Genomic DNA, 288,358 nt, shown 5'->3' with positions numbered 1-288,358 from the left:
AGTTTTCCTAACAAAGTGGATAACCTCACATTTTCTCACATTATACTCTATCTGCCAAATCTTTGCCCACTCACTTAGCCTATCTATAACTTTTTGAAAATTCTTTGTGTCCTCCTCACAACTTGCTTTCCCACCTATCTTTATATCATTAGCAAATTTGGCTACATTACATCAGTCCCTTCATCCAAGTCATTAAAATAGATTGTAAATAGTTGGGGCCCCAGCACAGATCCCTGTGGCACACCACTAGTTACAGTTTATCAACCTGAAAATGTCCCATTTAGCCCAACTCTCTGTTTTTTTGTTAATTAACCAATCTTCTATCCATGATAATATATTACCCCTAACCCCATAAGCTCTTATCTTGTGCTGTAACCATTTATGTAGCACCTTATCGAATGCCTTCTGGAAATCCAAATACTGATTCCCCTTTATCCACACTGCTAGCTGTTTATAGGAAGGCGCCAAACTATTTAATTCAAATACAAACATTATATGGAATTTGTTCAGTATGTGTTTTGCTTTAAGTTGAATAGACAGTTATTCAAATTTATTTGGTCAATTTCTGGAAAATATTTCTTGGCCTGGTTGGTTCACACTGAGGAATTTGTATGAAGCCTTTGAAAAGTGATAGTGAAGCCAGATAACTTACATGGATGATAAGAAAAGGAAAATAATTACCACATAAGAATATATAAGTATTCCCTATCTCTGTAACCACCTCCATCTCTACCACCCTCCAAGATCTCTGCATTCGTCCAATTCTGCTCTCTTGCACATCCCTGATTTTCATCGTTCCATGTTTTTCAGCTGTGTCTTCAGCTGTCTAGGCACTAAGATCTGGAATTCCAACCCTAAAGCTCTCTACCTCTCTCTCCTCCTTTAAGACTCTCCTTAAAACCTACCTCTTTGACCAAGCTTACAATCCAAGCAAGTAATGCATAGGTTGTGCTCGGGACTGGAAAGAACTATGTCATGTACTCTTCCATTGTGGGGTGCAATCCACCCAGCCTCCTCAACAAACTTAATCAGTATTTCTGTTGAAAATATTCTGGGATCAGTGGATGAAGATGGAACTAACAGTACCCCTGAAAACCACATACTAGGCAAAATTCATCCATACCCATTGCCCAAATTAGCTCTTTGTTCATCATTGCTTGGCATCAGACTTTGGCAAGGCAATAGAAAACAAAAAAAGAAAAAACACTTGCATCTATATAGTGCATTAGCTGACTTTTGGACATCCTAATAGACTTCTCAGCCAATTTTGACATGTAGTCACTGCAGTAATGTCAGGAAATGCAGCAGCCAATTCTCACACGGCAAGGCCCTACAAACAGCAAAATGACCAGATGATCTGTTTTTTTTAGTGATTTTGGGTTGAGGGAATAAATGCTGGCTAGTACACCAGGAGAAATCCCCTTCTCACCAAATAGTGCCTAGGATCATTTATGTCTACCTAAGAGGACAGACAGGGCCTTAATTTTGAAAAGTGATAATACCTCTGACAGAACAGTGCTATACTGAAGTAGCAGCAGAGATTACATACTCAAGTCTCTGGAGTGGAGATTGAACCCACAAACCTTTTGACTCCAAAGCAAGAGAGCTACCACTGAACCAAGGCGTGTTAATGTGTAGCCTGCCTAATAGTATATATCTCTGTAAGATGCTCTTGACATGGTTTTGCATGTACTCTGCCAGAATCCAATGAAGCATTTGCATTTTGCTGTTTATTAAAGAAGAGATTATTCTTTTTTATATCAGAAAATCAGTGCAGTATTGTTAAATGTTAGAAATGAATAAGAATGCAACACCGTTGAAATTGTTCTTGAATCTTTATTGATAATCAATGCATCCATAAGATATTGTATATGCTCAATATAAAGACAAAAATGTTGTGAAAGATTTCTATATGACCTTTCACCAATTCAACAAATAGCAACGTTGTGAAAACTGTAACCTGCACTGTGATGCAGCAAATTAGATAATTGAACAATTAGAACGTTGATGATGATCGACATAGTCTACTTCTTAGTGGTCTATTTGTCCACAGTAAAGTTGGAAATGGTTTCCATCCATTCCCATCTTTGCCGCTTAATGTGACCCAGTAAGTGGTTGCTGAATGTTATTTGCAATAATCTCCAGGCCTGATAAGCCTGTCATGGAGGAAAACGTTTCTCTGTCCAGGGTTTCAGCCGTGTTACATACCCTGCACAGCATTTCTCTGTCTTAGACTAAGATTGATAAAAAGTGGCACACCATTTAAAACATACCTTCCAGCTAAGGAAATATTTATTTCTGTTTGCAATGTTCTGTCTGATAGCTGTAAACACACTTGAGATGTTGTTCTTTATTTTCTTACTTTGACCTCCTTGCCACCTCCTGCAGCTGATAGATGGTCCATTTGTGCTCAGCAGATACTGTATGTAAATCACTGTAAGCAGCCAGACAATTTTGTTGAGACTTGACAAGTGAATATTAAGAATGGCATCTTTATTTCTGCAACCATGGAAGCACAACAGATCTGACATGTGTTTTTGAGAATGTCAGTTTTCAATGACACTAGGCATTTATGATAAATAACATTCAAACCACCTGATCTACTTTTCAGTGTTTAAAAATACACCTGTAACAGAATTATTGTAAATCTAATTTCCAATGAATAAACTTATTGCATCTTGTCTTTTTGATATTTCAAGTACATTTTAATATTTTAATACTTCTGATAACTTATCTCAACAAATTTGAAGGAGAGTTTTTTATATGGATTGCAGAACAACAGCCCAGAAATGCATTGTTCATAATTGAGGAATTTATAGGATATCATAAACAATGAAAGCAAAGTGTCAGTGTGTTATGTTATTGAGAGATGTGGAGATTGTGTCCTGTGTTCACTGGCACATTGTGATAGACCAGCTATAATACAGTGCACTAACATTTATTTGCATTTTTCATGGAGCTTTTTATTGAGCAAATAAAGTACTAGTTTTAAAAGTCAAATTGAACTCTTGTTTTTGTCTTTCATTGACATGATGTTATAAGAAGCAACCAAATTTACATTGTACTTTTTTAAGCCCAACCAAGATACTTTGTTTTGAAAGTGTTGCTATTCTGTACCAAAACAATACGGCAACATGCAGTGAGGTTTCTGGCTGGGGGCGGAATGTTGATCAGGACATCAAGGAGAACTCCCTGCTCTTTTCAAATAGTGTTATAAGATCCTTAACTTCTATCAGAACCACAGAACAGGCAGGCGGGATTGAAATTTAACATCTCATTTTAAAAAGTGCAGCTCTGACTATCTAGATTATGGGCTCAAGCATTGATGTGAGGATTGAAACCAAACGTTCTCAATCAGAGGCAGATATGCTATCAACTGAATCATGCTGACAAATTGTGCTAAATAAGAAAAATAATTACTGTTAGAAATTTGAATAACATTGTTATGCTTACTTTTTCCCCCAACTCTATTATCTTGGGTATATGACAAAAATAAGTTTTCATAAGCAGGCAGAGTCTCTTATGGTAAACAATTTTGTCCTTGTATGTGCCGTGCATGGTTTAGAATGCCGAGGTTTAACAATTAACCTTCAATCATCATAAAACAATTACAATTACTTGAGAATACATGGGATGCCTGCCACACTCTCTTGTTCCTTCTAAAAGGCAGAAAATAACATGCTATCAGCCTAATGTGTACAGGCTAAAACTACTTACCCAGATTTATTTACAGGTTAAATGATAAACAGAAGCCAAATTATATATAAGGCTAATCAGCGTAATATTTAAAAAGAATAAAATTAAAATAATTCAACAAGGGGTTAACATTCTTTTTAGAACAAATTTATTAGTGTTTGATGAGCAATAGAATTTTTAAATGAAACAGAAAATGCTGGGAGTACTGAGCAGGTCAGGCAGCATCTGTAGAGAGAGAAACAGAGTTAACATATTCAGGTCGATGACCTATCATCACTTGTTTCTCCACAGATGCTGCCTGACGTGTTGAGTATTCACAGCATTTTCTATTTTTATTTCCAATTTCCAGCATCCGCAGTATTTTGCTTTAGTTTTAAATGAAACAGTCAGATTTGTCTCTTGGTAAATCATCTAGATGTGACATTGTATGTGCGCAGTGCAAAACCATAGAAGTTAGATCTTCTGGAAGACCTGAAGCTCAGTAGCCAGAGCTGTGGTTTATGCTGAGCAATGGTTTTCATGTTGTATCTATTTCCTTGACGCAAACAATAGACTGAAATATTGACAGATCTGACACCTTGTGACCTGATGTGTTATAGAAATTATCACCTCTTTCCCTTAATGGCTCAGCACTAAGATCAGAAATGCCTAATCCACTGCCTGTCCATTTGCACATGTTAGTATTTCAAGTAAATTGTACTATTGTCCAAGTAACATTTTGATTTTTAAGCTCCAATTTTAACCCAGACTACCCGGTGGAAATGGTGCAGTGGGGGGAGGGGGGGGGGTTAAAATGGCGGCCGGACAGAAGCTGCTGCATTCCCATCCCTTTCCATTGGAACTGCCAGGATTCTGGCAGAGTGGTGGCCGCCCTCTACGGGCAGGTGAGGGCCTCATTAAAAGGTGAAAGTCCCAGGTGCAAATCCCTCCACTTGGCAACATCACACAGTGAAAGAAAGACTTGCATTTATATAGCGCCTTTCACAACCACCAGACGTCCCAAAGCACTTTACAGCCGATGAAGTACTTTCTGAAGTGCAGCCACTGATGTAATGTAGGAAACGCAGCAGACAATTTGAGCACAGCTAGCTCCCACAAACAGCAATGTGCTAATGACCAGATAATCTGTTTTAGTGATGTTGATTGAGGGATGAATATTGGCCAGGACACAGTGACAAATGACATAGTAAAAAACAAGAATTCACCATGTAAAGAATCTCAGCTGCAGGCTTCACATCTCAGCACTCCATAACACATTATACTCCAGAATTCCAGAGGCTGACACTTAAGCAAGGCATTGATTGGGATTGTTGTCTTTGACAAATAAAGTTGGCAAGTAATGCTAATCTATACGCAGCACTAACAGTTTACGAGCTGCATTCACCTGCTTACTAATAAAATGCTTCGACGTTGTAGCAACTTAGGCATCCACTGTAACATCTTAAGATATAAAAATGAGCACTATTCAGTGAAGTTTCCAAAATCAATTACAAATAATGCATTATTATTATGAAAATAATGAAAACCTAGTCTGTCATAATGTTGTGTTAAGGAAACACAGTAAGCTAGTGAACAGGTTGAACATCATATCTTCTTCTTGCTGCTATTTCTCAAGGGCACCTCCCATGAGCCAAAATAATTGAAAATTAAGAATTAACAGTCATGTAATTAAATTGTAGCCTTTGAACCTTTAGAGACTAAGGTAGAATATAAATTCAACTCACTAGGTCCTTGAATGGCAAGGAAATTCCTAATGCAAACTGCAACTGCATAATATAATAGGCTTTGACAGGCCACTAATTACCAGACTATCTGGCGTATTAAAAATCATAAATAGTCTGGCAATAATATGCACCACACAAAATTAAAAGGTACGATTATCTACCTACATAATCAGTGTGTGTAGGAGATTGTGAAGGAGTGCCGAGAAATTCACTTAACACTGAAGATAATTAAAGAAACTTGACTTCGATTGTATCTTCAGAGGAAGGAATTTAGAATTCTACTATGTTCATGTTAAATTATCATAAAGCTATTAATAAATTGTAGACAAGTACTAAAATGGCAGTAACATCTAGTCGGGTTTATTACCTCAGTACCTGCTAGTGAAGACCTGGTAGCAGTAACATTATAACATGCAGAACTGGAAAATAATAAATGCATTTAAACCTGTCGATCAAAGACTGCAGTTGTTTTATTACTGTCATCTTGTAATTGTTACTTCTACTTTGACAGTACAACAATGGAGCCAGCATGTGTAGATACAATCCCGTTACTAGTCTGGCATCTGTACCAGTTTATCTCTACATTAGGAGCTAAATAATAAATTGGCACAGAATAATATTAAAATAAAATGTCACTTTATCCTTATCATTACTTAAGCAATTGAGAATTCTGTCATAAAAAGATGTGTAATTTATGTAACTATTTGTATCTTTTAATCACGACTGCCGATGAGCGCTGCCACTTAACAGGCTACATATATACAAAAGCAATTGTTATTAATTAATGTTGTATGCAAGGACTATAAGCATTGGACAACCCTGCTTAAGATCTCGTCTTCTCTCCATGTCATTATTTGGTTAATATGTTCTCTAATTGAGCATTAACTGCTTATGCCCCTGCTTCATCTGCTTATTTCTGGAGATTAAATTTCTTTGCAGATTTTTCATTCTGTGCCTACTTTTCTCCCTATATAAGCTGCCTGCATCATCTCCCACTGAGCAGGTCAGAAGCATCTCAGCCACAATTCAGAATTGTATTTCGATATCCTAACTGAGTTTGTTTTATTTTTAAATGAAACAAAGTCTTGGAGTGCAAGCCGTTAGCCTGATTAGAATGGAATGCATATTTTTTTTAAATTCTACTGGACTTACTCAAACCTTTTACACTGTCACTGTAAAACCAATAATCCTAGCACTGCAGGCGGAAATTAGGCTTTTTTAACTAATTGGATATTTTGTTACTTCTGAGGTGCATAGAAGCAGTCAATGAGTCAGGATAACATCAAAAAAATGGCCAGCACCAGCTCGCGTATCAGTGCGGGAAAAGGGAAAATAACCTGATCTGCCATTTTGTACTTTTATATCAATTATGCATAAATGATTTTATAATGAGGAAGAAACTACTTGAGCGAAATAAAAAGAGTACATTTATTTTTTAGGAAGCTGCTGAGAACCATGTGATGTCAACTGCCTTTGAGCCTTAATTTTGAGCCATTTGATAGCATCTCCTGTGATTTGATTTTACTTTCGAAGTTCTGATGAATATCCACAGAAAAAAGGCATTTGCTGTTTCTGACCTAGTTCAGTTCAAGTTGCCAATTAAATAGCATAATAACTTGAAGCCTTTGGCAAAATTCTGCATATCAGTAGTACAGACCATACCTCGAGGTTTTTTTTTAATTATTTTTTTTCATTTTGAGCATAATAGAGACCTGTGTGATGAAAAGTATTCAATATGCTTTCCTTAACAATTGGATACATATCAGGTAAGCCTAGATAACTACATAGAGACACAATTTTGGTATGAGATACACTGAATTGTTTATATGCAATGCAACAAAATAAAATGATGCACAGGACAATACACCCAGTTCTCCAAGCCATGACTTAGTAGCAACAGCCCGAACAAGATTGGGGGCAGGAGGGAGAGGAATTAATTGGATTTACACAGTGCAGGATTAGTGGCCTTTCTTATTCCTCAGTATGTACTGTGGTCAATTCTCTCCTTCCCCATCTAAACATTAGGTGCTTGGGTCTTTCAGATGAAGATCTGAACAAATGAGGATTAGATCTTCTGCAAAATATCCTTTGAAAATGTTCATTCCTGCCTTGGATCTGCAAAGAAGACTTTTTCATCATTGTGATTGCTTTCAGTGCATTAATTCCAGGAAAGGTTGCTCCCTACAGATTGTAATTCTTTGCATTCTTTTTCTGGCCTCTAACAATCTTTTCAAAAATATATATATATTGTCAGCTGTTGGATTAGATCACTCAGATCCATCAAAGTTCAAGGAAACATACTTAAGAACAACCTTGATTCTCATCATTTGGCATGGACTGGTTGGCCCGAATAGGAACAGGGCGTTCCTATACTGTATAATTCTTGTAATGTAATCATCCAGGTTTATTTTATATGGTAACTCAACCCACATGTATAATTCCTATTGCAGGATCTGGTATTAATAACCCATGAGCATTCATTCCATATATATTCTGATATCTATGATATAACGGAGAGCAAATAAATATTTAGAAATATCCATTATGGTTTGACAAATTTACTGGAGTTCTTTGAGAATGTAACGAGCAGAGTGGATAAGGGGGAATCAATGGACATGGTGTATTTGGATTTACAGAAACATTCGATAAGGTGCCAAATAAAAGGTTACTGCACAAGATAAAAGTTCACGGGGTTGGGGGCAGTATATTAGCATGGATAGAGGATTGGCTAAATAACAGAAAACACCCTCTTTCTCAGGCGACTGAAGGCAGCACTGGCACACTGAAGGCGGTGTTGGACTTTGTCATCGATGTTTGCCCTTGCTAGAAACATAGAAAAATAGGTGCAGGAGTAGGCCATTCGGCCCTTCGAGCCTGCACCGCCATTCAATAAGATCATGGCTGATCATTTCTTCAGCACCCCTTTCCTGCTTTCTCTCCATACCCCTTGATCCCCTTAACCGTAAGAGCCATATCTAACTCCCTCTTGAATATATCCAGAGAACTGGCATCAACAACTCTCTGCGGCAGGGAATTCCACAGGTTAACAACTCTCTGAGTTACGAAGTTTATCATCATCTCTGTCCTAAATGGCCTACCCCTTATCCTACGACTATGCCCCCTGGTTCTGGACTTCCCCAACATCGGGAACATTCTTCCCCCATCTAACCTGTCCAGTCCCGTCAGAATCTTATATGTTTATATGAGATCCCCTCTCATCCTTCTAAACTCCAGTGAATAAAGGCCCAGTTGATCCAATCTCTCTTCATATGACAGCCCAGCCATCCCTGGAATCAGTCTGGTGAACCTTCGCTGCACTCCCTCAATAGCAAGAACATCCTTCCTCAGACTAGGAGACCAAAACTGAACACAATATTCCAGGTGAGGCCTCACTAAGGCCCTGTACAACTGCAGCAAGACCTCCCTGCTTCTATATTCAAATCCCCTAGCTATGAAGGCCAACATACCATTTGCCTTCTTTACCGCCTGCTGTACCTGCATGCCCACTTTCAGTGACAGATGAACCATGACACACAGGTTTCGTTGCACCTCCCCTTTTCCTAATCTGCCGCCATTCAGATAATATTCTGCCTTCATGTTTTTGCCCCCAAAATGGATAACCTCACATATATCCACATTATACTCATCTGCCATGCATTTGCCCACTCACCTAACCTGCCCAAGTCACCCTGCAGCCTCTTAGCGTCCTCCTCACAGCTCACTCTGCCACCCAGTTTAGTGTCATCTGCAAACTTGGAGATATTACACTCTATTCCTTCATCCAAATCGTTAATGTATATTGTAAAGAGCTGGGGTCCAAGCACTGAGCCCTGCGGCACTCCACTAGTCACTGCCTGCCATTCTGAAAAGGACCCGTTTATCCCGACTCTCTGCTTCCTGTCTGCCAACCCTATCCATGTCAGTATATTACCCCCAGTACCATGTGCTTTGATTTTGCACAACAATCTCTTGTGCGGGACCTTGTCAAAAGCCTTTTGAACGTCCAAGTACACCACATCCACTGGTTCTCCCTTGTCCACTCTGCTAGTTACATCCTCAAAAAAATTCCAGAAGATTCGTCAAGCATGGTTTCCCTTTCATAAATCCATGCTGACTTGATCTGATCCTGTCACCGCTTTCCAAATGCGCTGCTATTTCGTCCTTCATGATCGATTCCAACATTTTCCCCACTACTGATGTCAGGCTATAATTATCGTTTTCTCTCTTCCTCCTTTTTTAAAAAGTGGTGTTACATTAGCTATGCTCCAGTCCATGGGAACTGATCCAGAGTCGATAGACTGTTGGAAAATGATCACCAATGCATCCACTATTTCTAGGGCCACTTCCTTGAGCACTCTGGGATGCAGACTATCAGGCCTCGGGGATTTATCAGCCTTCAATCCCATCAATTTCCCTAACACAATTTCCAGCCTAATAAGGAGATCCTTCAGTTCCTCCTTCTCACTAGACCCACTGTCCCCTCGTACCTTCGGAAGGTTATTTGTATCTTCCTTCGTGAAGACAGAACCGAAGTATTTGTTCAATTGGTCTGCCATTTCTTTGTTCCCCATTATAATTTCACCTGAATCCGACTGCAAGGGACCCATGTTTGTCTTTATACATTGTTGACAGTCATCATCATCATCATAGGCAGTCCCTCGAAATCGAAGAAGACTTGCTTCCACTCTAAAAGTGAGTTCTTTGGTGACTGAACAGTCCAATATGGGAATTACAGTCTGTCAGTGGTGGGACAGACAGTCGTTGAAGGAAAGGTTGGGTGGGACTGGTTTGCCGCACGCTCCTTCCGCTGCCTGCGCTTGTTTTCTGCATGCTCTCGGCGACGAGACTCGAGATGCTCAGCGCCCTCCCGGATACACTTCCTCCACTTAGGGCGGTCTTTGACTAGGGACTCCCCAGGTGTCGGTGGGGATGTTGCATTTTATCAAGGAGGCTTTGAGGGTGTCCTTGAAGCGTTTCCTCTGCCCACCTTGGGCTCACTTGCCGTGTAGCAGTTCCGAATAGAGCGCTTGTTTTGGGAGTCTTGTGTCAGGCATGCGAACAATGTGGCCTGTCCAGCGGAGCTGGTCGAGTGTGCTCAGAGCTTCGATAGTAGGCTCCTGAGGTATGGAAAATGGTCTATGCTGTCCAAGGCCTGGTCATGGATCTTGATAATTGGGGCAGTTCTGTGTGGCGGCGGCAGGTTGGTAGAGAACCTTTGTTGTACGGATGTTTATTGTAAGACCCATGCTCTCGTACACTTCGGTGAAGGTGTTGAAGATGGTTTGGAGTTCAACCTCCAAGTGTGCACAAACGCAATCAACATCTGCGTGCTGACCAATTGACCAAGCTTTTAGTCACTCATATAATATCTCCCTCTTCGGTTTGTCCAATTACGCTACTGTGAAGCGCCATGCGACATTTTCCTTTATTCAAAAGGTGTAAATAAATGTAAGTTGTTGTTTGGGAAAATGTAACTAAACGTGTTGCTGAATGCAGTAATGATTCCTGGTAAATAATAAATATAATATTGATTAGTGCCAGATCAATGCAGCACTCAGATCAATACTGTAGCAATCTTTACTTGTACATGTTGATTGCCTGTCCTATCTGGACACCTTTCCACTTTTATATTATATAATGGAATTATCATGATTCATTGGACATATGGATAGATTTAACACTAATGATTGATGTTGGGCCAATCTCAGAGGAGGATTGAGAAACCATATGTTCTCTTGCATTCAAAGTTTGAATAAGTGGCAGATCTCATGAGGAATGGTTGGAAATTCTGCCTCACCCACATCTTAGTGTGACTTCGTTGCTGGAAAGTTAATATGCTTGCAAAAATGAAAAGACTTTACAGGAACTCAGAGTTCTTCATTGTATTTTGGAATTGGGCCCACTGCTGGCTATTTAAGGCTATGATATGCAAGAAGGTCATGTCTACGAATGGGATTATCATCAAACCCACCGAGGCCCATTGGAACTCCCCTGTACCAGAAATCCCCTTTTCCGTTTGCTCCAATGGTAGCTTGTCTGCCTACATTTTTTTTCTCTGTATTTATACTTTTCATTCAGAGTGCCTGAAGTAAAACAAACTTTGGCACCAGTATATGAGACACAAAACATAGAAACATAGAAAATAGGTGCAGGAGTAGGCCATTCGGCCCTTCAAGTCTGCACCACCATTCAATAAGATCATGGCTGATCATTCACCTCAGTACCCCTTTCCTGCTTTCTCTCGATACCCCTTGATCCCTTTTGCCGTAAGGGCCATATCTAACTTCCTCTTGAATATATCCAATGAACTGGCATCAACAACTCTCTGCGGTAGGGAATTCCACAGGTTAACAACTCTTTGAGTGAAGAGGTTTCTCCTCATCTCAGTCCTAAATGGGTTACCCCTTATCCTTAGACTATGTCCCCTGGTTCTGGACTTCCCCAACATCGGGAACATTCTTCCTGCATCTAACCTGTCCAGCCCCGTCAGAATTTTAGATGTTTCTATGAGATCCACTCTCACCCTTCTAAACTCCAGTGAATACAGGCCCAGTCGATCCAGTCTCTCCTCATATGTCAGTCCTGCCATCCCGGGAATCAGTCTGATGAACCTTCGCTGCACTCCCTCAATAGCAAGAACGTCCTTCCTCTGATTAGGAGACCAAAACTGATCACAATGTTCCAGGTGAGGCCTCACTAAGGCCTTGTACAACTGCAGTAAGACCTTCTGCTCCGATACTCAAACCCCTAGCTATGAACGGCAACATACCATTTGCCGCCTTCACCGCCCGCTGTACATGGATGCCAACTTTCAATGACTGATGTACCATGACACCAGGTCTCGTTGCACCTCCTCTTTTCGTAATCTGCTGCTATTCAGATAATATTCTGCCTTCGTGTTTTTGCTACCAAAGTGGACAACCTCACATTTATCGACATTATACTGCATCTGCCACGCGTTTGCCCACTCACCTAACTTGTCCAAGTCACTCTGCAACCTCTTAGCATCCTCCTCACAGCTCACACCACCACCTAGCTTAGTGTCATCTGCAAACTTGGAGATATTACACTCAATTCTTTCATCTAAATCATTCATGTATATTGTAAATAGCTGGGGTCCCAGCACTGAGCCCTGCGGCATGCCTCTAGTCCCTGCCTGCCATTCTGCAAATGACCCGTTTATCCCGACTCTCTGCTTCCCGTCTGCCAACCAGTTCTCTATCCATGTTAATATGTCCTTACTATACAGTACAAATGCACTCGAGGCCCATACCAGAGAGAAGGTCACTCTGATCAGCAAGCACTGATTAGCCAGCACTGAAGTGGAGAAGATGGGTGGAGCTTCCCCTTTTATACCTGAAAGTCCAGGTTAGGAGTGTCTCCCACAAGTTCACCGTCTAGTGGTCAGTGTTCTCATGGTGTACAACTTAGGTCAGTTTATACATGGATTATAATGGCAGTTGAATACATGACATCACCTCCCCCCCCCAAAGTCTTATTGGGATCACAGGTTAAGTCTCTCTGGTGGTTTACGCTCCCTTGTAGAGCGCCTGAGTTGGGGCTCCGGATGTTGGCCGCTGGCCTGAGTGTCTGCTGTTTGCGGTGCCTCAGGCCTGTCCAGACTGCCCACAGTGACTGGGCTCTCCTCCACTTGGTTCTGGTGTTCGGTCACCTGTGGTGAAGTGAACTCTACATTGTGTTCTTCCTCTGCTGCTTCTATGGGGTTGCTGAACCTCCTTTTTGTTTGATCCACATGTTTAGAAACATAGAAAATAGGTGCAGGAGTAGGCCATTCGGCCTGCACCGCCATTCAATGAGTTCATGACTGAACATGCAACTTCAGTACCCCATTCCTGCTTTCTCACCATAGCCCTTGAACCCCCTAGTAGTAAGTACTACATCTAACTTCTTTTTGAATATATTTACTGAATTGACCTCAACAACTTTCTGTGGTAGAGAATTCCACAGGTTCACCACTCTCTGGGTGAAGAAGTTTCTCCTCATCTCGGTCCTAAATGGCTTACCGCTTATCCTTAGACTGTGACCCCTGGTTCTGGACTTCCCCAACATTGGGAACACTCTTCCTGCATCTAACCTGTCTAAACCCATCAGAATTTTAAACGGTTCCATGAGATCCCCTCTCATTCTTCTGAACTCCAGTGAATACAAGCCCAGTTGATCCAGTCTTTATTGATATGTCTGTACTGCCATCCCGGAAATCAGTCTGGTGAACCTTCGCTGCACTCCGTCAATAGCAAGAATGTCCTTCCTCAAGTTAGGAGACCAAAACTGTACACAATACTCCAGGTGTGGCCTCACCAAGGCCCTGTACAACTGTAGTAACACCTCCCTGCCCCTGTACTCAAATCCCCTCGCTATGAAGGGCAACATGCCATTTGCTTTCTTAACGACTGTTGTACCTGCATGCCAACCTTCAATGACTGATGGACCATGATACCCAGGTCTCGTTGCACCTCCCCTTTTCCTAATCTGTCACCATTCAGATAATAGTTTGTCTCTCTGTTTTTACCACCAAAGTGGATAACCTCACATTTATCCACATTATACTTCATCTGCCATGCATTTGCCCACTCACCTAACCTGTTTGCAGCAGATTTGTCCATTGGTAAGTTTAACTACTAGAATCCTATTCCCCGCTTTGACAATCACAGTGCCTGCAAGCCATTTGGGCCCTGCAGTGTAGTTGAGGACAAAGACAGGGTCATTGACATCAATACATCACGCCCTCGAATTCCCGTCATATTAGTCACATTGTGACTGGCGCCTGCTCGCAACAATTTCTTTCATGGTGGGGTGTATAAGGGATAACCTGGTTTTGAGCATCCTTTTCATTAGCAGCTCTGCGGGTGGAACCCCTGTGAGCGAGTGTGGTCGGGACCTATTGGCCAACAGGAGGCATGATAAGCGGCTTTGTAGGGAACCACCTTGGATTCTGAGCATCCCCTGCTCATTCCGCCTGACCGTTTGAGGCCGGCTTGAACGGTGCCGTTCTGACATGGTTGATACCATTTCCTGCCATGAAGTCCTGGAATTCAATGCTTGTAAAGCACAGGCCATTGTCGCTGACTTAAGACGTCCAGTAGACCATGGGCGGCGAACATTGCCCGTAGACTTTCTACCGTGGCAGAGGATGTGCTTGAATTGAGAATGTCACACTCGATCCATTTGGAGTAGGCATCTACTACAACCAAAAACATTTTTCCCATGAAAGGACCTGCGTAGTCCACATGGATGCAGGACCAGGGGCTAAGGGGGGCTTCCCTGGGCGTATTGCCCAGCTGGGCACATGTGGTACACCTGTGAACACAAAGTTCCAGGTCTGAAACATGTGACCTGGCAATTGCCTTCATCATGACAATGCCCGGGTGCTCATTGTGGAGTTCTCGGATGAATGCCTCTCTGCCCATCTGGGGCATGACTACTCGGTTTCCCCATAGTAGGCAATTGGCCTAAATCGAGAGTTAATCCTTGCGCCTGTGAAATGGTTTAAATTCCTCAAGGCATGCCCCGTACGTGGCTGCCCAGTCCCCATTCAGGACACATTTCTTGACCAGAGACAGTAGCGGGTCTCTATTTGTCCAGACTTTACTCTGACGGGCTGTCACATTGAGCCTTCAATTTCGAAAGCTTCCACAGCCATGACCATCTCAGCAGCATGCTCGGTTGCCCCCTCGGTGGTGGCTAGTGGGAGCCTGCTGAGTGCATCGGCGCAGTTTTCAGTGCCCGGTCTGTGCCGAATTGTATAGTCATAGGCGGCTAATGTGAGTGCCCACCTCTGTATGTGGGCCGACGCATTTGCATTTATGGCTTTGTTGTCGGCCAAAAGGGACGTTAGGGGTTTGTGATCTGTCACCAGCTCAAATTTCCTGCCAAACAGGTACCGGTGCATTTTTTTAAACTGCATATATACATGCAAGCGCTTCTTTTTCTACCATCCTGTAGCCCTTTTCTGCCTGGGACAGACTTCTGGAGGCATAAGCTACCGGCTGTAACTGACCCTTGGCATTAACATGCTGCAACACACACCCGACCCCATAGGATGATGCATCGCAAATTAAAACAAGTTTCTTACATGGGTCATATAGAGTTAAGATTGTTGGAGCACAACAAATTGCGTCCGCTATCAAAAGCCCTTTCCTGGCTGTCCCCTCAGACCCATTCGCGATGTTTGCGTAGGTGCACATGTAGCAGCTATAACAGCCTGCTCAATTTGGGAAGAAAGTTACCAAAATAGTTCAGGAGCCCCAGGAATGAATGCAGCTCCGTCGTGTTACGGGGTCTGGGTGCTCTCTGGATCGCTTCCGTTTTGGATGCAGTGGATCTGATCCCGTCTGCTGATACCCTCATCCCCAGGAATTCTACCTCTGGAGCTAGGAAGACGCATTTCACCTTTTTCAGTCGCCGACCTACCCGGTCCAGTCTGCGTAGCACCTCCTCCAGATTTTGGAAGTGTTCTTCAGTATCACAACCAGTGATGAGGATGTTGTCTTGAAAAACCATCTTCCTTGGAATCGACTTGAGGAGGCTTTCCATGTTTCGTTGAAAGATCGCGGCGACCGAGCGAATCCCAAACGGACATCTGTTATACTCAAACAACACCTTTTGTGTCGTGATGGTGGTCAGCTTCTTTGACTCACTCGCCAGCTCCTGGGTCATGTAAGCTGAGGTCAGGTCCAATTTTGAAAAATGTTTGCCACCGGATAGCGTCGCAAAGAGGTCCTCCGCTCTCGGTAGTGGGTACTGATCTTGGAGTGACACCCGATTGATGGTGGCCTTGTAATCACCACATTTCCTGACCGACCCATCTGCCTTGAGCACTGGCACAATCGGGCTCACCCAGTCACTAAATTCAACTGGCGAGATGATGCCTTCCCTCAGCAGGCGGTCTAATTCGCCTTCTATCTTTTCCCGCATCATGTACGGCACCGCTCTGGCCTTGTGGTGTACTGGCCTGGCATCCGGGTTTATGTGAATCACTACCTTGGTCCCCATGAAAGTGCCAATGCCGGGTTGGAATAGTGAGTCAAATTTGTCCAGGAGTTGTGAGCATGATATTCGCTCCACAGAAGAAATTGCATTGACATCGCCCCATTTCCAGTTCATGACAGCAAGCCAACACCTTCCCAGCAGTGCAGGACCGTCCCCCAGGATAATCCCGAGTGGCAACCTGCTCTCCGAATCTTTGTGGGTCATGACTACCGTGGCGCTGCCTAGCACCGGAATGATCTCCGTAGCTGTGCGTCAATCGGCAATAATTTTGGCCTCCTGACCTTGGACGCCCACAACTTGAACTGTTTGATACTCATCAGGGACTGGCTGGCCCCCATGTCTAGCTCCATTGATACTGGGATGCCATTGAGGAGCACTTTCATCATTAGCGGTGGCGTTCTGATGTATGAACTGTATATGTGCTCCACATGAACTCGCTGAACTTCAGCTTCCAGCGATTTCTCCCAGTGTCCATTTGGCCTCGTAGGGCTTACATCGGGCCCGTCCTCCTCGTACATCAACCTGGCTGCAGGCTTCCTGCACATACACGCCAAGTGACCGCTGACGTTGCAATTTCTGCAGGTATATTGCTGGTACCTGCAAGCACTGGCTGTGCGTTTGCCTCCACACCCCCAACATGAACAGTTGTTGGAAACAAAAGGTCCATTACCAGTCGATCATCTCTGACTGTCTCTGTAACTGTCCTTAAACGCACCATTGACAGGTGTTGATGGCCCTATTACTGGCCACATTGTCCCTTGCGATGGCATGAATCGCCATTTAGCTAGCCATTGTCTCTGTTGAATTCCCCCTTTGGGTTCGATTACCTGCTCGGGCATGTCCGATTGCCCCTGTCTGCATGGAGAACTGTGTGCCGCATTAACAATGTTGACTCCCTGTCAATTTGCTGCATTTAAACCAAGATTTTTGTCAAACATCATTCTGGTCTCTTCCTCCCCTGAGATAAATGTCTGGGCCATCAAAGCTGCCATTTCTAGGGTCAAGTCTTTGGTCTCAATCAGTTTCCTGAAAACCCCAGCGTGCCCGATGCCCTCAATAAAAAAGTCTCACAGCATCTCCGCTGTGCATGCATCTGGGAACTTACATAGGCTCGCCAGTCGCCGGAGGTCTGCCAGGAAGTCTGGAACGCTTTGCCCTTCTCGCCGCCGGTGCGTGTAAAACCGGTGTCTCACCATGTGCATGCTGCTCACCGGTTTAAAGTGTTCGCCGATCAACTTACTGAGCTCTTCAAAAGTCTTGTCAGCCGGCTTCTCTGGCGCTAGAAGGTCCTTCATCAGGGAGTACGTCCTGGATCCACAAACCGTCAGGAGATGAGCCCTGTGTTTGTCGGCTGAATCCTGTCCCAACCATTCCTTAGTGACGAAACTTTGCTGTAGTCTCTCAATAAAATCGTCCCAATCATCACCAACACAGTGCTTCTCATCTTGCTGCTAGTGGCCATGCTCGCGTGGTATAAATCCCAGTTTCTCGTCGCCAATGATATGTCCTTACTATATAGTACAAATGCACACGAGGCCCATACTAGACAGAATGTCACTCTGTGATCAGCAACCTTTATTAGCCAGCACTGAAGTGGATAAGATGGGTGGAGCTTCCCCTTTTATACCTGAAAGTTCAGGTTAGGAGTGTCTCCCACAAGTTCACCACCTAGTGGTCAGTGTTCTCACAGTGTACAACTTAGGTCAGTTTATACATGGATTACAATGACAGTTGAATACATGACACATGTCAGTACATTACCCCCAATACCATGTGCTTTAATTTTGCACACCAATCTCGTGTGGGACCTTGTCAAAAGCCTTTTGAAAGTGCAAATACACCACATCCACTGGTTCTCCCTTGTCCACTCTACCAGCTACATCCCCAAAAAATTCTAGAAGATTTGTCAAGCATGATTTCTCTTTCATAAATCCATGCTGACAAGAATAATGTCAAAATACATGTAACATTTTATTCTTCACTTTTTTTGCTGTATCTCTTAAAAACTATTCCTTGATGGAAAGTGGGCAGCTAATATACTTGGAGGACTTTACCTTTATCTTCCTCTTGAACCAGTCAATGGGAGCTGTGAGAATAGACAACAATAACTTGCCTAATTATTTCCCTGTCTCTTTGCCTTGACTCTACCTAAAGCAGTTTCCTGGCCACGTAATCAAGGATTAGGAACTCACAGCATAGGAATTGACAGGCAGACACTTAAATCCTATTATTTCATTACAAAGGGATTGAAGCAAGTATACTTTTTGCCAACAAACTGCCTATATGCAAATTATTTGGGTTCTCAAGCTACATCCACTCTTTGTAGGTACGTTTCAAGGTCTATTTTCTGTGTCTATAATGTGCATTTTTTGAGGGACTGATAATGAAGCGTGTTGTGTTATGGAATTTCTTTTTGCAGTATTGTATTTTTATTATAGTCATTTTGTTTTGTGCTTGTAGTTATGACAACAACAACTTGCATTTATATTGTATTTTAATGCAGAAAATGTCTAAAGTGCCTCACAGAGGTAGAATCAACAAATGGTTAATGTCGAAGGAGGAGATATTAGGGAGGGTGGCAAAAGCATGGTTAGAGGGGTAGGTTTTAAGAAGTATCCGAAAGGAGGAGAGGGAGATGGAGGAGTTAAGGGAGGGAATTCCAGACGATGGGGCCTGATAGTGGAAGGCATGGCTGGCAACTGTGGGGTGAATTGAGAGGGGGATGCACTAGAGGCTGGACTCAGAGGAATGGAAGGTTTGAGATGGGTTGTACCAGAGACTTGAGCACAAAAATCTAGGCTGACACTTCAGTGCAGTGCTGAAGGGGTGCTGCACTGATGGTGGAGCCATCTTTTGGATGAGACTGCTGTCGCAGGTGGACAAAGGATCCCATGGCACCATTTCAAAAGAAGAGCGGAGGAGTTATCTTCGGTAAGCTGGCCAATATTTATCCCTCAATCAAAATAACAATCACAGATTATCTGGGAGCTTGCTGTGCGTAAATTGGCTGTCGTGTTTTCTACATTACAACAGTGACTATACTTCAAAAGTACTTCATTGGCGTAAAGCACTTTGGGATGTCCTGAGGTCATGAAAGGCGCTTATATAAATGCAAGTCTTTCTTTCTTCTTTCTAGAGGAGATTACAGAGATAGGGAGCGACGAGGCCATGGAAAGATTTAGACACGATGATGCAAATTTTAATATTGAGGCATTTGGAAACTGAAGCCAATGTTCATCAATAATTTAAAAAGCACCACTAGAGTATTGTTTCAACATCTCATCACTTGATTATCTAAGGGGTGATGCGCAAGTGGTACTTGGTGTGGGATAGGATACAGGCTGCAGAGTTTAGGATGATCTGGTTTACAGATGGTGGAGGATGGGAGGAGAGCCTGTATTGGAAGTTGAATATTGGAATAGATTCTCGAGGTAACAAAACCATGAATGAGGGTTACAGCGGCAGCTGAGATAGGGGTGGAGCCAGATTATATTATGAAGGTGGAAGTAGGCAGTCTTTGTGATAGAGATGACATGTAGCCAGACACAGCTTGTGGTGGATAGGTTTGGAACAGCCTGAAATGGTGGCTGAGAGAAGGATATAATTTATTGTAAGAGTACGCAGTTTGTGGCAGGGAGCCAAGGCAACGGCTTTAGGATTCTCAATGTTTAGCTGGAGGAAATTGTAGCTCATCCAAGATTTAATGTTGGACAATCAGTCTGACAGGACAGGGGCAGTGGAGGGGTCAAGCGAGGTGGTGGAGAGGTAGATCAGGCCGCCATCAGTATACATGTGGAAGTTGACTCCATGTCGCGGAAGATCTTGTGGAAAAGCAGCCTGTAAATGAGGAAGAGCAGGGAGCCAAGGATGAATCCTGCAGGATTGCCAAGGTGACGGTGACATGGGAGGGATAGCCATTGCTAGAGATTCCTTGGCTATGCTCGGATAGGTAAGAATGGAACCAAGTGAGGGTAGTCCCACGTAGCTGCATAAGGGAGAAAAGGCATTGGAGGAGCATGGTGTAATTAACGATGTCAACGGCTGTAGAGAGGTCAAAAAAGACAAGGAAGGACAATGTGTCAGTCACAGATAATGCCATTTATGGCTTTGGATAAGGCCCTTTTGGTGTTATGAGCAGAGCAGAAACCTTATTGGAGAGATTCTAACAGGCAGTTGTGTGAGATGTGAGCATGTATTTGGGAGAGTGTGATGCAGCAGTTTTGATAGGGAGGACGGCAGTGCCTCCTTGATCTCTTTGGCCGTGGGGGCCATACCTAGCTCCCTTCTGAATGTGTCTAGCGAACTGGCCTCAACAACTTTCTGCGATTGAGGAGGTTGGGCCTCTACTCATTGGAATTCAGAAGAACGAGAGGTGATCTTATCGAAACGCATACGATTATGAGGGCGCTTAACAAGGTGGATGCAGAGAGAATGTTTCCACTGATGGGAAAGACTAGAACTAGAGGGCATGATCTTAGAATAAGGGGCTGCCCATTTAAAACTGAGAAGAGAAGTAATTTCTTCTGAGGGTTGTAAATCTGTGGAATTCGCTGCCTCAGAGAGCTGTGGAAGCTGGGACATAGAATAAATTTAAGACAGAAAGAGACAGTTCCTTAAACAATAAGGGGATAAGGGGTTATAGAGAGCAAGCAGGGAAGTGGAGCTGAGTCCATGATCGGATCAGCCATGATCTTATTGAATGGCAGAGCAGGCTCGAGGGGCCTACTCCTGCTCCTATTTTTTAATGTTCTTATGAGACATTTTCAAGGATTTTTAAAAGGAAAAGGTGGTTGGAAATTGGTTGATAGTTGGTAAAAGAACAGAGGGATCGAGGGTATTTTTTTTGAAGAAGAGTGTGATGCAGCAGTTTTGATAGGGAGGATGACAGTGCCTGAGGAGAAGGAACCATTTACAACATATTAATTATATTTGTTGCCATGAATCGAAATAGTCAAAGTGAAGGCCAGAGTCTCGTTGATCGAGTGTTTTCTGTGTGAAATGTCACAATTTTTTTGCTCTTTATGGGATTGTGTTGTGTTGGTTCGTTGTTGCACTGGTTTTATTGGTGTGCCTGCAGTTGCTAGGGAACGGAGGGTCTGGTGGGGACTCGGAGCAGCGTTGGGTGCAGTCGGGATTGATTAAGGCTGAGTATGTCAAGTGCATAGAGCTTACACCAAATTTCTTGTGTTTTGTTGAAAATAATTCTAGATGCTTGTTATTTAATATCAAGATATGATTTTGAACCATGTGGGATTGCTATTAAAAATAAGCAGCAAATGTGCTTTTACACAAATTAGCACAACTTATTGAAGTACTGAAAAGGAGTAACATTTTGTATAAATAGATCTTGTTTTGTAAAAGTGGCTGTATCTATTTTCTGATGGTCACAATTTAGCACCTCGGACAGTGGCATCTGTTTGTCTTGGTTGATTATGACAGCACCTCTATCATTTTGATGCACTACTTAAAGCCTGCAATTAGTTAAATGCTTAATATTTATTTAACATTTTTTTCTGCAATGCTATCTTATCTTGATGGCAATCATTAGTGTGCTTCAGTGGAATCCCATTTCAAATTTATCAACATCCTGTTTATAAAGTAAACACATTTTAATGTTAAATCAACTTGTAACTAATTGCTTCATATGTTTAAAGTGACCATAATGAACAATAATTTATTGTATGTTGAAGTCAGCTCATAATTCTAATGCACGCTTTCATATCCAAATCTAGAAATAATGAATCTTGTTACAATGATTTTTGCTGAAATTACCTAGTTTAAAGCTTGTTATTGAACTCATCTATTGTCATAACCATAGATATCAGGTACACCAATACTGAAGACCCAATAATCATAGTAAGAGTATGATGGTATGCAGTGTTTCTCAGATTTCCAGTCTGACAAGTGAAATCATGTTAATGAACCACAGCAAACAACTTGTGTTGAAACATCTGTAATCACGATATGCAAATGATGTCGATCAGAAGATTATACACATGAGAGGTAATAGTCAGCTGTTTGTAGAATTTTTAAATATATTTTTCATAACCTTTCTTATAGACATATGTCAGCTATGTTCAGCCATGAAATAAAATGCTCAAGATATGAAATAAATTGTTGCATTTTCACCTGATAGCATTAATTGACAGAGGATTTGAACAATGTTGAGCCATTCAGCTGGTCTGGTGAAATACCCCTTGAGGTCCTGTTGAGCAGTGAAAGAATGAAGGTCAGAGTTATTTGAATGAAACCAGAGACAATGCAGAGTCTCAAGAGAACACGAGCCATAATAAAGGTGTGACAGAGAATGATTAATTATATTTCACTGTGAATATCAAGAGAATATGCATGGTGGAATAATCCTATAACCCGTCTCTTTGCAATAAAGAAAAATATATCATGATCTGGATAGTCTTTAGTTATTAAGCCAAAATGTTACTTAGCTGCACAGTGGAAATACTACAGTATGTTCTGAGATTTAAACATTTTAAAGGATTAATATAATTCTTGAATATTTTATTACTTGCAGAATCATTATTTTATTTCTAAATGAAATATAGCAGATAATCTTATTATACATGGATTAGTCCTCTGAATTAGTGACTGTAGGTCAATACTCCAAAGATTAATTAGGCTTTCCAGTGGTACTCAGTTGCTTGTTATGAAGCTGACACAGTTCCACAGGTTCTGGTTCATGTAAATTAAATTCTTTACTGAGTAATCCCAACACAGAATCTGCCTTGACTCACTTAACAAGAGGTCTCCAGCAGGAAATGCTGTAGATATGCCCATCAATGATGTATTACTAATAGCAATCGTAATATTAATAGTCATAGACCTTTAACTTTGATTCTTATTTTCAATTTTTATGCAGAGCATTGTTTATGCTAGGACTCTAATGAATAGAAACTGATTTAATAAAATTGGATATCAAATCCAACTGAATTTGAAGTACTTAAAAATGAACTCATTTTCATGTTGGAAAACTCAGTTACTAATTTGACTGTTGCAAACACAGATCAAAATAAGGACATACCATAAGAACATAAGAAATGGGAACAGGAGTAGGCCATACGGCCCCTCGAGCCTGCTCCGCCATTCAATAAGATCATGGCTGATCTGATCATGGACTCAGCTCCACTTCCCTGCCCGCTCCCCATAACCTCTTATCCCCTTATCGTTTGAGAAACTGTCTATTTTTGCCTTAAATTTATTCAATGTCCCAGCAACCATAGCTCTCAGGCAGCGAATTCCACAGATTTACAACCCTATGAGAGAAGAAATTTCTCCTCATCTGTTTTAAATGAGTGACCCCTTATTCTAAGATCATGCCCTCTAGTTCTAGTCTTCCCCATCAGTGAAAACATCCTCTCTGCATCCACCTTGTCAAGCCCCTTCATAATCTTTTACGTTTTGATAAGATCACTTCTCATTTTTCTGAATTCCAATGAGTAGAGGCCCAACCTACTCAACCTTTCCTCATAAGTCAACCCCCTCACCTCCAGAATCAGCCTTGTGAACCTTCTCTGAACCGCCTCCAAAGCAAGTATATCCTTTCGTAAATATGGAAACCAAAACTGCATGCAGTATTCCAGGTGTGGTCTCATCAATACCCTGTATAGCTGCAGCAAGACTTCCATGCTTTTATACTCCATCCCTTTGCAATAAAGGTCAAGATTCCATTGGCCTTCCTGATCACTTGCTGTACCTGCATACTATCCTTTTGTGTCTCATGCACAAGTACCCCCAGGGTCCCGCTGTACTGCAGCACTTTGCAATCTTTCTCCATTTAAATAATAACTTGCTATTTGATTTTTTTCTACCAAACACTTTCCAACATTATACTCCATCTGCCAAATTTTTGCCCACTCACTTAGCCTGTCTATGTCCTTTTGCAGATTTTTTGTGTCCTCATACATTGCTTTTCTTCCCATCTTTGTATCGTCAGCACAATTGGCTACGTTACACTCAGTCCCTTCTTCCAAGTCGTTAATATAGATTGTAAATAGTTGTGGTCCCAGCACTGATCCCTGTGGCACCCCACTAGTTACTGGTTGCCAACCAGAGAATGAACCATTTATCCCAACTCTCTGTTTTCTATTAGTTATCCAATTCTCTATCCATGCTAATATATTGCCCCCAACCCTGTGAACTTTTATCTTGTGCAGTAACTTTTTATGTGGCACCTTATCAAATGCCTTCTGGAAGTCCAAATACACCATATCCACTGGTTCCCCTTTATCCACCATCTTCGTTACATCCTCAAAGATCTCCAGCAAATTTGTCAAACATGACTTCCCCTTCATAAATCCATGCTGACTCTGCCTGACCGAATTTTGTTTTTCCAAATGTTCTGCTACTGCTTCTTTAATAATGGACTCCATTTAAAGACCACTTATTGTTGTTCACTATGGTTCTGTTAACCAGGACACATGCCTACTGATTAAGAAAATATTCTAAATGTTCAAATGTAGATCTGATTTGGCAGGAAGCTTCTTTCTGCTATCTATATGACATCTCACTGCCTAGTGGGGCAATAAAAAGCAGCTTTAAATATTGCAAAATCAAAATACTGTAGAAACTGGAAATCTGAAATAGAAACAGAAAATACTGGAAACACTCAGCAGGTCAGGCAGCATCAGTTGAGAGAGCAAGTTCATCGACCTGAAATGTTAACTCTGTTTCTCTTTCAATTGAAGTTTAAGTCAGATTACAGCTTAAAGTTGCACTTCTTCCAATAGGCAAACCATGTGTTACCTAAGAGTCACATCATTTCAAGCTACATTGCACACATCAGTCAATTTTGGTATACTCTTGCTTTACTTCATTCTTTCACATTGCACTTTAACATCCCTGGAAAGTGTTGCCATTATTGTTGCAGTTGTCCAGAGGATAGCCAAGTAAAAGTAAAAAATCAACATGTGGAAAAGTAGTTAACGGTTTCCAGAATCAATCTCATCATCATCATCATCATCGGCAGTCCCTCGAAATGAGGATGACTTGCTTCCACGCCAAAAAAGGATGAGTTCACAGGTGTTTCATAGAGGACCTAATATTCCAGGATCTGAGCTACATCCTGAAGGGTGGGAGATGCCTGTGTGTGGATTTTTTTAATGTGGGGTGGCCGTTGCACACCAGCCACCACACGGGCTTGACAGAGCTAGGTCTTGGTCCAGTGGCAAGGATTACCCAAGATGACTGGAGACCTGCTCTGCTGCATGGACCTAGTGCGCGCACATATCGCAGTGTGGGCTGGCCCGTGTAGTCCTTGGGCCCCGAACTCACGGAACTCCTGGGCACAATTCTGAGCCAGCAACACTGAAGAAACGGTGATATATGTCCCAGTAAAGATGTTGTGCGATAGGAAAGTGGAGGTCATGGCATTTCAAGATAGGTCGCTGCTCTTGTCCTTCGCCATGGTAGAGGTCATGTGATCAGGTGGTACCGCTGAAAATAAAGGCTGAGCTTTTACAGTGCATGCTGAAGATTGTACGTGCTGTTCTGGTATGGTTGGTCCAGTTAAGCTTCTGGTCAGTAGTGACCCCCAGGTGGTTGTTGGAGCACTTAGTGATTACGGTGCCATTGAACTTTTGATGGAGTGGGCTTTCTCTTGTTACATAGAAACAGACTATTCGGCCTAACAGGTCTATGCCGATGCTTATGCTCCACACACGCTTCCTCTTATATTACCTCATCTCACCATATCAATATATCCTTCTATTCCTTTCTCCCTCAAGTACTTATCTAACGTACCCTTAAATGCATCTATGCTAATTGCCTCAGCCACTTCATTTGTAGTGGGTTCCACATTCTCACCACGCTCTGAATAAAAAAGTTTCTCCTGAATTCTTTATTGGATTGATTAGTTTTAGTTGGAGCTGGTCATTCCCTGATGTAGCAACAATGTTACCTGCCCAATCCTGGATGTTATCCAGATGTTGCTATACAGACTGACCTGGACTGGTCCATTATGGGAGGAGTTGTGAATGAAGTTGAACACTGTAGAACCATCAGCGAACAGCTCTACTCCTGACTTTCTGCCAGAGAGAAAGTCATTGATGAAGAAGCATTAATGGTTGGGCCAAGGATGCTGCCTTGAGGAATTCCAACAGCGATGTCCTGGGGCTGCAGCAATTGGCCTTCAATGGCCAAGATCATCATCCTGTGCAGCAGGTAAACAATATTTGAACATTGTTTTTACTAAAGATCTACTACTGCTATTGTTATATATGTGGACTTCTATTTACTCTGTACAGCCACCAGAGGGCTCATTCCCTGAAGTCCCAAGGGATCCCATAATCCCTTGGTAGCACAGGTATTTAAGGAGGCTTCACAGGTTGGAGAGGCACTCTGGAGACCTGCAATAAAAGACTAAGGTCACACTTTACTTTGAGCTCACAGTGTTCAGTCTGACTCTTTCTCCATACACAACAGCTATTGTAGTTGATTACCCATCCAATCACATTATTACCTTCAGAGACAATGCTGCAATATAAATGAGGTGGTTATAGAGGCCTTTGTTAGCTCAGAACATCAGTTCTCGATGGTTCCACTTTCTGTCTCAAAGGTTAAGGCACTGCCACTGACAAATGCAAATGGCTGCCAGAACTTCATTGTGGCCACTATTTTGCTCTAACGGTAGACTAGTTGAGAGCTGCTGTCAGCATAAAAATATATCAGAGCAGCAATCCAGTCTCACAATGCTGGGAATGGGGCTTTCCTCAACATCAATGATGGTTTGTAATCAGTAGAGTAAAGGCACAAATGTAACTTTTGTGCATATATAATCACTTTGAAGTCACCTCGGTGACTTTTGAACAAGAGTTGTGTTCTGATGTTGCTGCTGCTTTGAGTCTCCTCACTGTATTATCAGGCAGACTTTAGAATGCAGGCAGTGACAAAGGTTCCACAATATGAAAGTGTTATTAATTGGTAAAATCTGAAAGGCATACTCCAAACTCCAAGGTATAATGCGGCAGCAAACGACCTAAGTGCCCTTGTGCATCTTTCCGCAATGCAAGGGACTTAAGAGGAATTGGGTATGATCTGACATTATTTCAATTATTGGTATTGTGCTCCAGGCATATGTCTGTCAAGTTGCAAAACATCAGTGGTTGTGCTCAGTGTGTTAATTTTTTTCCATCCTATTCGTCCTTTACATTATGTGCAGAAACTTTGCAATCAGCTCTGAATTAAATACTCATAATATTATTTGAGACACTATAGATCCTTTTAGATTTAGAATGAGATTTGGCTTTAGGACTGAATACCTTTCACCCTTAGGAACTGTGATAACCCAAATATAAATTTTCACAGAGATTGATAGATTTTTGGATAGTAAAGCTATTGGAAAGGGGTACTGAGGTGAATGATCAGCCATGACCATATTGAATGGTGGTGCAGGCTTGAAGAGCCGAATGGCCTACTCCTGCACCTATTTTCTATGTTTCTATATTATGCTTTGTCAGATGACATTGTTAAATCCCAGACTATCTTCAGCAGTTTCTGAAGGGAAGAAACCAATGGTGGTCACTTGTCTTGCATGCAACAATTCAGGGACTTAAATCAAAAATGTCATTAAAAGTATGGGATTTTTAAAAAAAAATCAGATAAAAAGTAGATTTACTACCAAATGCGTCAGCCAGTGTATCCACTCTGCATCAAAAATATAGTTCAAACCGCTTTCTGTAATGTAGCAGGAGGGTAATTAACTGACATCTGAATTATATTGTAAAGCAAAGCTGTCTTCTGGGAAAATAACTATTGTATTGAAGTCGATTAGCAAGCAATAGATAGATATATTTATAAAAGTTTAACAGCTGTTGTGTATGACATTAAGCCTCATTAAGCATAAAGGATATTGAGTGTTTCAAATTCTCATTCATTAAAAAGTAAATCAAAATTGAAAAACACTTTCTAAAAACAATTACTATCTATAAAATTATTTCTATTCATTAAAAATCAACTAAAAACCACAAAAGTAACCAATCTAATCTCGTAACAATAAATCTCAATGTCCTAAGAGCCACCATGGCAATTTCTTTTCCACTCCATTGCGTACCTAAAAAAAAAATTACATTTGTAGCATAAGCACGTAAAAAATTTAACAGTTTTGTAAAAAGTATTACAAGAATTAGCCATAAATTTAACATCCCTTTTTCCAATCTTTCCAATGTCATTCCCAAAAAAGGCCCATGTCTCTTTCAAGCTTCTGGCATTGCTTCAGCTCCATTCCCGCAACCTGGATCCTTTAGTTGAATCTAATTTCCTGATATTTTTTGAGCCTCTATGCATGTTCAGGCACAACAACAACTTGCATTTATATAACGTCTTTAACATAGTAAAATGTCCGAAGGCACTTCACAGGAGTGCTATCAAACAAAATAGAGATATTAAGACAGGTGACTAAAAACTTGGTCAAAGAGATAGGTTTCAAGGAGCATCTTAAAGGAGGAAGGAGAAGTGGAGAGGTTCAGGGAGGGAATTTCAGAGCTTAGGGCCTGTGCAGCTGAAAGCACAGCTGCCAATGGAGGAACAATGACAATCGGGCATACGCAAGAGGCTAGAATTGAACACGCGCAGAGATCCTGGAGGGTTGTTGGACTGGAGGAATATGGCTATGTACTGGGATCCAGTTTAAGCTCAAGGTCAAGATCAAACATCAGCTCTAGCCAGCTCTCCCTAATCGCAACTGTTCCCTGCTAATTCTGATAATGCCCTTGACTATGGATGTTGCCACACCCAGGTACCTACTGCCATATCCCTGCCAGGTAATTTAAAAAACTGAAGTAAATGAGGGAGGGGGAGAAAATCAATGATAACTAAAATTTTCCTGCTTAACTTCTTAATTTAATCTTTCTGCGGTATTCAAGCTCCTTTTTTCATGTAGGTCTTCCACATTCCAGACATACTGCATTTGTCAATAGGAATGGCAAAGAAAAATCTCTGACCTCGGGATACTTCATGCTACATCATCTCAAGCCCAGTCTCTCTCTCTTTGCTGTAAAAGTGTTTTATTTTAAAACATATGTAATAGCAGAAGGCTCAGTAGAGGCGTTGAGGCTTGTCCATACTGCTCTTGATGTCCAGGGCGCACACATTCTGCCAGTTTTTCTTCAGCAGCAACCCCAGGAAATTGATGACCAAGTGAATGTTGTAGACCAGTTCCTCTTCAGTCATTTTAATGTGGCTCACTGCAACAGCCAAGCACAGCATCTTTTTCATCTGGAACTTGATGGTTGATTTGACTTCATCCACTTTGGTTAACATGTTCTCGTCGTGAGTGAGGAGGGAGGGGAATTTGCCAGCCTTGTTCAGACCAGGACCCAATATACGAGGAATCTGCTTAATGAGGGACTCGGAGGCAAAGAAGGCATCGTACTTCTTTGCAAGCTTCTTGACCATCTTCAGATCCTTGATGCCCATGTGAGGGAGGTCAGCAGCCTTCGCCTCATCGCAGTGCTGCTGGTTCCTGAGCACGCAGGTGGAGAACTTGGGCAAAGGGGCGCTCTTCAGCCTGACGGTGTCAGAGAAACGCTTGTCCTTCTGAGGGTCATAATTCTTCAGGGCTGATCTGCAGCTCCACAGTCTCCGGGAACTTGCAAAGCTTCCTTTGGGATCCCTGAAGGACCTCCCAGATCCCTGAAGGACCTCCCGGACAGCTTCGTACAGGGTGTCGTGAGAGACTTTGCTGCTCATCCTCACAGGGGCTCGGCATCTGCCTGCTCCTCAGCCCCCAAAATATCTCCCTTAGCCAAGAATTTTGCACAAGCTTCCAGACGTTTTCTCCCCACCAAATCGTCAGCATTTACCTCCAACCCAGTATCTGCTGGCTGCCATCTTGCTGCATACCTATACTTTATAAAAGGTAAGAGATGGACATTGAGTAGTGCATAGAATCATGTAAATTACCACATAGAGAAGGCCATTCAGTTAGTAGTATCACATCAATAAAGGAGCACATGTGAGAGAGGAGACATTTAGAACAAAGAGAACACAAAGGAATTGCAGTAAAATACTCTGGCGCGAGAAAGATAGTTGGACACAGACAAAGAAATACAGAGACCACAGCTAGGAATGTGTGAGAGCCATAGATGAAGAGAAAGACTGGAAGACAATCAAAGACTGGGGAGGACACACATAATTAGAGAGCAGAGACAATTACAGCAAGAGATTCACAATTTTTCTTGGACTGTGAGCAATGCCATGGAAGATCACCTAATAAAATATAAAATGGATGAAACAAAACAGAACCTACTATTCATTTTTCTAGGAAAAATAATTGGATTTGTATTTGCCATTCTTATTGAAAAATACATCGCTGGGAGAGCTCTGAAGGTAACACAATGAAACCCAGCTGTGCTGTTGATGTATAATTTCTTACATTGTCTTTCCATCTAGGAATGCCTGCTCTTCCTATAATATTCTAGTAAGCATCACTGTGAATAACTAATGTCTTATTTTATTACAATGGATGATTACTTTAAGCTGATGGCTTCAAGGAACAGAATTAAATTAGGAACTGTTGTGAGTATTCAACTATTTATTGTTTTTTTTTTAAAAACACAAGATAGGAGCAAGTCTTGCAAGGAAAGGTGATATTCTTTTATCCATGATATTCGCATTGTACTAATAAATCTATAATGTGGACTGCATTTTCATCTAGTTTATACATGCATAAATTAAAATAGAATTTCTCAAAACTTTTTCTCAGTAATGTGCCAACTGTAATAGCATTGCTTGATGTCAGCACATCAGAATATTATGATGGAAATGATTAATGAAGTATAATAAAATAGGCTGTGTTATATTACCTCAGTCCAACAAATAGATTTAAGGGATACTAATGAATTAGATTAATGGGCAATCACAAAGATGATTCAATCACAGAGTTGAAAATAGAACATTCTGATTAGCTGAATGCAGTGTGTTCAAATCTGATTGAGCATTGTAAGGACCAACATGTGATTGGCTGTCAAGCAATCAGCCCTCAGCAATGGAGAGATCGCTGCCATTTTATTTCAGTCAGGAAACTGATTTCTTCTAAAAGCTTCAAAGGACCAGAAAAATACAGTAGTGAATCAAACAGTAAATATAACTGCGATCAATTAGTAATAAAGGAGTAGACTGCAAACTTTTACTGTAATCCATATTTTCAAATCAACCTGCTTAGTTCCCTGTTACAATAGAGGTATCATGCAGTGAGCATGGGAAAAACACCACCTCCAAATTCCCCTCCAAGTCACTCATCATCCTGATTTGGAAATATATCACCATTTCTTCAATTTCACTGGGTCAAAATCCTGGAACTCCATTCCTAACCGCACTATGAGAGTGCCTTCACCACACAGACTGCAGGTCTTGAAGAATGCAGCTCACCACACCTTCTCAAGGGCAATTGGAGATGGGCAATAAATGCAGGCCTTGCCAGTGATGCCCACATCCCAGGAATGAATAAAAAAGCTACATGACATTTATCAAAGTGAATTTTTTTTAAAGTGGCAAAAGTAAAATTTACCTTTTTGTTTAACTTGGAGAAACTGGGTTGAGGTCTACAAGAAACTATGGGGCCGCAATTTCCCTCCGCCTGAAACGGGGCGCACCTACCGATTTTTAAGTGTACATTGGGGCAGACAATCCGGTGATTTTCAGCACTTTGTTTCATGTTTCCAGTCGGAGCGGTGTTGGTGTCGAGAGAGGGGCGGAGATGTGAGCGGGTCAGATCAGCCATCGCTCTGAGTCATCAGCGCTATGGGCCGCATCGCGCTGGTGCATCATAATGTCCCTCCCTTTCAGTTAAAGGGGAGGGCCTCAGATAACTCTACATTCACTTTAGTGGCAAACACTGGACCACCTGGGAGGGTTTCGGCCAGGCCAGTGGCCTGGTGCTCGAGAGGGTGCCAGGCTGCCTGTTGGCGGCCTGGCTGAACCTGTGGCCACCAGTGTCGGGCTGAGCTGGCAGTCGGCCGACAATTAAAATAAAATGGCGGCCATGGCAGTGCGCCTTCCCTTTAAGGACGGACGCACCGCCCAGCCACAGATTTTCCCAGCGGGAAGCTTCTTGTCAGTGGCACCGACCAGCGGCTGATCCGCTCCCATGGGGAAATTTCCCACGCGGGGCAGAAAGGGGGTCGCTACCAGTCAATAAGGGGTCGACGGGGCAGCAACATTAGTGGAGCGGAGACATTCTCCGCTGGGAAAATCCACGAGGGCAATTTTCAAAATGGCGGCCCTTCCTCGCCGACCGAGCGGTGAGTGCTTACCGACCCGTAGCCGCCTCTTTGAGGCAGTCACGGCTCTTACAGAAAGGGGCAATTTCAGACCCATGCTTTAAGAAAGAGCATTAATAACAAGGCATGAATATAATCATAATGTAATAGTAAAAGTAGTCAATTTTATACATTCAAAAATACTCCCTCATAAGGATGCTAAGTTGGTTTATGAGGGAGAGGCTAGAAGATATTGGGATTGTGAAAATTGGCAGAAAGCTCAGAACTAATAGTCTACCAGGTGTCAGATCTGTCAACGCTGAACAGACTCAACACCAAACGGCAGCGAAGGCAATTTAGATTATTAACAGCTTGTTAAAAGGCAATGAAACATAATTTTGAGCTGTACTTGCCATTTTTCCACCTTTTGTACCAGGTTCATTGCACTCAGGGATCACGTCAGATAAGTAGGTCGTGTGTTCCATCAGTATCCATTTTTCTGAATAGTTGACAGCTGCAAATGTAGCATAAAAGCTACCATTTCACAACTGTTCACGTTCCAATCTCAGAAGCTGGAGTCTTCAGGATTTTGGGAGACACATTTGAGCGTTATGCAGTTTGGAGTAAATTCTCTATCCACTGTCCTCCTTGGAACAACCTCTCTCAGCACTGACATCATTTCTGTCACCTCAACCTCACTTACCATCTATTCAGCATCAGTGCCCTTGAAAAAAATCTCACCTTGGTCCTCAGAATCCCACCATGATCAGCCCCAACACCAACACCAGGCACACCAGCAGCACCAACAAACCTTCTCCATAATCAACTGATGCTGCACAGGACAGAGGACATCAGCACCCGACCCCATTGTTGCCTGGGATGCCAGGGAAGGCCTCACCATGGCCAGATTTACTTCACTTGACGCTGTACACCCTGGCTGTCACATGATGCACCAGGTTGGCACCACCACACACCAACTCCATAAAGCATCCCTACAATGCCCAAGCCATTTCTTTCACACTCATCAGCATTGTGGAGGGTACCGTTATGTCTCACCATTCACTGCAACTCACTAAGCCACTTCCAAAGGTGCACACAAATCTGCCCAAAAAGATATTTATGTTTATTAACATTACAACATTGACACTTTACATAAACATTGGCGATAACACCCAAGTGCCTACTCTTGTGTGTTGTTAGTTGGTATGATTGGACTAGGATGAAGGTGAATGTGAGGGGTGAGTAGTGAGATGGGGACGTGATAATGCAGATAGAGAGAGAGAGGATTGGGTGGAGGTGCAAGGTAAGTTGGTCTGAATAAGTATACGTAGGAGTCGGGTCGGGAAGGCAGAGTGATGGGGATGTGATGCATGGCACAGCAGAATGAGGTTGAGTGTGGCTTTGCAGTAACATTTCGTGAACTACTGAGGTCATTGAAAGGTTTGCATCACTGCAGCCAGGTCCTCCTGGCGTCATCCCTGCTTGTGCCCTCCTGTGCAATGTGCAACCAGGCTGCGTTAGTCTCCTGGGGAGGTCTCTTCCGCCCATTAGAAGGGAAGAGAACCTCCCTGTGAGCTGTGAATAGCGATCTGGGAGAGCCTGAGTGCAGCCAACACCTTTGTGCAGTGCTTGTCAGTGTTTGGAGCAGCTCAGTGCTGCAGAAAACGTGCAGCACAACTGTCAAAATCAACGTGGACATGGTCTCTTTAAGCAAACCAGCTGATGTCGCGTCATCAAATAACGCCTTCAGACCGGTTTCCTTTTAATTTTCCGGGAAACTCGCTGGGTGGGCTTAACAATCACCTTAAAATCACTTGTACAGAGTGGGATGGAGCAGTCAGCAGGGGTCGAACGTCACCCACCTAGCTTCCACCTCGGTAGATGAAATCGCGGCCAAAGTGTTTGAGTCCTGAGATATTCCCTTAGGATCCGTGAAAATTTCCTGTGTCATAAAAGTTGAGGGCAGGGATGGTTGACTTTTAGGTGTCTGAGGATCAGTTACATCAGTCGCTCCTATAAGTGGATTCCACATCACACAAACGGCATAGCTGTCTCACTGCCCAATATCTACTTGAATGACAGCACAACACAGGCGATGTAACAATGCCATACCAACTGATTTTGTGAACTCACGCAGGCTTCCACATGTGGTTCTCTAATATTTCAGTAAGTGGAACTGGTAAATACTCTGGCAAAATGTGTTTTATGACAAATCAAGAAGTCAGTTTATTTTGCATAAGTTGCATAACTGAACAAAAGCAGCAATTTTAGACTTAAAAAAAAACTTCCTGTACGCTTTCTGTACCAAAACAACAGAAAGTAGTGGATTCACTTTTGGGGGGCAAGGGATGGGGGGGGGGAAGAGGGGTTTGGGCCAACTTCTAGCTGAGAATAAAGAGCTGCTATATTTTAATTCCAGCTCAGGCCAAGGCCTACCTTTTGTCTGCCTTCATTAAGCCTACCTAACCCTGAACAACTACACCTGCTGAACTCAATAAATCAAGTCATTTCAAACAGAATATAGTGAATGACCACTGAAGTGTACAAACTATCTTTGTCGTTACCTCTACCACGTGGTTTAGACACCCCGTCTGAACGCTATTCTACATCTAAGCCCCTTGCTGTGAATTTAATTCTATGAGAACTATGTCTAACTCAATATTAGCTTTTTTAACACATCAAGGTTTTCCCATGGTGGCATAGTCAGAAATCACAAAACATGACAACTGATGTAGTTCTTTGTGGATCAAATGGCACATTTCAGTTCACTTTGGTCTCTGTTGAATCCACATTTCCTTGTGCATTGCTCCTCACCCTGCATAGAGAGTTGACACTGTTACTGTACATCTGTTGCCTGGGGTAGTGTCTGATGTGAGTTGTGCATCTTCTATACCTTGTGTGCTCCTAGGTTGCCTTTGTTTGCTTCTCCACTGGTGGTGTGTTAGCCCCATAGCAATTTCATTGTTGTTTTTTTGATAAATAACACATTAATCATTTCTTAAAATATTCAGTGTTATCCATAACTGGAAAATGAGAAAGCAGTTTTGCTCAGTCCAGATTTAATCAGGTGAATGATACTCAATAAGTAAAATTGCCTCCAAAAGTTCATGTTTCTGCTTCAATGCCAAATACTTCTTTTCCTCATTTTCTGCAAAGCCCAACCATGACTAACAGATAACTTTTGCCTCCATACCTGGAAATGTTTCTCGTACCTCCTGCTCCCAGACAGTATTGGAAAAACCCTTTCATCTTGTAGGTGCTTCTCTCACCTCCCACTCCTTTCTTTCTCGGTCTATCTGTTCTATATTTTATTGATACCACTCTCATCATTGCTCCCCTCAACTTTCCTTTCTTGTTACCCCTATGTTCCAAATATACTCCCAGCAAGATTTATTACTCTGCCTCCTATACTAACTCATTCCTGCCGGAAAAAAATTGTTAAAATCCTGACCACCTTTCACGTACAATCTACAGCTGTTTAAACCCAAGATTTATATCATCTTCTATACTTTTCTGAATAATACTTGGCCCATAGGGTTCTCAATACAAAATTGAATCAAATACCTCTGTTGCTTCAAGGCCTTGTTCCTTTACGAACACAATATTTTATTTTAAATTTTCTGAGCCCATCTTTGTTTATACTTTAAAGCCCATTTTTTTTTATTGATACAAGACATTACTCAAGATGGCATTGTATTGTAATGCCTGAGGTAAAAGAGCAAAGATTTAAATTAGGCTGTTAACATCAGTTTGACTTACTTCCATGGGTTTCAAAGCCAGTGTCAATATGTGGGGGTGGTATTCAGACTGACACCAGAGTAATTGCATGTGCCCTGTCATTGATTTTTAATGCAAAGAAATTCAGAATGATAGATATAGCATTAAAAATGAATTTCTATAAGGAAACCTAACCCAGCATCTTGTCTCCTGTGAGAATGAGCACATAACCATCTGCTGTCAGTATGAACAATCCTTTAATAAAAGCTTTTTTTCAGGCCAAGCATCTCAATTACAAAAGAACTGTGCATTGTAATAGTATAATCACGCTGTTAAATCACTCATGGCCTCTGACAATTAAATAATACTAGTCAGCCACGAGATGCCAACTCAGTAGCAGGATTACGTGTCCCAAAATACAAGTTCCCACGTGCACCTTTGGATTGTGGAACCCCTGTTTTGAATAGAATTCATTTATTGTAATTGAGGTCCAGTATTTTACTTTAAACAAAAGCATTCTTGATGTTCCTAACATCTTCAAGAAATAATGATCTTCATAGTATTTTACCTACAAATATTATGAAAACCAAAGATCTATAGAAGAGGAATATGAATTGTCTTTATATGGAATAAACCAGCAATGTCATTTAAGGCCTAAGATGTTCAAAGTTTCATGTCACCTGGTTTAGAACCAGGTCAATTTGGCTTAATTGATAATACATTTGCTTCTGAGGCAGCAAGTTGTGGTTTAAATCCCCACTACTATATTTGAATGCATAATGTAGTCTAACCCAGTGTTGGAGTTGCTACCCTTCAACTGGGGCCCTGAATATTAAAGATCCCGCACTATTCAAAAGAAATGCAAGCGGCTCTCTTGCTCTGGCCAATATTCCTTCCTCAAATCATAATTACTAAAATAGCTTAACTGGCAATTCATTTTGTTGTGCAAAAAATATATACCATATTTGCATACGTAACAGTCACTGCACTTCAAACCTTCACCTGCAGTTCTTCCCTTACTATTTCAGCGTTATTGAATCCAATTTGGCCCATTAACTTTTATTTTTCTAGGGCAACGCAGTCCATAACAGTCAAGAGAGCCTCGCTATAGCTGGTGGCTCCACAAACCTCCACCCTATCATCCCCTATGAGAGTGTTGAGAGCTGTTACATAGAAACATAGAAACATAGAAAATAGGTGCAGGAGTAGGCCATTCGGCCCTTCTAGCCTGCACCGCCATTCAATGAGTTCATGGCTGAACATTCAACTTCAGTACCCCATTCCTGCTTTCTCGCCATACCCCTTGATCCCCCTAGTAGTAAGGACCTCATCTAACTCCTTTTTGAATATATTTAGTGAATTGGCCTCAACAACTTTCTGTGGTAGAGAATTCCACTGGTTCACCACTCTCTGGGTGAAGAAGTTCCTCCGCATCTCGGTCCTAAATGGCTTCCCCCTTATCCTTAGACTGTGACCTCTGGTTCTGGACTTCCCCAACATTGGGAACATTCTTCCTGCATCTAACCTGTCTAACCCCGTCAGAATTTTAAATGTTTCTATGAGGTCCCCTCTCATTCTTCTGAACTCCAGTGAATACAAGCCCAGTTGATCCAGTCTTTCTTGATAGGTCAGTCCCGCCATTCCAGGAATCAGTCCGGTGAACCTTCGCTGCACTCCCTCAATAGCAAGAATGTCCTTCCTCAGGTTAGGAGACCAAAACTGTACACAATACTCCAGGTGTGGCCTCACCAATGCCCTGTACAACTGCAGCAACACCTCCCTGCCCCTGTACTCAAATCCCCTTGCTATGAAGGCCAACATGCCATTTGCTTTCTTAACCGCCTGCTGCACCTGCATGCCAACCTTCAATGACTGATGTACCATGACACCCAATTCTCTTTGCACCTCCCCTTTTCCTAATCTGTCATCATTCAGATAATAGTCTGTCTCTCTGTTTTTACCACCAAAGTGGATAACCTCACATTTATCCACATTATACTTCATCTGCCATGCATTTTCCCACTCACCTAACCTATCCAAGTCACTCTGCAGCCTCACAGCATCCTCCTCGCAGCTCACACTGCCACCCAACTTAGTGTCATCTGCAAATTTGGAGATACTACATTTAATCCCCTCATCTAAATCATTAATGTACAGTGTAAACAGCTGGGGCCCCAGCACAGAACCTTGCGGTACCCCACTAGTCACTGCCTGCCATTCTGAAAAGTATCCATTTACTCCTACTCTTTGCTTCCTGTCTGACAACCAGTTCTCAATCCATGTCAGTACACTACCCCCAATCCCATGTGCTCTAACTTTGCACATCAATCTCTTGTGTGGGACCTTGTCGAACGCCTTCTGAAAGTCCAAATATACCACATCAACTGGTTCTCCCTTGTCCACTCTACTGGAAACATCCTCAAAAAATTCCAGAAGATTTGTCAAGCATGATTTCCCTTTCACAAATCCATGCTGACTTGGACCTATCATGTCACCTCTTTCCAAATGCACTGCTATGACATCCTTAATAATTGGTTCCATCATTTTACCCACTACCGATGTCAGGCTGACCGGTCTATAATTCCCTGTTTTCTCTCTCCCTCCTTTTTTAAAAAGTGGGGTTACATTGGCTACCCTCCACTCTATAGGAACTGATCCAGAGTCAATGGAATGTTGAAAAATGACTGTCAACGCATCCACTATTTCCAAGGCCACCTCCTTAAGTACTCTGGGATGCAGTCCATCAGGCCCTGGGGATTTATCGGCCTTCAATCCCATCAATTTCCCCAACATAATTTCCCGGCTAATAAGGATTTCCCTCAGTTCCTCCTCCTTACTAGACCCCCCGACCCCTTTTATAACCGGAAGGTTGTTCGTGTCCTCCTTCGTGAATACCAAACCAAAGTACTTGTTCAATTGGTCCGCCATTTCTTTGTTCCCCGTTATGACTTCCCCTGATTCTGACTGCAGGGGACCTACGTTTGTCTTTACTAACCTTTTTCTCTTTGCATATCTATAGAAACTTTTGCAATCCGTCTTAATGTTCCCTGCAAGCTTCTTCTCATACTCCATTTTCCCTGCCCTAATCAAACCCTTTGTCCTCCTCTGCTGAGTTCTAAATTTCTCCCAGTCCCCAGGTTCGCTGCTATTTCTGGCCAATTTGTATGCCACTTCCTTGGCTTTAATACTATCCCTGATTTCCCTTGATAGCCACGGTTGAGCCACCTTCCCTTTTTTATTTTTATGCCAGACAGGAATGTACAATTGTTGTAGTTCATCCATGCGGTCTCTAAATGTCTGCCATTGCCCATCCACAGTCAACCCCTTAAGTATCATTCGCCAATCCATCCCAGCCAATTCACGCCTCATACCTTCAAAGTTAGCCTTCTTTAAGTTCTGGACCATGATCTCTGAATTAACTGTTTCATTCTCCATCCCAATGCAGAATTCCACCATATTATGGTCACTCTTCCCCAAGGGGCCTCGCACAACGAGATTGCTAATTAATCTTCTCTCATTACATAACACCCAGTCTAAGATGGCCTCCCCCCTAGTTGGTTCCTCGACATATTGGTCTAAAAAACCATCCCTTATGCACTCCAGGAAATCCTCCTCCACCGTATTGCTTCCAGTTTGGTTAGCCCAATCTATGTGCATATTTAAGTCACCCATTATAACTGCTGCACCTTTATTGCACGCACCCCTAATTTCATGTTTGATGCCCTCCCCAACATCACTACTACTGTTTGGAGGTCTGTACACAACTCCCACTAACGTTTTTTGCCCTTTGGTGTTCTGCAGCTCTACCCATATAGATTCCACATCATCCAAGCTAATGTCCTTCCTAACTATTGCCTTAATCTCCTTCTTAACCAGCAATGCTACCCCACCTCCTTTTCCTTTTATTCTATCCTTCCTGAATGTTGAATACCCCTGGATGTTGAGTTCCCAGCCCTGATCATCCTGGAGCCACGTCTCCGTAATCCCAATCACATCATATTTGTTAACATCTATTTGCACAGTTAATTCATCCACATTATTGCGGATACTCCTTGCATTAAGACACAAAGCCTTTAGGCTTGTTTTTTTAACACCCTCTGTCCTTTTAGAATTTTGCTGTGCAATGGCCCTTTTTGTTCTTTGCCTTGGGTTTCTCTGCCCTCCACTTTTCCTCATCTCCTTTCTGTCTTTTGCTTTTGCCTCCTTTTTGTTTCCCTCTATCTCCCTGCATTGGTTCCCATCTCCCTGCCATATTAGTTTACCTCCTCCCCAACAGCACTAGCAAACACTCCCCCGAGGACATTGGTTCCGATTCTGCCCAGGTACAGACCGTCCGGATTGTACTGGTCCCACCTCCCCCAGAACCGGTTCCAATGCCCCAGGAATTTGAATCCCTCCCTGCTGCACCATTGCTCAAGCCACGTATTCATCTGAGCTATCCTGCGATTCCTACTCTGACTAGCACGTGGCACTGGTAGCAATCCCGAGATTACTACTTTTGAGGTCCTACTTTTTAATTTAGCTCCTAGCTCCTTAAATTCATTTCGTAGGACCTCATCCCTTTTTTTACCTATGTCGTTGGTACCAACGTGCACCACGACAACTGGCTGTTCTCCCTCCCTTTTTAGAATGTCCTGCACCCGCTCCGAGACATCCTTGACCCTTGCACCAGGGAGGCAACATACCATCCTGGAGTCTCCCGGTTGCGGCCGCAGAAATGCCTATCTATTCCCCTTACAATTGAATCCCCTATCACTATCGCTCGCCCACTCTTTTTCCTGCCCTCCTGTGCAACAGAGCCAGCCACGGTGCCATGAACTTGGCTGCTGCTGCCCTCTCCTGATGAGTCATCCCCCTCAACAGCACTCAAAGCAGTGTATCTGTTTTGCAGTGGGATGACCACAGGGGACCCCTGCACTACCTTCCTTGCACTACTCTTCCTGCTGGTCTTCCATTCCCTCGCTGGCTGTGGACCCTTCTCCTGCGGTAAGACCAACTCGCTACACGTGATACTCACGTCATTCTCAGCATGTTGGGAGGGAGGCAATGGAAGGAGTCAGAAGGGAAGTAAGAGGGCAGGTGCCAGATCCATGTTTGAGAAAACATCTCTACTTCACATCACTGCATCATTACTGTCTCATTTAAATACTCTGACCCATTGTACAGTGGGTGCCAGTGGAAAATTGACCTGTCGTTAAAGTGGGCTGGGATGTAAAGGTTCCCAAACCCATCTCCTGTTCCTCTGGGGTTAGGAAAATTTGGAGTACTTAGTTCTGTTCTGAAAAAAGAGGTTTACATTTTTATAATATTTTACCATATTTCCCAGAAATGTTCTAAAGTGCTTCACAGACAATGAAATTCAGTAAAACCCAGGTATCTGCATGTAACTCATATGGAGATGCTGACAGGTGAATACAACAAGCAATAATATTGTACATGAACCTTTTAGTAGGGTGATTGCATGTAAGGATGTGAGTAAGGGAATGATTGCAGGTGAAGGTGTGAAGTGTAACGAGTACTGTGCAATCTCATGGGCATTGGTGCTAAGCTCTTAATACACTTAAAACACACTGAGGGTTGTAAGCGGCAGACATGCTTAGTTAAGTGCATTCTTGCAAGGTGTGGCTGGTTGTTCTTACTTTACCTGATCTCGTAACAACAATGACAACTTGCATTTATGTTGCGCCTTTAATGTGGTAAAACGTCCCAAGATGCTTCAGTGCAGCATTATCAGACAAATTTGACACCGAGCCACATAACAAGATATTAGGACAGAAGGTAGGTTTTAAGGAGCGACTTTAAAGGTGGAGAGAAAGGTAGAGAGATGGAAAGATTTAGGGAGATAATTCCAGAGCTTAGGGCCTAGGCAGCTGACCGCATGACCACCAATGGCAGAGCAAAGGACATTGGGGATGCACAAGGGGCCAGAAATGGAGCACAAAAGTCTTGGAGGGTTGTGGGGCAGGTTATGGAGATAGGGAAGGGTGAGGCCATGGAGGGATTTGAACACAATGGTGAGAATTCTAAAATTGAGGCATTGCTGGACTTGGAGCCAATATAGGTCAGCAAGTACGAGTGATCAGTGCAAGTTAACATATGGGCAGTAAAGATTTGGATGAGCTCAAGTATATGTCAGGTGGTTGGCAGGGGGCCAGCCAGGAAAACATTATAATAGTCGCATCTGGAGGTAACAAAGGCATGGATGAAGGTTTCAGCAGCAAATGTGCTGAGGCAGGGGCGGAGATTGGCGATGTTACCGAGGTGGAAGTAGGTAGTCTTGGTGATGGAGAGTATATGGGGTCGGAATCTCAGCTCAGGGTCAAATATGACACCGAGATTTCAAACAATCTAGTTCAGCCTCAGAGAGTGGCCAGGAGGGGGATGGAGTTGGTGGCTCGGGACCTAAGACAATGGCTTCAGGCTTCCCAATATTTAATTGGAGGAAATTTCTTCTCATCTAATAAAACTCATTCAATGAGCGGCTTTGTGCCAAATACTGGAACTAGCACTGGCTGCCTTGACCACTCCGTTCCAGCTTGATGCTGCTGTTCTCCTTGGGCCCTCCATCCCTCAGTGCTAAAAAGTGCCTCCCTCCTGTCCCTGACCTCCGGCAGGAGCATTTCCATATCAGCATCTGTGAAGCGGGAAACTTTGTGCCCTGCAGCAGAGCTGTTTATATTGTACAAACAACCTACAACCTAACTCCTGGTTTGCAGAAAAAGGTTTTCTGTTGGCATTTGTCCCTATAAGCTGCTGCAAGCATTTAACTTCTGCTGTAGCACATTATTTCCCACAAGGTGAAGAATGTTCTCATATGAAGACGAGATTTTGTCTTTGAAAGGATTGTCTAGTGGTTACTCCGACCAATACAATCGTCGACAGACATATCCGTGATATTGAATATGAAAGTCATGCTTTAGAAACCTTTCCCTTAATGCATCCCAAATAATATTAGTGCACATGATATAATACAAGTTGATTTAATGATGTGATTGGCTACATCTAATATGTAAATAAGTTTTCATAAGAAGATCTGTGAAATTTCACTACCAGTATTTCTATGTTATACCATAGAATCATTGAAATTACAGCCCATAAAGAGGTCATTCCATCCCTTTTACCTAGAGCTATGTACTCTAATCCCATGCCCTTGTTCTTTCCCTTACCCTTTTATATTTTTCCTTTTCAAGCACTTATTCAATTTGCTTTTAAATGATATATGGACCAATTTTTATCCTCACAGCAAGCCCATTCCAGATAGTTTAAGACCCCACTCTATCTTCTGGTTGGGCCTGTGGTAGGTATTGAACTCCTGCTGCGTCATTACCATATGCAGAAAGGCGCAGGGAAGGATGCCGCACGTTGAGTTTTCAGCATACCGAGTGAAATCTGATGGGAACAAGGTGTTGGGCAGATGTGCCCACAAGAGGACTTGTAAAAGGCCCACAGGATTTGAAGATAAGTGCATCAGGGCTGTTAAAGGCCGCTCATAATTTTTTTTTCCTCAACTCATACTTTGCCTTTTATTAGTCTTTGTGCTAGTTGCTGTTATTTATTTTTTTGTCTCAAGCTCCCCTTATTGGCATCAAAGAGTTTGCCACCAGGAATTCTTTGAGCTAGCTTGGGCGAAGGAAAATGTGATGTGTGGAAGGAAGCCAAACAAATCAGCTTGCCTGAAAGATGCTCCGTTTCCTCCCGCCCATATCCGCATACCGACATCTGCAGAGAGTGTGTTGAAATAGCCAAGTTAAGGCTATCTCTGGTCACTTTAATAATCAAGAACGACTGTAAACCAATATGGTGGGTATCTTGGGCTGGAAATTAAGTTGACGGTTTTTTGAGGCGGTAATGTCAGGCGGTGGATAAAATGATGCTGTGGGTTTCTTCAGAAGTTTTCCAATCACAGCATTGCGTACTTTGCATGGTGTTGCATGTAAGAAGGTATGCAAGATCTAGTGATGCCAAATGTCAGCAATCTTAACCCTGGCGAACCCACCTCGGAATGACTGTGATAACCTGTCTTCTCAGCATCTGGATTAGCAGAGCAGAAGATGTAAGGGAGAGGCCACCTGCTGCAACAACACAAACAGCTATCATGCAGCATAGAGCTTGCATATGTGGAGGGACGATAATGATCAGCTCTGGCCTGAAACTTGGCTGCACCTTCTTGCAGTGCTTGCTGCAGTGCTAACCTATGGGATGGTGCTGTAGAGAGGCATAGAGGAAAACCTTCCTCACAGCATATTATGCAGCCCAGTCTCAACTTCAGCAGCCATCAAAAAGCGCAGCCAAGTGTTGGGGCTGTTCAGTGACAATATTTTCAGGAAAGCTGGGGAGTTCATACAATTTCAGATGACACAAAGCCACAGTGTGATAATGCTTACAGCTTTTTCGTGTTGTTGGTTTCCCTAAAGTTCAAGATGCAATAGATGGGACACGTGTAGCTTTGCGAGCTTCCTTTCTGAACAGAAAAGAATTTAACTTGCTTAATGTTCAGAAATTCCAAATTTTCAGGGAAATAGTCCATGACACCTTCATCCTCAGGAATTCTAAACTCCCTGACCTGTTCAAGGAAGAGAGTCAAGTATCCGGATGGCTTTTAGGCAATAAGGCTTGCTTCCAGGGTTAATGATCCTTCTGTGAGTGACAGGAACAGAAGCTGGGAAGCGTTCCAATGTTCCTACTAGTAGAGCCATGTTGTAAGAGGAGTAGGCTATTTAGCCCCTCGAGCCTGTTCTGCCATTCAATGAGATAATTGCTGATCTATGACCTAACTCCATTTACCTTTGCCCCAAGTCCCTTCATACCTTTGGTTAACAAAAATCCATCAATCTCAGATTTAAAATGAACAATTATTCTAGCATCAATTGCCGTTTGCCAAAGAGAGTTCCAAACTTATACCACCCTTTGTGTGTAGAAGTGTTTCTTAATTTCACTCCTGGAAGGTCTGGCTCTAATTTTTAAACTATGCCCCTCGTCCTAGACACCCCAACCAGCGGAAATAGTTTCTCTCTATTTACCTTATCTGTTCTGTTCCCCTTAATATCTTGAAAACTTAAATCAAATCACCCCTTAACCTTCTAAATTCTAGGGAATACAACCCTAATTTGCGTAATCGCTCCTCGTGGTTTAATGCCTGGAGTCCGGGTATCATTCTGGTACACCTACGCTGCACTCCCTCCCAGGCTTATATATCCTTCCCAACGGAGGCAGCGTGAGCCTGGAGCAGCTGGAGGGAGTTTGAAAAAAAGCTGCTCCCTGACAACAGAGGCAGCTCGAGCTGTCAAGGGGACAAAATGAGAAATAAAAAGTAATACAATTATGACATCACAAGGATAGGGGAAGGTGATTGGTTCTTCCATATTAATTGAATCACTGGACAGGGAATGAATTTTAAAGAAAGCTAATAACTGATTTAATTTGCTTCAATTGCTGATTTTCTAATTTTAACGTAATTTATAATTATGTTAAATATTTAATTTTGTTTAATTAGAATTACTCTTTATTATACTGATTTTACTGTTGTATACTCCTTATTGTATTTACAATGTAATTTGAATTTGTTTTTAGTTTTTTTCGTCTGTGTCTATCTGCGTGCACATTTTGGCTGCCGCTTCAGACCCGAGCCTTTAATCTCTTTTTACACTTCTTTCTCACGCTTTTTCTCTCTTTCCCTCAATGATCAATATCTAAAATTGTTCTGAAGCACCTTGGGACATTTTACTATGTTAAAGGTATTATATAAATAAAAGTTATTATTGTGGTGCCCAGAGCTGCTCACAGTAGTCCAGGTGTGGTCTAACCAGGGCTTTGTATAACTGTAGCATAACTTCTACCCCTTTGTATTCTAATCCCCTAGATATAAAGGCCATCATTTCATTAGGCTTTTTGATTGTTTTTTGTACCTGTTCATGACCTTTTAATGATCTATGAACCTGGCCCCCAAGTCTCTTTGGACCACCACTGTTTTTAGCTTTTCACATTTAGAAAGTACGCTATTCTATCCTTTTAGGTCCAATAAGGATAACCTCACAGTTGCCTACATTATAATCCATTTGCCACAGTTAGACAGTGTATGTAGAGGTATTGAAGGATTGGTTTCGCTGTCTAGACAGGTCAGGAGGGGCACTGCAATATGCTCCATAGTGGTAGCTGGCTGTGCTCTGAACAACTTTGCCAGCAGAAAGGCCTGGGCATGGAAACCTTGGGAGACACGATCCAAGCTGCTTTAGAAACAGAGAAACATGGAATGGAGCCTCACGAGGACTCTCTCTCAGCTACTACAAAGGGAATCCAAATGCGAACAATTAGCAACGTTTTTTTTAGTGCTCTCCCTTTTTCACTACTGCCATTAATCCATTTCCCCCACTTTTGGGTCAAATCCAATCCTTCAATCCAAAGCACAGTTTAGAATCTCACAGCACGTCAGGCTTCTTTGCCCTTACTAGACCCTGCAAGATATTACAAGCTATGAATAACTGAGCACAAAATAAGCACTACTTTTAGCACAACAATGTTGGACATGGATACTAAATTTCTTACTCCTTCTTCACACCATGTTTCCCCTTGATATCTAAATATGCCCTTCTTTCACTTTGCTTGTGTTTCTCCTGGGTGAAATCTGAGGGCCACTGGTTGGCTTGGTTGGCTGTTATTGTGTTGCGAATGGCTCATGGACCTGAGGTGACACTGCTCTCATGCCAGCTTGGTTCTGGGAAGGATCTGCTGCACTCCACGTACCTTGAGTGTCTTTCTGCTCAGCCAGGTTTTGCCTCCTACATGACATTTGCAGCTTTTCTGAGAAATGGTAACCTAATGCAGGTTGAATCCAGCTGTTACCAGCATCGGTGTCCACTGATCATTGAATTGCAGGTCTAATAGTGGCTATCAAATCCTGAAATCCCTGAGAGTCAGCAGCCTGTATCCTGGAACTCAGTGTCTGAAAGCCAGAATGCAGGGTTCTGCCTTACTATCCCCTACTTCTTTCAAGCTACAGTGTGCTTCTTTAGAGGAGGAGGAGGAGAAGAAGGGTGGTCCTGAACCACTTAGTATAGTATTAGACAGTCCCTCGTATCGAGGATGACCTTCTGACCACTTATGAGGTAGGGGACTATCTTTTTATGTCTGCAATATAGATAAAACTCCCCTGATGTTACTTTTAAGAGTCGATGTACTAGGTAGAATAGCCGCATAAGTATATATACACATTATACGAACTCTAATAATTGTAGGGGTTAAAATGGATGAGGTCAATCTCTGAGTTCTGAGACAAGCAAGTCTCATAAGCAGACTGTTGGAAGATGTGAGAGGAGGAAGGTTACCGAGCGGGAATGGTGCCAGATAGTCTGGGGACAGAGGGGAGTGAGAGTAATGAATAGCCTTCTTTGTAATAAATATCGAACAAAGAAAGATAATACTAGGCATGCGTCTTTGGGGGAAGGAGGTAGTAACGTAATTTGGTATAATGACGTAGCAAGCAAATACACTCATGTACTAACTTCACGTAAAAGGAATGTGCTTACGCAGTAATGTCATGTTAGGGAGACATAATTAACCGTATAAAGATAAAGTGCACCAGAGCACCTTAGGGGTTTTTACCTAGTCTTACTTAGGCTAGTGAGAGCAAGCATATGACAGCCGTTGAGTCCGTTGCATGTTTTCTTCAATATTTGCGAAGTCTTGCAAAATATTAGAATTGGAATGCACCTAAAAATATAATTTTGTTAAAATGTCCTTTACTCTAGCCATCGTGCCACACATTTTTATCCCAACAGCCTCTTTCCAAATTAAACGAAATACTTAAAGCAATATTTCAATAAATATATTCCTAAAAGTATATTATTCTATACTTTAATAAGTTTAAGTTAAGTTTTAGAGTTAAAATACCAGGGTCACAAATTCGCGGAATGAGGCGAGTCTGGGACAACCGGGGTCTGAAGTAAGGAACCAGCTTTCTGCTGTATCCATCCCGATCTCTACAAGTAATACGGCTGATAAAGCATGCCCAGCAAGTTTCTCAGCCAATTAAAAGGAAGCGGGTCTCATGACATCATTTGATGATGTGTCATCAGCCGGTTTCCTTAAAGGGACCATGTCTACATTGATTTTGACAGTTGTGTTGGCAGTGTTTCTACAGCATTGAGGTGCTGCAAACACTGACACACATGGCACAAAGGTGCGCAGCTGCACCCAGGCTCTCCCATGACTCCCTCCAGATGCTTATGGAGGGAGCCACAGGATGCAGGGAGGTTCTCTTCACTTCCAATGGGCGAAAGACACCTCCCCAGGAGACCAACACAGCCTGGTTGCACATTGTGCAGGAGGGCACAAGCCGGGATGTCATCAGGAGGAGCTGGCTGCAGTGCCACAAACTTTTCAATGATCTCTGGATCATGAAACATTAGTACAAAGTCACACTCAACCTCATCCTGCTGTGCCACTCATCACATCCTCATCACTTTGCCTTCCCTACCCTATTCCTGCACATCCTTATTTACACCAACTTACCTTACACCTCCACCCAACTCTCTCTCTCTATCTATCTACATTATCACTTCCTCATCTCAATAGCCACCCCTCACATGCACCTCATCTTAGTCCAATCATACCAATTAACAACACACAGGGGTAGAGTGTTTTATCCAATGTTCATGTAAATTTTCTATTAATGTGTTGTTAAATATTGAAACCTTTATTTTCAACACTTTACCTTCTTGGGCAGATTTGTGTACACCTTTGGAAATGGTTTAGTGATTTGTAATGAATTGTGAGACATAACGGTTCCCCCTGCAATGGCGTTGAGTTGAAAGGAATGGCTTGGACATTGTAAGAACGTAAGAACATAAGAAATAGGTGCAATAATAGGCCATACGGCCCCTCAAACCTGCTCCACCATTCAATTAGATCATGACTGGTCTGATCTTGGCCTCAGCTCCACTTTCCTGCCTGTTCCTCTTAACCCTGTAGTTCAAGAACTGTCTATCTCAGCCTTGAATATATTCAATGACTCAACTTCCGCAGCTCTCGGGGCTAAAGAATTCCTTCTCGTGTCTGTCTTAAATGGGCGACCCCTTATTCTGAAACAATGCCCCCTAGTTCTAGATTCCTCCACGAGGGGAAACATCCTCTCAGCATCTACCCTGTTGGTGTTGGTGTGGGGTGGTGCCAACCTGGCGCATCATGTCGCAGCCAGGGTGTACAGCATCAAGTGAAGTAAAGCTAGCCATGGTAAGTTGATCCCTGGCCTCCCGGGTAGCAACGTGGTAAGATGCTGATGCCCTGTATCCTGTGCAGCATCAGGTGATTATCCTGCTTTCTCTCCATACCCCTTGATCCCTTTAGCCGTAAGGGCCACATCTAACTCCCTCTTGAATACATCCAACAAACTGGCCTCAACAACTCTCTGCGGCAGGGAATTCCACAGGTTAACAACTCTCTGAGTGAAGAAGTTTCTCCTCATCTCAGTCCTAAATGGCCTACCCCTTATCCTTAGACTGTGTCCCCTGGTTCTGGACTTCCCTAACATCAGGAACATTCTTCCTGCATCTAACCTGTCCAGTTCTGTCAGAATTTTATATGTTTCTATGAGATCCCCTCTCATCCTTCTTAACTCCAGTGAATACAGGCCCAGTCTATCCAGTCTCTGCTCATATGTCGGTCCAGCCATCCCGGGAATCAGTCTGGTGAACCTTCGCTGCACTCCCTCAATAGCAAGAACGTCCTTCCTCAGATTAGGAGAACAAAACTGAACACAATAGTCCAGGTGAGGCCTCACCAAGGCCCTGTACAACTGGAGTAAGACCTCCCTGCTCTTATACTCAAATCCCCTGGCTATGAAGGCCAACATACCATTTCCTTCTTCACCGCCTGCTGTACCTGCATGCCAACTTTCAATGTCTGATGTACCATGACACCCAGGTCTCGTTGCACCTTTTCCTAATCTGCCGCCATTCAGTTAATATTCTGCCTTCATGTTTTTACCCCCAAAGTGGATAACCTCACATTTATCCACATTATACTGCATCTGCCATGCATTTGCCCACTCACCTAACCTGTCCAAGTCACCCTGCAGCTTCTCTGTGTCCTCCTCACAGCTCACACCGCTACCCAGTTTAGTGTCATCTGCAAACTTGGAGATATTACACTCAATTCCTTCATCTAAATCGTTAATGTATATTGTAAATATCCATGCTAATATATTACCCCCAACCCCGTGAACTTTTTATCTTGTGCAGTAAGGTCTAGCTCTGTCGAGCCCGTGTGGTGACTGGTGTGCAACGGTCACCACACATTAAAAATATTCACGCACAGGCATCTTCCACCCCCTCAATTGGAGATCAGGAATGGAACATCGGGTCCTTTATTGAAACACCTGTGAACTCGTGGAAGCAAGGCGTCCTCGTTCGAGGGACGACCTATGATGATGATGATGATTACAACAGTGACTACCCTTCAATACAAAGTACTCAATTGGCTGTAAGGTGTTTTGGGATGTCCTGAGGTCTTTAAAGGCATTATACAAATGTAAGTTTCTTTCTTTGCATGCGTCAGGTGTTTCTTATTCAATAATAATTCTAATTTGCATTGAATGACAGGCAACTTTCAGACACCCTGAGAGCAGACATGATAGTTGTAGTCAAACAACATTAACAAATGCATCCCAAATTCACCCTTGCAAATTATCAGAGTTTAATCTTTATTTCATTTATGCTTTCCTTCATCTCAGTGCTTAATGTGCCTAATAAGTACTAAGGTAGCGCCAAATCAATATTTGTTTCCTGCAGGGCTCAAGTTCACTGAGAGTTAGTCCAAGATTTAATTCTCTCAGTGAAATTCAAACCTGTGTTGGAAGTGAAGGGTAGTGACCGAGACTAATATCTTCACCAGCTGTACAACCCCCCCTAGCGCAGTACATTAGATGTAATCAAGTGTTTCTCATTATAGTTTTAGTATCCGGAGAAGGTGCCAAAGAAGGATTGGCTTTATAGCAGGTGTACTTTAGAGCAGCACTTGTGGGACACAAACAATTCTCTGTACACTAATGAAGCTCCTGCTGCTGTTCCCTTCATGGCTCAGTTGGAAAAGGCTTGGGCCGCGATTTTAACTCCCCGCGGCAGTTAATGGAGCCCACTCCTGTCGCGCCACCATCTAGCTGACTCCAATTTAAAAATTGCAGGCTGCAAGGTCACCCACCCCAAGCTGGCCTGAATTTGCCCTTGGGCCTCATTTAAATAATCTTGGTGAGCTGCCAGCACCTGTTGCGTTTCCACAGGTAGCTCTCCCTTCTGCCGCATCATTTCGGGCTGCCTACCTTGCCAGCAACAGCCTGAGCTCAGTGTCGGGATCAGGGTGTGGGGGGGAAGCGGGGGGAGGACAGTGGAGGTGGGCTGAATGTGGCTGGGACCCCCATTGAAACACTGACCACTCTTGATCAGCTCCGCTGGGCAGGCCACATTGTCCGCATGCCAAACACGAGACTCCCAAAGCAAATGCTCTACTCGGAACTCCTTCACGGCAAAATAGCCAAAGGTGGGCAGAGGAAAGGTTACAAGGACACCCTCAAAGCCTCCCTGAAAAAGTGCAACATCCCCACTGACACCTGGGAGACCCTGGCCAAAGACCGCCCAAAGTGGAGGAAGTGCATCCGGGAGGGCGCCGAGCGCCTCGAGTCTCATCGCCGAGAGCATGCAGAAAGCAAGCGCAGGCAGCGGAAGGAGCGTGTTGCAAACCTGAACCACGCATCCTTTCCCTCAACGACTATCTGTCCCACCTGTGACAGGGACTGTGGTTCTCGTATTGGACTGTTCAGCCACCTAAGGACACATTTTAAGAGTGGAAGCAAGTCTTCCTCGATTCCGAGGGACTGCCTATGATGATGATCATGATGGAGAGTCAGGAGGAGCACGAGCAAAATGAACTCCAAGTAATTTCCAAAGCATGTTGGCGTGAAATATGATCTGGTCGTCCTATCTTCATTGTTTTGGAATGTATAATATGTCTAGATTGTTGAATTAAGTCCTGAGCACGCAAGTAAGGGATGCATGCCCATTGCTTAATCTGATTTCTCAATACAATGCCTTCCTTGGGCTTTGGCAGCAGTAAGTGATTTGACTCATCAGTCTCTCGTTCCCAAAGGTATTAATGACATTTTAGAGACTCACAAATGTAAGACCACACTTGGGATAATGCTCAGTAACCGGATGCCGACTGGAGTTGTCAGCAAACAAATGTTAATGGTTATTTTGACTGCCAGTGGAAGAACGGACAAAACTCACCTCATTAAATACTCAGCAGGGATGTCATTTAATATGATTTTTATCACAGTGACCACTCAGCAGGTTTTTATTTTCTCAGAATAATCCTACAATTGATACCACTGATATCATCTGCAGGTTTCAACCATTGTAAAGCAATTTGTGTGACACAAAGTTGCTATTGAATTTTGAACTTTACTCCAGATAGAGACACATATGCTAGAATGGGTAATTTATGTGAAATGCATGAATTTTCTGCCGAGTGAAAAAATGCATTAGAACTGTGACAGAGAAGTGTAACTGAAGGATTTAGGGTTATTACAACCAATGAAAAAAAACAATTTATTAGCTTCATCCATCATATATTAGTGGCTTGTCAGTAATGGCGCAATATTCAAGAGGGTCTAAAGCTTATCATCTGTCAGTATAGAAGGTTTATTAAGCACTATCATGTGAAGAGGTTCGTTATTATTTAAAGTTTGTCATCTGAAGTAAAAATTTTAATTACATGCAATAATATAAAGACATTTTTAAAATAGAAAATGAGTTGCTAGGTTTAGGGTTTTGCCCAAGTCGGGTTGCCTTTCCTGCTGTTTGATAATTTTGGTGAAAAAAGGAATCATGATAAAAAGAGATAGATAGGGCTCAATTTTAACCTAACTCACCCACCAGAAATTAATGGGATCAAATGCAATGCTGGTTTTATACCAGACCTGATTTTACTCTCTATTAAAGTCAATGAACGATACTATTGAGCGGAGTATAAAACTGGCATTCCAGCTGATCCCTTGGGTTTGCTGCCTGGTGGATTAGGTTGCAATTACCCTCTGTAGAAACCATAAATAGGCACAAAATGCCAATTGACTCTTTTTCCTTGCTGAATGCTGCTCTTAGAATTGTGTAACCCCTCCAAAATGGGCTGATGGACAGCACTAAAATGTGAGAACACTAGCAGATTTTTGTGTTACGACCATTAATGAACAACTCGTGCAGCATTTCTCCGTTGCATAGTCAAATGTAAAAGTGAATATTTTACTTGGGCTTAGGTTAGGCAATAGTGAGCTTAATGAACGGGATACTTAAAGTATCAGTACAGCATTGACTGAAATGAATAGCATACAACAATTTACTTCAACTCCTCCCTGATCGGTTATTCTTACCCAGACTCCATTAGTTGCTGAGATAACGATTAGACTATTTATTATCAGATTCTGTTCCCCACAGTAGAAACTAAAGATAGAATAGAATTAACTTTTATAAAGCAGGAAGCATCCTCAGTGTTGCAAATATATTCTACATCTTTAGCAAAAATAAAATTACCATTGAAAATATATAAGTTCATAATCAATACACTTTTTAAGATATAGTTCTTTGTCACAAGTTGTGGCATTTCTACTGTTTTATTTTAATAATGTATATAAAAAAAATACCAGTCATATTTAGTTTTTCCAAATAAGGATTAAACTAAGAGTGACTTCAGTTGTTTGCGAACAGTGTGCTTGTTTGATGTGAGACAGGAAAAGGGTTTAGAAGAGTTGTCCCGTGTTAAAAAAGGAGGGAGAGAAAACGGAATTATAGACCTGTCAGCCTGACATCAGTTGTGGGTAAAATGATGGCATCAATTATTAAGGATGTCATAGCAACGCATTTGGAAAGAGGTGACATGATAGGTCCAAGTCAGCATGGATTTGTGAAAGGGAAATCATGCTTGACAAATCTTCTGGAATTTTTTGAGGATGTTTCCAGTAGAGTGGACAAGGGGGAACCAGTTGATGTGGTGCATTTGGACATTCAGAAGGCTTTCGACAAGGTCCCACACAAGAGATTAATGTGCAAAGTTAAAACACATGGGATTGGGGGTAGTGTGCTGACATGGATTGAGAACTGGTTGTCAGACAGGAAGCAAAGAGTAGGAGTAAATGGGTACTTTTCAGAATGGCAGGCAGTGACTAGTGGGGTACCGCAAGGTTCTGTGCTGGGGCCCCAGCTGTTTACATTGTACATTAATGATTTAGATGAGGGGATTAAATGTAGTATCTCCAAATTTGCAGATGACACTAAGTTGGGTGGCAGTGTGAGCTGCGAGGAGGATGCTATGAGGCTGCAGAGTGACTTGGATAGGTTAGGTGAGTGGGCAAATGCATGGCAGATGAAGTATAATGTGGATAAATGTGAGGTTATCCACTTTGGTGGTAAAAACAGAGAGACAGACTATTATCTGAATGGTGACAGATTAGGAAAAGGGGAGGTGTAATGAGACCTGGGTGTCATGGTACATCAGTCATTGAAGGTTGGCATGCAGGTACAGCAGGCGGTTAAGAAAGCAAATAGCATGTTGGCCTTCATAGTGAGGGTATTTGAGTACAGGGGCAGGGAGGTGTTACTACAGTTGTACAGGGCCTTGGTGAGGCCACACCTGGAGTATTGTGTACAGTTTCGGTCTCCTAACTTGAGGAAGGACATTCTTGCTATTGAGGGAGTGCAGCGAAGGTTCACCAGACTGATTCCTGGGATGGCGGCACTGACATATCAACTGGGCTTGTATTCACTGGAGTTCAGAAGAATGAGAGGGGATCTCATAGAAACGTTTAAAATTCTGACGGGTTTAGACTGGTTAGATGCATGAAGAATGTTCCCAATGTTGGGGAAGTCCAGAACCAGGACTCACAGTCTAAGGATAAGGGGTAAGCCATTTAGGACTGAGATGATGAGAAACTTCTTCACCCAGAGAGTGGTGAACCTGTGGAATTCTCGACCACAGGAAGTTGTTGAGGCCAACTCACTAAATATATTCAAAAAGGAGTTAGATGTAGTCCTTACTACTAGGGGGATCAAGGGGTATGGTGAGAAAGCAGGAATTGGGGTACTGAAGTTGCATGTTCAGCCATGAACTCATTGAATGGCGGTGCAGGCTCGAAGGGCCGAATGGCCTACACCTGCACCTATTTTCTATGTTTCTATGTTTCTATGTTAAAATGATTGACCGACCTTTCAGTATGAAAGTCACATGCATGGGTATTGATTCCACAAAAATTTCTTCCCAATCTATCATTGATGGGTAATATTATTAAAAGATGTTTGGTTTGTAAATCAGTTAAATTGCTTTCTTTGTCAAAGGAATTAAAAGGGAAAAAGTAAAAGAGGTTTGTGCTTCCTTGTTTTTTGCTGCATTCTTTGAAGCATGTTCAGAAAGAAGAACTCAGTGAGAAATGTTGATATTTCTACAAACTACCAAACTTAAGTTTCTGGCAAGAAACCGGCCCCCCACCTTTTCGAAGAGACAATTGAATTACAACTGGGTCTTTAAGTGATATTCAGGGTATATATAATTTTACTTTTGTAAATTTGTATTTTTTAGTGTACACCAATAGGGCTGATTGTAACCTTGCCCACCCAGCAGAAACCAGGCAGGCAGTCAAAAGGGCCATGCGACTTATTGGCATCAATCTCTCATTATAATCTTAACCTGCTTTTCTGAACAGGTGATAGGGACATCTACCAGAAGGTAGCAGGGTCCTTCTTTAAACATACAGATCGGGCTGTGATGAGATCATCAACCCCAACTGCAATTTTAGCATGAGGCCTGCTCGGGAAAGCCATTGTGGCTTCTCCACCAGGCCTACCTGACGGCAAGAGGAACCAGGACCAGAAGAGACCCAGAAAGGTCAATACTTTTTTTTTAGTTTCCTTGCGAGCCACAAGGGACAGGAGTTCTCCTCCAGATCCCACAAGGAAACCTGGGCCTCCCCTACCCCGGGCTTCCCTCCCCCTCCTCTGACCGCAAGGGCCTCCCGACCCCTCCCAACCACTTGCATGAGAGCTGGGAATCGTTCCTTCAGGTCCAGAGCTACGGCTTCTTGCTGCCCAACAGGTAACTCCCGCCCGTCTACCAGCTGCACTGCCTGCCGGGTTCAAGTAAAATATTAACTGGGCCTGTGCAGATGAGGGTCCAGAGTTAAAATCTCCTGGGCCTCATGTTGCGGAGGGTTGAACAGCATGTGTCAATAAAACATGATTCATGATTTAAGCATATTTAAATCTTGTACAGTAAGTGATATTTTCTACTGTACAAAATGTAATCGAAGGCCAATTCCACCCCCCTCCCCCATGCCTGGGCATTAATCAAGCAGAACACATCTGAAGCATGCACTGCCTGACATAGAAACATAGAAAATAGGAGCAGGAGTAGGCCATTCGGCCCTTCGAGTCTGCACCGCCATTCAATATGATCATAGCTGATCCTCTATCTCAACACCATATTCCCGCTTTTTCCTCACACCCCTTGATGTATTTTGTGTCTAGAAATCTCTCTCTCTCCCTCTTAAATATATTCAGTGACTTGGCCTCCACAGCCTTCTGTGGTAGAGAATTCCACAGGTTCACCGCCCTCTGAATGAAAACATTTCTCCTCATCTTGGTCCTAAATTTCCTACCTGCAATTCTGCCTTGAGATCACTATGTTGGGCCAGCCACTCCCCAAATTAGGCCTACTCTCTGGCACGGCCTTGTGCATGGAAAGGTGGACCTCAATCTGACCACTGCTGCAAGCCTGACAGAGCTGTAGCAACAGCAGTGGCCACTGGCCTCAGGGTGCAGTTGCCGACATTAACCAATGTCCAGTCTGTCCTCTCAGGTGGACGTAAAAGATTCCAGTGCAGTATTCAAAGAAGAGCAGGCGAGTTCTACCTGGTGCCCTGGCCAATATTTATCCCTCAATCAACATTACTAAAACAGATTTATCTGGTCATTATCTCATTGCTGCTTGTGGGATCTTGCTGTGTAAAACTGGCTGCTCGGTTTCCTACATTACAATGTACAATATCTTCAAATATATGTGATTGGCTGTAAAGTGCTTTGGAGTGTCTGAAGATTGTGAAAGGCATTATGTAAATGTGATTTCTTTATCTCTGTACATATTAGAAATAGCAGGGGAATGAGGGGATGAAGGGGTATGGAGAGAAAGCAGGAAAGGGGTACTGAGGGAATGATCAGTCATGGTCTTATTGAATGGTGGTGCAGGCTCGAAGGGCCGAATGGCCTACTCCTGCATCTATTTTCTATGCTTCTATATAAGAGGAAAGAGCTAAAATAAATTGACTGGAAAATCATTTATTAACACCTCAGTATTGAACAAATGGGGTACTTCCAAAGGCATACATCAGAACACATAGGTGTAATACTCTGTTAAATTAGTATAGGTAGAGTCAAAAAAATGAATCAACAAGATTGTAAATTAAGAAAAAAAGACAGCTTTAAAAAAAGGTGGATTGGGAAGAACATGGGAAACTTCAGAATCTGCCAAAAGGGTGATCAGATGAGCTTAGGGTGAAATGGAAATAACACAGATACTCACAAGGTCAAGAATTTCTTCCAGTACCAGTAAACAAGATAGTCAGGGAGGAAGTGAAAGATCTAAAAATGGATACCAAAAGGATGAGTAAAATATAGTTAATATATATGCAGTGACTGTTTTCTTTAAGAATTTACAATGTCACATGATCATAGGTCACATGATTAAAATCTCCAGAAATATGTACAACTAGAGTTGGCAATCCTACTGCAGACCTCCAGGCCCAAGGATAGTACCTGGTATCTGCAAATAAAAGATACTTGCTATTTTCTTACTACTATTCTCACTGTAATGTATTTGCTTCATGGGTCCTTGGCTTACGAAATCATAGCAACACATTGCTATTAAAAAGTGGTTGGTTTATTAGCACAAGGTTTAACAATCGCACTACACATTACCAGTTTATCCTCCAGGCTCACCACCACCTGCATCAACGTGGATCCCCCGAACCCAATTGGCTGGGGTTTTATTGAGTCTTGTGAACATCACGTGACTGACTAAGCCACTCCCAACTCTTAACAGCTCAACAAACACTTTCAAACAAGTGCCCCCTTGGCTTTTTTTGGGGGGGGGTTTTCTTTAGGCACTAGGGGGGGGTGGTGCAGTAAAACCGTCAAATTAAACAAATTAACATTTAGACATAAAATCAAAATAAAATTTGTTTGCCCGGGGTGATGAAACCTGTGAGCATACTCACAGGTGCATACATTACACTGTTTCCCCTTTTTTTTAAGAAGCAAAGTAATTATACAATATTTCAAAAGATCACTTATCATGATTACAATTTCACAAATTCGACTGCTGAGCCTGAGTGTCTTGTTGTAAGCTTTTAGCTTCCTCCTGCTCCGACCTCAATTTCTTTGCAGTTGGCTGGCTTTGCCCATTTTCTATATTATATAACTCCAGAGACCGTTAAAGGGAATTTCTGTTTTCAGGACGTGTAGTCCAGGATTCCTGACTTCTATCTTCCTGTGTCCTCTTGAGTTTCCTTGGAATCCTTACATCTGTCCTCATGTTAGCTTTCTTCCTAAGATCTTGATGTTCCCAGTTATCAATATCCTGTTTAGTTGGTTTCTGTATCCTCATTGATCTGCTCACTGAACCCCAACTCCACCTCCTCCCCAGGGTCTCTATGGGATTGTCCCATACCCGCAGAACCGCCTTCAGTCAGCTGCTTCTGAGTTGTTGAGGATATGGACGCTGTGATCATTGTGTCCGTTGAAGTACTTGAACCTGCCAACTGACTCTGATCATTGTCCAAGTCAGACTCAATTATCTACTCATGGTACCGAAGGTGCATCACTTGCTAGCAACATTTGATCCATATGAATCTTCCTGATATATTCACCACTTTTGACCAAGTACTGCTTGGTGCCACATACCCGAATAATTGTACCAATGTCCCATTTGTGTGGACTTGCCCTTTTCAACGGACTGAGAACTATGACCTGATCACCCTCACGAAAGCACTGCTCTTTTGTACCAGAATGATAATGACATTTTTGCACCGATTGTACCTTCTCTCCCTTATCAGACAAGTTTGATTGCAATAAACTGAGAATCGTCCTCTGCCTACGCTTCATCAATAATTCAGCAGGTGTGTACCCTGTTGTAGAATGAGGCGTAGTTCTCGATTTGAAAAGACAATTTGCTAAGCTGTGCTTCATGCACACCGATGATCCAGTTTGGAAAACTTGTTTCTGCAAAGTCTCCTTGACTATCCGGATCGACCTTTAAGCTGCACCATTCGAAGCAGGATGATATGGTGCTCCCAACGTGCGTTTGATACGATTGAGTCTGGCAAAATTCGCAAATTGCATGGACTGAAATTGCAGCCCATTATCTGACACCATTCTTCGGGCAGGCCATGGCATGCAAAAATATCCCATAATTCATCCAGTATATGCTCTGTAGACGTAAATGACCCCATATGCCATACCTCCAGCCATTTCGAATGGTTATCGATTAGAACCAGAAAATGATCGCTGCCCCTCTCGCAAAAATCAATATGTATTCTTTGGAATGGTCTCGTTGGCCAAGTCCATGTTTGCAGTGGAGTTTTAGCTGGCATGGTCCTGCAGTCTTGACAGATAGCAGTATTAGTAAGTATGTGTACTATGTCTTTATCCAACCCAGGCCAATAAGCAAAACTTCGAGCCACCGCTTTCATGCTGACGATGCCAGTATGCACACCGTGATGTTCCGTCAAAACTTTGGCCCGTAGTGCACTGGGAATTACTGCTCTCAGGCCCCATTTTAGACATCCCTGCTCACACGATAATTCATGCCGACGATGATAAAAGAGCTTTATCCCTCATCTAAATGCGTCTGATCTTCAGACCACCCTCGCAGGGTGTGCTCATAGGCCCGCTGTAACGTGGCATCTTTCTGTGTGTGCTCTGCAATAACAGAGACGGTGACCGAAAGGTCCTTATCAACGACATCTAGTGTGATGATTGACTGTTGGCGGCCAATTTCAGAATCTTCGTGAGGCAACCTTGAAAGGGCATCTGCCACTGCATTCTGCTTCGCCGTGCGATACTTGATTTTGTAATCATACTGAGACAATAAAATAGCCCATCTTTGCACCCTGGAAGCAGCCATGGATGAAATTGCTGCATTTGGGCCAAGGAAAGCGAGTAATGGTTTGTGATCAGTTTCCAGTGTGAATTGGCATCCCAAAAGAAACTGATGAAACTTTTTAACACCAAATATAATCACCAAAGCCTCTTTCTCAATCTGGGCATGATTTTGTACACTTTTGGTGAACGTATGCGATGCAAAGGCAACCGTTTTTTCATGCTCATCATTCATAACATGCCTGATCACTGCTCCCACACCATACCCAGAGGCTGATCACTGCTCCCACACCATACCCAGTGGCATCACACGCCGGTCTTTGTTCACGAGTCAAATTATGTTGGACGAGAAGAACACTGCTGCTCAAGCATCGCTTGCATGGGTCGTATGTATGCTGTTGCTCTTTGTCCCTTATCCAACAAACCCCTTTCTTTAATAAATAATGGAGTGGTGCGAGCACCATTGCTGGTCCAGGATGGAATATTAGACCATGCTTAAAAAGGATCATAATTCAGTAATGTTTTTCGGTTCCAGAGCCATCATGGTGGTTTGCACTTTCTCGCTAACTGGTTGGAGACCATTTTGTGTACAGACCACCAAACAGTAGTAGTGAGGTTGGGGACAGCATCAAACAAGAAATTAGGAATGCGTGCAATAAAGGTACAGCAGTTATCATGGGCGACTTTAATCTACATATTGATTGGGCTAACCAAACTGGTAGCAATGCAGTGGAGGAGGATTTCCTGGAGTGTATTAGGGATGGTTTCCTAGACCAATATGTCAAGGAACCAACTAGGGAGCTGGCCATCCTCGACTGGGTGAAGTGTAACGAGAAAGGACTAATTAAAAATCTTGTTGTGCGAGGTCTTTTGGGGAAGAGTGACCATAATATGGTAGAATTCTTTATTAAAATGGAGAGTGATAGTTAATTCAGAGACTAGAGTCCTGAACTTAAGGAAAGGTAACTTCGATGTTATGAGATGTGAATTGGCTAGAATAGACTGCCGAGTGATACTTAAAGGGTTGATGGTGGATAGGCAATGACAGACATTTAAAGATCACATGGATGAACTTCAACAATTGTACATCCCTGTCTGCAGTAAAAATAAAACGGGGGAAGTAGCTGAACTGTGGCTAACAAGGGAAACTAAGGATAGTGTTAAAGCCAAGGAGGAGGCATATAAATTGGCCAGAAAAAGCAGCAAACCTGAGGACTGGGAGAATTTTGTAATACAGAAGAGGAGGACAAAGGGTTGAATTAGGAGGGGAAAATAAGAGTATGAGAGGAAGTTTGCTGGCAACATAAAAACTGACTGCAAAAACTTCTATAGATATGTGAAGAGAAAAAGATTCGTGAAAACAAACATAGGTCCCTTGCAGTCAGATTCAGGTGAATTTATAATGGGGCAAAAGAAATGGCAGACCAGTTAAACAAATACTTTGGTTCTGTCTTCCCGAAGGAAGACACGAATAACCTTTCGGAAATACTAGGGGACCGAGGGTCTAGTGGGAAGGAGGAACTGAAGGAAATCCTTATTAGGTGGGAAATTGTGTTAGGGAAATTGATGGGATTGAAGGCTGATAAATCCTCGGGGCCTGATAGTCTGCATCCCAGAGTACTTAAGGAAGTAGCCCTAGAAATAGTGGATGCATTGGTGATCATTTTCCAACAGTCTTTCGAGTCTGGATCGGTTCCTATGGACTGGAGAGTAGATAATATAACACCACTTTTTAAAAAAGGAGGGAGAGAGAAAACAGGTAATTATAGACCGGTTAGCCTGACATCAGTAGTGGGGAAAATGTTGGAATCAATTATTAAAGATGAAATAGCAGCACATTTGGAAAGCAGTGATGGGATCGGTCCAAGTCAGCATGGATTTATGAAAGGGAAATCCTGCTTGACAAATCTTCTAGAATTTTTTGAGGATGTAACTGTTAGAGTGGACAAGGGAGAACCAGTGGATGTGGTGTATTTGGACTTTCATAAGGCTTTTGACAAGGTTCCACACAAGAGATTAGTGTGAAAAATTAAAGCACATGGTATTGGGGTAATGTACTGACCTGGATAGCGAACTGGTTGGCAGACAGGAAGCAGAGAGTCGGGATAAACGGGTCCTTTTCAGAATGGCAGACAGTGACTCGTGGGGTGCCACAGGGCTCAGTGCTGGGACCCCAGCTATTTACTATATACATTAATGATTTGGATGAGGGAATTGAGTGTAATATCTCAAGTTTCCAGATGACACTAAGCTGGGTGGCAGTGTGAGCTGTGAGGAGGACAGTAAAAGGCTGCAGGGTGACTTGGACAGGTTCGGTGAGTGGGCAAACGCGTGGCAGATGCAGTATAATGTGGATAAATGTGAGGTTATCCACTTTGGTGGCAAAAACACGAAGGCAGAATATTATCTGAATGGCGGCAAATTAGGAAAAGGGGAGGTGCAACGAGACCTGGTGTCATGGTACATCAGTCATTGAAAGTTGGCATGCAGGTACAGCAGGCGGTGAAGAAGGCAAATGGCATGTTGGCCTTCATAGCTAGGGGATTTGAGTATAGGAGCAGGGAAGTCTTACTACAGTTGTACAGGGCCTTGGTGAGGCCATACCTTGAATATTGTGTGCAGTTTTGGTCTCCTAATCTGAGGAAGGACATTCTTGCTATTGAGGGAGTGCAGCGAAGGTTCACCAGACTGATTCCCGGGATGGCTGGACTGACATATGAGGAGAGACTGGATCGACTGGGCCTGTATTCACTGGAGTTTAGAAGGATGAGAGGGGATCTCATAGAAACATATAAAATTCTGATGGGGCTGGACAGGTTAGATGCAGGAAGAATGTTCCTGATGTTGGGGAAGTCCAGGACCAGGGGACATAGTCTAAGGATAAGGAGTAAGCCATTTAGGACTGAGATGAGGAGAAACTTCTTCACTCAGAGAGTTGTTAACCTGTGGAATTCCCTACTGCAGAGAGTTGTTGATGCCAGTTCATTGGATATATTCAAGAGGGAGTTAGATATGGCCCTTATGGCTCAAGGGATCAAGGAGTATGGAGAGAAAGCAGGAAAGGGGTACTGAAGGAATGATCAGCCATGATCTTATTGAGTGGTGGTGCAGGCTTGAAGAGCCAAATGGCCTACTCCTGCACCTATTTTCTATGTTTCTATTTTTCTATGTTTCATCAACCCGCAATCCTAGATAAACCACCTCACGCTGTATGAATGCACATTTACTCCTCTTCAGCTTCAGATTATGGTCATTGTACAAGCTGAATATTTATTCTAAGATTTCCACATTTTCCCCCTCTGTGCCTTTGGTTGTCAACACTTGATTTCTGCCCTTGCTGATAAGAGGCTCCTGAGGTATGAAAAGTGGTCCATGTTATCCAGGGCCATGCCATCTTGGTGACTGGGCTACAGTGCTGTGTGGCGGTGTCAGGTTGGTGGAGGACCTTTGTTTTACGGATGTTTAGTGTAAGCCCTATGCTTTCGTACACCTCAGTGAAGATGTTGATTATGACTTAGAGTTCATGCTCTGAATGTGCGCAGATGGAAGCGTCGTCCGCGTACTGTAGCTCAACAACAGCGGTTGGGGACGGTCTTGGATCTAGCCTGGGGATGATGAAGGTTGAACAGGTTCCCACTGGTTCTGTAGTTTAATTCCACTCCAGCGGGGAGCTTTTTGAGTGCGAGGTGGAGCATTGCAGCGAAGAAGATCGATAAGAGGGTTGGCACGATGACACAGCCCTGCTTAACCCCGGTCCGGACGTGGATTGGGTCTGTGATGGATCCGTTGGTCAGGATCACGGCTTGCATGTCACTGTAGAGCAGGCGGAGGATGGCAACAAACTTTTGGGGACAGCCGAAATGAAGGAGGACGCTCCATAGTCCCTCATGGTTGACAATGTCAAAGGCCTTTGTAAGGTCAAAGAAGTCATCGACGATGAGGTTCATCATCACCTCCAGTGTGCCAGCGCAGCTATTGTTCATCTGAGGAAGAGAGTGTTCGAAGATCAGGCCCTCAAATCTGGCACCAAGCTCATGGTCTGTAGTGATACCCGCCCTCCTGTATGGCTCAGAGACATGGACCATATACAATAGACACCTCAAATCGCTGAAGAAATACCACCACCGATGTCTCCGCAGGATCCTGCAAATCCCCTGGGAGGACAGATGCACCAACGTTAGCGTCCTTGATCAGGCCGACATCCCCAGCATCAAAGCATTGACCACACTTGACCAGCTCTGTTGAGCGGGCCACATTGTTCGCATGCCTGACACAAGTGTCCCAAAACAAGTGATCTGCTCAGAACTCCTACTCGGCAAGCGAGCCCCAGGTGGGTGGAGGAAACATTTGAAGGACACCCTCAAAGCCTCCTTGATAAAGTGCACCATCCCCACCGACAACTGGGAGTCTCTGGCCAAAGACTGCCCCAAGTGGAGGAAGTGCATCCAGGAGGGCGTTGAGCATGAGTCTCGTCACCAAGAGCATGCAGAAAGCAAGCGCAGGCAGCGGAAGGAGCGTGCAGCAAACCAGTTGTTATATATGTAAACTTGTATTTACTCTGTACAGCCACCAGAGGGCTCATCGACTGGAGTTTAAGGAGGTATTTAAGGAGGCTTCACAGGTTGGAGAGGCATTCTGGAGACCTGCAATAAAAGACTAAGGTGACATTTTACTTTGAGCTCAGTGTTCAATCTGACTCTTTCTCCATACACAACACCAGTCTTCTCACACACCCTTTCCTTCAACGACTGTCTGTCCCACCTGTGACAGAGACTGTAATTCCTGTATTGGACTGTTCAGTCACTTAAGAACTCACTTTTAGAGTGGAAGCAAGTCTTCCTCGATTTTGAGGGACTGCCTATGATGATGATGATCTTGATTGCACAAGCAGTGATTCATTCCCTGTAGGATCTGATCCATGGTAGCCTGAAATATCTGGTGAGAACGTGATACCATAGGGCATTAGTGTATGAATATAAATTTTTGTGTGTGTTGACTGTCAGATACTGCTGACTATCCTTGTCAATGTTGAGTTGAGCACAGGCGTGGAAGAGATCCAGTTTTGTTAAGATTTTGGCTCCCGCCAGTTCTGCATACAGATCCTGTGATGTCGATAAAGGGTACTACTCATCATTAACTGCTCGATTCAGGGTAATTTTATCGAGCCATACTGTTTTGTCTGCTTTTGGAACTATAACTAACGGGGTGGCCCTGTCAATACTATCAGTCTTCATTGAAACTCCATTTTTCTCCAACTTATCAAGCTCTCGCTCAACCTGCGATTTTAATGCATATGGTACCAGCTTTGGTCTACAAAAAGTAGGTTTGACATCCAACCTAATCTGAATATGAGCATTGTATCCCTTGATGCCCTCGTATGAATCCTCAAACATGTTAGCATATTTCTCCAGCAGAGTATCTAGCCGAGACATAACCATTTCTGTACTGCAGATGCTGTGCCAATTCAAACAAAGCACTCGTAGCCAATCTTTGCCCATAAGTGCCGGCCGATTGACATATTTCGCTATAATAATAGTTAATCTTACTTGTTGCCCCTGATATTGTGCAACACACTCCATTTGTCCAAGCGTCTACAGTCTTTTCCCAAATTTTTCACCTTTGCTGAGCTCGCTTTTAGTGGCATGCCCCAAACATTCTTGTAATACACAACTTGACTCATTATTGAGCAATCCACTGTATCTACTGTCATATGAATCCATCAATTATCAGTACTATATGTTCTGAAATCCTGACATAAGGAATGTATTGCCTTGCCCTTCACTGCATATACACCAAAACCTGCACTGTTCTGATCGATTTCCACCCAGTGTAGTCTTTGATTATCGTTGAGCCTGTCCTTGGATTTACATGCGGCCACAATGTGTCCCCTTACTTGGCACCAGTAGCATCTTGCCCACTTGAACCGACACTGTTGTACAGTATGGTTGCCATTACACCGATGGCATCTATTCTTCTTGGTTTCATAACTCTCCCTCCGACTAGGGCTCACCCTCTTCTGCATTTCTACAGCCGTTGACTATGAATTGCTATTACTGCCGGTAATGGGTGAAATTCCTTAATATTTTTCTCTGCCATCTCCATGGAAGTGGCTATCTTGCAAGCTTTCTCAAAAGAGAGATCATCCATACCTAACAATTTTGATTGAATGTGTTCATCCGTTAGGCCACATACAAATTTATCTCGAAGAGCCGGTTAGGTATGAATAAAGAGTCTGACCAGATACTGTGAGCTCACATGGTATTTACAGGTTTACATATATAACAACACTTCCCCCCCCCCCCCCCCCCCCCCCCCCAAAAGCCAGTAGCATAACTATTTACAAGGTGAGTTGATCTGGGGCCTTTCTTTCCCTGGTTGATCGTCTCGGTGCAAATGCTGGTTTTGGTGAGTCGTTTCTTGGGCCCTCACTGGGCTGCTGTACAGCTGGCCTTGCTGGGCTGCCTGGTGTGGTGAGTCCCGCTGGGCTGCTGCGGGTGATGGGTTCTGCTTCGTGGTCACCCGCTGTGTCGGTTGCCACTGGTGTGTGTGTTGGGGGGGGGGTCAAAAAAGGTAGGGTCTAATGTGGGTTACTCTGGATAGTCTGTGAATCTGAGTTTGGTTTGGTCCAAGTGTTTCCTGTAGATGAGTCCATTTGAAAGTTTGACCCAAAACACCTTACTCCCCTCTTTGGCCACAACAGTGCCGGGAAGCCACTTGGGACCTTGTCCATAGTTCCACACAAATACAGGATCACTAATTTCAATTTCGCGTGACACATTTGCGCTATCATGATATGTACTTTGTTGAAGCCGCCTGCACTCTACCTGTTCATGTAGGTCAGGGTGGAAAAACGAGAGCCTTGTCTTAAGTGCCCTTTTCATGAGCAGTTCAGCGGGTGGAATCCCAGTGAGCGAGTGGGGTAACTAAGCAGGATTCGGGATAGGCGAGTCCGCAGTGAGCCTTCAGTTACCCTCTTCAAGCTCTGCTTGATTGTTTGCAGTGCTCTCTCTACCTGACCATTGGATGCTGGTTTGAACGGGGCAGATGTAACATGTTTGATCCCATTGCGGGTCATGAACTCTTTGAACTCTGCACTGGTGAAACACGGCCCGTTGTCACTGACAAGGACATCAGGCAGGCCATGCATGGCAAACATGGCCCGCAGGCTTTCAGTGGTGGCAGCGGACGTGCTTGCTGACATTATCTCACATTCAATCCATTTGGAGTATGCATCTACAACCACTAGGAACATTTTACCCAAGAACGGACCTGCATAGTCGACATGGACCTTAGACCATGGGTTGGAGGGTCAGGACCATAAACTTAGTGGCGCCTCCCTGGGTGCATTGCTGAACTGTGAACATGTGTTACATTTGTGCACGCAGGACACAGACGGCAGTCTGCCTGTATAGACATTTCATCTTTGCGCCGCTGGTACGGCTTTATCTCTTCTTGCATTTCTAATGGGACACTGGACCAGCTTCCGTGAAGCACACAGTTTTTTTTACTAAGGACAGGTTCTAATCTGCCGGGCGGTAACGGGTGATTGCTCACTCTCGAATGCTTCCATTACCATGACTAAACCTGCGGGCTGTACCATTTCCACCCCCGTGGTGGGCAATGGCAGCCTACTGAGAGCATCGGCACAGTTTTCTGTGCCTGGTCTGTGGAGGATGGAGTAGTTGTATGCAGACAACGTGAGCACCCATCTCTCGATGCGGGCCGATGCATTCGTTTTTATTCCCTTACTTTCAGAAAAGAGGAATGTCAGTGGCTTATGGTCAGTTTCCAATTCAAATTTGAGCCCAAACAGATATTGATGCATTTTCTTTACCCCATAAAAACACGCTAACGCTTCTTTTTCAATCATGCTGTAGTCCCTCTCAGCCTTAACAGACTTTTGGATAAGCATCCAGTTGCAGTTTCCCGAAATCATTAGCTTGTTGCAATACACACCCGACACCGTATGACGATGCATCACATGCTAGTACCAAACGCTTACATGGATCATACAACACAAGCAATTTGTTTGAGCATAACAGTTTTCGAGCTTTTACAAAGGCATTTTCTTGGCTTTTACCCCATATCCATTTATCTCCTTTATGCAGTAAGGCATGCAGTGGTTCTAACAGTGTGCTGAGAGCTGGTAAGAAGTTACCCAAAGTAGTTCAGGAGTCCTAGAAATGACCGCAGCTCCGTCACATTCTGTGGCCTCAGTGCGTTCTCGATTGCCTCTGTCTTCGAATTGGTGGGCCTGATGCCGTCCGCCGCAATTCTTCACCCCAGGAACTCTACTTCAGGCGCCAGGAAAACGCACTTGGGTCTCCAGGGGATAAGCCCTCTGGTGGTTAAACAAGGTATTTACAGGTGTACATATATAACAGAGCCTATCTAGGAATCCTCCAAAATTGCAGTGCAGTGATAATTTTCTTATGGCAACAATGTATTCACTGATGGTTTCATCAGGTCTTTGGTTTCTCATTGCGAAGTTATAGCTCTCCGCTATTTCTAAAAGCTGTGGATCAAAATGATTCTCCAGTATCTGTAGTATGTCTGAGAATGAAACATTGTTAACCTTTCTCGGGGTTAACAAATTACCATAATTCTCTGCACCAATCATGACTGACAGAATAGCTTTCATCTTCTCGTGTATTGCAGGATTTCTTAATTGCGAATCTGCCACACCTGCTGAGACTTCATTGATATCATTAGCTTTAAAAAAAAAACATACGATCTTTCACTGCAGGATCTAACAAATCCTTATTCCTGTCAAAGGTTCTAAAATTACTGACATAACTCATTATCCCATCCATATTGCCTTCTTAGCTTAATAGCCGTTAATCACTCTCAATAATCTTGAATTGCTTTTCAATTACTTTAAATGGCTTTCCAAACACTCCATTTGTCAGTTCAACACTGTTCAGTACTCACAAAAATATGGTACTACCAGATCTCATTTGGGAATCATGCTGCCAATATATACCCTTGCTGTGCTCCACTTGCATTTGCCTTCTCAAAAAGGGAAATTCCACCAAAAATGTCTTCATGAAGAAATCCCATATTTGTCACCATTTTGTAATGTATTTGCTTCATGGGTTCTTTGCTTAAGAATTCATAGCAACACATCGCTATTAAGAACTAGTTGGTTATTAGCATAAGGTTTAACAATCACACAACACATCACCAGTTCATTCACCAGACTCACAACCACTCGCCTCATCATGGATCTCCCAAATCCAACTGGCTGGGGTTTTATTGAGTCGTGTGAACATCACGTGACTGGCTAAGCCACTCCCAACTCAACAAACGTGTAAGCATACTCATAGATGCATATATTATACTCTCAAACTCCATTATCTTGTTGTCTGCCTTTTTCAGATACTCGACTCTGCAAGCTGCTGCTGCAGTATCTAAAACCACTTCTTCTGGGAATCCTCCAACCTGGCACCTGTCCAGTGTTGGGAGAGGAAAATGAGGTGCCAGGCTTTATTACATTCTTTCTCATCTTATTTGCATTGTTGCATTTTCTTGGAGGTAATTACTCCACTCCACCCCCCAGGGGATCCCCAGTAAATTTCTACACAATGTAAAGGGGCCAGAGACCTGGAAGAATCGATATTCATCCCTTTTACCTCTGTTTTGCATCTGGGAACTGAGCATTTACCAGGCACAAAGCAAAGGAAAATCAGTCCAAGATGTAACGGGAATCCGATATAAATTCCAGTATATCATTTACCAGATCATGTTTAATTATTAACCCAGGGCTATGTTGTCTTTCGAAGGGCAGATCAATATGGTGGCAGCCTGTTTACAGAAATTCTCCTCAGGAAAATAGTGGGGCTGAATTCGCAATTCCAACGGGCATGTATGAGGTGCACACATGCCCGTAGGGGCTCCACAAGTTCCGAGTTTAGGCATGCGAAGCACATGCACCTAAACCAGGAACTTGCAATCTGTCAAGATCGCATGCATCCTAAGGTAAAGGGCCTCCGTGGGCAGAGAGTGAGTTGGGCTATTTTGCCCAACTCCAGTCCAGCGAATGCCCTTGAAATTCTTATGACTGAAAAAAGCAGGCATAAGGCTTGCTTTTATCAGGGTAAGACTTTTAAAGGGCATAAACATTTTTTTCAGGAATTTAAAAATTTTAAATCCTATTAAATAAGGAAAGTTTATTTTTAGACCCTTTAAATTATGTAAATTTAGTTTTCAAAATATTAAATTTTTGTTTAAAATAATTAATTAAATTCCATTTTAAATATGTAGGTGCCGAAATTGCACTCTGCATGAAATGGGTCGCACATACTGCTATAAAAGAGAATTTAATAAACTGGTACTTAACCAAATAGCCTTTTAATAAATATGTATATGACTGGAAATTAGTCACCATCACCCAAACATCCAGCAGCATTATTCAAAACTAGAATGTAAAGTAAGACAGAGAATTTATCAGTACAAAACTGAAGTACTGCACAGACTGACACTTGGATAACAGGGTCAGATATGGACTGCTCAAACTTGGAAGAGGAGAAACAACACAAAACAGGCAGAGACTTTTATTTTTATTCGTTCCTGTGTTGTGGCATTGTTGGCAAGGCCAGCATTTATTTGCCCATCCCTAATTGCCCTTGAGAAGATGGTGGTGAGCCGCCTTCTTGAACTGCTGCAGTCCCTGTGGTGAAGGTACTCCAATTGTGCTGTAAGGGAGGGAGTTCCAAGATTTTGACCCAGAGATGAAGAAGGAACAGTGATATTTTTCTAAGTCAGTATGGCATCTGACTCGGAGGTGATGGTATTGCCATGCACATGCTGCCCATGTCCTTCTAGGTGGTAGAGATCGCGGGTTTGGGAGATGCTGTCGAAGAAGCCTTCACGAGTTGCTGCAATGAATCTTGTATATGGTACACACTGCGGCCACTGTGTGCCGGTGGTGGAGGGAGTGAATGTTGAGGGTGGTGGATGGGGTGCCAATCAAGCGGGCTGCTTTGTCCTGGATGGTGTCAAGCTTCTGGAGTGTTGTTGGAGCTGCAGCCATTCAGGCAAGTGGAGGGTATTCCATCACAATCCTGACTTGCCCTTGTAGATGGTGGGAAGGCTCTGGGGAGTTAGGAGGTGAGACACTCGCCACAGAATACCCAGACTCTGACCTGCTCTTGTAGTTACAGTATTTAAGTGGCTGGTCCAGTAAAGTTTTTGGTCAATGGGTGAGCCCCCCCAGGATGTTGATGGTGGGGGATTCGGCGATGGTAATGCCGTTGAATGTCATGTGGTGGTGGGTAGACTCTCTCTTGTTGGAGATAGTCATTGCCTGGCACTTGTGTGGCACGAATGTTACTTGCCACTTATCAGCTGAATCCTGTCCAGGTCTTGCTACATGTGAGCATGAACAGCTTCATTAGCTGAGGAGTTGCGAATGGCACTGAACACTGCGAAATCATCAGTAAACATCCCCACGTCTGACCTTATGATGGAAGGAAGGTCATTGATGAAACAGCTAAAGATGATTAGGCCTAGGGCACTGTCCTGTGGAGCTCCTGCAGTGATGTCTTGGGGCTGAGATGATTGGCCTGCAATAACCACAATCATCTGCCTTTGTGTTAGATGTGACTGCAGCCAGGGGAGAGTTCCCCCACCCCGCCGTTTCTGGGAACTAAATATTCAGAGGTATTTGACAATTTGGAAGGACAGACAGAAAGGAAAAGGAGGTGGGGTAGCACTGATAATAAAGGATGGGATCAGTGCATTAGTGAGAAACGATATTGGCTCAGAGGATCAAGATGTTGAATCAGTTTGGGTGGAGGTAAGGAATAATAAAGGGAAAAAGTCACTGGTGGGCGTAGTCTATAGGCCCCCCAACAGTAGCTGCACTATTGGATGGAGTATAGGTAAATAAATAATGGAAGCTTGTAATAAAAGAATAGCAATAATCATGGGTGATTTTAACCATCATATTGATTGGACAAAGCAAATTGGCCAGGGTAGCCTTGAGGAGGAGTTCATAGAGTGTATCCGGGATAGTTTCCTTGAATAGTACGTTGCGGAACCAACCAGGGAGCAGGCTATCTTAGATCTGGTACTGTGTAATGAGGCAGGATTAATAAATGATCTTGTAGTAAAAGATTCTCGAGGAATGAGTGACCATAACATGGTTGAATTCTAATTCAGTTGGAGGGTGAGAAAGTTGGTTCTCAAACCAGGGTCCTAGGCTTAAATAAAGGAGACTACAAAGATATGAGGGCAGAGTTTGCTAAAGTGGACTAGGAAAATGGACTAAAGAATGGGACGGTTGATGAGCAGTGGCAGACATTTAAGGAGATATTTCATAACTCGCAACAAAAATATATCCCAATGAGAAGGATAGGCTGTAAGAGAAGGGATAACCATCCGTGGCTAACTAAGGAAATAAGGGAGGGTTTCAAATTGAAAACAAAGGCATACAATGTGGCCAAAACTAATGGGATGCTAGAGGATTGGGAAATTTTTAAAAGTCAGCAGACAACGACTAAAAAAATGATTACGAGATAGAAGATAGATTATGAAAGTAAACTAGCATGAATTATAAAAACAGATCATAAGAGTTTCTACAGGAACATTAAAAGGAAAAGAGCGTCTAAAGTAAATGTTGGTCCCCTAGAGGATGAGACTGAGGAATTAATAATGGGGAACAGGGAAATAGCAGAGATGTTGAATAAATATTTTGTATCGGTCTTCATGGTAGAAGACACTAAAAACATCCCAATAGTGAATAATCAAGGGGCTATATATAGGGAGGGAGGAACTTAATACAATCACTATCACTAATGAAGTAGTACTCGGTAAAATAATGCGACTAAAGACGGACAAGTCCCCTGGACCTGATGCCTTACATCCTAAGGTCTTAAGAGAAGTGGCAGATAGTGGATGCATTGGTTGTAATCTACCAAAATTCCCTGGCTTCTGGGACGGTCCCAGCAGATTAGAAATCCACAAATGTGACGCCCCTATTTAAAAAAAGTAGGCAGATAAAAAGCAGGAAACTATAGACCAGTTAGCCTAACATCTGTCGATGGGGAAAGTGCTGGAATCCATTATTAAGGAAGCAATAGCGGGACATTTTGAAAAGCATAATTCAATCAAGCAGAGTCGGCATGGTTTTACGAAAGGGAAATCACGTTTGACAAATTTGCTGGAGTTCTTTGAGGATGTAACCAGCAGGGTGGATGTGGTGTATTTGGATTTCCAGAAGGCATTCGATAGGGTGCCACATCAAAGGTTACTGCACAAGATGAAAACTCACGGGGTTGAGGGTAATATATTAGCATGGATAGAAAATTGGCTAACTAACAGAAAACAAAGAGTCGGGATAAATGGGTTATTTTCCGGTTGGCAAACAATGATTAGTGGGGTGCCGCAGGGATCAGTGCTGGGTCCTCAACTATTTACAATCTATATTAATGACTTGGATGAAGAGACCGAGTGTAATGTAGCCAAGTTTGCTGAGGATACAAAGATGGGTGTGAAAGCAAATCGTGAGGAGGACACAAACAATCTGCAAAGGGATATAGACAGACTAAGTGAGTGGGCAAAAATTTAGCAGGTGGAGTATAATGTGGGAAAGTGTGAGGTTATCCACTTTGGCAAAAATAATAGAAAAGCAAATTATAGTTTAAATGGAGAAAAATTGCAAAGTGCTGCATACAGAGAGAACTGGGGGTCCTTGTGCATGAAACACAAAAAGTTAGTATGCAGGTATAGCAAGTAATCAGGAAGGCAAATGGAATGTTGGCCTTTATTGCAAGGGGGATAGAGTATAAAAGCAGAGAAGTCCTGCTACAACTGTACAGGGTATTGGTGAGGCCACACCTGGAGTACTGCGTACAGTTTTAGTCTCCGTATTTAAGGAAGGATATACTTGCATTGGAGGCTGTTCAGAGAAGGTTCACTAGCTTGATTCTGGAGATGAGGGGGTTGACTTGTGAGGAAAGGTTGTGTAGGTTGGGCCTCTACTCATTGGAGTTCAGAAGAATGAGAGATTGAAACTTATAAGATAATGAGGGGGCTCGACAAGGTGGATGCAGAGAGGATATTTCCATTCATAGGGGAAACTAAAACTAGAGGACATGGGGCTGGATTTTCCATTTAAACGCCCCCGCCCGATCCTTAGCGGTGTTCCGGTGGTTGCGTCTTTTTCAATCGGCAGAATGCTGCTAGTGTGCTCCCGCGGTTTTTGGTGCTCCATGTCGTCGGTGGTGAAGCAGTGCAGGAGTGGAGTGCAGCGGGCAGTGTGCGGCAGAGGAGGCCGATCGACTTGGGAATCTTCTGCTTCCAAGTTGTGCGCACGCACACATGGCTGTCAAGCTCCGCCCCCCCGAGAGGCACCGACGAGAGGCCAGAGACTGGCTGGCCTGAGATCGCTGTGGGAGCGGAGTGGGGGTGGGCGGGGAAGAGTGAGATCGCTGTTGGGGGGGGGGAGGGGAGTGAGATTGGTGTGGAGGGGGCGGAGCGGAGAGCGAGATCACTGTGAGGAGGGGAGAAGAGAGATCGCTGTGGAGGGGGGGAGAGTGAGATCGCTGTGGAGGGGGGGGGGGGGGAGAGTGAGATCGCTGTGGAGTGGGGGGGGGGAAGAGTGAGATCGCTGTGGAGGGGGGGGGGGGAAGTGTGAGATCGCTGTGGAGGGGGGAGGAGAGTGAGATCGCTGTGAGGAGGGGAGAAGAGAGATCGCTGTGGAGGGGGTGGGTGGCGGGGGGAGAGAGATCGCTGTGAGCGGGGGTGGGGTGGAAGGGAGAGTGAGATTGCTGTGGGGATGGGAAGAGAGAGATCGCTGTCGGTGGGGGAGATGGAAGAGAGAGATTGCTGTGGTGGGAGCAGTGGAGAGAGATTGCTGTGGGGGGGGGGGTGGAGAGAGAGATTGCTGTGGTGGGAGGGAGTGGAGAGAGATCGCTGTGGGGGGGAGAGAAGAGAGATCGCTGTGGGGGGGTGAGAGAGACTGGTGGGAGAGAGAGACTGGGGGTGAGAGAGACTTGTGAGTGAGAGAGACTAAAGGAGTAAATGAGGATTTATTAGACCATTTATATTATTGCCTAACACTAGAAAATACTATAATCCATTTAAAAATACATCAAACTGTGCAGAACTATAAAGATCCGTGTAATATCAAACAAACCTGTCAGATCTGTATCCATACCACCCACTTAAGATCCACTTAAGATCCAGTAAGACTTGCTTTTTCAGGATGACATTAAGGTCCGGTAGTAAATGGATCTTAATGATGAAACTTCCATTTTGAGCGGTATGTGGGCGGTAATATATGGGCGGACAGTATCGAATGCCGCCCGGTGGTAATGACTGTGCAATTTACCGCCGGGTGGTATCTGGGCAGTAAATGTGGTTTTTTTTACGAAACTTGTATTTCTGGGCGGTAAATGGGCGATTTGAGAGGAAACTCTAGCCCATAGTCTTAGAATAAGGGGCCGCCCATTTAAAACTGAGTTGAGGAGAAATTTCTTCTCTCAAAGGGTTGGAAATTTGTGGAATTCTCTGCCCTAGAGAGCTGTGAAGCCTGAGTCATTGAATATATTTGGCGGAGATAGACATATTTTTGAGCGATAAGGGAGTAAGGGGTTATGGGGAGTGGGCAGAGAAGTGGAGCTGAGTCCATGATCAGATCAGCCATGATCTTATTGAATGGCAGAGCAGGCTCGAGGGGCCAAATGGCCAACTCCTGCTCCCATTTCTTATGTTCTTATGTTCCCATTGACTTTAATTTTTTTTAGGGCTTCTAGAAGCCACACACTGTCAAATGCTGCCTTGATGTCAAGGACAGTCATTCTCACCTCACCTCTAGAATTCAGCTCTTTAGACCATGTTTGAACCAAGGCTATAATGAGGTCTGGAGCCGAGTGATCCTGACAGAACCCAAACTGAGAATTAAAAATGATTATTATCAAACGTTTTACTGGCTCTCATACCCCAGAATATCACAATGGCTTATTAATTTAAACTATTCTTAAACAAGCAAAGCAACACTGCAACTACAAGTTTGAGCAAATTCATGGCCTTAGAATCATATAGCACAGAAGGAGACCATTCAGCCCACCATGACTATGTTGGCTCTTCAAAATTAGTCACACTCCCCTGTTTTTTCCTCATAACCCTGCAGATTTTTTCTTTCAAGTACACATTCCTTTTGAAAGTTACTACTGAATCTGCTTCTACCATCATTTCAGGCAGTGAATACCAGATCATAACAACTCGCTGCGTAAAAAAATCTCCTTGTCTCCTCTCTGGTTCTTTTGTTCATTATCTTGTTACTGATCTTCCTGGAAACTGTGTTTCTTATGGGTTATTCAGGATTGTCTCCATTTTCACAAAAGTTACACACTTTACAGATGCATTAATAAACTTTTCAACATTTAAAGAGATTAAGTGGCTTGATAACAGCTTTAGAAATGCTGAAATATGATTATAGAGGGATCACGATTGGCTTCTAACTTTTCAATACCATTATCAAAATGTCATTCTTAGAGCAAATTTCAAAGCTGTACATTCCCATGATGTTATTAGCTGTGTGTTAATCACAATGAAACATGGGTATTTCACCAATTTAAGAAAATATGACCCCATGCATTTCTAAAATTATAAGCAATTCTGAACTGCTGGAACAACGACGGCAACACGTGAGATGTTGGAACACCTGGCATAACCAATGTAATATACAAACAAATACAAAACACTCTAATTATGGCCATAGCTTACTGAAGCTGAACGTGTGCTCTATTTGCTTCACCAACTCTCTTGTTAAAATTAGTCATCTTATTTGTTCGAACGACACTTCTAGAGGATTCCATTTGCAGCCTTTTTCAATCTTTGTTGAAGTTAATGGCCCAGAAATTCTGACGTCCCGGGCCCGTACAAAGGTTCTACGAACCCAGGAAGGCTCGGAAAAGCCGGCTTTTGGTGCGCAATGCGCATGCGCTGAAAACCGGCTTTTCCGATCTGTCAAGCTGGAGCTCGACGGATCATCCGCAGGTCGGGAGCGAGGACATTTGCACGGGCAAGATTGCGGGATTTACACACATCTTGCCCAGCAAATGTCCTCAAAACACTTGCACCCGATAAAAGCAGGCCCATAGCTTTTACACACAATAGAATTTTAAAACACACTTAAAACATTAAAAAAAAATTTAAAAGCACATATTTTTAAAAGCCCTGCCCAATACATTACATTTATTTTTAACCGGAATTAAAACTTTTTTTAAAAATCGGCAAATTTTTTTTCTTTAAAAAACATTTATAACAACTTTAATTTCTATTATGTATTTATGTGAGGTGTTTTTTAAATGTTTTATGTAGTGTTTGTGTGTTTTGGGAGTCTTTCCCATTCATAGTAATAGATTCGGACTTTAGGAATCTCCTGTTACTATGAATGAGAAAATATTTACCTGTGATTGGGTGTCCAGGCCCACGTGACTCCTGTGGACGTCCCAACGTGAATGCGCTGCGACGCGCAGTCACGAGAGGCCTCTGGACTAGGATCTCAAGCGGGCCTAGCAGCTTCAGGTAAATGCGCATTTTATGTCCATTCTTTAGTGCTTTGCCCACGGGAAGACCTCGAGAGAAATTTCTGGGCCAATGTCACCAACGCTCCTTTTTTAAAAAAATGATGGCATCTGTTGTGATTAAACATAAACCTTACCAGCATGCTTAAATTGACCAAAGAAACAGGACATTCCTCATTCATCAAAAACCCTTGCTTGCAGAGTGCAGCCTAAATGTTTCCATGACATGCCTATTTGCTCAAGCATTCATGCAAGTGTTAATTTATTATACTGACCTGCCTAGGGAAGATCCATTAAGTGAAGCTCATTTGAAGCACAGATGGTTCAAAATAGCTTAATGTCTGCCTGGTGGCCAAAAATAAGTGACTTCTGGAAAGCCTTAGCCTTTTGGAGAGCAGAATTGTAGCCAGGATGAATGAAAGACATGTTTATCACTTTGATAAACAGCTACTCCTTTTGCTGCAGGATGCGCTATGTAACTCAGCAGAAAAAATAACTACTTGATGCGCATCAGTGTCAGTAACCATAGTTAGCCTGTTCCGCTACCTGGGAGGGGAATTCCTCTGTTAATACATTTATCCAACACACAAATTGAGTATTAACATTGAATAATTTCTTGATTTTATGCTAATAGAGCATTCATCTGCATTGTTTCTCAAAATTCCTCTTTTGCATAACAAATAATAACAGCAATTCCCAGGGTGATTTATGATTTGTGTGTTAATTTAGGGAACCTTTTGAAAAATTCCACAGTAATAGCCTACTGACAAAGATTGCTTGTATTACACCCATTGAAAGCTAACACTAGAGTAGCAAAATCCAGGTGGTGAATATAACAGCCACGTAACTACTGATGGAGGAATTGTTTAACTGTGCAACAGCATGGGTGCAGCCTACAGTGCTCCATTGGCAGATGTGTTGGATAAGGAGAAGCAACAGGACAAGGAAAGATCAGCCCAGGAGATTAGGAGACATAGGAGGCAGACCACCAGGGCTCAACAATGCCCCATACACTTGGTGCTTCATGGAGGATCAATGTCCAAAGAGACTACAAGTTAGCATGGAAGCTGTCACTGATCTCTTCCATTTGATAGAAAAGGAATTTCAGGCACAGTCCACCATCTTCACTCTGCTATCAGTGGCAGTGAAAGTTACCATGACACGCAACTTTTATGCCTCATGTGGCACTTAATGAATGACTCAGCAACATTATTGCAGCTGCATTCAGATTGGCTGATCTGTTGTGCATGCATTCTGACGACATTCAAACTACTACATTTCAATTAACTTGTTATAGTGCTTTAAAAAAAGCACTGTTTCAACACATTATTAACATACACAGAGGAATTTCAACCCTTTGTAGCTTCAATATTATTAAACAATTCAATGCTGTATGAATTTTATAATATTTGTTTGCTACCAACTATGTGACTCCTTCATTATAACAATGCCCAATTATATGACCACATTTGGACCACTAAAATGGCTAGGGATTTGAATTTTCTGTTCACATGGACTGTGTAATCTAAAGAGAATAGCTATCTGATAACAAATAAAATATTTTGTGAAAGAATTCAGATTTCTCAATAAATGTAGATCAATACCATGGACATTGTTTGACTCAAAGCTTATTGATTGTGAGGATCTTCGATCTAGGTCAGAGCTTTGGTAAGTATAGCGAATGAAAGGGAGTAGAGATTTGAATACATTCATGCAATTTGATCCAAACATTGTCAAGGGTAAATGTTGAATCTACAATTTTTTTTGAATTGAAACATTGGGAACAAAGGATCTCCTGCTCCAAGGGTTTTTGTGATAGCTGAAGCTCAGGATAAGCAACTTGACACTTGGGAGCAGGAAGTCAATTTCACTAATAACACAAATTTCTACTGATCTTTTGTACTGAAACAATAGAGCCCAGGTTCAGTGACTATCTGTACACTCCATGCATACTGGATAATAACATGTGTGATTGGGTTATGTACACAGTTAAAGTTGAGAAGAAAAAACATAAAGGGCTCAGATAACACTGTGCCAGAAGTCTGAGTAATTGCAAAACTCACATTATTAGCAGCACAAAAGAACCATTTTCTCAGAAGAACCATCAACTTGCAGAGGTATCAAACTACAGATCATTATAACTAGCTCAAATCAGTAATCCAAAATACTCAATTTCATAAATTTGTACATGACTTAGTCGTACACTGTCTCTCTAAATTTTAAAGTTATTGCAATTAAGTTTTAAAAATGAGAAAAAAGAACAAGGATTCAGGTGGTCAGATAATCGAGTGATGGAATACTAATGGTGGAAAGCTCAGTGGGTCAGGCAGCATCTGTGGAGAGAAAAACAAAGTTAACGTCTTGGGTCGATGACCCTTCGTCAGAACTGCTGAATTTTCGAAAAGAACACATTCTTAAGCATTGAAAGGGGAAGGGTAAGAAAGAACAAAAGGGAAGGTCTGTGATAGGGTGGAAGGCAGGAGAGATTAGAGAGACAAAAGGGATGATGGGCCGAATTGAAATAGTAATGACAGAAGTTAGAAAAAGGTTAAACTGGATAGGGTGTGAATGGCGGAGTAATGACCAGCTGCCATTAGAGACAAAGAGAAAAAAAAAGAAGAAAAAGAACATAAGATGGTGGGGTGGGGGGGGGGGGGCGGGGTTGGTGAAAGGGAGCCAAAGATGGTCAGAGGTTATGTTCTGAAATTGTTGAACTCGATGTTGAGTCCAGAAGGCTGTAAAATGCCTAAACGAAAGATGAGGTGCTGTTCCTCGAGCTTGCGTTGAGCTTCATTGGAACAGTGGAATCAATCTAGTGAGCTTTTGTTGCAAACTCCCCCTCTAAGGCACGTATATATTTCCTTTGGTAAGGAGACCAAAGCTGTACACAATACTCCAGATGTGGTCTCACCAAAGTCCTATATAATTGCAGCAAGACTTCCTTACTCTTATACTCCAACCACCTTACAATAAAGGTAACATACCATTTGCTTTCCTAATTTCTTGCTATACCTGCAAGTTACCTTTCTGTGATTTGTGTACAAGAACACTTAAATCTCTGAATACTAACATTTACTAGTATTTTGCCTTTTAAAAAAATATTCTGCTTTTATATTTTTACCAAAGTGGATAATTTCACATTTACCTACATTATGCTCCATCTGTCACCTTCTAGCCCAATCACTTAACCAATTTATATCCCTTTGAAGCCTTTTTGCTTTCTCCTCACAGCTTACTTTCTCACCTAGCTTTGTATCATCAGTAATCTTGGATATATTACACTCAGTCCCCTCATCTAAATCATTAATACAGATTGTAAATAGCTGAAGCCCAATCACTGATCCTTGCGGTACCTGACTAGTTACAACCTGCCAACCTGAAATGACTCGTTTATTCCTACTCTCTGTTTTATATCCGTTAACCAATCCTCAATCCGTGCTAATGTATTACCCCCAATCCCATGAGCCATAATCTTGTGTAACCACCTCTTGAGTAGCACCTTATTGAATGCCTTCTGAAAATCCGAATAAACTACATCCACTGGTTCCCCTGTATCTACCCTGTATGTTACACCCTCAAAAAAACAGATTTGTCAAACAAGATTTTCCTTTCATAAAACTGTATTGCTCTGCCTAATTATATTATGATTTTCTAAGTGGCCTATTACCACATTGTAATGTATTTGCTTTATGGGTTCATTGCTTAAGAATTCATAGCAATACATTGCTATTAGAACTAGTTGGTTTATTCGCAAAAGTTTAACAATCACACTACACATTACCAGTTCATCCACCAGGCTCACAACCACATGCCTCATCATCGATCCCCTGAACCCAACTGGCTGGGGTTTGTTGAGTCTTGTGAACATCACGTAACTAGTAAGCCACTCCCAACTCAACAGCTTTACAAATCTGTGAGCATACTCACAGGTACATACATTACACACATCTTTAATAATAGATTCTAGCATTTTCCCTAGCAGTCACGCTAACTGGTCTACACTTCCCTGTTTTCTCTCCCTCCTTTCTTGAACAACGGGTTTACATTTGCTACCTTCCAATCTGCGGGGACTGTTCTGGAATCTATGGAATTCTGGAAGATCAAAACCAATGCATCCACTATCTCTGCAGCCACCTCTTTTCAAACCCTAGGTGCTTGAATTCCTGATATGTGCTTTCAGCAGGCGAAAGCTCAGTACCCTATTGTGTACAGTTTTGGGTACCCTCTCTTCAAAATTATGTTGATGATTTAAAGATAATTCAGAGAAAGGTCATAAGGATGATTCCACAAGACTGCAAAATTTATCAAGTGACATTTATTGATTAAGAGGGGACAAGACCAATTTGTTTTAGTGGTAAAGAGCACAGATACTGCAGATTTAATGTGGTTACTTAACATGAACCATGAATAGAGAACTGAAACAAGTATCATGGCAGGGCTCAAATTACACTAGAGACTCGAATTATTGGTCCCAATATTCCTCTCCTCCATCACCTAAAGTGCGCTCCACTTGGCATGGCCTGAACCCAAGTTAAGTTGTAATAATGTGATATTTGCTATTACAGGTATTGCTACTCTATACATTCACTTGCTGTCTGCAAAACAAAGCCGTTTAACAATTCATATGTGGCCATGTTTCATTAAAGTGTTAATCATTCCATCTTTCAGAAGTTTGGAGAACCACACATGATGGCCACAATAATCAGTTCATGTAACAAGGGGCCTCATTGTTACACCCCCTACATTGCAGTGTTGTGCACCAAGATATTGGGCAGTGAAGGTAAACTCTTATCATAGAATCAGAGAAATTTATAGCACAGAAGGAGGCCATTTCGGCCCATCGTGTCTGCGCCGGCCAACAAAGAGCTATTCGACCTAATCCCACTTTCCAGCTCTTGGTCCATAGCCCTGTAGGTTACAGCATGATGATTGATTGTGAGGGATGCGGGTCCACCTGTTGGAGAGACTGATGACAGTAACCTTAAAGAATATCTAAGGCACACCTAAAATTTGTAACTGTGCCTCACTTCCATGAACGCACCCTGCTCGGGCCTGTTCCAGGTGTAAGCACTCCTCCTCCCCTCACTGGAACCCCGGATATCCCTCGGCAAAAAAAATGGAGTGAAGACCCCTTTCCCTTCTGCTGTGGTGCCTGGCAACTGAGCATATCCTGGGCAGAAAGGAGAGGGAAATCTATCATTTATTTTGATTGTTAAATTGGTGCATGAAATGGACTTTCATAATAAGCATATCAAAATGTGTTGGTTGTAAATTTGATCAAGAATGGAATTGAAGGTTATACGTGTAAATATCGAACTAGATGATCAAATACTATGGAACACTGTGATTCCCATTCTGTTGAAAGTAATCCGGGTTATGGGATAAAGATATTAATAAAGCAGTGCCCTAGAACATATGTTAATTATTTTCACGCAATAGGGAAATATTTCACTGAATTTTGTCTTGGAGATTTACCTGTGACTGTTCATAACTCTTGAGAAACTGACTGAGCTAAACGCATTTCCATGAAGGTGATGGTTGCACTGAGTCTGTTGATGGACATCTTGGCCATTTCGCATTTCAATGTTTGTATGTTCTCAGGTACTCCTATATGATCGTTATAATTAGGTTAGAATGTTTCAATATTGTTTTTTCAGTCAGTAATATTGATCAAAGACTGGTTTGCGACTATAAATATTTCTCCATTTGCTGCTTTAAACTTTTCCTCTGTAGAATTGCTTTCAAGCATTGGCAGCTCATTTACAAATTCTCCTTCACCAGCTTAAGCTCTTAAACCCTTCAAAATCCACAGGATTAAACCAATTATTAAAAATTGGAGTTTATCTCTCTGTGAAATCATTGATCCAAATTATCAATTTATCTCCATAGTAGGTTATTTTCCCAGATGAATGAAAATTGGCAAAATTTAAATTTCTCTGTAATAGTAGAAATATCCCAACTATTATAATTGCAGTGTCAGCTATATTGTTCCAGTAGCCACAAAACATTTACAATGTACTGTTTATAAAGAGTGCTGGGGAATAGGTTTAGACATCATTTTCAATATAGATTTAGATCATTACATTCAAAGATTAGTTCAATTCAAAGAGACTATTGTTTTTTTGGCTTTGATTGGAGGGGAATGTGAATGGCCAAAATATGTCATTTAACACCATTAACTAGCAAATTTGAATTAATAATTCGGATAACTTAGATTTGCTTATGTCGAGCTAGAAATTCAGTTCTCAGTGAAAACGGTATTTTTGCGCTAAAATTACCATTACCACTTCGCTATCGGGCCGGAAATTCAACATTTAATTTGCGCAGCGGTAAAAATTGGCGTTGCATGAGGATTTCCGCGATCCTCGCCAACTTTAGTCCGAGGCCGATACCGCTACGAGTTGGGCCTAGGGAGGTGGGAAAAACACCCCAAAAAAATTGGAAAAAAAAAATTCACAAAACCTTTACAAGACACTTATCTATCGAATCGTTGAAAAAGAATTAAAAAGTAAAAACTTTAACTTACCTTTTTGCAGGTCTGCATAATTACCGCTGCTGGCAGGGCTGCTACGACCGTTTTTTTCCTGTCGGTATTCTGAGCGCAGAATATGGGTGCGGAAAGAGCCACCTTTTTGGCGCAAGTGCTATTTCGGGTCTTGTACGGCGGCGCTCCTCTGCCCAGTGGTACATGGAAAGCACCGCCGAAAACGTCACCAAATTTCCCGCCGACCGGGTTTTCGCCAAAAAGGATCAAATGACACCAAAAACTCGGTTGCAAAATCACCACATTTCTAGCCCGTCATGTTATATTGGTTCGGCAGCTATGCAGTGGTGGCTTTATGGTTGTGCAACCGATGCAGTTGTGGGTACAGTAGCACTGTGGTTATATTACTGGACTAATAATCCAGAGAGATGAGTTCAAATCCCACCAAAGCAGCTGGGGAATTTAAATCCCGTTAATCAAATACATTTGAAATGAAAAGCTAGTATCAGTAATGACGACCATGAAACTACCAGATTGTTATAAAAACACATATGGTTCATTAATGTCCTTTAGGAAAGGAAATCTGCCGTGTTTACCTGGTTTGGTCTATATGTGACTCCAGACCTACAGCAATGTGGTTGACTTTTACCTGCCCACTGAAATGGCCTAACAAGCCACTCAGTTGTATTAAATTGCTACGTAAAGCATAAGCATAAGAATAAAACCAGAGAGATCGCTCGGCTTTGACTCAGGCATCAGATTAAGATATGACAAAAGCACACCCAGCCCAGTCGACCATCACTAACTCCTGCTCACTAACATCTGGGGACTTGTGCCAAAATTGGGGGAGCTGTCCAGCAGACTATTGAAGCAACAGCCTGAAATAGTCGTACTCACAGTATTATAACTTTCGGCCAATGTCCCGGACCCGTCTATCACCATCCCTGGGAATGTCCTGTCCCTCTAGAGGTGGCAGCACAGTGGTATATGGGAGGGAGTGGCCCTGGAGTCAACAGTGAATCAGCACCCCATGAAGTTACATGGCATCAGGTCAAACGTGCACAAGGAAACCGCCTGCTGATCACCACCTACTGCCCTCATGCAGCTGATGAATCAGTACTCCTCCATGTTGAACAGCACTTGGAAGAAGCACTGAGGCTTGTGGCAGGCGGTGAGAGAACAAACATGTACATGATCTCGTCCTCACCAATCTACCTGTCACAGGTGCATCTGTTTATGACAGTATTGTAGACAGAGTGACCACCACACAGTCTTTGTGGAGACAAAGTCCCATCTTCACACTGAGACCACTCTCCATCATGTTGTGTGGCATTACCACCGTGCTAAATGAGATAGATTCAGAACAGATCTAGCAGCTCAAAACAGGGCATTTATGAGGTGCTGTAGGCCATCAGCAGCAGCAGAATTGTACTCCACCAGAATCTGTAACCACTTGGCCTGGCATATTCCTTACTCTACCATTATCATCAAGCCTGACCAACCCTGGTTCAATGAGGAGTGGAGAAGAGCATGCCAGAAGCAGCACCAGTCATACCTAAAAATAAGATGCCAACCTGAGGAAACTACAGCAGAGGACTAGATGAATACTAAATAGCAGAAGCAGCATGTTATAGACGGAGCTAAGTGATTGCACAACCAACGCATCAGATCAAAGCTCAGCAGTCCTGCAACATCCAGTAGTGATTGGTGGTGGAACAATTAAACAACTAACAGGAAGAATCATAGAAATTTACAGTGCAGGAAGAGGCCATTTCGGCCCATGGTGTCCATGCCGGCCGACAAAGAGCCGCACGGACCTTGGTCAGAAGCCTTAAAGGTTACATATAAACCTATGAACAATGACCGAAAGGTAAAGAGCACCCAGCCCAACCAGTCCACCTCACCGCAACTGCGACACCACTTATACTAAAACATTCTACACTCCACCCCAACCGGAGCCATGTGATCTCCTGGGAGAGACAAAAACCAGATGAAAAACCCAGGCTCATTTAGGGAGAAAAAATCTGGGAAAATTCCTCCCCGACCTATCCAGGCGATCGAAACTAGTCCAGGAGATTACCCCAGCCGTATTCTATTCCCTGCAGTATATACTATGATATCTGCTCCGTCCAACAAAAGGTCATCCAGTCTAATCCCAATTACCAGCTCTAGGTCTAGGTGAGGGTTGCTGCATCCACCATTCTTCCAGGCAGCGAGTTTCAGATCCCCGCAATCCTCTGCATAAAGAAGCCCCTCCCTCAAAACCCCTCTAAACCTTCCATCAACCACCTTCAAAGCATGCCCCCTCATAATAGACCCCTCCACCAATGGAAATAGACCCTTACTATCCACTATGTCAAGGCCCCTCAATATTTTGTACACCTCAACAAGATCTCCTTTCAACCTCCTCTGTTCCAATGAGAACAAACCCAGCCTATCCAATCTGTCCTCATAACTAAGATTCTCCATTCCAGACAGCATCCTCTGCACCCTCTCTAGTGCAATCACGCCCTTCTGATAATACGGCGACCAGAACTGCACGCAGTACTCCAGTTGTGGCTGAACCAAAGTATTATACAATTTAAGCATAATCTCCCTGCTCTTATATTCTATGCCTCGGCCAATAAAGGCAGGCATCCCATATGCCTTCTTAACCAAATTATCCACCTGGCCTGCTACTTTCAGGGATCTGTGGACAAGCACTCCAAGGTCCCTTTGTTCATCTACACTATTAAGTGGCCTACCGCTTAATGTGTATACCCTTTCCTTATTAGCCCTCACACTTCTCTGAAATAAATTCCATTTGCCACTGCTCTGCCCACCTGACCAGTAGATTGATATCCTTCTGCAGCCCTTGACTTTCCTCTTCATTATCAACCACACAGCCAATTTTAGTGTCATCTGCAAACTTCTTAATCATACTCCCTATATTCAAATCTAAATCGTTGATATATACCACAAAAAGCAAGGGTCCCAGCACTGATCCCTGCGGAACCCCACTGGAAACATCCTTCCAGTCACAAAAATATCCATCAATCATTACCCTTTGCTTCCTACCTCCAAGCCAATTTTGGATCCAACTTGAGACTTTGCCCTGTATCCCATGGACTTTAACCTTCATGACTAGTCTACCATGTGGGACCTTATCAAAGCTTTGCTAAAGTCCATATATACTACATCATACGCACTACCCTCATCGACCCTCTTGGTTACCTCCTCAAAAAATTCAATTGGGTTAGTCAGACACGATCTTCCCTTAACAAATCTGTGCTGACTGTCCCTAATTAATCCTTGCCTTTCCAAATGCAGATTTATCCTGTCTTTCAAGATTTTTTCCAATAATTTTCCCACCACTGAGGTTAGGCTGACCAGCCTGTAATTACTCGGTCTATCCCTTTCTCCCTTCTTAAACAAAGGTACCACATTAGCAGTCCTCCAATCCTCTGGCATCATGCCCAAATCCAAAGAGGACTGGAAGATGATGATCAAGGCCTCTGCTATTTCCTCTTTTACTTTGCTCAACAACCTGGGATGCATTTCATCCGGGCCTGGGGACTTATCTACTTTCAAAGCTGTTAAATCCCTTCATACTTCCTCTCTCACTATATTTATTTCACCCAGAATATCACACTCCTCCTCTATAGCAGTATCTGCATTACCCCTTTCCTTTGTGAAAACAGATGCAAAGTATTTGTTAAGAACCCTACCAACATCTTCCGCCTCTGCGCAAAGATTACCCTCATGGTCTCTAATAGGCCCTACCCTTTCTTTAGTTACCCTTTTACTCTTAATATATTTATAGAACATCTTAGGGTTTTCCTTAATTTTACTGGCCAAGAATTTCTCGTGCTCTCTTAGCATTCCTAATATACTTTTTAATTTTGCCCCTTAACTTTCTATATTCCTCTAAAGATCCTAAAGTATTTAGCCGTTGGTATATAACATAAGTGTCCCTTTTTTTCTTAATCCTCCCCTGTAAGTCCCTAGACATCCAGAGGGCTCTAGAATGTCTCCCACTGTTCCGACACTGATTTACCCACAAGTAGCTGTTTCCAGTCCACCATGGCCAAATCACTCCTTAACTTAGCAAAATTAGCTTTTCCCCAGTTTGGAACTTTTATTCCAGGCCTATTCTTGTCCTTATCCATAACCAACTTGAATCTGACTGGATTATGGTACCCAAGTGCTCTCCCACTAATACCCCTTCAACCTGCCCAGCTTTATTCCCCAAAACTAAATCCAAGACCGCCCCCTCTTGTGTTGGGCTTGCTACATACGGACTAAAAAAGTTCTCTTGAATGCATTTCATGAATTCCGCACCCTCTATACTCTTCACACTAAATTTGTCCCAATCAATATTTGGATAGTTAAAATCCCCTACTATTACTACCCTATGGTTTTTGGACTTCACAGCAATTTGCCTACATATTTGCCCCTTTATCTCCCTCCAACTGTTTGGGGGTCGATAATACACGCTCCTTTTTTATTTTTCAATTTGACCCATATGGCCTCATTTGATGATCCCTCTAACATATCATCCCTCCTCACATCTGTAATAGTTTTTTAAATCAGTACTGCAACCCCCCCCCCCCCTCCCTTTTTACCCTCCTCTCTATCTTGTCGAAAAATCCTGTATCCAGGAATATTGATCTGCCAAACCTGCCCCTCTTTCAGCCATGTTTCTACAATGGCTATAATGTCATACTCCCAAGTGTCTACCTGTGCTCTTAGCTCATCCACCTTATTCACTATACTCCTTGCATTAAAGTATATACCATTCAGCACAGGAAGACCTCCTTTTTTACTCCATACTAAGCCCTGTTTCCTCTGTCTTACAGATTCGCTTTCTGGATTTTTGCTATCCAATTTCTGCTTTTCTTCCTGCTCTTTTGAATTCGTTCTCAAGTTCCCATCCCCCTGCCAAGCTAGTTTAAACTCTCCCCAACAGCACTAGCAAAACTCCCTGCAAGGATATTGGTCCCGGCGCTGTTGAAGTGCAACCTGTCCAGTTTGTACAGGTCCCATCTCCCCCAGAAGCGGTCCCAATGCCTCAAGAATTTAAAGCCCTCACTCCGACACCAACTTTCCAGCCACGTGTTCATCCTCTCTATCTTTCTATTCTTAGACTCATTAGCACGTGGCACAGGTAGGAACCCGGTGATTACTACCTTTGAGCTCCTACCCTTTAATTTTCTTCCTAGCTCCCTGAATTCTTCCTGTAGGACCTCATCCCTTATTTTACCTATGTCGTTGGTCCCAATATGGACCACGACCTCTTGCTGTTCACCACTCCCCAACCCCCCCCCCACCAGGATGCGCTGCATCCACTCTGTGACATCCTTGACCCTCGCACCAGGGAGGCACAAAACCATTCAGGAGTCACGTCTACGGCCGCAGAAACGCCTGCCTGTTCCCCTAACTATAGAATCCCCTATCACTAGGGCTATTTTGTTCCTCGTCCCTCCTCCCTGTGCAGCTGAGCCTCCCGTGATGCCTTGGAATTGGCTCTGGTTGCGCTCCCCAGAAGTGAAATTGGTTTGAAAGCGAGATGGACTCATGGGGGGTTTCCTGCGCTACCTGCCTAGCACACTTGCTACGTCTGGTGGTCACCCACTTCTCCTCTACCTGCACGCCTTTAAGGTGTGGGGTGACCACCTCCTGAAACGTGCTATCACGTAGTTCTCAGCCTCGCGGATGCACCTTATTGACTACACCCGCTGATCCAGCTCCGAAATGCGGAGCTCGAGCAGTTGAAGCTGGAGACACCTCCTGCACACATGGTTGTCTAGGCTGCGTGAAGCATCCAGGACTTCCCACATGCCGCAGGATGTGTACTCCACAGGAATGAGCTGCACTGCCATCCCTCTAGTTAGCCTTATCTAGTTTAAAATCTACATAAAAAGACATAGAGAAAAGAGAGCTACTTACCAACTCACTGACCTCTCTGTCCTTCCAAATTCATCGACCTCTGTGGCCTCCCAACCTCTCGGCCTCCGAACTCCCAACCTAAAAGAAATAGAGAAAAGAGAGCTACTTACCAACTCACCTCACCAACCTCCGAGGCCTCCGAACTCCCGGTCTCTGAACTCCCGACTCGCCGACCTCACAGGGCCTACCTATTCGCCGACCTCCTGACTCGCTGACCTCCCGACTCGCCGACCTCAGGGCCTTACTGACTCGCCGACCTCCCGACTCATCAGAATTGAAATCCTCACCGACCTTCGGGCCTCCTGCTCCTCAGACCTCTCGACCTCTCGGAACTCACGACCTCTCGGAGCTCACGACCTCTCGGAGCTCACAACCTCCATAAACATCCCCATCCTCAATGATGGCAGAGCCCAGCATGTGTACAAAAGACAAGGCTGAAGCGTTTGCAACCATCTTCAGCCAGAAGTGCAGAGTGGATGATCCATCTCGGCCACCTCCTGAGGTCCCCACCATCACAGAAGCTAATCTTCAGCCAATTCAATTCACTCCACGTGCTATCAAGAAACGGCTGAGCAGACTGGATACAGCAAAGGCTATAGGACCCGACAACAACAACCCGGCTGTAGTGCTGAAGACATGTTCTAGAAATAGTCGTGCCTCTAGCTAAGCTGATTCAGTCCAGCTACAACACTGACATCTATCTGTCTACAAAAAGCAGGACAAATCCAATCTGGTCAATTACTGCCCCATCAGCCTACTCTCAATCATCAGCAAAGTGATGGAAGGGGTCGTCGACAATGCTATCAAGTGGCACTAACTCAACACTAACCTCACCAATGCTCAGTTTGGATTCCACCACTACCACTCAGTTCCAGACCTCAATACAGCCTTGATTCAAACATGGACAAAAGAGCTGAATTCTAGAGGTGAGGTGAAAGTGAATGCCTTTGGCATCAAGACAGCATTTGACCAAATGTGACATCAAGGAGCCCTAGTAAAATTGAAGTCAATGGGAATCGGGGGAAAACTCTCCACTAGCTGGAGTCATACCTGGCACAAAAACAGAAGGTTGTGGTTGTTGGAGGCCAATCATCTCAGCCCTAGAACATCACTGCAGGAGTTCCTCAGGGCAGTGTCCTAGGGTCAACCATCTTCAGCTGGTTCATCAATTATCTTCCCTCCCTCCATCATAATGTCAGAAGTGGGGATGTTCGCTGATGATTGCACAGTGTTCAGTTCCATTTGCGATGACTCAGATAATAAAGCAGTCCATGCCCACATGCAACAGATCTGGACAATATTCAGGCTTGGGCTAATAAGTGCCAAGTAAATTCACACCACACAAGTGCCAGACAATCACTGTCACCAAAAAGAGAGTGCCTAACCACCTCCCCTTGACATTCAGTGATATTACCATCATCGAATCCTCCACCATCAACATCCTGGGGGGGTCACCATTCACCAGAAACTTAACTGAACCAGCCACATAAACGCTGTGGCTACAAGAGCAGGTCAGAATGACTCACCACCATAACACCCCAAAGCCTTTTCTCCACTGACAAGGCACGTCAGGAATGTAATGAAATACTCTCCACTGGCTTGCATGAGTGCAGCTCCAACAAGACTCAAGACATTCAACACTATCTAGGACAAAGCAGCCCGCTTGATTGGCACTCCATCCACCACCTTAAACATTCATTCCCTCCATCACTGGCACACAGTGGCTGCACTGTGTAGCATGGACAAGATACACTGCAACAACCCGACAAAGCTTCTTTGACAGCACCTCCCAAACCCGCGACCACTACTACCTAGAAGAACAAGAGCAGCAGGCGCATGGGAACATCACCAACTCCAAGTTCCCCTCCAAGTTACACACCATCCCGACATGGAAATATATTGCTGTTCCTTCATCATGGGCTCAAAAATGGCGTTCCCTCCCGAACAGCATTATGCGAGTACCTTCATCACATGGACTGCAGCAGTTCAAGAAGGAGGTTCACCACCGCCTTCTCGAGGGCAATTGGGATGGGCAATAAATGCTGGTCTTGCCAGTGACGCCTGCATCCTGTGAATGAATTTAAAAAAGCATGGGACCTCAATCCAGGCAGGGATCCTGGCGAGAATCTAGTGAAAAGGACATCTATGTTCCATGGGACACGGTGAAGTTTGAAAGTACCTCTGACAGTTTGAAGGGCTGGATAGGAAAAGTTCCATCTTAGTTCCCAAAGGATAGGGTTAATGCTCTCACAATCTCGCAATCTGTGTCGCCTATTTATATATTCAATGAATGGAGATGACTCTAGCACCCACACCAGGAATGTCGCACTCATTGCTGCAATATCACTTGAGGTGAGACATGTTAATGCTCACAATGCAGTAGAACCTATCCCCATCCATCCTCTTATAGTCTTAAAAACATTGCATATAATGTTTGAATAGTCCCCAGATGGTCTACGCCTAGACACTTTTAAAATGTGGCTTCACACTGGCAGGAGTTAATAAGAACATAAGAACGGAGGAAATAGGAACAGGAGTAGGCCATACGGCCCCTCGAGCCTGCTCCGCCATTCAATAAGATCATGGCTGATCTGATCATCGACTCAGCTCCACTTCCCCGCCCGCTCCCCATAACCTCTTATTCCCTTATCGTTCAAGAAACTGTCTATTTCTGTCTTAAATTTATTCAATGTCCCAGCTTCCACAGCTCTCTGAGGCAGCGAATTCCACAGATTTACAACCCACTGAGAGAAGAAATTCCTCTTCACTTCTGTTTTAAATGGGTGGCCCCTTATTCTAAGATCATTCCCTCTAGTTCTAGTCTCCCCCATCAGTGGAAATATCCTCCCTGCATCCACCTTGTCAAGTCCCCTCATAATCTTATACGTTTCGACAAGATCGCCTCTCATTCTTCTGAATTCCAGTGAGTAGAGGCTCAACCTACTCAGCCTTTTCTCATAAGTCAACCCCCTCGTCCCCGGAATCAACCTAGTGAACCTTCTCTGAACTGCCTCCAAATCAAGTATATCCTTTCGTAAATATGGAAACCAAAACTGCCGCAGTATTCCAGGTGTGGCTTCACCAATACCTTATATAGCGCTAGTAGGACTTTTCTGCTTTTATACTCCATCCCCTTTGCAATAAAGGCCAAGATACCATTGGCCTTCCTGATCACTTGCTGTTCCTACATACAATCCTTTTGTGTTTCGTGCACAAGTACCCCCCAGGTCCTGCTGTACTGCGGCACTTTGCAATCTTTCGCCATTTAAATAGTAACTTGCTCTTTGATTTTTTTCTACCAAACTGCTACCTCTTGCTGGGGTCTCACGCCACTTGGCCTTTGAACACTCAGGCATTGGTCCGGATCTGACACTCAAGTTGAACTGTCATTGTTGTATTGACGTGCACTTAACACCATTCCCATTGATGTGAACACAACAGCAAAGCTGCAGTTCAGGTTGCAGGTTCTTTGACTGGTTTTCTACTTCAGAAACACTTTTTAAATTTGCAATATCGATTTCCCTTGTTACTCAAAAAAACCCAGATCTTATTTCAGGCCATTTTTTCTGAATTAAGATAAATTTAGACAATGTATCCGTAAAAGAGTTACTTTTACCGCTTCTTGATTATTAAAGTTTTATTCAGCAGTCTACAGAGACACTTTATCCTACATGAAAGAATTTCTGTAACTTCATAAGTGAAGGATCCTATAACAAATGAACTGTTGTCGGATTTACACAATATACCGTCCAGTGGTTGAAATGATAGAATTTAATCATTCACACAGACCACAGGGTCAGAATCTTTAACACATATTGAATGAGAATGAAGAGTGTGCTTTTCTAGTTTGCAGTTACTGGCAAAATACAGTATTGAGAAATGACACAGTGGGATCTGTACCCAGTGAATTATGAATCATTATTTGAATGAAAAAGAAATGTTTATGGTTCATGCGAGACCGTTCAAGAAGCTATGGTGCTGCCAAGCTTTCGGTTTTAAAGGTTTTGATTAGAGGAGGAAAAGTTCAGATCCTGGTAAATTATGCTTTTGGGTAGGGAAAAATTGGATGTATCTTCATTTCAACACACTGGGAATGCAGCAAGATGCAGAGAGTTGTTAACCTGTGGAATTCCCTGCCGCAGAGAGTTGATGCCAGTTCATTGGATATATTCAAGAGGGAGTTAGATATGGCCCTTATGGCTAAGGGGGTCAAGGGGTATGGAGAGAAAGCAGGAAAGGGGTACTGAGGTGAATGATCAGCCATGATCTTATTGAATGGTGGTGCAGGCCCGAAGGGCCGACTCCTGCACCTATTTTCTATGTTTCTATGTTTCTATGATTTACAGTGCACTTAGAATTAAGAAGCAACAAGAGAATGATGTTCAAATATGGAATGGCCATATCATATTTAGCAAAATAGAGGTAAGAATGTCTGGGAGCAAGACAGAGGCATGAGGAAAATTTTGGAGGACAGAATTTTAGTTTGGAATCCCACATCAGGGGGGGCCTATGCATCACTTTCAGCAGCGACAAAAGCAACTTGCACTGTGTCCAATGTTACAATAGGTTATAAGGAGCTTCGTGTTTGAGATGAAGCAGTTGGATCTGACACCAAAGAAGTCATCATCATAGGCAGTCCCTCGGAGTCGAGGAAGACTTGCTTCCACTCTTGAAATGAGTCCTTAGGTGGCTGAACAGTCTAATATGAGAACCACAGTCCCTGTCACAGGTGGGACAGACAGTCGTTGAGGTTAAGGGTGGGTGGGACAGGTTTGCCGCACGCTCTTTCTGCTGCCTGCGCCTGCCTCCTACCAAAGAAGTAGGAGAAGGATCAGTGGAGGTGAAAAGAGCAGAGCCAACAAATTCTATTTAGAGGGGGCTTTTGAAGGTAGCAAAAGGTCTAGCAAAGCAAGAGGGTTTGGAAAGGGAACAGCTGAGCACAGGAGCATGTCACACTCAAGGAACCTCACCTGGGGTGACATGCAGGTAAAATGTTCATTTCTGACAAGACTTGAGCTGCCCAGTTGTGAATGATTTTGAATGTATATTCAGTGAAATAGGAAATGCTGGCCCGGAGATCGAGTGCAAGATGACCGACACACAGGTGACAATTTCAGTGTATCGCTGAGATCAGAATGGATCAGGGCACGATTTCTGAGGTGTTTGTAGGCAGTTTTGGTGATGGACTGGAGCTGGGGATTGCAGCTCGCCGGGTGGAGCACATCACCGAGTTGTGTACAGCCGTATTCCGCCTGAGCAAGCCGCAGGAAGGTGGTGGAATCGAGCCTGGAGCCAACCAGCGAACACCTTTAGTTGGTGCCTCAGAATGTAGCTCTGCCATTGGAATGCCAATAGCCGTGACTTCTTGATGTCCTTCAGAATGTTGGAACTCGTTTGGCTTATGGGGGAGTGGGTCCGCACAGATTTTGCTTTTAATAATTGCAACAGATATTAGTCGCATTTAGTGTCATTGTCTAGTAAAATCGAGGGGACCCAAACTGAACCTTTGTACAAGGCCCCAGCAAGACGAATGCTGCCCCTGCAGCTATCTCAACAAATGCATGAGGTTCTCCTTGAGCTAACACCAAATTAGACCTTAACACACGTTATTCTAGGGCCACTGCTGTATCTGACCTATGTCAGTGACCTTTTCTATTCATAAGAGACATGGAACGGATAAAGCTCATTTGGCTCACCTGTCCCATCCCTACAAGTATTTAGAATTAGAAGTCCATAAATATACAGACAACACTGTACAAGTGTTGTGCCAATAAGATATTGTTGAAAACAACCTAACTCCTTAACAATTATCACAACATAACATTATGGCTACAAATTAGCCACTGAATTTAGGTGAAAATCAAATATGCTAATGATCAACACAATAATTTTGAAACATCATCCGATAATTTTGCTGCTTTTTATGGTTCTGTGCACTTTGTGAAAACTGCACTCTATTATATTCGAGTTCATTCTGACTTTCATGACATTGTGTGTCCTAGTTATCATAAACAATCTTTTTGAAAGGCACTAATTCTTCAGAATAAAGCAACCACAATGGAACTGCTAAAAGGCCAATATAATTCAAGTACAAATCTTAAAAAGTTTAAATTATACCCCTCCAAAACACATACTAAATTCATCTTTTGTACTTAAATCTATAACATTTCTTGTCTCTGACTATATCGTGAGAAGATTCAATGACTCACGATGCAGTATAATTAGCAGTTAAAAATATATGCCAGCATAAGGCCCCACAATAGTTATTGCCAAAATATTTAAAATAATCTGCTATCCTGAGTGACTGAAATGGATTAGAATATATACTGCTGAATCAAAATGACATAAAACACTCTTTTGAAATAAATTTCTGCAGGGAAAGTGACCAAAGATTAATTTTAAGAAAATAAAATGATTTCAAACCCTACATGACTTCTCAATGTCAAATGAGGTTCAACGTCGCCATCACACCAGAAGGCTAAGTGGGTGGAGAAGGAGGAGTTTTGGGAACATTTGGAGAGAGTGCTATAATATCTCATCTCAGGAACTCAGCCTCCACATACACAAAAGATCTGCTGAAAAGAAAGGTTGTATTTTGCGAGTTAAATCAACGATTTGGTGATATTTAATTGTTTATTCCAGTGTGAAAAACTTGAAGTAACAAATAAATATGGAGGTGTGGAAGCCAATATAGAAGTTTCTCCCAGAATATTTTTTTTAAGGTAGCTCATTTTTTTTATTTGTATTAAGTTGCTTTCTTTCAAATCATTTGGCCAAAACTCGTCAAAAGTGTTATTTTAACTTTTACTGAAAGAAGTTTCAATGTGCTCAGTTCATGGCAGCATGCCTTTTGACTGAGTTACTTTGGAATAAACCCATTCAGTGTTCACCTTGGGTTTTACTGGAACACTGTGGGGCCGAAATTCAGGCCCACCAGAAAGCTGGCACATCAGCGATTTTTTTTTTTTAACCTGATTTCACCATCGGATGCGATGAGGCAGCCTTCCAATCGATATTCTACACTTTGAACTTTTTTTCGCATTGGACCGGAAGTCGGTCATAATGGGGGAGGACATGTGACGGTAAGTCCTGGTGAGGGGCGGGAGTTGAGGCGGGACCGAGTCTCTGTCGTTGTCACTCAGCGGCGGAGTGGCGGTGACGTCACTGCGCGTGTGCGTCACCACATCTCTCCCCTCATTTAAAGGGGAGAGAATTGCCAAATCTGCAGGTCCAGCCACTGGGCCACCAGGGAGGGTTTTGGCTGTGCCAATGGCCTTGCACCCAAGAGTGGGCGCCAAGCTTGCCTATTGGCGGCCCGACCGAACCCGGGTACAATAATCGGCCAGCCGATCGGGAAGTCGGCCAGCAAACATAAAAACATGGCGGCCTTGGCATTGTGCCCTCTCCGTGGCTCACAGACAAGAAACCAGGTGCATTGACAGAAAAAGCTATCGGAAGACCCGTGCAGTGGATCGATGATTTTTGTAAGGTAAATGTTTGGCGGAGTGTGCTGGAGTTGCAGGAGAGCAGCGGTGGGCGCTTTGATGACGCGCTTGCGGCGGTCTGCAGCAGCGGGGCGGAAGTGGGGACAGGCCAGAAATTCCCCGAGCTGAATTTGGTTTGTGGCGGCCAATGGACTGCACCGCGGCAGCCACTCGATTCCGCCAATCAACAATTAAAGCTCTTTCACTGAGAATAGTTGAAAACAGCCATCATCAGGACTACCCTGTCAGTACCCAATGGTTATATTTTTATTGGTTGTTATAACCAATGATATACGCAGTTAGAATCCTAGGGGAGAAATTCAGCTGCTTTGCACCTCCCATTAGCACCTGTGGGGGGTGGTAACGAGGGGGTGAGTGGTTACAGACTGGGCATGGTGAATTCACCAAGGTCCATGAACTTCCCTGGTGGTTTTGCTCCCATGCTAACACTTACCGCCTCACTTTCTTGCGCCCCATAGATCGTGAGGTCATCCGGTGCGCAGCGCCCTGTTACCGCCCCAGATGTGATATTCACTCCCGCCCCCTGCTGCATTGCTGGGCATCAACAACGGCAGCTACTGGCGACGTTGTCATCACTGCTGGCCATTTGGGGAGCGATATTTAAAGGCACTGGTGCCTGCTGATTGTTTTTCACTGCTGATTTCTGCGCGATTCCTCAGCCCTCCACTCTCTCAGCGTCCTTGGGGCTGTAATACAAGTTGCGCAGGTCCTATATAAGAATGTTTCAACCCATCATTTGCCCTTCCCTATAAGTGAGGGAAGGAGCTTCTAGTGACTAAAGCACTGCACTGAACACTTTAACGTTCTCAGGGAAGTGGTAGCACTTGATTTAGTGCTCCACTTCCCTCTTGGAGTACTAAAGCTGAAGTTTGCCTGGCGATATTTTTGCGATAATTCAAAAGTTATCGCCCCAAATTGGCCACTATATAATATCTAGCCTATAGAATGGTTACAGCACAGAAGGAAGCCAATCAAGCCCATTCCGGCTCTATGCAAGAGCGCTTTAGCTAGTACCACCCCCTGCCCTTTCCCTGTAGCTCTGCAAATTTTTTTTAGTTCCGGTACTTATCCAATACCCTTTTGAAAGCCATGATTGAATCTATTTCAACCACCCTCTCAGGCAGTGCATTGCAGATCCGAACAACTTGCTGCGTAAAAAAGTTTTCAAAATGTCATCTTTGGTTCTTCTGTCAATCACCTTAAATCTGTGTCCTCTGGTTCTCGGCCCTTCCGTCAATGGGATCAGTTTCTCTCTATCTACTTTGTCTAGACCCTCATGATTTTGAACACCTCTAGCAAATCTCTCAAACTTCTCTGCTCTAAGGAGAACAATCCCAGCTTCACCAATCTATCCACGTAATTGAAATCCCTCATCCATGGAATGATTCTTGTAAATCTTTTCTGCACCCTCTCTAAGGCCTTCACCTCCTTCCTAAAGTGCTGTACCCAAAATTGGACACAATACTCCAGTTGAGGTGGGACCAGTGTTTTATAATGGTTCATTATAACTTCCTTGCTTTTGTACTCTATGCCTCTATTTATGAAGTCCAGGATCCCACATGCTTCTTTAATCACTTTCTCAATCAGCCCTGCCACCTTCAACGATTTGTGCACATATACCCCCAGGTCTCTCTGTTCATGCACCCACTTTAGAATTGTACCCTTTAGTTTATATTGCCTCTTGTCATTCTTTCTACCAATCTGTATCACTTTGCACTTTTTTGCATTAAATTTCATCTGCCACGTGCCCGCCCATTCCACCAGCCTGTCTATGTCCTCTTGAAGTCTATCACTATCCTCCTCACTGTTCATTATACGTATAAGTTTTGTGGCATCTGCAAATTTTGAAATTGTGCCCTGTACACCCAAGTCCAAGTCGTCAATATATATCAAGAAAAGCAGAGGTCCTAGTACCTAGGGAACACCACTGTGTACCTTCCTCCAGTCCAAAAAACAATTGTTCACTCGTGCTCTCCTGTCACTTAGCCAATTTTATATCCAAACTGCCACTGTCCCTTTTATTCCATGGGCTTCAACTTCGTGGCACTTTATCAAACGTCTTCTGGAAGTCCATGTACACCACATCAACCGCATTGCCTTCAACAACCCTCTCTGTTACCCCAACAAAATACTCAATCAAGTTGGTTAAACATGATTAGCCTTTAACAACTCCATGCTGGCTTTCCTTAATTAATCCACATTTGTCCTGGATTAATGTTTCTGTAAGCTTCTGCACTACTGAGGTTAAACTAATGGCCTGCAGTTGCTGGATTTATCCTGACACCCTTTTTTGAACAAGGGTGTAACATTTGCAATTCTCCAGTACTCTGGCACCACCCCCATATCTGAGGAGGATTGGAAGATTATGGCCAGTACCTCCACAATTTCCACCTTTACTTCTTTCAGCATCCTAAGATACATCCCATCCAGGTCCTGGTGACTTATCTACTTTAAATACAGCCAGCCTTTCTAATACCTCCTTTTTATCAATTTTTATCTCATCCAGTATCTCCACGAGCTTCTCTTTCATTATGACTTTGGCAGCATCTTTTTCCTTAGTGAAGACAGATGCAAAGTACTCATTTAGTACTCATTTAGTACCTCAGCCATGCCCTCTGCCTCCAAGTGTAGGTCTCATTTTGGTCCTTAATCGGGCCCGGCCCTACTATTACTCCCCATTTATATGCCGGTTTCCCTTTTATGTCAGTTGCCAATCTATTCTCATACTCCTTCTTTGCCCCTCTTATTTCTTTTTCACTTCCCCTCTGAACTTTCTATATTCAGCTTGGTTCTCACTTGTATTCTCAATCTGATATCTGTCATATATTCCCTTTTTCTGTTTCATCTTACTCTCTATCTCTTTTGTCATCCAGGGAGCTCTGATTTTGGTTGTCCTACCTTTCCCCTTCATGGGAATATACCTTGACTGTACCTGAATCATCTCTTTAAAGGCAGCCCATTGTTTGATTACAGTTTGGTACGCCAATCTTTGATTCCAATTTACCTAGGCCGGATCCATTCTCGACCCACTGAAACTGGCCTTCCTCCAACTAAGTATTATTACTCTTAATTGCTCACTGTCCTTTTCCATAGCTAATCTAAGCCTTATGATTAATATGATCACTGTTCCCTAAATGCGCCCCTACTGACACTTGCTCCATTTGACCCACCTTTATTTTTTATTAATTCCTGGGATGGCAAGGCAAGCATTTATTGCCCATCCATAATGCCGTTGAGAAGGTGGTGGTGAGCCGCCGCCTTGAACCACTGCAGTCCATGTGGTGAAGGTACTCCTACAGTGCTGTTAGGGAGGGAGTTCCAGGATGGTGTGTGACTTGATGGGGAACTTGCAGGTGATTGTGTTCCCATGCATCTGCTGCTCTTGTCCTTCGAGGTGGTAGAGGTTGTGAGTTTGGGAGGTGCTACCAAAGAAACCTTGATGAATTGCTGCAGTGCATCTCGTAGATGGTACACACTGCAGACCACATTGCGCCGGTGGTGGAGGGAGTGAATGTTTAAGGTGGTGGATGGGGTACCAATCAAGCAGGCTGCTTTATTCTGGATGGTGTCGAGGTTTTTGAGTGATGTTGGCGCAGCACTCATCCAGGCAAATGGAGAGTATTCCATCGGACTCCTGACTTGTGCCTTGTAGATGGTGGAAAGACTTTGAGGAGACAGGAGTTTAGACACCCGCCGCAGAATACCCAGCCGCTGACCTGATCTTGTTGCCACAATATTTATGTGGCTGGTCCACTTAATGTTCTGGTCAGTGGTGATCCCCCAGGATGTTGATGGTGGGGTTTCGGTGATGGTAATGTCGTGGATTGTCAAGAAGTGGTGGTTGGACTCTCGTTTGTCATTACCTGGCACTTATGTGGCCACTTATCAGCCCAAGCCTGAATGTCATCCACGTCTTGCTGTATTTGGTCATGGACTGCTTCATTATCTGAGGAGCTGCGTATGGAACTGTGCAATCATCAACAAACATCCACACTTCTGACCTTGTGATGGAGGGAAGGTCATTGATGAAGCAGCTGAAGATAGTTGGGCCCCAGACACTGCCCTGAGGATCTCTGACAGTGGTGTTCTGGAGATGAGGTGATTGACCTCCAACAACTGCAACCATCTTCCTTTCTGCTAGGTATGACCCCAACCAGTGGAGAGTTTCCCCGATTCCCATTGACTTCAGTTTTACTAGGGCTTCTTGATGCCACAATCGGTCAAATGCTGCCTTGATGTTCAAGGGCAATCACTCTCACCTCACACCTGGAATTCAGCTCTTTTGCCCAAGCTTGGACCAAGGCTGTAATAAGGTCTGGAGCCAAGTAGTCCTGGCAGAACCCAAACTGAGCATCGGTGAGCAGGTTATTAGGGAGTAAGTTCTGCTTAATAGCACTGTTGACAACATGACCTGTCACTTTGCTGATGATTGAGAGTGGACTGGGGCGGTAATTGGCCGGATTGGATTTGTCCTGCTTTTTGTGGACAGGACATACCTGGGCAGTTTTCTACATTGTTGGGTAGATGCCAGTGTTGTAGCTGTACTGGAACAGCTTGGCTAGAGGTACGGCTAGTTCTGGAGGATAAGTCTTTTCCCATTCCCTCGAACCAGATCCAGCAATACCTCCTTCCTCTTTGGGCTGGAAATGTACTGATCAAGAAAGTTCTTCAGAACACACTTCAGAAATTCTTGCTCCTCTCTGCTCTTTATCCTATTACTATCCCAGTCTAGATTAGGATAGTTGATGTCCCCCATTATCACTGCTCTTATAGTTCTTGCACCTCTCTGTAATTTCCCTGCATATTTGCTCCTCTCTATCCTTCCCACTAGTTGTTGGCCTATAGAATACACCTAGTTGTGTAATGGCATCTCTATTGTTTCTTAACTCTAACCAAATATATTCTGTCCTTGAACCCTCCAGGACGTCCTCTCTAGTTACAACTATATATTGACCCAGAAATTGCTGGACTGGTGCATCTCGTGGCGAGCAACGTAAATTTAATTTTTTTCTTCACCCTTCAGGTCGTCCTATATGTGTCCCACAAATTGCTGACAATGCGAATTAGTAACGGTGCAGCGCTGTTACAGTCACATCTGGGACCTCATGGTCGGGTCTAATGTCCTATTTCGTTAACCAATGAAATTTAAAGATAGAAAAAGATGGAGAACTGAATAGGGTGAATTTGAGTTAAATTACTTACAGAAAGAGAAATAAAGAGAGAGAAAAAAGAGATAGAAAGGAAAAGTAAGAAACAAATTAAAATGAACAAGTGGAAGAGGACATTGTAACCCAGTTGTGTCTGAGAATTGTTGTATTGATGGTTGAGATGTTACGAATGAGTGAATGGTGTGCAAAATGTACAAACATTCTTACTCATATATTGTATACCAAAATTATTTTCTGAAATAAATCTACCATATTTGCATTTCTGAGTGTCTGAAAACAGCTTTGCACCCTAAAAATGATTTCCTTCCAACACTAACAGGAGTGTGGATGGCAAGACTGGTACAAAAGTACTGCCAAGACAGATTTTTTTTAAAGTTTCAAAAACCTCTCGGAACAATTCACTCTCGGGAAATACACAGCTTAATTTGTTCCAATTCCGGGCCTCCAAGTTTTATTGTCAAGACCATAAGTCACAGCATTAACAGAATCCTTATGACATGAAATACCAACCCCAAATGGCAGCAGTAAGATGAATTTGCATTTACAGGGCAAATCCAGCAATTTCATGACCTGCAATTCATTTCAATGGAGACGCTCAAGGATGTAATTTTTTCGCTTATGTTGAAGCTAATGGCAGAGCAACGCAAATCGTCCAGCAATTTGTGGAGCATCGGAACTCATAGCATATCTCTTCTTCAGCACTATTTGCTGGATTTTATGCAAACGATAATGGCGGGGGCCGTTATTCTCCATTATTTTTCTAACAATTTCTGGATGTCGCTTTGTACTTATTAGAAATGTCGGGAGCAATTTTCATCTCACTCGCGATTTTCAGTCCGGACGGCAGAAGGATATATATTTTTTTAACTCTCCCACTCAAATCACGGTCAAGGCCTACCCAACTCAATGTACACATTGGCCTTGAAATGGGCTGCCAGCATTCCCATCTCAAACAGGCGGGAATCTCATTTAAATATTTAAATCAGGTTGCAGGTCTGCACATACTTTGCAGGTGGCAATGGATAGAGTGCATACCATGCACACTCTGCCCAATGGTACTCGACATGCAGTGGCCTTCCAGTGGTCCTTCAAGGTACCGTTACAAGCCGCTCTGAAAACAGGGCAGAAAGCCACAGATGAATGAATGCTTCTCCTGGCTCCACAAAAATCATTCCACCACTGCCAGCTATTGAGCGGAGGTCTTCCCCAGGATTGCTTCCTCCTCACCTTCCAGCTCAACTCCATAAAGGAGCAGCTGGATTTCCTCCTCCCCGCTCTGTTTGGTAAGCTCCTGTCAGCTTGCCGATCCAATTCAAATGAGGCCAAACCATGAAAGTGGTTCAGGGCTCTGCTGGTGTTATCGGGCGAGCAATACAATCACTTTGCCTTCCACCCAGCCGATTTGCATTTCAACTCAAAATCGGCCCTGATTAATTTAGGGTAGCTAATGATGCCACATATTTGCGTAGTTACCTTAAAGCATGCCAGGATGACATGTTGCACAATCCCCATCTTAGCCAGGCACAAGTATGTATTTCTCAATGTAAGTGAATGTGCAAGGACAAGTAACCCTCAGGATGCCTATGCCCACCCTTTAAGATCCATTACAGATCGACTTCAGCAGAACAACAATAAAGGAGGACTTAAATAAATTCTAAAAAGTGATAAATCTGAAAAATCTCAAATACAGAAAAATACAGAAGTTTAACTAATTTATCAAACCTACCTATTTTCCAATTTTGGTTGTAAAGTTGCTATAAATGCATATGTTCTCCCACTCCCAGTGTCTTCAGGGACCTTCACTGCTATTGACAAAATCTCTTTCCCCATCTGCTGAACAGGGATGACTGAAAAAGAGGTGTACAATGCTCCAGGAATCCTGGATTATTTTTTGTCTTCCTACATAAAGAATTATTTACAGTTAATTAAGTGTATTATGTATTCAGCACACTTTCAATTATATGTGTGGATTAGTTTTTCACTTGTGTTTTAATCCTCATTTTGTACTTATTTTTTTATTTATTTTATCACTAACTTCAGTGCAACCCTCCTCTCCATTGACTCCTGACTGGGGTATGATTAAATAATTGCCAGGCACCTGCTACAAGTGGTTATTTTTCGTCTGTGATCCTTGATAGTGAGCTTCTCAATTATATAACACATCATAGCTAAGACTTGTCCTCATGACCAGGTACACCTCCCCAAATTTCCTTGTCCCCCACCCCCCTCCCCAATCGTCCCAAGTAATTTGCAGCCATTTTATAAAGGATTTATGCCTCTTGTTCATTACGCTTTATACAAATCAGCTGACTCCATGCTGGTGGCTAGAAGTCCTGCCCCACCAACATCCCAAAAGACCCGAACAAAATTTGGGCCCATATGTCCAGACAATTGTTAGATTTTCTTCAGTAGTTTTACTTCTGCACACCTCTTTCGTGACTTACTGGTAAATATCCTTCTTGGTGTGGAGATAAGTGCAAATTCTTTGGAGTGAAAATGGCTCCAAAATGACCTATCTGGTGATGGAAGTTTGAAACGAATGATCCTTGAGTAATCTAACATCTGAAAATAAGGTCTGCAGTCGTCCAGGGCATTGTTCATGATCGACAGGCCAATCTAGTTCACTAATGAAACTTGAAGAATTAACCTGACACAAGAGGCTGGAATTCTTCCCAGTCAGCCCAGATAACCCTGCAAGCCATAGTCCTTGGTTAGCCAAGCATTTGAAAGCTTTATACTGTAGGCTGCTCAGTTTAAGCTGGCCAAACTCCAATCATATCTCTGCACACTAAGCTTTCTAGATTTAGGTATGTGTTCCTAAGGAGAGAGTGTGTACTCTGTATGAGACAAACACAAATTCTATAGTTGTAGATTTTTCAGTACTTTAGTTTGGAGATTCTTAAACATGGTAATGATACCTGTAATGTCAGATACCTGGTTGACCCTAAAAAAAGAGACTTCTCTTCGCACTATCCAGGCCTTCGCATAATTTAACGCTTCTTAATTTGCCCTTTCTCTTTGTATTCATTTGCACTGAGTGAACTGCATTCAAAGTAACAAGTTATTCATTAATACTTGGGGTGTTCTCTAGTCTTTCAATACTATATGAAAACTCTTGTACCTTCTTTTGGACAAAATAGTTGGCATTAAGGTTAAAAAGAAACATAATTCATAAAGTTGTCACAGTATAATATTTCATTTTCATCTGGTCGATTAGATCCATAGAGTGTGAATGGTGACCTTTGTGAAATCTGTTTGACAGAATTTTGAGGAAGTGCCATTGAAACTGAACTTGGCTGTATATTTGACAGACCAAATTGAGTGAGATTAGCTAAACCTTTCAGTCTTTCAAGCAGAAACATGGAATCTTTTTAGTTAGTATTATTCTCCAAAAAACAAATGCATCACATTTCCTGCTTATATTACATCTAAAATGTCATCAATTTTGCTTTTAATTTCCACCCTTCCCTCACCTTTCCATCTCTGACTCCTCCCTTCCCTTCCTCGACTTCTCTATCTCCATTTCTGGGGATAGGCTGTTGACCAATATTTACTATAAGACCACGGACTCCCATAGCTACTTTGAACACACATCATCCCACCCCGCTTCTTGTAAGGACTATAATTCCATTCTCCCAGTTTCTCCATCTCTACCATATCTGTTCTGACGATACCACCTTCCATACCAGTGCTTCCGATATGTCTTCATTTTTCCTCAACCAAGGGTTCCCCTCCAATGTGGTTGACAGGGCCCTAGACCGTGTCTATCAAATTTTCCCAATCTTCTGCTACTCCCCCTTCCTCCACCTCCCAAAATCACACTAAGGTTCCCCTTGTCCTCAGCTTCCTCCCCACAGGCCTCCACATTCAATAACTCATTCTCTGCCATTTCTGCCACCTCCAGCAGGATGCCACCACCAAACACATCTCCCCCTCCCCTCCCCTTTCAGCATTCTGAAGGGAACATTCCCTCCGTGACACTCCTCAATCACCCCCAACACCTCCTTCCCTTCCCACAGCACCTTCCTGTGCAAGCGCAGGAGATGCAACACCAGTCCTTTTACCTCTTCCCTTCCCACTGTCCACATCCCCAAACACTCCTTCCAGGTGAAGCAGTGATTTACTTGTACTGCTTTCAATTTAGTATACTGTATTCGCTGCTCACGATGTGGTCGTCTCTACATTGGGGAGATCAAACCCAGATTGGGAGATCGCTTTGTGGAACACCTCCATTCAGTCCGTAAGCGTGACCCCGAGCTTCCAGTCACCTGTCATTTTAATTCTCTGCCCCACTCCCATTCTGACCTCTCTCTTCTCAGCCTTCTACACTGTTCTGATGAAGCTCAATGGAAGCTCAAGGAACAACACCTCAACTTTTGATTAGGCACTTTACAGCCTTCCAGACTCGACAATGAATTTAGCAATTTCAGACCATAACCACTGCTCCCATTTTTTTAGACAGTAGCTATTAGTAATGATTTAGTTATTACCATTTACATCTCCTCTAGATCCATCTTTTGTTTCTTTAGTTATCCCATCACTGTCCCTTTGCCTTGCACCATCATCCCTTTTGTCATTTAATCTCTCCTGCCTTCCACCCTATCACAGACCTTCCCTTTTGTTCTTTCCTCCCCTCCCCTCTTTCCCTGCCTCTGTTCTTGCTTAAAACCTGTTATATGTCTAACTTTTTCCAGTTCTGATGGAAGGTCATCGACCTGAAACGTTAACTCTTGTTTCTCTCTCCACGTATGCTGCTTGACTTGTTGAGTATTTCCAGCATTTTTTGTCTTTATCCTTTCTTACATTAAATAGTTAATCATGGCAGTAAAATAAGAGTTTTGTTTAAAAATTAATGATTTGAAAACTTTTGCACACTACTAATATTTTATAGCTATTCATTCTGCATCAATGAAAAAAGATAAATTGATTATCGTCATATTGGTCTAGTTTAAACTACTGAAGAAATTATAATTGCTAATTGATGCATTAACCACAATCTATCAGACCGTTGCTCATAGTTCTGAGCTGGTGGCTGAAATTATGTCAATATTGAAACCATTTATTTTGTTCATCAAAAAGCCTGTTAAAGTCAGTTGTAAAGGTTCCATTGCTACCATGCATTTATGTGAGTATGTCCTGCTGAGGTGCCAAAGAAATTAATCTAAGCAGATAGCATGAAAATAATTTGACTTGCTAGCTTAAGCAAACTGTGGTCTTTTATATGGTCCTTGAGTTTAGAAGTAATGATGTGCTACAAGAATTTTGCGTCATGTAATTTCAGATTTATATCTCAATTAATTCAAAATCCTGTAAATTCACATCACGTACAGTCTCCCTGGAATTGTTAATGATGTTTATAATGAAGGGAAACATACTTCACAAGGGAAGTAAGAATTAGTGTAATATTTAAATGAGAAATAACTACAATAATGTTCACATGCAATCCCACTCTCTCTGCAATCTCCAGATCTCCAACAGTGATATGCATCAAACTCTTAATCACCTATCTGTTTTGAGCCTAGAAATGACTGCAGTATGAGCATACCAAAGATTAATGCCTTTATATGACTGTCCTCTGTCCACTATTGTAGCAGAAGTGTTTACCTGATAAATAGCAGGCAGAGGGGTATAATTTGAATGTGTTAACTGTTTGCACATTGATATTATCAACAATAATGTGCAGGGTTATATTCCTGAAACACATCAGGAATATGTTTGAAATTTTTTTTAAATGATGTTGTTTTGTATGGGACATGAATCTCATTACACAATGAATAACTTTGTAACATCTTGAAAGCTATACGTATAATGGCATTTAAACAAAATGGAATGTAGGAAATTCAGCTGAAAGATAAAGATTGTCAGCACTAAAGAGAAGTTATCAAACTGTATGTAATGCAATAAATCACAGAGCTTTTCTTTATGTTCAGAATCATCAGTTGATTAATATGTTGATGTGTTAAGCATCGTAGTTTACTATGGAATATACTCAAGATTCCCCTTCACTGCAAATTCTATGCAAACCTTTCTGCCTAACAGTAAAGGTCAGTTTTGTAAAATATAAAAATACATAGGAACTGTCTATGTGCATTTCATAGAAATAAAAGACAAACACGGTGGTACAACATGATTACTGTAACTTCTTTGGTGAAACTATTTCCTTTCTACTTTCAATGCTTCAGATTTTGACATGCCTTATTTCTGAATCGGAGGCTGTTGGCAATGGTGTTAGAATTAGTATGAATGCTACAAACGTATTTAAACCATTCCAATTTAAAAAAAAATCAAGTTGCAATTTGACCAGTTTCTCTATTAGGTCATCCCTTTTGTCTTTATTACACTGGGTTAAGTAATGTCTTTTTCTAAATTGTGGAAAACAACATTGTTATTTTTTACAATTGGCAGAAAATGTAATTTATTTTTCTTCCCTTTTAGATGGAGGTACATGTGAAGTAATAGCAGCACACAGATGCTGTAACAAGAATCGAATTGAAGAACGATCACAGACTGTAAAGTGTTCCTGTCTGCCGGGAAAAGTAGCTGGGACAACCAGAGCCAGACCGTCTTGTGTTGATGGCAAGTAAATTAGATCAATAATAATTCAATTTAAAAATCACAGACACAGATGTGTTAACTATAATGCTAGTCAGATTTCAGGCAATGTAATCTATTTAGTGGCTTTTTTGATTAAATTGCAAACTTATGCTTAAATGCATTAACAACATAGATGAGTCTTCAGTTTTTGCAATTAATCAGATAAATACTGACCTCTGAAAGAGCAAACAACAAAACCTAATAAAATAGTCATTTATATTTTATATGTATTACAGCTAAAGCACAGTAACTTACTTTATTCCAAATTGTCTGCTGTTATCTTGTCTCCAGATAAGATGGAAGTTAGTTTGAATCACTCTATATTCACAGTACCCAATGTTTGAGCATCATTTCAATTTACAACGCAATGAGTGTTTATCACTGAGATGTAAAAATGGTCCGATATTGTTACCTTGAGTGCTAATAAGGTGTTAATTTAGGAGATGCTTTGCTCACATATTGGCCCATGTTTTGCTGGAATGACGCATCTCTCAGCATGCACTGTTAGCCTTTTCCTTCAGCATTCAGCTCGAACATAATTTGTGTGAGCCCTATCTTTCTATGGCGAGTTTCATAGGCAATTAATGTGCAAATCCAGCAAGTTCTTAAAAATAACAGGGCAGTTGAGGGCAAGATGCTGTCTGTGTGAGGTAAAAGGCAGAGTGACGTAAATCGACCAGAAAGTTATGGAGATTCTCAACTCACGGCGTATCACTTCTTGAAATTGCTGGCCGATTTGCACATTAATAATGGTGTGTGTCGTGAACTTGCTGTTACTTTTCCAGGAAGATTTGGCTTGTTGTAATGTCCACTTTATTAAGTTGAGAAACTTGTATGATTTTCCAAAAGAATCGTCCTGCTATGGCTTTATTACTATTCAGACTTTGTCTCCAATCTTTAAATTTAATTAATTTTGGCTTCTTTTTCAAATTGATAAGACCAGGAATATTTCATAGTCTCCATCCATAGTACAAAGAACCTACAAACACCATCCACACAAAGGATGGATCTATCATTTGTTAAGTATAGCTATTCTACAGTTAGCAACAGTGAGCATTCTATATAATTATTGTAAAATTATGTTTTATTACCATCCAAATTCTACATAAATTGCAAACTAATCTATGGTTGTTTTGGTCAAATTCTCTTGTGTATGATTTGCCTGTCAGACTCTTGGCTCAGCATGGAGCAGGAAGATGTTTGCTGCCCAAGCATGCATCTCACTCCTGCCATTTGCAGCCAAGAATGCAAGCAAGCAACCTGCTTCCATATCACCACCCCCAGTGTCCCATTAAACTTGCAACCAGGCGGTTCATGAGAAATAAAAGGCACGATTGGGAAGAGGCCATTCAATTTCTTCCTGTATTGGCAGCAAGCATTCCCTGTTGAATCATAAATATGATAGAACAGAAATCGTACAGCCAGCAAATGACAGCCTTCCAAGTTGTGGGTTTAGGGAAGAATTGACAGAACCCTGGAAAAGTTAGCTGTCCTCTGAGCTACAATTAGCAAATAGTCCAGAGGGAATAATGAGTGGGGAGAAAAGACAAAAATGGTTAACCCTCAAATTAAAAAAAAACAATAATAGGCATTCCATTAACTGAATAAAACTATGATCTGTCTTGAATTTGATCTCAGATATTTGGCTTTACTTGACAGGTACAATTAGTTCCTCTGAATACCATTACATTGTGATCCTCAAACTTTTACACAATTCACATACAAATACCTCAGGAAGTGAGGTAAATATAGGATCAAAAATCAAGAGTATCAACTACAAGAGTACACTTCCATATTTGGCAAAGTACACAAAGTGCACTGAACTTATTGACATTCCTTACCATAAGAGTACCAAGATACATATTGTATCTTCTGATGTCCCCCGATGTGGGTAGGTCTAGAAAAACTGTAAACCATCTTACAAAGATCAAAGAATTTCACTACATCTAGCACACAGAAGAAATCGTCCCCACAATAAAGGAAATATTATGGGCTAAAGTTTCCACATGATTTGCGCCTGATTTTTAGGAGCAACTGGTGGAGAACGGACTATTTTAGAAATCGCAATTCTCCACATTTTTTTTTCTGCAGTTCTAGTCAGGTAGAACAGTTCTAGTTTAGAACAGAATTTTTTTCTTCAAAAGGGGGCGTGTCCGGCCACTGACGCCTGATTTGAAAGTTTCCACAGTGAAAACGTACTCCAAACTAAAGTACAATGGAGCCAGTGAAGATTTTTGTAGAACTGTTCTACACATTAAAAAATCAGGCGCAGGTTACAAATTAGGCGTCCAGAACGAGGGGGGGGGGAGGGGGGGAGAAGGGAACTCATTAAATTCGACAATAAATCCTTATTTATACTTCTACAAATATTATACAAATAAATCCAACCTGAATAAACATTTATAAGCCAAGAAAAGATTAAATAAACCATCTTCCTACCTGTGTGAAAGTGCTTCAGCCAGGGAGAATTCTGCAGCCGTTCGTGCCGCTGAGCGGGAGAGGGAGGGAGAGAGAGGGAGAGGGAGGGAGGGAGAGAGGGAGGGAGGGAGGGAGAGAGAGAGGGAGGGAGAGAGAGAGGGAGGGAGAGAGGGAGGGGGGGAGGGAGAGAGAGAGGGGAGGGAGAGAGAGAGCGGGGGGGGAGAGAGAGCGGGGGGGGAGAGAGAGCAGGGGGTGGGGAAAGGAGGGGGGGGAGAGGGGGGGGAGAGCGAGTCGGGTCGGGGAACAGGAGCGCGGGTCGGGTCGAGTCAGTCGGGGGGGGGAGTGGGTCTCGGGTCGGGGCGGGCGGGGGGGGAAAGGAGCGGGTGTCGGGTCGGGGCAGGTGGGGGGGCAGTGGGTGTCGGGTCGGGGTGGGGGGGGGGAGCGGGTCTCGGGGTCTGGTCGGGGGGGGCAGGAGCTGGCCGTGGGAGGATCCTCATTCACTCAGCCCCAGTGAGGCCATTCAGCCAGGGCTAGGGGCTGCGTGCTTCGGGCCCCTCCCACACAGTTCGGCGCCTGGAGCTACTGCACTTGCGTGCCCACTGTAGCGCGCATGTGCAGAGGTCCCGGCACTGTTTTCAGCGCCGGGACCTGGCTCTGCCCCCGCCACAGCTCGTGCTGGCTGCACCGAGGGCCAGAGGACCTACAGGTAGGTGGAGAATACCGAGGATTTTTTTAGGCGCCGTTTTAGGCGCGAAAAACGGGCGCCCAGCTCGGAGGGGCATCCGTTTTTTTTCTTGTGGAAACTTGGGCCCTATATATGAAATATTTCCCCATGTTGAATTTCATTTCTTAGTCAGTCTAGGTAGTTAGCAAGGACAGAAGGATGGGAGAAAAAAAGTCAGAGAAAACAATGGCCCAGAAATTCCGCTTTCTCCTTCCCGCGGGCATTCGACTAGATTTTAGAGAAAAAATATACACCTACCTGAAGGTGCTGTGTCCACTCACCTTTTCGATGCACAGGCCTCCTCTTGCTGCACATCGCAGCGCGTGCATGTTGGGACGTGCGCAGGCCTGGAGTTGGAGTCACATGGCTCTGGGCAGCCAATCAGGTATAGTATATTCTTATTCGTAGTAATAGGAATTTTGTAAGTCCGAAACTCCTATTACTATGAATGAGAAACCCCCCCCAAAACACTATTAAAAAATAGAAAATATAAACTACATATTTAAGATTCATTTAAATTAAAGTTATTAATGTCTTATAAAAAAAGATATTTTCCCGATTTAAAAAAAAAAGTTTTTTTAGTTATGCCTTAAAATAAACTTACCGTTGTGGGGAGGGTTTTTAACAATAAAATATGTTTTCATAACTTTATTTTTATATGTTTTTGTGCGTTTTTAAACACTTGCGCCTGTAAAAGTAGGCTATGCACCTGCTTTTTCAGGCGCAAGATTTTTGAGGACATATATTTGCGTAAATATCGCAAATTTGCCCGTATACAAATGTCCTTGCTCCCGATCTGGCTACGATCTGTCAGCTTGACAGATCGGAAAAGCCGATTTTTAGCGCATGCGCATTGCGTGCTGAAAACCGGCTTTTCCGATGCCTTCCCGGGTCCGTAGAAACTTCGTACGGGCCCGGGGACTTTGGAATTTCAGGCTCATTATATGCCACTTTTAGTTTATGAGTTAGGGATATTACAATTTTAGGGTGTGGCCTTAGATTATCTTTCAGATACAGTGATTCTTGTCACTACCATATCAGTCTGAGCATCTTACATTTAGGGATGTGCTTGCACTTCCAACTATCTAACTATATGACACCATAACTCAGGGGTATAACAATAGTATTCCCTTATGATGTGAGCTAGATATTCGTGTCTTTTTCATGTGTACGTCTTCAATTTCATCGAAGATAGAGTGATGAAACATTTATTGAGATATAGCCAGATATGATTATTAAGTTGTTTTATTTCAGAGTGAGTAAACATACAGAGCAAGAGTTAAGACCAGGTTAATTTAATTCATTAGTACGGCTTGTCTTTGTGTAATAGTAGAAATAATGAACATGCTGAGGTTCCCCACATCAGCGCTCTACTTGGAACTCCTACATGGCAAGCGAGCCCCAGGTGGGCAGAGAAAATGTTTCAAGGACACCCTCAAAGCCTCCTTGATAAAATGCAAAATCCCCACTGACACCTGGGAGTCCCTGGCCAAAGTGGAGGAAGTGCATCCGGGAGAGCGCTGAGCACCTTGAGTCTCGTTGCCGAGAGCATGCAGAAATCAAGCGCAGACAGCAGAAGGAGCATGCGGCAAACCTGTCCCACCCACCCCTTCCTTCAACGACTGTCTGATCCACCTGTGACAGAGACTATAATTCCCATATTGGACTGTTCAGTCACCTAAGAACTTACTTTTAGAGTGGAAGCAAGTCTTCCTCGATTTCGATGGGCTGTCTATGATGATGGGGTTGTCTTACTTAACTTAAACAAAATCATTCCTCGCTAACATCTTACATTGTCCCTTTGAACCTAGCCAACACTTCCCCTTGCAGTTTTCTGTTTTAAAACCCTGACTGATTTTGCAGTTTTTGCTGGACCTGACAGCTTGTGTCTCTACCTCTGTTTCTTAACACTCTCTATTCAGTGCCATCTGGGCCCAGAGATTGTGAGGTGTGTATTGATAAGTGAAGTAATTGCTTATTGTTTCCAGTCTTTACGGAAAACAGTTTATGTTAGCATATTAACCATCTTTTTCTAGGTGCTTTTATCTAAACTTTTGTGAATACACTTCGCTTTAAAGCCCCTACGTTGAAACTATTTTTCCAAATTATTTTGATGGAAACATGGCAATAACAACAAAATCCCAAAACACGAGAAGGTCCTACTGTAATTGTCATTCAGAGGCTATTGCAACCTGGTATAACTGATTTAGCCTTAATGGCCCCTGATAATAACTACGAGGTGCGTTCAGAGCCTGGGGGAGGGGCTGCGATATCGGATACGAAACCCGTAAGAAGTTTCAGTGTATAGATCTGTGGTATTTTAATGGAGCCACCTAATTATAATGGCCCTGAAATTCCGACGTCCCGGGTCCGTCCGAAGTTTTTACGGACCCGGGAAGGCATCGGAAAAGCTAGTTTTCAGCACGCAATGCTCATGCGCTGAAAACCGGCTTTTCCGATCTGTCAAGTTTCTGGCTTGACAGATCATCCGCAGATCGAGAGTGAGGACACTTGCAGGGCAAGATTTCCGATATTTACTCATATCTTGCCCAACAAATGTCCTTTAAAATCTTGTGCCTGAAAAAACAGGTACATAGCCTACTTTTACAGTTGCAAGTGTTTAAAAATACACAAACATTTAAAAATAAAGTTATAAAAACACATTTTATTTTTAAAAACCCTCCCCATTACGGTAAGTTTATTTTAAGGCTTAATTAAAAAAATGTTTTTATAAAAAAAAATATTTTCCCGACTTTTTAAAAGAACTTTAATTTAAATGAATGTTAAATAAGTAGTTTATTTTCTATTTTTTATTGTGTTTTGGGTGTTTGGGCGGGGGCGGGGGAGTTTCTCATTTGTAGTAATAGGAGTTCCGGACTTACGAAACTCCTATTACCATGAATGAGAATCTATACTTCACCTGACTGGCTACTGTCTCAGCTCCCGGCCTGCGCACGTGCCCACGTGCCCACGTGCACCGCTGTGACGCGCAATCACCAGAGGCCTCAGGCTCGGAAGTTCCAACGGGCGCGGGAGCAACAGGTAAGTGCGCATCTTTTTTCTCTTTTTCTGTCGCTTGCCCGCGGGAAGAGCTCGAACGGAATTTCCGGGCATGCCGCCAAATGCATGACAGCAGGCATGGTGTGGGCCCGCTTGACTTGATCTCAACTGGAGTTTTTAAAAGGCCAATCCAAAGATGGAATGGAGGAGTTAGGAGTTTGCACAAAGAGAAGGAAAAGTTCCATGATTGATTTAGGATGGTCAAGGACTGTGCCTCGATTTAATGAAGTATCGTTTGATGTACTGCTGGGTGCAGTCAGGAGAGAAATATTCTTCCCCACCAAGGCATGGTTGGAGGTGGACGAGAAGGTCAGCAATAGGAGCTTTGTGCACACTCCTGAATCCAGTGCAAGAAGAACGTTAATGACCTAACCAAGTCAGGAAAGATGAGTACATTTGCACATTCACCTACATCCTGTTGGGGTCATCAGCTGCCCCACTCCCCACTCCCCCTACTCTGCCTTGTCAAGCCTACTCCATCACATCACTCTTCACACCCACTTACCTTGCAAGTGTACCCATCCTTCTCATTCTACGCACTTCCTCACATCCTATCTATCCATCCACCACTGCCACTCACCCTCACCCTTATGCAATTGAATGCCTCTCCCCGATAGTCACCCTCACTAAATGCACTGCATCCACCAGGTGAACATATGCCATTACAATCACTTATAGGTCTGCTCTTTTCCCCCATTGCAGGAGTAGAGAGCACAGAAGACTAGGGAGAGGGATAAGATTGGAGGTGGGCCTCAACAGATTTCACTGTGGACAGCTGCAGGAGAGGAAACACTGGAGATCAGTGGCGTTTCGGCGACCCTGATCATTGCAGATGGAGAGAGCGGGACCTTCCAATTATCGGATGACAGAATTAAATATCATCCATCCACATGTCGTACAACACTCAGTCATGTTGACTTGATTTCAGCAGCGAGAGAAATATGATTATCTTCATAATGCTAAGTTGCAACATTCATACCTTGCCAGTACTGATTGATATAGTTTCTCTTTGCCGGGGTCTTCAGATGTACAGCAGCAGTTGGTCAACCTCCTGGAAGACGAATCCTCAGAGGAGCTGATTCGTTCTGAAGGTGCACCATCACAGGACTCATCCTTAGCCTGCACCAGCACAAAACATTGCATTTTGGTGGGTCCAATGAGGCAGTTAGTTGAGATTTCACCTGGTGCCTCACACTTCAGATGGTGGTGGCAGGGACAGCTATGGAGAGTCCGTATTGGAGAGCGCAGCCCTCTCCAAGCTCTGCTCAGCTGGACACAGCTGCTGTACCTCGGATGAAAAGAATACTCATTAAGGGGCAGCAGACAATCTGCGACGTACTGACAGGCCTTCCATGCTGTCCATGCAGAGCGATGGAGGAGACCAGCTCAAGCATGAGTGGGTTGATGTCGCAGGGCATTGCGATAATGCCCAATGGATAGAATTGCCAACTCCGTGGAACATCAATCGTGGCAATTAAATGAGCCCATGTAGGCCTTGACTACGGCCATGCAGATTCTGATGCCAACAATGTCTGGACCCTTAAATAGGATGACAGAAACCTTTGCCTTGGCCTTACAGCACCTCATTGATCTGCACCAAGCTGCTCCCCAGCACAGTGGTAGGAGTGAAGTCTGCGTGGCCCATGAAAGGGATGATGGCACAAGGGGACTTGGAAGTGTGAACTCCACTCAAAGTGAGCGTTCCCACTTCCCACCCGTTGCCCTCCTCCTCCCTCCCCCACCCCACAACCAGTACCTGAAATGCTGCCTCCTCTCCCAATTGGTGTGTCTGCCCCTGCACGGGTGCAGATGGGGTACTCTTTGGCGGGACCCTCAGGGGCTCCAACACCCAGAGGAGTTCAATGAAGAGCATCTCAACAGTCTAAGCAGGGATCTGAGCAGCTTGTTTCTACCTCTGCTGAAGGCACCTTGGTTGCACCACGTAGGAGCGGCAGGAAATGGAAAAGTAAAGCTTAGTTCTACAAGAGTATGCACATGGATGTTTGACAAAATGTTATGTTGTTAAGTTTCCATTATTCAGTACAATCACGTAAAATGTATTACTTTGCACCACTTTCCCATGTTGCCCATTCTTGGTTGCCAGGTGGCAACTCGCCTTTTCAGTTGCTTGTTGATGAATCAGAAGACATGAATTGACAGGGACCAATTGGGGGATGTGCCATGGGTGGATAGTTGGTTACAGGACTGCTTTATGTCAGTGAGATTGGGTGTGAGGGTGGGGGGAGGCAGTGGTGAGGTGGTAAGGTGGAGAGTAACCCTTGGCTGTGATTGTTACATTGGCATACTGGTAGTGACTAACTGAACCGTACAGCTGTAAGGGCACTCCTAGCAGCAATTTGAACGGCTGGTGCTGCATTGTGGGTGCCATCTTCATCCTTCGTCCCCTCCTCCTCTTCATTAGATTCGTCTACCCAGCTCCTTGTTCCTCCTGCAGCTCCAATCCTCACTGCTGCACAATGTTATGCAGAGTGCAGCACATCACGATCATTCTGGAGACCATGGCTGGTGCGTATCAAAGGGCGTCTCCAGATCGGTCCAGGCACCTGAAGCGCATCATGAGCATGCTGATCGCTTGCTCAATTGCACATTGTGTGGTCATATGGCTGTCTTTCTATTGCTTTTGGGCTTTATTGGTGGGTTATTCATGGGTGTCATCAGCCAAGTTTTAAGAGGGTATCCTTGGTCTCTTTGCAGCTACTCTCTAATCCTATTTTCGGGTCCAAAGAGGTTGGGAAGCTTGGATTGCCTCAGGATGAAAGCATCACGGCAGCTCAAGGAATCTGGTGCATACCCACATAAACTTTTTCTTCTGGTGGCACACCAGCTTAACATTGATGGAATGAAATGCCTTGCAGTTTACGAATACTCCTGGTTGTCCTAAGGGTGCGTGGATTGCCATGTGTATGCAGTTGATGGCACCCTGCCCCTGTGAGAAACCAGCCAGAGACACAAACCCAAGCACCCGCTCATTCTGACTAGTGTCATCATAACTGAAGTTGACCTAAGTGCCGCCCCAGCAAACAACCCACCAGTGACCTGCCTTATGCATTTATGTGCAGCTGACTGGGAGATCTTCTACATATCTTTGGTAGCACTCTGGAAGGATCTGGAGGCAAAATAGTTGAGGGGGGTAGTCACTTTCAGTCACTGGTATTTGGTGTCCACCAGGTACAACAGGGGGCATGTCTTCTTCTCGGAGGCTGCAGATGTCTGCCACCATCGGACAATATCTTCATGCTCTCGCCGATGAGACTCGAGGTGCTCAGCGCCCTCCCGGATGCACTTCCTCCATTTAGGGCAGTCTTTGGCCAAGGACTCCCAGGTGTCAGTGGGGATGTTGCACTTTATCAGGGAGGCTTTGAGGATGTCCCTGTAACGTTTCCTCTGCCCACCTTTGGCTCGTTTGCCGTGAAGGAGCTCCAGGTAGAGCACTTGCTTTGGGAGTCTCGTGTCTGGCATGCGGGCAATGTGGCCCGCCCAGCGGAGCTGATCGAGTGCGGTCAGTGCTTCAATGCTGGGGATGTTGGCCTGGTCACCCACCCTTTCCCTCAAAGACTTATCTGTCCCAGCTGTGACAGGGACTGTGGCTCTCGTATTGGACTGTTCAGCCACCTAAGGACTCATTTTTAGAGTGGAAGCAAGTCTTCCTCGATTCCGAGGGACTGCTTTTGATGATGATAATGATGATGACAATATCAGAGCACTGCTCTTCCGAGAGATCAAGTAAGCTGGGACTCTGTCTGTACACCCTGTTCGGCGGGCACTGCCTCCTACAACTTCGACCTCTCTGCTGCTCCCCTTGCCATTCCCCTCTCAAACGTACCACCTGCAGGTCTCTCCACAGCAGGCTGCTGTTGCTGCTGATGGTCATCTTGCTCCTTGTCCAAGGTCCAATCTAAGGCAGGCCTGACACCACCCATCCTGATCTTGAATCTCAATACCTCCAAAGTGCACAGATTCTTCTCTCAACACACATACTCTCAACAAACCCTTTCCAAGTGCCAGGCTAGAAAGCATCTGTGAGCATTGACTATTGAACAGTCTGATGCCCGACCTTTAATGAGCCCCATGCCTCTCTGTTTTCTCGCCTTGGTTGCAATGGCGAGTGTCAGGAAGCCTGCATAACCCGTGCATGTGCTGTTAATTTTAAATGCTGATTAAAATATCAGTGGAATACACTCATTTAAATATTATAATCGTTAAACCGCCTCTCCGGAGGGGGTTACTTGCACACAGCCAAACGCACCGTAAGTCAATGCGTTGGAACCGGCTTCCGGCCACACTTCTATTTTTGCCTAATTTAACCCCCTCCCCCTCCCCCTCCCCCCCGCCCCCTCAACTACCCGCACCGAGACCCACATACTCTTCAACGTTAAAATTCCCCAATGCATCAGTACAAGCCTTGACAGTCAGCTCCTTTTTTATAATAAAACACAAGGTATTAATTGTGTTTTGTCCATTAACCAGGGGAATATTTTACTGAGTTAATGTTCCAATTAACTAAGTGGGAATAGATGCTCATGCCCAAAATGTACATTGTATTGAGAGATTGAAGATCAACAATTCTCTGTTGGAGAGAAATGTGGGTGGTTGCATACAAATGATTACATTTTATCCAACATTATATTCTTTAATAGGACAGTGTGTACATTTTTATGTGTTTTCTGAGCTTCAATTACCTCTGAACCAGCCTGCACTGCCAGCTGCTGCAGAATTGCTGGTTTAGATTGGTAGCTAAACTATACATGTTTTCTCAATTGCCACACCAGACAATTATGACTCTCTGTGTTGCTCTAGTCAATTCAGTTCTTGATATAATCAAACTGGAGAAATTTACAGCAACAACCAACAGTTCTGCAAGTTAGGGATGCACTGTATACCTCACAATAGTTGTTTGTATATTTGAGTTGTGTGTGTTTAGTTTGTAGACACACGACTATTGAGTTTCTGTACTTATTTGGAAGTCAATTATACAGAACACTTTATATGTGTCGCTCTCTTTCTCCTTCAAGAAGAAAGCAAAGCTGATCTATTTAAACTTTGCCAAGAGCAAAGGCACATAAACAAAAGACAAGGAGAAACTCTTATCACGTACTGTGTCTTCAGATCAAGAATTACGACTGTTCCATTCCATTGTTGATTTACCAGACTCCTACCCACCTTTTATATTAATATAGGTAAATGCCAATTCCCAAGGTTCGGCTAGTAATGGAAAAGGCGTACACAATACATGTTTGAGAGCTGGCATTAGAGCTGCAGAAAATGGAAAGGCAGCGCATATGTGATTTGAAACAGAGGAAGCCAGCATGTGGGAAAGTAAGGACGCTGAGACAAATGCACTGAGTGACAAGGTGACTGCACAGACAATCTAAGTGATCCTGATGGGAAGGTGTTCCACAGGCTGCAAACACCTTGGGGGTGAATATCCATGGGGATCCTTCTGCTGCAACTTTGGTGGAAGAGCAACGGAAACCTCCAAAAAAGGTATAGGTATTGTTTATGCCATTTTACTGGGGCTTCCACAGCTGTTCCACTGGACCTACTGTGGACAAGCAAGAGGACCCCCTGCAGAAATTCACTGCCCTGTGTGGGTGCCAAGGTCATACGTTACTATCAAGATCAAGGTTATCAGTTATGTTTCTGTGATGAGAAAAGGCAAAGCTGGAAAGCAATATCACAGAATTCTATTAAAATATCATTATTACATTGTGAATGATTATATGCACATGATCAAGATGCCACCATCAGGATTGCCAACATTTACATCAATCTACAATTAAGATAGCAAGATGACATTTTACTTTCCCATGCTGGCATTCAAATTGTGGATTTAAAAACAATGTTAGAACATTAGCAGTTTGTCACAAAATGTTTGCTATGATTTTGTATCCAAATTTAAAAGACATCCCAACATGACAGCCATTAATCAATTGTATTTCCCTGTGTATGATGGCGCTTAATTTTATACTTCTAGCAGATACCTCCTGATAAAGCAAGCTACAGTGGAATATGGTTTTGGTGATCGTTGTCTGCAATAATTAAGGGAGAGATTATGTATTGATAGTGCCAGTACCAATCAATTAAGCAGAAGAACATGTCACCAATGGAGCAGGCCTTAGTTCTGCTTCTCCTCCAAAGCAAAAAGAATCAATCTGCAATCAGACCATGATTTGTGAGCAGATGGTAATTGTTCTTTCTATGTAATCCCTCCAGTAAGCCTTTTTAAAATTATGCAAGTATATTGGAAGTACCTGTTACGGCAATTTTGTTCACCACCAAGAAATTAGTTGAAATCGTTCAAAGCTGAGTTAAAATTGGTATTGTTTTGAAGATCCTTACAGCCATTTGCAAAGGGGAGTCCCATTGTTAACTTTGGAATTTTGTGCTCAATTAACTGTTGCATGTTAATTTTTTTGCATTATTGTTATTACATTTGTTGGCTTCAATTGTGGCCAAACTTTTGCATTTTTAGCAGCTTTCTGTTTATAATCTTTGGCTTATTACCAGCTGCAATTTGAGTTGCCACAAGCACAATTTTCAAGATAGGCAGCCCAATCAATATATCATTCTATGTGTTGAAGTTTGAGGAGGAAGAGGCATGATAGGAAATTGGGTAAACACTTGAAGCCGTCTTGCCCTTACCCAGTCACCCACAGCTACAGCCAAAGCGATACCTACCTAGACATGTCTGAAGATACGCCTTCACTAGAGATGCACCATGGAAATATGTAATTGAGTCAGTAAGGAAGAAAGAATAATAAATAAAGAATTATACCAGCCGTGAGTTTGTGGGAGGCAATAATTCCCCATTTCCTTATGGTCTCCTGCCCCAGAATTTGGAATGCACTCTATTCATAAGGAGTAAATGCCCAATAATTGAAATGTCCCTCTCTTGGCTGCATTTTTTCCTGCCTGTTATATGAGCATTTTTCTGTAAGCAGACCTAAAATATAGATATGTTTGAATTTGGAAGATCAGCGACAGTGCCCAAATTCTCCTGCTTCAGCAGTCCTGGTCCACACTGGAGCTCATATCAGAAAATTCTGCATCCCATCCAGTGTCACACGACTTCTTAGCATACAAGTCCCCGAGTGTACAGCCTACAAGCAGCTTGTGCTGGAAGCCTGCTTGGTGCTCCTAACTTTCAAGATATATGTGTGACATTATGAACATATTTCTGTGCCGCCCACAAAGTGTGCCCTGCAGCAACAAGGATATGCAAGTGTCAACTAGCTGAAAGCTTGTCCAAATGCTTTCTATTCCACCTCAGTGAAGCAACACCAAGGTGAAAGTGAACTCTTGTTGACATTCATCATAATGGCAGACACTGAAAGTAATCCAGAAAATGTCTTGTGTATCTGCTCCCACAACCTATGAAAGATTGCATTGACTTGTTCTGTCACCTCCACAAGGTATTTTCAATCCGTCTGCTGATTGGTGGAGGTTCCTCAACTCCAAAGAGGGCAACAGTCCTTTGCATCACCTTCTGCAGCAGTACCTCCAGAGCTGCAGAAAAAAGTAGTACTGCTCCTCGCCCTCTTTGCTGTCAGGCTGAAGTGCTGTTGGGAAAAGTTAAAATTGTAACTTTGTGTGGCTCACCTTCAATTGCTAGGCAGATTTTGATCTTTAGTGTTTATGCATAAAGCTTCACATAGGTGGAGTGGTCAGAGAGGATTGCACAATGGAGCCCAGCTGATTTTACAAATCATGAAATAGATAGAAAATCAGGCCGTAGAGAGCCTGATTCTGACTGACACAATAGTCTAAGTAATTATTATATCATTGTCAATAGCCATTCGAAAGTAAGTGAAATTCGTATATATGCCGTCCTGAAAGTTGGGTCAATTGGCTTGTTAACCTTCCACTGACAATGTTCTAGTTGCAGCACTCCGCATTTGAACCTACAGTGACATCTTAGTATTTGTACTTTTCAGCACACCACAGTTTCTATCTATCGTGATCCTTTCCATCTGATTTTCCTATCTACACTCCATCCATGTTATGCTTTATGCCCAAGCACGAGAGAGGAACGTCTGCTATCCTGACTCACCTTTTGTTTTGCTCTGCATCTCTAATCCATTCCATGTACATCAAACAATCTGCATGAAGAACTAATGAAAATTATTAAAATGAGCTGATCCTATCAATGTTCAGTGGGTTCAGGAGAAGAATCTCCAGAACTGAGCTTTCAGTGGTTTGTGGCTGCAGCTCTCACCAAAGGAAATGCCAGTGAAAGTTGGCCGGCCTGGGAGAAAGGAATGCCAGACAACCCCAGGAAGAGCAATCTAGTTGCTCTTGTGGCCATATTTACAAAGGGGCTGCTTTAGAATATACAAATTAATTGTGCCAACCCTAATCTTAAGTGGTTCAGGCCCTGACCCCAGCCTGGAGCATCAGCTGAGTCCCAATTCTTTTGGTTTCAATAAGACCAGACAAACTGCCACTAATGCTACACCCAGTCTGACAGAGAACCCAGGCATAGGAACTGCTGGTTTACAGAGTTGCCCCCAGTCCCACCTCCTTAAGTTGATGGCCTTGTAAGAATGGGCAGAGGTTCTGACTCTTTAAGGCCATACAGGTAACTCACACTCTGAGTGGGGCAATGGTAAATCATTATTCCCAATATGTTCTGCTGATTTCCACTCCCATATTTGTACTATGCTGCTGAGTGCCTACAACTACTTTGAACGTTCCAGCATTGCCCTGGGAGTGCTAGATTTGGGTTAACAGCAATGAATTGTACTGATCAGTCGGACTGAATAAAAAAGCAAATAGTTCTGGCAAGTGTGACTTGAACATTAGGGCCCTGAAATTGCTCTGCTGGTCCATTGGATTCCTGCCATAAATGGTTGCAAACTTGGCCAAAACCAGGATCTGCCAGATCATGCCCTCAAGTGGGGCAATGCTTGAATATCAGTCTGTTATTCGGACCGACTGGGCTATTAGCCAAACAGTCCTAATAGTTTTAACGTATGTTTTCAACCTCAAGATTTTGATAAATTAATGACCTGTTCCAAGAGTCAGTGCATATGAAAGATCCCTTGTCTCCCATACTGGAAGGACCTCATTGGGTGGATAATGGAAATTAGCAGTGAATAAAGATCCATGAGGGACAACAATCCAATAGGGCAGAGGAATAAAGTGAAAAACAAAGAATAAAAGAAACATTACGTAGTTTCATTCACCACAAAAAGATGAAATACAGCAGAAACATTCAATTAAATGACTTCTTGTTAACATGTTTGTGCTTTGAAAATTTTAGTTGATAATCAGGAAGGCAGAAACATGGGATCCACTGTATTTAATGCTTAAGTTGTTTGAATTGTTTTAAGTATTGTGATGTTAATAAAGGAACTAGACATATTTATAAACTTGAAGTCTCTGTGGCAAAATGAGTCCCAATATTATTCAGTTTATAAATGGGATACCAGACAACAACCATAAAGTCAGGAATAGGGGCTAATCAGTTTGCAAGATGGACAGTTTACAACATTGTGCAAGGCACTGACCAGAAGCAAAGCCTGTTCCCTTGGAAAAGAACTAAAGCAAAATAAAGAATAACATTATGGGCCCAAGTTTCCACATGATTCGCGCCTGATTTTTTAGGAGCAACTGGTGGAGAACGGACTATTTTAGAAATCGCAATTCAAATTGGGGTTTGAAGCAGAAAGTGCTATCGATGACCAGACACCAAGTGTCCCGGTGCACTCGATACCGGTCCACACTCGTGGTTACGCAGTATGCCCCGTCGCCCGCATATGCTACCTGAGGTGGAACCTGGCTTTAGCCCCTCACCTCCATGGTGCAGTTGATAGGCTCTCGAATATCAGATTCAAACCCGCACTCTGGCCGATCAAACGCATTCAAATGCTGGGGACACAATATGACGTGAGCACCCCTGCTCTGGCACCCCTTGAGGTTAGTGCTGGTCATGGCGTGCTCCCACTTTATAACAAATGGTGGGACCTCATGATACCACACGTGCACCCCTTCCAGTATGATCCCAATGTTTTCCACCCTGTATACCGGCGCTGGTTGTGATGTCCCACTCATTACCGGCATACGCAACACTATCCCCATGATTGAGTGGTTGGACCGACCGCAATCCACTGGGACTGGGTAGGCTTCGGAGGCTAGACGGAGTTGACACGGGCTCATCGAATTACTAGACGGGCTAAGCGCTGCAAGGTGCCGGTTGCTGATCCATGACGGGACACGACCTTGCTGGAGGTCCTCTAAATTATTACGCCCCTCGCTCAGCAACCAGGCACCGTACAACACGTACACTTCTTTTCGTGCTGCCTGCGCCGAGGCATTTCTGTCCTCCCGTATTCATGCATTTACAGTCTTTGCGTGTGTCTCCAGCTCTGTGATAACCTCCATTAAATGGACAGTCATTGCCTGGTCCTCTTCTAACTCCGACCCTACCACTGCGTTCCCTTCCCCCAGGATTTTCCGCAACTGGTCCTTTAAACCACTGATCTGCATTTGCACGTTGTCCATGCTGTTGACCAGAGATGTATCCATGCTAAACATCGTTCGCGACATAATTGAGCACCCCTCGCCTCTGCCTCCCCAAACTAACATTATCCCTCACTCCCATGTCGTACAATCTTTCCCGACTCACATCCCCGTAACTGAGTTCAAAGAACTGGCGGAACATTTCTTTAATGGGCGCCTCATACAGCTGCTCAGTTTCTTTTGGACACCACTCGGGCAGATGTACCCCGGTTAGCTTTAAAATGACTGACGCGACCGCGTAATGCACCCCCCCCCCCGGTCGGGACTAAAACTAAACCATTTCCTGGGCCTGGTGTGGTGGCTGGATACCTAACTTCTGTTGTCTGTACCGGTGGGGCTGTGGGCAGGGGCTTCCTCTTGTGTGCTACGTTCAGTGGTATTTATTGAGCTGGGAGGGTCTGGGATCACGCAGGAGTCCATACTCCGATCCCATCTGATCCCAGCCCCGGCGTCCTGCCATTGCCTCGAAAAGGCAATCGACACACCTGCTGGGCAGATCTGCACTGACCCCCACATACACACACAAATTCCCTGTTCCTCCCTCCGCCACTTGTCCCAACGCACTTCCACACCCGCCTTTGATCCCGTGATCTGTCGGTACATATCGTTCCCCAGTCGTTCCCAGTATGCTGTCTGGTTCCCCGTGTCCTGACTCAATTTCCTGAGCCATCACCACCGTCCCAGGGGAATGTGTCCCTTGCACTTCAAGCATACGCGCTTGCCCTCGGTCACCCTAACCCGTGTGGCTGTGACCTTCAGTCTGGGGCACGGTATGGAAGCCTCCCCGTATGTGAACCCGGCGTGGCTGGAGTATTTCATCGAATTCGACCCCTGCCACCCTGGCCACCTTCCCTCGTGGAAGTAGGCGGCCATCCCGTCCGTGTCCCCTATCCTACCCCGCTGTGTCAAGGTGGGTCCGTTTCCCCCCAGTACATCCATAGAGGAAGGACGACTCTGCGTCCCCCCTCCTGCTGTACCCTGTTCCGGCCAAGCTCCAAAGAACAATTACCAGGGTTGTCTCCATCTCTCTCTCGCGGCTCCCTGTGAAGATACAAAGGAACAACAATCTTTCTGTGAGAGGGTGTATCTCCACAGGTCTGGCTTCATCAAAAACACACTGTAAAACACAAAACTGAGAAGGAAACTATATACACCGCCACCCGTCTCTGGCTGGCCCCGCTAGGTCTTTACGGCCCTGGGCCTTTTATGGCTCCTCGGCGGTGTGTAAGGAGGCGACCACGGCGTTCTCGGCCGTGGGATCCTGCTACTCCTCCTCACCTCCACCACGGGCTCCTCACTGTCCCAAACTATGGGAGGAAGACCCACGTCCACCATGCTGTTACAGTACCTTGGTGCTTCTTTCTGTTTCTCGCTCTTTCCCCCGGGTGAAACTGTCATGTATTCAACCAGCATTGTAACCCATGTATAAACTGACCTAAGTTGTACACCGTGAGAACACTGACCACGAGGTGGGAGACACTCCTAACCTGGACCTTCAGGTATAAAAGGGGAAGCTCCACCCACCTGCATCACTTGAGTGCTAAGGAATAAAGGACAGGTCACAGACTGACCTTCTCTCAAGCATGGGCCTCGTGCGCATTTATACTGTGTAGTAAGGACGTATCAATGGCGACAAGAAACTGGGATTTAAACCACGTGAGCATGGCCACTAGCAGAACAGACGAGAGGTACTGTGTTAAGGAATGGTTGGGACAGAGATTTAACATTGTTAAAGCAGCACACAGTTCTCCAGGCAGACAAGGGCAGTCAGGCATGCCCAACATGTAGTCGAACCAAGAGGGGGAGTTCGACAGAGACAATGGCAAGCTGAACAGCGATTCACGCCATTGCAAGGGACAATGCGGCCAGTAATGGGGCCATCAACACCTGTTAATGGTGCACTCAAGGGCTATAACAGGGGCAGTCAGGGACGATCGACTGGCAAGGGACCTTTTGTTTCAAACCGCAACTCATGCTGGAGGTGTGGAGGCATACATTCAGCTGGAGTTTGCAGAGATGAGCAAAATACCTGCAAAAATTGCAGAAATGGACACTGGGGGAAATCGCTGGAAGCTGAAGTTCAGCGAGTTCATGTGGAGCATGTATACAGTTCATATACCAGGACGCCACCGATAATGATGAAAGTGCTCCTCAATGGCATCCCAGTATCAATGGAGTTAGACACGGGTGCCAGCCAGTCCCTGATGGGTATCAAACAGTTCGAAAAGTTGTGGGCAACCAAGGCCAGGAGGCCAAAATTATCGCCGATTGACGCACAGCTACGGACTTACAAAAAGCAGATCATTCCGGTGCTAGGCAGCGCCACGGTAGTCGTGACCCACAAAGATTCGGAGAACAGGTTGCCACTCTGGATTGTCCCAGGGGACGGTCCCGCACTACTGGGGAGGAGTTGGCTTGCTGTCATGAACTGGAAATGGGGCGATGTCAATGGAATTTCCTCTGTGGAGCGAGTATCATGCTCACAGGTCCTGGACAAATTTGACTCATTATTTCAACCCGGCATTGGCACTTTCATGGGGGCCAAGGTAGTGATTCACATAAACCCGGACGCCAGACCAGTACACCACAAGGCCAGAGCGGTGCCATACGTGATGCGGGAAAAGATAGAAGGCGAATTGGACCGCCTGTTGAGGGAAGGCATCATCTCGCCAGTCGAATTCAGTGACTGGGTGAGCCCGATTGTGCCGGTGCTCAAGGCGGATGGGTCGGTCAGGATATGTGGCGATTACAAGGCCACCATCAATCGGGTGTCACTCCAAGACCAGTACCCGCCACCGAGAGCGGAGGACCTCTTTGCGACGCTATCCGGTGGCAAACTTTTTTCAAAATTGGACCTGACCTCAGCTTACATGACCCAGGAGCTGGCGAGTGAGTCGAAGAAGCTGACCACCATCACGACACACAAGGGGTTGTTTGAGTACAACAGATGTCCGTTCGGGATTCGCTCGGCCGCCGCGATCTTCCAACGAAATATGGAAAGCCTCCTCAAGTCGATTCCAGGGACGGTGGTTTTTCAGGACGACATCCTCATCACGGGTTGCGATACTGAAGAACACCTCCACAACCTGGAGGAGGTGCTACGCAGACTGGACCGGGTAGGTCTGCGACTGAAAAAGGCGAAGTGCGTCTTCCTAGCTCCAGAGGTAGAATTCCTGGGGATGAGGGTAGCAGCAGACGGGATCAGCCCTACTGCATCCAAGACGGAAGCGATCCAGAGAGCACCCAGACCCCGTAACACAATGGAGCTGCGTTCATTCCTGGGGCTCCTGAACTATTTTGGTAACTTTCTTCCTAAATTGAGCATGCTGTTAGAGCCGCTACACGTGCTCCTACGCAAAGGTCGCGAATGGGTCTGGGGAGACAGCCAGGAAAGGGCTTTCAATAGAGCACGCAATTTGTTATGTTCCAACAATCTGTTAACGCTATTTGACCCATGTAAGAAACTTGTGTTAACGTGCGATGCGTCGTCCTATGGTGTCGGGTGTGTGTTGCAGTATGTCAATGCCAAGGGTCAGTTACAGCCGGTAGCTTATGCCTTCAGGAGTCTGTCACAGGCAGAAAGGGGCTACGGGATGGTAGAAAAGGAGGCGCTCGCATGTGTATATGCGGTAAAGAAAATGCACCAGTACCTGTTTGGCAGGAAATTTGAGCTGGAGACAGATCACAAACCCCTAACGTCCCTTTTGGCCGACAACAAGGCCATAAATGCAAACGCATCGGCCCGCATACAGAGGTGGGCACTCACGTTAGCTGCCTATGACTACACAATTCGGCACAGACCGGGCACCGAAAACTGCGCCGATGCACTCAGCAGGCTCCCACTAGCCACCACTGAGGGGGCTACCGAGCATGGTGCTGAGATGCTCATGGCTGTTGAAGCTTTCGGAAGCGAAGGCTCACCCGTGACAGCCTGTCAGATTAAAGTCTGGACAAATAGAGACCCGCTATTGTCTCTAGTCAAGAAATGTGTCCTGAATGGGGACTGGGCAGCCACGTACAGGGCATGCCCTGAGAAATTTAAACCATTTCACAGGCGCAAGGATGAACTCTCGATTCAGGCCGATTGCCTACTGTGGGGAAACCATGTAGTCATGCCCCAGATGGGCAGAGAGGTGTTCATCAGAGAACTCCACAATGGGCACCCGGGCATTGACACGATGAAGGCAATTGCCAGGTCACACGTTTGGTGGCCAGGGATTGACGCAGATCTTGAACTTTGTGTTCGCAGGTGCAACACGTGTGCCCAGCTGGGCCATGCGCCCAGGGAAGCCCCCCTTAGCACCTGGCCATGGCCCGCCAAGCCTTGGTCATGCATCCATGTGGACTACGCAGGTCCTTTCATAGAGAAAATGTTTTTGGTTGTAGTAGACGCCTACTCCAAATGGATCGAGTGTGACATTTTAAATTCAAGCACATCCTCTGCCACGATAGAAAGTCTACGGGCAATGTTCGCCGTCCACGGTCTACCAGACATCTTGGTCAGCGACAATGGCCCGTGTTTCACAAGCACTGAATTCCAGGACTTCATGGCAGGCAATGGAATTAACCATGGCACCATTCAAGCCGGCCTCAAACGGCCAGACAGAACGAGCAGTGCAGATAATCAAACAGGGGATGCTCAGAATCCAAGGGGGTTCCCTACAATGCTGCTTATCACGCCTCCTGTTGGCCTATAGATCCGAACCACACTCGCTCACAGGGGTTCCACCCGCAGAGCTACTAATGAAAAGGACGCTCAAAACCCGATTATCCCTTATACACCCCACCATGTAAGAAATTGTCGAGAGCAGGCGCCAGTCACAATATCACTACCATGACAGGAATGCGAGGGCGCGATGTATTGATGTAAATGATCCTGTTTTTGTCCTCAACTACGCTGCAGGGCCCAAATGGCTCGCAGGCACTGTGGTTGCCAAAGAGGGAAACAGGATTCTGGTAGTTAAACTTACCAATGGACAAATCTGCCGCAAACATGTGGATCAAACAAAAAGGAGGTTCAGCAACCCCATAGAAGAAGCAGAGGAAGAACACGATATAGAGTTCACTCCACCACAGGTGACCGAACACCGGAACCAAAGGGAGGAGAGCCCAGTCACTGTGGGCAGTCCGGACAGGCCTGAGGCACTGCAAACAGCAGACACTCAGGCCAGCGCCCAACAATCGGAGCCCCAACTCATGCGCTTTACAAGGGAGCGTAAACCACCAGAGAGACTCAACCTGTGATCCCAATAAGTTTTGGGGGGGGAGGTGATGTCATGTATTCAACCAGCATTGTAACCCATGTATAAACTGACCTAAGTTGTACACCGTGAGAACACTGACCACTAGGTGGGAGACACTCCTAACCTGGACCTTCAGGTATAAAAGGGGAAGCTCCACCCACCTTCATCACTTGAGTGCTAAGGAATAAAGGACAGGTGACAGACTGACCTTCTCTCAAGCATGGGCCTCGTGTGCATTTATACTGTGTAGTAAGGACGTATCAGAAACAACTTGCACTGGTTCACATGGAACCACTTTGTGCGCTTCGGAAGCTTAACCGCATACACCATGGGACTGGCCTTATCAATGATGCTGTAGGGTCCCATGTACAAAGGCTCAAACGTGCTCACCTGAGCATAATTGCGGACCATGACCTGATCCCCTACCTTCCACTCATGGGTTCTCCGGGGCTCAAGCAGCAACCAACTTCTCCGGTGTTGCTGCCCCATGTTGCTGGCAGCTTGCCAATAAATCTGTTTCAAATGCTCGAACAGATCCTTGACAAACTTGTTCCAGTTTACCTCTCTCACCTGCCCCGCTGTGAGAACCAGTGCCAGAACATGGGTGGGCGTGCGCATGACCCGACCAGTCATGAGCTCATCCGGGGAATACCCTGTGCTTCTGGAGAGGCTGGCTCGGACTCGTGTCAGGACAAACGGCAGGACCTCATCCCATTTTTTCGGGGACTGTCCTGTTTCCTTCCGCAGCCTTTCTTTGATGGTGCAATTAAGTTGCTCCTCAACCCCCGATGACTGTGGGTTGTGAGCCACATGCCATTTCCCTTCTATCCCTAGCACTTTCAAGGTAGCCGGCATGACCTGCCCTGTGAAGTGACGCCCCTGATCGGACTCCATGTTCTGTGGCAGTCCCCACCTAGAGACTCCTTCCCTCAACAAGATCCTTGCCGTCACCAACGCTGTTGCTGATCGGCAAGGGAAGGCTTCAAACCACTTCGAGAAAACGTCCACTAGGACCAAATAGTACTTGTAATCCCCCCTTTGCGGTGGGCTTTGGTCCGATGTAATCGACCTGTACCAACTGCCATGGTCCCTTTACCCTTCTCGTGTGGCCCCACGGGAACCTTTCTTTTCTGGGGATCGGGGTTGTTCACTGCACACAGCAGACAGTCTGCGCAAAAATCGCGGACATCCTCCCTCAGTTGCGGCCACCACCCTGCTTGTTCTACCCTCTGCCAGGTAGCCTCCAGCCCTGGGTGTCCCACCCCTGGGCCCCTGTGGGCTATCTGGAGGAATTCCCTCTGGTGCTGTTCTGGAACTACCCATTGATCGCCCCTAAAAGCATTCCCTCCTTTAAAGTAATGCTCGCTACCCCGAACGGGCCTTCTACCTTTTCTCCCCTAGCCAGCTACTCCAGGACAACCTTGAGGACAGGATCCTGTGCCTGGACTTTCCTCAAGTCCGGGGCCATTTGCTACCCCTACACTCCCTTGTGTCCCCCCCCCCCCTTTGTCCCGGATCGCTGCTACTGGGCTGGACCCATATGGATCCCAAAACTCTCCTGTTTTGGCTCCCTCCTTGGCTAGCTCATCAGCCTTTTGGTTGCCTTCCCCTCTGGATGCTGTCTTGGAATGGGCCTTTACTTTATGAATGTAATGGCTTCCCTGGGTTCCTGTGGCCTCTAAGACGCTTTGCAACAGTGGTTTGGTTCTAAGGGCTTCCCGTCTGCGGATTTGAAACCACGACAAAACCACAATGCCAAGTATTCAGTGCACGAATTGCATGTGAACATGGAATCCGAGCAGATGGTGTATGGAGTCGGGAACTCGTCGGCGTGGGTAACAACATACACCAGCACCGACAATTCGGCGTGCCGAGCGCTCAGGGTTGCTCGGGATTTTAAGGGCCCTTGCAATGCCTGCCGACGGGTCATAAGTCCCACACTCAGTGAAACGCTTCCCCTGCTACCACCAAACTGGATCCGTCGACATATATTTCATGGCCCGTAGTGTAGTATATGCAAGCACTCTAATAATTACTCCACGAGGTACAGTTATTGTACTTGAACTGTAATGACCTTAGTCCGTTTATTGCAGCTCCGTGAGTGAGAGCACAGTGAGGTGAGCTCCCTTTTATACTTGGTTACCTGCAGTGTGCAGGTGACCCTTAGGTCTCCACCAGTAGCACCCTCTGATGGTACAGGTATGGTGTATACAGTGTGAAGATACATTCAGTGGTCTAGTGTTACAGTACATATATTATATATACATAACAACACCCCCCCCCACCCCAAGTCTTGTGCCACAGGCTTATGCACTCTGTGCTCTGGCCCTCAACCTAGTGCCCAAAGCCCTTGCACTTTGTCTTTGTTTGGAAATGGCTCTCTCCCTGTGGACCCCCAAGTCCTTATTGCCACGACGTCGGCAGTGGACAGTTGGAGATTATGGTGACGGTTGTGTGGGTTCTGGGTGTGATCCATGTGTCCGTGGCTACATACATCCACTCCCCCACCACCCCCCCCAACCCCACCCCATACAGAGACCATGTGTGTGGCTCAACACCTGCATTGGCATACATGTAGAGAGAATAAAGATTCTGATTGGTTATGTCTATGTTTTAGAGTTCAGCAGTGGTGGAGCAAGTACATATTACGGGTAGGGTGCATATGTGGTATTGCGGTCTGACCCTTGGGGTGTGGGTGCAGGTGGGTGAGGACGTTTAGTGATGGGCAGAGCCACAGGAATGTGTGGCCTCCCTGTCCTCCTTTGAGTGGCGGAAATCTGGTCATCCCAGGTTCCGCCAGGAGGGCTGGAGAGTGCTGGCCTCTTGCTCCCGGTGCTGGCCCTGGTGGCCAGGGGGGGGTAGGGCCGATCTGGGGCAGGGTGCCAGTGGTGGTGCCTGTGCCGTCCATTGATCACTGGCCCTACAATGGGTATGCTCCCACTTTGTGTGTGGCCCCCCTCCCTGGGGCATCGCATTGGTCCCGGAGGCGCAGGCTACATGATTGGGTAGCCCGCTGGACCTGGGTGCTCCCACAGAGGGTTACCTTTGGCTTTGTCAGCATGCATGTAGATCCCAGCATCATATCTCATTTCATCATTAGCATTCATGATACATTGGCTCCAACCGCAGTCAGCCGACTTTACATTGTTATTTGTCTTTACACTTTCGCATTTGTCAATTACATCACTTTCCCGTGTACTATCAGCATCTCGGTGCAAGGTTACATTTAGATAGCTGCATTTGTTAGTTAAATTTTTTCCATTAGTATTACCAGCATCACTGTTCAACAATACATTTATATACTTGCATTTGTTGATTGCATCTTTCACATTCGTGTCACCAGCATCACTGTTCAATCGTACATTTATATACTTGCATTCATTAACTACATCTTTATCATTAATGTCACCGGCATCACTGTACAAAGACTGGAACTGTCCCTTTAATAGTTCTGGGTTGCCAGTCTCCTTTAACAGGGCCTTGCAATCCTTACCCCAATCCGGTTTGCTGCTCGGCAACACGTGTTGCTCCCTCAACGCTGCCACTCGTGGTCTGGTCGTGGCCATCTTGATTTCAGGTGCTTCACCTTGTGGTGCGGGCGCCATCTTCTTTCTCTCCACGAGGTAGGCTGCGGTGATCCTTTTCTCCCCAGGCTCTGCCACGGAAGCCAGGAATCTGCCTTCTGCGCCGATCTTCTTCCCTCGGAGTCCTGCCACTGGAGCCCGGAAGGTGAGGTCTGGTCGTTCAGGTTGGATCATCTTGCCGTTGATTTGTGCAGTCTGTGTTGTCGCGACGCAGTTGAGTCGGACGGTAGGATTTCCAGGTGCTGTGATGGATCCAAGTTTGGGGCCGCGTAGGACGTCGATCGGCGGGGCCTAGAGCCTTTCCCAGTTCCAACAGATTTGGATTTGCTTCATCCATCTTCTTCCCTGCAACGTTGGACCATCACTAACAACAATCCACAAAGGTAGCTTGTGCATCGCGCCGCCATGGGACACCTGGACATCCACGCTGCCAATGGCTGGGATGGTGTCTTTTGTGTAAGTGAGCAGCTTTGCCTGGATTGGGTCGTTTGGCAGGATTGTCCCACAGTTTCTCGAAGGCCGTCTGATTCATCAGCAATTGACTCGCCCCTGTGTCGACCTCAATCGAGACTGGAACATCGTTGATTTCTACTTCTATTTTCCACGGGGAACTCTCGATGGAGCAGGTATACAACTCCGTACACCTCTTCAAGGGGCTGAGCTGCTTCATAGACTCTCTCTTCGTCTTCATCAGCGCTGGAGCCCGGGTGATTGACCAACTCTTCAGCGACTCAGTGAGTAAAATTTCTTCTACACATTCGCTGGAGATGATCTTTAGTGTTACAGCCTTTGCAAGTATAGTCTTTGTATCGGCACTGGTGGGCCCTGTGATTTCCTCCACAGCACCAGCACGGGGCTAGCTGGTTGGTCCCATGTGGCAGACTCAGGGTTGCGGGATTCGGGACAGCAGCCTTGCCGCTGAAAGGCGCCATTCGGTTCACGGTACTCGTCGGGTTAGAGTCCCGGGGGTGGGTCATCATCCTCTTGGAATCGCAGGCCGAGGCCATGAATGCCTGGCTCACTTTAATTGCCTTCTGCAGGGTGACCATAGTGTTTGCAGAGAGCAGCTTTTGGAGGAGGCCCTCGTGGCCGATCCCAATAACAAAGATGTCCCTTAATGCTTAGGTGAGGTGGTCGCCAAAATTACACGGTGCAGCCAATCGTCTCAGGTCTGCAGCATATTTTGCAATTTCTTGGCTTTCGGGCCACGGTGGGTGTAGAGCCGGTGTTTGGCTGTGAGGATGCTCTCTTTAGGTTTGAGCTGTTCCTGTATTATTGTTACGAGCTCCACGTAAGTTTTGGTTGTCGTCTTCACTGGGGCTAGCAGGTCCCTGACGAGGCCATGGACGGTGGGCCCACAACTGCTGAGCAGGATAGCTTTGCGCTTATCAGCCAATGAGGTCGGTGTGTCTCCAGCCAGGTCATTTGCAATGAAGAAGTGTTCAAGCCTTTCCACAAAGGCATCCCAATTTTCCCCATCAGCGAATTGTTGAAAGTTGCTTAGGTTAAACATGTTGTGTGTGGAAATTCGTAATCTCGTCACCAGTTGTAGTAAATGCAAGCACTCCATGAGGTAAGGGTATTGTACTAGAACTGTAGTGACCTTAGTCCATTTAATGCAGTTCCTTGAGTGAGGACACAGTGAGGTGAGCTCCCTTTTATACTTGGTTACTTGCAGTGTGCAGTTGACCCTTAGGTCTCCACCAGTAGCACCCTCTGGTGGTACAGAGATGGTGTATACAGTGTGAAGAAGATACATTGAGTGGTCTAGTGTTACAGTACATACATTATACATACATAATACGTTGGGTGTAACGGAGCCGGAAATCCTCTGTCTACGTCCCATACTCCCTCTACCAAACACTTATGGGCCGTCCCTGCATAGATCATGTTAGCGGCCAGCTTGGACTCGCACAGGCCTTGCACTCTCAGATTCATCTGTGAGAGCAATAAAGTCCAGCGACCAATGCGAACACTGCTCACCGTGCCGTCCTTTATCCTCCCATCTAATAACATCTGAGTGGGGGTATGGTTTGTTAGTAGAATGATCTGGGATGACCCCATGAAGAGCTGTGAGCGCTTCACGGCCCAATGCGTGGCAAGGAGATGCCTCTCACAATTGGAGTACCCCTGTTCTACATCTGTGAGGACTCTTGAGGAGTAAGCCACGTGCTCAAATTGTCCCCGCTGGCTGCTACTTCTAAAAAGAAGTCCTCCCCACCATTAATCACCCCTAGTGTGGGTGCCGTCTGCAGGTTTCCCTTGAGGCAATTGAACGCAGCCGTGCAATCCTCATCCCACTCCCTTGTCCCGAAGTAGAGGGGCTGCCGTGGCGGCGTAATCCTCAATAAAATCCCTGCTGTTCCCCGTGAGCTCCAGGAAGGATCTCACCCTCGTCACGGACGTGGGGGCTGGTAACTCCTGTACCGTCGTCCATTTGGCCTTGTCTATAGCCCTTTCCCCAGCCCTTATGATCAGCCCAAGGAATTTGACTTCCTTCCGACCGATCTGAGCTTTCTTGGGATTGACCTTCAACCCGATGTCCTTCAACAGCTCCATCAGCTCTGCCAGTTGTAATGACTCAAGAGTCTGGTTACTGTAAACTCACTCAGGGTGCAACCTGATCCATCTTTATTCCAGCCCAGGAGTGTCTGCGTGACAAAGACACCCAGCTTATATACAGGTGACCAAGCACACATGCCACATGCGTACAGGCCGATGACCTCCGACCGCGTCGCCCTCTGGTGTCTGGTGACCTCCAAGCATTAATACATAACACCAGCAGTGAACTATGCTCCTTCCACTCGTCGGAGAACAAAAGCAAATCGTCCACATACTGCACCAACTGTTGGGGCCTGCTGAAACTCTTTAAACTGTTGGCCATACACTCGTGAAAGATAGAGGGGCTGTTGTGGAAACCCTGGGGAAGGCACGTCCAGGTATACTGCCGCCCTTTAAATGTGAATGCGAACTTGTTCTGGTCCTCTCTTTTGAGGGGAATTGACCAGAACCCGTTCGATATATCCAGCACCGTGAATGTGGTCGCGGATGCTGGAAAGCTCCATATCAGGTCGGCTACTGCCGCGACAGTGGCCACGCAAGCTGGGATGTTCTTGTTGAGCACCCGATAGTCCACGGTAGCCCTCCACGACTGGTCAGCTTTCCGAACCGGCCAAAGTTCACGTGTGCGGTTATGGGCCTCAACACCTCTTGGGCTACCAGGGATCCCAGTGCCGTCTCTAAGTCGGTTTCTGCCTCCCTAGGGAAATTATACTATTTCTGAGGCCAGGCCGGATCTCCTTGTACCCTGACTTCTACTCCTGTCACCCTACCACAGTCGTGTTTGTGTGGTGAACAATGCGAGATTGTCCCGCATATAAGCCTGGTACTCAGCCGGGGTAGTATTAACCAATTGCTCTCGGTCGTAACTATCCTTCGGCTTCATCGTACACACTGTGCCTTTACCTTCCCCTTTCCTTGGGATCATTACAACTTCTTCCTCCTTATCGGATCCCACTACTCCCCAAAGGCAGTGATTCCTTAAATCCACTATGATTCTGTAAGCTAACATAAAGTCGGTCCCTAGGACTCCTGACCCCGACTGCTCCCATTTCAGCAGGACGCATTTCCATTTTGCGTGGAGTGATCCTATATCAATGGCTAGCGGCGTGGAAATCGACCCCACCTGTTCGTTCCCTGTGAACCCCACCAGACTGTGTGGAACCTTGCTAGACAAAGGTGAGGTAGTCGGATTATTTGCATGAATCACCGTGCTGGAAGCTCCGGTGTCCAACAAATACGTCCCCTCTACCTTCTCTACCCCCATCTTCACGTACGGTTGACTCCACTCATCGTACGTGAGCGAACACAGGTACTCAGGCTGGGTGCGTGCTAGTCAGGGTGGTGGGATTACCGGAGCGGTCGGGATTTCCCTGCTCACGGCAGCATCTACCCTTCCCTGCTCTGGCACAAAAGCTGTCCGAAGGGTGGCCACCAGACCATCAAATTGTTCCGGGGTCGGTCCCTTCGCCTCGACAGGTTTTGTCTTAGGCGCTGGAGGATCCCTTTTGCCTTGTCTCCTCCTTGGGGCCGGGCAGTCTCTCCTCCAGTGTCCCGTCTTCCCACACCCGAAACACGTCCTCGACCTCTCTGAGCTATCCCCTTCCTGGCGCCATTCCTTTTTACTACCCTCACTGGCCTTTAACTCGTAAACCTTCCCTTTAACTGGTTTGACCTCCTCCTCCACGCCGGCCTTAAATGCCAGACTCATGTGACGGCCTCCGTGTTCTGGAGATTCTCAGCGTCAAACCAGTTCTCGGACTTTACCCTAATCCGGGGCAAACTCTTTGACACGAGGGTCCTGAGCCAATGGTTCCTTGGCTCTCCCTGCAACGGCGCTCGGTCCAGCACTCCCATTACAGGCTTTATTATAGACCGGTCCACAAAAGCCTGAGGTGCTTCCCCAGCCAGTTGCAGCGTCCTCTTTACCCTGGAGAATGGACTACCCTGGGCATGACCCATGGCTCTTAGGATGTCATCCTTTAAGCCCTCTATGGTTCCCTGCCCCCTCTTGCCTTTGGCAGATAGGGTCTGTAAGCATGAATGTTTTCTGGAAGAATCACTCGTCACTCTGGGTCGGTTCAATACATCAAAACGGTTTTTATTACACCGGCAGGGAGGAAGTCTCTTGTCCAACTCCAGGCACTCCACTCCGCCGAACAAAGGATTTCATGGATATTTATATGTTTTACAACAGTTTACTACAGCTACTTCAGCCCATTTTGGCTGGACATATCCAATCATATTGATTATAGATTACATATAGGTTTACCTAGGCCAATCAAATTGCCCCCCCTAGTGAGTATGTGTCTGCTCAGCGTGCTCAGCTCGGGGTTGCTCAGGATCTTGTGATGTTTTCCAGGCCCCTTTCTTATCTACTATCTTTGGATTCTATGGAGCGCGGCCTCCTTATCTTAATCCTGTTTATAGGAGTACCATGGTATACCCTTCCACCACGACATCTTGCCTGGGGCCTGGAGGTTGCTGATAGAAGACATCTGTTGAACAAGCTCTTTCTGTGTGTTCCTGTGTAAGGAGAAGCAACTATCAGTGAGCTTGGAATGTGGCCATGTTTGTTAGCTAAGTTCCCCTGATGCATTGCAGTTTTCTCTAGCAGCCATTTTGTACATACATATTATACGTTTCGCAGGTGCCTTTGCCTTAGGAAATGCCCATCAACAATCACCCCTTTCGGTAAGAAGACTAATCCTAATCTTCTTTTAACCGACACCACTTGTCATTGTACATTTTTTTAATATATATATATCCGGTACTCCCTGCCTCAATGTGTTGGCCAGTCACGTGGTTTTGGGAGTCCCGGTTGTTTAGATCAAATTGATGTAATTCAAATTACCCTGCCCTTCAGATAGGTTGATCTCTTTGTCGATTCGAGCCCTGGCCCTAATTCTCCTGTGTCGTGCATATTTTTTGCATGATTGGCAGGCCATAACACCCCATGTTACTGTTAGTATCAGCTGTATCCCGACCAGTACGTGTGATATTATTCAGATCCAGGGATGGATGTTTGCATTCATTCCCCAGTCCCAGATCCTCCTCCACCAGCTCTGATCCTGTAACTTTGTTTCGGTATCCTTTTTCAATATTTCGACCCTTGTCTGGAGTTGGTGGTAGAGTTTGACTGACTGGCCTACTCTGAGTCTTAGTTCCCTTAGCACTTCAGCTAAATGTGGGATAGGGGCCTGCTCAGGCTCGTCGTAGTCCTGCAGGTGATCATGGAGCTGATCGGTCACGTTAATAATCTCGGTACCTCGACGTCTAACCTGGGTGATGTGGACTTGTCCTATGGCTACGGGTCGTAGAGGTGTAAAGCAAAAGTTTGGCTGTGGGATCTGGCATTGCAGGCCATTGTACTGATAAGAGCGCTCCGTGGTAGAAATGCAGTACTTCCCCTTTCCTCCGTATCCTGCCTTGGCAAAATGTGTGTGGGCAGGTACTATTTCTAATACGCACCCATTGGTCCGGTTGAACCCACACTCAATCCAGTTCTCCTTGTCCCACTGGGTGCGGGCACACCGTAATGTCACCCTTCAGCTTGTATCTCGTTAGGGAGATTCCATAAAGTGTATTGTCCCTGCGGATAGCAGAGACTGCGGTCAGATAGTAACAGAGGGAGGTGTTCTCTCGCACGATCCCGATATTCTCCAGCTGATAAAGGGGAAATGGTCCTGAGTCTGGTGTGACTATAGGTATTATGAGGACTATTCCTACCCCGGCAGCCTTGCCCATCGGGCAACTTGGGATTACCGGGTATACTCTGGTCAATCCTTTCAGAGTGCAGTTATCCAGTGCCCCCCTTTGTCTGGCCAGCTGGGCTAGCTGTGAACTTTCAATCCAGTCCGGCACCTCTCCCCTTTGGATCTGGTCGAGGTTGTGTCGTATCTGTCCCACCATCCACAAGCCATAAGCATGGCAGGGCTGTCCCTGCCTTAGTTTCCCGACATCTTCCTTTTCTCTGTCAATAAGACGATTAATTGTTTTGGCATGTGTCTCGATTATCGAAATTCCATCTAGCTGTATCTCCATGCCTTCCCTTCTGAGGTCGGCTTGGTCTTTCTGATTCTGCTCTGCCCGCTCTAATAGTTCTTTCATCACCTCTTTAAGCTGTTCCACTTTTTCATTCAGCCCTTGTATATCCAGTGAGTTTACTATGGAGGTTACGGTATTAAAACCGGTAGCAGCGTCATTAACTATTCCCCTCTTATTCCTATGCACCTGCTCTTGTCCTCGGAACCTACTGGCGCCCATGGCATCGGCAGCCTGCTGCATTGCAACCTTACTTAATACACTATACATATTTCTTACCTGCTCCGTACAATATTCCGGCATTTGTATGCCTGAGATATTGATCAGAACCGGCACAATTTCATGCTAAACATTATGCATTAAAATAAGTTCTGTCCTTGCTCCAGTCTTTGGCTGCTGGGATGCATATTCCATCAGTTAAATTAAACAAAGCCCAATCGTTCATGTAGTTATGTTTTACCTGTGTGTGCTGTATCTCACGTAGTCCGTCTGTATTATCCAGTGCTTGCGTGGCCTTAAGGTTCCCAGTATCGAAGTAGCCACTGCGGTCCCATCTCGGTGAGTATTTTATCTGCAAATTTTAAACAGATAGCCTGGTCGTCACCAGGTGTTAGGTTCTGGTCTACTTGTGACGCGGTCACTCTGTGGAATCGGAGGTAAGGGTTAGGTTATCCATATTCTTTATAGTCGTACCATCTCTAGCACTTCATATCCCTGTCTGGGCTGCTGTCGGTTTTGCATTTGAGTCTGCTGTGCTCGAGCCTGTATGATGACCCATATAAATATTATCCAAACTCCAATCAACATCAATGCCACCACTATTCCTCCAAACATCGCAGTCTGCTTTACTGTTAGGTTGGGTTTGTGGACTATACGTACCCACTGTGGGGTACATTGGCTCTATTGCCATAGATGATGGTGTTATGGCTGCGCACTGCACTATCCGTCTGGTCTCGTTTTTTAAAAATCTCTTCCAGCCTGTTTATCTTAGCTTTTAACTCTTGACCAGCTAGTTCTGTTTTATTTTTATTCTGACTACCCCACCATTTCCTCTGTCTGTCAGATGAGTCTTCTTTATTTTATTAAGAAATTCAAATTAGCAAGGTCCAGTGCAAAACAGCTGTCAATGGAAAGGGTTAACTCCTTTACAGGTTTGTAAGAAGGCCTGATGTCATTACGTGACTTCGCGTAATCATCCAAATCTTTGTGCCTTCAAAACTTGCTTAGAAATTAGGAATCCGTTAAAACAGCAGAAATCATTAGTAAAGTGGTCATAATAAAAATCTTCTAATCGGGAAAGACAGCATTTTAGATTAAACTCCAAATTTTCTAAACTTCTAATTCAAGTACTTGCCAAAGATTTTTTTTTAATTGATTTAAAACGAAACCACACATTTTTAATAGCTATTTTGTTGACTGAAATCCAATTTTCACACAAGCTGTATACGTGCCAACATTTCGGGTTTTTTTACGGTCCCGTTCACTGGGCAAATCTTGTGTTTTATTTCTCTCTCGGCACAAAATCTAAACTCCCGTGCCAGTTCCATTTTCTATAAGAATTTTAAAATTCAGTAAGATTTTCTAATTCCCAGTTTTTTCTTTCTGCGCTGAGTTCGCATAGCTTAGATCTTTTCTCCTTGTTATTTTCAAAACGCTCCTGCTTGTTTAGACTGTTCGGGACTTTTCTTGATAAACAACGTCCATTTTGGAAATCTTTTCAAATTGCAGTGAAACTTTTTCGTAATTTAAAATCATTATCAATGGAGAGTGTCTTTTACCTCCTCCAATTTTTTTCCCCTTCCTTTTCCCAATTAAACCAATATCTTTTTCACAGCCAATATCAACTAGTATTTAGTAAGTTATGTCTTTTTCCATCGCAAACACTTTTTTTTCAGCACTTATTTAGTACGTTACGTCTTTTTTTTCCAAACCTTTTAGTTTTATTTCTTTTTTTTTAAAAGAGATCAGATTTAACTTTTTGTTTTAAATGTATCGCATTTTGTTGTGCCTTTTCTTAACCAGTGGTACTTGAAACCTTCACAACAAAATTAACTCTTCACTGTTCCCATCCTAATTTCTGCTCCCCTTTTATAGAATTTGTATTTATTGTTGAATTACAAAATGTCAAATATGGTAATACTGTTTTTTTTGTGCCTAACTTCTTTTTTAGAAGCTGATCAAAAACTTTAATCTTTTGCTCTGTAACTTCAATTTTGTGATATAGTATCTCATAAATTACATCTTTTTTAAGCTTCAGCTTCTGACGCAGTGTGTGTACTTTTATTAAAAAGGCTTCCAAACCCAAGATTTTCCAATACAACCAAAATGTTTATCAATGAGAATCACCTGAAATATCTCAAAATCCCAATTCAAATATTGTACTGCCAATCTTTTATTTAAAAATCTCTTGGCTGAGCTCGAAGCTTTCGTGTCAAGGTTTTACACAAAGGAAAATGGGAGCGTACTTCCCCAGCCTGCAGCCTCGAGAGACCCACACAGGCTTTTTTTAAAAAGGCATTACAGCTTCCCTTCTCCGTTCTTTATCTCATTCCTAGACTAAGTTTATTGTCTTTAAACCCAATGTAATCAATGATTGCATGTTTTCTTTTGACAAGAAAGTGAGCGTGTTGAATTTTTTTTTAAAGAAAAACCAACGGGACGACGCATTTTTTATCTTTTGTGCATTTCCTAGCTCCGTAACTTATCATCCGAATAAATCCACACCTGCGTTTCTAACTTAAAATGTAATACAATTCTAGGTTCACACTTTCTTAAAACTTCTCTGTCTGAGAAAGTGGGTGGAGCCAAAACAAACAGATAGCTCCACCACTTTACCAAATAGGCTTTCAGACACATGAAAAATTCATTCATTCCCACCTCAAATATTCCACAGTCAAAAATCACACAAGTATTCATCATTCAAAGACAGACATTCACAAAAGTCTCTTTTCATTCAACAAAGTTTATTGTTTGGCCGGCTCTATTCTTGGATCCATACTTCACTTAAGATAGTCACTATCAGTTTTTTTTTCTTACATATTGATTTACTTCCTCTGTTAATTTTACGTGGGCTCGAAGAATCAGAACCCAGGCCTTTTCTATTACTTTCTTTTGTTTCTCCCCCCACTCGAGTTTTGTTGTTACATGGGCCATATTGGGTATGATTAGCTCATTAGGAATCTTACTCTCAGATGTCCGCTTTTGCCCAGCGCAACTTGTAGTAGACCGTCTCTAGCTACTGTCAGGTCATAAGTCTGTTATTACACAAACTTATACAATTCTTAAAGCACCTTTAAGCAATTCCCGCAGTGTCCTATGCCTCTTTAACGACTACCGACCACCATTTTGCCTGTTGGTCTGACCCTTCTCGCAGGTTGGATATTGCGTCGGCCCCTGGACACCACCTGGTCCCTTCCCCCTGGGATCGACTGCAAATTCCCTTACTGGGTCCAGGAGGTGTTGCTCGGTCTCATGATCCTATGGTCTCAGGGGGTTCTCTACGCCTACTTGATCCTGGCCGTCACATGGGATGGCGTCCTCTTTGTAATGTCCTTACTCAATGGCACAAAACCCACACGAGGCACATTCTATGGACAAGGTCACGCTATGAGCTGAACCTTTATTCACAGGACCAAGAAGTGATGACCCTGCATGGGGCCTCCCTTTATATACCTGGATGACCAGGTAAGGAGTGTCTCCCACAAGTTCACCCCCTGTGGTCAAGGTGTGCATTGCTGAAGTATATATAGTATTGCAGTGGTGTTACATAGAGGTTACATACATGACATCACTTCCCCCCCAAAGTCTTATTGGGATCATAGGTTAAGTCTTTCAGGTGGTCTACACTCCCTCATGGAGCTCTGGTTGTTGAGCCTTGGCATGAGTGTCTGTCACCTGTGTTGATTCCGACCTGTCCGGGCTGACTGCCGGGACTGCGCGTGCTGCTGAATGTTCTTGTTGCTCGTTCACTGGCGGTGGTGTGAACACCATCTCATGATATTCCTCGGGTTCCTCAGTGTCCATGCTGAACCGTTTTTTAACTTGGTCCAGATGCTTACGGCATATCTGCCCATTGTTAAGTTTAACCACGATGACCCTGTTCCCCTCTTTGTCTATTACAGTACCCTCAAGCCATTTAAGCCCCACGGCGTGATTGAGAATAAATACGGGGTCATTTATTTCTATACATCTCTCCCTTGAATTTCGGTCATGGTACTCATTTTGGGACTGGCGCTTTCCCTCAACTATGTCAGTCAGGACTGGGTGAATGAGGGACAACTGAGTTTTGAGTGTTCGTTTCATGAGTAGCTCAGCGGGCGGGACCCCCGTGAGCGAGTGCGGTCGGGACCTATAGGCCAGCAGGAGGCGGCATTGAAGGGAGGGTCCTTGAATCCTGAGCATGCCTTGTTTAATGATTTGAACTGCACGTTCCGCCTGGCCATTGGAGGCCGGCTTGAACGGTGCTGTCCTGACATGATTGATGCCATTACCCGACATGAACTCCTGGAATTCGTAGCTCATGAAACATGATCCATTATCGCTAACAAGGATGTCCGGCAAGTCGTGGGTTGCAAAGACCGCACGTAGACTCTCCACAGTGGTGGATGTCGTGCACAAATTTAAAATTATGTACTCGATCCATTTCGAGTACGCATCTACCACAATGAGAAACATTTTTCCCATGAATGGGCCTGCATAGTCTACATGAATACGTGACCATGGCCTGGTGGGTCAAGGCCACGGGCTGAGCGGGGCCTCCCTGGGGGCATTACCCAGCTGGGCACATGTCGTGCATCTGCGGACACAGTGTTCCAGCTCTGAATCAATTCTCGGCCACCAAACATGTGACCGGGCAATGGCCTTCATCAGCACGATGCCTGGATGCTCGCTGTGGAGTTCCCTGATAAATGCCTCCCTGCCCCTCTGAGGCATGATTACCAGCTGTCCCGGTCACATGTTTGGTTGCTGGGAATTGAGAGACACTCGATTGATAGTGGCCTTGTAGTCGCCACAGATCCGGAGAGAACCATCTGCTTTTAGGATGGGAACGATACGGCTCGCCCAGTCGCTGAATTCAACGGGTGAGATGATGCCCTCTCTCAGCAAACGGTCCAATTCGCTCTTAATTTTCTCCCGCATCACATACAGCACCGCTCTGGCTTTGTGCTGCACTGGTCTGGCGTCCTGGGTGATGCGTATCACTACTTTGGTACCTTTGAACGTCCCGACGCAAGGTTGGAATAGTGACTCAAATTGTTGTAGGACTTGTGAGCACGAACTTCACTCCACAGATGACATTGCGTGCACATCCCCCCATTCCCAGTTCATCTCAGCTAACCAGCTCCTCCCCAACAGTGCGGGACTATTGCCCGGGACAATCCAGAGTGGCAGCCGGTTCACTAATCCATTGTGCTTTGCACGCATGGGTTCAGATCCCATCCTCGTCGCCAATGTAGTGTCCTTACTCAATGGCACAAAACCCACACGAGGCACATTCTATGGACAAGGTCACTCTATGACCTGAACCTTTATTCACAGGACCAAGAAGTGATGACCCTGCGTGGGACCTCCCTTTATATACCTGGATGACCAGATAAGGAGTGTCTCCCACAAGTTCACCCTCTGTGGTCAAGGTGTGCATTGCTTAAGTATATACAGTATTGCAATGGTGTTACATAGAGGTTACATACATGACATCCTTAATTCAGGTTCAGGCTAGGTGTGTGAGATACTGGACCATCCATCTGTGTCGATCAACCTGTGCATTCACCTCCAGCACACCGCTATTTTACTCAGACTTATACTCACCCGGACTCTCCAGGGTTGTCCCCAACGGCTTCTGCAATATCCTGTTCGTGACGCCACTGTAAGCGCGAATGTTTTCTGGAAGAATCACTCGTCACTCTGGGTCGATTCCATACATCAAAACAGTTTTTATTACGCCGGCGGGGAGGAAGTCTCTGGTCCAACTCGAGGCATTCCACTCCACCGAACAAAGGATTTCATGGATATTTATATGTTTTACAACAGTTTACTACAGCTACTTCAGCCCATTTTGGCTGGACATATCCAATCACATTGATTATAGATTACATATAGGTTTACCTAGGCCAATCAAAATGCCCCCCCTAGTGAGTATGTGTCTGCGTGATCACTTCATGCTCAGCTCGGGGTTGCTCAGGTCTTGTGATGTTTTCCAGGCCCCTTTCTTATCTACTATCTTTGGATTCTATGGAGCGCAGCCTCCTTATCTTAATCCTGTTTATAGGAGTACCATGGTACACCCTTCCACCATGACATCTTGCCTGGGGCCTGGAGGTTGCTGATAGAAGACATCTGTTGAACAAGCTCTTTCTGTGTGTTCCTGTGTAAGGAGAAGCAACTATCAGCGAGCTAGGAATGTGGCCATGTCTGTTAGCTAAGTTCCCCTGATGCATTGCAGTTTTCTCTAGCAGCCATTTTGTACATACATATTATACGTTTCGCAGGTGCCTTTGCCTTAGGAAATACCCGTCAACAGGGTCTAATACACTTCCCATCCAGGGAAAATAATAGCAGCTCGTGAATCTCTGCTTCGTTACACCCATTAATCCCTCCCACCTGTTCCATCTTCGTGAAGTGGACCTCTTTCATTGATAAGCTTGGGCACCCCAGAAATCCTATTTTGCAGCTGTGGGGTTGTGAATGGGACCACAAAATCGCTTTGCAGCGCCCCCTGACCTTGGCCGTCTACGGGCGCACCATATTTCTGCTGCCATGTGGGATGCAAGGGTCCCTTTCACGCTTCAAGCGATGGTCGGATGTCCCTACACTGCCCCCAATCCTCGTTATCTGCTCCTTCCTCTTCCCAGTCCACCCGAGCTTCCCGTGGGGTCATCAAGCAAACCATGCCTTTGGCTTTGACAAGAGCTTGAGTCAAACTTTGGATTTTTTCTTGGCAGGGCCCATGATTCCCACTCTCAAACCCCCTACTGCTAGCTACCGTGTAAGCTGTCTTAATATCCTTCAGTTGCCCCTCCAGCCCATTTACTTTGCCCGCTAAACGAGCGGTCTCCTCCCGTGCGACCTGCTCCTTGATCTTGGCTTCTGTTACCTGACAGTGCAGGTACTCCCTTTTGTTACAGGAGGTTTCCTCCTGAATGTGCCTCTCATGCTTTTCTTCACTCAACTCATCTAAAAGCCTCATTCCTACCCACGGCCCTTGCGGCTGACTGCTCCTCGGACTCTTTGAGCTCTGCCTGTAGCCTACCAACCTGCTCCCTAAGCAGTTGGATTTGCTTCTGCGGACAGAGGAGCCAAATGGCCTTTTCTTTTGCCATTCTATGCTCCTTACCATCCGTTCACTCAGCGGCTTTGTCCTCCGGACTCTCAGCCCGCAAAAGGTCTAGTACCCACTGTTGTGTTACGTTAACTTTCACAAAGATATATGAGGAAATCCTAGCTCCTTGGCCTTAAGATCCTCCATAACTCTCTGTTCAGTACACCCAGCATCCAGCCTGCGATCACCAGATTCTGTAAATGGTTTCTCTTGGGTGTTTTCGAAGCACCCCCACTTTACAATACATAAGCATAACAACATAAGAACATAAGAACATAAGAATTAGGAACAGGAGTAGGCCATCTAGCCCCTCGAGCCTGCTCCGCCATTCAATAAGATCATGGCTGATCTGGCCGTGGACTCAGCTCCACTTACCCGCCCTCTCCCCGTAACCCTTAATTCCCTTATTGGTTAAAAAACTATCTATCTGTGACTTGAATACATTTAATGAGCTAGCCTCAACTGCTTCCTTGGGCAGAGAATTCCACAGATTCACAACCCTCTGGGAGAAGAAATTCCTCCTCAACTCGGTTTTAAATTGGCTCCCCCGTATTTTGAGGCTGTGCCCCCTAGTTCTAGTCTCCCCTACCAGTGGAAACAACCTCTCTGCCTCTATCTGGTCTATCCCTTTCATTATTTTAAATGTTTCTATAAGATCACCCCTCATCCTTCTGAACTCCAACGAGTAAAGACCTAGTCTACTCAATCTATCATCATAAGGTAACCCCCTCATCTCCGGAATCAGCCTAGTGAATCGTCTCTGTACCCCCTCCAAAGCCAGAATATCCTTCCTTAAGTAAGGCGACCAAAACTGCACGCAGTACTCCAGGTGTGGCCTTACCAATACCCTATACAGTTGCAGCAGGACCTCCCTGCTTTTGTACTCCATCCCTCTCACAATGAAGACCAACATTCCATTCGCCTTCCTGATTACCTGCTGCACCTGCAAACTAACTTTTTGGGATTCATGCACAAGGACCCCCAGGTCCCTCTGCACTTCCCCATTCAAATAATATTCCCTTTTACTGTTTTTTTTCCCAAGGTAGATGACCTCACACTTTCCGACATTGTATTCCATCTGCTAAACCTTAGCCCATTCGCTTAACCTATCCAAATCTCTTTGCAGCCTCTCTGTGTCCTCTACACAACCCGCTTTCCCACTAATCTTTGAGTCATCTGCAAATTTTGTTACACTACACTCTGTCCCCTCTTCCAGGTCACCTATGTATATTGTAAACAGTTGTGGTCCCAGCACCGATCTCTGTGGCACACCACTAACCACCGATTTCTAACCCGAAAAGGACCCATTTATCCCGACTCTCTGCTTTCTGTTCGCCAGCCAATTCTCTATCCATGCTAATACATTTCCTCTGACTCCGCGTACCTCTATCTTCTGCAGTAACCTTTTGTGTGGCACCTTATCGAATGTCTTTTGGAAATCTAAATACACCACATCCATCGGTACACCTCTATCCACCATGCTCATTATATCCTCAAAGAATTCCAGTAAATTAGTTAAACATGATTTCCCCTTCATGAATCCATGCTGCGTCTGCTTGATTGCACTATTCCTATCTAGATATCCCGCTATTTCTTCCTTAATGATAGTTTCAAGCATTTTCCCCACTACAGATGTTAAACTAACCGGCCTGTAGTTACCTGCCTTTTGTCTGCCCCCTTTTTTAAACAGAGGCGTTACATTAGCTGCTTTCCAATCTGCTGGTACCTCCCCAGAGTCCAGAGAATTTTGGTAGATTATAACGAATGCATCTGCTATAACTTCCGCCATCTCTTTTAATACCCTGGGATGCATTTCATCAGGACCAGGGGACTTGTCTACCTTGAGTCCGATTAGTCTGTCCAGCACTACCTCCCTAGTGATAGTGATTGTCTCAAGGTCCTCCCTTCCCACATTCCTGTGACCAGCAATTTTTGGCATGGTTTTTGTGTCTTCCACTGTGAAGACCGAAGCAAAATAATTGTTTAAGGTCTCAGCCATTTCCACATTTCCCATTATTAAATCCCCCTTCTCATCTTCTAAGGGACCAACATTTACTTTAGTCACTCTTTTCCGTTTTATATATCTGTAAAAGGTTTTACTATCTGTTTTTATGTTTTGCGCAAGTTTACCTTCGTAATCTATCTTTCCTTTCTTTATTGCTTTTTTAGTCATTCTTTGCTGTTGTTTAAAATTTTCCCAATCCTCTAGTTTCCCACTAACCTTGGCCACCTTATACGCATTGGTCTTTGATTTGATACTCTCCTTTATTTCCTTGGTTATCCACGGCTGGTTATCCCTTCTCTTACCGCCCTTCTTTTTCACTGGAATATATTTTTGTTGCGCACTATGAAAGAGCTCCTTAAAAGTCCTCCACTGTTCCTCAATTGTGTCACCATTTAGTCTGTGTTTCCAGTCTACTTTAGCCAACTCTGCCCTCATCCCACTGTAGTCCCCTTTGTTTAAGCATAGTACGCTCGTTTCTGACATAACTTCCTCACCCTCAATCTGTATTACAAATTCAATCATACTGTGATCACTCATTCCGAGAGGATCTAACGCTGGGAATTATTACTGTACTGAACAGATGAATCAGTCATGGACAAATACCTTGGTCTCAACTGACAATGCTTTATTAAAGTTAAAACACACACTTGCACACACTTGTAAAACCACACACACACCCTGGGGTGTAAAACAAACAAATGCAGTACAATTCACAGTCTGGCTTGTCTAAACAGGCTCTTAATGCAAAGTACACACATCCAAAACACCTCCCCGGTAAACCCCTAAAAATTTGGTTGAGAGAATGCACGATACCCCCTCACACCGTGGCTGTGATCTTAAAAGATGTGTGTGCAGAAATGATGCTCGCCGATTCACTGGCTTACTCATTGCTTCTTCCGATGAAAAGATGTCTCTTCTGGTTTCTTCTCTCTGTCTCATATGGAGGGTTGCATTCTTATAGGGACGAAGCAGTGAGGCAAGAGAGAAAGCTGTGTCCACGTGGCATTCTTTTATACCCCAAGTCCGTTTGCCTTTTCAGGCTGAATAAAGTTTGTTGGGTGTTGTTATAGATGTGGACTTGTATTTACTCTGTACAGCCACCAGAGGGCTCATTCCCCAGAGTCCCAAGGGATCCCATAATCCCTTGGGAGCACAGGTATTTAAGAAGGCTTCACAGACTGGAGAGGCCCTCTGGAGACCTGCAATAAAAGACTACGGTCACACTTTACTTTGAGCTCACAGTGTTCAGTCTGACTCTTTCTCCATACACAACAGGTGTGTCTTCTGCTTTTATCCAATAAAGTAACCTTGTTTTCGAGCCTTCCTGTGTTTGAGTCCAGCTTCTGACCTGTCTGGGCTTAATGGCTTTCTATTGTTCTGGTATCTCATCCAGGTAATGGCTCGACACTGATCAGTTCATCTGATCTACCTTTGACAAGTCCACATTGCTTAACAGAACACAGTCCATTTGCTCATCGCCTGCGATGAATTGCCTTAGCTTGGCCATTGTCTTCGCAGAACCCTTGCCCATCATTCTAAGTCCAACATGGAGCAGCACCCTGGCCCCTCCCACAAACAGCTTCCAGCATTTCCTGCGGTAAGAAAAATATTAAAACGCAAATCCTTGGGGATTAAAACACAATGTCCAGATCCTAGGGGATTCGATGCTTACAACATTGCCAAGTTTTGTGTCATCCGCAAACTTCGAAATTGTAATATAACAAGAAAAGCAATGGTCCTTTCCTCCAGTTCGAAAAACATCCATCCACCACTACTCTCTGCCTCCTATCCTATAGCCAATTACATACCCAAGTTACCACTGTCCCTTTTATACTCTGTGCTTCTATTTTCCGAAAACAACAATAATTTAGGTTATAGTATTTTTTATTACAATCATAATCATATATTTACATGAATTAATTTCAAGTTTTATATGAGATTAAACTATTTTTTGTGCATCTGGTTTTAAAGGTTAGAGATAAATTGATCTGATGGCTTTTGTAGTTTGAGCTAATCTTTCCTTTTGAAACTGGCCTGAGATGATGTTGTTGTTATCGATCTGATGTCATGTTGAACAGATAAGTCAACTTTTGAAAGTACAAGTTACAGCATTTGTGAAGAAATTTCCTCCGGTCCCATTTAAAAAAGGAGGGAGACAAAAAGCAGGAAACTATAAAAAAGGAGGGAGATAGAAAGCAGGAACCAGTTAGCCAAACATCTGTCATTGGGAAAATGTTGGAGTCCATTATTAAGGAAGCAGTAGCGGGACATTTGGAAAAGCATAATCCAATCAAGCAGATTCAGCATGGTTTTATGAAAGGGAAATCATGTTTGACAAATTTGCTGGAGTTTTTTGAGGATGTAACGAGCAGGGTGGATAAGGGGGAACCAGTGGATGTGGTGTATTTGGATTTTCAGAAGGCATTTGATAAGATGCCACATAAAACTGCACAAGATAAAAGTTCATGGGGTTGGAGGTAATATATTAGCATGAATAGAGGATTGGCTCACTAACAGAAAACAGAGAGTCGGGATAAATGGGTAATTTTCTGGTTGGCAAACAGTGACTAATGGGGTGCCGCAGGGATCGGTGCTGGGTCCTCAACTATTTACAATCTACATTAATGACTTGGATGAAGGGACCAAGTGTGATGTAGCCAAGTTTGCTGATAATATAAAGATGGATGGGAAAGCAAATTGTGAGGAGGGCACAAAAAATCTGCAAAGGAATATAGACAGGCTAAGTGAGTGGTCAAAAATTTGGCAGATGGAGTATAATGTGGGAAAATGTGAGGTTATCCACTTTGGCAGAAATAATAGAAAAGCAAATTATAATTTAAATGGAGAAAAATTGCAACGTGCTGAAGTACAGAGGGACCTGGGGGGTAATGTGCATGAAACACAAAAATTCAGGTACAGCAAGTAATCAGGAAGACAAATGGAACGTTGGCCTTTATTGCAAGGGGGATAGAGTATAAAAGCAGAGAAGTCCTGCTACAACTGTACAGGGTATTGAAGAGGTCATACCTGTGGTACTGTGTACAGTTTTGGTCTCCGTATTTGAGGAAGGATATACTTGCATTGGAGGCTGTTCAGAGAAGGTTCACAAGATTGATTCTGGAGATGGGGCGGTGGGGCGGGTGGGGGGTGGGGCGGGTTGACTTATGAGGAAAGGTTGAGTAAGTTGGGCCTATACTCATTGGAGTTCAGTAGAATGGGAAGTAATCTTATGTAAACATATAAGATAATGAGGGGGCTCAACAAGGTGGATGCAGAGAGGATATTTCCACTCATAGGGGAAACTAAAGCTAGGGGACATAGTCTCAGAATAAGGGGCTACCCATTTAAAACTGAGATGAGGAGGAATTTCTTCTCTGAGCATTGTACATCTATGGAATTCTCTGCCTCAGAGAGTTGTGGAGGCTGGGTCATTGAATATATTTGGCGGAGATAGACAAATTTTTGAGCGATAAGGGAATAAAGCGTAATGGGGAGTGGGCAGGGAAGTGGAGCTGAGTCTATGATCTGATCAGGCATGATCTTATTGAATGGCGGAGCAGGTTCGAGGGGCCAAATGGACAACTCCTGCTCCTATTTCCTATGTTATTTTGATCATATGTGTTAGCAAGATCAAAAGCAGTCGCAGGAAAACTTCCTATGGTCGCTATTTCTTGCAAAAATGTTAATACGTTACTTTAGAAATAGTGAACATAGGAATCCTTCCCACTATTTTTATGATGTCACTAAACCGTGACTACCAGAGGAATGTCCTCCTTCCCCCTCGACCATGTGGTGCCCTGTATAATCAGCACAGTAACCGTTCTGGCTTAACAATGTATCTTGTTATGCATAGAAGGACTATTTTTATTCTATTATAGAGGTGCAAAGCTATACTTTTCAAAATCATTGTATAATTAATGAGGAAATAAAGCAACTCAAAAGCTGTAGCAGCTTTCTTCGTCAGCTGTTTGTCTGATAGATACAGAAATCCATCGCTATTTTAAGATTCTTCAGACCAAGCTACTGAAAAATCTGCACATGCATCCTGTCTGTTTGCCTGATACGGAATGTACATTCTCTCTCAATAGGGGCACAACCTTATCTAAGGCCAGAGAGTTTAGGTACAGGTTTGCAGATCCAAGGTTTATCATCCCTCACTGTGCGTGAGGTACTGCTATGGTTTAACATGGTAAAACTGTGCCACTAAGTAAGCTTCCCATTGCTGTCCCAGTGGGAGCTATCCTATTCAGTAGGGCATTGACTTGCAGGGTGAACTGATGCTGAGCGGGAAGAATCCTGGCTCCAAGTAACAGCTCTAACTCTCTGGGGTTCCATAGTGAACGGATTGGGCAGGCTGCCATGAACATTGTCCCACAGTACGAAGGACTTCCTTGCTTCAGGTATTGTTATGTAGTTAACCCCTTGTAACCTGTATTACACTACCACCAGAGGGCCTACCTGTTGGAGTCCCAAGGGATTCCAGCATCCCTTGGGAGCACGGTATATAAGCAGGCCACCTACGAGGTACCTGCACTCTGGAGTCGCATTAAAGGAGCTAAGGTCACACTTTCTCATTGTACACAGTACTCAGTTTCGTCCTTTATTACGAGTATAACAGGTATCACCCTTCACAAGGAGAATGTCATTAGACAACTGAAAGGCTGAGGTTTAAGCCCTCATTTGATGGCACAGTGAGTACTTGAAACTCTTCACGAATAACATAATGAACAGCACAACACACCATAAAATGTGTGAGTGCAAAGTCACCTTCCTCCTGACCATAGCATAGGCCATAAAATAGTAGTGTAGAGCTTCAGCAACAGTTGTTTGTATTTCTCCAATCCAATCATGAAAGATACCAAGCCCTGGATATTTGCATGTGTATTCATGTATCAGTTAATGACTTCCAGAAGCGGTCATCTCAAATGGCAGGGTTTCCTCATCAGCTATATCTGCCTTCAGTGTAGTGTGCACTTGATCAGCTCCGCTGGGCAGGCCACATCATTCACATGTCAGACACGAAACTCCCAAAGCCAGCGCTGTACTCTGAACTCCTTCACGCATACAAGCCAACGGTGGGCAGAGGAAATGTTACAGGGACACCCTCAAAGCCTCTCTGATAAAGTGCAACATCCCCACTGACACCTGGGAGTCCCTGGCCAAAGACCGACCTAAATGGAGGAAGTGCATCCGGGAGGGCGCTGAGCACCTCGAGTCTCACTGCCGAGAGCGTGCAGAAACCAAGCACAGGCAGCGGAAAGAGTGTGTGGCAAACCTGTCCCACCCACCCTTTCCCTCAATGACTATCTGTCCCACCTGTGACAGGGATTGTGGCTCTCATATTGGACTGTTCAGCCACTTGTTCATTTTAAGAGTGGAAGCAAGTCTTCCTCGATTCCAAGGGACTGCCTATGATGGTGATGATGGATTATGTACTACAGGATCCCTATGTCAGCAGCGCTGGGCCCAAGGTTACCCTGTCAATGATTTGGTTTGGCAATCCCAATTGGATATCGTAAGGCTTTATTGTAACATTAACAGAATCAATCATACAGACAGTGTTCAACCAATAATTATCCAGTCGCAGGAGAATCACCTGCAACAGCTTCTCTTCCTGCTCCTGCATCGTTACCTCTGGAGTCCGCCAAGGATCTATCCATGGCCCCTTCCTATTTCTCATCTACATGATGCCTCTCGGGTGACATCATCCAAAAACATGACGTCAGTTTTCACATGTACGCTGACGACACCCAGTTCTACCACACCACCAGCCCTCTCAGCCACACTGCTGTCTTTAAATTGTCAGACTGCTTCTCCAACAAAGGAAGCTGGTTGTGGTTGTTGGAGGTCAATCATCACAGTCCCAAAACATCTGCAGGAGTTTCTCAGGGCAGTGTCCTAGGCCCAACCATCTTCAGCTGCTTCATCAATGACCTTCGCTCCATCATAAGCTCATAATTGGGAATGTTCGCTGATGGTTGCACAGTGTTCAGTGCCATTCGCAACTCCTCAGAAAATGAAGCAGTTCATGCCCGCATACCGGCCTGCCACACGACTTTCCTATGATTGGGCTTGTTAAGCCCGCCCAGTGAGTTTCCCAGCCAATTGAAAGAAAGTGGGTCAGATGACATCATTTGATGACGCATCATCTGCCGGTTTCCTTCAAGGGACCATGCGCAACTTTTTTTTGATAGTTGTGCTGTCAGTATTCTACAGCATTGAGGTGCTGCAACGACAGACACACATGGCATAAAGGTGCACCCAGGCTCTCCCATGACTCCCTCTATATGCTTATGGAGGGAGTCACAGCACGCAGGGAGGTTATCTTCACTTCCAATGGGCAGAAGAGACCTCCCCAGGAGAACAAAGCAGCCTAGTTGCACATTGCACAGGAGAGCACAAGCAGGGATTGTGTCAGGAGGACCTGGCTGCAGTGGCACAAACCTTTCAATGATCTCAGTCGATCACGAAATGTTACTGCAAAGCCACACTCAACCTCATCCTGCTGTGCCTCTCATCACATCCCCATCACTCTGCCTTCCCTACCCTACTCCTGCACATCCTTACTCACATCAACTTACCTTGCACCTCCACCCCTCCCTCTCTCTCTATCTACATTATCACATCCCCATTTCACTAGCCACCCCTCACACTCACCCCCACCCTAGTCCAATCATAGCAATTAACAGCACACAAGGATAGGCACTTGGGTGTTTTCACCAATGTTTATGTAAATGTTCTGTTAATGTATTGGTAAACATTGAAACCTTTATTTGCCTTCTTGGAAAGATCTGTGTGCACCTTTGGAAGTGGCTTAGTGATTTGCAGTGAATGGTGAGACATAAGGGTACCCCCCAGCAATGGTGATGAGTGTGAAAGGAATGACTTGGACATTGCAGGGATGCTGTATGGTGTTGATATGGGGTGGTGTCAACCTGGTGCATCATGTGGCAGCCAGGGTGTACAGCGAGTGAAGTAAGTGTGCTGATGGTGAGGCCATCTCTGGCGTCCCGGGTAGCAATGCAGTCGGGTGTGCCCTGTGTCCTGTGCAGCATCAGTTGATTGAGGACCAAGGTGAGATACTTTCAAGGACATCGATGCTAATGTAATAGATGGTAGGTGAAGTCAGGAGTGTGATGGAATACTCTCCACTTGCCAGATGAGTGCAGCTCCAACAACATTCAAAACGTTCAACACTATCCAGGGCAAAGCAACCTGCTTGATCGGCACCCCATCCACCACCTTAAACATTCACTCCCACCGCACCTGTGCCTGGTGACTGCAGTGTGTACCATCTCCAAGACACACTGCAGCAACTCGCCAAGGCTTCTTCAACAGCATCTCCCAAACCCGTGACCTCTACCACCTAGAAGGACAAGGGCAGCAGATGCATGGGAACACCACCCCTTTCAAGTTCCCCTCCAAGTCACATACCATCCTGACTTGGAAATATATCGTCGCTCCTTCATAGTCACTGGGTCAAAATCCGAGAACTCCCTCCCTAACAGCACTACGGGACTACCTTTACCACGCGGATTGCAGCGGTTCAAGAAAGCGGCTCACCACCACCTTCTCAAGGGCAATTAAGGACGGGCAATAAATGCCGGCCTTGCCAGCGACGCCCACACCCCAGGAACAATTTTTTTTTAAATCACTCCATCATTGGCAGCTCTGTCTTCAGCTACCACGGTCCTCTTTCATCTTCCCTAATATCACTTTATGTGGGTCCAGATTCAATTTTATTTGGTAACGCTCCTGTTAAGTGCCTAGGGATATTTTCCTATCATAAAGGTGCTATAAAGATCGCATCGATTTGCAACACCAGATTTATGATTGGTCCCCTTGGAGGACAAGAACAGATTTCTGATTTGTCCCCTTGAAGGACAAGACACACCCAGCAGTTTATTTGGAATGTGTAAATAGAATCTGTCTGTCTCAGTAATCAAGTACTTTCAACGTGTAATTTGAGCCATTCATTCTGATTGCCTGGGTCCACACAGAGCTCACCGAGAACAGACAGTGCTCACTCTCGTGGATTAGGACATTTTCCACCCACAAACAAGTTCCTGCACTCCATCCGATGTTCCTAACTTTCCCCCACCTCATGACTTTCTGCCTGACCTTCCCTGTCCCCCCCCCCCCACCACCCCCCTGGGTTATTGCCATTCTCGCCTCAACAAGTTCTTGACCTCCACCCATAAATGGGGCATTGTGTATGGGTCACAGATTGTTAACAGATTTATTGGGTATGCAGCGAATAGTGACAGTGATCTGACTTCCAGATTTCATCCGGTCCAATGATGTCACTTGCCACACACGCACCGAGCTTTCCGAGAAATCAACCAGGTCTAGGTGGAGGAGAGGGAGGACATCATGGAGGTGTAAAGGGGGTGGGGGCTTTCCCATCTGAATCACGTTCTCGCTCTCATCACCCCCCCCCACCAAACCCTCCCTTTAGACCTGGATCACGTTCTTCCCCCATTTCATCTGTGCTCTCTGTGCTCTTTACCCCTTCTCCCAAGTTCCTGACCTCCTCTGCCCCCTCCGATCCTCTCTTCCCCCCCCCCACCCGATCTCTTCCCTCTCTCCCCCTCTGATTTTATCTCTCTCTCCCCCCTGCAGATCCCTCTCTCTTCCCCTCCGAATCCCTCTCGCTACTCCCTCCAATCTCCTCTCTCCCTCTACTTCCAATCTCCTCCCTTTGATTCCCTCTCTCTCTCTCCCCCTCCGATCTCTGTCTCTTCCCCCTTCAATCTCCTTTCTCTCCCGCCATCTCCTCTCTCTCCCCCATCTCCTCCCTCTCTGCCCTCCGATCTCTCTCTCTCTCTCTCTATGCCCTCCGATCTCTCTCTCCCCCCTCTGATCTCCTCTCTCTCTCCAATCTCCTCTCTCTCCCCATCTCCTCTCTCTCTGCCCTCAGATCTCTCTCTCTCTCCCCCCTCCGATCTCCTCTCTCTTCCCCTAATTCCTCTCTCTCCCCCCTCCAATCTCCTTTCTCTCCCTCCATCTCCTCTCTCCCCCATCTCCTCTCTCTCTGCCCTCTGATCGCGCTCTCTCTCCCCCCCTCTGATCTCCTGTCTCTCTCCAATCTTCTCTCTCTTCCCTCTCCAATTCCTTCTCTCTCCCTCTCTGATTCCCTCTCTCTCCCTCTCTGAATCGCTCTCTCCCCTTTGATCCTCTCTCTCCCCTTTTTATCCTTTCTCTTCCCTCTCACCTCCAACCACCAGTGGATCCCCTGATCTTCTCTGCACAGAGCCAAGGAAAGCGTGGCCCACGGTGCAGGCCACAACTGCGGCACTGTTGGGTGCAGTACAAGCGTGGCTCCGCTATACCGCGCGCATACACAGAAGGCCGCAAAAGTGTTTGTGCAAATAATCAAAGCGCTATATAAATGCAAGTTGTTGTCGTTGTCTTGTTAAAATCTGCTATGTGTTGTTCTATTTGCGCCCGACCTGTTGAGTATTTCCAACATTTCTGTTTTTATTCTTGTGTTTTCCTAGTTAATGGATTTGTTGCTGAGCTGTTCTGAAGCATGTATAGGCATTCTAGATTATCTCTTACAGACCACACCATGAGGATGACGAAATCTGATTTCTAATCCCTCATTATATCGTCTATAATTAATTTAGCAAGTTCTAAGTGATCTGCTTTCTTCTTTACTTTCTAAAGTAAGTGTTTAAGTACACATAATTATTTTGCGGTCAAAATTTATAACCACCTGTAAGACTTCCGTCTGGAGGGTATGTTTACCTGTGGGACCAAACAGCCATCATATCTTATCTCCAATTTAGTCATTCTGGTTGGTGTGAGGTGAAATGTTAATCACCAAACCAGACATATTGCAGGTAAAGGTTGTGTTTTTTATTTGCTGTTACGTAATACATTACTCATTCCGAACAACCAACCTATTTTTCGAATTCAATAGTATAATTAGGGATTGTTCATCCAGGGTGAAACCATAAGCTAACGATGAGCTCTTCAGCACAATGCAGCCACATAGGCAGGCACCACTTTTCCTGGAACGGTACATGAAGTGTTTGGTTCAATCCAGAACCCTTTTTTTCCCTGTCACTAATATCTTCAGATAATTCACAAATTCCTTGTGTATATCTTCCTCCAACAAACATGATTCCACTTTAAGTTTATCAGCAGCGGAAAGCAATATTATTGCCACTATCACAGGAATATGTGGTGAAACAATGTCACTTAACTTGCAAGGCTTCATGGCAAAACCCACGGGTTCAAATCTTTGCATCTTATACCAAACCATATTCCCATCCGATTTCCAGATTTTTATTTGTTTTTCTAATATAACATTTGGGATCCAATTGTTTATAATTAATTGTTTATAAGCATTTAATTCCTTTTTGAATCTGATTTAAGTAGAAACCCTTCATACATAATCGCCTTTGAGATCAGTTGTTATGAATGATTGCAGTTTCCCTAATTTGTCCTAATCTTTCTGCCTTTTCTTTTATTAAGACCAGCGACTCACCTTGTTCCGATATAATATGCTCTGTCTGCTATTCATTCTTTATGTAATCCCTCCAATTGCTTGTGCAATGTTTTATCATGTTCCCATTGCCTCTGTGAGTTCACCTAAATATCTTCTAGAATTGTGTTTAGTAAAAGTATACAATTTCTCTGAGCACAGACCTTCAACTCTACACACCTTTACTTACATAATTCACATGACAAAAGATACAGAAGGAAATATTTAATAACGTAGAAATAATCTCAAATCATAAATCATTATAAAAAGCTTCATATGTCCATGTCACTAAGTTCATTCAGGGCTCCTTCATAAACACGGTTTGCATTTTTTCCTGCGCCTTTCATTGTCAAGTATTATTTGCGTTAGTGTCCATTTTTAGATCAAGTCGACATTGTCTGCTCTCGGACATTCATGCAGGAAAACATTCATCACACCCTCACATCTGTGCAGAGAAATGGACTGTTCAAAAGTTCTTAAACCCCATTGCTCCTTAAGTGTATCCTCATACAGGCTCCCCATGTTGCCAATGTTTTTCTGTCCAAACTGTAAAAATACAGTTTCCTTTTCACAGCCTTTCTTAAAGAATGCCGCATCCAGATAAGCCTGCAGATCTTGACCAGAGATGATAACAGACAAGAATCAGTGGGTCTCCATCATCATAGGCAGTCCCTCGGAATCGAGGAAGACTTGCTTTCACTATTAAAATGAGTCCTTAGGTGGCTGAACAGTCCAATACGAGAACCACAATCCCTGTCACAGGTGGGACTGATACTCGTTGAAGGGAAGCGTGGCTGAGCACCTCGAGTCTCATCGCCGAGAGCATGCAGAAATCAAGCGCAGGCAGCGGAAAGAGCGTGCGGCAAACCTGTCCCACCCACCCCTTCCCTCAACAACTATCTGTCCCACCTGTGACAGAGACTGTGATTCTCGTATTGGACTGTTCAGCCACCTAAGGACTTATTTTTAAGAGTGGAAGCAAGTCTTCCTCGATTCTGAGGGACTGCCTATGATGATGATGATGATTAAGCAAATACAGAGGCAAGGTAAGGGGGGGAAGGGCGGAAAGCACAAAAGGGAAGGTCTGTGATAGGATGGAAAGCAGGAGAAATGAAATGACAAAAGAGATGACTACAAGGCGAAAGGAGATTATAATGGGACAGGTAAAGAAACAAAAGATGGGTCTAGAGGAGATGTAAATGGGATTATCAGAACCACAGCAGCAGCTGCTATCTGAAAAAATAGGGGCAGATGCTATGATCTGAAATTGTTGAACTCAATGATGAGTCCGGAAGCTGTAAAGTGCCTAATAGAGGTGCAATTCCTCAAGGTCCCATTGAGCTTCATTGGAACAGTGTAAGAGGCCGAGATAGAGAGGTCAGAGGTAGCGTTTGACGACCTGCAATTCAAATCAACGGAACTTAATGGGGAATTCCCCTGTTCAAACTATTGTGACTTCAACAAGCTGTTTAAGCAGCCAATCAAAAGGCAGAATTCTCACAGACAGCGAACAAGAAAGTGAATAAGCTCTTAAAATTTTAACTTTTTAAAAATGTTTAGCGAGCAAAACAAAGATTAGCGGCTAGAAATTCGTGGGCGGTAACCCGAATTTATCGAGAGGGGCTGGACTTCTGTGCCTGCCGCTAAGTTTCGCGCCTCGCAGATGTTACCACTCCCAAACGGGGCGATAATGAATTTCACCCCCTCGGGCTCTTACATGAGGAAAAGGCAAACCTGAAATAAAGACAGACAAACTTAAAAAATAATTTTTTTAAACATTTTGGAAAGTTTCTTAATTTTAATTAGTATTGTTTATCAGTAATAATGCTGAGTAAACCCCAGTTACACCTAATTCCTTTGGGTCTAACTTTTAGTAGCGAATTTAACAGCGCACTTACTGCGGAAGAGCCAACCTTTGTGTCAGTTTCCCCAATTTGGCTGATGTCACAGATTGCCGGCTCTGTGGAGGGAGGGGGCACAGCCCAGCCTGTTTCAGAGTTGGCAATGACAGACCACAAGTACAGGATTTCCACAGGCGCATGTGCCAAATCCTGAAGTTGTGGTCACTTTCAAAGGCGGAATGACGGCGAACACCTCGAGTTCACCGTCATCTCGACCGCAAATTCCGGGCCATTGTTTTTAATACTAAAATTGAAATTTTCCTGTATTGTGAGTTTATTAGTTTGAGTTCTCGGCCTTAATGTGGCTGTTGTAAATTACATACTGAGCCTCCTATCTACATATCACTGTTGGAACTTTCCATAGCAGACCAATAGATGAAGCAGACTCCTCCTGCCTGAGTGTAGTGCATTGACATGTCCACTACACTCAAAGCAATTAGAGAAGTTTGGTCCTGCTGTTGACGAGGAAAAAGTCAGAACACTTATCTAAAACTAAGCAACTTTCACCAGCTCAGCATTATTTCTAGGTTGCCCATGTGAATGTTGTCAGCCCTTGATGATCACAAGGCATGAATGTATCTTGAGTGCTTTGTAGTTACTTCAGAACTTTTATAGTGTAGCTCCACAGACCATTTATTCATCTCTGAAATCCTCCTTGTCATGTTATCAGTCTGTCATTTACACTGAAGATCTATAGGCCTAGAAATTCAGGAGCATCCCGTTTTGGGGCAGTAACACAAAGTGGTGCGAGACTTTGCGCCAGGCACAGAAATCTCGCCTCTCGCAAAGAATTGGGGTTGCTACCCCCGAAAGGAAGTGGAGCACTAAACCAAGCGCTCCACTTCCTTTCTGGGGCGGTAGCGGGGCGCATGGCTTTGGAGCAGGGCACACGGCTCAGCAGCATTACGCACTGGGCCGTGTAACGCTGCTGCATACGAGGGGCTCTTCCCTGAATTAAGGGGAAGGACCAAAGCCGCATACACTGCATAATAAAAAGGGTCTTACCTTGACCATCAGGGAGCGGGGGTGCCCCGCAATCAGCCAAGCACTCAAATAGAGTGCCGGGCTGAGCGATCGCGGCACGGATCCCGTGTCCAAATCAGCACCAGTGCGGAAAAGAAAAGCTGAACACTTTTTTTTCAAGAGCAGCCAGCCACCTACCATTTAAGTTTCACCCTGCTAGCAGCTGGCCACCTGGTAGGCATCCCCTGAAGCTATCGCTGTCATCGCCCAGTGCAGCTTCCGGGGGGGGGGGGGGGGGGGGGGGCGCTGTGATACCAATTTAGGGTCCCAGCACACGGCGATGACGTCATGATCTCAGGGCACAGGAGATTGGGGCACAATGCTGTAGCCCCGCCGCTAAACCTCACCGAATTTAGCGAGAGTCATTATCAATTACGTCTTGTTAGGGCTAACGGGTGGTGCAAATGATCCCAATTTCTTCCCCTTTTGAAGATAGTAAATCATATTTTGAATTGTAACTACATGGCTTAATAGCACCCAGTTCTAATGGCATTGATCCATTTCACTGATGTAAGCTGTCTTAATACAGTAGATTTCTGATTCATTTTGGGCAAGTATTGGTGTAAAGATGAATCCTTTAAATGAAGCTCATGTCCCAAAAATGTATCAAGGTTAAAATTGTTGAATGGTGCCAGTGAGCTACTATTTGACATTCTCTTTATTTTATTCTTATTTGCTCTGCGGTTACCGGCTTTTTAAATTTAGTTTCTAAATCCACTCCTTACACTGTAGGCTAAAAGGGATATTTCAGAATTAAAACAGAATGCGTGAGTTCCTGAGATAAACCAGGGTGGTGGGCCAAAACTACTTTTGGTTGCTCAGCCAAATCTAATAATAGATCCATCTTTTTCCTTTCTCTTTAGTTGTTTGACTTTTCTTGCGTGTCTCTTGCTTCTTGTAATAGCTGCTTCCCATATTCAAACTTTGGTGTAATCCTCACATTTTTCCGATAGGATGTCTCACTGGAACCCTTGAAGTTAAAGCAGCATCAAAATGGAACATGATTGATGAGATGTCAAAATATTCCAAGAATTCCATCAAAAATTAAAGGATTGACTGACAAATATATCAGTCAAGTTATTAATGACGGGAATATAATATAGGCCAAGTAAACTTGATGTTGCTCAGGAACCTTGTAGCATGCAAGGAATTTACTGCTGTTACAAACTGGTTTGTAGAGATTTTAATTAACCATTTATATATAATTAAAAGTTCAGCTATAAAAGGCTACATAGATATATTAACAGATGATTTTAATAAGGATAGATGCAGAATATTTTTTTAATTAACCGTAGCACACTGCTTTCAATGGGAATCAAAGAAAGATGTTAATGATTTCAATGAAATATAACATTCTTTTGTAGTATCCCCTGGGCATTTATCTCATTTGAATTATAATAGGATTTTCAAAACTCTTATCAAACTTTGGCAGTAATTTTATACCTTTATCCATAATTTAATGGGTGTAGCAAGTGTCCCACTTTTGGCTATATTTTCCTCTGTTTGCTATTGTTAGCAAAAATAGTGAATGCTAAAAAAAAAAAGCAAACACAGAAAATATACCCATGTGTTTTGTACAGTACAGGTACTTCGATATTTATTTCTGTGCTTTTTCCGAATAGAATTGGGGAAAAAAATGTGCGCAAAAAAGACATTTAATCTCCTGTTTCACATAAAACATGTTCACTTTGAAACTGTGCCCTGTAGTTCTATTCTCTCAGTCTAATTTAAATTTACATAATTTGTACCACTCGAGGTCTAGATCATGTCCCTCCCTAATAATCTATTCTCCACTGAAAGAAAATTCAGATCCCTGACCTTATCCTCATTATTGGGGCTGAAATTCCAGTCGGAGGCTTCCCGCGGGCAATTGCCTCCGACCTGAAACATTTCTACAAAAATACCTGATGGTCCGGGAGGAGCGTGGGGTTCCAGTGGAGGGGCCTTCTCTTCCCGCGTTGTGGCGCGCACTCCCGTCCTCCAGGTTCCCACGCAGAAGATGCAGTCACATGTGATTGCTCGGCCAATCAGGTACAGTGTTCCACAGCTTTCTCATTAATAGCAATGAGAACTTAGTATCTACCAGTTCTCATTGCTATTAATGAGGAAAAAAAACAACACATACAATAAAAAATAAAAAACACACCTCACATAATTAAAATTAAGGTTAATATATATCTTAGAGAAAATGTTTTTGTACAAGTTTTTAAAAGGTTTTTTTAATTATGGTTAAAAATAAATGTAATGACGTGGGCAAGGTTTTTAAAAATAATATGTTTTTTTAATTTCATTTTATTATATTTTTGTATGTTTTTAAACTCTTATGCCTATAATAGTAGGCCATGCACCTGCTTTTATCAGGTGCAAGAATTTTGAGGACATTTGCTGGGCAAGATATGGGTAAATCCTGCAATCTTCTCCTTACAAATGTCCTCACTCCCGATATGTGTGAGTTCTGTCAAGCTCCAGCTTAACAGATTGGAAAAGCCGGTGTTCAGTGCATGTGCATTGGGCGCTGAAAACCGGCTTTTGCGATAACTTCCCAGGTCCGTAGACACTCCGTACGGAGCCGGGGAGGCCGGGTTTTCCACACCAATATTGTTACTGTTTCCCCATGTAGATAAATGCTATTCCCAAACTCAATTCAACAATAAAATGAAATGCTAGTTTTGAAAGTTAAGAAAAGCAGTTCATTAAAATTCCCCTTTCTATGTACTTATTCCTAGTTTGACAGATATGGTGCATGCATATTTACAATATTTAATAAGAAGATTATCAATGTACTTATTAATTCTAAATTATACATGTTCACAAAACCAAGCAAATTCCAATTTATCTTTTTCAAAGTGTAAAAGTCTTCTTCCATGATTAATCTTCAAAAGTACTGTGATCAATTTATTTATTCTTTCTGAGTAAAAGAATGTGATTTTAAATCCAGAGAGTCAGTTCCTCATCCCCATCATTTTGCTTTAGCCTAGATAACCAGAGATCTCTAGGCCCGATATTATTAATGTGCTGTCTATATGAGTAACGAGCATGCTTTGTGAATTGTTTCACACTCCTGGGAAAATCTATGGACCCTATCCTAGTGGAACATCACTGGAAATAGTGAAAGAGATCCACATTTTTCAACTTTGTAAATCGGGATAACTACATTTATAAAGTCCATGCTGCTTCTTTATGATGTTACCCAAAATGACCCCTACTATGCAAAGCCCGACAATGTGTGTTTACTTTTAAATTGTGACATTTTACTGAAGAGCTCTATTCATTGTTGCATTTACTCAGCATGTCGCTGACAATGGCTGTTAATTAATAAAAATAATTTATAATTAATAACTAAGAGAATTGGGGTTTTTTATGCACAATTGATGATCAGCTGCAAGGTACCAATAATTATGTTATAAGCCAGACAACAGATTGAGATTGTCCTTCATAGTGAAGCATTTTAAATGTAAGGAGCACTATATAGTGCATCAGTAATTTAAAGTGATTCAATTTAATGCCGACTTATAATATTTTATCTTGTAAAAAATCATTCTGGATTTCTATCAAATTATTAATAAAACCATTTAATTTGCTATTCGTATCTATTGTGTTTTACTCCTGCTGGAGCCCTTCACTTACCCAGTAATGATGAAATAAATGGTACGGCTAGGTCTGAGGATCCAAAATAGTACAGACTGGCCACGGCTGTACATCTTCGTAGACAATTGTAGCTATGGTGATATTTGTGTCTCCCCCCTTATTGTTAGAATGCATTTTGTAAAAGCCATTTTTTTCCTTTCAAGTGTTCTTATTGTTACCTGCTTTAGCAAGCATGTGCTATTGTTTTGCACCAAAAACCAAACTGTTTGTTCTATAAATGTTGGCGTGTATGCACACGCATGTGTGCGTGTGTATGTATATGTGTATGTGTGTGCCCATGCAGGTGTATGCATATGCATGTGTGTGTGCATGTAATAGTATGCTTTGTTAGGTAAATCCATGCCTTGGCACCATTTTTTCTCCTTCAGGTGAAAATTCATGTTACCTGCTGAACAGATTAAATATAATTTTTCAAATAACTAAGATGAGCAAAGCCACTGTTGCAGCCACGTTGATCAACCAAGCCAACTTTAGAAGATGTTTGCTGGTTTAGAAATCAGATTGCAGGTTATGGGAATAGATACAGACTGAGATAATAAATACTCCATAGGTCAGGGCAGTTCCTATGATGTGGGCAGGAGAATGATGTCCAATGGACGAAAGGCCAGGATTGAGTAGTGGACATGGGAGAGTGCTTGAGTATTCTGGAGTAATGCTTGAGTATTTTGGGGGATTATTAGAACTCAAATGTTCCCTCAAAATAACATGGGTGCACTTACTTTGCAGCTACCAGTATAAACCACTTTAAGATTGCCTGGCTGGAACTGTAATCATCCTGTCCAAAGAGAGCTCTTTAAATGTTTGGATACTTTCATGCACAGAGCTCTCTCCCAACAGTTATAAATGGACACGTTTAGAAATTGGGGAAGGGAGAATCACTGCTCTTAAAATGTTTAAATCGAGGTTAGATGTGCCTACAATGTGCCCAGCACCCAATCGACTCCTGGGCACTTTGCAAATTAACGCCACTCTGAATTTACAGTCCATATGGTCATAAAGAGCTAAAGAGACCTAACTAATGCTAAACTTTTGTAAAACACTGGTTTGCCCTCAGCTGGAGTTTAGTGTTCAATTCTGGGCATTACACTTTAGGAAGGATGTCAAGGCCTTGGAGAGCATGCAGAAGAGATTTGCGATAATGGTACCAGGGATGAGGGACTTCAGAAATATGGAGAGACTGCAGAAACTGGGGTTGTTCTCCTTAGAGAAGAGAAGGTTAAGAGGAGGTTTGATAGAGGTGTTCAAAATTATGAATGGTTTTGAGAGAGGGATAAGGAGAAACTGTTTCCAGTGGCAGAAAGGTCGTTAACCAGAGGACACAGACTTAAAGTAATTGGCAAAAGAACCAAAGACACCGTGAGGAAACCTTTTTTTACAAAGTGAATTGTTGTGATAGGAATGCACCGCCAGAAAGGTTCGTGGAAGCAGATTCAATTGTAACATTCAAAAAAGAATTGGATATATACTTGAATGGAAAATAATTTACAAGGCTATAAGGATAGAGCAGATGGGTGGGAATTAAGGGTTACGGGGAAAGGGCGGGTAAGTGGAGCTGAGTCCACGGCCAGATCAGCCATGATCTTATTGAATGGCAGAGCAGGCTCAAGGGGCTAGATGGCCTACTCCTGTTCCTAATTCTTATGTTCTTATGACTAAATGGTTAGCTCTACCAAAGGGCCGACACAGGCACATTGAGCCGAATGACTTCCTTCTATGCTGTATCATTCTATGATTCCAATATTCTAACTCCTCCAGGAATCCCTAACTCCAGATTTACACTACCAGTTTAGTACTGGTGCGAAGCCACAATCGCCGCACCGATACGAAACTTGCGGTGTAAACGCAATAGGGCAAAAGTCCATATCGCGATACATTGAACATATTTTGTGGAAGAGTATGTTTCATGGACTAAATAACCTTTTCCCCTTTTGTTCTTTCTTATTTTATCATGATATTTATATCCAATGTAGTATTCACCTAAAGGAGTCCAGAGGAAAATCTTGAACCACAGCTTATGTAATAGTAAAATTGTTCAATATTTAATGAGGGAATACATGTATATCAGGCCTGTTGTTTTATTGCAACAGTGATTGTGCTGGCACAAGGCACAGTGTAATGCCAAAGCTAGCAGAGGTGTGGGAAGTCTCCTCATAGACAGATACCTTCTCTTGACTGAAGTAGGCCTCTTTTATGTAATAATAATTTACAAAAATAATTATTATATAACAGGTAAAGTGAGAAACTGATTTTAAAACCTCCTTGACTAGCTCAGAACAAAATGTCTGTACAGAACCTCACAGAAATCAAAATTATTCTCAGTGCAGGTAGCAGTTTAGCAGGCTTACAGTTTGTTGCTCTGATTATACTGGTTTACTGCCAACGAAAAATCAATTTTCTGAACGATTTTCCTACATGCAGAGAGTATTGCACAATGGGTATAGGATTTTCAGGGAAATGAGAATTAATCATTAATGAAATATATTGCATGGAAAATGCTAAAAACATGTCTCTTATTTTAACTAATTATTAATTAATGAAAGATTTAAGAAGCTGTGATTTAACCACCAAAACAATTAACATTAGTTATATTAACAGAGAATATTAATTCATTTCAGTTATATTTCTATTCTGGAACATCAGGACATTAAGACAGTTGGGGGGGGGGAGGGGTGTGAAATTTAACTTAGGCAGGGATGCAAAACGGATGGTAACACATCTGCCGCCAGTTATACACCTCAGTTTCATTGATGTAAATATCAATGAAATTGGCAGCAGATGCCTTACTGTCTGTTTTGCATCCCCGGCCAAGTCAAATTTCCCTCCCCCCATGGTCTGCTGCTCTGGAACTATAGGAATAATAAAAAGGTCAGCCACCACTTCAGGCTAATCCTATGAATAAAGGGAAGGTTCACAGTCATTCTTTTCAACACCATCTTGTTTTGATGTTTGGTTTATATACTTCTGCTTCCAAATGAAATAGAAATGTATTGATTTATTTTTCAATGCTTCAATCACAGGAGCAGTGTGTCACAAAACAGTTCACCGGTTCAAGATGGTAGCTCACCACTACCTTCTCAGGGGAACCAAGCATGGGCAATGCAGCTTTGCCAACCTGGTCCACATGCTGAGTGCAAACTAAAAAAGAAAGTCAAGTCAACGTTCACTGAATTAAGTGGCGGACTTTCAAGCAAATCTAGGGGACTAAAGTTCCTCAGTGCACTAATGTTAGGGGGTTAAAAATTGTGTTGTGGTGTTGAGTTGCACACAGATGTAATGTTGCATAGTCCAGTAGGAAAATTGCCCAAATTATCAGGCCATTTCTCAACTATTGGGGCTGAATTAGCAGCCCCTATGGGCGTGTGCGAGGTGTGCACGTGTCCATAGGGTGCCCGCAAGTTCCGGGTTTAGGCATCTACTGCACATGCACCGAATCCCGGAACTTGCAATCTGTCAAGAATCCTCTGATAGATATGGGCTTTCGTTGGCACAGAGTTGGGATACTTGCCCAACCTCTGTCCAGCGAATGCCCGTGAAATTCTTACGCCTGATAAAAGTAGCCGCAAGGCCTGCTTTTATTAGCATAAGACTTTTAAAGGACTGAAAAGTAATACTTTTCAATAATTTAAACATTTAAAAACCTGTGAAATAAGATAAGTTTATTTTTAGACCCTTTAAAATATGTTTAAAAATTTTCAAAATATTACATTTTTGTTTTAAATAATAAATTACATTCCATTTTGATTAATTTTAAATGTGATGTTTTAAAAAATATATATTTTAAGTGTTTGTCTATTTTTGGGGGTATTCCATATATACGGAACTCACCACAAGAATGAATGGGAATACCCTTACTTTCTTTGGTTGGGCTGGCCCATGTGATCCCAGGGATGCTTGTGAAACACCTGCACCCCTGAGATACGTGGGCCTCTATGCAGGCCTACACATGGAGGCCCAGTAGGCATTCAATAAGGTGCCAGATAAAAGGTTACTGCACAAGATAAGCGCTCACGGGGTTGGGGTAATATATTAGCATAGGTAGAGGATTGGCTAACTAGCAGTAAACAGACAGTCAGGATAAATGGGTCATTTTCCGGTTGGCAAACAGTAACTAGTGGGATGCCACAGGGATTGGTGCTGGGGCCTCAACTATTTAGAATCTATTTTAATGACTTGGATGATGGGACCCAGTGTAATGTAGCCAAGTTTGCTGATATAAAGATGGGTGGGAAAGCAAGTTGTGAGGAGGACACAATGAACCTGCAAAGGGATGTAGACAGGCCAAGTGAGTGGGCAAACATTTGGCAGATGGAGTATAATGTGGGAAAGTGTGAGATTAGCCACTTTGGCAAGAAAAATAAAAAAGCAAATTATTATTCAAATGGAGAGAGATTACAAAATGCTGCAGTACAGAGAGACCTGGGGGTCCTTGTACATGAAACACAAAAAGTTAGTCTGCAGGTACAGCAAGTAATCAGGAAGCCAAATGGGATGTTGGCCTTTATTGCAAGGGGAATGGAGTGTAAAAACAGGGAAGTCTTGCTATAACTGTACAGGGTATTAGTGAGGTTACACCTTGAGTACTGCAAACAGTTTTGGTCACCTTATTTAATTTGGGATATACTTGCATTGGAGGCACTTTAGAAAAGGTTGACTAGGTTAATTCCGGAGCTGAAGGGGTTGACGTATGAAGAAAGGTTGAGCAGGTTGGGCGTGTACTCATTGGAGTTTAGAAGAATGAGAGGCGATCTTATTGAAAAGTATAAGATACTGAAGGGGCTCGACAAGGTAGATGCAGAGAGGATGTTTCCACTCGTGGGGGAATCTAGAATTAGGGGACATAATTTAAGAATAAGGGGTCGCCCATTTAGAACTGAGATGAGGAGAAATTTCTTCTCTCAGAGGGTTGTAAATCTGTGGAATTCTCTTCCCCAGACAGTTGTGGAGGCTGGGTCATTGAATATTTTTAAGGCGGTGATAGACAGATTTTTAAACGATAAGGGAGTAAAGGGTTATGGGGAGTGGACAGGGAAGTGGAGCTGAGTCCATGATCAGATCAGCCATGATCTTAATGAATGGCAGAGCAGGCTCAAGAGGACAAATGGCCTACTCCTGCTGCTATTTCTTACATTCTTATGTTTTTATTACCGCAAATCGGCAAATCTCCCGAACCATCAGGTAAGTTCGTAGATTTTTTTCAGGTCGGAGGCTCCTGTCCACGGGAAGCCTCCGACAGCAATTCCTGCACCATTGTTCTTGCTTTTTTTTTCTGTTGTGCTTTGTGGCAGTTGTTGTGCTTCTGCCTTTTTTTCTGAACAGCTGCACCAGTACCACAATAGGTTTGCCCAAGGGAATTCCTCTATATCTTCTGTTTTTGAACATAACAACATAAGAAAGAGGAGCAGGAGTAGGCCCTTCGAGGCTGCTCTGCCATTCAATAAGATGATGGCTGATCTTCTACCTCAACTCCACCTTCCCGCGCTATCCCCTTGATTCCCTTAACATTCAAAAATCTTTCGATCACCGCCTTGAATATATTCAATGACTGAGTATCCACAGCCCCCTGGAAGAAATAAAAATGAAGGAAGAAGTGGAGGATCAATGTAGGGATGCCAGCAAGTCAGGCTATACCAGAATCCCTCTGCACCCATTCACCAGTACCCCCACACCAGAAACCACAGGTAGAACATAAAAACATTAGATATAGGAGCAGGAGTAGGCCATATGGCCCCTCGAACCTGCTCCGCCATTTAATACAATCATGGCTGATCCAATCATGGACTCAGGTCCACTTCCCCACCTGTCCCCATAACCCCTTAATCCCTTATCGGTTAAGAAACTGTCTATCTCTGTCTTAAATTTATTCAATGTCCCGGCTTCCACAGCTCTCTTAGGCAGTGAATTCCACAGATTTACAATCCTCTGAGAGAAGAAATTCCTCCTCATCTCAGTTTTAAATGGGCGGCCCTATATTCTAAGATTATGCCCCCTATCACTGGAAACATCCTCTCTGCATCCACCTTGTCAAGCCCCCTCATAATCTTATACGTTTCGATAAGATCACCTCTCATTCTTCTGAATTCCAATGAGTAGAGGCCTAACCTACACAACCTTTCCTCATAAGTCAACCCCCTCATCTCCGGAATCAACCTAGTGAACCTCCTCTGAACTGCCTCCAAAGCAGGTATATCCTTTCATAAATATGGAAAACAAAACTGCATGCAGTATTCCAGGTGTGGCCTCACCAATACCCTGTATAACTGTAGCAAGACTTCCCTGCTTTTATACTCCATCCCCTTTGCAATAAAGACCAAGATTCCATTGGCCTTTCTGATCACTTGCTATACCTTCATACTATCCTTTTGTGTTTCATGCACAAGAACCCCCAGGTCCCGCTGTACTGTAGCACTTTGCAATCTTTCTCCATTTAAATAATAACTTGCTCTTTGATTTTTTTCTGCCAAAGAATATGACCTCACACTTTGCAACATTGTACTCCATCTGCCAAATGTTTGACCACTCAGTTAGCCTGTCTATGTCCTTGTGCAGATTTGTTGTGTCCTCCTCACACATTGCTTTTTTTCCCATCTTTGTATCATCAGCAAACTTGGCTACATTACACTCGGTCCTTTCTTCCAAGTCATTAATATAGATTGTAAATAGTTGGGCTCCCAGCACTGATCCCTGCGGCAGCCCACTAGTTACTGATTGCCAACCGAGAATGAACCATTTATCCTGACTCTCTGTTTTCTGTTAGTTAGCCAATCCTCTATCTATGCTAACATATTACCCCCAACCCCATGAATTTTTATCTTGTGCAGTAACCTTTTATGTGGCACCTTGTCAAATGCCTTCTGGAAGTCCAAATACACTACATCCACTGGTTCCCCTTTATCCACCCTGTTTGTTACATCTTCAAAGAATTCCAGAAAATTTGTCAACATGACTTCCCCTTCATAAATCCATGCTGACTCTGCCTGACCGAAATATGCTTTTCCAAATGTCCTGCAACTGCTTCTTTAATAATGGACTCCAACATTTTCCCAACCACAGATGTTAGGCTAATTGGTCTATGGTTTCTTGCTTTTTGTCTGCCTCCTTTTTTAAATATGGGCATTACATTTGCATAGAGATATGCATACCTCCATCTTTCAGAGGAATAGTGCTTAGGGAGACTGCGATTTCGAAGTGACTCAGATACAACACTATAGGTGACTGCTTTGGGCCAACTTGAGCCTTTCACAGTAGACATCAGCAACATAACCCAAGAGTTATCCATTGATGTACAAAGTAATTGCCTGATGCCTGACCAAGCAATTACATCCCCTTTTTCAGTGACAACTCACAGCAGCATGACAAAGCTGTGCATTTTTATAGCTTGGCATGATACCCAAAATTCCAGAAGGTTATAGGTTGTGCACATAGGGCCTTGCATGCTTCATTATACACTGCCACTACAAAATGAGGAAAGACTCCACTTTGTCAGTGTGCAGCTTATCTGCGACCACTAGCACCAGATTGTCTAAGTCAATGTTTGTTTTTCGAAGCAGCTGTTGCACTGCTTGCATCTGTGTCCATTGTAGACATGCTCCTACTACTGGACACTGCCTTAATATTGGCCATTGACCAGCTGTTCAGCAGACCTAATGGCACCAATGAGATCCATGAGCTTTGCCTCCTGGTTTTCTTTAACTGATCCCCAATTCTATCGAAACTGGAGTTAGGTATTCTTGGAGGAGTTAGATCCCCTGGGAGGACAGACGCACCAACGATAGTATCCTCGACCAGGCCAACATCCCCAGCGTTGAAGCACTGACTACACTCAATCAGTTCTGCTGGGCAGGTCACATTGTTCGCATGCCTGACACAAGACTCCCAAAGCAAGCGCTCTACTCAGAACTCCTTCACGGCAAACAAGCCAAAGGTGGGCAGAGGAAACGTTTCAAGGACACCCTCAAAGCCTCCTTGATAAAGTGCAACATCCCCACCAACACCTGGGAGTCCCTGGCCAAAGACCGCCCTAAGTGGAGGAAGTGCATTCGGGAGGGCGCTGAGCACCTTGAGTCTCATCGCTGAGAGCATGCAGAAATCAAGCGCAGGCAGCGGAAAGAGTGTGCGGCAAACCAGTCCCATCCACCCTTTCCCTCAACGACTGTCTGTCCCACCTGTGACAGGGACTGTGGCTTTCATATTGGACTGTTCAGCCACCTAAGGACTCATTTTTAGTCGATTCCGAGGGACTGCCTATGATGATGATGAGAATTCCTGCAAGAAGTGCTGACTGGCCCAAGGGCCTCTAGTATGGAGAGCTCCATTAGAACTGTCCCTGGAATTGTCACGTACTCCATAGTGGAGTTCAGTATTGAGAAATTGTCATACAAGACTGCAGACATGTGGCAAGTGCCCAAGCTGCCATCTGAAGCATACTGTTTGGAGTGGTCCACAGTGCCTGCAGTAAGGCTTCATGCTCAGAAAATATCCTTTTCAAAACAGGTCCTCTGAGATTCAGAGAGAGGTTCAGCAGCCGGTGTAGGGCACAGGCTGGTTCTCTGGGCAGGGTAGGTTCTGCCGTCTATGCCGTCATCATCTGCCCCTGGGCCTCTTACCCAGCGATCTCCCTTAATTACCCCAAGATGGATGTATCTCAACCTGTGCATGCATAGCAGTGTATGCTGAGAAGTGCTGGCTAGACATACTGGCACTCAGCTGGTCTTCCTACGACATATCTAAAGATAATAAAAGGAAGTCAGGTTCCAACAACTTACGAGTTGGAGCAGCCTCACATAAATCTTTCAGTAAAATGAATGTCATGATAAAGGGCTTCATTTACTGGTTTGCTGCCATTTAGTAAATAAAAAATATTTTTCCCAGAATTTTGCTGCTTCTAAAATGTCATCATTCCTGCTCTGTTTTGCCACTGAGGGACCTTCAGTTCTGCAGAAGCATGTCATTTCAGCCCACCAATATGCAAGCTCCCAATACATGTGTTATATATGCCTGCATTTCACCCACAATGTTAAAATTAGAATGACCATGGACATTCATTGGGTTCAGTACAACCTGCGTCAGGTGAGTGCAATCCGCACACCAGATTTAAACCCAACTGGAAAATCCATGCTTGATAGGCTAATCCTCTTCAGTGTATTAGCACAAAGTTCCTCCTATGCCTATACTCCTTTCTTTAAAAAAGTAGAATATGTAGAAATTCAAGTTTAACTGTCCATTTCCCAAATGATCTCCATTTCTCTCCTTAATAGGGATTTCTGTTTCTGTGAATATTTTTTTCCAAGGGAGAATTCTGAAAGAAATTTGTTTTCTGGACAGTGTAAACTTTGGTTTTTTTTAACCATAGGTTGGCAGTAGTAGGTCAAAAGGACTCCAATTGGAGTTATTCAAACCACTTATGTGAATCCTTTATAATAGAGAAGCTCAAGTTAATTTGCATTTTTGGCAAGTATAACACTCTGCAGCGTTTGTCCTTTGCATCCAGTATTAGTCGTCCTGGACAAGCAATGGGAGCATCACGAAACTTATTCACCCAATGATAATAGCTTAGTTTGAGACAATCCTTTGGAGTCCAGATCCATAAAGCCATTGAGACATGTTTTTCAATTTAAAAACAAAATGTTAAAACCATCCCCAAACACCATTTGATCTGTTGCACTGTACATTAGGAAGACAGCTATGAATGTTTTATAGTCAAAATAGTATCGGGTAGTTTTGAAATAACTAGCATGAAAAGCAAAGTGGAGTATCAGAAGAAATTTACTGGCTTGGAGCATCACAATAATTTTAACGGAGTCCACTTTACCATGGAGAGATAAGATTTACGTCTTCATGAAATAGAAAACAATATTCTTTTAAATTTTATATTGATTATAAACCCAAGTACTTCATACCATTTGAGGACAAACTATGGGAATGAAAAGTTTTATGAAATCATGGATTACTTTGAACTAGATAGTAATATTGGGCTCAAAATTGGCCAGGAGTTGCTCCGTTTTTTTTTGGAGCAACTTGATTTTTCCGGAGTATCATAAAAATCCCCATTTTGCACATTCAATTTGCGCCAGTGTAAGTGAGTTAGTTAGGATTTTTTTAGTTTAGTTTTTTTTTCAAAAGGGGGCGTTACCAGTCACCTACACCCGTTTTGGCCACTTAGGCCACTTTGGACAGCTAATAGTTACTCCAAACTAACTTAGGCCAGCGTATGTGGCCGCTTGTGAAAACCCTTGCGGAGAGTTAAGAATCAGCGCAGGTAGGTACATCGGAGACCATTCGGCCAGAGATAGGGGCAGGAAGGGAAGCGGAGAGGACCTTGCAAAGCACTAAACAAAGCACCACAAGTAGTAAGCATTCAAGAAGAAATAAAAAATAAAACTAAGTCCTACCTTCATATCAAAACTCTAAACAAAGCACAGAAATAAGCATTCAATAACAAATAAAAAATAGAAGTAAGCGGAGATGATCTGCACCTAAAGCCCCAAGACTTACAAAGCACTAAACAAAACACAAAAAGTAACAAACATTCAATAACAAATAAAAAATAGAAGTAAGTCCTACCTTCATCTCAAAACACAAGACTCCATTCACCTACACGCACCGATTCCTGGTATTGTATTATTGATGTACAAAATTCTAAATAAATGACAACGCCATCTGAACAGCATTTACTTACAATTCTTCACATTTACAATGCATTCCACAGCGGGCCCGGCCAGTGCGGGAGACCACTTGGCCAGGGATAGAGGCGGTGAACATCGGGTCCCTCCTACACAAAATGCAGGACGCGCTGGGGGCGAGGAGCTACTGCGCATGCGCGCACACTCTAACGCGCATGTGCAGACGTTCTGGCATTGTTTTCAGCGCCGGGACAGTAGTTCCACCCCCAATCCGCTGGCCACGCTGTGCCAAGCCCTGGGAGAGGCAACACAGTGGACAGAATTGGAGGACATTTTTTGGGTGCCCTTTTCATCATACAAAAGTGGCGCAACTCCGGTGAATGCGCCAAAAATCTGCAGGGGCCAATTTTGAGCCCCTAGCATGGGATCTATAAATACATGTTGTAATCATGTCACTCAGCAAGTCCTGGTTTTAACCTAACCCACCTGGCAAGAACAGGACAGGTTAGGGTCAGGCGCTCGGTTTACACCCAGCTCGAATTTAAAGTCAATGGAGCATAAAAGCAGAAGGGGTTTTAAATCGGCACAAATTCACCCTATTCTTGTTGGGCACTTTAGGTTAAAATCAGGACTATATAAAGTGATTGAGATAGTAATCATGCCTGGTTCACACTCTCCAAATAAAAGTGGTTGTGATCAAATTATATGAAGCTACTGAGGAATATTTGGGCCCCATTCTCAAAAGAGTGTGGATTGAAATCAAACCTTTTTATTCCCACTCAATTATGTCAGTAGGTCTTCTGAATCTAATAATTGCACCAATGATTAAAACTCTAAGCTATTATCATTGAGTGGCTGTGTCTTTTACAAAGCCAGTCTGATAATGAAGAAAAAAAGATGCAAAAAATATGTAGGTAAATTCGGATGAAGAAGGCCCTTCAGCCTTTCCAGAATTCCAACACTACTGCCTCTTCATTACAGATTTAATATCCAACTAAACAGATGGATAAGGACTCCGTTTAATATACAAAAGGACAGCACCTTTGGCAATCCAGCACTCCCTCGGTACTGCACTGGAGTGATGGCCTAGATCATGCACTCAAGTACTGATGTGGGGCTGGAACCCAGTCTTCTGTCACAGATGGGTGAGTGCTACCAACTGCGTCAAGCTTCCAATTATGGACAATGCTTGGAATCATAATCCATAAACAGTATGAAATAAAAGCAGAAAATACTGTAAATATGCAGCAGGTCCATCAGCATCTTAAAGAGAAAAGACAGATGACGATGTTTCGAGTGTCTACCCCTCATCAGACTGAAAGCTAAGAGATAAACAGGCTGTTTATCTTAATATCTTCCAGTTCTGACGAAAGATCATTGACCTAAAACATTAAGCCCATGTTTCTCTCCCCACAGATGCTGCCTGACCGATTGAGTGTTTCCAGCATTATCTGGTTTTTTATTTAGATTTACAGCATCTGCAGTATTTTGCTTTTCATTTTAGTACAGTTGGAAAAGTAGAGAGAAAGGAATGGGGAGGGGAATTGAATCAACAGATGCTCCAATTACAGAGGAATTAATGTATTAAATGACTTGCGAATTGCTTTATAGAAAACAAATCGGTGACATAAAAGATCTTCAGTGAGATCATGCAAGAATACGGAAATAGTACCGTGGATTATGAAATGGTAAAGGAGAGGTCCATGTACGGCAAAAGCAAGAGAAATAAAGAGAAAATCAAAATACACAAAAGCTGTAGCTGCAACATACATGATATGAAATCAGAAAATACGATGCTTCCACCAACCATGGGCTCAGACAGCCGCCCACACTGTGCTTTCGTAAAGGGTCGCCAACCCAAATGTCAACCCATTACCCGTAAACCCTCAGAAACACTATCCACATTGGAAGCACCTCCGCTGTGAAGAAAATGCCAGTGTCCTGGTCATCAAGTTGTAATCAGTGTTTTTCAAAATCAAATCAAATTTGTAATGCTAAGTTAGATCTTTATAGTTCTTTGTAATGGCTGCTTTCAGAACTATCTACAAATGATCAGAAAGGGATATATTTGAATGTATGTAGTTATAAGCTCTGAAAAATCCACAATTTAATTCATCAAAAAGGAGTTAGATGAAGTCCTTACTACTAGGGGAATCAAGGGGTATGGTGAGAAAGCAGGAATGGGGTACTGAAGTTGCATGTTCAGCCATGAACTCATTGAATGGTGGTGCAGGCTCGAAGGGCCGAATGGCCTACTCCTGCACCTATTTTCTATGTTTCTATGTTTCTAAACTGAATGATCTGGAGTCCCTCAAAGAAAATTAAAAACTCTTCCTACATAGTGGATGCCTCTGATCTACAAAGGGTTCTCATAAAAATTCTTAAATAAGAAATTAACTTCTTTCACTTCTGAAGCAATCTTAGCTGAGGTTAATACTGTATCAACTTTTATCCCTAATCAGTATATGCTTGATGAGCTCTGAAGTGGCAAAATTACCCTTGTTCCTCAAGCGATGCATTTAATTTATACCTGGCCCTTACTGGCAGATATACCTTAACTATGCATATTAATAGCACTGACTAATTAGTCTAACACAACACTGATAATGTATTTGCATTCATCCCTGGTCTGTGGAGCTGCATGCAGAATAATAAGTCATTTTTGAATTGCCCCTGCATTAATTCATCCAACATTGATTGATATATGTTTCTAAATTTCATCTTTTATTCTGGAAATAAATTGCTTAACCCTTAAGATTGTTATATATTTACGGAACCTACTGTAATTGGAACACAATCGGAAATTAACTTTGATTCGATACATGATTCCATAGCAGTACAGGTATTACTAATTCTTTGTGTTTCCAAGAATATTTCCAGCCTATTTCAGTGGAAAATTCTTTCCAAAGTATAACCTCTATCTATTAGTACCTATTACTCCTTGATCTTTGTAAAATTCCTGTAAAAAGGCTTCCCCTCTCCTATGTACTCTGCACCAGAGTACCTCATAAAACATCTCTGAAATAATTTGTGCATTATTTACGTTGTTAACCTCAATAAATGGCACTGTGCCTTACCATCCAATGCAAGCATTAAAACCTCGATGGGAATGGGAGTTTTCACCTCTTATCTTAGTGCGATGAGACTCGAGGTGCTCAGCGCAGTCCCGGATGCACTTCCTCCACTTCGGGCGGTCTTTGGCCAGGGATTCCCAGGTATCGGTGGAAATGTTAGACTTTATCAGGGAGGCTTTGAGGGTGTCCTTGCAACGTTTCCACTGCCCACCTTTGGCTCATTTGCCGTGAAGCAGTTCCGAGTAGAGCGCTTGATTTGGGGGTCTCATGTCTGGCATGTGGACAATGTGGCCTGCCCAGCGGAGCTGATCAAGTGTGGTCAGTGCTTCAGTACTGAGGATGGTGGCCTGGACAAGGACGCTAATGTTGGTGCGTATGTCCTCCCAGGGGATTTGTAGAATCTTGCGGAGACATCGCCAAGAGCATGCAGGAATCCGGCGCAGGCAACGGAAAGAGCATGCGGAAAATCTGTCCCACCCTCCCTTATCCTCAACGACTATCTGTCCCACCTGTGACGGGGACTGTGGTTCTCATATTGGACTGTTCAGCCACCTAAGGACTCATTTTAAGAGTGGAAGCAAGTCTTCCTCAATTGCGAGGGACTGCCTATGATGATGATATCTTAGTGCAGAATATATGAAGATTTGTAGCTATGAAGGGATTGAAAGTATGTTTTTAAAAGAGGTGCACAAACCTGTCTATAAAAATCTCAAAGTTGCATGTTAAAAATGGAAAGCTAGTTTATCACTTTGTAACAAAGTAAATGGCATAGTTTTCTTGTTCTGGTGAATCTTAGAATTTCAGAAAGGGGATTGTGCTAGAATGTTCTATAGCATATTTGATGGACTACACTTGAACTTTTCACATTCAATTTTGAGAACAGCGATTCTCATATTGCAATGTTTGGTTATTAATATCTACATAGCACATTACATCATAGTAGCAGCACTTCTAGCAAAGTATCTAGAATATATTTTCCAAATTTTACTAAAAGAATTGGGACATTGAGTATTGCAGTTTTAGCAAGGGTTCAATGCAAATTCATTAAGGTGCTGCTTAGTATGAAGGAAAACACCATCAAAAAATGATTGGAAATATGGCCCTTTTTTATTAGAACAATGTAGATTACAGGATGCTATCACAGAAAAGTTTAAAATAATGAAAGGATGTGATAGGATAGATAGCAGCAGATTCTTTCCAGCATGAAGGGACATAAATGCCCAAGATTAAATGTAAGAGATCTGGAGAACCTTCTTCAGAGAGAAAGATGTGAAGCTGTGAAATTCACTTCCAGGTTTAGTGGGTGGGGCAGAATCTATATCAACATTCAAGATTAAATTGTATAGGTGCATGAGGGAACTGCGGGTAGGGATATGGGAACAGGGTGCGTAAATGTAATTTGATCATCAGAGGGTAAACACCGACATGGACTGGTTGGGCTGAAAGACCTGTTCCTATATTGTTTGTTTTATGTATTTCTATGTATGAATCATTTTTATGTTTTGAAAATTTTAACCTGTAAAATGTTATCCATTCTGCTGCACTGGTCATATCACATACATGTTTTCTTATAATTTCTTTGCTGATGGACAACTAGAAAAGCATTAACAGCATTGGTGTATGCCATAGATTTAAGTTTGCAACTTGCAGAAGATCTTCAAAAATGTTGGGGATGAGTAAATCCTTTGATCCATTAAATCTGATCTCTCCAGTATCCTCTCAGTCACGTTTTCAAACTGTGGTACCAGAAACTTGAGTGAACCCACAAGGGAATCCTAATGGACCTCCAGGGTTAGATTCTATCCATCTGTCTGCTATCAGATATCATATTTCTCTCTACTTGTTAACTCAATAGCACATTATTTCTTTTGCTTTATACTGATAAAATTAATTCCTGCAATTATAGCTCATTTCCCCTTTTGGGTTGCTGATATTTTGGCCACGATTTTGCCAACTGTGGCGAGTCTGGGGCGGCCGAGGTCTTTAGCAAGGTTCTGGCCCATTGTTGGCTGCAGCCAACTCTCTCCAAGTAATTTTACGATGATGGGGCTTGTTAAGCCCGCCCAGAGAGGATCCTGGCCAATTAAAAGGAAGCGGATCTGATGACGTCATTTGATGACACATCATCAGCCGGTTTCCTTAAAGGGACCATGTCCACATTGATTTTGGCAGTTGTGCTGTCAGTGTTCTACAGCATTGAGGTGCTGCAAACACTGACAATAACTGCACAGAGGTGGACGGCTGCACCCAGGTTCTCCCATCACTCCCTCCACATGCTTATGGAAGGAGTCACAGCTCGCGGGGAGGTTCTCTTCCCTTTCAATGGGTGGAAGAGAGTTCCGCAGGAGACCAACGCAGCCTGGTTGCACATTGCACAGGAGGGCACAAGCAGGGATGCCAGGAGAACCTGGCTGCAGTGACACAAACCTTTCAATGATCTTGGTGGATCACACAAAACATTACTGCAAAGCCACACTCAACCTCATCCTGATATGCCAGTCATCACATCCCCATCACTCTTCCTTCCCTACCTTACTGCTGCACATCCTTACTCACACCAACTTACCTTGCACCTCCACCCATCCCTCTCTTTCTATCTACATCGTCACTTCCCCATCTCTCTAGCCATCTCTCTCACTCACCGTCATCCTAGTCTAATTATACCAACTAACAACACACAAGGGTAAAGACTTGGGTCTTTCAGCCAATGTTCATGCAAAGTTTCTGTTAATGTGTTGTCAAACATTGAAACATTTATTTTTAACACTTTGCGTTCTTGGACAGATTTGTATCTTGAAAGTTGGCATGCAGGTACAGCAGGCGGTGAAGAAGGCAAATGGCATGTTGGCCTTCATAGCGAGAGGATTTGAGTATAGGAGCAGGGAGGTCTTACTGCAGTTGTACAGGGCCTTGGTGAGGCCCCACCTTGAATATTGTGTACAGTTTTGGTCTCCTAATCTGAGGAAGAACATTCTTGCTATTGAGGGAGTGCAACGAAGGTTCACCAGACTGATTCCTGGGATGGCAGAACTGACATATGAAGAAAGACTGGATCGACTAGGCTTATATTCACTGGAATTTAGAAGAATGAGAGGGGATCTCATAGAAACATATAAAATTCTGACGGGATTGGACAGATTAGATGCAGGACGAATGTTCCCGATGTCGGGGAAGTCCAGAACCAGGGGTCATAGTCTAAGGATAAAGGGGTAAGCCATTTAGGACCGAGAGGAGGAGGAACTTCTTCACTCAGAGAATTGTGAACCTGTGGAATTCTCTACCACAGAAAGTTGTTGAGGCCAGTTTGTTAGATATATTCAAAAGGTAGTTAGATGTGGCCCTTACGGCTAAAGGGATCAAGGGGTATGGAGAAAAAAGCAGGAATGGGATACTAAAGTTGCATGATCAGCCATGATCATATTGAATGTTGGTGCAGGCTCGAAGGGCCGAAAGGCTTACTCCTGCACCTATTTTCTATATTTCTATGTGCCTTTGGAAGTAGCTTCGTGAGTTGCAGTGAGATATAACAGTACACCCACAATGGAGATAATTGTGAAAGGAATGGTTTGGACATTACAGGGATGCTTTATGGTGCTGGTGTAGTGTATCATGTGGTAGTCGGGGTGCACAGCATCAAGTGAAGTAAGTGTGGCCATGGTAAGACCATTTTAAAAGCCAGCAAAGAACGACTAAAAAAATGATAAAGAGAGGGAAGATAGATTATGAAAGTAAACTAGCACGAAATATAAAAACAGATAGTAAGAGTTTCTACAGGTACATAAAAAGGAAAAGAATGGCTAAAGTAAATGTTGGTCCGCTTGAGGATGAGACTGGGGAATTAATAATGGAGAAGAGCGAAATGGCAGAGATACTGAACAAATATTTTGTATCGGTCTTCAAGGAAGAAAACACTAAATACATCCCAATAGTGGATAATCAAGGGGCTATAGGGAGGGGAGGAATTTAATACAATCATTATCACTATTTAAGTAGTACTCAGTAAAGTAATGGGACTAAAGGCTTACATCCTAGTGTCTTAAAAGAAGTGGCTGCAGAGATAGTGGATGCATTAGTTGTAATCTACTAAAATTCCCTGGATTCTGGGGCGATCCCAGTGGATGAGACTATAGACCAGTTAGCCTAACATCTGTCATTGGGAAAATGCTGGAGTCCATTATTAAGGAAGCAGTAGCAGGACATTTGGAAAAGCATGATTCAATCAAGCAGAGCCAGCATGGTTTTATGAAAATGAAATCATGTTTGACAAATTTGCTGGAGTTCTTTGAGGATGTAACGAACTGGTTGGATAAGGGGGAACCAGTGGATGTGGTGTATTTGGATTTCCAGAAGGCATTCGATAAGGTGCCACATAAAAGGTTACTGCACAAGATAAAAGTTTACGGGGTTAGGGGTAATATATTAGCATGGATAGAGGATTGGCTCACTAACAGAAAACAGAGAGTTGGGATAAATGGGTCATTTTCCGGTTGGCAAACAATAACTAGTGGGGTGCCGCAGGGATTGGTGCTGGGTCCTCAACTATTTACAATCTACATTAATGACTTGGATGAAGGGACCGAGTGTAATGTAGCTAAGTTTGCTACAAATCTGGGTGGGAAAGCAAATTCTGAGGACACAAAAAATCTGCAAAGGGATACAGACAGGCTAAGTGAGTGGGCAAACATTTTGCAGATGGAGTATAATGTGGGAAAATGTGAGGTTATCCACTTTGGCAGAAAAAATAGGAAAGCAAATTATAATTTAAATGGAGAAAAATTGCCAAGTGCTGCAGTACAGAGGGACCTGGGGTCCCTCTGCATGAAACACAAACTGTTAGTATGCAGGTACAGCAAGTAATTAGGAAGACAACTGGAATGTTGGCCTTTATTGCAAAGGGAATAGAGTATAAAAGTAGAGTAGTCCTGCTACAACTGTATAGGGTTTTGGTATAGCCACACCTGGAGTACTGTGTTCAGTTTTGGTCTCCGTATTTAATGAAGGATATATTTGCATTGGAGGCTGTTCAGAGAAGGTTCACTAGGTTGATTCCGGAGATGAGGGGGTTGACTTATGAAGATAGGTTGAGTAGGTTGGGCCTATAGGCATTGGAGTTCAGAAGACTGAGAGGTGATCTTATTGAAACATATAAGATAATGAGGGGGCTCGACAAGGTGGATGCAGAGAGGATATTGCCACTCATAGGGAAAACTAAAATTAGGGGACATAGTGTCAGAATAAGGGGCTGCCCATTTAAAACTGAGATGAGGAGGAATTTCTTCCCTCAGAGGATTGTAAATCTATGGAATTCTCTGCCCCAGAGAGCTGTGGAGGCTGGGTCATTGAATATATTTAAGGCGGAGATAGACAAATTTTTGAGCAATAAGGGAGTAAATGGTTATGAGGAGCGGGCAGGGAAGTGGAGCTGAGCCCATGATCAGATCAACCATGATCTTATTGAATGGCAGAGCAGGCTCGAGGAGCCAAGTGGCCTACTCCTGCTCCTATTTCTTATGTTCTTATGTTCTTATCCCTGGCGTCCCATGCAGCAATGTGGTCAGGTGCTGCTGCCCTGTGTACTGTGCAGCGTCAAGTGATTGCGGCGAAGGTTGGCGTTGTTGTTGGTGCTGCTGGTGTGCCTGGTGATGCTGCTATTGGGGCTGATTATGGTGAGACTCTGAGGAGGACCAAGGTGAGATTTTTCCCAAGGGCACCGATGCTGATGGAATAGATGGCAGCTGAAATTGAGATGACAGAAGCGATGTCAATGGTGAGAGAGGTTGTTCGAAGGAGGTGACAGTGGATAGAGAGTTTACTCCAAACAATTCCAACCTGCATAAAGCTCGAAAGTGTATTCCAAATCCTGAAGGTTCTAGCTTCTAAGATTGGAAACTGAAGAGCTGTGAAATGGTAGCTTTTATATCACATTTGCAGCTGTCACCTATTCAGAAGAGTATATACACATTGAAAACCCAATCTATTTACCTGATGTGATCCCCAAGCACCATGAACCTCATCAAAAAGCTGTAAAAAAAAAATGGTAAGTAGAGGGTAAAATTGTCTTTAATTGGCTTATAACTAGCTCTTAATTATGTAAATTGCCTCCCCCGCCACTTAGTGTCAGGTCTGGTAAGCTGTCCTGACCCACTACCAATCATTTCCATTTTGACAGTTGACCCACCTCCAAACCCATCTTCTCAGCTCCGGTAAAATTCTGGCCTCTCTTTCAGAATTTAGGGCGCAGCATCCTTAGGAATGTGTAATCATCATAGACAGTCCTTCGAAACGAGGATGTCTTGCTTCCATGCCAAAAAAAGAATGAGTTCACAGGTGTTTCGAATGATGAACCAAATGAAGGGTGGAAGATGCCCGTGCGTGAATTTTTTTTAAGTGTGGTGACCGTTGCACACCAGCCACTACACGGGCTTGACAGAGCTAGGTCTTGGTCCAGTGGCAAGGGTGATCCAAGACAACTGGAGATCTGCTCTGTTGCACGGACCGAGTGCGCACACATATCGCAGTGTGGGCTAGCCCATGCTGCCCCTGGGTCCCTGGCCCTGAACTCACACCTCCCCTGCGCCCTGATCACATCCCTCTACAGTCTCTTACCGCTCCTGCTGCATCTGCCCACGCTCCAATCACCGACTTAGACCTTGCTGACATCATTCTTCGCTGCCGTCACCCTCCTGCACCAGCTCGCGCTATAGGAATCCCCAGGAGCAGATCAATATTTGCAGTAGGTCCCCAACACAAAAAGTAAAAAAAAACACTGCTCTAATTACCACCATTATGGTAATACAGTAGTTTCTACAATGGATTTTATGGTAGTTGTCACAGGGAGGTGTAGCTGTTCAAAATGTAGCAATATTATTTACATTACAATCCTTAGAATTTTTCTAATAGTTTTCTGATTAAAGTTTATGAGTAGTCACTAACTACTGAAGAGTTGTGTATCCCACAAAAGGGATGCTCAAACACCTGTTTAGTGGTATTCTAGCAATACACTGGAAAGTTTGCACAAGTGGCCAGAGATGGTTTGCATTCCCAATATCCTCTAGGGAAAAATCACTTGGTCTCTGTTCAGGACTCCTTTTGATGAAAATTGAAAATTTACCATGTGGTGAATTATGAGACGAGCCGATGTTCTCTCACAAATGGCACGGCATATTTGAGCACCAACATAGTTGTCACCATCAATATTCCCTGTAATTTTCTTTTGGGTGCGCGGCACTTTAAGAGGCTCTGCAGCCCATTCACACTTTTATGCGTGTGCATTTTTTTTCATTGAGAAACCAGTAAGCGGCCTGCACGGGTGCTTTAGAGAACTGCAGCTAAACGGAAACATTCATCATCATCATAGGCAGTCCCTTGGAATCGAGGAAGACTTGCTTCCACTCTTAAAATGAGTCCTTAGGTGGCTGAACAGTCCAATACATGAACCACAGTCTCTGTCACAGATGGGACAGACAGTCGTTGAAGGAAAGGGAGGGTGGGACTGGTTTGCCGCACGCTCTTTCCGCTGCCTGGGCTTGGTTTCTGCATGCTCTCGGCGATGAGACTCGAGGTGCTCAGCGCCCTCCCAGATGCACTTCCTCCACTTAGGGCGGTCTTTGGCCAGGGACTCCCAGATGTCGGTGGGGATGTTGCACTTTATCAGGGAGGCTTTGAAGGTGTCTTTGTAATGTTTTCTCTGCACACCTATGGCTTGTTTGCCGTGAAGGAGTTCCGAGTAGAGCGCTTGCTTTGGGAGTCTGGTGTCAGGCATGCGGACAATGTGGTCTGGTCACCATGTCATCCTCACAAAATGAAGGCATTTACAAATTTTAAATGTAACAACCTACAGATGCTCTGACTCCAGATGGCAGACATTTGCTCATTACTATCTGCCATGTTGATAGAAAGCTCTTAGTAATACTGAGGGAATAGCATTGTATAAATTATGGGGAACATTTTGAGCTGGTTATACATCCTACTTGTTTTGCAGCAAAGTAGTTTTGGGTGCAGATCAGCACAAAAGTGGTACTATAACAAAGTATAACTTAGGGAACTATTGTGAGAGCTGAGACCCCTCCAGGAGCCCATCTGGCCATTTCAGTTTGCAGTGTTGTACAATCCCAGCTATTGGGCTCAATTTTCCCCAAAGCCATTTTTTGGCGTACTTGAAGAGCTATGCTCGTTTTTTTGGGGCCCAACTCTGCCCCCCAAAAAAATCATCCAACTTTCCTGGTTTGAATTATTCATTTTGGTGCTGCCTAGCCTGTCCTTTAGCTTTGGGAGTGGAGCCTAAGATCTGTGTCAAAAAGATCGGGTTGCCAGGGTAACGAGGGTCACACTGTGGACTGAAGCTGGAAAGTGAAACATACAACACATTCTGGCCAGCTCACAGCAACCTGCACAAGCACCTTGCACATTGCAGTAGCATTCCAGCATTAAATTATTAAGGTGTTTATGCCAAAAGTCTATCCCCCCTTCTCCCAGTGCCCACTGCTAGTCCTGGCGGAAGGGCCTCCTTCTCCCAGTGCCCACTGCTAGTCCTGGCCGAAGGGCCTCCTCCTCCCAGTGCTGGTTACCGCTCCTAACTCTGGCCAAAAGGCCTCTCCCCCCCCCCCCCCCCCACCTTCCTCTCCCACTCCTCTCTCCTTCTCTGCTGCTGCTGCCCCGACCCTGGAATTGCATCTGCTGTGCTGATTTCCTTATCTGCGCAGATTTTCTTAACTGCCCAGAAAGCTTTACCACAGCGGTCACATACGCTGTCCTAAAGAAAATTGGAGTAAATCGGAGCTAGACAAACTTGCTTAAATGCGGGTGGCAGATTATGCCCCCTATGATGCCAAAAAAAACAAATCTAAAAAAATCATAACTAACTGAGTTACACTGGCGCATAATCTTTGGGGAAACTTGGATATTTTAATTTAGGTCAAAAAAAGCGTTGTGCGCCAAAAAAACGGCACATATAACTGAGGAAAATTGAGCCCATTGTTTCTCAGTGCATGTGTACAACCATTCATTATTAAAGAGCTGGTAGTCTCTGAAACTGATATAATCCAAATCTGAGCCAAATTGAGGTCATATGATTTACCCAATTTGGCCAAATTAAAATACAAACCATAACAACCCCTCCCCTTCCCACGGCACTTTCCCATGCAAGCGCAGGAGATGCAACACCTGCCCTTTCACCTCCTTCCTTCCCACCATCCAAGGCCTCAAATACTCCATCCAGGTGAAACAGCGATTTACTTGTACTTCTTTCAATTTAGTATACTGTATTCGCTGCTCACGATGGGGTTTCCTCTACATTGAGGAGACCAAATGCAGATTGGGTGACCGCTTTGCAGGACACCTCTGTTCAGTCCACAAACATGACCTTGAGCTACCAGTCACTTGTCATTTTAATTCTCCGCCCCACACCCACGCTGATCTCTCTGTCCTCGGCCTCCTACACTGTTCCAATGAAGCTTAATGGAAGCTCGAGGAATAGCACCTCATCTTTCGATTAGGCACTTAAAAGCCTTCCAGGTGCCTAAAGTCTAATGTTATTTTACTGCAGCTAATTGACTGTTAGAACTAATCAATGTATCACTGTGGGTAATAGTGCTTTTTTTTCCAGCATGTAGCTGACACACTAATGTACTTCCTGTTAAAACCCCATTTTTTTCAGACAGCGGATAGTGGTAATGATTCTGCTGTTGCATTTACAGCTCCTCTGGACCCATCTTTTGTTTCTTTACTTGTCCCATTACCACCCGCTTTTTCCTTGCACTATCATCCCTTTTGTCATTAAAATCATTCCTGCCTTCCATCCAATCACAACCTTTCCTTTAGTCCTTTAGACTTTTCTCCCCCTCCTTCCCCTTTCTTTGCCTCTGTGCTTACTTAAACCTATTACATCTGTACCATTTTCCAGTTTAGATGGAAGGTCACAGACCTGAAACGTTAACTCTGCTTCTCTCTCCACAGATGCTGCCTGACCCTGCTGAGTATTTCCAGCATTTTCTGTTTATATTTCAGATTTCCAGCATCCTCAGTATTTTGCCTTTTGAATTAGTGGCCACATTGAAATGTTTGTTTGATGCATTGTTCATCATAAAGGAAGAAAAGTGGTTATGAAAGTTATACTCAGTTAGTGTTGCACTGGTTGCATTAAATGAGAGATTTGTCAAAATAAAAATGAGATGGAAAGCCTCTTTATTGACTCTTTGCTGCAAAGAATGCTCTGCATTTTAACAGGAAGTACATTAGTGTGTCAGCTCCATGCTAGAAAAAAAGCACTATTAGCCACAGTGATACATTGATTAGTTCTAACAGTAAATTAGCTGCCGTAAAATAACATTAGACTTAAAACATAATTGCTTTCTGTTGTTAATTTGTATTACAATTAATCAATAGAACACAATGGAAAATTAGTCATTATCAGGCTTTAAACAAAAATACCACAATGGCAAATCATTTATTTATATAGGTGGTTCAGTTGAAATATTGTTACTTGATTCTTGAAAGGAAATTATTCCCACTTGTTATTAGTCATCTTGTGATCTTATTTGGGTTCCTCTGGTACCTAAAAGCTTCTGCAACTTTCTAAGACACATCAAAGTGTACGTTTTAAAATATATTTCTCTGGAACTTGGGAATCAGAGTAAATGAAAGATGAAACTGTACCCCCTTGATTTATGTCTGTGAGGATTACTACCAACAAAAGAGGTAATTTATTACTTTACAGTAAGTCCTGTGCAGTAGCTCTCAGCTCTCTCATTGCTATCATCTTGGCTATTGAGGCTAGTGCTGAACCATTAGGTTCTGGTCATGCTATCTCATGTACACAAATAAAGTTCTAAATTCTACACGTACTATGTGACATGCATTTATTCCACATATTATTAATCACAGATACTGCATCAATTCAGAAAGAAAGTACTTGATTTCATACAGCACCAATCACATTCATAAGATGTTCTGAAGTGTTTTACAACTAATAATGTTTTTTACGCAAGTACAGCAGTCAATTTGTACACAGCAGTCTCACGCACACAATGACAGAAATGAGCAGTTAATCTGTGTAGGTGGTGTTGGTAGAGGAATAAATGTTAGCTTGGACACTGGGTGAACGCCCCTGCTCTTCTTTGAATAGTGCTATGGAAACCTCAGTCCCACACTGAATTGTCAATCTAGATTAAGTGCTCAAATTCTGTAGATTAAGATGCAGAAAACATTCTCCAGTGGGTTTGTTGCAGAGAGAAACTGGCCTAGAAATCCAATCGTACCCAAATCAGGGTGCGATCCTGGTACAGCAAGTGCTGCATACACCTAATGGTGGAATGTAGTGATGAGCCTGCTGATGTTTCGAAACCCCTCCCTTGCTCTCATGCCTAGGCCTCAAAATTCCTGATGGTCCACTCCACCAGTGTAAATCAGCAGAGAGTAACTCTTGTTCCATCTATCCCTTTCTCGAATCTCAGTAATAGATTCATTTGCAAGGCTGAAGCAAGTGTCTCACCAGCACTGTGCCAAACCGCAGCGTGGAATGTTGGTGTGGTGCCGTGTTTAGAGGGTGCCCAATGAGGGCCCAAATCAAACCAACCCCTTCCCATCTTCTGTTCCAGTGGAGCATGCAAGCCTCTTGGAAAGGTGATCAATCCTCTATCGCATTCATTATGTTTCTCTCCTCACTGATTTGGGCTTCTTATATCCCTTGGTAGGACTCACAGCAGGTCTCAATTGGCATATTCCATAACGTCATTTCACTTCTATTTATATTGACCCCCTGATTACCAGTTGATCTCTAGCCAAACAAAATTAGTTACCCCAGTTGTATGCTATTATTTCCTGATATGTCCCCTCATCAGCCCCCACTTCCAGTATGCCATACTACAACTCCCAAATGCTTCTCACTCACTTAAATTGTACAAACGTAAATAGTTCTTGTTCTTGCAGCAGATCACTGGTTTCTGCCTCATGATTTGTGAGTACATAAACACACTTTTGCACTTCACTATTGCCTTTGAATATAATGAGCTGAAAGCTGCTATACTCGGAGTGAGAGCATACAAACATTGATGATACGAGCATGAATTCTATACATACTATCTGGTGTGTACCTCCCTGACAACTCATCAGGAAGAGTGTTTTCAACTATCTCCATGCTGATAAAGGCGAAAATCCTTTGTTCAAATGCTGCCGTGGCCTTTAACATGTTCTTCCACCCTCTCACCAAACCATTGAACTCCAGCTTTTAGCTGGTTTTTGTGACGAGACTTTTTTTTTAAAAACAGACTAATTGGGACAACTTTGCTCAGTTATGGCCCTGAATTTGCAGTCGGAGGCTTCCCGCGAGGAAATGCCTCCGATCCGCAAATAAGATGCCTGAGTACCTGGTGGTTTGGGAGGTACGGAGATTTGTGGTTCGTGGCCTTGCCATGTACACACGGGTTGAGGTCCACGTATCAGGGCGCAGGTGGTTCATAAGAGCCCCTGGGGTCATGTAGGCCAGCCCAACGAATGAAAGAAGAGGATCCCAATTCATGCTTATGGGGATTCGAATGTATGGAAACCCCATAAGTATGAATGGGAATACCTAAAAAAAATATATAGAGTCCAAATAAATAAAAATAAAACTTATTGCATATTTAAAATGAATTAAAGTGGCATTTAATTAAATATTGAAAACAAACATTAAATTTTTTGAAAAATAAATTTACATGATTTAACGGAGCTAAAAAATAAACTTACCTTATTGAATAGGGTTTTTAAAGTATAAATGATTGATAACATTTTATTTTATGTTTTTTAAACTCTCACGCTGGTAAAATCGGGCCGAATTTCACGGGCATTCGCTGGGTAGAAGTTGGGCAACTCTCCACCCATGATGCCCATTACCTGGGGATTCATATAATCGGTCAATTCTTGACAGATTGCAAATTCCGGATTTTTGCGCATGTGCTTCGAGTGCGAAAACCGAGAACTTGCGCGACCCCTATTGGTGCATATGCAGCACGTAAACACCCATAGAGGCCGCAAATTATGGCCCATCATTTATAGTTTCTAATACCAAAATTAGAAATTCCTTGAGCTATCGCTGTTATTATTTTTTTCTCTGGCCTTCTTACTCCAGATATTTTACATTAGATGATGGGATAGAGAGCCACATATCCAAGTTTGCCGATGACACAAAGATAGACTGTCAAGCCCATGTGGTGGCTGGTGTGCAATGGCCACCACACGTGAAAAAAAATCCACACACAGGCATCTTCAACGTGTACATCGGGACCTGGAATATCATGTCCTTCATTGAAACACATGTGAATTCATCCATTTTTGGCGTGGAAGCAAGGCATCCTCGATACGAGGGACCACCTATTATGATGATGAGATGGCATTGTAAGCAATGTAGATAGAAGCATAAAATTATAAAGAGATATTAATAGATTAAGTGAATGGGAAAAAGTGTGGCAAATAGATTTCAATGTATGCAAGTGTGAGGTCATCCACTTTTGAACTGAAAAGGATAGATCAGAGTACTTTCTAAATGGCGAAAAACTAGAAGCAGTGGAGGACAATGTACATAGATCATTAAAATGTTATGGACAGATACAAAAAATAATCAAAGAGTCTAATGGAATGCTGGCATTTATATCTAGAGGATTAAAATATGTCAAGAACAATATGTTGAAGAATCAACTAGCGAGCTGGCCATCCTAGACTGGGTGATGTGTAATGAAAAAGGACTAATTAGCAATCATGTGTGAGGCCCCTTGGGGAAGAGTGACCATAATATGGTAGAATTCTTTATTAAGATGGAGAGTGACACAGCTAATTCAGAGACAAGGGTCCTGAACTTAAGGAAAGGTAACTTCGATGGTATGAGACGTGAATTGGCTAGAATAGACTGGCGAATGATACCTAAAGGGTTGACGGTGGATAAGCAATGGCAGACATTTAAAGATCACATGGATGAACTTCAACAATTGTACATCCCTGTCTGGAGTAAAAATAAAATGGGGAAGCTGGCTCAACCATGGCTAACAAGGGAAATGAGGAATAGTGTTAAATCCAAGGTAGAGGCATATAAATTGGCCAGAAAAAGCAGCAAACCTGAGGACTGGGAGAAATTTAGAATTCAGCAGAGGAGGACAAAGGGTTTAATTAGGACGGGGGAAAATTGAGTATGAGAGGAAGCTTGCTGGGAACGTAAAAACTGACTGCAAAAACTTCTATAGATATGTGAAGAGAAAAAGATTAGTGAAGACAAACGTAGGTCCCTTGCAGTCAGAATCAGGTGAATTTATAATGGGGAACAAAGAAATGGCAGACCAATTGAACAAATACTTTGGTTCTGTCTTCACGAAGGAAGACACAAATAACATTCTAGAAATACTAGGGGACCAAGGATTTAGCAAGAAGGAGGAACTGAAGGAAATCCTTATTAGTCAGGAAATTGTCTTAGGGAAATTGATGGGATTGAAGGGTGATAAATCCCCAGGGCATGATCATCTGCATCCCAGAGTACCTAAGGGAGTGGCCCTAGAAATAGTGGATGCATTGGTGATCATTTTCCAACAGTCTATCAACAGTGGATCAGTTCCTATGGACTGGAGAGTAGCTAATGTAACACCACTTTTTAAAAAAGGAGGGAGAGAGAAAACGAGGAATTATAGACCAGTTAGCCTGACATCAGTAGTGGGGAAAATGTTGGAATCAATTATTAAAGATGAAATAGCAGCGCATTTGGAAAGCAGTGACAGGATTGGTCCAAGTCAGCATGGATTTATGAAAGGGAAATTATGCTTGACAAATCTTCTAGAATTTTTTGAGGATGTAGCTAGTAGAGTGGACAAGGGAGAACCAGTGGACGTGGTGTATTTGGATTTTCAAAAGGCTTTTGACAAGGTCCCACACAAGAGATTGATGTGCAAAATTAAAGCACATGGTATTGGGGGTTATGTATTGATATGCATAGAGAACCGGTTGGCAGACAGGAAGCAGAAAGTCGAGATAAACAGGTCCTTTTCAAAATGGCAGGCAGCGACTAGTGGGGTGCCGCAGGGTTCAGTGCTGGGACCCCAGCTATTTACAATATGCATCAATGATTTAGATGAAGGAATTGAGTGTAATATCTCCAAGTTTGCAGATGACACTGTTGGGTGGTGGTGTGAGCTGTGAGGAGGATGCTAAGAGGATGCAGGGTGACTTGGACAGGTTAGGTGAGTGGGCAAATGCATGGCAGATGCAGTATAATGTGGATAAATGTGAGGTTATCCACTTTGGTGGCAAAAACATGAAGGCAGAGTTTTATCTGAATGGCGACAGATTAGGAAAGGGGAGGTGCAACAAGACCTGCGTGTCATGGTACATCAGTCGGGGGCTAGCATTGTGAGAGGAGCGGCGTGGGAGGATAAAGGTCGGCGGCAGCGACTGAGAGCGGCGGCAGTTCAGGGGCTAGCTGGTGCAGAGGCCGAAGTTAAAACAAAGAAGTAGAAAGAAATTGAAGGGTGATGTCACAGCCAAGCAGTTAAGTGATTGGCTGGTGGATTGGTGAGTATTTCATCTTTTTTTTCTTCTTTTTATTTCCTTATCAGTAGGTAACCTTTGACATTGTTGCCAAATTAAGTTAATTTAAGGGTTAAGTCATGGCAGGAGAGCCCAGACTAGTGTCATGCTCATCCTGTGCTATGTGGGAAGTGAGGGACACTTTCAGTGTCCCTGTCGACTACATGTGCACGAAGTGCATCCAGCTGCAGCTCCTGACAGACCGCATTGCAGCACTGGAGCTGCGCATGGATTCACTCTGGAGCATCCGCGATGCTGAGGATGTCGTGAATAGCACATTTAGTAAGTTGGTCACACCGCAAGTAAAAGTTGCTCAGGCATTTGGTGGCAAAAACATGAAGGCAGAATATTATCTGAATGGCGGCAGATTAGGAAAAGGGGAGGTGCAACGAGACCTGGGTGTCATGGTACATCAGTCATTGAAAGTTGGCATGCAGGTACAGCAGGTGGTGAAGAAGGCAAATGGTATGTTGGCCTTCATATCTAGGGGATTTGAGTATAGGAGCAGGGAGGTCTTACTGCAGTTGTACAGGGCCTTGGTGAGGCCTCACCTGGAATATTGTGTTCAGTTTTGGTCTCCTAATCTGAGGAAGTGCGTTCTTGCTATTGAAGGAGTGCAGCGAAGGTTCACCAGACTGATTCCCGGGAGGGCAGGACTGACATATGAGTAGAGACTGGATCGACTGGGCCTGTATTCACTGGAGTTTAGAAGGATGAGAGGGGATCTCATAGAAACATATAAAATTCTGATGGAATTGGACAGATTAGAGGCAGGAAGAATGTTCCCGATACTGGTAAAGTCCAGAACCAGGGGTCACAGTCTAAGGATAAGCGGTAAGCCATTTAGGACCGAGATGAGGAGAAATTTCTTCACTCAGAGAGTTGTTACCTTATGGAATTCTCTACCGCAGAAAGTTGTTGAGGCGAATTCGTTAGATATACTCAAGAGGGGGTTAGATATGGCCCTTGCATCTCAAGGGATCAAAGGGTATGGAGAGAAAGCAGGAAAGGGGTACTGAGGTGAATGATCAGCCATGATCTTATTGAATGGTGGTGCAGGCTCGAAGGGCCGAATGGCCTACTCCTGCACCTATTTTCTATGTTTCTATGTTAATACAAGGGGTTAGAAGTTATGCTACACCTCTACAATGCCCTGGTTAGACCACAACTGGAGTACTGTGTTAAGTTCTTAACACCACACCGTCGGAAGGGTATATTGGTCTTGGAGGGAGGGCATCGTAGATTTCTTTTTTCATTTTTTTTTAACCTGTACCTCCACGGTTAAAATTACAAGGCAAGATTACGCAAACTAGGGTTCTATAGCCTGGAATTTAGAAGATTAAGGGGTGTCTTGATCGAAGTTTTAAAGATATTGGGGTAACTGATAGGGTAGATAGAAATAAACTATTTCTGCTGGTTGGGGAATCTAGGAGTAGGGGACATAGTGGGCGAACAGTGCATTCACCGCCCGCTGCCGGCGAGTTTTCTGGGCAGTCTCCCCTCCGAGCGAGTTTGGCGGAGGCCTCCCGCCGGCGGGAAGGGAAGACAATTGGAGACCACCTGTTGACGTCCGCTGGCGCACAACACGTGTAAGTGCCCTCCTGCCCGCCGAGCTGCCAGGTTGGTCCGGGCGGGAGTCGGCGTCAGCAGTGGAAAGGACTGCCGTGTGAAGGCAAATCTAACCTCAACGGAAAGTATGAAGACCTGCAAGAAAAGGTTGGTAAAGTTCTTCGCTTTATTTTATTTCCAGCGATTCAGGTGGATGGGATCCCCTGAAGGTTTTCCCGTGTTTTTTTTGTTGGAACTTTTTATTTTTTTCTGTTGCCCCCCCCCCCCGCCTCCCTGGGCCCAACTCAATCCCCGGCGGTACTTTGCCGAGAATTGCATTTGCCGCCAAGATTGGGATCTTCCGCCCGCTGCCGCCCAGATTCATGGCGGTCTTTCCAGGACTTTTTCATGAAAGTTCCGCCCAAAGATCAGGATCTCAGCGGTCCTTTGGGCGGCACTAGAGCGGAACTTAGCTTCCTCCAAGTTCAGGGCCATAGCCTAAAAATTAGAGCCAGGCCTTTCAGGGGTGAAGTTAGGAAACACTTCTACACACAAAAGGTGGGAGAAGTTTGGAACTTGGCAGTTGATGCTGAGTCAATTGTTAATTTTAAATCAGAGATTGATAGATTTCTATTCACCAAAGGTATTAAAGATTATGGGGCACAACGGGTATATGGAGTTCGGTCACAAATCAGCAATGATATTGATTGATGGAACAGACTCGAGGGGTTAAATAGCCTATTCCTATTCCTACGTTGGCTTCTGCATATTAGACTATTCTCAAATGTGAGTGTTAGCTCCTTTATAATCTCAACAGTATGCTCAGTAGCTCTCATATGTAGTGGGGTTTTGATAGAAAGCCCAGGAAAATAAACAGAAAACTATTCTTTACTTTTCTTTAGCTACAAGGTCTATCCTCTGCCTCTACAGAATTATCTTGACCTGTCTGAAAACAAAGTAACAATATTTCAGGCTTTAGGTGCCAAACAAATGTATTGCATGATAGATGAACAAGTGAATAAATGATCAAAATATATATATTTACAGTAGCTGTTATATTATACCAACTGCTTGAAATAAGAAAAACAAACGGATCAAATCTCTAATACGAAACAATAATTTATAATTAACTTTGGTAATCTTTAATTATTTTTTTATTATAATCCTACCAATAATGGGAGCTAACTGGTCTGGCTACTAGTCTCTTCAAAGATTCTGGATCAACATTCCTCGATTTGAACAGTAATAAATAAGGCCCAGTTATCAGGTCTTGTGAGTTTGGATTACTGTTGTAAAAATTCAAAAGGAGCTGTCAGTCATGTACATTACTGAACAAATTATACAGTATATTTTTGATTCAATTGTGTAGCTTGGTTCCTTCCTCAGGCCAACAGCCTCAGAGACAACGAAGCAGGGGCCCTTGCAATAATGTCATGTGTTTGTCTGGGATATGTGTTAGAAATAGCCAAGTTAATGCTATCTCTGGTCACTTTGATAATCAGGATCGACTGTAAATCAATATGGTGGGTATATTGTGTTTAATCAGAGTTTAAGATGGAATATAAGACATTAGGTATACAGCAAAAACATATTACCGTGACAAGTAGCTGATACCGATCCGATTGGACAAACGGCTGGCGTATGTGAGCAGCTCTCTGGCTTGCAGCCTCTTTCTCTTCGTCTCGAGCTCCCTTCGGTAAAGCATACGGTCACTCAAAGAGCGTTCGACCAGCCCGACTTCTGTTTTGCTCTCCCCTCACACCATTTGTGAAGGCAGCCTCTTTTTGTGGTCCTGACCTAGGATATTGACAAGACCTTTTGACCTATGGAGGTTTTCCTAAAAACTTACTATCCAATGGGGCTTCTAGTTCTTTGTCTTGATTCTCGTGTCAAAGCCCACCCTAAAGATGTCTCATGTTTTTGGCCATATTTCTTTTCTGTGTATACTTGTTCAGGGTTTCTTCCTTTGAAATTCGTGTCTTATCTCTTTTGTCCCTTCCTCCCTTTGATCTCATGAGGCAAAACTGGAAACCTGCTCCAGAGTGTTACCTCCTTTATGACGTAGCAAATGTTCAACACAGAACGACAAGTGTTCTGTTAAACTAACTTCAATCCTTTACTTTAGCATTATACATAAAATACATAAACAAGGTTCAAATCTTAACTTAAAAACAACAGATAATCACTTAGCAACAAGGAGATTGTATATAGTACAAAGAAGCCATACATAGTACAGGAAACCAAGGCATTGGCATGGAAATTCTGGAGCTTGACAGATTATAGCCAGATCGGGAGCGAGGACATTTGTACGGGCAAGATTGGGCTATTTACCCATACCTTGCCCAGCAAATGTACTCAAAAATCTTGCGCCTGAATTGTTTATTGTTTATTGTTAAAAACCCTCCCCACTACGGTAAGTTTATTTTTAACCGTAATTTTTAAAACTTTTTTAAAAATCGGGAAAATATTTTATTTCTATAAGTCATAATAACTTTAATTTCAATTCATTTTAAATATGTGTAGTCTGTTTTTTATTTTTTATTATTTTGGGTGTTTGGTTTTGTTCCCACTAATAGCACTGAGAACTCGTAGATGCGGTGTCTCAGTGCTATTAATGGGAACCTGTGAACTACGTACCTGATTGGCTGAGCAATCACACGTGACTGCATCTTCTGCATGGGACGGGAGCGCGCTTCGCAGCGTGGGAAGAGAAGGCCTCACCATTGGAAATCAGGGCACCTCCTAGACCACCAGGTAAATTTGTAAAAAATCTCCAGCAAGGAGGCAATTGCCCGCGGGAAGACGCCCAGAGGAATTTCTGTCCAATTAGCATTTCCAAGCATCTAATACTAGTCTGAGGAGACACTTAAACTCCAGTCCAACATAACGATTTAAGCACAGCATTCTTCGTGTCTGTTTTATACATTTTGAACACCTGATTTCTAACATATGACTGAATGCAGCTGGTTTTAATCTCTTATCAATTTTGATTAAATTAAAGGTATAGTTACCAACTAGAACTAGTCAAAAGTGCTTCATTTTTGTCACAGTCGCATTGAAAGTTGTGCACATAGTCCTTTATAAAATCTTCAGAATTTGCTGTTCCATTTTCACATTAACTTGGTGGCTATCCCTAAGTCAGGATACCTCATCCTAATTTTCTTCCAGAATTTTGGGGTTTTTGAGCATACACAGAACAGAAACAGGCCATTCAGCCCAATCAATCCATGCCGACGTTTATGCTCCACTCGAGCCTCCTCCCATCCTTCCTCACCTAACTCTATCAGCAAAACCCTCTATTGTCTTCTCCCTCATATGTTTATCTAGCTTCCCCTTAAATGAATCTATACTATTCGCCTCAGTTACTCCCTGTAGTAGTGGGATTCCACATTCTCGCCACTCTCTGGCTAAAAGAGTTTCTTCTGAATTCCCTATTTGATTATTTGGTGACTATCTTATATTGACAGCTCTTCCCAACAATTGGAAACACTATCAAAACCTTTCATAATTTCAAATTTAAAAAAAAGTTGCAATCAAAAAAAACGGAGTTTGTGAACAGTATGAGCAGCAATTGTTTGGTCATTCTGATTTCCTCACTGGATGTGTATTTATGGCCAATTCAAAATAAATGGTGATTAAACAGTTCATTACTTGCATGAAATGTGAAAATGATCATCAGTATAAGTACAGACTAATTGACCAGTTTCTGCTGAGTGAGTTTTTGGAAATGATCAAATTTATAGGCCTATGCTTAGCTATTGAAACCTAAACCACTAATCACAGGCACCCTGGATTCCGCCCATTATTATTTGGAATGTGCAATCCAAAGGAAAGTTGGCCTGAATGCCTGAGGAATGGATGCCGTGGTCCATATATTTTAGAAAGTAATTTCATACTTATTTAAATGATTCTCCAATGTTACTCATGCTGTAAATAACCTGTCCTATCAGGAAACCTCCTTCATTTATTCTAACTAAACTTGGAAGAGTATATCCCACTGACTCTACTTTGATTACTTGGTGTGTCAAATGATTTTTCTCCTTGCTGAAAATCATTATCTATAAGATGTTGTGTGGATTAAAAATAAATCAGTACACAAGAGTTGCATAACTCCGTCTGCAGGAGTGTAGTTTCATTTCTCAGAATCATTAACCTGAATTTATAGAACCAGATACATTTTGAAAATAAAAAGATCAATATTGTATTTAAGTTCAAAATATGAAGAAATAACAATGTAATCTTTCCAAAGAATTTCAAATAGATTTTTTTTACTAAATCTTTGATATGTTTTAGTTTGGAATATATTCTGTGACAAAAGAAGTTAAATAAGTATTACTATGAGGAGATCAATCATTAGATTTATTTTCTATCACTGTTCTCATTTGCACCTTCATTCTTTGAGGTTGGCATGCATAGGAACCTTAAAGTTTGAGAATATGGAGTATGTAACAAAGTAGTTAAAATTAGTTTAAAGTTAATTGCAGCAGGAGAAAGGGTGTACAGAAAACAGGAGTAGGCCATATAGCCCCTCAATTTGTCCATTCAATGAGATCATAGCTGATCTGTGACCTATCTCCATTATCTTTGCTCCATATCCCTTAATATTGAACTGTCCTTGCCACCTATCTGCCCGCTCCACTGACCTGTCCATTCTTTGTCAAATATTTGTCCTCTAATTTGGCATTAGAGTGTCTCAGTCTAAGTTATATATGTATCACTGTAAAACAAGAGGTCCCAGCACAGGTTCCTGGGGCATACCATTACCCACATCCAGCCAATCTGAAAAACATCCATTTACCACTATTGTTTTCTGACTATCCTCGAGCCAAAATTTGTCTAGTTTTAGTTTGGGAATCGTTCCTTGAACTCAGTCATTGTATAGGCCTTGTAATTCCATGCTGGTACAACTGGTTTCCTACTGCAACTCCAGAAGGAGACTGGGAAAACCCCACAGAATTTCAGGGCCAAAGGGGTTTAAAAAAACAAATACATTCAGAATGTCTCTGCCTAATTTGAAAGATATGGCGCAAAGATTTATTCAGTTGTCTCTGAGGCTACAATCTGGAGGGAGGAAACAAGGTACATTCAAATAAAAAATACTCAGTATTTGTTTTGTTTTGTGTATGACTGCCAGTTACTATTGGATTTAGCTGACAATTGGGCAAATATTTAGGAGCCTGGACTATTCAAATCATTGAGTAAGTTTGGAACTTTTAAAGAGATGGTTCAGGCCAGTTAGTTTTGTATTTGATAAGAATATAGATAGAAAAGAAAATAGTTTAACATTTATTATTTTTCCTTTTGAGGAGTTCTTGTAATATAACATCTACTATAAATGTATATTTATTATATTATAGTTATTTATTTTCTTGTTCATCTATTGTTCAATAAATCCACTTGATAGTTAAAGTTTGAAATGAGGTCTGATGTTGGGACATTCTGGGGGAAAAATTCCATGCGACCCGCTTGGTGGTGGTAACATCTGCGAAGCATAGAGCTGATGTGTAGGAGGGGCTCTCCCCTCCATTAAAGGGGAGCGCCGAAACTGCCAACTCTGCATGGTCCTAGCTGGACCAACGGGGAGCGGGGTGCCGTGCCACCAGCCTGGCACTCAAGCAGAGTGCCGGGCTGCCAGCTCGCGTGTTCAAAGCGCCAACGGGGCACGAGGGAAAATGACATCATTTATTTCCAAGCTGGCCAACACCTCTCCTTTAAGTAGCGCCCCGCGAGCCTCTTGCCGCCCTGTTCACGTCCCCTGAAGCTGTCGCTGTCATCGCCTGACACAGCTTCAGGGACGCGGGCCAATTTTTGTTTCGGGGCGAAAACGGGGCACTGCGCAAGGTGATGACATCGCCATCGCTGGCGCAGCGGAACGGAGCGCTATCGGTTACTGCCACCGCTAAACATCCGCGGAACTTAATGGGAGTTGTTAGTGGTGCCGCGCCCGGGCCGAAAGTCGATTGCATCCTGTTAGTGCTGCTGATGGGAAGTGCAAACGACTCCAATTTTTACCCCTCGGTCTGTTTTTGAAGACATGAGAGAGGTTTTCTGGAGGCACGATAAATCCAGTAGCCAAAGAAACTTTTAAAGAAAGATTGTCTGTTCATTATTCCGAGCACTTTACCAAAACTTACCTAGATATCGGGGCCAGTGAAAATACGTTTTGAGGCCATAAGGAGCTAAGAAATCACCATAAACAATGGGTAACCTCATAAACCATGGGAGCTGAAGTATCTAGGTAAACAACAAATAAAATGACACAAATTCGTAACAGCTACCTGTCTATCAATAAGGCTAAGTTTCTAATACTATGTGGTTTAATGTGCCAGAGTTCCTTGACCCAACCATCTTCAGCTGCTTCAGTGGTGACATTCCCTCTGTCATAATATCAAGAGTGTGGCTGTTGTTAATAATTCTACAATGGTCAGCTCCATTTACAACTCCTTCAATAACAGAATAGCCCACACTGAGCTGCAGCAAAGCTTGTGCTGACTAATGGCAGGTAACATTCACACCATATAAGAGCCAGACAATGATTGGCTCCAGCAAAACAAATGCCCCAAACCTCCCCCTAACCTTGAATGACACCACCATCACTAAGCGTTGAAAATTGCTTCCTTGCCGGCTGCGTACGAAGTGTTCACGTACCCGGTGAGGCCGTGCAAAAGCTGGTTCTTGACGGACGATGCGCATGCGCCGAGAACCAGCTTTTCTGATCGGTCAAAAATTATTGTGACACATCCTACATATCCGTCGGAGACGGACATCTGCGGGGCGGAGATTTGGGCTGTTTGCCCAACTTTTGCCCAGTGAATATCCTTCATACTCTTACCCCTGGTAAAATCAGGCATATAGCTTATTTTTTTACTAGCACACGACCTTTAAAACGAAGAAAAATGTAATTTAATCACTCATTTTTATATTAAAAACCCTGTCCATTAAGGTAAGTTTATTTTTAACCCTATTAAAAACACATTAAAAAAAATTTACAAAAAATATTTTTTTTTCGAAAACATTCACTTTCAATTAATTTTAAATATGTGAGGTAATTTTTAAATTTACTGTGTTGTGTTGTCAAGCGGAGTGCCGGTCTGCCAGATCGCCGCACGGACCCCACGCTCCATGATTCAATGGGCCGCGACCGGTAAATTGGCCAATTTTTTTGTAAGCGCACCTCCCCTTTAAGTCGAAGCGGCCTGCAGCCTGGTATATACGCCCTGAAGCTGTCACTGTCATTGCCCATCAAGGGGTGCTAACGGGAGACGCAAACGACCCCAATTTTATCTCTAAATCTTTGATTCTGAAAACCATGCCTACCTTCTATCATATAGAAACATAGAAACTAGGTGCAGGAGTAGGCCATTCGGCCCTTCTAGCCTACACCGCCATTCAATGAGTTCATGGCTGAACATGCAACTTCAGTACCCCATTCCTGCTTTCTCACCATACCCCTTGATCCCCCTAGTAGTAAGGACTTCATCTAACTCCTTTTTGAATATATTTAGTGAATTGGCCTCAACAACTTTCTGTGGTAGAGAATTCCACAGGTTCACCACTCTCTGGGTGAAGAAATTCCTCCTCATCTCGGTCCTAAATGGCTTCCCCCTTATCCTTAGACTGTGTCCCCTGGTTCTGGACTTCCCCAACATTGGGAACATTCTTCCTGCATCTAACCTGTCTAACCCCGTCAGAATTTTAAACGTTTCTATGAGGTCCCCTCTCATTCTTCTGAACTCCAGTGAATACAAGCCCAGTTGATCCAGTCTTTCTTGATAGGTCAGTCCCGCCATCCCGGGAATCAATCTGGTGAACCTTCGCTGCACTCCCTCAATAGCAAGAATGTCCTTCCTCAGGTTAGGAGACCAAAACTGTACACAATACTCCAGGTGTGGCCTCACCAAGGCCCTGTACAATTGTAGCAACACCTCCCTGCCCCTGTACTCCAATCCCCTCGCTATGAAGGCCAACATGCCATTTGCTTTCTTAACCGCCTGCTGTACCTGCATGCCAACCTTCAATGACTGATGTACCATGACACCCAGGTCTCTTTGCACCTCCCCTTTTCCTAATCTGTCACCATTCAGATAATAGTCTGTTTCTCTGTTTTTACCACCAAAGTGGATAACCTCACATTTATCCACATTATACTTCATCTGCCATACATTTGCCCACTCACCTAACCTATCCAAGTCGCTCTGCAGCCTCATAGCATCCTCCTCGCAGCTCACACTGCCACCCAACTTAGTGTCATCCGCAAATTTGGAGATACTACATTTAATCCCCTCGTCTAAATCATTAATGGACAGTGTAAACAGCTGGGGCCCCAGCACAGAACCTTGCGGTACCCCACTAGTCACTGCCTGCCATTCTGAAAAGTACCCATTTACTCCTACTCTTTGCTTCCTGTCTGACAACCAGTTCTCAATCCATGTCAGCACACTACCCCCAATGCCATGTGCTTTAACTTTGCACATTAATCTCTTGTGTGGGACCTTGTCGAAAGCCTTCTGAAAGTCCAAATATACCACATCAACTGGTTCTCCCTTGTCCACTCTACTGGAAACGTCCTCAAAAAATTCCAGAAGATTTGTCAAGCATGATTTCCCTTTCACAAATCCATGCTGACTTGGACCTATCATATTACCTCTTTCCAAATGCACTGCTATGACATCCTTAATAACTGATTCCATCATTTTACCCACTACCGATGTCAGGCTGACCGGTCTATAATTCCCTGTTTTCTCTCTCCCTCCTTTTTTAAAAAGTGGGGTTACATTGGCTACCCTCCACTCCATAGGAACTGATCCAGAGTCAATGGAATATTGGAAAATGACTGTCAATGCACCACTATTTCCAAGGCCACCTCCTTAAGTACTCTGGGATGCAGTCCATCAGGCCCTGGGGATTTATCGGCCTTCAATCCCATCAATTTCCCCAACACAATTTCCCGACTAATAAGGATTTCCCTCAGTTCCTCCTCCTTACTAGACCCTCCGACCCCTTTTATATCCGGAAGGTTGTTTGTGTCCTCCTCAGTGAATACCGAACCAAAGTACTTGTTCAATTGGTCCGCCATTTCTTTGTTCCCCGTTATGACTTCCCCTGATTCTGACTGCAGGGGACCTACATTTGTCTTTACTAACCTTTTTCTCTTTACATATCTATGGAAACTTTTGCAATCCGTCTTAATGTTCCCTGCAAGCTTCTTCTCGTACTCCATTTTCCCTGCCCTAATCAAACCCTTTGTCCTCCTCTGCTGAGTTCTAAATTTCTCCCAGTCCCTGGGTTCGCTGCTATTTCTGGCCAATTTGTATGCCCTTCCTTGGCTTTAATGCTATCCCTGATTTCCCTAGATAGCCACGGTTGAGCCACCTTCCCTTTTTTATTTTTACGCCAGACAGGAATGTACAATTGTTGTAGTTCATCCATGCGGTCTCTAAATATCTGCCATTGCCCACCCACAGTCAACCCCTTCAGTATCATTCGCCAATCTATCCTAGCCAATTCACGCCTCATACCTTCAAAGTTAGCCTTCTTTAAGTTCTGGACCATGGTCTCTGAATTAACTGTTTCATTCTCCATCCTAATGCAGAATTCCACCATATTATGGTCACTCTTCCCCAAGGGGCCTCGCACAACGAGATTGCTAATTAATCCTCTCTCATTACACAACACCCAGTCTAAGATGGCCTCCCCCCTAGTTGGTTCCTCGACATATTGGTCTAAAAAACCATCCCTTATGCACTCCAGGAAATCCTCCTCCACCGTATTGCTTCCAGTTTGGTTAACCCAATCTATGTGCATATTAAAGTCACCCATTATAACTGCTGCACCTTTATTGCACGCACCCCTAATTTCATGTTTGATGCCTTCCCCAACATCACTACTACTGTTTGGAGGTCTGTACACAACTCCCACTAACGTTTTTTGCCCTTTGGTATTCTGCAGCTCTACCCATATAGATTCCACATCATCCAAGCTAATGTCCTTCCGAACTATTGCCTTAATTTGCTCCTTAACCAGCAATGCTACCCCACCTCCTTTTCCTTTTATTCTATCTTTCCTGAATGTTGAATACCCCTGGATGTTGAGTTCCCAGCCCTGATCATCCTGGAGCCATGTCTCCGTAATCCCAATCACATCATATTTGTTAACATCTATTTGCACAGTTAATTCATCCACCTTATTGCGGATACTCCTTGCATTAAGACACAAAGCCTTCAGGCTTGTTTTTTTAACACCCTTTGTCCTTTTAGAATTTTGCTGTACAGTGGCCCTTTTTGTTCTTTGCCTTGGGTTTCTCTGCCCTCCACTTTTCCTCATCTCCTTTCTGTCTTTTGCTTTTGCCTCCTTTTTGTTTCCCTCTGTCTCCCTGCATTGGTAAGTATTACACAGAGCAGTGGTTCTCAAACTATTTAGGTTGAAGGGTCCCTTTTCAAATGGATTAGTAATCATGGAATCCCGCTATCTAAATCAAGTGCCAGGTAATGACTATCTAAAACAAGCGTCAGTCTAACCACCTTCCCCTGACATTACCATCGCTGAATCCCCCACCTATAACAGTGTGGCTGTTGTTAATAATTCTACAATGTTCAGCTCCATTTACAACTCATTCAATAACAGAGTAGCCCTTACTGGGCTGCAGCAAAGCTTGTGCTGACAAGTGACCAGAAACGTAACTGGACCAGCCACAAATACTGTGGCAAAACTGCAGCAACAAGAGCAGGTCAGAGGCTTGGGTATTCTGTAGCAAGTATTTCACCTCCTGAGTCCCCAACGCCTTTCCACCATCTACAAGGCACAAGTCAGGAGTGTGATGGAATGAATACTCTCCACTTGCCTGGATGAGTGCAGCTCCAACAACATTCCAGAAGCTCAACACCATCCAGGACAAAGCAAGCTACTTGATTGGCACCCCATCCACTACCTTAAACATTCACTCCCTCCATCATCGATGCACCGTTGCTGCAGTGTGTACCATCTACAAGATAAACTGTAGCAGCTCACCAAGGCTTCTTCGGCAGCACCACCCAAACCCGCAACCTCTACCACCGAGAAGGACAAGGGCAGCAGACGCATGGGAACACCACCACCTCCACCTTCCCCTCCAAGACACACACCATCCCGACTTGGAAATATATCGCCGTTCCTTCATGGTCCCTGGGTCAAAATCCTGGAACTCCCTCCCTAACAGTACTGTGGGAGCACCTTCACCACACGGACTGCAGCGGTTCAAGGAGGCGGCTCGTCGCCATCTTCTCCAGGGCAATTAGAGATGGGCAATAAATACTGGCCGTGCCAGCGATGCCCACATCCCATGAACAAATAAAAAATAAAATTATAATATTATATAATACAGGTACAACATCTGAAATCCAGAATTCTCGGGACCGAGTCCGCGCCGGTTTTTGGGTTTTGCCGGATTTCGGACAAGAAAATCAATAGTCTGAAATCCGGAATCTTCGGGACCGAATCCATGCTGGATTTCGGGTTTTGCCGGATTTCAAACCTTGCCGCGGACCGAATCCGTGCCGGATTTAGAGTTTTGCCGCATTTCAGACCTCACCGCCCGCCACTCCTCGCTGCTCGCCGAAATGTCCGGTTTTCAGAAGTCCGGATTTGGGACATTGCACCTGTACTCATAATATGAAGGTCCTATATGTAAGGAGTGTTTTAAAAATGCTTTAAGAAAATAGGTTATTTACTTACAGATATCAAGGAGGTGGGTGTGCCTGTTTCTCACAGCAACAGGTGGCCCCCATTAGCCACTTAGCTGTCAGCAGGCTGGCCAAGGTGAGTGAGGGTACGGGCACCCATGCACACACTGGGATGCTGCTGGAAGCATGACTCACCACCAATACTGTCCCACTGGCATGTTCTGTAACAGCTGCACTGTGGGGTTGTACGTGTTTGTGTGAACACAGGTGCTCTGATCACATGTCGGGAATATGGCACAGGGTCATGGCACCAGAGAGAGGAATCGGCTCGATCAGCAGGGAGCGCTTGTTGCAAGAACTGAATCAGTGTCGGTTTTAGAAAGAGGTTTGAGAATACCTTCAGCTGCCTCCGGTCACGGGCCCCTGGAAAGCTCTACAGACCCCCAGGGGTCCGCGGACACCAGTTTGAGGAACACTGGCATGCAGTACATGTTGCTGTTTATTTTAAGCTGCAAACTGCAGTAAGCCCATTACTCACAGGGTTGTTACCAACTAATCCTTCAGGTCACGCCCTCTGAAATTCCCAAGTTCAAAATCGCATTGGATAACAGCCAATGTCAGCTTAATGAAAGACGCAAGTGCGGTATTTCACTCTATTCAGCATGATTGGGCTTTAAACTAATAGGTAATCCAAGGGTCACATACTGTATACTCTGTGCAGATACACATTTATTTTCTCTGGATGTAAAATAATTTAGTGCTTTGCATCTCCTTTTAAAATCCCCTAACAAAACCAAAAGTATCTAACGAAACTGTGAGACCCTTGTCCCATTAATCGAAGAAATTACTAAATTAATTACATTTTTATCAAAGAAAGGCTGAAAAACAGATCTTGTCTCATATCTTTTCATAAGCTGTACTTAACTGTCTCCCCACTGCTGCCTGAAATTCTGGTTCTTTATTTCCATTACATTTCAGCACAGCAATTTTCTGCCGTCACTGGAGCACGACAGTAAAAAAAAAAGGCTATTACATATTGCAATTGCTGAGCCAGGGAACTTCTGTTATAGAACAAATCAGGAATAAAATTAGAATTTCTCCATTCTGATAGCTTATATAAACCATATGTTAGATGACAAAAGCACGTTTCAGCACATTTGTAAAGGAAAACACTGGACATCACTCCCATTTTTGGAATACTAAAACAACAAATCACTATAATTGATAACATTGCACGGTAAGCATTATATAGAAGTTTATTTTTTTGGACATTTTTAAGACTAATAAATGTTTACTCTTTATTGAAATTAACTGCATTATATTTGCATTATGATTATCATTGGGATGTCATTTTGTTAGCATCTCTCTCTTTTACAGTGAATAATGGCTTATTCATATCCTCACGACAGATTTAAAAACCCATTATTGATGTGCTATGCTTCTTCCACATTATTATCTGTGGTGATAGGTTAAGTGTTCAGAAGTAGGGAATATTGAAATAAATCTCAGTGTAAAAAATATCACTGAAGAACATAAGGCACAAGCCTTTTAATTTTGTCCTGTTTTCTTTGATTCTACACTATTAATAAGACAGACCTATTGCATTGGGGTGTAGTTCATGTTACGTGGAATTTGCAATGGCCAAAACAAGGTTATTTTGGTCAATGCAGCAGCTGTCCCTGACTCTTAAGTATAGTGGTTATACACCACCATCCTTTTGGAATCCATTTCCCAATGACATTTGCAGAAAATAGGCAATTGCAATTTTAATGCAGGTACTGCTAGCTGAAAATAATTTAACTTCCTCTTTTGAGTTCTACTCCTTTCATGTGCAAGTATGATTTTGAAAGATATCATTTCCTATTCTCATTGCCATTTGGAGATGGCTGGTGACACAAGTACATCCCTTCAGCTATATTCCAGGCTGCACAAAATGTTGCTGAAACTAGCAGAATAGATATATTGCCATTTCCAAAGGAAATCACTAATATGAACAAATGCAAGACAGATCTATAATGGTCTTCGCATCCCGTTTTAAAGGGGCTGTGTAAAATAATGTATTTTAAAGTAAACCTGCACTTTTCTGTCGACTGGGGCACATTCACTTGAGGGATGGTGATGTTGAACAATGGATTGCATTCATCCTACAATAATTTAGTCCACAGGAAAGGTATTGGTTGACAGTAGTGCTGGGTTTTGCTGCACTATCTCAACAATCCTAGTCTCGTATTAGTGGTTGTCCTCTACTAGGCGACTTTTCAGTTCTCCACTGCTGCTCGAGGTAACAAAATGAGTAGTATAGTTTGAGGTGACAATACACTGGTACTTACATTCTCCAATGATAAAGCTGAGCAGCCTAGCAATCCTGAACCATCCGTCATTTGTAACAGACCACGCCAGTCTCTTTGAACCCAGGTTATGATCATGGCTCGGAGTGTAACCTTTTGGCTTAGAAATTCGCCTCTGGCGGTGGTGATGCAAAATAGGCGGTATCGGATCAGTCGCCCATTATATGCAGTGTCTGATATTCAGTTCCATTGGTGGAAAAATGTAAATACAAATTTTAAATATTTCTCTTTTGATCAGTCGAGCTTACATACTATTCCCCCAGCTGAAGGGGAGATATGTAACCTGACAGACTCACTCTAACCCACTATCAATATTGCTTTCAATGAGGTGAGCAATAATGGCTCATGGTGAACCACCCTACAATTTTTCTTGCTTCCCTGGGAAGAAACACTTGACAGAAGTTCTGTGCAAAATCACATTCTACCATTCTATGGTGTAGCATGGTATGAATGCAGCATACCAAAGTGCTTCCTTGAGAAGTGATGTTTTACAATTCTACCTAATGCAAATTGAGCTTCAGATAAAAACACCTTGCTGTTGACCTAAGACAAGAGAAAATCAGCTGATCTACAGGTTGGACCTCTCTGGTCTGGCACCCTCAGTGCTGGAATAGAGAAGTTGCCGAACCACGGGAGGTCACGCCAAGCCTAGGTTTACTGGTACCTGATGACAGTGCCCGGGATCCTGAATGCCTCCGCCACGTTCCGGCTTATCCTGCGCAACTCGGGCCTCACTCCCTCTCTCCGTGCTGCTTTGCTGCTCTTTTATTTTTAAGCTCTCTCCCTGCCCCCCCCCTGCTGCCTCCGCACCCAGATCTACACCCGCCGCGCCCCGCCGCTCACGCTCCAGGTACAGGACTGATGCCGAACCATGGGTGGTTCTGGATCAGAGAGTCCCGGACTGGAGAAGTACAACCTGTACATGATCTCAAGTAGATCTAAAGCGTGCAAATGACCATGACTGATGGAATTGTTTACTGATGGATACCGAGACCCTGCATACGCACAGGTGATGCAATGATGGGACCAGTTTGAAATAAAATGTATGCATTGAATGTTTCTCTTCCGTAGCAGAATAGAAAATGCAATACTTTACAAAACTGGAAATACCAAAATCATTCACAACATTTTTTTAAAAATGTGTTTAAATTTTATACCACAGTTAGGCATATGTTTGTGGCTTCTGAAAATAATATCAAGAAGATTGTTTAGAAAGAGTACAGAACATATTACACTGGTGAAACTCTTCCTTGTACAATGATTCATTAGCCATTTCTTTTATCTATTTCATGACCTTCTAAAGCTTCCATTGTTATTGGGAAATGGTGGTGTGAGATGGACCCCTGTGTAGAGGGAGAGGAGTGCAAGACTTTACCAGATAATTCAGGATGGATGTGCGCTTCTGACAATAGAGTTAAGACCACAAAGGTAAGAATCTGAGACTATCCATTTAGATCACATAGAAATTTATCTGGAATTTTAAAGTCAAGCAAAAATCTTTAAACAATTGAATAAAAACTTGAATAGTTGAAGATGCAAGTATTTTTCCAATGCAGACAGGTCATTTGGCTGTGTCATTTCTTCTTTAAAATTTTTAAAGCTGAGTGAAACTTTAGTCTCTTGACATCTCCAAAGTCTTCAATTGTTTAAAGTTTTTTCTTCTTTTCAGCTTTTCCCCATTACAGCCCTCTGCCATCACATGTGCTCTTTCAGCATTGGGCGACACCAGTCATAGAGAACTGGCCAAAAATTGGTTGGGTGTGGTGGGTGAATAAAAATAGTTCACTGATTAATATTGGGAATGGATAATTGTAGGATTCCATATATTCCACCATTAGAAAGGGATTTTATTTTCTCAAATCCTACTGCTCCCAACATAGTCATGCACACCTTATGTGATCTGCCTATGTTATACAGAATTGCCCTTTTAATTAATTAGAGCTGATTGACATCGACCACCATTTCTGAGTTATGAAATAACTTCACTATTTTCTAATCTAGGTTGATGTGGGAGGCATGCTCACAGAAAAAGATAGATTTTTAACACTTTATTTGGTGCATTCTTAGCATTTTGGAGTAGACATAATGATGAATAATATACATTGTGGTAACCAAGTATTAGAAAAATAATATACTTGTTTCTTGACCCGAGTTTCAAGTTCTTCTTATGCCTGAATTGGTCCCCCAAATTCAGTGTGTCTTTTCCTTTTTTTCCACTTGAATCTTATTTCCTTTATTTTGTTAAGCTGCTGACCTTATTCCTTTCCTCTTACAATTAACCATTCCTGTTCATTTTCTGATATGTCTGGTTTACTATTTGCTTAGCAGCCCCTGTTTGTGTGTTTCCTCCATAAGACAACCACTTTTAATGACCTAGTCAATAATCTTACTTCTTCATTGCCAAGCTGGCCCATTTCTTTTTAACTATCATGACACAACCTGCTTTGGGAGAATCCACAAAACAGAATCATTAGACCCGATTTTAACTCGGGGCTGAAATTGAGGGTGCGGGAGCTGAATTGGAGGCCCAGGAAATTTTAACCCGAGGGCCTTATTTGAATGCTGCAACTGACTTCCACCCAACTCCCACCGGGAATGACTGAATTGCCAGTGAGCGCCAGCCAAAGTCACGGGGACAGCCAACGAAACTGGACCTCAGCAGGTAAATAAGGAATTGGAAGAGGAGGATTCGGAAAGTCTGTATTGGGGGGAGGGAAGGAAAGCCTGGGGAAGGGGAGGCAAGGACGAGCAGGAATGTTCTTCCCACCAAGAAGGAACCTTTAAAAATTAGAAAAAAGTATTACTTACCTGGGACTCCAGTGGCCAGGATGCTGGCTGGTGCCAGCTTTTGCTAGCAGGTTTAAGACTGTGAGGGCCTTAGTCGGGCCCACAGTTAAAATGGCATGTGGGCCCAATGATGTGAGCGGGACGTGACTTTGCCATTAAAATGAGGCCCCTCTAGGGTAAGTGTAAAATGGTAGGGAGCAGGAATGCCTTGGGAACACAGTGCAAACCTGCTACCATCTTAACTACTGCCATCCTCAACCCCACCATCTTAACCCCCGCTCCTTTCCCACTGGGCTGGGTTGTATAGTGCAACCTGCTCTGAAAATTCCACACTAAACAAATGGAGCAGTCTTCCTCACAGCTCAGCTGCCAATTCCCTTGCTCTAGTGGCAGTAGATTCAAATGGATGGGGGACAGCAGATGAGATGAGCTGAGCCGGTTGCACTTGCAGCAGGTCAGGTGTAGAAAAATCTGAACTCAGCACCTTGTTCACTTATGCTTCTTGTTTCCTGACCTGCACTTATGTTTCTTGTGTGGCTTTACTTCTGTTATTTCTCTCATCTTTCTTTTCACTGCCGTGTTTTATCTCCCCTTATATCACCTGTTTTGCTGTTTTTCTCCTCTATGTCTATGCAACACTTTTTCTGTATATGCTGCAGTGTGTGCTGTTACATGGGAGTATGGAAGGAGCTGGTCGCTGAATCCTACATTTCTCTAGAACAGAGGGGTTTGCATTTTCCCTAAGCACATAATTTTCTCTGATGTATTTGTTGTAAAAACAACCTTCATTTTACTGATCACTTTGCATGGATTGTAATTAATTGTCCTCAAACAGAGGGCACTTCCTCTTAGGAGGTTAAGCACAAGGGAGGGGGCATGAGATGATTGGGAAGGAGTTTGATTGACACAGACTACAACCAATCAGACCACAGCAGCACTGCAGTGGCACTATTCAGAAAAATTAAAAACAAAGAAGCATTAATTCTGGTTCCATGCAAGCCCTGTCCTCACCCCACCTGGACACCAAGCAGTAGAGTGGGCCCCACAGTTTGAAAACCAGTAATATAGTGAGATCAAGAATTCTTTAATCACACTGATGCTGATAGACGTCTGTAGTGTACAATGTATAATTTTTAAAAACCTATCTATCAACACATCATGTATTAAATATCATCAGATAAATATGTAAATTACCATTTACATATAATTCCTCCTTCACCCACCCCCTCAACAAAAACATCAGATATCAAGTGTCACAAATGCACTGCCATTGTGGAGAATGTTGCCCTAAAATTAGATAATGGAGGAAGGGGACTATCAACTGCACTACATCACTATTAGGGTGGTTATAGCAGAATCATTTGGTTAAAGTCCATGCAGCACCAAACATGAACTAGAATGGACAGCAGTGTGCACCTTGCATTATTGTTCCTATGATACACTGCACACTTTGTACATTGCCACAAATGGGAAGAATAGAATTTAATTCATCTGAGTGGTGCATGAAAATAATTGACCCATTTATTGATAATAATCATTATGAAATAATAATGGAATAAATGGGAAAGCTGATTTCTAATTGAGTTTTTCCGAGTGAAATATTACAACATTGAGGGAATAGTGAAACTCAAAATCCAGGCACCTATACTTCCCTATTGGTGGTAAGAATATTGTCAAATTTATGAAAAATACCTGATGGTAATCATGTACCTGTACCACTGAAAGGGTATAACAGAGTATTCTGGAGTAGACATAAAAAACAATTTCTGGATCCTTCTTTTGAGGGAGGGGAGATTATTATTGACAAATTACATTTTAAAATGGAATTGAATCTAAAGCATGAAAACTTTACAATATGTTTTTTTGGATCAATTCATCTGTCATGGTTCCTTTATTCTAAAACTATTTTGATCATTAGGAACATAGGATCAGAGTAGGCCATTCAGCCCTTTGGGCCTATTCCACCATTCAATTAAATCTGTATCTCAATTCTATTTACCCACCATAGCTCCATATCCTTTGATACCCTTACCTAACAAAAATAATACTATAAATCTAAATACTCAAATTAGTTTTGAGTTTTTAGATTTTGAATGCTATGATTCTTCAGAATTTATAAGGCTTTTTATTTGAAATATCAATGTAGACCCATACTAAAAATGGGTGATTCCTCTCTCAAAAAATTCATAATTGAAGCTGAATTTTGATACACCCAGTAGTGCGCTATCAGGATAATCAGGATCTCACTAAATAGTGTGTACAAGTACAGAATTTACTATATAGAAGTATATTTTTATGTAGCATTTGTATTTTAGTATTAGATACAGTAGGTTAATGATTACATATGTCTTAGAACATTGTCTAGCAGAACGACAGAGGCTTCCAAAAACAAAAACATCACAAGTTAGTTTTAACATGACGGAAATTTGGGCAAAGTTGCTAGAAAAATGTAAACGCTAAAATTTAGGCCAGTGTCTCATATGATATCCTAGAATCCAATCAGAAAAGATATAGCACAGGTTCCAGACTTTCTCATTTAATCACTTAGGGCCAGAATTTGATGAAGGCCTCCTCCCGCCCAAGTGCCGCCCAAAGGGCTGCCGAGGTACCTGACGGTCGGCGGGCGGCAATTGAGCGACTTACGCCACCAATCTGGGCGGCAGCCGGCGGGAGCTCCCATTCTCGGCAGCAAAGGCGCTTGCCGCCAAGTGTCGCCGAGGATGGAGTCGGGCCCACGGAGGGTCGAACAGCTGAAAGTAAAAATCATCCGGAAAAAAGTTAAAAACTATCGGAAGACCTTCAGGGGGCCCCATCCAGGTAAGTCGCCGTGGAAAAAAAAATGATCGTTCACCTTTTTTTCAGGATCTTCAGACTGACCGTCCGGGACAGACCGGCCTCCAGCCAGCGGTTCACCCCCAATCTGGCACCGACTCCCGCCTGCATCAATATGGGAGCTCGGCGGGCGCCACTCAGCCGTCCGCTGACATCAGCGGACGGTTCCCGGCGGCTCTCCCCTCCCGCCCGCTGCAGGCCACCTCGAAAGTGGCACTGGGCGGATCTTGCAAAGGAATGTCGGCAGCAATGGGCGGTAAATTGATCAATTTTGGCCCCTTAATGTTTCAAGACTGCTTCTGCAAAAAAAAAACAATACATACTGGAAATTCACAGCACGTTCATCTGCATCAAAAAATACTTTAATGTTTCAGGTAGAGATTGTTCGTCATACAAAGGTTCTCCACATGAAATGTTAACATATCTTTTTTCAGATGCTGACAGGCCTGTTTTCTACTGTAAGCATTTCCTATGTTTTTTTTTAGATTTCCAGCTTTGTCTTTTTTCTTTCTGTTATGTCTCTTTTGTGAGATATGACTGAGGACACCTAATATTTGATAGGTCATTCAAATGTCCACCCCCATCGATTCCCATCTACATACCTTTGTGTTCTTTTTGCGGAAACAGCTTATTAATGAATGCATCAAGCAATTGCAGGAATGTAATAGGAAGGTTATGCTGGGATTTCAGAATCATAGGGCGTCACTCATAATAATTCAATGAGTGATTCAAGGAATGTCAGCTTTTGCTTAGTTCATATTCTTTGAGGTATCCTAGTGGACACTGCTACTCAAAAGTCACAAACCTATTGATGTATTGAACTTAACAAGGATCATGTTTAATCTCTCTTGTGGATCCTGCAAGACCAACTGGTAAGAGATGAGGCATACCGTCACTTACGAGAGTCAGGAAGGCCACATCTATATTTACAAGTAACAAAGGAACACTCTGCTCCAATATAGTGTCTAATGACTGTCATGCGTTTTACATTTCAGTTGATTGCAAAGGACCACTTTATGGAAAGAGTTGAGGAACTGTAACCCAGTGTGAGATGAGGTGGTTGGAGTGATTGGCATCATCACAGAAATTAGTTTGCCTATCATGATTTCATCTCATAGTAAACCGTGTTCCAATGGGGACCAAGGTACTGTAGGGTGAACAGACCATATATTTTTTAAACAATTGCAAGTAATATTGTATGTGATTTGATTATTCGGGGAAAAAATTACATTTGTAAAAAATTAAAGTACATATTTTCCTAGTTGATTACCAAAGATGAAATTCATCTATTACCATTTTATAAATATTCATATGTTTGCTCACAATAATATGTGAAATTTCACTCTCAAATATACTGTAGTTACACTGCACATTTCAACAATTAATAACGTATAAAGGGTAGTAGCTACATTTTATAGCCTGCTTCTGGTATTTAAAGGAAGCACAGCAGAGAAAAACAATTTCTGAGCAACATGCTGGGTAATTGGTATGCGTTAAATATCTTGTATTACTTATGGTTGCTGCATTTAATTATTGAACTCCAGATGCCAGAATGCTCGGCAGAATTTTTCTTTTCGAACAACCGCTGGGTATCAGGTTAAATGAGTTGTCCTTTATATCGGATATACAAATTACTAATTAGGATTAGAAGAATTAGCGATGATATACTACACTGCAGATTTAAAGGATTGGAAACTTTAATGCAACATTGCCATTTCCAAGCATTTGTTTTAGGTATTGTACAAGTATGATTTCAAATGGTTCTCCACAGCATCTGCGACAGTTTGCGCTAAACAGTAATCATTGTAAAGGATATTTAATGTTTTACGTAGTCAAATTCTCTCACTCATTCTTACTTCCCGTACTCTTTATTAAAAATGGATAAGTCACAAGACAGGCACATTAAACTAATGAAGGGGAAATAATGTTAATTTTAAGGTTCTGTTAATGCTGTTTTAACATTTAGAGAGTTACCATCTTATATTCCACATTATAGGGTTTTCAAATATCAATAAATCTGTTTTATTTTTGATATAAAGTTCAACAGAGACATAATGACATTTTAACTTGATACAGCATGCCTGTGTCTGCCAAACTTCAAGCAGTTGATCAGACTTGATATACAATGTATGTGTCACTCTTACATTTGGTTGGCTTAAATTTCATATTCACAAAACTGCAACAAAGCACAACTGGTAAGGAACAAGACTCTCCAAAAATGTGTATCAATATGTATATATATATTTTAGAAAAATAAGGAAAGAAAAAATAAACCAGTTCTTCATTTGAGGAACATTGGAGATCGGCTAGCATTATCAAAATTAAACCATTCTTTGAAAAAGAAGGTGTCAGCTTCGCACATAGTAAAGAAACTCACTTTACTAACTGTGCACATCCTGCCTATTATTTAGTATTGAGAACTCAATTCAATATCTTTGCATTGCTGCTCACCCTATTGGTATATGTTATTGGCATACATGCATTTTTCTCTTTGCAAACATTTTTTTTTAAGAAATGGGAACTAGTTTCTGCAAATCAACTTAGATGCTGAGAGCAAGACATCATAACAGTTTTGGAGTAGGCAGTTTTTGAAATAATAAAACATGTCATGTATTTCAGTGCTTTTGTAATGACTCCAGTGAGATTAATCATCCAGTATTATAAAGTCAAAAAATACTTTGTATCTACAAAACAACTTCTATCCCAAAAGCATCATGAACCCTAAAATCCACCTTTTAGCCAAGAGAATAATTTGGAATAAAATTTATATGAATGGAATTTTGCCCTGGATTTGTTAGCACTGGTCATGGCCATTTCACTGAAGTGCTGCAGTTTGTGAATAGGTTTGAAACTATGTTGACACATCATTTAAGGGGCCTAAATTGCCTGTTCTCTACCTCCCAATAGCGCCTCCAGGGGTGCAATCCTGTTTTCGGCCCGGGGTGGGGGGGCGAGCGAGGGGAGTTGGGTGGGTGCTACTGGCTCCCGCGGAATTGCGTGGGAGTTAGCAGAGGTGCTGACATAGTAGCGCGCGCCCCTGGCTGCTGCACAAACGGCTATGACATCATCAGCATGCGAGGCAACCCCTGAGCACCCCGCCACAACCACTTTCCGCCCCACGGCCGAAACGGGTTGCGAACCGGGCCGGCATCCGCTCGTGGGGCGGAATTTAAATTGAAGGTGAGCAGCGCCGCCATTTTCTCGTTTTGGCTAACTCACCGGTCGGCCCATCTTCAATCTCCGTGGTGTGTTCCAAGCCACCATCGTACAGCCCGGCACTCTGTTTGGGTGCCTTGCTGTGGCCTCAGTTCCACGCCGCCCTGGTGGCTCAGTGGAGGCCCTGCAGAGTGCGCAGTGGCCCTCCCCTTTAACGGAAGCGGCGGGGCATTGAAACATATCAGCACTATGCGGAGAAGCCATGTAGCGCTGCCGATCACGCCTGAGTGGCGCCCCGGATACCATCCCAACAGGAAGAGGAGCACGTGACATTGCGCTCCATTTCCTGTGAGGGGCGGTAACCCCAATTCCGCAGCCGGGGCGGGATTTCGGTTACCATCCCCAAATGGGGCGGTGGGGAATTTCGCCACCTAAATATTTATATAGTGCCTCACTGCATTGTGGTTTAAAGAATGCAAGGTCATTTTTTAATGAAGCAGAGAATGGTCAATTCTGCATGTAAAGTAGTGGAATTTGTCATTTGTGGAGATTATAAATAGAAAATCCAAAGACTCTCCAAAAATGTGTATCTATATGTATATATATATTTTAGAAGAATAAGGAAAGAAAAAATAAACCAGTTCTTCATTTGAGGTGCAATGTGGATTGATAGTGATCTATACAGAAATATAATTTCTTATTCAGAAAAACAAAGCTATTAATGGCACCAACAGCCAGTTCCTCTGTTTAATGTTAGATATTGTAACCTAAACAATGGCATCTGTGGCTTTCTTCCATATGGAACCTCAATATATGTCTGAAAAAATAGGAATATTAATCCCATATATTGATATTCATAAATCCGATGCCACTTCAGAAATGTTTCTTGACATAAGACATATCCATCCTAATATCTTATTTCATAAAGACCATTTGGAGGTTTGGGATAAATAAATATGCAACAATGTTCACTTACAAATCCACAGATAAGAAAAGATTAGGAGAAAAAAGAAACAGTGACATAACACATTGAAATTCTCAAAATCATAGAAACACAGAAAATAGGTGCAGGAGTAGGCCATTCAGCCCTTCGAGCCTGCACCACCATTCAATGAGTTCATGGCTGAACATGCAACTTCAGTACCCCATTCCTGCTTTCTCGCCATACCCCTTGACCCCCCGAGTAGTAAGGACTGCATCTAACTCCCTTTTGAATATATTTAGTGAATTGGCCTCAACTACTTTCTGTGGTAGAGAATTCCACAGGTTCACCACTCTCTGGGTGAAGAAGTTTCTCCTCATCTCAGTCCTAAATGGCTTACCCCTTATCCTTAGACTGTGACCCCTGGTTCTGCACTTCCCCAACATTGGGAACATTCTTCCTGCATCTAACCTGTCTAAACCCATCAGAATTTTAAACGTTTCTATGAGGTCCCCTCTCATTCATCTGAACTCCAGTGAATACAAACCCAGTTGATCCAGTCTTTCTTGATATGTCAGTCCCGCCATCCCGGGAATCGGTCTGGTGAACCTTCGCTGCACTGCCTTCAACAGCAAGAATGTCCTTCCTCAAGTTAGGAGACCAAAACTGTACACAATACTCCAGGTGTGGCCTCACCAAGGCCCTGTACAACTGTAGTAACATCTCCCTGCCCTGTACTCAAATCCCCTCGCTATGAAGGCCAACATGCCATTTGCTTTCTTAACCGCCTGCTGTGCCTGCATGCCAACCTTCAATGACTGATGTACCATGACACCCAGGTCTCGTTGCACCTCTCCTTTTCCTAATCTGTCATCATTCAGATAATAGTCTAACTCTCTGTTTTTACCACCAAAGTGGATAACCTCACATTTATCCACATTATACTTCATCTGCCATGCATTTGCCCACTCACCTAACCTATCCAAGTCACTCTGCAGCGTCATCGCATCCTCCTCGCAGCTCACACTGCCACCTAACTTAGTGTCATCCACAAATTTGGAGATACTACATTTAATCCCCTCGTCTAAATCATTAATGTACAATGTAAACAGCTGGGGCCCCAGCACAGAACCTTGCGGTACCCCACTAGTCACTGTCTGCCATTCTGAAAAGTACCCATTTACTCCTACTCTGTGCTTCCTGTCTGACAACCAGTTCTCAATCCACGTCAGCACACTACCCCCACTCCCATGTGCTTTAACTTTGCACATTAATCTCTTGTGTGGGACCTTGTCAAAAGCCTTCTGAAAGTCCAAATACACCACATCAACTGGTTCTCCCTTGTCCACTCTACTGGAAACATCCTCAAAAAATTCCAGATTTGTCAAGCATGATTTCCCTTTCACAAATCCATGCTGACTTGGACCTATCATGTCACCTATTTCCAAATGTGCTGCTATAACATCCTTAATAATTGATTCCATCATTTTACCCACTACCGATGTCAGGCTGACCGGTCTATAATTTCCTGTTTTCTCTCTCCCTCCTTTTTTAAAAAGTGGGGTTACATTGGCTACCCTCCACTCCATAGGAACTGATCCAGAGTCTATGGAATGTTGGAAAATGACTGTCAATGCATCTGCTATTTCCAAGGCCACCTCCTTAAGTACCCTGGGATGCAGACCATCAGGCCCTGGGAATTTATCGGCCTTCAGTCCCATCAATTTCCCCAACACAATTTCCCGACTAATAAGGATTTCCCTCAGTTCCTCCTTCTTACTAGACCCTCTGACCCCCTTTATATCCAGAAGGTTGTTTGTGTCCTCCTTAGTGAATACCGAACCAAAGTACTTAGCAGTCTGCACTTTCTCATTAGCTCTGATATTTTTGTAGAAAGCTAATGGTTCTGATGTAGTCAAACTGTTATTATGGGTGAAATGAATATAAAACATGCTAGGTTAACATTAAAGAAAATTTCTGGGTTCATCATCATGTTAATTTTCAGTCTGCAGCTTGCACTACCATGACATTATCATCCAGCAACAAAAGGTCACTATGCTAAGGGTTCCTCTAAATGTAGTTAATAGTGCAAAGAAGTAAGTGGTAACCCACTTTCAGACCAGTTTTACTATTGAAAATAGATCAGTGCCAGGAATGAACATTTTATATACCCCTTATAAGTTGTCTGAAGTTTACATAAGAACATAAGAAATAGCATCAGGAGTAGGCCACACGGCCCCTCGAGCCTGCTCGGCCATTTAATACGATCATGGCTGATCCAATCATGGACTCAGATCCACTTCCCTGCCCGCTCCCTATAACCCCTTATTCCCTTATCGTTTAAGAAACTGTCTATCTCCGTCTTAAATGTATTCAATGTCCCAGCTTCCACAGCTCTCTGAGTTTGGTTGTTTCCTTTCATTTTGCCTGCTGAGTGTTTCAGTTAAATACTCAATTCAGTGCATTTCTAAAATAAACTGTAATTTCTACAAACTGCAATGAGCTCCAACCAAATTTGACTGCTCTGTCAAACTGTTTTTCCTCAATTCAATCCCTTGGAGGGTTTTCACAGCTGTCAAAATGATCATCTGACCAAAACTAATTCTGATGAGATATTTGCCTGGTTTTGCAACTTTCGACTTTATTTAGAATGACAATTAGCGAGAGCTGATTACTGCCTAGCATCCTCATTAATACTCAGATTAGAGTCATTGCTGACAAGACTTGTCAGTTCCGTGCTGTTCCTCACTTGGCTCTAGGAGGAAATAATGTCATCAGGGAAATATTACCACATTTTTATCACAAACCCTTATGTGTCATATAAATGAGTGTGTCTGTGTCTCTATATCTGTGTGTGTGTCTACGACGTATATGTGTGTAGGAAAAGGAGGCTACATGATATATTTAATACTCAGCTACAAGACTTCTTACTATTCAGACAACATCTTTATTTGTCAATAAGATTGATGTGGTTCAATTGAACTACTTTCATTGCAAGTTATAATTTTTCAGTCCCTCACTCCCTTTGTTATTAATTTGCAGTTATCTATTTGCTTTTGCAAGTAGAACCATGTCTATTTATACCCTAAGAACCAATAATTGAAAGAAAAAGTTGCACGTGTTTTAATGTTTAATAAGAACACCTGGCAAGAACATGTTACTTTTCTTGTATTTAAATAGGAGCTAAAATATGCTTGCTGTTCTATATTCTATCTTATAGTCTTTTGCTGCAGGCATTGAAAAGTCTTTGTTCCACCCCTATCTTGGATCACACCTCTCACGGGAGTGGATTTGTAAAGGTTCAGGTACTCTGATGGTATTTTAGAATACTGTCCTGTCGCCTATATAGTTTCCCTAGTGCCACATCTCTTTGGGGGAACAGCCAAAGAGAATCTATTCATGGCACACTACACTTCAAAAATACTACATTGGCTGTGAAGCACTTTGATACGACCCAAAGTCATGAAAGACACCAGATAAATGCAAGTTTATTTCTTCTTTCTTTCACTCAACGTTTTAGCAAAAATATCACTACCCGAGATATGTTCTATACTCAAAAGGTCAGGCTTAAAGTGTTTTTGTATTACACAGAACTGCCTCAGATAGAAGCAGTTTTGTATGTCTTTATTCTCGGTGCTCTGCAGTGCACACTATTTATATTTGGAGAATTTCAGAGCCAACAGATTTATATCACAGCTCTCAGCTTCTGGCTATCCTTGCTTCCTGGCTCGTACGGGCCAGCAAACTGAAAACTCTATTGTTGACCTGGTGTTATCTAGTCTCAGATGGTTGGCTAGCATGACTGGTTGCAGGTAGAGCTCACGCTGCCAAGACGGCTGGAGACCTGCTCTGCTGCACGGGGCGAAGGAGTGGCGAGAGATTGGAGAGGGACGCGATTGGGGCCCAGGAGAGGCATGAGTTCGGGGCCCAGAAGAAGCCAGGGCCCAGGGGCAGCACGGGCCAGTCCACACTGCGATATGTGTGTGCACTGGGTCCGTGTAGCAGAGCAGGCCTCCAGTCGTCTTGGTTAACCCTTGCCACTGGACCAAGACTAGCTCTGTCAAGCCCATGTGGTGGCTGGTGTGCAACGACCACCCCACATTAAAAAAATTCACGCACAGGCATCTTCCACCCTTCAACATGTAGTTCAGGACCTGGAATATTAGGCCCTTCATTAAAACACCTGTGAACTCATCCCTTTTTGGCGTGGAAGCAAGTCATCCTCGTTTCGAGGGACTGCCTATGATGATGATGATGACCTAGTGTCAGACAAAAAACGAATGGCAGGTGGCAACAGTGTAATTTACCAGCAGCAGCTGTATACGGAGCTACCACTAATGGTGCATGGAAAAAACATGTCTAGATCCTACTCCATACTGCCGTGGATTGCAGTTCTACTTCATTTACATTATAGCATTGCCATTGGAACTGGGGCTGCCAGCAATCACAGCTGTATAATGTAAACGCAGCATTAGAAGATTGCTTCTCTGCTGACACTCCAGCTTTAGGATCACTTGTTAAAAAAATCCTCATACCCATTAATCATGTCCAGTGTACATTAAGAAGACCTTACCAGTAAAAACACTCAACTTTACATATGCAAAGAATAAATAACAAAGAATACAATCGTCACATATATTAGGAAAGTTACATGTACCCACGTTCGTCAATGAAATAATGCTGTAATTCCAGTGATTCACATTCAACCACTGTGGCCAATAATACATCTGTGAAACATTGATGTGTATCTGCCTCCAGAATTTTTATTGTAATGAATATGATTGTTATCCTATTCAACATAAAAGGCAAAGAAACACGAGAAGCAGGAGAAATGATAGTATTCAAATGGGTTTTACTCATTTTCTATTATTAAAAAATTAATGGCCATTAAATCTTTAGATGTTTAAAATATTTTTACTGTCTTTCCTTGGTCTTTGAAAAAGGTTAAAACAATTCCAAAAAGTATGAGCAAGTACATTAAAAGTAACAATAACTAATGACATCTACAGTATAACAGAAGGACTGCAGATCTGAGGATACGTCACCCTCAATAAATAACACAGACCATAATTGTTAAAGAACCACAATTAATCTAAAACCTACATGGTCTTGGGTGTATAATTATAATGTGAGTGATTTGGTCATGAGGAGATACAGACCTGTAAATCTAATTGCTCACATATAGGTGGGAGCAATACATTGAGTTGGGACTATTTGGTGCCTTTAGCAGAAACAGTGAATGGAAAAATTAATCTTGCACCTCACAAGGTCACAAGATATTTATGAATGAAGAAGGTCATTCACCCATCCATCCAGAACAACCCTACAGTTTGCTCACTGCTGTATCTAATTGTTTCTTAAATGATTCCAGGGTTTCCACCTCCATCACTCTGCCAACAAATGTAACAAGCTAGATTCATTTTTATTTTGAGTATTATATCATTCAGAATTTTTAAACTTTAAATATTTCTTATCAGTTTTACTTCATTAAATGTCACCCTTGTCTATGAGGTATTATGAATGTGACCTGCTTTGTTAGCAGATTATGGTCACATTATCTGGTCACATATGGCCAGATACGAGACTCCCTAAGTAAATGCTTTATGTGGAGCTCCTTCATGGTGAACGAGCCATAGGTGGGCAGCGGAAGTGTTACAAGGACACCCTCAAAGCCTCCCTGGTAAAGTGCGACATCACCACTGATACCTGGGAGACCCTGGCCGAAGACCGCCCGAGGTGGAGAATGTGCATCCGGGAGGGCATTGAGCTCTTCGAGTCTCAACGCAAAGAGTGTGAAGAGATCAAGCGCAGACAGCGGAAGGAGCGCGCTGCAAACCAGCCCCAGCTACCCCTTCCCTTGACGAATGTCTGTCCCATCTGTTACAGGTTCTGTGGCTCTCGTATTGGACTGTTCAGCCACCAGAGAACTCACTTTGGGAGTGGAAGCTATTCTTCCTCGATTCCGAGGGATTGCCTATGATGATAGTCACATTATGATGGTTACAAATCAAATGGAAGAGTTACTTGTTTCCACAGTTTAGCTGCACATGTTGGTACATTATAGTGCCAGTGGTGGTGATGAGAATATATATATATATATATTCCGACAACTGGAAGTCAAGGTGTGCAGAACAGGATATTATATATACACACATCTTGACTTCCAGTTGCCACAATTTTGTCACACATTTTGCGACAAGTTTTTCTCAATGTAAGCTCCTATGCTCACATTTATAAGGGATTTTGACTATGTAAAATCAGCTGTCTGATCTGGCAATCAGGTTCAACTAATTGCACAAAATGTTTTATGAAAAATTTTCATCTGCAATGTTTGTCTCTGACATTCCTAAAGTCCAAAATAAGAGTTTAAACAAAATAAGCATTTAAAACAATTATGAGGGTAAAATTCAATTTTAGTGGGGGCACAATGTTAGGGTAATTTTGATTTTGGGTAATAGTGTAAAACGGGCGATATCGGATCAGCCGCACAATATACATCTCTCCCACTATTCATTTCCATTCACTTCAGTTGAATACACTGCCTGAAAGGGTGATGCTAGCAGATTCATTAGTAACTTTCAAATTGGATCTAAACTTGAAAAGGAATTTTTTTTTTCAGTGCAGGGAAAATGGGACTAATTGGATAGCTCGTTCAAAGCGCCGGCACAGGCATAATGGATTGAATGGCCTCCTTCTGTGTTGTAAGATTTTATGATTCTATAAAGGAATATAACTATATGTCAGTCATTTACAATGTTCATGGAATAGTGGACAGAGCTGTGAATTTCAAACCTGAAAGTAAAAATCTTGAATACATTTTAATAAAGGTGGAATTTGACTAATTCAGTCACTGTAAATTAGTGGCCCTGATGTTATTACCTACAACTCTGTTGTTATAAAAACAATAAATCCTCTGATTCACTATGTGCAATACCATGAGACATCTACTAGTAATATACTAAAAATCTTACTACGTCTCTACGCACTTCCAATGTAAATTCCTGTGTCCGCATTTATATTGGAATTTGCCTATATAAGCAGGTCACAATGTTATTAATGATGGCACGGTAGTATCTCAGTTTCATATCACCGAGCTCCTCAGCACATACAACAAAGAAATACCTCAGCTTTAACTAACTCTAGAGGGATCGAAATTTGGTTACGCCCCCAGACGTCCTGCGTCAAAGTCCCGCCCCGGCCGCGAAATTGGGGGTACCACCCCCGAGAGGAAGTGGAATGCAATGTCGCACTCTCCACTTCCACTTGGGGGCGGGAATGGCGTGGTAAGCGCGGGAATTTTCCCTCCCCTTCCTGCATGCTGCGAGCTCTGCAGTGGGGCGAGGGGTCTCCTCTTCACCACCGAGGGTCCAGGGTGCCGTGCCAGTACCCTGGCACAGAAGCAGAATGCCGGGCTCACAGCATAAGCCCCGCAAAATGTACAATGGAAGACCGGACCGATAAGTTGGCTGGGAAAAGAAAATAGCGCTGGGCACCTCCCTGGTATGCAACCCGCGATGTGCGCGCTGACATTGCCCGTGGCAGCCTCATAGGCACTGCCCAATTTCTGCTGCGGGGGGTGGGGGGGGGGGGGCGAAAATGGGTTGCTGTGCACGGTGATGGCGTCATCATGCAGTATGGAGAATATTCCATTAAGACCTGGCTGCATAGCTCATGAGTAGGAAAATATTGCATTTATTCACCGTGGGATATATTCTGTATGTGATGGCCACCTGCCAAGTCCTCTGTTAATGCTGTAAATAAAAACACTTGCTGCACTTCAAGATTATTTATCATAGTTCGTCAGCTCTTCACATGGGGACTGGACCTGACAATTCCATGCGCTGGGTCAGATGCACATCCATTGCAGTTCTGGCAGCCGTCATATTTAATAAATGTCATTCAGCAGTGTGTAGGATTAATTTCACACTAAAGTATTGTTTAGGACTTATATTTGATCTAAATATCGGTTTATGCTGATGAAAGTGCTAATTATATAGTCTAATTGTGTTTCATTCTAAAATGCAAGTTGTAAAAGGATTTGACAATTTGTGTAGTGTGAAGTCTGGAATAATTATTAAATATGCTTTATCCACCATAATTATAATAGATTTCCAAAACAATATTGCATTTTAGTCAATACTGGCTGTTACACATTTTTTGAAGTTGTCAGTATAATCAATAAACTAATAATACTTCCTGCACTGGTGAAGTGCATGTTCCTTGGTCAGTATAATGCACATTCATAAGACATTCAAACTGTTTCTTGTTATCAAGTAAATTACCTCTCAGTCTTATTTTTGATTTGGAGCTCACTCACAGCATATACAGAATTGGGAATTCAATTAGTATTTAATTTATCAGCCTTCACCTTCTAACCTGCTTTTAAATGAACAGACATATTCCAAGATATTTGAAACCTTGGGTATATACATTTCTGTACAGGGCTATGCATGTTGTTTCACTTTCCAGTGTATTTAGTGTTCTTCTGGAACCATCTTTATCGCCTTTCGTGTTGGTGATTTTACATGGTAATTGTTGTGGCATATATCTTGTTTTCTTGTAGTTTAATGACCTGTGTCCATCATGCTCACGACTGGTCTAATGGTGAGTATCTGGGACCCTGGCTCTCTAATAGTTTTATGCATCTGACTCCCTGACAGTTGTGCACTTGTATATTTTCAAGTTCAAACTCTGTACTGGGCAAAATTAGGTGAACCCATTGGAAATCTGGCTGGCACAGAATAATTCCCCTATGAATATTTAGAAATCTACCACCACTCGAGTTTAATGCAATGACCAGTATAAATAATTACAGTGCAAATTGGTTAATTTATAAAATTACAACTTGAGTGTTACAATTTACTAAATTACCCTAAATTGTCATTCTTCTTGAAGCCATCTTTGATGAAAAAGACTCAAAGCAAACTATTTGAAACTGGCATAGATATGGAGGCATAAACATGATCAATTCTGATGAAAACTTTTTTCGTGGTTGCTCATGTACCATTACTCCTGTATATTGGTAATTTTCCAGTTTCCCTATAGTTTGCTCAGATTAATGATTAATATTCCAAGTTCAACTTCTTTTGCTGAAGGCTTTCTTCTGCAGAAATAGATTGCCACTGCCTTATTTGACTCTAGTCTACAAATGATAACTAACAGCAGTATATTATAGCCTCCCCTTGTATTCTGCAACTCCAAATGACAAGCTAAAATTATACACATCTGTGCAATTGTAGAAGGTCTGAGAATATTGCACTTCTAATGAAAGAATGCAAAACTCTTCAATGTTTTTCTGTCACTAATTTCAGATATGTTCTTCAATTAAAATAAAATATGATTAACTGTTTGTTCATTAAAAGGATCCTTACTTTAGCTGCTATTTTGTAGCATTCATGAATGCCTTTTAAAAAAAATCAGTTGAATCCCAGTTGTGGTTATGTGTTTCAAAGAATATTCAATTTTACAATAAGTTTTCAATTGAATACAGCTGAATCATGATGGTGGTGCTAGGTATTGGAAGGATCTCAATGTATATATGTTTCAAGGACATCCCATTGAGTTTTATTTAAAGAAAGTGGATTGCAATGGAAGATTCCGATATAAACATCTTTGTTCTTAGAATAACCAAATATAAGAAATATTTTTGAATGTTTTCTACATGTGGCATAAATAAAATTTGTTCACGACAACTGTGGAAATATGAATACAGCAAAGACTTTCTACCTTTATGTTAATGGACAAGTAATCCCGAGGCCCAGACTAATAAACCAAAGAATGTGAGCTCAACTCACATCATGGCGGTTTGAGAATTTGAATTTAGTTTCAAAAATCTGGAAATAAAAAAAATTTGGAAAAAGCAAAAGTGACCATGAAGCTGTCAGATTGTCGTTAAAAACCCAACTGGTTTACTGTTATACTTTAGGGAAGGAAATCTGCCGTCCTTACCTGGTCTGGGCCTATAAAGACTCCAGTCACACACCAATTTGGTTGACCCTTACCTGCCCTTGAAGTGGCCAAGCAAGCCTCTCAATTGTAAGTAGGGATGGACAATAAATGCTGGCCTTGCCAGCAATGTCCACATCTTGAGAATGAATTAGAAGAAATAATCCATCGCAGGAAGATTTTATTCTCGGCAATATCTTATCTCCATCATAAAGCACTGTGTTAGTCTGGGGCATGGGTTGTTTCGTAAGACTCCGAGTCCACTCAGACACAAGCACTGATCTTTCACCTCTCTCCAGTTCCAATTTACCACAAATTCAGGATTAGTTACCTTTCAAAATCAAATCAATGGATAGGAAAGCATGTTAACAGAACACAGAATAAAAGTACATCTGCTTCTTATTCCAGTCATTTCCTACCTGGTAATATTTTATTTTGTTTCGTTGATTATCTTTGCATAGCAATGCTTTTGCAAGTTGAGTGCTAAAACTAGACAAAAGATTAGTCACTTTGGCCAAAAGCCGTCGCTAATATTTTTTAAATAAAAAGACTAAGGAAAATACCTATTTCACAGTAAGTAGAATTGTTAATGTTACATCTGAAAAACTAGAAACAACCACAAATCTGCACAAGATTATAAATCCCTAAAATGCTAAAATTAGTAAAGATCTAACAGTTTGAAATATTCCAAAATACAATGAAAAAGTGGTACAATATTTGTACCCCAACCTCTAACAACACTGATCGCAATTGAACAAAGTCTACAGAATGCATCAACCAACAGTTAATTTAATTGATATTGCTCATTAGTTTACAAATTAATTTTTCTGTGGGACAGGAGCAACAAGGAGGAAATTCATCTGGCAGGTGGTAATACTATCCATGCACCTCATTAACTTTGCTGTGGTATCGACATTTTGAATGACCCAGTTTAGCAGACACCTCTTACAGCTGGCTGGAAATGTGTTTGAACATATACAAAATGAAGCACATGTACCTTGAATTATATCCCATATTTAAAACTGTTTTCACATTGGATTTTCCACCAATCTCCACCATAGAGAGACTGCTTTAGTAATCCTCTTCTTTTCCATGATGCCACCTCTTATTCCCACAAATAGTCACTTTTAAACTGTAAAATGATTTCTCAGTAGGTCTCATGTCAAGGAGATTTATTTCTATGATCACTCGGTGCGCATCTACGTATGTTTGCACACAGAGACCAATTCTTACTAATACAATAAAAAGAGAGGATTAGGAGCATTTATAATGTGATGAAGATGAAGGTATTGGGACACAGAAGTGCTTAAGATCTGATATAATGAGAGAGGAAGTAAGAGAACCAAAGTTTTTGACCAAAATGAACAATTTATTTTCATTTGAAATGCTTTAAGGTTTCTCTCATACTTTTGTGTGATTTGCCAAAGAGGAAAGTAAGCCTTCTGAGATATGCTCAAACTGTAGTTGAAAGCCATGGTGTACACCTCCACAGGCTTTTCCGTATTGCCACACAGTTCGTATGTAGGAGAGTCTGGCTGCAGAACAGTTCTTTTTGTGCATGTACAGTTGGACCAGGAATGAAGAGCGACATGCAGACATACCGTATATACTCGCGTATCCTACGATCTCACGTATCATGCGACCCCCCAAATTTAGGTTACAATTTAGGTCTTCAAAAGTCGCATGATACGCGAGTATATACGGTATGCCAAGAAATTCGAATTGTGCCCAAGACGGCGTAAAATCGGCAAAGTGATGGCTCCGTGCATCAGTCCATGCTGGCTTTACCAAATTCAGCATTGGGCTTTATTTAAATGCCGTTGGCTAGTTATGGATGCACCAAGTAGGGACAGTTGGGAAATTGGCATGCTCCTACTCTGAGCCAGACGCCAGGCCAGTGCTGAGGTGCGGAGGTGGCCCTGGAGGGGCTTCGAGTGTCCTGACAGCGGGCTAGATTTTTTTTGTGTAAAAATATAAAAACAAATATAAAAACGGAACATTTCTTGGTTGTCGCTGAGCAGCCTTCAGCAGTCCCTTTTAGAATCTTTAGACCGTATGCCAATTTTATGCCGGAAAAACAGGGGTCACGAGTTGAATTTCTCCCCCATGGGTATTACAGATATAATACTCACAAATGGACAGAGACAGATAAGGTCAGAGAAACACATATACAGGTACAAAAAAATGCGAGAATGAAACAAAGAGATAGGCATCCATAAGCACAGGCTTAGATGGGGAAATTAATATTTCACAGGCTTGCCCCTGCCTGTGTTTTTGTGTTCAAAGAAAGTTAACTGTACTCCTTGAACTTTGGACTTTGGTGAAGGCAGTAATTTTGCTGGCTGTCCAATAATTTGCACTCAAAAAATTACAATTGTGATATTGCAGCTGCTCACGAATCCAGCATAATATTGCAGTTACTAAATTTGACCAGGTTTTAGTCCTCCATCTTACTCTGCCACTTTGCTGACTTTACCTGGTAACGCTGTGGCCAAGTGCCTAATTCAAATTTTTGTGCACATGCAAATACATAGGCGCATTTATTTTCAACTGGGTCCATTGAAATTGTATAACGTGTGCGATTCTGACTTTATGCTGGAAATCGAATTGCATGTGTAATAAACAGAATTGTTTTTCATAACTCTGAAAATTACACAACACAGCTACACCTTCATTGGAATTAGCGCCAAAACTTTCACAACTTTTGATTCCATTAATAACCCTTTAAAGCACATAAACATAATTGATCTCTTTGCTATCATCAACTCAAACCAGAGAGTGTAAGGACTATTAAGTACTGGTGCTGCAGTTGATATAATAGTGATACAGAAATGGGATCTGGAGTGATACATTGTTTGAAAGATTGTAGACATAGTGGCAAATAATTAGTGAAAACAGAAAATAGGTAATCACAGGCAATCACACAGAGTACATTAATGATTTAATAGGGGTGTTAGCTACAGGGCATAGGAAATATTATCTAATCTCATTTCATTTTTGCTTTTGCAAAATATGTCATGCTGTTATGCCTTCATTAATTGCAGTATTTTGTGTCACCAATGGAGTTTAGCTCTAGTTAGTGCCATAGATAGTATTAAGAATGCATTATAGGATTAACAGATCTGTTTGCATGTGCATGATGCGCAGGCTATTGTTGTATGAAATCATAATCTTATCAAATTGTGTGCTTATCACAACTGTTAAAAAGAACCCTGCACAGTGGACTAGAGTATTGTCACTTCACCTTTGAATCAAAGCAAGCCTGACTCTGCCAATTATAACGATCTTATGCGGAATGAGATTGGTGGGCATCAGCACACCACACAACTCTGCCCACAATTCAGCACATGAGCAATCCCATTCTGACTGGGTATAAGGATGGCTGGCTTGGGAAATGGAAATCTTTGATGATATTACAGTAAGGCTAGTGTTAAGATTCATTTTAGTACCTCTACTGAGGGAGCTTAAACCTGTGTTCCAAAAAAAGTTTAATATTTAAAACAAAAGACCCTTTTTATATATTTAATTTGACACTAATAGCTATTCTTGTTCACTCAGAGTCAATGAGTGAAATGCAGCAATCATATAGCTGGCCAGTGTTTCATTGGTTATTTTTAATCATATCTACGGTTGACAAGTTGTTATTCCCAGAACCTGGAACATCACAAGGAGATGAAAGAGTTAATAAAGTTTCATGATTATATACAGTTTATAAATCTTTAATATCATCTTCTACTACATTTGCAGTACTTTGTCCACGCTGAATAGTTAGTATCCATCATTCAAAGCTTGAAGACAAATAGGCTGAGATCACACAGTGTGCTATGAGTTACAAACACAATGGCCGGACAGTTCCTCGGAGCTGCTCCCACTCTGCTGCCATAGCTTTGTCGGAAGCGTGGCTGAAACACATTTACCCCCTCAAACGGGATTTCTGCCGCACTTCCAGCAAAGTTACGGTGGCGGAGCAGGAACAGCTCCAAGGAACTTCCCAGCCGTTAATGCCTTTGCCTGAAGCTCCTTTGTCCATTATTTAACAAAGGATTGCATTGTAAGCAGACTAATACTTTTGTTAACATAGTGGACAGAGGAATTGTGTACTGTTACTAAACTCACACAGTGTAATTCCGAGCATAAAATCATGTGATATACTATAACCTCCTCTGATTACAGCAATAGCATTTCAGCAATACAATAATAAAATTTTTAGTTTTTTCCAAATATTATGAATCAAAATTTCTCATTAGCCTATGGGGGTAATTTTCAACTTACCGCCATAGCGTGAAACCAGCATTGCATCTTGGGTGCCTGTTATAGAAACAGCCCAACTTTCCTTTCTATTAATTTGACCGCAAAGGAATATCAGGCAGTTTTATAATGGCCGCCCGACCCGGAAGACCTTTTGAAAATTACTCCTTCTATGTTCCGTAAATTTATCTTAGTAATCCATATTAGAAATTTAAGATTCATAAAAGGAAGCATGCATATTTTAAAAGCTGAAATTGTATTTAGTCCTCAAAGGGTTAAGAAAGCTTTAATTGACAAAGATCTTAAGGTATTAGGCACATATTAATAGAATGGGAACATTTCTGGAAAACATTAAATTCACTTAAAATCACCTCATTAACACATGACATCATTAACACTGTTTCATATTTTTGATGTGTTTTGATGCAATTCATTTTCTAGTTTGTAATGAATTTAATCTGGCAAATATTTTAACCTGTATTAAATAAAACAGATAACTATTTACCCTCACTAGAAAGCTCATGGATTTTATTTTCTATTTAATTATTTAGATCCATCCGAGAACCTAATAGCTGGACTCTGCACTATCCTCAATGATCTGAGATGGAAAACAGCCATTATGAAGGACAGTTAGTTGAATCACTGCAATCATATCAGAATTTACAATATAAAGTGTACTACCATCTGAAGCATTCTTGGGCCAGCGAGATTTGTTACGTGCACACTGACTAATCTTCGCTCTTACTAATGATAGTACAACGACAATATAAAATTCACTATTCTTTGGTGAGCAACAAGATCAAATACCCAATGGTCATGGATGTTGAGCTTTTACCCTGGAGTTCTACAATTTTTGCATCTATCATTAATGGTTTCTCCCTGATTTGGCACCATTGTGGCACTATAGACTCAAGAAAACAAGTTGCCATGGAGTTGATACAATTCCTCTCGTCAGCGGGTGTATGTTGCTGACTGAATATATTAAATTCTGTTTCAAAAGAAGCATCACAGAGAAGCAAGCTGATATAGGAAATAACATCCAATACACTTGGAAAACAAATGCTTTATTTCTATAGAAGATGTGGTTCAATTCTGCAATCAATTACAGCCATTTATATAACTCCCATATGGTTCAGTTCCATCAAGCACTAATAGCATGCTGGCTTTGCTCAATATACTCTATCTGACCAATGTACAATGGTATGAACAACCACACAAAAATCACTCCTGGCATTCACATGTGATGTTACAAAGATCCTGTTCCAGCCTTTCCAGATGTAAAGCAGCAGGGTTATAACCAAAAGATACTGATGTGCATTGACAGTACCAGTTACTTGACGTGGTCATTGTAATCCATGGGTTTCTCTCTTTGTATTCAAGAGAGCTGTACATATGTCTGATTACTTTGTATTATTAGTATGGTCTACAGTAAATTAAACTGTTTACTCTTACAGTGGTTGCTCATTTTTACTAGATTAATAAAGTAATGACCCTAAACTTGAAGCTTGCAGGAAGCTTGAACGTGCAATAAATGATACATTACTCGCTGAATCATATCAAAGGGAGTCAACCTACATCGGAACAACTTGGACATGATTGAAGTGATTCAAGTGGGAACAGCTGACAGTGCTTTATTCACCCAATACATTTACCATCCAGAGTTATTTTGCTGAATCTGATGGCCTTTGTATTGCAAAGCATCAGAAAGCAAATTTGTTGAAACAATATTCTTTTGCAGTCGTCTGAGCTTTCCATAACATTCTAGCAGAGTTAAAATTTTTTTCATTGTTTTCAAGAGACTATATAAATATTAAATGTATTTTTTTCAGATTGAACATTTGTCATTGTATTATAATAAATACAACCAGTCCTATGCCACATTATAAACACTTGTTGCTTCTATCTATTAAATATGAAGTTCTTGAGGTGCGCATTTCATTGAAAATGCCCAATACACCTGCAGTACCTGCTACTCCTGTAGGGGGCACCATGACAGGCATTTTCAATGTTAAACATGTCACATTGTGTGACACACAATAGCCGGCATTTTATAATAAAACTGTGATTACACAATTGGGCCACCAGGTTCTCACAAATTGCTCAAAATGCTTTCTGAACTTGTTTCATCCACCATTTTTCTTAATAATTGAAATTTCTAGGATCGAAAATAAATATTTAAACAACCTAAATGATTTTTTAAAAATACATGTATCACAATAGCATGGTTACATTTATTCATTGAATTGTCTTTTCTGTCTTTTAATGCCTTTAATAAAGTTTTGACTTGAAGGTCTCTGTCTCTCCCAAAAGCCTGGGTTTGAACTTATATTTTTGCCCACACCTGTCACTCTGGATTGTGCAGTGTGAGCTTACAGTGTGCCTAATTTTCAGGCTGCATCAATAAAGAAAGACTTGCATTTATGTGGTGCCTTTCATGACCACCGGATGTCTCAAAGTGCTTTATAACCAATGAAGTACTTTTGGAGTGTAGTCACTGTTGTAATGTAGGAAATGCAGCAGGCAATTTGCGCAGAAGCAAGCTCTCACAAACAGCAATGTGATAATGACCAGATAATCTGTTTTGTTATGTTGATTGAGGGATAAATATTGGCCAGGACACTGGGGATAACTCCCCTGCTCTTGTTTGAAATAATGCCATGGGATCTTTTACGTCCACTTTGAGGGAGAAAATGGGGCCTCGGTTTAACGTCTCATCCGAAAGACGGCACCTCCGACAGTGCAGCACTCCCTCAGCACTGCACTGGGAGGAGTGTCAGCCTAGATTTTTGTGCTCAAGTCCCTGGAGTCGGGCTTGAACCCACAACCTGCTGAGTCAGAGGCGAGAGTGCTACCCACTGAGTCACAGCTGATTGGGGAAAGCATCTCCTGTTTAAGTAAAAATAGCATTCAGTTAATTATCCCGATGGAATATTTTTCTTTAACTTCTAGTTTATTTACTCAGTAGTTTTCCTTCAAATGATTATTAAAAAAGGACAGATTTCAAATGTATGTTTAAAAAGCACAAAAAGGCTGCCTGTGTCTTGTGGTGCCTGTGTGTTTGAGAATGACAGAGTTCTGATTACTAACTTCTTTTAGTCGGAAGGGAAAGAGATAGTGGGAATGTGAAGGTGTATGCGATACAATGGAAGTGGAAGATATGGGGAGGCACAAGAGATAGGAATAGTGATATTTTCCCCCAACCGCAATTGTAGCATGCTGCACCACCAACCACCCAGCACCTGAAAGCAGAGGACAGAAAAAGATGGAGAAGCACAAAAAGGTTAAGGAGTCAGAAGCCGTAGAGCTTTTTTTTAGGCTTCTTACTGTCATGTATCTTACATTATTATATATAACTGTATCCTAACATGCTATACATGACTGTAATAAGATATGACCTGTAACCACCAGCATACCTTACCACCAGGGGTGCACTTGCAAGAGACAGGTATATAAGGACCTATACCAAAGAAATTGTACCAGTCCTCGGCAGCGCCATGCTCTCTGTCACACACAAAGGGACAGTGAACTGACTTCCTCTGTGGATTGTCCCCGGAGACCCTCCAGCACTGCTGGGGAGAAGCTGGCTGGCAAAACTAAACTGAAAATGGGATGATGTCCATGCCATGTCATTAGAGGAACGGACCTCCTGCTCAACAGTTATAAAGCGATTTGAACATCTCCTCTTTCAGCCAGGTGTGGGCACTTTCAACAGGGTCAAAGTCAAAATCTATATCACACAGGACGCTAGATCGGCCCATCACAAGGCCAGAGCTGTACCCTATGTGATGAGGGAAAAGATTGAACACCGAACTAGACAGGCTTCTGCGGGAAGGCATTATATCACCTGTGGAATTTAGCGACTGGGCAAGTCCCATCGTCCCAGTCATGAAGCCTGATGGATCCATACGAATCTGTGGGGACTACAAATCTACCATAAACAGAGTCTCCCTACAGGACCTGTACCCGCTGCCCAGAGCGGAGGACTTATTTGCCACATTGGCTGGAGGTAAACTTTTCTCAAAATTAGACCTCACATCTGCGTATATGACGAAAGAATTGACCGAGGAATCCAAGCTACTCACCACCATCAACATACATCGAGGCCTTTTCATGTATAATCGATGCCCATTCGGCATCAGGTCGGCAGCTGCCATATTCCAGCGCAACATGGAGAGTCTGCTCAAGTCCATCCCGGGGACGGTTGTATTTCAAGACGACATACTTATCACGGGCAGGGACACCGACTCCCATCTCCATAATTTGGAGGAAGTACTAAAGCGGTTGGATCGGGTAGGCCTACGAGTCAAGAAATCCAAGTGCCTGTTTCTCGCACCCGAGGTTGAATTTTTGGGCAGAAGGATTGCCGCTGATGGAATCCGCCCAACAGAGTCCAAAACAGAACCAATTCGCCTGGCACCCAGGCCCCGGAATGTCTCAGAACTGCATGCCTTTCTCGGGCTACTCAATTACTTTGGGAACTTTATGCAGAACTTAAGCACGCTCCACGTGCTACTCAGGAAGGGGTGCGATTGGTTTTGGGGGGACGCCCAGGAACGCGCCTTCAATAAGGCACGCAACCTTCTGTGTTCCAACAGTGTTTTGACTTTCTTTGACCCAGGTAAAAAGCTAGTTCTCACATGCGATGCGTCAGCGTGTGGGGTCGGGTGCATTTTGCAACATGTCAAAAGTGCGGGCAAATTACAATCCATAGCTTATGCCTCCAGGTTACTTTCGCGGGCAGAGCGCGGGTACGGAATGGTAGAGAAGGAGGCGCTCGTGTGCGTGTACGGTGTCAAAAAGATGCACCAATACCTTTTCAGGGCCAAGTTCGCGTTAGAAACCGACCACAAGCCCCTCACGTCCCTCCTATCCGAGAGCAAGGCAATAAACGCCAACGCCTCGGCGCGAATTCAACGGTGGGCACTCATGCTGGTGTCCTACAACTATACCATAAGGCACAGACCAGGCACAGACAACTGTGCCGACGTGCTCAGCGGGCTATCCCTGGCAACCACGGAAGAGTCTGACGAACAGGACTGTGAGATAGTCATGGCAATCAATGCCTTTGAGTCCACAGGTTCGCCCATGACGGCTCGCCAAATCAGAGCCTGGACGGCCAGCGACCCCATGTTATCCTTAGTAAAAAGATGTGTCCTAACCAGTGACTGGGCAGAGGCTCGCGACGTCTGCACCGAGGAATTAAAACTCTTTCACAGGCGCATGCATGAGCTATCACTACAAGCAGACTGCCTGATATGGGGCAGCCGAGTAGTCATGCCTCTGCGAGACAGAGAGGCATTTGTCAGGGAGCTCCACCGCGAGCACCCAGGGATCATTCTCATGAAGGCCATAGCCAGATCCCACGTCTGATGGCCTGGTATTGACGCGGACTTGGAGCTCTGCGTCCGAAGGTGCACCATTTGTCCCCAACTCAGCAATGCCCCCAGTGAGGCTCCACTGAGCCCCTGGCCATGGCCTACCAAACCGTGGTCGCGGGTGCACGTAGACTATGCGGGCCTATTCATGGGCAAAATGTTCCTCGTAGTTGTTGATGCATTTTCAAAGTGGATCAAATGCACCATTTTAAACTCGAGCACAACCTCCACCACTGTGGAGAGCCTCGCAACCATGTTTGCAACGCACGGAATCCCTGACATTTTGGTCAGTGACAATGGTCCGTGCTTCACCAGCGCAGAATTCCAAGACTTTATAATTGACCACGGCATAAATCACATCACGATGGCACCGTTCAAGCCGGCCTCCAATGGCCAGGTGGAGAGAGCAGTGTAAATTACTAAACAAGGCATGCTTAAAATCCAAGGTCCCACGCTGCAGGGTCGCCTGTCGCGACTGCTGCTGGCATACAGATCTCGTCCGCACTCACTGACTGGGATCCCCCCGTGCAACTGTTGATGAAAAGGACTTTAAAAACAAGGCTCTCATTAATCCTCCCAGACATGCACGAAATCGTTGAGGCAAAGCGCCATAAGCTGACTGAGTACCATGACAGAAATTCGAGGGGGAGATGGAATGAGATAGGGGACAAAGTGTTTGTACTAAACTATGGCAGGGGTCTCAAATGGCTTGCAGGGACAGTAACGGGCAAGGAAGGAAACAGGCTACTGGTAATACAAATGGACAATGGCAAAGTCTGCCGGAGGCACGTAGACCAAGTTAAAAGCAGATTTAACAACAACACTGCGGAACCAGAGGCAGACGACAATGTGGAATTCGCACCACACCTGGTGGACAGACAGAGGGAACAACCTGAGGAAAGGGCAATCCCAACAGACAGCCCAGGCGACTCAACAACAATCACAGCAATTGAAACAGACAGCCCAGGCGAGATACCAGCAACCACACCCAAAGAAAAACAGACACCAAGGCAAACAACTGAACCACAATTCAGACGCTCCACATGAGAGCGTAGACCACCTGAGAGACTGAACCTATAAAGACAATAAGACCTTGGGGGAGGGTGATATCATGTATCTTACATTATTATAACTGTAGCCTAACATGCTATACATGACTGTAATAAGATATGACCTGTAACCACCAGCATACCTTACCACCAGGGGTGCACTTGCAAGAGACAGGTATATAAGGACAGGTCTCAGGCAAGTGCAGCATTCCAGAGCTGTGAAATAAAGGTGCAGGTCCAGAGTGACCCTGACTTCACTACATGCCTTGTGTGAATCTGTACTGAGGGGACAGGACTTTACACTTACACTTTACAACCAATAGTTTTTCCTCAAATAATTTTGAAAAACAAAAAACATGTTTCATAAGCTTGACTGAGATAGCATTTATAAAGTGTATTTATTTTTAAAAAGGAGAATGAGTGTGTGCGAGAGAGAAAGAAAATAACTAGAGTGCTGATTGCATACTTGTAACTTTTGTTTTGTGTTCTATAAATTTGAGAGGCATATTCAGCTAAAAGAGGGAGAGAAAGAATGAAACTGGAGTCAGCAAGTCTGGAATCAGAGAGAGGGGTGTAGGAGAGAGAGAGAGTCAGTGAGAGGGGTGTGGGAGAGAGAGAGTCAGTGAGAGGGGTGTAGGAGAGAGAGAGTCAGAGAGAGGGGTGTGGGAGAGAGAGTCAGAGAGAGAGAAACAGTGAGAGAGAGAGAGTCAGAGAGTGGTATGAGAGAGAGAGAGAGTCAGAGAGAGGGTTGTGGGAGAGGGACGAGTCAGAGAGAGTGGTGTGGGCGAGAGAGAGTCAGAGAGAGAGAGTCAGAGAGAGGGGTGTGGGAGAGAGAGAGTCAGAGAGAGAGAGTCAGAGAGAGAGTCAGAGAGAGGGGTGTGGGAGAGGGGTGTGGGAGAGTCAGAGAGAGGGGTGTGATAGAGAGAGAGTCAGAGAGAGAGAGTCAGAGAGAGTGGTGTGGGCGAGAGACGAGTCAGAGAAAGGGGTGTGGGTGAGAGAGAGTCAGAGAGAGAGGTGTGGGAGAGAGAAGTCAGTGAGAGGGATGTGGGAGAGAGAGTCAGAGAGAGAGAGTCAGTGAGAGAGAGAGAGTCAGAGAGTGGTGTGAGAGAGAGAGTCAGAGAGAGGGGTGTGGGAGAGGGACGAGTCAGAGAGAGTGGTGTTGGAGAGTCAGAGAGAGTGGTGTGGGAGAGTCAGAGAGAGGGGTGTGATAGAGAGAGAGTCAGAGAGAGAGAGTCAGAGAGAGGTGTGGGAGAGAGAGTGAGTCAGAGAGAGGGGTGTGGGAGAGAGACGAGTCAGAGAGAGGGGTGTGGGAGAGAGAGAGTCAGAGAGAGGGGTGTGGGAGAGAGATAGTCAGAGAGAGGGGTGTGGGAGTGAGAGAGTCAGAGAGAGGGGTGTGAGAGAGATTCGAGTCAGAGAAGAGAGATGTGAAAGAGAAATAAGGAGTGTTTTCTTCATTTATTGTTACTTCAATTTTTTAAAAAGATGCATTTTGAAGCCAACTAATCATTTCTACCTGTGTTTTGTTGACAGAAACGGTCACTACTCATCGTATACACCTGTAACATTCTAGTTTCAAATGTCTGAGAGAGACAGAGAGAAAGATAAATCACAAACAAGACGGCAGACAGTATTTTTCTTCCTCACCCCAACTTGATTTCATTTTTGATAATTCTGAAAACAAAGCAAAGCTTCTTTGAGGTAAACTGATAGAAATGGAAGATGGAAGGAATCTGGTTGAGGAAGAGGGGGAGCAGGTGCCCTCTCAGTATCCAGTCTCTGGGAGAGCACGTGGGAGAGGGATAGAGCAGATGGGAAATTATTTTGAATGACTATGGAGTGAGGGCGAGGGGAAGATACAGTGATTAAGTAGGTCATTCCAAGCGCAGTAGGTAAGGGTAATGAGAGGAGTGAGTTATGGAAGGAAAGGGATTGGAGAAGGAGAGAGCTACTTTTCGCCAGCAATGGGAGGAAGACATCTGCTCTCACCCAGAAGGTGCGGTTGGAGGTAGCTGGGGAGACGAGCAGCAGGCGTGTTGGATGTAATGTTGGCAGCAGTTTAATGACCTAACTAGGTCTGGAAAGGTGAGTACATTTGTTGATTCAACTCCTGTGTCTTGCTAAGTTATCAGCATTACATCACCCCTCACACCCACTCAATTTTTAGCAGCACCCGACCTTCATTCCCCATTTATCCATCCCCCGTTGACACTCACTCCAATCCTTATGCAATGTGATGCACCTATCTCATAATCAGCCTCACCAAATGCACTACATCCATTGAGTGAATACCTCACCTTCACTCACTCACAGGTCTGTTTTTGCATCCCTTGTAGGAGAAAAGAATGCAGAATGCAAAGGAGAGGGACTGAAGGTACGCTGCCACAAATAGTACAGTGCACAGATGCAGAGGAGGATGCCCTAGAGATAAGTGTCACATCTGCGTCCCTCTCAATCAGAGATGGAGTGAAAAGAAGCTCACCAATAGCTGGTGACAGAATTACAAATATCTCTGGTACACCAATGCTGACTTTATTTCATCGATGACTGAACGATGAAGAGGAGGAGTATGGTGATTATCAGGATTGTGAGTTTTCCACTAAATTATATCCCTTTCTTTTGTCTTCCAGGGCTATCACACGTACAGCAAGTGTTGCAGGATGATTCCTCAGAGGACCTTATTCCTCTGAGTGTGCACCATCACAGGGCCTACAGCCATGCGTCAGCGCAAATATTCACACTTCGATGGGTCCAATTGGAGAGTTGGTTAGGTTTTCATCCTGTGATTCACACCTCACAAGCAGGGACAGCTGTGGATTCACTCTGCTCAGTTGGACACAGATGCTGAACCCCAGGGGCTATCATAGAGAAGGAGAATGCATCAGCAACTTCACCAGCAACTGACAAATGTGCTATGCACACTTTCCACGATAGCGGAGAGGGTGGAGGAGTCAAACTCAGTCGCTAGTGGATTGGCAATCCAGGCAATTGCGAGAATGTTAACCATGGAGAGACAGTCCGCCTCCATGGAGCTTCAAGCTAAGTTCTCAAATGAGTCCATGCAGACCATGACCACGGCTGTGCAGACTTTGGATGCCAACGTATGAGCCGCCTTAAACGGGACGACAGATGCCTTAAATGGGATGACAGATGCCTTATCCTTGGCTTTATCATGGGTTACCATGGTAGGAGTGATGTGGCACTGGCCCAAGAGAGGGATGATGGCGAAGGGGGAAGCGAAGTGGGAATTCCACTCAAAGCGCACCCACTTCTCACCTGTTGCACCCGCCCGCGCCCCCCACCCCCAACCAGTGCCCGACATGTTGCCTTGTCTCCCATTGGCCGAGCCTGCCCCTACACAGGTGCAGATGGAACAGTCTTTGGCAGGTCTCCAAAACCCAAAGGGCGTAGGCCAAAAGCATATCAGGGCAGGGATCTGACCAGCCTGCCTCCATCTCTGCTGAAGCCACATAGGATGCACCAAGTAGAAGAGGTAGGAAGCATAAATTGAAGAAATTGTTATTCACCAAAGGTATGCACATCGGTGTTTGACAAAATTTGATGTGCTAGTTTCTTTTTTTATAATGCCACATGAAATCTAGTGATTTGCAGTCCTTCCACGTTATGCCCATTATTGTGCCCCGTGGATCAACTCGCCCTTTCAATTACTTCATGATGAATGTCAAAACAGGCTCAAACCCATTGGGCAGATGTGCAATGGATGGATGAGTGGTTGAAGGATTGTTTGGTGCAATGGAGGAGGCAGTGCTGCTGGTGGTGGGAGTCGACCGGTGGTTTCCATTTGTCATCTTTCACTCAAGGTGAAACTTCGCGATATTAGGGCATCCCTGGCAGCAACTTAAGCGGCTGGTCTGGTGATGGTGCCCTGTCCTCATCTGCCTCCTCCTTCTCCTCCCCCATGTTCTCCTCGTCTCAAGATGAGTGATGAGCCCCTTTGTCTTCCTCCACCTGCCATCCCCTCTGTTGCGCAACGTTGTGCAGGAAGCGGCACACCACTATCATTCGGACATGCTGGCTGGAGGGTACTAAAGGGCGTCTCCAAACCGATAGAGGTACCTGAAGTGCATCTTCAACATTCCAATGGCTCTCTTTGCGCTTTATTGGTGGGGTTACTCACAGGTGTCCTGTGCCAAGTTTGAAGTGGGGACCCCTTGTCTTCTACGAGTCAACCCTTAAGTCTGCTTTCTGGAACATAAAAGTCTGTGATGTTGGACTGCTTCAGTATGAAGGCATCAAGATAGCTCCCTGGGAATTTGGCACAGACGTACAGGAACCTCTTCTTATGGTTTCACACCAGCCGCGCACTGATGGACGAATATCCTTGTGATTTATAAAAACTCCTGGTTGCTGTGGTGGTGCTGGGATTGCCATGTGAGTGCGATCGATGGCACCCTGTACCTGGGGGAATCCAGCCAGAATCCAAGTGCCGGCTCATTCTGGCTATTGTCACCACGTGAAAGTTACATAATTGTTGGTCATGGCAAACAAGTCATCAGTGACCTGCCTTATGCATCTACCGGTATGTCCAGCTGACTGAGAGATCCTGGATGTGCCATCGTTAGCGGCATGGAAGGATCCGGAAGCGAAGAAGTTGAAGGTGTTCGTCACTTATCACAGCCACTGGCAATGCGTGACCACCAGGTCCAGCAGGGAGCAGGTCTTCCTGTAGGAGCTTGCAGATGTCAACCATCAGCTGACATAACAACTTAGCACTGCTCTTTCGAGATGATAAGGATGATCCTTCCTCTGCCCCTCCGTCTCGTGCCCCTATCCCGTGCCCCTCTTCCCTGTGCCCCATTCCTGTGCCCCTCCCCCAGTGCCCCTCCCTCCTGTGCCCCTCTCCAGTGCCCCTCCCTCCCTCCAGTGCCCCTTCCTGCTGTGCCCCTCTCCAGTGCCCCTCCCTCCTGTGCCCCTCTCCAGTGCCCCTCCCTCCCTTCAGTGCCCCTCCCTCCTGTGCCCCTCTCCAGTGCCCCTCCCTCCCTCCAGTGCCCCTCCCTCCTGTGCCCCTCTCCAGTGCCCCTCCCTCCTGTGCCCCTCTCCAGTGCCCCTCCCTCCAGTGCCCCTCCCTCCTGTGCCCCTCTCCAGTGCCTCTCCCTCCTGTGCCCTTCTCCAGTGCCCCTCCCTCCTGTGCCCCTCTCCAGTGCCCCTCCCTCCAGTGCCCCTCGCTCCTGTGCCCCTCTCCAGTGCCCCTCCCTCCAGTGCCCCTCCCTCCTGTGCCTCTCTCTGCTGTGAAAATCCTTTCTGCGCACCTCCTTTACACCTTTGTCCTGTGCATGTGCTGATCTCACCACAGCACATTGTCGCTATCATGGATAGTGATGGTCTTCCTCTTCTGATGTGCTGACAAAGACATCCAGTATGTCGCCCATCCTGATTTTGTCAGTTTGGAATTCTCAAAGATTGAGAAAAGTTTTATCCACACAAGAACTCTCTGCTAAAGATTTGCTGGAAGGAACTGAGATAGCAGCTGCAATAATTAAGCTTTTAGTCAGATGGGACAGTGGTAAATACCCACCTGAATTGCTGCTGAAATTCGCCCTCATTTCGCTGCTCAGTTTCCTGAGCCCCAGGAAAGCCGTGCTGCTCAAGTTACATTTGGCATGGTTGGGTCTCATTGCAATTCCTCTGGCGAGGTGCTCACACATTTCGAGTAACTTACCAATCAAAAGTACAGCAGCTCCACTGTGGAGCCCAGCCAGTCCAAGTAAGTTGGGAGGGAGGCGATCACAGGGGAGGGCTGTGGAGAGTCAGGCATCATGAGGGTCGATTTTTGTGAGCTAGAAGGTGCATTAATGCTTCTCCTGACCCCACAAAAATCACTGTTATAGCCTTTAACTCACCTTTTGGTCACCTGCGCTAATTTCTACTTCTGCGGCTCGGTATCAATTTTCTCGTCTCATAACACTCCTGTGAAGCGCCGTGGGATGTTTCACTATGTTAAAAGCGCTATATAAATACAAGGTGTTGTGTTGTTGTTTTTCTGAGTGTCCCTTTAAGACTGCTTGTTAGGCCACTCAATGTAGGTACCAATGGACAAAGCATGTGTGTTACACATTGTGCATTGGTACCTGAAAATTACATTGGGCTCCTATTGTTGTCATAGGACCCCAATTTGCATATGCTAATAAGGCGCCTGCCTGTTTTTGGTGAGTTCCTGGCAACCCACATCAAGGAACCAACAAAATGGAAGCAGCTTGGCACCATCAGCAGCAGTAGGACTGTAAGTCTGACTTTCCATGCAGTACCTCCTGGGCAGTAAAGTAGAAAATTGGAACCATTGATACGAATTTCATATCTGTCCTAAATATTCTCTGTGGTGATCATGCATCTCTCCCATAAGAAGACACCATGGCTGCGACATTGACGGGGAGGGGGGGGGGGAGGAGTTCTGCACAGGAAATCCAAATTTACAGGTTTCCCAGACGTGCTGCTGAAATTAACAACCGGCTGGCCCACAAGCAGTGCTATAAATGCACTTACCTCATGGATCTGGCACTTCGCACCTCCTTTTACCTGCCAGGTTTTCCGAGGACTGGGAAACCTGCCTGAAAATGTAGGCAACCGACCCGCTCCCTGAGGGCAGAAGGCCGCCTGCCCCGCGACCCACCCCCATTAAAATCGAAAGTGGGCGGGTTGGGGTCAGGTTTGATATTTTTTAAATTTTAATTCCTTGCGCACCCCCAACTCACTTGTTCTTGGGGGTTAAAATTATCATCCATGTCCTTTACCGATCAGCAGTTTAATTTCCCAGTATCTTGTTATTTGATAGCATGACCCAGAGAACTATAATAATACACTTTTGTTATACGAACTGGGTGCTATCGAGTTGCCCAAGCCTGATTAACACTTTAGTGAGGTGAGATTAGATATGAATTAATTAGATGCTTATTTTTACAGTCAGTAATGGAAAGTAAGTATCACAGTTATAACAAATCACACCTTACTTTAACTTAATTTTAATCTCTTCTCATTATAAAGAAAATAATAACCCACGCCACCCTATGCCAGTTAGCAGGTTAAAGAATACCTTCTTTTAGTTATCTCTATCACTGAATCAAACCAAGGCATGCTCTGGGACTAAGGTAGTTAGGTAGACTAGCCCTTATCATGTCTCTCTCTACATCACTTACCAACTGAGCTCGAGTATGTGTTTTCCTGTCCTTTTTTCCTGTCTCTGGACAAGAATTTGAAGGCCAGATCTCCTGCCTCATTCTTGTCTATGGTTGGCAATAGGCCTGACAATTAAATCAGCCAACACACTCTACCCCCACCTCCCACAACAGGTGGAAGCCTCGAGCAACTAACTCCTACTGTTTTAAAAATTAATCAGGCAATCCTAACACAGAGAGCCTGGATGGTTCAAAGGAGAGACTTAATGATCCCCATCGTTTGCTCAGTAGACAGGCCAGATACAAATCCATTTCACACAGTGGCCCATCGCACTTTAATAGATATTTCCCCCCTTCCCCCAGCTTCATGCTGAAGAGGAGATTTTTAAACCTGCATGAGCTCGATTTAAGTTAAAACTAACATTTCAACATAAATCATGCCTACATCTCCTGCAGTCAAATGATCAAAGAATGATACTTGCCACAACAAATTAACAGTTTAAGGATTCTATACAAGTTATTTAAAGACTCAAACCAAGAACCCAGTGCTACAGGGAAGTGAGAATGAGAGCACAGTGAATGGGGAAATGCTGCATGATGGCACATGTAACTGTAATGTTTTCTGAAGCCTGCCTTGCTGCTTCTGCCTTAAACACCGCAGAAAAATCAACGCTGGGGCACTCAAAGACCCAGTTAAGAAAACCTTATACAACCAGCACCTCTTGGCAACCTGGTGACCCTCGATGACCCCGAGACGCAGAGTGCCCACAGTGCCTGGACTGCCCCCAAGGTCTCCATAACCAGTGCCTGTGAAGAGACGCTCGGTCACTCAACCAGGAAACACCAGGACTGATTTGACGAAAACGACCAGGAGATCCAGGAGCTAATAAGCCGCAAGCGCAGGACATTTCTGAACTTAAAGAAGCAACCCAACTCGGGAGCAGCAAAGCAGCTCTACAGACGGCTGAAGGCCGAGGTCCAATTAAAAAACCCGCGATCTAAAGAATAGATGCTGGGTGGAGAGAGTATAGGAGATCCGGCAGCTGGCCAGCAGCCATGACATGCGAGGATTCTTCACTGCAGTCAAGACCACCTACGGCCAAAGCACCCAAAGCCCCACCCCACTGCTGGCCAAGAACGGAGAGGCACTCATTAAGGACACCGAGGCAGTCAGGGCCCGCTGGAAGGAGCACTTCAAAGATCTCCTTAACCGAGACTCTGCCTTCCTCAATTCCATCCCGCAGCATGCTACCGCCACCATCTCAGCAAAACCCCAGTCCTGCACGAGGTAGAAAAGGCTATCCATCAGCACAAGAACAACAAGACATCAGGAGCGGATGGAATCCCCGTTGAGCACTAAAGTATGGTGATGAAGCACTATTGGCACGAATGCATGACCTCCTCTCTCTCATCTGGAAGGAGGAGAGCATGCCGAAAGATCTCAGAGATGACGTAATCATGACCATTTTCAAAAAAGGGGACAACCGACTGCAGCAACTATAGAGGAATCTCCGTGCTGTCGGCCACTGGGAAAGTCATTGCAAGAATCCTCCTCAACCCTCTTCTCCCTGTGGCTGAAGAGCTCCTCCCAGAGTCATAATGCAGATTCCGTCCACTAAGTGATACAACGGACATAATCTTCACCGCGCGGCAACTACAAGAGAAATGCAGTGAACAGCACTAACCCTTGTAGAGCATGGCCTTCTTTGACCTCACCAAGGCCTTTGACATTGTCAACCGTGAGGGACTATGGAGCGTCCTCCTCCGTTTTGGTTGCTCCCAAAAGTTTGTCACCATCCTCCGCCTGCTCCATGATGACATGCAAGCCATGATCCTGACCAACGGATCCACCACAGACCCAATCCATGTCCGGACCAGGGTCAAGCAGAGCTGCGTCATCGCACCAATGCTCTTCTCGATCTTCCTTGCTGCAATGCTCCATCTCACTATCAACAAGCTGGAGTGGAACTAAACTATAGAACCAATGGGAACCTGTTCAACCTACGTCACCTCCAGGCTAGATCCAAGGTCATCCCAACCTCTGTCATTGAACTATAGTACGCAGACCACGCTTGCATCTGCACAGACTCAGAGGCCAAACTCCAAGCCATCGTTGTTGTGTAGGCATGCCTGTTCACTGTGTGATGTCTGTAACACTGTATGCAACATTGAATGTACCCTTGTACTGTACACACCTTACCGGTACACTAGAGGGTGCTGTTGCTGGAGACCCAGGGGTTGCTTGCACACGGCAGGTAACCCATTATAAAAAGGAACACACAGCTTGTTGTCATCACTCAGGAGCTGCTAATAAAGGACTGCAGGTCTGCACAGTTTAAGTACTATACCCTGCTTCGTGGAGTCATTACTAAAGGTGCCTACATACACCACAACTGGTGATGGGAATACGGGATCACGAACTACATGCTCATCATGTCTAGCCTCAACAAATTTCAGCAATTTACAAAGGGGGAAGATTGGGACGCTTTTGTGGAAAGATTGGAACACTTCTTTATAGCTAACGACCTGGACGGGGACACAGCGGCCACACTACCGAACAAACGCAGGGCCATCCTGCTTAGCAGTTGTGGGCCCACCATCTACGGTCTCAGCAGGGACTTACTAGCCCCGGAGAAGACAACTACCAAGAGCTATGAGGAACTTGTAACAATCATACAGGAACAACTAAAACTGAAAGAAAGCATCCTCACAGCCAGGCACCGGTTCTACACTTACCGGTGACCTGAGGGCCAAGAAATTGCCAAGTATGTTGCACACTTAAGAAGACTAGCTGCACCGTGTGAGTTTGGCGACCACCTTAATGAAGCACTAAGGGACATATTTATCATCGGAATCGGCCACGAAGGCCTCCTACACAAATTGCTCTCGGCTGACATCATGGTCACCCTGCAGAAAGCAATTCAAGTGAGCCAGGCCTACATGGTTTCGGCCAGCGACTCCAGGCGAATACTGACCCAGGACTCTAAACCGGCGAGCGCAGTGCACCACATGGACACTTCTAAAGGCAGAAATGCTGCCCCGAGTCCCGTAACCCTGAGTCCACCACATGGGGCAAACCGGATGGCCCCGTGCTGGCGCTGTGGAGGAAACCACAGGGCCCACCAGTGCCGCTACAAAGATTATGCATGCAACAGCTGCAAAGAAAAAGGGCACCTTCAGAGAATGTGCAGAAAAGGCTGTACTCACTGTGTCTCTGGTGAGTTGGCTAATCACCTGGGCTCCGACACAGATGAAGATGAAACTGCTCACACCCTGGGAGAAGAGTATGGAATCTTTACCTGCTCCATCGCAAGTTCTCCATGGATGATGGAAGTGGACATCGGCGGGGTCCCAGTCTCTATGGAGATCGACACAGGGGCGAGCCAGTCTGTGATGAGCCAAAAGACCTTTGAAAATATTTGGAGGAATCCTACCACTCGACCAAAACTGTTTCCTGTCCAGGCAAAGCTGCTCACCTATACCAAAGGTAAAATCCAAATTGTTGGCAGTGTAGACATCCAGGTCTCCCAGGGCGGCGTGTTAAACAAACTCCCCCTGTGGATTGTAGCCAGCGACGGTCCCACGCTGCTGGGCAGGAATTGGATGAATCAGGTCCACATCAGGCGAAATGGTGATGTGGAAGAAAAGAGCACCACAGCCTGTCTGCAGCGACCACAAAATGGCTGCAGCACCACAATCATGTGGAAGAAAAGAGCACCACAGCCTGCCTGCAACAAGACCACAAAATGGCTGCAGCACCACAAGCAGCAGATCTGCATTCAAAATGGCCTCCTTCATGCCATGAGTCAACATGGAGGAGCATCATGTGACATCGAGTGGCCAATCGGATTTGAAGGCTCCCTTAACGGAGACCGGTAACCAAAAAAATTTAAAGGGGAAGTTCCAACTATTTGAATACACAGACTTTAAAGCTAAAGATGCAATTAAAGGGTGCAAGTATGAAAATGTATGCAATGTAACTATGAATTGTGATACTGGTTTAACTAATGTGACTAATGAGATGAATGCAGGTGTCAGTAAGGTTAAGAACAAGTTTATTATGCTTAACAATAATGATAGAGATTGTGAAATGCCTAATGTAACCATGTCTGTTGAAACCAGGACACCCAAAAGTGATGCAAGTGCTAGAATGTTTAATGCAAGCTCGACTATGTGTGATCAGAGCCAAGGTGTCATGTATACCGGTAGGACACTGCCAAATGACATTGGGTCCTACAGGGACCATGCTTATGCCAATGGAATCCCCCTCTGGGAGACCCCCAGGTCCAGCAGGCTACCTGACCATGACCTTTGGAACGAATGTGATGCCCCTTGCAGGACACACATACAGGCAGTGGGAGCAGACCCACTACAGGGACAGTGGTCAATGGGCAGCCCAGCCACCACCAATGGCAACCTGCACCAGACTAGCCCTACAGCCCCTGGCCTCCAGGGCCAACACCAGAAGCATTAGGCCAATTTTCTCCAGCTTCCCTGGCAAACCCTGGGATTGACCTGACCCTCATCCCCATTGATGGACAAGAAGCCCACCCAGTCTTGTGGCCCTGCCCACCACCCCACAACTACCCACATCACAGTGTATACACACCACCCACTGCTGCCGTGGCTACCTCGCTGAGGGATCCCACAACAGTGACACCCACTTGGTTTGTGTGTGAGGGAGGGAAACATACGAGGCCAGCCTCAAGCACAGGGGTCACACCTGGCAACCACACAACCCTCACCACAACCTCCCATAGTCCACCACTGATCACCTCCCCTGGTCATGACAACTAGGATATGAAAAATGCTCAGGGGGGAGTATTGTTGTGTAGGCATGCCTGTTCACTGTGTGATGTCTGTAACACTGTCATGCAACATTGAATGTACCCTTGTACTGTACACACCTTACCGGTACACTAGAGGGTGCTGTTGCTGGAGACCCGGGGTTGCCTGCACACTGCAGGTAACCCAGTATAAAAAGGAACACACAGCTTGTTGTCGTCACTCAGGAGCTGCTAATAAAGGACTGCAGGTCTGCACAGTTTAAGCCTTGTGGAGTCATTAGTAAAGGCGCCTACATACACCACAATTGTCAACACCTTCACCGAGGCATACAAAAGCACGGGCCTTATGCTAAACATCCGTAAGACAAAGCTCCTCCATCCAACCTGACCCCGCCACACAACACTGCCCCCTGGTCATCAACATCCACGGCTCAGCCTTGGACAACGTGGACCATTTTCCATACCTCGGGAGCCTACTATCAGCAAGAGCAGACATCGATGATGTGGTCTAATGTGCCAGTGCAGCTTTCGGTCGCCTGAGGAAGAGAGTGTTTGAAGATCAGGACCTCAAATCTGACACCAAGCTTATGGTCTACAGGGCAGTAGTGATACCTGCCCTCCCATATGGTTCAGAGACGTGGACTATATACAGCAGACACCTCAAAGCGGTGGAGAAGTACCACCAGTGCTGCTTGCACAAGATCCTGCAAATCCACTGGGAGGATAGATGCACCAACATCAGTGGCCTCACCCATGCCAACATCCCCATCATCAAAGCACTGACCTACTCTACCAACTCCATTGGACGGGCCACATCGTCCGCATGCCCGACATGAGACTCCCTAAGCAAGCGCTCTACTCGGAACTCCAAACGGCAAGCGAGCCCTAGGTGGGCAGAGGAAATGGTTTAAGGACACCCTCACACACTTTATCAAGGAGGCTAACATCCCCACTGGCACCTGGGAGTCCCTGGCCCAAGACCGTCCAAAGTGGAGGAAAGTGCTGAGCACCGCGAGTCTCGTCGCCGAGAGCATGCAGAAAACAAGCGCTGGCAGCGGAAGGAGCGTGCGGCAAACTACTTGATCCTTTTATTGTGTTTACATGAGTCATTGCAGTACCACAGTACTCCATTAGGTGGAGCAGTAGTCCACTAGGTGGCGCTCTATATTACAAGTCATATCATCATCATCATAGGCAGTCCCTCAGAATCGAGGAAGACTTGCTTCTACTCTTAACATGAGTTCTTAGGTGGCTGTACAGTCCAATACGAGAACCACAGTCTCTGTCACAGGTGGGGCAGACAGTTGTTGAGGGAAGGGGTGGGTGGGATTGGTTTGCCGCACGCTCCTTCCGCTGCCTGCGCTTGATTTCTGCATGCTCTCGGCAACGAGATTCGAGGTGCTCAGCGCCCTCCCAGATGCATTTCCTTCACTTCGGGCGGTCTTTGGCCAAGGTCTCCCAGGTGTCAGTGGGGATGTTGCACTTTGTCAAGGAGGCTTTAAGGGTATCCTTGTAACATTCCCACTGCCCACCTTTGGCTCGTTTGCCATGAAGGAGTTCCGAGTAGAGTGCTTGCTTTGAGAGTCTTGTGTCTGGCATACAAACTATGTGGCCTGTCCAGCGGAGCTGATCAAGTGTGGTCAGTGCTTCGATGCTGGGAATGTTGGCCAGGTCGAGAACGCTAATGTTGATGCGTCTGTCCTCCCAGGGGATTTGTAGGATCTTGCGGAGACATCGTTGGTGGTATTTCTCCAGCGACTTGAGGTGTCTACTATACATGGTCCATGCCTCTGATCCATACAGGAGGGCGGGTATTACTACAGCCCCGTAGACCATGAGCTTGGTGGCAGTTTTGAGGGCCTGGTCTACACTCTTTTGCTCAGATGGCCGAAGGTTGCACTGGCGCATTGGAGGCGGTGTTGGATTTCGTCATCCAAGACTACCCCAACCTCTGTCGTCGAGCTACAATATGCGGACGACGCCTGTGTCTGCGCATGTACTGAGGCTGAACTCCAGGACATAGTCGATGTATTTACTGAGGCATATGAAAACATGGGACTTATGCTAAACATGAGCAAGACAAAGGTCCTCCACCAGCCTGTCCTTACCGCAATGTCCTTATCCCCAGTCATGAAGATCCACGGCGCGGCCCTGGACAACGTGGACCACTTCACATATCTCGGGAGCCTCCTATCAACGAGAGCTAGCATTGACAGGTCCTAATGATGTCATTGGATTGCGATCTGAATATTTAACAAAGGCTCCTGCCGGCTTTAGGTGGGTGTCCTTGCAGCAGGTTGAAATCATGGACAGCAGGTTGTTGGTGGCTGCAGGATGGTTAAGTATCTCGGGGCATTTTAATTCCCAAAGGCCCGATTTCTGCCGAGCAGGTCAGGTTAAATCACCTCCATTGGTTTTCGTTTTGAGAATTAAATTTTTGCTACATGAGTGCTTATATTATTAGTGCTTGAGTTAAGGATGCAGAAGTTTTGCTAGAAGCCGTTCTTACAGCAAAGTTCAGCACATTCTTCTCCTAACTGAGATGTTAATGCAGTTTTACCTCTGCAAATTCGCTGAGTTGATATTATGAACCTACTTCAGAGTTATAGTACACCCAGTGTTTCTCAAATAACGATGATGCTAATCTCTTCCTTTGTCTTTACTTCTTAATCAGCGTAACAAAAAAACAGATTATCTGGTCATTATCACATTGCTGTTTGTGGGAGCTTGCTGTGCGCAAATTGGTTGCTGCATTTCCTACATTACAACAATGACTACATTCCAAAAGTACTTCATTGGCTGTAAAGTGCTTTGAGACATCCAGTGGTCGTGAAAGGTGCTATATAAATCCAAGTCTTTCTTTTTTCTTTTTCTTACAGTTCTTTCTAACTTGTTTAATTATTATTCATTGATTCGAATATAGGTTAAGAGTTGACAATAAAGTAAGTAAACTCACACCTAGACAAACCAATAAATGATACTTTATGCATTTATCATTCAGTTTCACGTTAATCTCACACGAAGCAGTAATTATAGTTTAAATCCATCTTTTATGACTGCAGTAAAATTGTAGCCAGCTTTTTAAGTACACAATTATTTTTATTATTCTAGCAATTTAAACACTTTTTATCAAGCGTATTGTCAGCACTGTGTTACAGTTTGTTGCCATCCTCGCTATGTTCCCATCCATTGCTTCACCACACTTCTGATTACAATAATCTGGATACTTTTCATAGAATATTAACTCGGAACAAGAGTTTATCAGCTTTAAGCTTTCAATCTGCTTTTCTGTAATTTCTCAGCTGAACTGTCGTGTTCAACTAGTAACTGCCTGCCTGGCAGTATGGAAGTGTGCTTCACAGTGGTTGATCCATTCATTATGGTGTCAGATGTCATTATAAACTATTCAGCCTGCTTGTACAGCCTACACTGTGGAGAATAGTGTAAATTGAGTGGTTATGACCTATAAGGGAAAATTATAAATGAAAAATAAGTCTACAGAACGATAATATAGCTGACCCTGTCTGCTGGTGCCTGATAAGGAGCTGATGAAGGTGTTTCTGTAGTTTCATTTTTGAAGAGTGAGGAGTAAGCAATGCGCATTGTGTTTGCGGTTATTGCAATTCAGGTACAGCAGGGACAAGCAGGGAGGTCGGGACCCAGAGAAGGTACAGCAGGGACAAGCAGTGAGGTCGGGACCCAGGGAAGGTACAGCAGGGACAAGCAGGGAGGTCGGGACCCAGGGAAGGTACAGCAGGGACAAGCAGGGAGGTTGGGACCCAGGGAAGGTACAGCAGGGACAAGCAGGGAGGTCGGGAAATTGAGGCCAGCAGTGAGGTCGAGACCCAGGGAAGGTACAGCAGGGACAAGCAGGGAGGTCGGGACCCAGGGAAGGTACAGCAGGGACAAGCAGGGAGGTTGGGAAATTGAGGCCAGCAGTGAGGTCGAGACCCAGGGAAGGTACAGCACGGGCCAGCAGGAAGGTCGGGACACGAGGCCAGCAGTGAGGTCGAGACCCAGGGAAGGTACAGCAGGGACAAGCAGGAAGGGACCCACGGAAGGTACAGCACGGGCCAGCAGGAAGGTCGGGACACGAGGCCAGAATACACGTGGTAAACAATGACCAAAGCGTGAGCGGCTGAAGAGAGAGCGGAAAAGCACAGCAGAGCCTGCGCCTGGAGAGCAGTGTGCGAGAGCTGGTGCCGGGGGGCCCGGAGTACAGGGTCAGTATTCTATGGACAAATCCGCAACTGCTCCAAGATTAACGTACTCACCCTCACTGCGATCTCTGAAAACCAGGGAGAAGGGACCTGAGGGAGGGAGGGAGGGGGTCAGTAGGAGCGTGTGTGTGTGTGAGTATGCTAGAGAGCAGCAGAGCCTTGTCTCCGATCGTCTTGGATCCCCTTGCCATGGGACCAAGACCTTGCTCTGTCAAGCCCGTGTGGTGGCTGGTGTGCAAAGGCCACCCCAGGTTAAAAGAATCCACGCACAGGCATCTTCCACCCTTTAAAATGAAGTTCAGAACCTGGCCCGCATTGGTCTCATAGAACTCATATTAGTGTGGAAGCAAGTCATCCTTGACTCCGGGAGACTGCCTAAGAAGAAGATTGCAATTAGCTCTACACTCCAGAAGACAGAATAACAAAAGGAGACTGGGTAACATTAAACAAAAAGTCATTCCAATACAAGGGAACAAAAGACTGCAGATACTGGAAACCTGAAAAACACACAACAGAAAATGCTGGAAACATTCAGCAGGTCGGGCAGCATTTCTGGAGAGAACAGACAAGTTCATGTTTCAGATGTGAACTCTTCATCAGAACCGGAGGTTATTACAAATGAACAGCATTTAAATAGGCGCTGAACAAAGGGAAGGGGAAGGGAAAACACATATACACCCAAGGGAATAAATATGACCTGTAAAGTGGAAATCAGGAGATGGTTGAATGATGAGGGCAGTGTTAGCATGGGGCAACAGGAGACAGCTGGCACAGGAGAGCACGATCCAGCGGTCTGAGCTTGGGAGACGGAGAAAGCAGCTCGATACCGAGGGTGCAGACTGCTCCACCAGCCATGGTTACTGCCTCTCTGGAAAGGTCGGCACATCCGCACCTCCTACCACTTCCTCACTTTCTTCTGGGAGCTTCCCATGCAAGCACAGGAGATGCAGCACTTGCCGATTCACCTCTCCCACCAAGGTGCAGGGCCCCAAACACTCCTTTCAGGTGATACACCAATTTAAGTACTTCCTCCAACATAGTATGCTGTATTTCAAGAAGGGATTTGGGTAAGTACCTAAAGGGAAAAAAATTGCAGGGCTACGGGGAAAGGGTTGGGGGAGTGGGACTAGCTGAGGTGCTCTTGCAGAGAGCCAGCATGGGCTCGACGGGCTGAATGGCCTCCTGTGCTGTAACCGTTCTATGATTCTATGATTGTATACTATATAACTAAGGCCTCAGCTAATTACAATCTATATTCTACAATCTACAATCCTTCTGTACAGAGCATCTGTGACCTCGCGGATGGAGCAGTGGACGGCAAACTGGAAGATGTTGGAGATGTCTCTTGTCGCACACTGGAAGGATCCACTGATGTAGAAATTGAGCGTGATAGTGACCTTGACTGCCACTGAGAGAGCCGTCCTCACCCTGGTCTGGGGCTAGAGGTCTGGTTGTAGGAGATGGCAGAGCTCTGTGAGCACGTCCTTGCTGAAGGGCAGTCTTTGAACACACTGCTCCTCAGTGAAATTGATGGAGGAGAATTGCTGCCAGAATACTCTGGGAGGATAAGGTCTTCTGTTGCCAGCCATGTTGCACCTTCTCCCTCTGGCCACATCTTGCTGTCCTTGTACCTGTCTTTCTCTCTCTCTCTCTGCCTTTCTCTCTCTCTCTCTCTCTGCCTTTCTCTCTCCCTCTCTGTGCCTTTCTCTCTCTCTCTCTCTGAGCCTTTCTCTCTCTCTCTCTCTCTGCCTTTCTCCCTCTCTCTCTCTGCCTTTTTCTCTCTCTCTCTGAGCCTTTCTCTCTCTCTCTCTCTCTCTCTCTGCCTTTCTCTCTCTCTTTCTCTGTCCCTTTCTCCCTCTCGTTCTCTGCCTTTCTCCCTCTCTCTCTCTCTGTCCCTTTCGCTCTCTTTCTCTCTGTCCCTTTCTCCCTCTCTCTCTCTCTCTGCCTTTCTCCCTCTCTCTCTCTCTCTGTGCCTTTCGCTCTCTCTCTCTGTCCCTTTCTCCCTCTCTCTCTCTCTCTCCATTTCTCCCTCTCTCTCTCTTTGCCTTTCTCCTTGTATTGCTGCATCTCCTTCTTCCTATCTTTCTCTTTGCATTGCTACCTCTCTTTCTCTCTGCCTTTGTCTCCGCATTTGTTTCCATCTGTAACCTCCGACGGTGACGCGCAGCAGGAGGTTGAGTGCCAACACAGCTCCCATGAAACGAGATAAATGTAGCAGAGACAAATCGGCCCTGAATTGAATAAAGCAATGCTCAAGAGCCAGAACAGTCCTTCAGGTGAAAACCGCTACAATGCGTGCAACAGGCACTCTGCCTATCTGTCAGCAAGCTGGAAATAATAATGGCCGACAGAAATGTTTTCGACAAGATGTCGCCTATAAATAGCGCTTCTCCAGCTGCCACCCGCCTGCAGCTCGACAGCTGACGCTGCTGTTGTCAGCGGCAGGCGGTACCTGATGGGGAGAGGCCGAATTTATGCGGGGGAGCGGTGATGAGGCAATGCGCATGGCAATTACGTCATCACCGCCGGGCGCCTCCAAGTGGGGTGCTACCAGCAGGAGTGAGGCGGTACCTGGTAATGCCGTCAAAAAACCCGAGGCCCATTTTTCTGCACCGATCAACCGGGCGAAAACTGATTTACGCCCCCGCTAGCGCCCCCCCTCCCGGAGGTGCTAACGGAAGACGAAGATGAGGCCAAATTTGGCCGCAAAGTGTCTGCAAAGGGATATAGATAGACTAAGTGAGCGGGCAGTAAGATGGCAGATGGCGTATAATGTAGGGAAATGTGAGGTTATTCACTTTGGTCGGAAGAATAGAAAAATGGAATATTTTTTAAATGGTGAGAAACTATTAAATGTTGATGTTCAGAGAGATTTGGGTATCCTTGTGCAAGAAACACAGAAAGCTAGCATGAAGGTACAGCAAGCAATAAGGAAGGCAAATGGCATGTTGGCTTTTATTATAAGGGGGTTGGAGTATAAAAGTAAGGAAGTCTTGCTACAATTGTACAGGGCCTTGGTGAGACCACAGCTGGAGTACTGTGCACAATTTTAATCTCCTTATCTAAGGAAGTATATACTTGCCTTGGAGATGGTGCAACAAAGGTTCACTACCTGGGATGAGAGGGCTGTCCTATGATGAGAGATTGTGTAAAATGGGCCTATACTCCCTGGAGTTTAGAAGAATGAGAGGTGATCTCATTGAAACACACAAGATTCTGAAGGAGATTGACAGGGTAGATGCTGAGAGGTTGTTTCCCCTGGCTGGAGTGTTTAGAACTAGGGGTCATAGACTCAGAATAAGGGGTCGGCCATTTAAGACCGAGATGAGGAGGAATTTCTTCACTCAGAGGGTTGTGAATTTCTGGAATTCTTTGCCCAAGAGGGCTGTGGATGTTGAGTATATTCAAGGCTGCGATAGATAGATTTTTGGGCTCTAGGTGAATCACAGGACAGGGAGATCAGGCGGGAAAGTGGAGTTGAGGTCGATGATCAGCGATGATCTTATTGAATGGCGGAGCAGGCTCGAGGGGTCGTTTGGTCTACTTCTGTTCCCATTTATTATGTTCTATGTTCTTATTGGCAGCTCATGGTGCAACCTCCCCTACACTAGGGAGGCCAAACATAGAGTAGGTGACTAATTTATCAAATACCTCTGTTCTGTCGACAAGTGTAACTGTAAGCTCCCTTTAGCTTTCCACTTCAATATCTTACACCCTCACTTCTGACCTCTCTGACATTGGCCTGGTTTGAGGAATAACACCTTTGGGGGAAATTTAATCCACCCTGTCCACTGGAAAAGTGGCAGGCAAGCAGGTAAAATATCTAGGAAAAGATTTACTGCCCTGTTCTTGCGTGATTCCTGCCTTTAACTATTTTAACAGAGCCCAGGTGCCCACTGGACTCCGATGGGAGCCTCATTACTACATGCCTGTCGGGCTCCCCGCCTTCCCAATCATGGAATTGCCCCAATCCAGCCACTATGCAGCTTACGTTGGTATCTCCAAACGGCCTCCAGACCTTGCACTATTGACATGCCCGAAGCCAGGCAGCTGCCTCCTTCTGCCCATTTTACCTGGGCATCTGGCCAGCGGAATGCAAATGAGGCCCAGGAGTTAAAATAGCCCATGCTACAAACTGCTGACAGTGGGCCGCTTTGACGCTTGGCCCGGTTCCCGACAGCCTAAAACCCAATCCGAGTTAAAATCCCCTCTTAACTTTCTATTAGGGATTTGCAGCCTTCTGGCTTGAATAAGCAGAATAACTTCAGATCAGAACTACAGCTCCCACTTTCTCTTTGGCAGAAAGTGCTGGAGGCGTAGAATCCGTGTGCTGGCATTTCCTGGAGCGGGAAAAGGATGGGATGGGAGGGGCTGGTGCTTGGGCTGGAATCCCTTTGTCAGAGCTCCATGCTGGAGGCATAGTCTAAACCCTTGGCATTCACCTGCCCTGTTTCTCTCCTTCACTTCCTGTTCTCTGTGTCTCATAAATGTCTTTCATTTCTTTGATTTCCCTGGAACTCTCTGCCTCTCTGCCTCTCTTTCCTCCTTCAAGACGCTCCTGAAAACCTACCTCTTTGACCTAGTTTTGGTCACCTGCTCTGATTTCTCCCTATGTGGCTCGGTGTCAAACATTTTTTCTCATAGCACTCCTGTGAAGCGCCTTGGGACATTTCACTACGTTAAAGGTGCTATATAAATACAAGTTGTTGTTGATTTCACTCATTTTGCCTCCTATTCCCTCATGCTAATATTATTTCCGCCATTTAGCTATATCCTGTTCTGCACTCAAGCACTTTACAGATTATTCTGTGTCTTTTCTCGTGTGTGTGTTTCCTCCTGTCTTCCCTTTGCTTTATTGCTTTTTTAATGCTGTTCCTCTGTAATATGCTCCAGTTCTGATGAAGGGTCCACACCTGAACTTGTCAGTTCTTTCCACAGATGCTGTCTGATTTGCTGAGTGTTTCCTACATTTTCTGTTTTAATTTTGAAGAATGTCTTTGACTCATCTATTCTATAACTTAACACTTTACTGCTAGTGTTTCTTCTTTGGTATTTCAGCCTTTTGCCAGAGCTATCTTAATTAAGATCCTAATGAGCAGTCTCATTTGAGATAATAGTTTGTTTCAGTGCACTTTGTTTTTATTAAGCACTGTTAATGATCTGATCAAGCCATGAGTACATTAGTTGGGTATGTTTTTTTTAAATTTATTCATTCACTGGATGTGGGTGTTGCTGGCAAGGCCTGCATTTATTGTCCATCCTTAATTGCACTAGAGAAGACAGTGGTGGCTGCCTTCTTGAACTGCTGCAGTCCATGTGGTGAAGGTTATCCCACAGTGCTGTTGGAGAGGGAGTTCCAGGATTTTGACCCAGAGACGATGAAGGAACAGTGATATATTTCCAAGTCAGCATGGTGTGACACTTGGAGGGGAACTTGGAGGTGGTGGTGTTCCCATGTACCTGCTGATCTTGCCTTTAACAAATCCATGCTAGCTCTCTTTGATTGCCTTTCCAAATGAAAGTTTATTTTGTCCCTGATAATGGTTTTCAATGACTTCTCCACCACTGATGTTAGGCTGACTGGCCTGTAGTTTCCTGACTTATCCCTCTCCCCTTTCTTGAATACTGGTATAACAATAGCAACACTCCAGTCCTTCAGCACTATTCCTGCATCCAATGAGGATTGAAAGATTGTGACCAATGCCTGTGCTATTTCTACCTTTGCATCTTTCGGCAACCTAGGATGCATTCCATCTGGACCAGGCGACTTACCAACTTTAAGTAATGCTAATTATGCCTATTATTAACCTGACCATAATTTCCCTCTCCTCTTTACCTTCACATCATGTCACCATAATCCCAATTACATCATATCCGTTAACAGCTATCTGTGCAGTTAATTCATCCACCTTATTACGAATGCTCCTCGCATTGAGACACAGAGCCTTCAGGCTTGTTTTTTAACACTCTTTGTCCTTTTAGAATTATGATGTAATGTGGCCCTTTTTGATGTTTGCCTTTGATTTTTCTGCCCTCCACTTCTACTTTTCTCCTTTATACCTTTTGCTTTTGACCCCATTTTAATTCCCTCTGTCTCCCTGCATAGGTTCCCATCCCCCTGCTCTATTAGTTTAAATCCTCCCCAACAGCACTTGCAAACACTGTCCCTAGGACATCGGTTCCAGTCCTGCCCAGGTGCAGACCATCCGGTTTGTACTGGTCCCACCTCCCCCAGAACCGGTTCCAATGTCCCAGGAATTTGAATCCCTCCCTCTTGCACCATTCCTCAAGCCATGTATTCATCCTAACAATCCTGTTATTTCTACTCTGACTAGCACGTGGCACTGGTAGCAATCCTGAGATTACTACCTTTGAGGTCCTACTTTTTAATTTAACTCCTATGGACTGGAGGGTAGCTAATGTAATCCCACTTTTTTAAAAAGGAGAGAGCAAGAAAACAGGGAATTATAGACTGGTCAGCCTGACATCGGTGGTGGGGAAAATGTTGGAATCAATTATTAAAGATGTAATAGCAGCGCATTTGGAAAGCAGTGACAGAATCGGTCCAAGTCAGCATGGATTTATGAAAGGGAAATCATGCTTGACAAATCTTCTCGAATATTTTGAGGATGTAACTTGTAGAGTGTACAAGGGGGAGCCAGTGGATTTGGTGTATTTAGATTTTCAAAAGGCTTTTGACAAAGTCCCACACAAGAGATTAATGTGCAAAATTAAAGCACATGGTATTGGGAGTAATGTACTGACGTGGATAGAGAACTGGTTGGCAGACAGGAAGCAAAGAGTAGGAATAAATGGGTCCTTTTCAGAATGGCAGGCAGTGACTAGTGGGGTACCGCAAGGTTCAGTGCTGGGACCCCAGCTATTTACAATGTATATTAATGATTTAGATGAAGGAATTGAATGTAATATCTCCAAGTTTGCAGATACATTAAGCTGGGTGGCTGTGTGAGGAGGATGCTAAGAGGCTGCAGGGTGACTTGGACAGGTTAGGTGAGTGGGCAAATACATGGCAGATGCAGTATAATGTAGATAAGTATGAGGTTATCCACTTTGGTGGTAAAAACAGGAAGGCAAATTATTATCTGAAAGGTGACAGATTAATAAAAGGGGAGGTAGGTGTCATGGTACATCAGTCATTGAAAGTTGGCATACAGGTACAGCAGGCGGTGAAGAAGGCAAATGGCATGTTGACCTTCATAGCGAGAGGATTTGAGTATAGGAGCAGGGAGGTCTTACTACAGTTGTACAGGGCCTTGGTGAGGCCACACCTTGAATATTGTGTACAGTTTTGGTCTCCTAATCTGAGGAAGGACATTCTTGCTATTGAGGGAGTGCAGCGAAGGTTCACCAGACTGATTCCCGGGATGACAGGACTGACATATGAAGAAAGACTGGATCGACTAAGCTTATATTCACTGTAATTTAGAATAATGAGAAGGTATCTCATAGAAACATATAAAATTCTGACGGGACTAGACAGGTTAGATGCAGGAAGAATGTTCCCGATGTTGGGAAAGTCCAGAAGCAGGGGTCACAGTCTAAGGATAAGGGGTAAGCCATTTAGGACCGAGATGAGGAGAAACCTCTTCAGTCAGAGAGTTGTGAGCATGTGGAATTCTCTAGCACAGAAAGTTGTTGAGGCCAGTTCGTTAGATATATTCAAAAGGGAGTTAGATGTGGCCCTTACAGTTTATGGAGAGAAAGCAGCAATGGGGTACTGAAATTGCAGGATCAGCCATGATCATATTGAATGGTGGTGCAGGCTCGAAGGGCTGAATGGCCTACTCCTGCACCTAGTTTCTATGTTTCTATCATCCACTTCCTTTGTGAAGACAATTGCAAAGTACTCATATAACCTTTTATCATAACTGAGACATAGTATGTTGCTAATGCGGTCTTAGGCCAGAAATATCAATCTTCTTGAATCAAATCTACTCCAGTTGCTTTCACTGTATTAATCTAGAATGACACCCAGAACTCAGGAGTATTAGTTAACTTTTAAAATGTAAATGGGTTCATTTCAATTCAGACTAGAATGAGACCTAAATTTGTACTGAGTATGTAAAATGTTACTTGTTAGAGTTGTGATTGACTTCACATTGCCTTAAGATTAGATAATTATTATTACCAATATGAATGTAAGAATTATCATTCTTTTTGACATTTTGTAGCAGGGTATTACAATATTAGATTGTTAGCACAACACTGTGGTTGAAGACTAAATTACTCTTTTCTTCATACTTTTCATGAGTCACCTTGTGAGTGTCTGTTGATCATTGCTGTGGGTGAGTGGGCAAAACATCTTCCAGGTCCAAGTTAACCAAATAGATTAATCTGGCTCTCAAAGCCAAAACTAAAGCTGCACCAAGTGGTCATTTACATGTGTAAGTCATACTTAGTCAGGTGCATGCTTCAAATAGAAGCTATTAAAAATCACTGGGTGGGATGTGTTAAGTTGGGCACCAACAATGAAGACATGAGAAGCATGGCCACGAAGTTGCACCAGTTGTATTCTGGAAATTATTTGATAATTGTTTAGTTTTGTAACATTGTGAAGGTGCTGATTGGTAGAGGTACTCACCTTGGCATTGTCTCTTGCTTATCGGTTTTTATAAAATCACGAGGCTAACAGTTGGCTTCAATTTCTCTGGACACATCGAGGTAGAATGATTATCCTCTGAGCTTGGCAACTGCATTTCTCTACCACAATCTAAATTACAACAAGTTATTGGGTATCATAACAACAGGATTCAGCCAGAGACAATTTGTAACACAGATAGATAGCTCACAAGTGTTGCCCTGGTGCTTGCTGGGAGAAAAACTAGACTTTGTGCAGGGGTATAATGGGCAAGTCATGGAATTTCCCTAAAATAATTGCCAACTCCAGCAACCTTAATTAACAGTTGATGTTTAGCTTTATAGTTCCAGATCACAGAGACAATTTTCTCCTGCCTATCACCCTGTACACACTGAAAAATGGAATGGTTAATAGAAGATTTTTTTTTAAAACCTGTATCAATCCTGAATTTGCATTTTACCACTTTGAAGCTGTGTCCCTGTGGCGTACTCTCACAATTTAAAGTAATTTTCTGGATTTATAGTTTACAATGTTATAGACTTCTTTTCCATCTCTCAGATGCCTGTTTTCAAAGCTGAAAAGCCTAAGGGGCCGAAATTGCTCCTTTGCGCCGGGCCAGTCAGTGTCGGCCGGCATGACCAGAGCGTTACTGAGTTACCGCATGGGCGCGGCAGCCAAATCAACCTGCGCGGATTTTCCCCTGGGGCTCCGCCGGTGAAAAGGGGTTTGCACCATGCCCCGCAATTGGTGCGCCGGCGAGATGCACGCACGGCGATGATGTCATCGCCATGCCCACCGACCCCTTTGTACCATTCGGGGGGAATTGCCCCGCGAGAGCGAGGTCTGCGAGGAGCTGAGGCGCCCCGCTGCCATTAAAGGGGAGATGCCGCTGCAGCGACCGCCATATTTTTTTGTCTTGACCGACCTTTCAGTCGGCCCAGCAATTGTGGTTGCTTGTTCGGCCGGGCCACCAACAGACAATCCAGCAACCCCTCTTGGGTGCCGGGCCGCTGGCCCGACTGACACCCTCCTTGGTGGCTCAGTGGGCGGCACTGAATGTGCTGCTCAGATCGCAGTGGCCCTCCCCTTTAAGAGAAGGGGCGGAATGTTGCGACGCGGTGTCATGACGTGGCGCATTAGCGTCGTGTCAATGTGCTGATTGCCGTGTAAATGCCGGGGGGGCGCCAGGTTAGAGCAGTCAACATTTCTTTGGCACAAAGTGCCCAAATATGCGCTGGGCCCAGCAATGTCATGCTAGCCCAAAAATTCTCCATCGGCAAAATGATCGCCAGAAACCCAGCATGGGGCAATTTCAGCCCCGGCGTTTCGACAGTTTTTTTTCTCATCATTCAGACCTCTATGTGTAGCTTTGTGGCTTTTCTCGGCATTGTGTCCAGTACTTTAATGTCTTCCTTGTGTCTCAGTGACATCAGTGAACTGGACATAGAACTCAATGTATGGTCTGGCCAGAGCACTCTACAGTTTGATGATGACTCTGTACAACTGAAGCATAACTTGCTTCCCTTTGTAATCCCTTTTGATAAATGCTCTACCAGTCTGCTGGATTTCCACTTTGCATTTGTGTAAGCCTTTTTTTTAATAACTTGATACTGTCTCTTATTTTGTTTGTTGAGCATTGGTGCTTAACTACACAAATGGAGCCTTTTCCTCTTGGGGTTATGTACTGGTTTTTTGTTGTATCAAATATTTATTTGCAAGTGCATCAGATGTCTTTACAGCTTGTGACATGAAGTGAATAGAATACTATAACTAGGCGAGCTCCGTTAGTGTAATAGCTAATAGTTGTTTAACATTGCAGTGTTATACACATAGTGACTGTCATGTATCTTACATTATTATATATAACTTTATCCTAACATGCTATACATGACTGTAATAAGATATGACTTGTAACCACCAGCATACCTTACCACCAGGGGTGCACTTGCAAGAGACAGGTATATAAGGACAGGTCTCAGGCAAGTGCAGCATTCCAGAGCTGTGAAATAAAGGTGCAGGTCCAGAGTGATCTTGACTTCACTACATGCCTCGTGTGAATCTGTACTGAGGGGACAGGACTTTACAGTGACAATGTTCTGCTGAACAAACAACCTTTTTATGTGATCTGTAGAATCCTATATTAATCTTTAATTATGTAATTGGGCCAGCAATTCAACTTCCACGTGCCAAGAACAGCCTAATTTAAGTGCCGCCAGCAAGCTACAGGTGCCGATGAGGGAGAAAGGAAATCAGCTGGCTAAAATGCTGAACCGGCTGGCAGGTTGGATCACAGAGAGGGAGGCAAACATGGGAAGGAAGTGTGTCTGTGAGTGGGGAGCAATGTGTTTGGGTGATGTGCCTGCCATGGTTAAATAGCTGGCAGTGTGTGCAAGTTGCGAGACGTAGGTGTAAGTCCTGAGCTGTGGAAGCCAGGACATTGAATAAATTTAAGACAGTTTCTTAACAGATAACGGATTAAGGGGTTATGGGGAGTGGGCAGGGAAGTGGACCTGAGTCCATGATCAGATCAGCAATGATCGTATTAAATGGCGGAGCAGGCTCGAGGAGCCGTATGGCCTACTCCTGCTCCTATTTCTTATGTTCTTATGGTAAGTGTGTGAGGGTGAAGTGAAGTTATGATTGTGAGATGTGAGTGGTGATTGCTAGAGATTGTCGGTCAGTGAGTGATGGGGATGTGGGGCATTGAGCAATGTGTGAGGCTGGTGGTACAGATGGTGGGATATGACATTTGATGATGCATGCACTCACTTTGACCATTCGTGTGAGGTCATTAAACTTTTTGCGGGCACTGGATCCAGGTCCTGGGGACAATACTTGTCGCAGTGACGGCTTCAGGGATCTTCTCCCACAGCCCTCTGGTGTTCTGCCTTGAAGGCCTCCTGCCTCCTGTGGGTAGAGGACCTGACGGTGTCTTTGAACCCCCAGGACCAAAGCCACCGATGCTGCATCTGAAAATCCCTTTGGCCTTCCCCTTGGCTGTTGGGCCATGGCTCTCTCCACAATGACGATAAGATGTTTCTGCAACAAGTAGTGCAAAGAGCCTAGTCCACACATTATTGGCTGGTAAACTGTACCCGATATTGGCTCCTGTTTCAGCGTTAAGCCAATCAGTAGCGCATTTAGCACAAAGATCAATGCTGCAATCATAATAATGAGCAGGCAGCACGAATTTTGTGTGCTCCCTGCACCACTTTGAATGGGCGCAATCACATAGCACTTCGCCCTGCCCCCGCCCGTTTAGAGGCCTTATCCAATTTCCAGGCCATTCTATTTTACATCCAATTGTATAGTGGTTTCATCCACATGGCTAAAAAAATTTATGGGGGCATAAAACAAAGCGAAACTGTAATTATTTTTTTTAATTTCAAAATATACTTTATTCATATAAAAATTTATACAGTACATTCAAAAGCAGTTCAGTACATACTGTAATTATTTATTTTGCACTTCATATTTCATTAAGTATAATAATGTTTGCATGCTCTAGGGGCCACATGGCCTACTCCTGCTCCGCTCTCATATGCTTCATCACAGTTTCTTACAGTGTAATCTAATTATCATTTTTAAGATTCCATGAATATGTACCAAAGCATTTAAGACATCTGAAACCAAAGAGGCACAAATTAATCATATTTGTTTTGTATTAGTGTGCAAATCCTTCTAACACTAACACATGTTGCCTCTTGGGATATAAAATATGATTTGCTCCTTACAGTTGAGAAATAATTCTCAGGTTGTCCCAGGAGTGGGGGAGCATATGTAGTTAGATCTGGCAATAAGTCTTATCAGATGGCCAGTCAGGAGTGCCGGGGAAAACAATAGCATAGGCTACAATGACTTTACTTGCAAGGAGTAGGCCATATGGCCCATAGAGCAAGAAACAGAAAGGTTGCTTTAAGGTGTCAAATGAACGCCAGGGTTTTGGGTATATCAGGTTTCCTACAAGTTCACCTAAGCCAATCAGAATAAAAAGCAGTAGAGGATTTCACACTGCACCATGCCATTAACAAAGTGTTGCAGTTTTCAGCTCATTAGGTGCATTGCAGGCACTTAGTGGCTCAGCAGTATTACTGCAGGTATGTTCCAACTAGTTCTTCAGTCGTGCATCTGTTTTCATGCATTCAAACTCCAACTGAATAAAATAGCAAAATGTAGCATGTTGAGTTGTAATTTAAAAAATCAAAAGTAACTCACATGTACCCATATTTAGTGCGCAAAGAAAAATTTCTTGCAACTAGTTCTTATAATTCACAGTTATTTTTAAATGAGTCTGTTGTCATTACATCACATTACGTGGTAGCAGAAATTTATCATGCTCTGAAATAATTTATTTTGCTAAAATTCCTAATTTGGTCTTTTCTTCCGAACCATGCCATCTCCCTTCATTCTTTTCATTCTTCAGAAATAACTTCTTAACCTCCATTTTATCAATTCCTCTCACAACTAGATCAATTGAAAATATCAAAACTGAGCTTGTTAGATTTTAGTTAAGGAAGGGTATTAAGGGTTAAAAAACCATGACGCGTAGATGGAGTTCAGATACAGATCATCCACAATCTAATTGAATGGTGGAACAGGCTCGAGGGGTTGAATGGCCTACTCCTCTTCCTATGTTCCTAACTTCAAAAAACCTCATGAAATCGTGTGCAGACAAACTGCTATAAATATGTTCAGTAAAGAAACTTGTAGTGGCTGCACTCCCAGTCATGGTGCAGGTGCACTTCCACTTCAGCAGCAGGCTTCGTATTTTTGCAAATAAGAAAAGTTGAGAGTACTCGAACAGTAGGTTACATTTATATTTTATAACACATCATTAAAATTTGTATTGCTGTAAACCCAAATGTTAGTTATTTCCTCAATCAACATCGATGTTGTTAACAGTATATGAAATTGCAATTAAACAGATTTTGATTTAGATAATCAGTCATAAGGGCCGAAGTTGCCCCATGCTGGGTTTGGAGCGCATCATTCGAATTATCTGGTTTTTTTGCGTCGGCGGAGAATTGGCCTCTTTGAGAAAAAAAACAGGTTGTTGACGAAACATAGAAACATAGAAAGTAGGTGTAGGAGTAGGCCATTTGGCCCTTCGAGCCTGCACCACCATTCAATATGATCAGGGCTGGTCATGCAATTTCAGTACCCCACTCCTGCCTTCTCTCCATACCCCCTTGATCCCTTTAGTCGTAAGGGCCACATCTAACTCCCTTTTGAATATATCTAACGAACTGGCCTCAACAACTTTCTGTGCTAGAGAATTCCACAGGTTCACAATTCTCTGGGTGAAGAAGTTTCTCCTCATCTTGGTCCTAAATGGCTTACCCCTTATCCTTAGACTGTGACCCCTGGTTCTGGACTTCCCCAATATCAGGAACATTCTTCCTGCATCTAACCTGTCCAAGCCTGGCAGAATTTAATATGTTTCTATGAGATCCCCTCTCATTCTTCTAAATTCCAGTGAATATAAGCCTAGTCGATCCAGTCTTCATATGTCAATCCTGCCATCCCGGGAAGCAGTCTGGTGAACCTTCGCTGCACTCCCTCAATAGCAAGAATGTCCTTCCTCAGATTAGGAGACCAAATATTCAAGGTGTGGCCTCACCAAGGCCCTGTACAACTGTAGTAAGACCTCCCTGCTCCTATACTCAAATCCTCTCGCTATGAAGGCCAGCATGCCATTTGCCTTCTTCACCATCTGCTGTACCTGTATGCCAACTTTCAATGACTAATGTACCATGACACCCAGGTCTCATTGCACCTTCCCTTTTACTAATCTGTCACCATTCAGATAATAATCTGCCTTCCTGTTTTTACCACCAAAGTGGATAACCTCACATTTATCTACATTATACTGCATCTGCCATGCATTTGCCCACTCACCTAACCTGTCCAAGTCACCCTGCAGCCTCTTAGCATCCTCCTCACAGCTCACACTGCCACCCAACTTCCTGTCATCTGCAAACTTGGAGATATTACATTCAATTCCTTCGTCTAAATCATTAATGTGCATTGTAAATAACGGAGCATTCATGCGGCGCTTGCGGGGCGCAATGCGCAGCAACACTCTCAGCATATCAGCGTGGCGGACATGCCGAGTCACACTGACAAGTCATGACATCCCTCTCCTTCTTTTAAAGGGGACGGCCATTGTGAACTCTGCAGCCTCTTTAGTGGCACACACTGGGCCACCAGGGAGGGTGTCGGCCGGGCCAGTGGCCTGGCACCCCAAGAGGGGGTGCCGGTCTACATGTTGGTGTCCCGGCTACACCAGCGGTCCCCATTGTAAGGCCGACTGAAAAGTCGGCTGACAGAAAAAAGATGGCGGCCATTGCACTACCACCTCCCCTTTAAGGGTGGCCGGGGCACTACAGCCACCACAGATTATTGCGCCGAGAAGCTGTCGATGGCATCGTCCCACGCCAATCTCGCGTCCCACGGTGCAATTTTTCGTGAGGGTCGATAAGGGGTCGGCGCACACAGCGATGCCGATAGTAGTGCGTGCGCCACGCCAGTGCGCTAATCGCGGGGCGCAGCGCAAACCACTTATCGACTGCGGCGCCCAAGGGCAATTTCGCACGGGTCAATGTGGCCGCCGCACCTGCGCTCTAACTCATTAGTGCTCCGTTATAACTAACACTGTGCAAAGGGGCAATTTCGGCCCTATAATGTTGAATTGTGCAGTTGATCTTGCAAAAGATATTGAATGAATTGAGCATAAATCCCCGGAGGTAATCGTGAGGTTATCTTGAGCATTGGTTTGCAACTAGCTGGAGTAATGTGTACACGTTACCACTTTGCTGGTCTTAGAAAGAGTACAGAGGGCAGTTCAACAGATTAGGCATCTGAAGGAATTGTTACAGCACATTAAAAAACACTCAAGGGAGAACTAACTGAAGTTTCAAGATTCTAAAGAGTATAGACTAAACCATAATAATATTGTTGGGCACAACCACAATCTTGATAACCAAAAGCTATGAACTCAAGCTACTTAATAATATGTAGCATGTGAATGAATGTAAGTATGAGGGGTGAGTTGGCTAAGGTGGATTGGGAAACTACATTAAAAGGTATGATGGTAGACAAGCAATGGCTACCATTTAAAGAATTAATAATTTACAACAAACATACATTCTTTAAGACAAAAAAAACCCTCACGAAAAGTGGTCCAACTGTGGTTAACAAGAGAAGTTATAGATAGTATTAGATCAAAGGAAGAGGCTTATAATGTTGTCAAAAAGAGCAGTAAACCTGGGGATTAGGAGGATTTTTGAATTCAGCAAAGGAGGACCAAGAAATTGATCAACAAAGGCAAAATAGAACACTCTCTAAACTAGCGAGAGACATAAAAACAGACTGTAAAAGCTTCTATAGGTATGTAAGAAGGAAAAGATTAGCAAAAGTAAACGTGTGTCCCTTACAAGCTAAAAGAGGAGAAATTATAATGGGGAATAAGGAAATGGCAGATAAATTAAACAAATACTTTGGCCGGAATCTTCCCAGTCTTGCGAGTGCGGGTTTGGAGGCAGGCCTGCCTCTGTGTCAGTTTCTTGACCTGTCAGATCTGCATTCGGATAGAAGACCCGACAGCAAGCGACAGGAAAAGTAATTAACATCATTAAAAGGTACTTAAAAATGCTAGTTAAGAGGCTTAAAAACAGGCACGTAATTTTACCAACGTTTTGATGGCTTTGCCGTACCTTGGAGAACACGCCAGGTAAGTGCTTTCAATTAGTGACAGCTGCAAAAGTGGTATAAAAGATACCATTTCACAGCTGTTCATTTCCCAATGTCAGAAGCTGCAGACTTGAGTATTAGAAAGAGTATTTTGAGCTTTGTACAGGTTGGAACAGTTTGTTGTAAACTTTGTTCATTGTAAGCTTTTAAGAAACCTTCAAACCAGTGCCAGATTGGTTCTGCCAACTCAACTGGATCTGGCAGAAGAACAATCAAGATGGGCATGATTTATGCTCTCTTATCTTGGTCCACCGAGTCTGATGAGGAACAGCCGCAGGAGCAGCAGAACCAGCAACAACAACAAGAGCGCCAACCTTCCCCTGAGCCACCTCATGCTGCACAGGGTTAGGGGGCATCATCGCAGGGGTGTACTGTGCCGGAGGCCTTTTGGCTGAGATCGTGCGTGGCTGACCTGACAGGGGAGTGGCCACCATGGCCCCAGGGTGGTTCTCCCTGGATCAGGAAGGTATATGCTTGCTTTTTTGGAAATAGGAGGTGGGTGGGGTGGCTTGACCCATCCACCTCCACGGAGGTGTGTGGGGGGCCTGACCCATCCACCTCCATGGCACGAACCTGGTATTGCAGTACTTCCAGGAACGGTGCAGTGGCTCTAGGCCTTTTGGCTAAGAGCATTGGCGCAGAGTGATCCTTGATGTGTGCAAGGTGACCTCTGGCATTTGTGATTTGACAAAGAATTGGAACGATTGGCTACGAATTAAAAAAAAAAAAAAAATTACCCCAGCACAGAGTCTTTGGCAGAGAATGAGCGTGCTCAACATGACAGAGCAGCAGTGCGGAAGGAGACTCAGGCTATCGCGCCAGGTGGTCACCAATCTTTGTGCATTGCTGGAGGAAGGCTTGCAGCCCAGTGGAAGGGGTGGACACCCATTACCAGTGGCTGTCAAAGTCACTCTTGCCCTCAACTTCTTTGCCTCAGGCTCCTTCCAGGCATCTGTCACAGACATTAGCGGCATTTCCCAGACTGTCGCACACAGATGCATCGATGCCCTGGTAACAAGTCGGGCAACTATATAAATTTTGCCACTGATCAAGCCAGTGTGACTGAGAGAACGATCAGCTTTGATGCTCTGGCTGGCTTCCCACGGGTGCAGGGAGGGATTGACTGCAAACATGTGGCCATTAGGGCAGCCCATCACAATCCGCGAGCTTTTGTGAACCGCAAGGGTTTCCACTCATTAAACGTTCAGCTGGTGTGCAACAACCATAAAATCATCATACATGTGTGCTCCCTGGCAGCTGCCATGATTCATACATCCTGCACCACTCCAGTCTCCCTCAGCTGTTCGAAGCGCCAACCAATCTTTCAGGCTGGCTGCTTGGGGACAAGGGCAATCCCCTCAAGACGTGGCTGATGACACCCTTGAGGAGGCCGGCCAAAGGAGGCTGCAGGAAGATATAATCAGAGCCTCATCAGCATGAGAACTATCATCGGGCAAACTATAGGCTTGCTTAAAATGCGGTTCAGGTGCCTGGACAAATCAGGAGGGGCCCTTCAGTACGCACCAGCAAGGGTCTTGAGAATAGTCGTGTTCTGCTGCACCCTGCACAACATCGCACAGCAGTGAGGACCAGCCTTCAATGAGGATGATGGCACAGAGTGCAGAGCCTCATTGGAGGAGGAGCAGCTGGGCCACCATGATGTTGGGAGCGATAATGATGTACAGCGAGGGAAGCCGGCGCCTCCGAGAAGACCTGTACGTGACAATATTGCTGCCTGTGACGTTAGGGATGCCCTCACACATGCCAGGTTCAACTAGCTTTGTGAAGGTGAAATATTCGGCTGCGACAGGTGTTCCCCTGTTGGCGTGGTCCCGCAGCAATATGATAAACCAAAGAAACACTTAATAGTCCCTTGTTTGCATCCCCATCGGCATTGCTTTATGTCAAATTAGCCCTGACTAACCACTCTGACACTTCCATTCCATCAAACACATTTGTTTGCTACTGCAAAGTCTGGCAAATAAATTATTTAATAACAATAAAAGTAAACTAGCGCAAAATATAAAAACAGATAGCTCGAGTTTCTATAGGTATATAAAAAGGGAAAATATGGCTAAAGTAAATGTTGGTCCCTTAGAGGACAAGACCGGGGAATTAGTAACAGGAATCATGGAGATGGCAGAAACTCTGAACAAATATTTTGTATCAGTCTTTACAGTAGAGGACACTAACAATATTCCGACGTGGATAGTCTAGTGACTATAGCAGGAGAGGAACTTAACACAATCACAATCACGAAGGAGGTGGTACTCAGTAAGATAATGGGACTAAAGGCAGATAAATTCCCTGGACCTGATGGCTTGCATCCTAGGGTCTTAAGAGAAGTAGCGGCAGGGATTGTGAATGCATTGGTTGTAATTTACCAAAATTCCCTGGATTCTGGGGAGGTCCCAGCAGATAGGAAACCTGCAAATGTAACGCCCCTATTTGAAAAAGGAGGCAGACAAAAAGCAGGAAACTATAGACCAATTAGCCTAACATCTGTGGTTGGCAAAATGTTGGAGTCCATTATTAAAGAAGCAGTAGCAGGACATTTGGAAAAGCAAGATTCGGTCAGGCAGAGTCAGCATGGATTTATGAAGGGGAAGTCATGTTTGACAAATTTGCTCGAATTCTTTGAGGATGTAACGAACAGGGTGGATAAAGAGGATCCAGTGGATGTGATGTATTTGGACTTCCAGAAGGCATTTGACAAGGTGCCACATAAAAGGTTACTGCACCAGAGAAAAGTTCACAGGGTTGGAGTAATATATTAGCATGGATAGAGGATTGGCTAACAGAGAACAGAGAGTTGGGATAAATGATTGATTGTCTGGTTAGCAACCAGTAACTAGTGGGATGCCGCAGGGATCAGTGCTGGGACCACAACTATTTACAATCTATATTAATGACTTGGAAGATGGGACTGAGTGTAACGTAGCCAAGTTTGCTGATGATACAAAGATGGGAGAAAAAGCAATGTGTGATGAGGCCACAAAAAATCAGCAAAATGACATAGACAGGCTAAGTGAGTGGGCAAAAATTTGACAGATGGAGTATAATGTTGGAAAGTGTGAGGTCATGCACTTTGCCAGAAAAAAATCAAAGAGAAAGTTATTATTTAAATGGAGAAAGATTGCAAAGTGCCACAGTACAGCGGGATCTGGGAGTACTTGTGCATGAAACACAAAAGTATAGTATGCAGGTACAGCAAGTGATCAGGAAGGCCAATGGTATCTTGGCCTTTATTGCAAAGGGGATGGAGTATAAAAGCAGTGAAGTCTTACTACAGCTATATAAGATATTGGTGAGGCCACACCTAGAATACTGCGTGCAATTTTGGTTTCCATATTTACGAAAGGATATACTTGCTTTGGAGACAGTTCAGAGAAGGTTCACTAGGTTGATTCCGGAGATGAGGGGGTTGACTTATGAGGAAAGGTTGAGTAGGTTGGGCCTCTACTTGGAATTCTGAAGAATGAGATGTGATCTTATCGAAACGTATAAGATTATGAGGGGGCTTGACAAGGTGGATGCAGAGAGGATGTTTCCACTGATGGGGGAAACTAGAACTAGAGGGCATGATCTTAGAATAAGGGGCCACCCATTTAAAACAGAGATGAGGAGAAATTTCTTCTCTCTGAAGCTGTGGAATTCACTGCCTCAGACAGCTGTGGAAGCTGGGTCATTGAATAAATTTAAGACAGAAATAGACAGTTCCTTAAACAATAAGGGGATAAGGGGTTATGGGGAGTGGACAGGGAAGTAGAGCTGAGTCCATGATCAGATCAGCCATGATCTTATTAAATGGCGGAGCAGGATCGAGGGGCCATTTGACCTACTCCTGTTCCTATTCCTTATGTTCTTATGTAACATTGGTGCATAAAGTACAACCATCATAGTTGTTGTGAATGCAAGCACTCTAATAATGACTCCACAAGGTAAGAGTATAGTACCTGAACTGTAGTGACCTTAGTCCTTTATTGCAGCTCCTAGAGTGAGGACACCAAGAGGTGGACTCCCTTTTATACTTGGTTACCTGCAGTGTACAGGTGACCCTTAGGTCTCCAGCAGCAGCACCCTCTGGTGGTACAGGTATGGTGTATACAGTGTGAAGGTACATTCAGTGGTCTAGTGTTACAGTACATACATTAACATGCATACATAACAACACTCCCCCCTAAGCCTTTCCCAAGTCCTTCTTGCCATGACATGGGGAGGTGATCAGAAGTGGATGGTGGGAGATTGTGGTAAGGGTTGTGTGGGTGCCGGGTGTGATCCATGTGTTTGTGGCTGCACACATCCATTCCCCCCTCCCCCCCATACATAGACCATGTGGGTGTCACTGTTGGAGGATTCCGCAGTGGTGGAGCAAGTGCAAGTGTTATGGATAAGGTACATACATTGTAGAATGGGTAGGTGGTGGCGTTTAGTGGTGGGCAGGGCCACAGGTTGGTGTGGCCTCCTTGTCCTCCATTGGTGGTGGAAGTCTGGTCATCTCAGGTTCCGCCAGGAAAGCTGGAGGGTACTGGCCTCTCGCTCCCGGTGCTGGCCCTGGTGGCCAGGGGTGTAGGGCCGATCTGGGGCAGGTTGCCAGTGGTGGTGGCTGTGCTGCCCATTGACCGCTGTCCCTGCAGTGGGTATGCTCCCACTGGGTGTGAGTGAGCCCTTCCTGGGGCACCACATTGGTCCCGGAAGCGCAGGCTACATGGTCAGGTAGCCCACTGGACCTGGGTGTTTCCCACAGGGGGTTCCCTTTGACATTGTCAGTATACATGTAGAACCCAGTATCATTTCTCATTCTATCATTAGCATATACATGATACATTGGCTCCGATCACAACTAGCTACTTCGACATTGTTATATTTCTTTACACTTTCACGTGTGTCATTTACAAATGTTACATTTGTCATGTTAGCATTACTGGCATCACTGTTCAACAGTGCAAACTTGTCACTTACATCATTTTTTGAAGGATTCGTTACATTTCTCCCATTAACATTGCCGGCATCACCATTCAACAGTACATTTATATACCTGCATTCATTAATTACACTTTTATCTTTAATATCTCCGGCATTGCTATGCCAAGAATGGAACTGTACCTTTAATTGTTCTGGGTTGCCAGTCGCCTTTAAGAGGGCCTTGCAAACTTTACCCCAATCCAGTTCGCCGCTCGGTGACACGTGTTGTTCCCTCAACGCTGCCCCGCGTGGTCTGGTCGCGGCCATCTTGATTTCAGGTGCTTCGCCTCGTCGTGCGGGCGCCATCTTCTCTCTCCATGAAGTAGGCTGCGGTGATCCTTCTCTCCCCAGGTTCTGCCACGGACGCCGGGAATCTACCTTCTGCGCCGATCTTCTTCCCTCGGAGTCTTGCCACTGGAGCCCGGAAGGTGAGGTCTGGTCGTTCAGGTTGGATCATCTCGCCGTTGAGTTGTGCGGTCTGTGTCATCGCCGCGCAGTCGAGTCGGACGGTAGGATTTTCAGGTGCTGCGATGGATCCAAGTTTGGGGCCTTGGAGGATGTCGATCGCCGGGGCCCGGAGTCCTTCGTCGCTCCGACAGATTTGGACTTGCTTCATCCAACTTCTTCCCAGCATCACCGGTAACGATCCACAAGGGAAGCTGATACCTGGACCACCATGCTGCCAACGACTGGGATGGTGCCTTTTGTGTAGGTGAGCAGCTTTGCCTGGATTGGGGACATTTTGGGTCGGTTGGCGGGATTATCCCAGAGTTTCTCAAAGGCCGAATGATTCATCAACGACTGGCTTGCCCCTGTGTCGATCTTCATCAAGACTGGAACCCCGTTGATTTCTACTTCCATTTTCCACGGGGAACTCTCGGTGGAGCAGGTATATGCTCCGTACACCTCTTCCAGGGGCTGAGCCTCTTCGTCTTCATCAGCGCTGGAGCCCGGGTGATCAGCCAATTCTTCAGCGACTCGGAGAGTAAAACTCTTTCTACACATTTGCTGAAGGTGACCTTTAGTGTTGCAGCCTTTGCAGGTATAGTCTTTGTATTGGCACTGGTGGGCCCTGTGGTTTCCTCCACAGCGCCAGCACGGGGCTAGCCAGTTGGCCCCATGTGGCAGACTCAGGGTTACGGAACTCTGGGCAGCCGTCTTGCCTCTGAAAGGCACTATTCAATTCTCTGTACTCGTTGGGTTAGAGACCTGGGTGTGAGTCATCATCCGTTTGGAATCGCAGACCGAAATCATGAATGCCTGGCTCACTTTGATCGCCTTCTGTAGGGTGACCGTAGTGTCCGCAGAGAGCAGCTTGTGGAAGAGGCCCTCGCGGCCGATTCCAATAATGAAGATGTCCCTTAGTGCTTCGGTGAGATGGTCACCAAAATCACACAGTGCAGCTAATCTTCTCAGATCTGCAGCATATTTAGCAATTTCTTGGCCTTCGAACCACCAGTGTGTGTAGAACCGGTGTCTGGCTGTGAGGATGCTCTCTTTAGGTTTGAGTTGTTCTTGTATTAAAGTTACGAGCTCCGCATAGGTCTTGTTTGTCGTCTTTGCTGGGGCGAGCAGGTCCCTGACGAGGCCATGGATAGTGAGCCCACAACTGCTGAGCAGGATGGCTCTGCGCTTGTTTGCCAGCGAGATCGGTGAGTCCCCAGCCAGGCTGTTCGCAATGAAAAAGTGTTCTCGCCTTTCCACAAAGGCATCCCAATCTTCCCCATCAGTGAATTGTTGGAAGTTGCTTAGGTTGTGGAAACATATTGTGCGTGGAAATTCGTAACCTCGTCGCCAGTTGTTGTATATGCAAGCACTCTAATAATGACTCCACGAGGTAAGGGTATAATACTTGAACTGTAGTGACCTTAGTCCTTTATTGCAGCCCCTAGAGTGAGGACACCAAGAGGTGAGCTCTCTTTTATAATTGGTTACCTGCAGTGTACAGGTGACCCTTAGGTCTCCAGCAGCAGCACCATCTGGTGGTATAGGTGTAGTGTATACAGGGTGAAGGTACATTCAGTGGTCTAGTGTTACAGTACTACATTAACATGCATAAATAACAATAGTAGTCATGAGAAAAGCACCGCATCCTGCAAGGACTCTGTTCCATTCTCCCAGTTTCTCCATCTCCATCACACCTGCTCTGATGATGCCACCTTCCACAATAGTCTCTGATACGTCTTCCTTTTTCCTGAACCAAGGATTCCCCATCCACCGTGGTTAGCATTCTATTTCCCGCACTTCAGCTCTCACTCCTTCCTCTCCCTCTCAGAACCATGACAGGGTTCCCCTTGTCCTCACCTTTCACTCCATCAGCCTCCAGCTTCAGTGGATCATCCTCCACCATTTCCGCCACCTCCAGCATGATCCCACCATCAATCACATCTTCCCCTCTTCTCCCCTCTCAGCATTCCGAAGGGACCGCTCCCTCCGCGACACCCTGGTCCATTCCGCAGTCACCCCTAACCCGCTTCCCACGGCACCTTTCCGTGCAAGTGCAGGAGATGCAACACCTGCCCTTTTACCTCCTCGCTTCCCACTATCCAGGGCCCCAAGCACTCCTTCCAGGTGAAACAGCGATTTACTTGTACTTCTTTCAACTTAGTATACTGTATTTGCTGCTCACGATGTGGTCTCCTCTACATTGGGGAGAACAAGCGTAGATTGGGTGACCGCTTAGCTGAACACCTCTGTTCAGTCCGTAGTGTGACCCTGAGCTTCCGGTCGCCTGTCACTTTAATTCTCCACTCCACTCCCACTCTGACCTCTCTGTCCTCGGTCTCCTACACTGTTCCAATGAAGCTCAATGCAAGCTCGAGGAACAGCATCTCATCTTTCGTTTAGGCACTTTACAGCCTTCTGGACTCAACATCGAGTTCAACAATTTCAGGCCGTAACCTCTGCCCTTATTTTGTTCCCTTTCCTCCCTTTTTATCACAAAAACTCCCCCCCTCCCTTTTATTTTTATTTTGTTTTTCTCTGTTTCCCATGGCAGCTGGTAATTATTCCCCCATTCACGCCCTATCCAGACTCATCTTTTGTTTCCTAACTTGTGCTATTACCATCTCAATTTGGCCCATCATCCTTTCTGTCTCTCAAATCTCTCCTGCCTTCCACCCTATCACAGACCTTCCCTTTGTTCTTTCCTCCCCTCCCCCTTTCAGGGCCCCAACGCTTCCTTAAGAATCTGTTACATTTGCCAGTCCTGACGAAGGGACACCTGTTTTTCTCCACAGATGCTGCCTGACCCGCTGAGATTACCAGTTTTTATTTCAGAGCCTCCTGCACTTACTCCTGCAGCTCCAGGACCGCCCTTTTCATGGATGGCCGCCGAGGCTTAGCGTCTGCATGCAGCCGATCAGACCCGGGAGACCCTGAACCCTCCGACGAGGAGTCTCCACTGCTGTCACTGTCTCCACCATCTGCTGTGGCTCATTCGCGATCTGTGAGACACCCCGCACTGCAATCAGCGACCTGGCTTCGCAGCCGTCGCCCTCCTGCAGCAGCACGCGCTGCTCCCTGCGGTGGTATGTCGCCACACGCCGCTCCCACTAATGGCCCCGGCCTGCTGATGGTCTTGCAGGCCGGGACCGCGCTGATTTCCAGGCTGGGCCGGCGCACGCTGTTCCCTCTAATGGCCCAGGCCTGGAGGGGTGAAAGAGCGGCGAGAGTTTGTAGAGGGAAGTGATCGGGGCCCAGGAGAGGCGTGAGTTTGGGACACAGAAGAGGCGAGGGCCTAGGGGCAGCACGGGCCAGCCCACACTGTGTTATGTGTGTGCACTTGGCGTGTGCAGCAGAGCTGGTCTCCAGTCATCTTGGTTAATCCTTGCCACTGGACCAAGACCTAGCTCTGTCAAGCCCGTGTGGTGGCTGGTGTGCAACAGCCACGACACGTTAAAAAAATCCACACACAGGCATCTTCCACCCTCCAGGATGTAGTTCGGGATCTGGAATATTAGGTCCTTCGTTGAAACACCTGTGAACTCATCCCATTTTGGCGTGGAAGCAAGTCATCCTCGCTTCGAGGGACTGCCTATGATGATGATGATAGTGAGACACCAGGTGACAACACTACTCTATGTCGCGATGGACTCACCGAGGTGTGCGTATCTGCGCTGGTGCTAGGTTGCGCTGTCTGAGGTGATGCTGCACCTCAGAGGCAGAAGTCTCCTCCGAGGAATCTTCTCACTCTTCTTTCTGGTCAGTGGAGGGGGAAGGGGGTGGCAGCTCCAGATGGACCTGTGGAAGAGTTAAGACATGAGTTACATAAATGAGATGTCAAGTGCAGGTACATTCCATCATACACATCATGATTATTCACATCACGCCCATGTGAACGAATGATGAAAGGCATGCAAATGCATGAATAATAATTCTGTCAGCAGCTTCATCTATTGAACGCCTCTCTCCATCTCCCACTTCAGGAAACTCCATCACTCCAGCTATGTCAATGGCTGCCTCCTCCGCATTGGTCAGATGATACATGGATGGAGGGCCTCTTCCCGTTCTCTCCCTCTCCCTCTTATTATGCGCTATCTTTTCCTGCAAGGAGGGAAAGAAGAGAAGTTTGAATGAGACTGATGGAATGATTATTTATAGAAGAAGATGCAGCTTTGCAGGGAGACTTTGATGGGGTGGCTTGGTGATACCAACTTGCCTCCTTTTATCTTGTTAATTGCTATCCTTGTATTATGATGAAGCTGAGCATGAGGAGTGGAAAATAAGATGGGGGACCTGATGATGCCAACAGAGAGGGAGGGATGGATTAAGGGAAGGATCGTGGGGTGAGTAACGTTGTACTGGAGTATGGTTAGCAATGCACAAGTGTTGCTTTACACTTTTCCAATTCTCAGAAGATCATTGAAGCTTTTGCAGCACTGTACCCAGGTGCGAGGCACCACTGATGTAGCTGTTATTTCCTGGGCTACCTGTGCCATGCTGCCTTCATCTGCTGAGGCCATCTGCAGGGAACAGAACCTCCCTACGTCCTCTCACTTCCTACACAAGATGATGGAGGCAGTCATCGCTGAAGCATGGAGTTTATTTTTTTCTTGCTGCTGGCATAACACACACCTACACTAACTCACAGCAGACGAACCAGTAGGAGCGCCGGCGGTAGTCGGGAGCAGCATGAGGAGGTGCGTGGAGAGGCCTATAAAAGGCACAGCAGGGAGTCCGGGGCCCAGCGTCGACAGCATGTCGGGAGCAGCGTCGAGGAGGTGCGTGGAGAGGTGAGCCGGTGCAGCTACAGGGACAAGGCAAAAAAGAAGTAGAAAGAAACAGAAAGGTGACGTCACAGCCAAGGGGGTAAGTGATTGGCTGGATTGGTGAGTAGTTGTTCTTTTTTCTCTCCAATAACAGTAAGTAACATGTTAACATTGTTGTTGCCAATTTAAGTGTATCTAAGGGTTAAGTCATGGCAGGAGAGCTCGGTCACGTGATATGCTCCTCCTGTACCATGTGGGAACTCAGGGACACTTCCGATGTCCCTGACGACTACATGTGCGGGAAGTGTGTCCGCCTCCAGCTCCTGACGGACCACGTTGCGGAATTGGAGCTGAGGGTGGATTCACTCTGGAGCATCCACGATGCTGAGAATGACGTGAGAAGCACGTGTAGCGAGCTGGTCTTACCGCAGGTGAGGGGTCCACAGCCAGCTAGGGAATGGAAGACCAGCAGGAAGAGCAGTGCAAGGAAGGTAGTGCAGGGGTCCCCTGTGGTCATCCCCCTGCAAAGCAGATACACCGTTTTGAGTACTGTTGAGGGGGATGACTCATCAGGGGAGGGCAGCAGCAGCCAAGTTCATGGCACCATGGCTGGCTCTGCTGCACAGGAGGGCAGGAAAAAGAGTGGGAGAGTGATAGTGATAGGGGATTCGATTGTAAGGGGAATAGATAGGTGTATCTGCGGCCGCAACCGAGACTCCAGGATGGTATGTTGCCTCTCTGGTGCAAGGGTCAAGGATGTCTCGGAGTGGGTGCAGGACATTCTAAAAAGGGAGGGAGAACAGCCAGTTGTCGTGGTGCACATTGGTACCAACGACATAGGTAAAAAAAGGGATGAGGTCCTACGAGACGAATTTAAGGAGCTAGGAGCTAAATTAAAATGTAGGACCTCAAAAGTAGTAATCTCGGGATTGCTACCAGTGACACATGCTAGTCAGAGTAGGAATCGCAGGATAGCGCAGATGAATACATGGCTTGAGCAGTGGTGTAGCAGGGAGGGATTCAAATTCCTGGGGCATTGGAGCAGGTTCTGGGGAGGTGGGACCAGTACAAACCGGACGGTCTGCACCTGGGCAGGACCGGAACCAATGTCCCAGGGGGAGTGTTTGTTAGTGCTGTTGGGGAGGAGTTAAACTAATATGGCAGGGCGATGGGAACCAATGCAGGGAGACAGAGGGAAACAAAAAGGAGACAAAAGCAAAAGACAGAAAGGAGATGAGTAAAAGTGGAGGGCAGAGAAACCCAAGGCAAAAAACAAAAAGGACCACTGAATATAAAGGGACTGCAGGAGGGGTCAAAACTAAAAATCATGGTTTAAAAACTAGGATGAAAACACTCTACCTAAATGCACGCAGCATTTGAAATAAAGTAAATGAGTTGACGGCACAAATCATTACAAATGGGTATGATTTGGTGGCCATTACAGAAACATGGTTGCAGGGTGGCCAAGACTGGGAATTAAACATACAAGGGTATCTGACGATTCGGAAAGATAGACAAGAAGGGAAAGGAGGTGGGGTAGCTCTGTTAATAAAGGATAATATCAGGGCAGTTGTGAGAGACGGTATTGGCTCTAATGAACAAAATGTTGAATCATTGTGGGTGGAGATTAGAGATAGTAAGGGGAAAAATCACTGGTGGGCGTAGTTTATAGGCCCCCAAATAATAACTTCACGGTGGGGCGGGCAATAATCAAGGGAATAATGGAGGCATGTGAAAAAGGAACGGCAGTAGTCATGGGGGATTTTAACCTACATATCGATTGGTCAACTCAAATCGCACGGGGTAGCCTAGAGGAGGAATTCATAGAATGCATACGTGATTGTTTCTTAGAACAGTATGTTACAGAACCTACAAGGGAGCAAGCTATCTTAGATCTGGTCCTGTGTAATGAGACAGGAAAAATAAACGATCTCCTAGTAAAGGATCCTCTCGGAATGAGTGATCACAGTATGGTTGAATTTGTAATACAGATAGAGGATGAGGAAGTTGTGTCAGAAACAAGCGTACTATGCTTAAACAAAAGGGACTACAGTGGAATGAGGGCAGAGTTGGCTAAATTAGACTGGAAACAAAGACTAAACGGTGGCACAATTGAGGAACAGTGGAGGACTTTTAAGGAGCTCTTTCATAGTGCGCAACAAAAATATATTCCAGTGAAAAAGAAGAGTGGTAAGAGAAGGGACAACCAGCCATGGATAACCAAGGAAATAAAGGAGAGTATCAAATCAAAGACCAATGCGTATAAGGTGGCCAAGGTTAGTGGGAAACT

At 43.9% G+C, this 288,358-nt stretch overlaps 1 protein-coding gene and 1 pseudogene across 1 annotated transcript; one reads left to right on the top strand and one right to left on the bottom strand.

The window, feature by feature from the left end:
- Positions 1-29,474: 29,474 nt before the first annotated feature.
- Positions 29,475-30,128, bottom strand: LOC139276692 (large ribosomal subunit protein uL1-like; annotated as a pseudogene).
- A 47,877-nt stretch (positions 30,129-78,005) lies between these two features.
- Positions 78,006-246,095, top strand: LOC139277706 (chemokine-like protein TAFA-1). Its single transcript, XM_070896536.1, has 4 exons — positions 78,006-78,072; positions 109,562-109,732; positions 214,398-214,522; positions 246,036-246,095. The coding sequence occupies exons 1-4, from the start codon at positions 78,006-78,008 to the stop codon at positions 246,093-246,095; spliced, it is 423 nt and encodes a 140-aa protein (XP_070752637.1).
- Positions 246,096-288,358: the final 42,263 nt, after the last annotated feature.

This window comes from Pristiophorus japonicus, chromosome 12, assembly GCF_044704955.1.
Source record: "Pristiophorus japonicus isolate sPriJap1 chromosome 12, sPriJap1.hap1, whole genome shotgun sequence".
Taxonomy (NCBI): Eukaryota; Metazoa; Chordata; class Chondrichthyes; family Pristiophoridae; genus Pristiophorus; species Pristiophorus japonicus.
The sequence above is the reverse complement of the archived record's forward strand: the minus strand, read 5'-3'. Positions and strand labels throughout refer to the sequence as shown.

What these genes read in the sequence shown, in the direction of transcription:
- LOC139277706 (XM_070896536.1), top strand. Translation starts at nt 78,006, where the DNA reads ATGCGCTGCGACGCGCAGTCACGAGAGGCCTCTGGACTAGGATCTCAA. An exon ending in AGCGGGCCTAGCAGCTTCAG is followed by an intron (nt 78,073 to 109,561) that starts GTAAATGCGCAT and finishes TACAATTGGCAG; the next exon opens with AAAATGTAATTTATTTTTCT. An exon ending in CAGACCGTCTTGTGTTGATG is followed by an intron (nt 109,733 to 214,397) that starts GCAAGTAAATTA and finishes GACCTTCTAAAG; the next exon opens with CTTCCATTGTTATTGGGAAA.